Source organism: Corvus cornix, chromosome 10 (genome assembly GCF_000738735.6).
Source record: "Corvus cornix cornix isolate S_Up_H32 chromosome 10, ASM73873v5, whole genome shotgun sequence".
Classification (NCBI taxonomy): domain Eukaryota; kingdom Metazoa; phylum Chordata; class Aves; order Passeriformes; family Corvidae; genus Corvus; species Corvus cornix.
The window spans coordinates 5,578,469-5,822,261 of record NC_046340.1 but is presented as its reverse complement, the minus strand read 5'-3'; the positions used below and the strand labels follow the sequence as shown (position 1 = coordinate 5,822,261).

The following is a 243,793-nucleotide window of genomic DNA, read 5'->3' as shown; positions in this document are numbered from 1 at the left end:
CATGTGGCAAACCATCAGCTGCTGGTTTATTATTCTAATGCTGAGAAAGACAAGGGAGCTGTGTTTGATGAGGGGTGAGGTGAGGCCTGGTTTGGGACCACAGAAAGCAGCAGGAATGAATAGCCAGTGCAGCATTTGCAGGAAAGAGTGCAAATTCCTGTTGGACAAGAGCAGGAGAAGGCAGAAGAATGGTGGGTTGGAGTGGGGGGTGCGTGTGTGTGCACAGGGTAGGGTGGGGTGTCACACTGGGAGGCTGCTGGTGAGAAAGTGGGTGTATGCTGGATTGGGGGTGGGACATGTTGACTTTTGGGAGGAAGGGTGCATTTGGCTATGACCAAAGTACGTTTTTGTGCTCGCCCACATGAGGAGAGCACACGCCTCTAACTTCCACAGGGGAGAAAAAAGTCCCTTAGGGAAAAAAAACCCAAACAAAATGAAACAAAAGAATAACTTAAAAAAAGCCCAAACTCAGAAGGCAAAATCTGTTGGAGATACTGAAAAGCTGCATGGTTGAAGCTGTGAATGAAGTAAGAGACTCCTCACCAGGCAATATGGGAACTCCCAGTTGGGACCAAGTTTTACAATTTTTCCCTCGTGGGCAGAAATTGAATGCTTCTGTCTTTGCCTGCCAAAAATAATAGTTGAAAAAAAAAAGTGGTCTTGCTGCTGCAGGAAGAGCCAAACATTTCCCTCGTGGGCTGTCTGAAGGAACAGTTGTGAAAACACCAGGTTTCACTGTAAAGGTGGGATTTCTCAACGGTGAGGAGCTGCAAATGAGGCATGTTGCAGGGTCCATATGGAGTTGCCGGCAGGAACTCAGTACCAGGCTCTTGGAAGCATTTCAGAAGAGGCTTTCAGGAAACAGCAGAAAAGCAGTTCAAATGACTGGCTCTCAGTGATACATAATGCTGTAAAAATAGCATCTGAGCATCTTCTGTTACCTGGGCACTGGTACCCAGATCCTGACGAGTGATTTCTCTGGCATCCATTCTCCCTGCCTTGACTTTAACAGGTTGTGCAGATTATTTTATGATCAATAAATATCCAGGCAGACACTGTGAAATTCCAATCAGAAAAATTTACAACATTAAGGCAGATATTGTATAGCAGGATATAAATAAATAGAAATTGTCAGTCAAATTTCTGGCAGCTGGAGTCTGGTGTCAGTCGCAGTAAATTAAGTGTTACTTCACAAATCATCTTTATAGTTTTTTACAGTATCTGTGCAAAGAGGGGGTTTATTCAGCTTGCAGTGGTAAATATCCTCTGGTTCCTGTGATTTCAGCATGAAGCCTGGAATCAAGGGGAAGCAAGTGACAGCAGTGGATTTTGCTATAATCCTTAGTCTTGTTCCCAACCCCAAGATTGGAGTCGAGTTTGGGGGCTGAGCAATCCAAGCAGAAACGAGCCAACAACATGACAAGAGACTGGATCCTTTTAAGGTAAGGGGGGGATTCCTGCGCTGTGGGAGGGCTGGTTGATGCAACTGTGCAGAGACCCACTGACAGGGGACAAGGAGGATGGACTCCTGTTGTGTCTACTGGGATGAAGGGAGCTGTGATTGGTGTAGGCTGTACCTGGAGATAGGTGGGAAGGATGACTCGGATCAGTATGGAGATCTTTATTTACTGCAGTTGGAACAACATTTTACCTACAGATTATTACCTTTTGTCAACAACTCTTTCACTTGCTGGCCTGACCAGCAACATAACATTCCTAAAGCATCATGTGAAGGTTTCTGTACTGTTGGGATGGCTGACAACTGCATCAGACTTCTATGAATTAAAGCTGAATGTTCAGCATGGAACAAAGAGGAGAGGAGGACCTGCTGGTGGTAGTTTTGTACTTTATTTGAGAAGAGAGAGCTACATAAACTATGTCAGGAGGGTACAGGTCTACACACAGCTTCATCAATCAATAAATGGAGTTGTTAACATAACACTGAGGATATGATACTTTGAAGAAGACATAGACACATGACCAAGGAGTATTTACAGCTCTAACATACAATATATTTATACTTGAGAGAGAGATTCGTGTGCATCTGTGCACACAGGTACCGCTGTGCACACAAGGTGCATGCACGCGCACGCGTAAATAGGTATAAAAGGCTTTAAAAAAAACCTTACGTAATTCAAGAAATGAGTCTGCCTGTCGTTTGCAGCAACTGACTGTTTTCAAGGTGGAAATGGTTCCAGTTTGTGGTGGTCTGGAGTGGAGGTTTCGTTTTGAAATCTCTGTTCTCCATCGGTCATTGGCTGAACCTGAAGCAGGTGCCCGGTGCGTGGAACGCTGGGGTGGGGTGGTGACAGGGGATGTGTGAGGTGAATGACAGGGAGGGCAGTGGAGTTATGGGAAAGAGGGGATGCACAGCCTCTGGGGCTGGGGCAGTAACACGGAGATGAAAAAAATGACCTTTGGTGATGCCATTAAATCATCCTTTATACTAAACATAAATTATCGACACAGTTTTAAAAAAATAATTTTCTGTTTCATTTCAAGGCTGGGGAGAGGGGAAGGGCCAAAGCGGGGCAGGAAGGAAGGGAAGGCTGGGGAGGGTAAATACCTCAGCACTTTAACAGGTCCCTGGACCTCACTGCAAATTCTTAATTTAAAAACTCTACATGTAAGTGTGACTAACGCTGTATCAGTCATCCCCTTCCAGGGTAGCAGCGCGCTCGATGCACACAGTGTGGTGGGTAGGGGACAAGCAGGGACCGCACCTTGGCCAAAACTCAGATCAGAGTTCCTCATCCTCTGAGTTGGAGCCAGTGGAAGTGGGGTGGGCAGGCGATCACAACCTCCTTGCTCTCACCAGGTTCTCACTTAAGGGGTAACCTGGCTTGTTCCCAGCAGGGGAAAATGGTGAATTTTGGTTTGAAGAAGGGGAGACTGTGGTTTGGAGAAGGTTGAGAACCATCAATTCAGTTGCAAAATTGCAAATTGGATTCAAAAGATGCAAAAGAAGCCCCAGACTAAGCAAACGTGGATCGGTGCATAGTATAGAAAAAAGTCTGCCGAACAAAAGAAATCAATTCAGCATACATCACCAGAGGATTTGATTTCTGCTCGTGCAGACTTTCTGTGACATTAGCAGAGATTAAAATAAGCTGTTTTAAATAATAGTAACAACACAAATGCCACCAAAATGTCTTTCCTCTGAGCTGTAGCTCCATCCTCCTCTCAGCACCAACTTGCCTGCCACAGAGAGCTGTGGAGCAGCACCTTCTGGGGGCCAAGCCTGCCTGTGCTGTTGAAGGGCAGTTCAGCTGGGAGAAGGAAGAGTTTCCTGGAAATTAAGTCTACCCTTGCAGATTTCTGGGAGGTGCATGGGGGATTTTTGAGGCCAGCACAGGAAATCAGGGTAATTTTTCTGCCTAAGCCATCACACTGCCACTCAAACCACTGATAAACAGCACTGCTTCAACACACAAATCTTGGAGAAATTACCAGAGGCAAGTGCACAGTGCAGCCCCTAAAAACATTCCCAAACACAGCCTGAAGACCCCAAGACAGCCTTCACCCAAGAAAGTTGTGTATCCTCAGTCTTTACCTGGGGAAACCTTGCCTCCTTGCCTGATCCAGAAGATTCAGAGGGAGTTGCAACACTCATGGAAAGCTAAATAAATGTTGATCACTTGCCTGCCCAAAAATACTTCATTTCTCTTGAAATAACTTATGTAAAACAGCACTTCATTAAGACAAGGTGGGGGAGGGGGAGGTAATTTAGTATAGTTATTTATTTATTTTTTGTTCTGCTTTAAGCCTATCTATGTAAAGCTCTCATGCAAAAAATTGCCTTCCAGTTTAGCTGAAAAATTAATGGACATTTCTGGGAAAAAAAAGAATAGAAAACCTAAAAAAAAAAGCCAATTCTCCTTCACACAAGGAATTAGCTGGTTGTGGGGGTTGAACAGGAGGATTGAGGGGAACTAAAACAATTTAGACTGTTAGTACTGAAACCAGAGCTGTCAGACAGCAAAATAAATGCAGGGAAAGTTATGGTGTTTGTCAGGTTTGAAGCAGAGAATGTGGGCCTGGAAGAAGCCCAGCAGAACTGAAGGTTTGGAGAAACCTTCAGGACTCATTCAGATGGGCACTCATCATTCTGTAGGGGCTCTTTCCTCACATCTACAGTGTTTCCCCAACCAGGGCTGTCTTCTGCTTCACTGCAGCTCCTATCTGACTTTCACCACCCTCATGATCACTGACCCTTCACCAGGAATCCAGTCCTTGACCATTTCCTTCCTCTCCCTGTGTCCCAGTAGGCTCCTTTGACCCCTCCTCTTAGCATCCTTTGTTCTCTAAGCCCCTTCTTAAATCATCTTTGCCATCCCCTGCAAGCTCATCCTTTCTGCCTTCCAGTCAGCCCTAAGCATCAGAAGTCTGGCCTTAATTCCTCACTTTCAGTATTGCTACTTACGAGTTTTGAAGTCTTGTGTCTCAGACTCTCTCTTGTCTCCCAGTCCTCTCTCTCTGAGTGTCCATCCACACGTCCCATTGTAGTAACTTCCAGTCACAGCTGGGGACTGTGTGGGAGGTGGGATACGGAGGAAACTGCTTCTAGAAAGCAGCATATGTTGAGTGGGGGGAGTAACCCAACTTTCTGGCCTACTTTTCCAGCTTTTCTTCTTCACATTAAATTTTTCAGAGATGTAATGAGCCTGCATGCTCCTGCCCAACTGCTTCTCTCCTCGATGAATAGGTCCAGGAGATGTTCAACCCTAATTCAAGGGTTTCTTTTCCTTAGTATGATCCAGGAATACCTGTGGGATGAAATCCCAAATACACTGGCTGAGAAAGACGAGCACTGAGACACTTGCCTTTTTTTCTCTGTGAGATGAGACTGCTTCTGCATTTGGGGCCTTGCCTGGTGCCTGCATGGCTCTTCATCTTTGTCTGACTCTTCAAGGCTGGAGTGAACAGGGCTTTGAGCAACCTGGTCAGATGGAAAATGTCCCTGCCCATGGTAGGGGAGTTGAAACTAGGTGATTTTTAAGGTCTCTTCCAACCAAAACCATTCTATGACTCTGTGATTCTGACAACCCTCCACTACACAGTAATGTAGCTTCTTTTTTTCTTTTTTTTTTTTGTGGATTAATGTGAAAATAACTTTCAGTGGCCACAGTGTCATTTATATGTCCCTTACCTGCAATTTTCCAAGAGATTTGTCTGTTTACCCTTTACCAACAGTAAATGTAATTGATGGCTGAAATCTGAATCACATGATGCTTCCAATAAAATAAGGATTCTGTTTCTAAAGGGCTACCAGTGTAATATCTCTCCATTTGTCAAACTGTCCCAATGGACAAGAAGATAAGAACCTTTCACAACCTAAATTAGAGATGGAGCCTTCTTAGGTTGAACACCACTGCAGGAAGAAGCGGGGCAGATAGTTTAATTCTGAAGGAAAAAATGGTTCTCTCTTGCATCGGAATGATTGGTTTGTGTTTTAAACCATCCCTCCTCCATCACTTGAAAACAAGACACCAGATAATGATTTCACACTAGAAAAAACATGGGAGGAACGAAAGAAGGGTGAGACGGCAGCTCCCTGGGCAGTGTGGGCATGATTCCCTCCGAAGCGGGGTTCCTTCCTCAAGGGCAGGGTTCCTCCTCCAGCGGCGGCCGCAGCGCCGGGCCGGGACCGGCGCGGGCGGGGCCGCTGTCCGCGGTGCTGATCCGCAGGGACGCGGCTCACGACGTCTGTCCGTCTGCTGAAATCCCCATCTCACCGAGAGAATGGGCACTGAACTGTTTTAGGTTCCTTGTGAACACTACTTGCACCAATTAGGGGTTGTATAAAAAAAAAAAAAAGAAAGAAAGAAAAAATTAAGAGGAAGGGCACACCGGGCACTTGCTGCTGAAATGTGCCGGGATATAAAGTTGTTGTATCATCCAGCAGGATCTGGTCTCTCTCATCGTCTCCCAAATCTGCCTCTTAATTTCAGTTTCCAGGAAGGCCATAAGCCAGGATTTGTTCTGTATCAGCGGGAGAAGGAGAAAAAGGAAATTAAAAGTGAGAGGAGGTTTGTAGGATATAGAGCTGCTCTTGTCCTGGTGGCCGATGTTCTTGGTTGCCAGGGTGAATATTCTGAGTCTTTTCTCACGGACACCAGTGGATTTTCTTGTATTATAAACCAACCACTGTCTTCTCTGATGTAAGGATTGTTAGTTTGTTTTTATTCTCTTGTAGCATTTCTCTTTCCTGCCATTCTGTTCCTAACATCTGTTCAGTGCCTCCCTGTATCTACAGACAGCCCTTACTGACTTCAAAGTTGTGGGTCTTCAATGCCTTCAGCATTTATTCCGGAGTTGCACAAGGAGGTTCAGTTTCACAGGAACAACAATTCAGTCTCTTGCTGGTTTCTATTGTTTCAATCTAGCTACATAAGAATGAGGGTGGACTGGAACAGGTCACAGCCGGAATCAATCCCAACCATCTCTCCAGCAATCAGAACAACCTGCTGGGAGCTGAGTAACAGCTGAATTCTTGGTGAGAGAAATTATAGGCATAAAAACAAAATCAAATATACTCTTGTGCTCATTCAACATTTCAAGGCATATTTATAGGTACTGCTGTATGGCATCTTAAATATTGGAGTTTAAAAAGAAACTGGATTGCTGCTGTTGGGGAAAATAATTTTTCTGTTCTGTCACTTTCACTATCTCTGCCCCTGATGAAAAAGGGAGAGAAAGGCACTGAATTACACACCCATTCAGCCCCTGTCATCACTTCCTTGGGCTGTTTGGATAGCCCTGAGAAGGATCTGTGTGAGATAAGGAGATCTGAAGGTCATCTGAAGGTCATTCCTCAGAACTGGAGTAGGAACAAGAAAGCTGGGCAGGAATCTGCTTAAGAAAAGCTGGGGATTTCTTCCTGTATGAAGCTGGCAATGGCTTAGTAGGTGAACAGATGACTTTGCAGTCTGGGTCCTAGCTGAGTCCCTTCCTTAAGCTGCTCCACTGTACTCTACTGCCCCTGCACCCAAGTCTTGCTGTCACTGGGAGGAAAAGCTGAAATTTTACCACTGATGAAAATCCCTGCTTAAGGGAGATATTTCCACCTTATTTCTTCACTTTTACTTTCAAGAAGACAATACTTGAGAATTTCTTAGATTTTAAGAGGGAGAATATCCTTCAAAAAAATTCCCAGGATCACTGAAAAATGGATCTCCATTCATTACAGAGAAGTGAGGCAGAGAGCTACAGCTGCCAAGGCTGTACTTGTAATAGTCTGTGAGAAAAAGCACTGAGCAGCTAAGAGTATTTGTCTTGGGAACTGTAGCCATTGAACCTTGGGTGGGAACCAAGCTAAATCAGCAAACTTGCTGTTGGTCCAGGATCAGAATGAGCTAAAACTCCTCTGCCGCATGCCTGAGACTCAATTACTGTGTAATCTCTGTGGCATAGACATCTAGGAACCTCTGTGAGCAGATGGCTGCTGAATGGTGAGAGCAGATGACAGATTCTGGGCAGGGCTAAACCAGAAGACCTCAAATCCTGATTACAAAAGTCAGTTCTTGAGGGTAAATCAAACCAGGCACCTGAGCAGGAGGGAGTCATGCAGCACTGCACAAAGCCAACACACTACCAGACATGGGAGGGCTCTTGTAAAAAGCTCCACCTCTCCTCTCCACCTCTTCTCCCCAACACACATTCACACACGCTGCCACATACAGCAAAAAATATCAAGGTTATGTGTTTCCTGAAGTACGGTTGGCTGAATAAACACACTTAGAGAGAGCTCTTTGTAAAACAATAGCAGAATGAGTAACAGCGCATCGCTGCCATGGGAAATAAAAAGAAAAGTAACCCAACTGCAATTCAGCCAGAATCATTCCAAACCCCAAAGGTTGGCCTCTTTTTTTTTTTTCTTTAATGTGTCTGACATTTTATGGCATCAATAATGCAAACAAAGAGGAAATCATATTTGCAGAACACTAATGCACGGATGTCTAAAGCGAAATACAATACTGATTACTTTTTAAATGAAGCCACCAGGTTTTGATGTGCTGTGGTGGTTAAATTGGTCCATCAAATTCCTTCCAAAGCAAATTCCAGTCCAAAGCAAGAGCTTGACCTTTTCTACAACCTTGGGTAGCCTTTTCATCTGTATTCTGATTGGGGGTAATAAATGTTAGTTTGAAGGAATCTTCCTGATGGGTCAAATTACAGAAATGTCACAATTCCTTCTGAAGATGAGGGGAAACTGAAGATATGTCACCTCTTCACAGGCTGTCCAAAACCTTTGGCAAATATAATGGTAAGCCTACTATGAAGAGCTGTGGATGAGAGGATGGATGGGCTCTGAAAGAGATTTCTAGAAGTACTCTTGAGATTTTTGCCCTTAGGGCTAGTGGTTGATCTCTGCAGCACCTGATAGCTTTTCTCTTGCCTAGAACATCCTGCAGACTGCATAGCAATGTCTGAGTAGGAAAATAAGTGCATGAATAAGGAGGTGTGGCAAAAACACACAAAGAAACCTTCCCTTCCTTTTCCATATTTTTTTCCATGCTAGTGGTTTTTTTCACAAAGTGCATCTGAGAGATGCATCTTAAGAACCACAGACAGGATTGTCTCTGCCAGCACAAAAGTGAAGAAGCCGTTGTGGTCCTGTCTGGGAAATCCCACTGCTCAATCTCCTCTTACAGCAAAAGACAGAAGGGCTTGGGCTCAGGCATGTGCTTTCAACTTATCAGCAGGAGCATTCAGTTCAGGAGACAAGAGACTTCTTTTGCAATGTCCTCTGACTTGCACTGAGTTAACTGTGTGAATTTCTTTAATTCATGCAGTTTTAGTTTGGTAGGCAGTGCTCATTGTGTGCCTGTGTGCTGGTGAGTAGGACTGGATGCCACCATCTCACATCAGCTGGGAGCTTGTCTGCCATTTAGATCACATCTGATCAGAGCTTTGTGTGTGGGGATTGTATGTCTTGGAGTTAATCAGTGCAAGCAGCTAATTGCCATTAGTTAACTAGTGCCTTTTAATTAGGACTGCACTGCTGGCTGGATACATGAAGGGAGCTGTTTTTCACTGGCAAAAATTTCAGCCTTGTGATGTAAACCTCTTTGGGGAATTAAAAGGAAAAAATACAGGCTGGAGCTATTGTCACTTTAGCACGGCAGAAAATCAGTTTCAGCAGAACTGGCCTGGATGAGGTTGGAGTCACACTTTGCTGGGGTCAAAAATGATAGCAGCTGCTCCCCGACCCTTTCTCCTGTGCAGAAGGGTGGGACACTGTGGGCTTCAGCTGGGATTTACAGGAGATACCCCACATGCATTACAATGAGCTTTGCTGTAAAATTCACTGCACAGAGGTTAATCTAGATGTCAACACTGCCTGACAGCACTGAAATTACTCCAGGGCAGTGCTCCTTCTGAAGTCTTAATATAACAGTCAATTCCATCCTGCCTGCAGGAAATGAAAGTTTTCTGCTTTGTGTGCGGAATCATCCGGCGCCAATTTTCTCACTGTTTGAAGTCCAAACTGTTTGTGGTCTTGGGATTCACCTCACATTAAGACTTTCACTTCATTTAAAAACTCTGCTAGTCAAGTCCTGAGAACTGCAAGGACGGGAGCTGCACAGGGAGAAAAAGAAGAGGGCATGGAGGGAGAAATCTGATCTCACCTACCACACTGAAATCAAACAGCTTCACCTGTGCTCCACACTCTGCAAAGGGAGTGAATGCAGAAACTCAGTTATCTGAGTATCAAGCAGCAAAGACTGGAGAGGCTGGAAGCCAGCAGAGAGGGAGAGAAAGCACGCAAGAAGAGACTTGGACCTCCCAGAGGTATGATTTCTTTAGAGGTATTTCAGCTCTTCCCTGCTGGGACCTTGTCCTAAGCAGCCAGTAGTTCAGCAATTCAACTCCCCCTCAGAACAAAACTGTTCCAGTTTTCAGCAGCGGGATCAGTCAGTTGTGCTGGGAGGGAGAGCAGTTCCTATGGAGGATTCCTGACAGTGTGGGGAAGTGATGGTTAGATTTGTCATGCTTCTTTTCACCTTGCAGAGATGCAAAAATTGTGGGACATGCAGAAGGGAGGAGGAACCAGTGGTCATTCTTTTAGTCAGAAAAGAGCTGTCAGTTTGTGTCCGTGAGAAACTCAAGCCACCAACATGAAACCAACCTACCAGCTTAACCCTTAGGGAAAGCTGGAATATTTTGTCTTTCCTTCTCTTTGGTCTCTTATCTCTTTCCTCAGCTCAGTTTTTCAAAATTGCAAGCAATAGGACTCCAATCATTTCTTTCAGGGAGTGGTTTCATGGCTCAGTGTTGCATTGGAAAGGAATAAGAGGCACAGGAGAGATGGAATGCTCCTCCATTCCTCCCAGAGCAGCAACTGACATCTCTGCCTGTGTCATTTATGACACTGCCAGCCAGAACAGATGTTTTGAAAACATCTACTTTCTCCAGGCTTGAAACTCAATATCTCTACTTTCAAGGACAGCAGCAAAGGGAAAAGAATTTTTAGGATTTAGCAGCTGTTTAAACATTAAATGGGTACTGATGTAAGAGACGCCTTGGTGCAGGAGTGGAGAAGGTACCTGAGGGTTAAGCAAGTCTATCTGCTCCTGAAAAGCAGTTCTGAGAGGGGAATTTTCTCTTCCTCTATTTTTGGCACTCATTTGGAGACAGCACCATTATGCCAAGGCTCCATGAGCCCACCATCCCTCAGAAAGCCACTGAACGCGAATGGAGAACAAAACTTCTGGGTTGCACCAAGACATGCCTGCGCCTGTGAGTCTCATAGCAGAGGAGCCCTGTAAATGCCCAGATCCTTCCAGCTATCAGAGGAGCCACCACAGCGTGGAATCACAGCCAGAATCTCCTTTATTCCCCTTGCTTATTCTCATCATTGCCTTACAGCCAGAGAACACACCTAGAGCTGTTACGAAAACATTGGGTAGAAGCCATGGCTGTAGTGCTTCAGCTGATTCCTGGCCAGATCAGGAAAGGATGTAGATACTCCCCGGGGAGGGAGGAAATTAGAAAGATTTAAAAAAAAACTTCTTAAGATGCTGAACAAAATAGTGTCTTCACACAGACTGAATGCTGATCGGGTGTTCAGAGCTACCTCTGGGTTTGGGTGCTTGTGGTGACCATGTCTGCATTCTTCAGCCCATATTCTGAGCTCAAGGAAACCTATACATCCGAGTTCTGGGAAATAAGAGCCTTTCCCAAGAAAGGAAACAGCTCATATAGTATTATACTTCTCTCTGTGCCCCTGAAAAAGCATAACTTTTCAGACCTTCTTTTAGTTGCATTTTCTTATAGGAAAAAAAAAATCATAGAAAAGCACAAAACCTAGTGATTTTGTTTTGCACCTGCATAAATGGTCCCCTGATTTTATTGGTTTCTGCCTCCTTTTCAAACCAGTATGTGCCCAGCTTCATAGCTAACTTTTCCTGGAGCTGCAGCATGTTGCTATTTTCTTTTGGTTTTGCTTGTATCCATTGTGCTCCTTAAAATTCTACACCACACCCCCCAAATCTGTCTTGATTTCCCAACCCAAGATACTCAGTTGTCTTCTAAAACCAGCCTTTCCCTTTCCTTGGCTCTTTTATTCCTCCACATATTTTCTCACCTTTTTCCACCCACTCCTGGGGACAAGCAAACAGCTCAAAGCTAACGATGTCTCTCAAGCAAACAGCCTCTTTAAAGGCATTCCACAGTTTTCATATTTGTCTGGGCAGCACAGTTCCCAGAGTCAGCTGCCTGCAATTCAACACCCTGAAGACCCAAGCATGGGCCTGAAATGAAGCAGCTCAGACTTTTTCACCCCCAGAATCCATGCATTGAGGGATATCTAAATAGACCAGATGGACAAGTTTTGCAGGAGACAGAATGGACTTCCAGTCTGGCAGATCTCTGCGTCTCTTCCCTTTGCTACGTTTCGGCTTCTGTCTTGCAACCTGACAGACTGGGGTGGAAGGAAAAATAATGGCAGGAGAACACAAACCAGGTCACTGATGGGACCCTGAGGCTGGAGCCACATTCACTGCCTGCTGTTTGTAGCCCTGGCAATGCACCAAAATACCACCTCCTGTACCATGCACCAAAATAGCACCTTCACCTCCAAGAAAGCATCATTTGGTGACACCCTTGGGTGATTGAGTTGGTACCAATAATTTTAATTTTTAGGGAGCAGCATGCAGCTGGGACAGGAAAGACCCTATGGCCCCTTCTCAGCTGTGCTCTGTCTGGTGCTCCTTCCATCTCTCTTTCACAAGTCCCTTGAGAAAACTGCAGATGGAAGAGGCTGGGTGGGGGGAAGGTCTGGCTGGATGTCCTGGGAATTTGGCCTGCCTCAGAGCAGGGTGAGACCTGGGGGTGTTCCCAGGCAGCAGGGATAGCTCTCTGCTCTAAATAGAGGCAGGGCATAGGGAAGTATCTCTCCTACAAATAAAGAAACATGAGCTCATTTCTCTTTGGCTCCAAACACTCAGATGTTGATACTCCGTGAGAGTTTCCCCCAAAATCTGCTTTTCTTCCCCTCACACGTAGCCCCATTGCAGAGCCCTTCTTCCTACAGGGAAGATCACCAGTCCATGCCCATGGGAAGCTCTCTTCTGCTCCAGGAAAGTGCTTCTGGAAATGAGGTCTCAGGGTGTTCACCAGGAATGCAGCACAGCTGCTTTCCCTCTTCCCCTCCAAAACAGTCATGCCAAAAAGGGATGCAGCAGTTTCTCTCACGTCTTTGAGCACAAAGCAATCTTCTCCTTGCCCCCAGCAAACCTCCACTCAACAATGACAGGCTGAGGAGGCCAGAGCAGATGTCACACCACAGAACTGCAGCTTATCCAGCTCTTCTGAGCAACAGTTCACAATTAACTCTGACAACAGGACCTTTCTCCAAGGCAGTCACCACATGTGGTGGGGCTAAGAGTAAAGCAGCCAGAGCCTGAGCATTGGTCTCAGCCACTTCCCATCTTCTGGGGACCCATAAACTCTCCTCAGAGACCACCTAAGCCTAAACATGCAGCATCAAGGCTCAGTGTCACCCTCAGCTCCTGAGCTCACCTCGTTGTTGTGACTGTACAAAGAGGTGGTGAAAGGGACAGGGTGGCGGTGCTGGGGAGGAGGGGAAGGAGGAAAGAAGTCAGGAAGGGAGGATGTATCTGCTGTGCAGAATGGTGACAAGGGAATCTTATCAGCTGGGAACAGAGTGTCTGCAGGTGACTTGATAGTGTAAAAGCCCACAACATTGGCCAAAACAGAAATGAGAGCGCGAGAGTGAGAGAGAGGAGTGGGCAAAGTTGTGGTCTTGCATAACCTGGCACAGTGCCTGGGAGCCACAAGAGCAAGAAGCCACTTGGGGTAGGAGATAGGCAGACCCAGGAGAGGGTTTTCTTCTGGAAATGCTGGGCAATTAATAGCCATTGCTTGTTCTCTCCCTGTGCAGAATCTCCAATCCTTTCAGCCAAAGCAGCCTGCACAAAAAGAGAGCCAGGCTGGGGCTAGCAACCTTTTAACCAGCCTTTTCCCCTTTCAAAGGTGGACCTAAGTAAGCAGGATATCCTCTCCCAAAAGAGCCAGATCCTGCTGTGGAGAGGTGGCGTGGTACAGTGCTCCTGTGTGTGCACTCCCGGTGCTGGTCCACACCCTTGGCCGTGACCACACCATCAGTGGTGATGCTGTGAGCAGCTGGGGCCTGTTCAATGGCAGTCTGTCCCACTGGCATCAGTCTGTCCCACTAGCTCAGATCTCTCTTATAGGCAGAGGAAAGTTATGTTCTTACTCCCATGTGTCTACTGCCACCCGTCATCTGCCACCCCAGGCTCACACTGCTCATTACACAGGCACAGAATAAACCCACGGCTGCTGTTGCCACCACAATCCTCCTTATGTCAGTGTCCCCTGCCTCTGTCTGAAACCATCAGCCAGGTCTTCCCAGTGCCATGAGTGAGAGGTATTGATTGTCAGGGGACATGGGGGATGGGGAGAGGAGGCAAGATCTTCCCTTTCAGTGCAAGCCACAACCAGAGTCACCTATCTCCCCTCGCATCCTGGACATGAATATTACTCTGGCCATGGGGAAGGAGCTAAGATCCCTTCTCTGTCTCCTCTTCCCCCATCTGCATTGCCTTCCACGAGTGCCACATCCGAGCAAGCTATTTTTGTGCTGGCAGTTGTTGCCTTCTCAAAATTGCCTTGACAATGCCTGTGCCGCCCGTTCCCTGCCTCCTGAGAGCAGCTGCCAAGATGAGGTTCCCCCTCATCCTCCATTATCCGTGTGAAAAAAAGGCCCAGAAAGGTTTTGTATTCTCAGCCCAGTGTGGACAGGCAGGATTCAGTGTCTGACTCAACGTTTCCCCAGGTCGGGATTATTTTCCACTCCGGGGAGATCGGCCATAGTGAGGATGATGCTGTCTCTCCCTCCCTGTCCCCACCACCCCCTGTTGCTGCCTGCCAGGCCTTTCTCCTCATTGAGATGCAAGGCTGGCCGCTGCGGCCATCCGCTGAGCCGTCTGCTCCTGAAGGCACCTTCCCCTCCTTCCCCCCTCCTCCCGGGGCTGCCTGTGGAGCTATTCTTCAGCCTCTGCATTTCACAACAGCTCAAAGGCAGATGCATCAATCCTTTCAGGGGATGGGGACGTGAGGAGAATGGCAAGGGAGCTGCAGGCAGGTGTTGGTAGGTTCCCAGCCATCTCACAAGCCTGGTCCCCCTCCCTGTCCCCCGCTGGCTTGTGCCTGAGGATTGGACTGAGGCATGGGGCAGGAATGGGGAACGGGAGAGGATGGGGAGGAAGAGCGCTGGGATATGCTGACCCCACAGACATGCCCAGCAGGGTTGCAGGCATGTTCCCAGCTGTCTGCACCCTGTAGCCTTTCCCCCACGTGGGGAGCAAGGATCCAACCCTGCTCACTAAAAGTTTATACCGGGGGCCAATTTGGCCCTGAGGGAGGCAGAACAACCCTGTGGCCACTAACAGCCATAAGGGTGGGGAGGAGTGGGGTTGCTCCCCCCAAGGTGACGCCTGCGCTGGGTGCCCTGGGTGAGCAGCACTCCTGTCTCACACACTGGAATGGGTTGGGGATGATTCAGGACCGGGTCCCCAGGACCCCCCCTCGACTCCCACGTGCAGCCACTTTGGTCCCGCTGCTCTCCCAGCACTGGCAGCAGCCGGCACAGGGGCAGAGGGAGGGCTGGGGCAGGAGCCTGCAGTCTGCGGGAGGGCGGCTGCTGCCCGGTGTGTGTTTTACCCGTAGGTGCCACAATCCTTTGACTGTGTGTTCGAAAGCCTTGAGTCTATACATTTAAGAATCAGCAAATTAGAAAAATTGTCCTGAAATGTTGGAGGGAGGAAAAAGGCAGGAAGGCAGAGAGGGATGAGGAGGGACTGAGAGGAAGGGAGGGAAGGGGTTGGTAAAAGAGAGTTCATCCAGGGGCACTGCCCTGGCTTTGTGCCCATCACCTGCGGGCTGGCAAGGAGGGAGGGAGGCAAGGACGAAAAGGGAGGACTGATATCACACATTCAGTGCATATCATACAACCAGGGCAAGGCTTTCTTCCTGGGGCTCCTACCCAGGATGGCATTGCTGCCATAGCCAGTCTAGAGCCCTGCCCAGCAGCCCGAACCATACTCACAGCAGGGTTACAAATCACTGCTTGAATGCTCGGGGGAAAGATACCTTCTCCTTTCTTTCTCTTTTTTTTTTCTTTTTAATTATATATATATTTTTAAGTACTTTTTCTCCCTTTTTTGTTTCTTTTTTTTTTTATATATATATATATATATATAGTCTCACAATTTTCTGTAACAGCAGCTTCTTTCTGTATTGGTGTGGAAGTTATATATAGAGAGAGATCTATAAATATATATAAGCCAAACTGCCTTACAGGTTGTTGTTCTTGGTGGGATTTTTGACGGTTTGCTTTTCGTTTTGCTTTTTTTTTTGTTTTCAGTGTTGTATGTGTAGCAGGCACTTGAGTTTATATGAAGATGTTTGCTTGGGAGCTGAGGGGCAAAGGGGTTGGGAGGGGGAGAGGGAGGGAAGGACGGGAGGAAGGAGCAGGGACTTCCAACAAGTGGCCACTGCTAGCCAAGGATGTCCAGGTAGATTGGTGTGGCCTTGCCCAGAGCGTGAAGGATCTTGTAGATCTCCTTGATGTTGAGCCGTTGCTGAGGTTCCCTCTGCCAGCAGCCCAACATGATGTCATAAACCTCCTTGGGGCAAACTCGGGGCCTTTCCAAAACTCGGCCTTGGGTAATGCACTCAATGACCTAGAAGAAAGAAAGAAAAGGAACACTGAACACCAGCTGGGCAGTCTATGGAGGATGTCCCATCCCTGCTACTGCTTGGCTGATGTGGCAACATTTAGTGAATGGGAGCACTGAGAAGCCAAATCTCAGATCTGCAGATCCTCAATGCTCACCTGTTCGTTGCTAATGATAATTTTACCATAAAAAGTTTCTCTCCAGCTACGGTTTTTCAGATCCCAAAACCTCCCCTGTATGACACCTACCTGCCTCAATGCACTCTCCAAAGAGGAGGTCACAAGCAAATGAAATAGATTTTAATTTATGATGTCAGTTTTTCCTGCTAAATGAAGAAGGAAAAAAAAACCTCTTAAAATCCCCAAAGTAAAGTAATATTTTGCACAGCTGAAATTATATTTTTCTTGTCTGAAAACCAAGAGTCCTTTCCATTGCGAAGCCCAGGAGAGGTTTATAAGGAAGAGTTCAGAGCATCTTTTCCTACATATTTCTCCAAGGTCAGATTTGCCTCCTTCTGATATAGAAAAGCAACTAAAAGAATGAAATCTCATGTCAAATCACATCTGTGATGGAGAAAAAAAAATTACAATGCTATCACTCTCTTTTGGGTCAGATCTGTGCTGCTAATGAGAAAAATGTGAGGTCCTGGATAACAGGAAAGTCTCTTCGGAGGGATGCCATTGGAAAAGACTCCCCTAAGGGTCTCTTTGGGTATTGTTTACTGGAGGAATGAATAAAAAGGAAAGGGAAATATGACTTTCCAGAGAGCAGCTATTGCTGCCTGGCCTCCTTGGTTGGGGTTGATGAGTCCCAGCATCACAGCGTGCGAGTGGCCTGCCACGCTCTGCAGATAAACACCGGTCCCAAGCAGTGTGTTGAGGGAAGCCACCCAGCAAGAGGTGTTTGGAGTTTATCATTTATGAATAGCAATGGTCCCAGCAGGCAGCTCAAGGGATACTTATCACTTTGCTGTTTGCATATAAATACAGAGGGGAGAGATTAGGACCTGCTGAAAGCAAGGGGAGGAAGACACAGCAGGCAGAGAGCATTGCCACTGAGCTGCTGGCTGCTGACTGGGGGGAGGAGGTGAGTTATGGTTTCTAACATAACTGGGCATGCACAGGAGCCCTGTGCTGGGCCCTTTCTCTCCAGGGTGAAGGAAAGGCACTGAGAGAAGTTAATGGACTGGCTGAGTGGTGTCCTGCCTCGTTCCTCTGCTCACAGAGGGTTTCTCCCAGCCTTGGAAAAACCTGCTGAAAATGCTGTGGGGGTATAAGGCCATGCAGGTGGCACAGCAGGGAGTGGGCATCCCAGACTGACCAACGCTAACCCCAGCACAAGCTCATTGACCTTCTCTCCATGGGTTCTGCCTCTCCATGGGGCTCTGGCACAGCTTCTGGGCTGCCACAGGGACTCGCTGTGATGCCATGCCATCCAGGAGCTGGTGGAGGTGTCAGTCCTCTGCAGCCACACAGGTTCTTCCCATCCCTCCACAAATTGTGAAAAATGAGCCAGGTGAGAGCTCATGTGGCTCCCTCCCACCAGGACACTGTGGTCAGCAGTCAGAAAGCAGTGGATACACCAATAGGAAAGGGAAGGATGAGATTTTATCCCAGGGATGGTAGCAAACCAATACAGCCACATCTGTTCAGATTTTAAACAGCTCTCCCCCCATGATTAAGGGTGGCTATTCTCAGCCCTACTGCCCTGCAAAGGAAACTGAGGCAGAAGGCACGGACAAAGCTGAGCTGTCACACTCCAGCATGCCCATTGCCCATGTTCAAGCTCCATGTGCTCATTTGTGTGTGTTTGTATTTACCCTCGCAGGGAAATGCAAGAGCAGCCATTAAATAGCGTGACAAATAACTTCTGTCGCTGTCGGTTCCATTGTTTGTGCCTCTAAAATGTTTGCGTGTGCTACTTTGGGATATACGGTCAGGCCCCATTGAGCACACGAATGGGCAAGATTAGAGCTGTAAAGCAACACCTTGGATTTGCCATCTCTGCAACTCACTTAATTAAGGGATCTGTATCCAGAAAGCAGAAAATGCACATTTTTCATTACAAAAGGTGAAATTTCTGAAATCCATTAGATACACAGTAGGATAAAAATGTTCAAGGTTCCCACACACTGCTATGTCAATGCATCTTTTTCCTCTTCTATAATACCTCCTGCTATTCCAAGCAAAAATCTTCCAATGATTTTCTGCTGATGTGCCTCAAACCTCAGCAGTGACACCCTGCTAATCCCAGCCAGCCTTCCCTCAACATTTTTACAGTGGAGCCCTGTCCTGGTGGGCTGCAAATTTTGCTAGTCAAAGAAATAAAAAGGGCAAACAAGCTCCATGGGTTCCACCCTCAGTGAACTGGGGAAAACCATGTCATAGATGTCCCAATGGCAAAAACCCCAAGGAAATGTGCCACAAGCAATACATCAGGCTTAAAACAATTTCTCACAAGCTGGCAGCTGCAGTAAGAACTTCAGCTACAAAAGGAGAAAGCAAGGGAAATTCAAGGCATGACTTAGATCCCAGCAGTAATTTGGGTATCCCCAGTTCTGGCAGCACCCCGAGAGTTTATGAGATATGACAGATACGTCAGGAACTTAGCAGCAAGGGGCTGAGGATTAGCCAGTACGTGGCTTTGGCAGAGCTCTTTGATTCCTGCAGGTCTCAGTTTTCCCATCTCTTAAACTGAGATAATGACACTTATCCTATGGCTTCACCAAGGGAGGGCCAAGGAGGGGACCATCCATGTATAAACTGCTTTGCAAACAACCTGGGGAGGAGAGATGGCAAAAAGTACAGTGTCCAGCTGAGGTGTCTCAGCACTGTTGTACCTCTGTGTTTGAGAGCTGGAACCAGGGCTGCTTCCCATACGTGAAGATCTCCCAGAGGATCACCCCGAAACTCCAGACGTCACTCTCTGTTGTGAATTTCCTGTACATGATGCTCTCTGGGGGCATCCAGCGGATAGGCAGCATGGTGTGTCCCCCAACCTGGGTGAGGACAAAGGCACAAGGAAATCTGAGTGGTGAGAGTCCTGAGGAACAGGGTCACAGAATCAGACCATTGAGTCAAACTCCTGGCCCAATGCAGGACACCCCAATAATCACACAACATGCCTGAGAGCATTTTCCAAACACTCCTTGAGCTCTGCCAGGCTTGGAGCTGTGAGCACTTCCCTGGGGAGCCTGTTCTGGTGCCTGAACACCCCATGTCATGTCAGCCCCACATGATGTGGACAAACTCAGGGCCTCCCTGTGAACTACAGCAACAAGGAGCTGTTCCAAAAAGCTGGGCTGGCTCCTGCCCCAGCTACCTCTCATGGGCTTACCCACCAATCCCACCTGGTTAACACGACGCATCGGGAGTGAGATGTATTAAAATAAATTATGTCCTCTCCACCCAAAATGGGCTTGTAAGGAAATCAAATGCAAAATGCCAAGAACATACTCCAGCCCTACAGTCTGGTGAACCCGGACACAGAGCAAGAGTGGTCAGCAAAGCATTTCAGGGCCTCAGTACTCCAAGGCACCCACCAGAAAGAGAGCATGAGGGCTGTCCCTCTTCAGAAAGGTTCTCTAAAATCCATGCACAGGCATCTGTGCATCACCCAGCTGCATGAAAGGTTTTGTGCTCAGAAAACTGTGCTACCGACCTTTTCAGAGAGTGCTTTCATTATGTAAATAACTGCAGGACCACCCTGCAAAAGGTGGTCTGTTGGTAAAGAACAGGCTCTTACAGGCAGGGATATGCCCATCGTTTAATGGATTTAACGTTGGAGAGTTTGGAACTAGAAGAGCCCACGGGTGTATAAAACTGGGGCATGCCAAGGCAGGGAAGGGCAGTTCCTCAGGTAAGAGCCAGCCCTTCTGTAGGGCCCATGAATCCAGCAGGTACACAGGAGGCTTGCAGAATACATGCAAACAGTTCCAAAGCAGAAGGATTTATCTTCACATTCACTAGAGATTCCTAAACTAGTTTCTCTGAGCAGGACAAGTTTTTCTCTGTGCTGTCCTTCTGCACAAGAAGCTCCATCTGTGGGGAAACAGCTAATTGCTACGACCAACCAGTGCTGGAAGCAGCAGGGCTGCAAGTCTCCATTCTTGTTTCTATTGGTGCTACAGTGTCCGAGGCTTTAAGTGGTGATGAGAAAAGTGCTTTTGTGGAGCTGCTTGGAAGACTGCTTGTCTCATTAGGGACACCAAAAAAGCAGTGCTAATAACTTTGTAGCACTGCAGCTGAATCAAACAGGCAGAAATCTCTCTGGTCCTACAAAGGATGAGGAAAGAAGGTATCTGCTGTCTGGGTTTCCAGCACATGTGTGGCTATTCCAAGTAATGAGATTGTTGTGCTCGCTCGGATGAAAACATTTCTTGTACAAACAAAAGCTCTCCTCTGAGCTGCCAGTTTTTCCACACGTTTCTTTGACTGATTAAAGCAGAACTTTGAAGTGGGGGGAAGGGTCAGTACAGGGACACTGCAGCACTTGGAAGCAAGAGGGAGGTGTGTTGGAATAGGGTGTGAAAGGGGTAGGATGCTCAGCTGGCTTTCTGCATGGAGGGGCTCAGATTTCTGTAGGATTTGGCAGAATTTAAGCTCAGGTTTGCGATGTTGCACTCAGAGGGCTGCAGACCAGCCCTTTTCCTTACTCTGAAACAGACCCTCCCTCAAAAAAGAGGAGTTTTAAAAGCCTCAGGAAGATCTTTCTTTCTTAAGTGCAGATGCTTGAAGATAAAAAGCTCATTGCAGCTCCACACCTCCTGTTCAGAAGCAGCTTGGCTGGCGTGTTCTCAGCTTGCTGCTCTGAACTCCCAAGAATGTTCTGCTGTAATGGAAATGGAAATATGCTTTTCTTTGTTTGTTCCTTCGAAACCCTGGCTGCAAATTTAGCTCTTCCCTGCATTCCCAGCTTTTACAAGTTGCTTCCCCTTCTTGAAAAGGGCTCTGAGGAAACATTATAAGCAGAACAGGACATACATCAAACTTGATTGTTGCAAAAACTGCTTTGTGCTAATGCTTATTTTATTCTCCTTTAAGTAGCACTAACTCTTCAGTTTTCCAGCAATCTCAAAATGATTACTTGTTGAAAAGCTCTCTGCATTTGCAATATCCTGAATCTTGCAGGATCATTTGTGATTACAGGTAGTACAATGTACCAAGCACAGATAACTCCCTTTTGAACAGGTCTTAGAGCAGTTCAGAAGGTGTGAACCAGGCCCTCAGCCTACACAGACAGTGCTACAGCAGCACTGCTCAAATGGGAGGGCCCTGATTTACACCACTTGAGGATCTTGCCCTGAAAGCAGAGCAGAGAAGCCAGGAGTGCCATCTCAGTTCTAATGACCGACAATAAAGTCAAAGTCTTTGGTCTCCTCTAGACACACCCTGGTGAAGTTCTGCCAGCAAAATGACATACGCAGTCAGGAGCTGTCCCAAGGATGTGACAACACAACCTTGGCTTAGCTCATAGGTTGAAGTTCAAGAGCAGCCAAAGCATTCCTCCCAGCCATGTGAGACACAGCTTCTACTACAAATTAATCTGGTAATAATTAATAATCAAATTAATTTGGGGAAGAAAAACCAAACAAGCAATGCCCAGAAATTTCTGCATCCCAAAACACTGCCCAGCTATGCTCAGAGATGAGAAGGTGCTCCTTGCAGGGGCATCTCCAACAGGGTGCCACATTTTTGAGAGCAAATGTTAAGCCTTGCACTTACCAGCCATAAGCAGAACAGGCATCAATTAAACTCTACCATAAACCCACTCCAATGTCTAACCTTGCACATAAGGCTGGCTATTACGCTATAAAGAATTGCCTTTGACTATCCCTCACTGCTTCCCTTGCAAACTGATTAGGATTAAAATTCCCATTTCACAGATGAGAAAACAGATGCAGGAAGGCAGGGAAAGGCCCTGCTCTGAAGCTGTGCAGTAAGTGAACACCAAGCCAGGTCCTCTCGGTCTGCAGTCAGCCATACCCTGTTATTTGATGATGTAGCAAAATGATTTAGAGCTGAGCACAGAGGGATTGTGCTACTGATGCCACAGGAAGCAGAGTGTGTCCAGGGTGACAGAAATCCTTTGCATAATGTGTAGTGACTGTGAGTTGTGTTCTGCCCCTGTAGACTGACACGTGATTCCCACAGCTACATACTTGTTTTACAGGACCAGCCATTGCCAGAAGCATAAAAGCAAAATGATGCTATTAAATCAGGCTGAAAAAAAAGATGCTGTTTTCTTCTTTTGCAAAGCCAGCTTACAAGGCATATCCTTGGCTTTGGAAAGAATCATTATCATGCCTTTAGGGAGAAGGTGAAAGTTTATTTCAGCCTCTGCTTGCTCAGAGCTGGGTCTAGCAGGTTTCAGAAATAAGTGACCACACAGGACTGGTGTTTGTTAGGAGCATGCTGCTTCTGAGACTTCTCTAAAACAGCCATGTCATCTTCACACACCATCCTCTCCACTTCCCTTGGGAGCTAGGGATGGGAGAGCCCAGCTATCAGGTAGGCTCACCTTCCCCAAGGGTAAAATGTCCTGAAGCAGTGGCATTACAGCATCTTCCCTGGAGGCACTCCACAGCTTGGAAGAGGGCTTTGCTTGCAAGCAAATAAGACAAGTAAATCCTCTTCTGCTCCTCTCTGTAAATCCTATGATGCCGCCAAGCTCGACCTTTTGCCTTGTTATTTTAATGCTTCACAGACCTGCAGACTGGCCTCTTTATCCCATTGCCATGGCTGTCTAGCTTTGTTTGACATTTTTAGCTAACTTTCTCTCCCTAGATCAACTCCCCATGCCCACACTGACATGTTATTCCCACTGCTCTGCTCTCTCTGTTCACAGTGCTGTCCTGGTAATAAATAGAGCAATCAGTGCACATCCTCTGAGCAGCCAAAGTTTTCTTCCTCTCCATTTCAAGATCGCAGTATCACCTACTCAATTCCATCCCTTTCTAGTGGATGCTCCCAAGGGCATGCCCTGATCCACAGCCCCGTGTTTCTGATACTCCAGGGCACCTGGCCCCTGCTCTGAAACTTCATTTCAAATCCAAGCCCATGGACTTGCAAGATATCCAGCCACTCCCTCTGAGCACCATATTGCTGGATTAGATATGAACCTCGAGGAGCTGGGGGAGGTTCATGAAAGGCCAGCATTAATGGCCATTAGGGAGAGAGATAATTACTTAATGCTAGTACAGCACTTTGAGGATGTAAAGCTATATAAATGCTATGTACAAGTAGTATTATAAGGCTTGAGGTTGGTCTGCTACCAAGGAAAGCTGGTGTCTGGGGGAAAAGTTCTCCTTGTCCCAGCTTTCTGAATGACATCCAGCTGATTAGGAAGGAAAAAAGATGACATGTTATCCCCCGCTGAGGCTGACAGTACAGCAGCAGGTAGTGTTCAGCAAAGACTGTGCAATAAATCCACAGTTTGGGCCACCAGCAGAGAAAACCTGGAAATCAAAGCCAGAGTAGGGCTGAAAGAACCTCATGCAGATTTAGGACTGGTGGGAATGCAGATGCCAGCACGTTAAAGGCAGCTTTTGGTGGGAAGCGCTGTTTTTCCCCTTCCCAGCTCACATACCATCACCAGGGCTGTAGCCCAAAGCAGCATTCAAAGGGAAAATACTGAGCCATTTTCTCTACACCCACAGCTGGAAGGTGCCTCCATGGATCTCAGCTCAGAATGGGATTTGGTCTCCAGCATGCTCTTAGTCTGTGTCTTATTTTTCTTTTTGTGCAGTTTCCTTTGCAATGATGAAATAAAAAACAAAACAAACAAAACAAAAAAAGCCCACAGTGCTTTCGTTTTCCTTGCTTTTGACATTTGCTTTCCAAGGTCATTTGACACCTTTCCTCCTGCTTCTGGCATACTTGATGGAGCCTCTGCTCCTGCTTCTGCTTCAGGAAGATCACAAGATCCACTGTAGGTGTCTTCGTATCATGCAGCATTTGAACTTCCCATTTTTGTGCAGGAAGCGGAGACATTTGAGTTTGTACAGAGTCCTAGAGCAGTAGTGGAGACCTTGGCACCATTCCTCTCCAGGAAATCCCACTCCATGCTCAATGCACTCAATCTAGTGATAAGACACACATTCTCTGATTGCCATCTCCGTTCCTGCTGCTGTAGGTAGGGGTGACCTGGGATCTTCTTTCATTGCAGACCTGGATGCCATCCCAGGCTGGACCACACCAAATCATATGTCCTTTAGAGCTCTAGGAGCTGGCTGATCCAGCTCTGAGCCTTCCCCCAGCAGCCAGCTGTAAGTCTCCATCAGGACATGCTGATTCCTGCTGCAGGCAGGATGTGTTGTTAATTCAGCAGCTCTGGACAGCCTTGTATGAATAAGAGCCACAGGTGTCTCACAGGGTCATCTGAGAGGATGTAAGGGCAAGAAAAAAAAGCAATGAAAGCAAGAAGGAGGAAAAGCTGCTCTGTTTGGCTAGCTTGAGCTCTTGGAGAACAACAAACAACACTGCTGTAGATTGTGCCTTCGTGAGTCAATGTTTGTCAGTTCAGGTTGGGGCACAAGGAGATGACTTCTCAGGGCGATGCAAAGAGCAGCACATGCTCCTGGCTGGGGATCCAGGAGGAGACACTCCTTCCATGCCTTCAGCCTGGATCCAGCTGCACTGAGAAATTTTTCAGATGTGCCAGTATTTTGCCTCTGTGAGTCCTGACAGATTCCTGGGCACCTTTCAGAAAACAGAGGGATTAACTCTGACACGCCAGACAGAGCTGAGCTTTGCTGAACCTTAGCTGTCCCCACTTCACAGTTTTAACTGTCACCTTACCAGGCTCTTAAGTACCCAAGTAGTTTAGATCAGAGGTTGCTGAATTTAACTGCAATTTATGACTTTATGTGATCCCCGAGTGCTTTATCTGCAATTTCCTTTCAGCTTATCCAGGAAGAAAGGTCCTAGCTGTATCTGAGGCTGCACCATTGCCAGAATTACTGTGGCCTCCAAGAATCCCAGAGGTGTTCTCCTGATGGAAAGGTATCGTGTCTTATGGTTGTACCAGCCCACGGGCTGAGCTTCTTGTAAGCGATTCCCAAGCCATCATAGCCCTGTCCTTGCCTTCACCTCTCGTGCCTTTGCAGTCACTGCTGTCATAGCCAGTGCTGAACACAAGATTAAACAGCCAGCAAACAACAAAAAGCTTCCATCAAACTTTTCAACTTACTTGACTGTGTCCTCACCACGCTCCACTCTCTGGGAACAGCAGCTGTGATCCTCTCACAGTTCTCACTGGCTACACCAACCATCTCCTCCACTGCAGGCTCTGGCAGTGCCACAGCAAAAGGCTGGCTGCCTGCCTCCCTGCATGCCAGTGACTGAAGAGACATCTCACAGCCGTTTTTCAAGGGATTTTTGATATTTACAGAATGCACAAAGCAACCTGGAGCTGTTTCTCCTACTTGCGTGGAGCTGCGCTGGGTGTCCCAGCCTTGTCCAAAGAAAAGGACATGCTGGTTGCCTGCTGCCAGAGAGGAGAGGATTGGATTTACCCAGAGAGAACATGGGAAAAGGAACAAAATGTCCCTTCCATGAGTGATGTAAGAGCCAGATGGACTTGTTCAGGAGCAGGAAACACTGACCAGGCAGGGTTAATGTGAAACCGAGAAAGGGGTGAGAGCATCCTGCTGTCAGTAAGACTGTTTGGAAAGGGACTGTTTGTTCCCCCTAGATGCACATACTGTGTTTAAACATGAGTCTAAAAATAAAACCTGCCATTGACATTGTTTTTCCTTACTTCATTTAACAATCTAGTTGCTTTATGACCTGTAATTCTGAATCACGTTGAATCAAGCAGTGTAATTTGCAAGCAGGGACAGCAGCCTTTCCCCCCCTACCCCTCATCTCTGGTCCACTGAGTGTGTTTTAATCCCACGGTTTTCAGCATTCCTAATGAGCCATTAACAAGCTGCCAATTACTTATGCAAATGAGGGAGGGCAGACATGGAGGGGTGGCTGTAGCTAGAGGTAAATTCTGCTACCTCAAAATGGTCTGAGACAAATCACTGCTGCTCTAAGAGCTGCATGTGCCCAAGAGTCCTCTCAGCTATATTATCTACTGTCTAAAAATGCCAGAGGTAATGCAGAGGATGGTTAAGACAAGGGAAACAGAGGAGTAATCACACATATATTTTTAATTATGTTTGCCAGTAATCTGCTTGGTGTGCACCTTACTACAACTCACCCTTCACCTTTTCTTCCCAAAGCAGCTGCACCCTCTGCTCAGAAACAGCTGCACAACCAGCCTACAGAGGAATGGCCAGTTCCATCTTCATCTGAGTAAAAGCTCCAGAAGCCATGATTTCCAACACCAGGATATAAACTGTGAGAGACCCCACCCATGCCTTATTCTCCTGGGGGCACGTGGCAGCAGAGGAGATGCAGTTTGTAAAACATGCAGTAAAGAGGTCAGTGAGGGCACCACCAGCTCCTAGCAGGTCCTAAACCCTTCTCCTAAGGGTTACTGCCAGAGCCTTCCCAGGTGGAGGAGAGGTGACCAACCTGATTCCCTGGACCACCTACTGAGAGCTTCTTGTGGCCCAGAACAACACAGCCCCACACGAGGAACTCGGAGAGCAAAGTGGTAGTGCTGGGGAAGGATTCTCTGGTTGGCTTCCCAGGCGTCCCTGGAGGTCCCTGCTCGGCTGTGGGTGGGCACTGGGCAGCTGTGGTTCGGTGTGTGCAGGACTCCTCCAAAGTCCTCTGCATCACAGACTCGACACGGGCACACATTGGGGCTGGTCAAAAGCTACCTGTCTCCTGCTCACTGCCCAGGTAACAGCAGAGGCTGGGAATGCCACTAAATCTATTCAAGCTACAGCCCCCAGATAGTTTGTCAGGCACCTTAGACATTTACCAACTCTCTCCACCAGGCTGGACACCCTTGCACCACAACACGCTTTTTTAGGACAGGCCTGCTCAGAGAGATGTAATACCCATGAGACAACGCAGCTCTCTGCTGGTTCCAGCTTTAAAGAGGATCTGGAGCCTGCAAAGACTGCTTGTGCCAACAGAAACTGTCCATGACTGATCTGCATTATCATTTTTCTGGTAATGCTACAAAAACTGTTTAATAGCTTGAAAGCTAATCAGATAGAAGCTAAGTTAAACCATCACGATGCAAGAAACACGTCCATCAGGATTCTGCTCTTTTGGCAAAGCAGAGAATGAAAATCAACCCAGTTTCTGGCTTTGGAAAGGAGGAAAAATATTTACCCAATAAATCTCAACCTGGTGGTATAAAAGCCAAGTCTGAAAATAGCCTGAGATATGTAGCTTAGGAAATAGGAGCAATAAAGAACCTGCATGTGTGATCACTCCATGCTGAAATGCTTTCAGATGGGTGTCTCCTCTTCTCCCTTCCCATCATGTCTCTCTCTCTGTCCTGCCAGTGCTCCCCTCTGCATAACCAACACCACTCATCTTTGTCTGCAGCCAAAGCCATTCCTGACTCAGTACTACACAAGATGTAGATAAGGCTCCATTACTTTACTTCTGGATACTGGATAATCAGTTCAACTGCCTTGGCATTAATCATAATAATATTCTAAATTCATTAGGCTAGATTGTTTGGAAATCTATTTCTTGTTAATGTCAGATTCAGTGAGCATCGGCCTGGCAGCATACAGACAGAAAACTGATACAAGGCAGGGCATGGCACCTCTCTGTGGAAGCATTCCCTTTTTTTTATGTGTAGCTAGGCTGTGATGTGGCAGTTCCTGCCTGGTCTGTGGTTTGTGAATCTTGTCAAGAGCAGTGCAACTCCATGAGCACACTGTGCTGCCAGTTTGTTGATCAATGGACAGCTACAAAAATATATAGCTGGATATATAGAATACAGTTAATAATACAAACAACATTTACTGTGGAGCTTTTAAGGGGGAAGGCTAGACACTCAGATCTGCACCCAAAAACCTTGATGATTTTGTATCTAAAACCTGGACAAGCAACCCAGAAACTTCTATGTGTGATCATGGTATGGAGGTACAAAAATAGAAAGCATTTTAAAAATTAAAAACTGTTCATTGCTTTCCTGAAAATTTACAGCACTTTAGATGAAGCACGGGGCCTTACTGCTTTACCAAGATGAAAATCTTTCAGGAATAAAATAGCTGGATCATTTCTTCTAGCCAGTTTTGTGTACCAGTTGAGGATTCCTCAGAAGAGTACACTTCCTAATGGTCTATTTGGCCCATTTAAGCGTTTTGGGTGTTGTTGCTTTCCTTCAGGTGTGGTTTCTCAGCAGGGAGACATCTCAGAAATATAGACCAACATCAGAAGATACATAGGCTTTCTCTCCTAATGAAGGCAGCGCAGGCACAGATGGCATCTCAGATAAACACGCTGAAAGCCGCGTTAGAATAAAGAGCTCATCATCAGAGGCTGCAGTGTCACACCTACTAATGATGTGATTAAACTCATCAGTGCCGCTGGGAAAGCTGTGCCAGCTCTGGCACTGCTGAATGAAACGCTGCATTTCACGGCGGGGCAAACCCCAGCCTGCACCCCCCTCCCTCCATGAGTCAGAACACTGGAGAGACACGCTGAGGATAGTGATGTTCCTGGTTAAGCTTCCCGAGACCTAAACTAGGGGAAGTTGCCATGGACATCTCCTTTCTGTGCCTGCCTCAAACATCCCTGTGCAAAGCTGTTGTGGCACGCAGGGGAGAGGCTGCAGATGGTGACAACAGCCCAAAAGGGACAGGCACAGGAGAGGACAGTGACAGCACCCATCTGAGCACCGCTGCCATGGGAGAGCAGCACTGGCACCAGGGAGGGGAAGAAATAAAACCAGCAATAGCCAAAATGTTGACATGTGCAGGTGGTGAGGCTGGGCTTGGGCTGCAGGATTCTTCTGGAAAACAAGCTAAATTCTAAATTTTGATGGAATAAAGCTTTGCATTCTCTTCTTCTCAATTTTTCCAGCTAAGACTTTCTGTGCATTGAAGTTCCCTCCATTCTCCATCAAGTTTTCCAGATGTCCTTGAGTAGGACAGAGCTGCTGCAGTCCCATGCATTTCAACCACTGCATTAAAATTCTTCCTCCCTACTTTATTTAGCCAGGAGCGTAAATAAATAAGCAAACCCACAAACACAGGAACCTGGTTCTCAGATGCCATTAGAGCCCTCGAGCACTAAGTGGCCATCACAGATATCACCAGTTGCCTTCTGTTCCCCTTCCTGCAGCCAGCCAGACCCTCCACCCCAACCAGTCCCGCTGGGGCCATCGCACAAACCCAGGACCCAGTAGGACACTGGTTTTGCCCTAATATAGGGCTGATCCTAGATGGTCAGCCCTCCAAACAGGCCAGTTTTCCTAGAGGAGTCTCTAGCCACCAGCTCTCCATTAGGGTTAGCCACAGGCGGAAGGACGGAAGGAGAAAGTGAGGCTAAAAAACCGCTAATGTTGTGCAGTGTCAGAAAGGATGAACGACCCCTGCAGACATATGCTGAGCAGACAGGACAGTCCTCAATTATGTCACTGCTGGAGCATTTACTTCAAGGATAAACGTGACTACAGATGCTGGGCTTAAAGCCTTGGCAGCTCTTGTCCTCTGAATAAACCACTCTAGTCCAGGAGCAGTAGGGGTGTGGGTGCACAGTGCCCCGGCAATGACACACGTGTCTGCCTAGGAAAACACTTTACAGGGGGAGAGCAGAGCTGAAAAAAACCCCCATTAAATTTCATTCTTCTCCCTTTCCTTTGTGAGAGCGGGCCCTAAAGGATTTGCTAAGGTATTGATGGATGCCAGTCCATATATCCCAGTGAACAACCCACAGACTCCCTCAGGAAATCACAAGCAAATCTTGCCTACACGCTGGAAATTTCCTGCTTGCCACACTGATTCTCCCCACTCCGGTCCTCACCGCATTATCCCTGCGCTAACTTCTATATACTTCTCTCAACATTTTCTAACCTTCAAGCTCACAACTTTGTAAATATTTGCAATCAGGTAGCACATCTACCTGCTCTGGTCATTCTTTAGACAAAGTATTTACCTGCAGGCCTTTCTATCCTCAATAATCAATGGCTTCACACTTTGTTTCTGTCTCACCTCTCCAGAAGCTGTTGGCCGGATGAATGCTCTTTGTGGGGCTGAACTGGGGACATGTGGCTACGTAATAAAAGATTATTTAAAATAATGATTGCTGTAGAGGAACACACTTTGCTCTTTGACTTGGGTTCTTTATATGGAGGGCTTCAGAACAGCATTTGTTTCAGTGACACACTGAAAGCCAGAATTTCTAGGGAGCTGCCACCCCAAAAGAGAGTGTGCTTGACTTGAAGAGGACATGGTTTATAAAGACAAAATGCAACATGGCCTGGGGCAGGCACAATCTCACTTTACAGCACTACTTGCTGTATATTGATCAGAATGGGCTTGGTGTTTTATTAGCCACTCAAGACATGCAGTGAGCTGCCACTGGAATTTGTTCTTGATAACCAAAGGCATTTGCCACTCTTCCAAATGCTCCGTGCGTAGGTGTTTGATTTGAGTGCACGTGAGAAACGGAGGGGAGCAATCTGGAGCAAGAGGCATTGCCCTGATCCACTGCAGCATCCTCCATGGCTCCATGGACACATCCCACAGGACAGTCAGGGACATGGACAGGGTCTCTGGCTCAGCAGAGTCCTTCACCACTGGCAAAGCTGGTGACACTTGAAGAGCAGCAGCCCTTTGCCTTTCAGCTGCCTGGCACACGGAGCTCCCTCACAACCCTCCTTTCTGTTTTGGCTTTCCTGCATTTCCTAGACAACCTGCTCTGGGTTTTTTTCCACTCCCTTTCTCTGACAGGTACAGGTGGCCTTGCTACCCTCTCACTGCACCTCCCCTAGCTTGAATTTTAAACTGTTTAACAGCTTTAAGCGCACCTAATGAGGCTTCAGCCTGCACTTTGCTGCCATCCCTCTGCTTCCCTGGCACCGGGAAGAAGAGTGGTTTGGAAGCCTATCGCGGACTTCCCTGCAGTGGAGGCCTAATTACACCGTAACTGGTGACCTCGTAAGTACAGGGTAATCTGCTGTGTAATACCAGGGTAAAGGATCCCAGGACTCCTGTCTTTTCCACTGCAGCCTTCCGCAGAGATGGAAATACAGCCAGTTAAATGGTAATTAATCTTTGAACCATCTGACACTCACCCAAGGCGGGGAGGAGTAACCAGCAGAAGCCCACTGGTTCTGTGCGGGACAAGGGACTCAGGAGCCTCTGCTCTGGGAGTGTCCAGTGTCACCTGGCCTCTCTGGGAGCCAGGGACACTGGGAATGGGCTGCTTTCCTAGAGCTGGAGCCAGCTGCCTCCTGCCTGTTAGGCAGCAGTTACTTGGAGGGACACATCCAGAGTCATCTGCAGGAGGAAGAGGGCACCAGGGGTGTGTGGATCCCCGAGGGGAACAGGCACCTGTGCTGTCAGTGGAAGCAGGATGGAGCCAGAGGGTCCGAGCAGCTCAGCCATGATGGGGATGAGCTGTCTGGAGCACTTCCTTGCCCTCACCATGAGGGAGGCGAGTGGGAACAGCACCAGTGCTTTCCTCTGAAACCATCCCAACCAGCCAGGCACAGACCCAGGCGTTCGTCCTGCAAAACTCCAGGAAAATCAGCCAAGAGATCCATTTTCTCCCTCCCCACTGTAAGATGCATTTCATTCCCTCCCACGCTAACAGCCTGCTGCCCTGGGGCTGGGGGCTGCCTGTCTGACCCCTGCTACCTTCATGGCAACAAAATGTATTTGCATTCATTTCAGACCCACTGACATCATTCCCTCTGAAGACCTTCAGGTTTTTATGGTAAGCACGGTAATGATTTTCAGATTATAGACTAATAAAATATTTTAATTTGTTAGGCACATTAAGGTGGGCACTATATGATTCTTATGACATTTAAATAGTGCTTTAAAAAAAAAAGAAAAGGAGGGTGAGAGGGTCTGCTTGCATTTCTTTTCCAAGCAGGAGCACTGAAATAGAAACTTAAAGTCCCACATGTGGGTACCGAGATCAGCTCTGATGCCTCCCCTCCGTGCCTGTTTCACTTGAATACCTGCCAAGTTAAATAAGCAAACACAGGATTGCAGCATCCCAGCTCCAAATCTGTTTTTGGCAAAGGAGCCCTCCTCCTTAGTCACTCTGGCCATGCTGTGCAGCAGTGGCCTGAGCTAAGCAACACCTCCGTGTGCCATTGGGTCACAGCTGGGCTGGGTCACACCTGCTGGGTAACACTGAGATTTTACACCTGAGCCTGGGCTCACCAATTTCTCCCCTCTGCCCCATTCATTGTGCACTCAGATGAACTAACTGGACAAATCATGGATCTAGAGCGTTCCATCATTTTCATGGCATGCAACGTACACCGCAGGCTGCTGCACCAGCCATCTTCCTCTGCCTGGGTAATAATTGCATGGTTTGGAGTCAATCAGACTGCACTGGATAAAGCAGGGGCATTTTGGAGGGGGAAAGTTGCCCTTGAAGCACCGTGGGTTGGTAGGGCTGATAGCTCTGGAATTCCTTTCCTAATCTGCAAAGCAGGACAATGAAACTCCACCCTTGGAACCGTTCAAGACCAGGCTGGATGAGGCTTTGAGCAACCTGGTCCAGTGGAAAGTGTCCCTGCCCAAGGCAGGGGAGGGGGACTAGATGGTCTTTAATATCCTTTTCAATCCAATTCCATGGTTCTATGAACTCACTGACTTCTCAAAAATGCTGCACAGGTAATGGCTTTTACAGTGAAGCTATAAATGGCACGGAAAAGCCTGTCAGCAAAAGGAAAAAAATAGCCAAATGTTTAGCTCAGCGTTACTTATACCTGGCAAGAGACACAGAGGGTTACACAATGAATATGATGGCAAAGAATAGAAAAAATTTCCTTTGTTCTGTGAGTACTCTTGCCTTGTTCCTCACCTGGATCACACAGGCTTAACAGCAGGCGACTACGTGGGGTCTGTTCTCCAAGGCAGAGGCAAGAGTGAGCTCAGGCCTCCCCGTTACCATTACCTGACCTTGCACATTCTCTTTTGCAACCTCAGCATGTTTTTGTGGAGAGGATTTCTGGGTGGTTATTTTAATAAAACTGTGTTAAATTTCCTGCTTTTAGGCCAGCTACCTGCTGTTTAACAAACAGGCCGTGACTAAGCACAGACTGGAAATCAGGGGCAGCTACGATTTAAAGCAATGAGATTCTGGGACTGTCTTCTTCCCCTTAGGAGCACTCTTAAAAGTGGTGCTTGATTATGAAAAGGATAAATCTGATGTGATTGATGCAACAGGGGACTGGATTTGATGATCCAGGGAATCCCTTCCAGATCTCTTTACTCCTAATGAAGTCATCTTTCAAAGGATTTTTTAAGGGTGTGGTGGGGATGCAGTGCTCTGCTGAAGGCACAGTGGTGAAGTGTGTAGGTACCTGCTGATGGTCAGCAGGTCTCCATCCCCAGATTTAACCACCTCCCATCTACAACAGGGTGGAGCAGTTCTTTTTCCTGGTTCTACCCATCTTGAGGAGGGTGCAAGGATCCCACCTGCTTCCTTCTTTGCATTTTCCAGCTACTGAGGACTCCCAAAATTCACTCTCTGTGAACCGACACCTTAAACATCTCAGCTCACAGACTCCCTACATATTCCTAAGGTACTTACCTGTTTCCCACCACCATAATGACTGTGTCCCTTGAAATCTTATTTTCTTGTGAATCTCCTCGGTGAGCACGAACAGGGATCACCCTTTAACAATGGCAAACTGAGGCACAGGAGAACTAACTGAATTTCCTGTGGTGGCAGAGGACATCAGTAACAGGGAAGGGACCTGCAGCAGAGTCCATGTCTGGGATCTCACTGCTGGACTCTTCTCCCTGCACCTGGCTCTGCTCTCCCTTTCAAACCAGGAATAGCAGAGCACAAAGCAGTTTTTAGCCCAAGCACGCACTGATCTGGGATTTCCATCCTTTGTCAAGCCCTGGGGGCTGAGCTTGGGGTTTTTGAGGGTACAGGGCAAGCTTTTTTCAGAAGTGATGCCCAGGGAAAGTGGTTATGCTCTTTTTTTCCCCCTGAGTTGTTTCAATTGTTTAATTCCTACTTGCTAATAAGATAAAATGCTGTGATTTCTGCAGGATCAAATGGTGCAGGATAAGCTAAAGGAGTTTATTAATTAACAGGCTTTTAGAGCTGGGAAAAAAATAATAAAAAAAGCAACAGGGTGGTAGATAATAGCTATGAATACTGCCCCAGCATCACCTGCCATGACACTGTAGCCAAGGGGAAGCTGTCGAGTTAGTGCTGGGCATGGCATTCTGATAGTGAATAAAAATGATAAATGACAGGTTAAGGCTTTCTCTCTCCAAAACATGGTTATTCACGGATGTGCTACATTTCTCCAGGGCCTGATCCTGCAAGTAATACCAGGTGTAGCACTTCTGTGCTCCTCTGGCTTCCCCAGGGACTGCATGGAGCAGTGACTGCTAGGCCCAGTGGCAAGTGGTTGCAAGATCAGATTCATAGTGTGCCAAGAATTTTGAATGAAAAGAGCTATAAAGAAGTCACATATTATTATGTCACATTGGAAAGGTCAAACTCCAGTATTTGTTCTGTCACAAGGACATGATTCAAAGGCAACAAAATAGTGTCAGGGCACAGGGGGAAATAATTTTTTTTAAAACTGCCTTCAGGGCCAAGGATACAAAATTACATCAGTGCTTAGAACTAAATTCCCATCCACACCCCACAATTCAATTTTGGCTCGGAAAGGCATAAGAGTAACAAAATCACATTTCAGTGGCAAATCTTCTTATCTGCTGACATATCTTCTGCAAAATCAGCAATATCTAAACTCACACTCCCATATGCTTCTGGCAACAGTCAGGAAGTGCCAGAGCCTTGCTCTGTCACAGGCCCCAGGAAGGATTTGCAAGATCCACTCAGCTGCTGTAGGCGTTTTCTGGAGCAGGAGGAGTGGTCCTGACCCTCGCTGGTGGGACAGCTTGTCCTGCGTTGTGTGGCCAGGAGCAAACAGCTCCCCTCACAGTGCCACAGGGAGTTTGGGGCAACTGGACCCAGGAGATTTATCCCAGTCAAGCCTACTTTGCAAATATTGATGCCCATCTCTGGGGCTGCTGGCACAGGGAAGCTATTGGGAAATAAAGTGTGGAAGCCATCGCTCTCCTGCCTTAATGTAGGAGGGGTCAAAACTGCTTTGTGCAGTGTCTTAGGGTGGATTAGGTCCATCCACTTCCAATAGAGACTCAAGCAAAGACTCCCTAACCTTCTGGATCAACAGAACATTTGCTTTTGTGCCAGCAGAAGCAACAGGACAACCAAGTTGGATGTTTGCTCCTCTCTCAGACTCCTGCAGCTCCGCCCCAGCAGCCCTGCAGCTTCCTGTAGGAGGCTTGTGACAGCTGGGGACACTGAGCTGAGGATCCTGCGGCAAGTGCCATGGGATGCTGGCTTTGCTCTGTGGGAGGCAGGGCAGGGTGAACAGAGGTGTCACCAGCCCTCAGCAGGTTCACACAACTCACATGAACCCACACCATTGGCAGAACCAAACTCCTTTGCTCTTTGAAGTCAGAGCTTCAAACTCACAGCAGCCCCTCACTGCTTCTCCTCCGGCCAAGGGCTGGGAGCAGCAGTGGGCAGTGTTGGTTTACATTCACTCAAACACAGCTGCAGACCAGCACACAAAAGGTGTCAGGCTGGCATGTGACAATCCAACCACTCAAATGGTCTGGTCCATGCCAGTTTGACTGTCCAAGCAGCTCCTGAGAGGACAACACAGGTCAGGGACAGTGCCAGTGCATAGTGCAAATGCCACCCTTCTTGGAGGCATGGGGTAGTTTAGCTGCACGGAGACAAACCATGCTGCACTTGCTGCCATCAGAGGCCAAGGACAGCCCACACTGTCCACTAGTGCAGACACATCCTGGACACCCACAGAGGAAGGTGGCACCGAGGACTTCTGCACTCATCCCATATTATCTCACCATCCAGAGAAGCCCCGGAGAGCGGCTACAGTAGAAACGTGTGCAGTTCCCATCACAGACAAGAGCCCTTTCGCTGCCAAACGCACAAGACCCGACCTATTCCCAAAGCCACTCAACCCCATGCGTCATTTCACGCCCAAGCAGCACCAGTCCCCCGCTTCCAGCTGCCCCAGGGGTCGGGATCCACTCACTGTTGCAGCTGCCGACGGTGCCAGTCTCTGTCGCTGCCACGCTGCGCTGAACTGGCCCTTCGGACGCGGCCCTTCCTGACAGTGAATGGGTGAAAACAAGGGAAGGAGACAAACAAAAGAGAAGGGAAGGGTGAGAGAGGGAGGGAGGGATGGGAGGGATGAAGCAAGGGGACAAGAAGGGAAAGGGTATGTCTTTAACTGAACCAAAAGTCTTTCGCTGGCTGCAACATCCCAACACTACGCAACCTTTGCTGTGAGGGCATGGGGCGGGTGAGACCCTCTGGCCCCTGTGACCACCACCTTGCACCCCACACGATCAGCTGCACCAGTGCAGAGAGAGGGTGAGTTGGGCAAGGGTCAAGGGGGACTCAGCCTCCTGAAACTTCTCCTTGGATTGTGAGGCCACATAGAATGGTCACACAGAATGTCATCCCTTGGGGGGACCCAGAATTCCTCTCCAGACAAGAGAAGTTTCAGGATGCTTGAGCAGTTCCTCTGTATCTGGTACTTCAGCATCCTGCTTCTTGCCCATTTCCAGCCCTCCTGGGCACGGTGCAGGGACTCATCTGCCTCTGCCAGCAGAATAAGACCCAGGCCTGAAGTCTTCACTGAACAAGCTCAGGCCGGCCAGAGTTAAGGGTATTGTTGGCCAAATGTCCCAGAGAAGCACCTCGCACATCACCCTATGCTGGCCCAAAAGTCTTTGTCCCATCAGTACTGTCACAGGTTGGGGAAGAAAATACCTGATCCCACAGCTTCAAATCACCCACAAACCTGCCAGCACTCAGAAAACTGAAGTTTAGAAAGGGAAAGGGGAAGCGAAATTCTGGGGCAGAAAATACAGCACTACATTTTCCTCTGCATCAAAGTAGGAAAGATCTGGGGAATGGGAGAGAGGAAAAGGGGCAGGGATCTCAGTGAGCAAATTAGGAGTGAATGACAGGCATAAAGTCTTCTGGCTTTCCAGTGAGATGTTTGTGTTCCCTCTGGGACAAAATCCCAAGATGGAAAGGCAGTTGGTGAACAAAGTGGTTTGGGGGAACACTTCTGGCTGTGCAGCTGAGGAACTCAGCCTGAGAGCTGCCTGGGGAATACCCAAAATGTGGCCTCAGGTTGTGTCCAGCTGGTCATTGCCCTGGGCACATTCCCACTCTGCACCAGCAGTGGAAACTGAGCTGCTGAATGTAGCTGGCAGCTCATTCTGCTTGGGGGATTGCCCCGTGGATGACTGACTCACCTCCCTTCCCAAAAAGTTGAGGTAGGAATTGTGGGGGGAAAGGCTTAGAAAATTGTTTCATGCTGGTTGTTTAAATTGCCTCTGCATTACAGTTGAGGGAAAACAAAGAGAAGCCTATGCATGAAACTGCATCCTAAGGCCAGCTGTGGCAGAGGCATGGAGGTTGGAAAGAAGCAGAGCAAATGAAGTCATCCAGCAGTGGGGGAAAAACATCAATATAATGTAGTGCAGAACAAAGCAAATTCTACCTCAAACACAGAGCTGAAAGGGAAACATCTCCCTCTGTCAGATCTATTACCATGCATTTATTCCAATAACAGATAACTAACCTGGAGAGTAACCCAAACCTGATTTATTTCTCCATCTAAGTAAATATGTAGAGGCAGCTGGATTTGACTGTAAAAACCACTGATCTCATATGTTTTTTCATATATGTTGAAAAAAATAGGAGTGAAGTTTCTGCCTTACTGCCAGGGGATGCTGGCAAAGCATTTGAGCTATAGATATTGTATCTTGTCACTAATGACTACAGGGAACTAAAAGGGATTGGGATTTTTTTAATGCTTCACATTAATTGATAATTTGGTCTCAGAATCCACAGTGGAACACAGGATTTGCTATATTGGATCTGTCTAGTGGCCCATAAAATCTGGCGTTTTGCCTCAGCGATGCTCAGAAAAATTCTCATCCAGGGTCTTTGCTTGTAAGGTTGTCGGCTGTTCCTGTAAGGGCCATACAGCAGAAAGGGGCAGAAGGTCCCTGTGGCCTACACATCTTCAAAACCCTGAAATGTGGATTTGACAGGACTGTTTGGTTTGGATTTTTTTTCCTAAAAAAAAAAAAAAGCAAGAAAGAAACTCTTTAACTGCACCCATTCTCAACAGACACACAGCGGCTTTAAGTCTTGGTCTCCACAGTCCGAATAGAGAGGAGGGGGTGAACTTGTGCTTTCAGAGGGCGAGTGGGAATGTGGCTGAGGCCAGAGTGGGGAGATGCCTTCTGCTGAGCAGAACACTATTGATTAGGCAGTATAAAGATTTCCCTCACTAATTCCTTTAGCAATCTTATCATGTGTCGCCCACATAATTGGATGGGGAAGAGAGACGTGGAATCACTTAAGCGTTCAAAGCTCAACACGAGCTGAGGAAAGATTCCCATTTCGTGTGTGTGTGCAATTTTGTGCATCGTTGCCCCTTGATTGTACATTGAACACGCTCTCTTTGACAGCCGAGCCCTAAACAGCCTGGATATTAAAGCTGCTTGCAAATAGAGGCTTTCTCCATCCAGCTGCGGGAGAGAAGGAGCTCACTGGGGCTATGAGAGAGGCAGGACTATGAAACTGGGGGGAATCAGGAGGGGAAAGCCTGGAGAAACTCTGACCATGCAGGAACCAGCAGGAAAAAAGAAAAGCAGTGGTTTCCTTCCATGCAAGCATCTTAATTAAGGAGTTGATGAAGATTCTTGCATTTTAATTTTTTAAGGGAGGCCTTCAGTTTGTTATGAGGCAAGGCATAATTTATCCATGCTCTCACTAAACTGGCTTGTAACTTCTCTGCCTCCAGCTCCTTGCTGATCATACCAAGGTTTGGGGGTGCTCCCCACCTTTCCTGACCAATGTGTGATCTCTTGGCTGCACCCGTGGTAAAGGAGAGCTGAGATCATGGTCCTGCATGTGGGAATGCAGGAGAAGGCCAGTGGCCAGCTGGAATGGGTTTAACAACCTAGACACGATGAGAGGGGAGGGTTTTACATTTGCACATTCCTGTCTCGCTGGATTGTAAGTGGCAGTGCTCCTCCCAAAGCATGAACAGTTCATGACCCACATGGTTTCTGGTTCACCTGTGCTGGAATAATGAAGCGAGGATAATAGGCTGACATAAGGTTCTCTACCTTCTTCTGCTCTAGCTGCAGTGTAAATCAGTTTAAATTTAAATGCAGCTTAAATTTTTACCCACCTTGGTAAAACCCAGGACCATCAGTGCCCCTGACCTGCCCTGTAGGAAATCCTTCCTTGTTCCTGGTGACACCACAGTGAAATGCATTTTGGATGGATCTCCACCATGGGAGAGTCTATCTTGCTCAAAATGAGGCAGTGGGCTCTTTTCCATGTCTGTCACAGCTTTCAGGCTAATGGTATGTTCCAAGTGGGGACAGCAGGAGGAAGCAAGCACACTGCATGCAGGCAGCCTCTAGCAGGTGTTGGGAACCACACTTGGACAAAACAAATTAAAACAGGGGAAAAAAAACAGTTTCACAGTCAGGGGGAGGGAAAAACTTCTCAAGGATGGATGGGGATCACAAGTAGCTTCTCTTGCTTCTCTAGATCTGTTGGCTGCAGGCAGGGAACGCTGAAAATAGGAAAGAGTTCTTCCCTCCATAATAAAGTTTCATGCAAAGGGAATTGCTTTGAAGGAAAGGGCTCCTGAACTTCCCAGCAGAAAATCAGTTATTTCAAGTTTTTACAGCAGAGGTGACAGGCTTGGGTAGTTTGGCTGCATTGAGAAAAAACCCCAGCTTTCTGAGCTGAACTGACTCTAACTTCTGGGGATGGTGTCACTACCCCAGTGGTGGGTCCAGCATTTGATTGGTTACTCCCAGTACTCTCCCCAGATCCCAGGAAAGCAGAGATCAGCCTGGACAGGTTTTAAGAGCAGCCAAAGTCCAGTCAGCATGGACAAGGACTGGAAAATCATCTCTGTTGAATCCAAACTTGCCGTGTACATCCTCAGGTGTTTTAGGTCAGGAAATACTGAACAACAAACAATTCCTCCCTGTTTGGCTACATCTTTGACCTCTGCAAATGGAAGGTTAAAAACCATCAGGAAGCTAAAATGAAAGGCTTTGAACTCCCAGCCCTCTGGATCTCAGCTTGATGTTTGGGAGAAATCAAAAGCCTCAATTCAAATGCCTGGGAATGGGGCTGAGCTTTGATTGAAAGATCCTAATTTTGATAAGCTCTCAGTAGGTGTGTGAGGGTTTGGGTGGTTTGGGGGGAACACAGGGGGATTTAGATGGAGGTCAGTGTTTAGGTGAACATTGAGACTGTATTAAACAAAAATTCTGAGCCAAATGACTCGCAGTGACAGCAGCAACATACCCCGAGCAGGAGAAGAGGTGAGCGTGGAGGTCAAGTACCAGAACAGGGAGTTTTTATTTCCCCAAAACAAACCACTCTTTTGTGCCTGTGCTTCAAAGAAGATGTCACCAGATTGTGAGAGCTCTTCACCTGCCACATCCCTCTCATTACTGGAATGAAATAAATGGCAACAGCATGAAAACAGCAACTCAAGCAGGAGAACAACAGGTAGACAGTGAGAAAAAGGGGAGGGGGAAAACAGGGTGCAGATGCAGGTCTTGACAGGGTAGAGAATTAGGGCAATTACCGTTTCTGAGGAAATGCCAGGAACACAGCACAACCTAATTTCCCCAATTAAGTCTTCTGCACTTGAGCTGCTTTGTGTGAAGGGCTCTTAAGGTCTCAAACAGGAGGGGAAAAAAAGAAAGACTCAACATTTGTTTTTCCCTCAGCGTAGAAATGGGAAAGTGTTGAGGGAAAACGTCTGGCTAAAACACAAGATGATGCTGTTACATCTTCCTTTCAGGAGATAAGGAGGTGTGCCACAAATTCAATTTGCAGAGGTTTTTATAGGAGCCACAGAGATATCAAAGACCAGCACGTTCAATATCACACTGACTTCTCCTGCACGCAGAGCACACCAGGACAGGCACAGAGACAGTTCACCCACACACCCACACTGAGCCATTCCCTCTCCTCCCCTCTTTCCAACCCTACTGCAACTTAGGGAAAATCTGGTTCCTCTGCCCCCAAGCCCCCAGTCAGGGCAGTTTTGAGGCACCATGGCATGAGCCATCCACACCTCACAGGGCATACTTGTGTCATCTAATGGGAATTATGGTAATAACAAGGAAAGAAATAACAAATCAGGGGTTGAGGTGATGGGATACATGGGATAAACTGATGTTGAGAAGGGCATGTAATACTTTCAGACACAGGCTCTTGCAAACGGCAAGGCTGTGGCTCTGCCTGGCTGGCACATCTGTATCAGTCACATCTCCAGGTCACTATGAGACTTTTTTGCCCTTACTCACGTAGGTCTGACAAAGCAAGATGCGTTTCCAGAATTCCACCTAAGACAGGAGTAAATTGAAGCACTTTTCACCTCTAAGTCCTCTTCCTAATGGAACATGTATTTACAGATGTGAAACCTTCCCAAAACCTGAGCAGAAAGGGTGGAAAGAGAGCAGCACGTCACATTTCCCACCTCAGAGAAGGGGTAGAAGAGGAAAAAGGCAGTGCACAGATGCGTCTGCGCAGCACTGAGGTGCTGGGAATGGTGCTGGTGTTGCAAGCTGAACGTGACACACATCAAACCTTCTACAAAAGATCCCACACAACAGCCAGAGTGGCCAGGGACTGAGCTGGCTCTCCCCCACCCATCAGCACTGAGCTGAGCCTGAGGTGTCAGGGGTGTCTGGGTGCAGAGCCTGGCTCATTCTCTGTCCAGAGCTCCCTTACAGCCAGTGTACACCAGGTCTACCATAAAACCTGAGAGTGGCAGCTTATTTTCCCTCCCAAAGTGAGGCAGTACCATATCCCAGCTAGAAATTCAGAGGGAGTTTTCCTCCCCTGTGCCTGTTGGTCCTCTGCAGAGAGTTCAGGGCTGGTGAACAGAGCACCAGTGATGGTGTGATTATTTTGGAGCCCTCTATCGAGAAGACCATAGGTCAGACTAAATCTGGTTTCAATGCAAGGCTCATCTGTTAGCGTTATCTACCATGCTGGATGAGCTTCCAAAGGAGCATGACCCAGGCAGCTGCTAAATCTTGGTGATCTATTGCACACATGGAAACTTCCCTGGCAAAATAACTGGCTGTATCCATGAGAAAGAAACCAGTCTCGAACTGCAGAGGAAAAGAACTAAAGTCAGTGATGGTCTAGACAGGAGATGGTCATCAGAAAAGTAACCTTACAAAGGGTACTGAAAAGTATCAAGAATACGGGGGTTTTGCTGGCCATTTTAAAGAAAGAGAAGAAGTGAAATATTTACACAGTAAACCTTCGTGCTTCAGAGGGGGACGGATCCCAGACTTCTTAAGGTACACTGACCTAAGGCCAAAGTCATAGCAGAAATGTTTTGGTTCTGATGTTCTAAGGGTGTGAGAGCCAAGGTTCATGGGAAGAGGTATTAATCTTTTATTAAACCAACGGATACAATAGAAAATGACAATAAAAAAAGAACTCAGAGAGGGTTTGTGCACCTAAAATTCATTCTTTCTCCCCATTCCAGCAATATCATGTGTTCTATTAAAATATATTACTTCTTCCTGCAAACCTTGTCTCTCCCAAATCCAAACAATGCTCCAGAGTGGTGAGGACACAGAAATAGGGAGCATTTTTGTCATTTTGTTTATCTCTGTGTTGCTAGAAATAAAAAAACCCCAAAACATTTCAAGTCCCAAATGTGGGGTTTTTTTGACAAGCAGGTGTGCTCTGCATGATGAAATGACCAGGAGGAGACTCAGGACTGACCTCTGGGAAAGGATGAAGCTAAATCCCCAAGAGGTTTCAAGCCCAGCCCAGGATTTGGAGCAGGATGCCAAAAGTGTAGGGCAGAGGAAATATGGACAGGGACATGTCTTCATGAGGTTAAATGTCTACATAAATCCTTCCTCTATTTGGCATGTCTCTTCACTGCTGATGTCCCACCCATGTCAGGACATCACCTTGGGAGTCTTGACTACAATTTAAGACTGTGTTCTCATCTAAAGATGAAGAAATACTGCCCTTTCCCTGGACAGCTGCCACGTGATTTTGTTTTGGAACTGAATTACACATTTGGGGGGGGGGGGGGGGCGGGGGCGGGGACAAATGGAAAATTATCTGGCTATTACTGGAGCTTGGGTGGGTCCAGAGCCACAGAAGGGCTCTTGGAGAAACCCAACCCCAGTGTTCAGGGTGAAAGAGCAGCTGGGGTTCTGATCTCAGCCCTGGTGATGCCCCCAGCTCTGACCCTCCCCTGCAGCCACCCTGACATCCTCCAGGACAGCACTGGGCAGGCACTCTGTGCTCACTTGCTGCAGTCTCCATGCCCCCCTCATCTTGGCTGAGGCACAATGTCCCTGACCTGCAGCGTCCCACCACCTGCTGTCACAGTCCTGAGTCATACCTAAAAAAATCGCCTACTCACACAGTTTTTTAGAGAAAACAACAAGGAAAATGAAATCCGCCCAAACCTTTCCTCTCCAATATGGATATGTTCCGTCCCGCCTTCCCACAGAGACCCACACCAAAGATTGCACAGCACGTTACACAACACAGCACAGAAATGCTTCTTCAGCAGCCCCGCCTTCCCTCTTCACACAGAAGCTGGGCTACTTCTCCCTGTCTCCCCAGTTCCTCCACTTTCCTCCGCTTTTCCTCCACTCAGATGCTGTTCCACCTCTCCCCACCACTTCCACCTCCACAACCATTTTCTCTCCATCCTGTCTTCTTGAAAGGAGGTTAAAAGGCAACAGCTGACGGGATCCCTCTGTGATGCAGGAGGAAATGGATGCATCTGTCTTCAGGCAGAGCATGGAGAGCTTGCAGAGAGGGGGAACAAGCTTCTCTGCCGTTTTTGTTACGCAAATGTTTGTTTTCTGTATCCAAATGTGAAACAGAAAATTAAGCAGTTCACCTTTGTTAAAGCAATTCTGCATGCCACAAATGCAGGAGCCAGATGGTGTATTTTCTTTGTCTTAAAAGATTAAAAAATGGGAAAGAAAGGAAATGGCTAGGAACTAATCCTCAGCTTGGAACATGGTAATATATCCACATACCCAGTTATCCAGGCTTGTGGGGCCTGGGCAGGAGCAAACACAGGCACCCAGCAGACTGAAGCGAGTCTGCCTGCAGAGAGCTCCAGTCCTGTCACTTTGTGTCAGCTTGAGGGTGGGATTTTTCCCTGTGTTTCCACAAAATGACAAATTACAGCGTCTCCCAGGGCTGCAGCTTGGACATACCATATTTTCTAGAACCAACTGAAGCAGAACTTTGCTCCAGGTCCCACTGCTGGCAATGGCAGGCTGTCCAAAGGGAAGAGCTGCCATGCACAAACACTGGGAAATAGACTCGGGAACTTCACCAGGCAGGTCATAGATGTGACCAGAGACAGCAGTGAAGAATTTCAAAGTTCAACTCTTCACAGGTGAGACCCAGGAGCAGTTTGATTCTCCCACTTGAGCTTCTTTGCTAATATTCTGGGGAGGAGTGTGGTTGGACTGTGGGTAGAGGAGGGATGAAGGACACCTGAGCCCTGGAATTCTGCTCTTTGCTGGCCTGGGTAGACTTCCCAGCTCTGTCACCAATTCCTGCTTTGGCCTTGGGCAAGTGATGTAAACTCTCTGCCCCTCATGCCACCAGTGTGTGAATATGGGCAATCAGAACCTTATTTTGCTAGAAACCTTCTTTGGACTATAACAGAGATAAGGCCACCATGAATTAACTCGTGATCAAAAGTTTTAAACATACTGAAACTGAGCAAAAACAAAGGAAAATCAACTAAGAACAAAAGGCCGTGCTGGTCTGAAAGTCAGTTCTTGCTCTGATAATTAGGTGATAACTACTTAGTACTTTAGTAATATTTGGCAATTTGTGTATGCAGAGAAAAGTCCACCAAAGCGCCTTACAACACTGCGTGAGACAGCACGGAGCAGTCCTCAGCAAAGCACTTTGCACAGACAGGATGAGGGCTACAGGACACCACCACAGAGAAGACAAAAAATCCCACGACAACAAACTCAGCTCTCCTAGCCTTCACATGTCAACAGCAGCAATTTCTCCTCTTGCACAGAGAGCTCTTGGTGCTGCAGGAGAACGCTCTCGGCTGGGATTGTCTCCAGCAGTGTGACACTGCCTGTGGTTGGGGCAGGATTAACAGGGCTGAAGGCAAGAAGGCAGGCAAGAGCGTGGGTAATCACATGTGCTGCTCCTCATGCTCCCCTGGGCTTTTCTCTTTCTTACTCGCTCCTTCCTGAAGTTTCAGCAGTGATGGGACCACATCACCTCTCTTTCCTCATCACTGCCCAGTAAGTGCACTGAGGCCTTTTCCCAGCATGGGCTTTTCTGCTGCACAGTGAAGATTGGTTTCCTCGCTGCTAATTAAACCCAGTGGCAATCCAGTGTTCGGGCCTGGGAGAGGTGGTACGTCTCAGCACAAATCTGATCATGTTTTCCCTCCTCCCCAGCACAGTAACTGCACTTGGCAGCTGTCTATCACATAATGAAAACTTCCTGAATTGGATCAAGAAAACAGGTCACTCCTTTCTGGGTAGCTGGGAGAAATGATCCTCAAAGCCAAACATCCATGCTGTAAGCAGAAATAAATCAGCCTTTGTGCAAGCATCAGGCTTGAAACCACAGCTCCTTAGCCTGAGAAGCGCTTCCCTTCTGGTGGATGGTCCAGAGACAAACTCCTACTCCAGTGTGCTCCAAACACTTTGCACATCACATTTCTCCTGTAGCTGGGAAGGGAAACACGCTGTTCCCCCAGGGAGGCTGCCATCCCAGGCAGGCAGGACAGTGCAGACAGGTACAGAGGGAGTGTGCAAGACAAGGGGACAGTGTGAGCACAAATCACAGGAGAAAGAACTGGAAAGGCATTCCTGGCTCACTGAGTCTCTCCCCAGAGACGAGTACAGGATTAGCCTCTGCACTAAACCCAGGCATTTTTATCTAGTTGCTTCCTGAAGTTCTTTAATTACAGGCTCTCAGCAACCTAACCCTGGCAAATTATTCCATTGTCTAAATGATGACCCTGCTGGAAAAAAAAAGTGTTCTGAGGTCAAACCTAAACTGACTATTATTTCCTCTTCCATATTTTATGCACTTATCAGTCAGTCTTTCAGTTGCCTTCTCTCTAGGTCCCTGTATTAAGTTTCTTTAGTCTAACACCAGAGGTCACAGCCTGTAGTATTCATCATCTCTTTGGATTACCTTTAATTTGTCAATGTCTTCAAAAAACAGGGAATAAAAATAGGCAGTAAGGATGGAATGACTTCAGAGCCATCCAAAAGCATGTGACTGTGTGCTGGGGTATCACAGAGTCTGTGTGTAGGCATCTGCATGGGTGTCTGAACTACAAGCATGGCCAGGACTGAAAAGGATTAAGGACAGTGGTTTAGGGAAGCCTGATCAACTTCTGCACAAGTTTCAATGAGGGAAAAAACAAGCAAGTGAGCCCAAGGGCTCAAAAAACTGATTTACTGTAACATTTCCTATCTCCCTTTGCTCTGAGCATCAGATTGCCACTGCAGCTGCCTTACCCTGTAGTAATCAGTGCTGTAGACATCTCTTGACATCCCAAAGTCTCCAATCTTCACCAGCAGGTTGGCTCCCACCAAGCAGTTCCTGGTGGCCAGGTCTCTATGGACAAAGTGCTGGGAGGCAAGGTACACCATTCCAGAGGCGATCTGGCTAGCGATGTGGAGCATCTGGGATAGCCCTAGCTCCCCTTTGGCTTGTCGAGGCTGCCCATCCACGAGGATCATAGCATCTGGGCCGTGTGCCCTGTAGGGAGGAAGAAACAAAAAGGACAGAGTTGGGTCTCAGAAATGACCAGGAGACAGGAGTCCACAGAGTCACTGTTCTTGCTGGATGGGGACCAGCCCCCAGCTCTGCACTGTGAGGACGGACACACAGCTCCAGTGGAAGGGAAGGGAGAAAGGCTTGAGAAAACAGGAGGTTGAGGGAACATTTGCTGGGTGAGTGGGTGCCATACATCCTTATCCGGCCCTGTCTACTGCACACAGCCTCTTAGGGCCACAGATGGAGACAGATTGCCAGGACAGAGGGACCACTGGCTTGAGGCAGCCTGGACACTCTTCTCTGGCAAGACCTCTGCAAAACTACTAAGCCTCCACATATTTACATTTGCTCCGTTTAATTCTTATACCACTGAAAATGCCCCAAAGGCAGAGATATCATCCCCTTTTCTTCCAGAGCTGCCATATTTCTTCTACCTAATCTCTTTATCAATCCCAAGCAGCCTCCTCTCTTCTCTCCATATCACCAACAAACCACCCCCTGATCGATATCAATACAGCCAGAGATCACAGAAAATGTTTCAGAGGAAACACTAGCAGCTTCATCCCTGTAAAATCCCTTTTGTGTCCTGAGCTATCCCAGAACTAACAAAGGTACTGTGAAGTGTGACAGCACGAGCACAGGTGCAAAGTTTAGCCCTGGATGTCAGCAGGTGCAGAGAAAACAAAAGGAAATATTTTGCTGAACCAAGCGCATTGTAAATGCAGGACTTTAGGTCAGTTTCATTCCTGTCCTGTCCCTTTTTTATCCCCTTCCTCGTTGTGTGCCAAGATTTTCTGTCGTGCTCCCTCTGTGATGCTTCTTCCCCTGGCAGAGCTCGCCCTGTGGTAACCTGTGTGAAGGTGGAATAACAAAAGCCCTCATATTTAGAGAAATGCAAGAGATGTTGCTGTGACCTTCCTGCTTGTGACTAACACACGGCACAGCAAATCCTCTGAGGCTTTCATACCGTCCTCTTTGAGATGATTCTTGGTGTGTGCTATATAGTATGCACAAGTCTCTCTCTCCCTTTCTCCATCCCAAATGGTTATAATCCAGAAGAAAGAAGAATCAGCACATTTGTGAGATGAACAGCAAGGATATTAGTACATTTAATTATGTAAAGAAGGGTATAGAGAACATGAGAAGGGTATGCCCATCTTTTCTTGGGAAAAGCAGTTTAAACAGAGAGGCCATAAAATTGGGTGGATTCCCTGTTAAAGAACATTTGGAATTTTTCTCCATTATGAATTGATGGAGGCTTTGGGGAAAAAAAAAAATCACCATTGTGGCTTCCTCATCTGAAATTCCTCTTCTGTCCCAAGACAGTCTGGCTGTGGTGCTGCTTCACAGGAAGGTGAACACAGAACTCTGTAACTTTTCCAGCCAAGCCTATTGCCTGTCTGAGCTAACAGCAAATGGCAACAACTTACTGCAGACTGCAGAGAGGGTCTGTAATGGCAACGTGCTGTTATCCCTGCTTCACAATGGCTGCTGACCCAGACAGGAAACCAAAGCTGGAAAACCAGTGACCAAAGGAAAAGGGGGAAGCGATGGACATCCCTAGTGAGCAGAGGGGGATGTGGTCACTGCAGACCCCCAGGCTGTAGGGGGGATTGTGCCAGGAACATCCAGCCTTGCCCCCCACCCAGCCTGTGGGCAGACTCCTGTGCACACCATCCCTAGGGATGCTCCCTGAAGGCCGTGCCAGTATTTCTCCATGCCAAGACCTTTTCTATCAGTATTTTTGGAGGCAAGACACCACCACTGCAGCCTGCCCTGGTGGAGACAGCAGGGTCTGTTGTGGCACCACCAGCGTGGTGGCCCCGGGAGGCATGAGGAGCCATCCCAGCACATGCCACCGCTAGCCCAGCTGGTACGTGCTGATCCTGCTGCTCCCCCTTGCCACACCAGCTAATGTTTCAGGCCACTAAAGCTCTCTGTTCTCTGGGAAACACGCAAAGGTCTAACAGCACTGAGGGGAATTTATTTATTGTGCTTTTCTCTAGGAAACTGGGTCTAAAGTGAGCCTCTTCCATTTTACTGCTTTTCCAATTTCTGCAGTTAAACTAGGAAAAGTCCATCTGAGTGTCTCTTACAGACTGCCAGTGTTCCTGGCCTCCAGTCTGGGAGTCACTGTCTCCTGCTGTGGGCTGGGCGAATTATTCCACAATAAAATCTGCTGCTTGCTGACAGATTCCAAGCAGCTCTGCCTCACCAACCCTCCCTGACCCCCTTGGAGCCCCCACTCCCCTCCAGCAGACACCTTACCTAAGCCCAAACTCTCTTTCCATATGACCCCTTGGCCATTTAGGGTGCCTGTTTGTAGGGTCTAAGCTCCCATAGTCCCCAAAGTCATCTTCCTTTGGGACACAAAGGGTTTTCACTGCCTACCACATTCCAGCACGCAGGGAAAGGCTGCACAGGAAGGAGAAGCTGGCAGCTAAACACAGCTGGAAGATGAGAAGCTGCAATCCCAGGGACCACACACCTGGGAAAGTTTCTTTTCCTTCATAAAGGCCAAAGATAATACAATGAGTTTTCTTTTCCAGTGAGACTGGAGATTAATTTCTTCGGGCATGAGTGTTTCTCAGACGTGTCCTAAGAAAGGGTTGGGACAAGGGAGTGAGGGGTATCAGCCTTAGGAACACACTGCTGGGTGAAGCAATTCCATCAGGCATTGGCAGTGGGCACAAGACACCTTTCTGAAAGAGCCTGTTTTGCACTATACTCTTTGGGAGGTCAACTAGAGCAGTGAGAGAAGTTGTTCCTCAGCTCTAATATCTGACTCCTCTAAAGGAATAAAGTTGCTGGTTGTGCCAGGAAAAAGGATGGGTCAATTTTGAGTCTTTCTTTGTGAAGCACTTGAAGAACAGCATCTCTCACTCTCTTTTTCAGACTGTCTGCCTTCGGTCACAAGGCTGAGGCACTGTCCTTAACACTGCATCACCAGTCTGGGCTAAAACACCCTTTCAGCTCAGCTCATGGTTTCATGCTGATGGCAGAAACTGTGTTGGTACAAAAATACTCACTGAGTGTATCCCAACCTCAGATCTACACCTGCCATGCACGAGATTCTTGTTCCTCCTGCAATCATATTCACTCTTAGCAGTCAAAACAGGAAAATATCAAGGGTCCAATTTTCTAAATATTGGGAAATAAAACTACTAATTATTTCAAGAAGTAAGTACCACTCCACTTGCACGCAGGTTTCAGAGTGGAATTTCTGTTTTGTGGCAAAAGAGCACCATAAACATCCTCCCACAGCTGCTCCCTGGCCCTTGCTGCTGGTGGATACAGAGCACACAAATTATCTGCCTCAGGCTGATGAAACAGTTGAATGATGATGGGGGGCACTGGGGGCTCTGGCAATTTGCATCTCTCTAGAGACAGGGAAGGTAATTACAGCACTTCTTCAGGCCTTGCCTGACTTCATGAGTAGCCTGGTGCCACAGGTTAGGGACCAGGGATCAGGGGTGGACCCCACAGGCACTGCCTGAGACTCCTCCAGCATTTCTCAGGTCCTTTCTGAATGCAGGAATGAGAACCAGTGACCAGTAAATGCCCAGGATACAAACCAGATCAAGGACACCAACAAACTTCTCCAAGGAATATTTTGGTTCTTGTGCTGATGAAGCAGGAGCTCAGTGACTGAGGGGATGATGGCAAGTGGCCTTCCTGCTTCAGCAGGACGTGGCTTTGGGGGGTGTACAGGACTCAGAGCTTCTGACAGCTGTGTCTTCATGTCCTTCCATCCCCACAGGACAGAGAAGGATCACAGCCACGCTTCCTGCAGCTTCCAACTTGCTGAAGTGGGAGAAAAAAACCCTGGTTTCCACAGCTCCTGAGACCATCTAAGAGGAAATGTCAGGATAGGGCTAATAAAGCCCTAAATCTGGTGAGGACCATCATCTCCTCCAAGCTGCCCTTGGAACAACAATCTCTCACTACTCAGCCCACTGAATAATGATGCCATCGGTGCACCACTGAGCTAGAACAAGTTGCACCAAAGCTGTGGGACAGCCCCACAGCACCTCCTGTGCCCTCATTCCCACATACCTCAGGAACTTGTTGAGGTCACCGTGCTTCATGTACTCGAAGACCATGATGAGCGGGTCGCCGTCACCGCACACGCCGTAAAACTTGACGATGTGCTCGTGCTGCAGGTTGGTGAGCAGCTCTGCCTCCCGCTGGAAATCCTTGCGGGCTGCCAACGTGGGGTCCTTCAGAGCCTGGAATAAGGGATGCAGACATGCACAGAGTGGGCTCAGGTGGGGAAAAAGCCAGAATAAAGGGGTCACAGCATCTCAGAGGAGCTGATGAGGAAGGGAAGGGAGAGGAACCACTGGCCCAGTTGTACTGGAAGGGCTGGTGGCATCACATTAGGGTTTCATTCCTGTAGTTGCTGTCCCAGTGGGTTCCCCAACTCATTTCCTAGGCAGCAGCAAACATGCCTCAGAGGGTAATAGCTTCCAATTATTCCCAGCTTGGGCAGAATTTATACTGGTGACCTAGGGGTGAATGGCTTCATATCTCATTATTATTAAATTCCTGAGCCAGACAGTCCTTGCTATCTGTCTTTTATTTTGAAATAGCTGACTACACTGCCTTTATTCAGAAGATAGATTTGCCTGGCTGTGCAGTTATTGTGTGGATTTTTCAAACTGCCTCTGAAGAAGGACACTGTCAAGTCTTTTCTCATAATTTTTAAAATCATGTTTTTATTCCCCGCTGTTTATAGCAGCTCCCCTGGCAGACTGATGCTGAAATCAGTATCCTTATTGAGAATATCCCATCTTCCACAATTTGAGAATGCCACTTTGCCATTGCAAGGCAGCTTGCAGGTGGTGTGGACCAGCCTGACATTGCAGAGTTGCCATGAAGATGTTGCTGTGGCTGCAGCTGATGCTAAGGGAGGATTCTCCAGGGCTGGGTTCTGGCTTGTCTGTGCATTATTGTGTTGCATTGGAGAAAGCATAGTTTGAAAGCAGCTTGTTGTCATCTCAGGGTATCAAGGGAGAGAGCTTGATGAAAGAGTTTAAGTCCAGACCATTTGACAAGATGAAATGGCCACAAGAATCAGCACAGTCTTTGCAAACAATTAAGAAAATTAAGAGGCTGGTTCTGAGTTGCTGGTTCTCAGTCATATTCTCCACATCCTCCACATGCCAGGACTATTTAGGACCAGTTCTGGCTTTAACTGGGCAGCCTAACAAGAGCTGAAAAGCACTCAAGGAAACTTGTTCCACTTATCCTGTGTTGGTCTGATGTGCACCAGTTCCCCTTTAGAGGTGGGGGACACTCCCTTGTGGGGGTAAGCTCCCCTTACCTACACACAAATATACCTGCCCCCTTTCCACGTGCCTTGAATCTCCCCATGCAGACAGCAGAGTGGCCTGAGCAGCTGCAGGCTACAATTTATGGGCAAAAAGGGATGTTAAACATCAGAGAGCTTTGCCTGGAGGACAGGGCCCAGCACTCTGTTACTGCACCTGGGCTGGCCCCTGGAGCTGCTGCCTGCAGAGACTCCTCCAGAAAAGGTGCTTTTCCCCTTGGAGCAGATCTGCTGTGAGGCTTTTCCCTGGCCTTAGGACACTGCCTCATCTGGTTCTGCCCCCAGACTGCTACTCACATGGCATAAATCTATTTTAATTCTTTGGCCTTTGGGTTAGCTTGACTAGAGGTATTTAGATGAATTTTAGTTACATGGTGCAGATGGCAAAGCATCCATCCTTATCTCAGGAACCCAATTACTTTTAGTCATTTAATATCTTCATAATGTTGATGCCACCCTATTTTTCTGCAGGGAAATAGTCCCTTCCCCATCACTCTTTTCTCCCCCTTTTTCCTGTAGTTGCACATAATATTTCAAGCTGCAGTGAGTTTAGGTTTCCTCTCCTTCACACACAACCATTTGTATAAGGTGTTAAGATTGCAAGTTTGTTGATATCACACACCAAAAACAGTAATTAACTCCCTCCCCATTACTAATGTTGCACAGCCAAGCATTTAGAAATGAGGGCAACAGGAGCTGGAAGGGATAGAAGAGAGAAAGAAGACCAGGACCAAAGAAAGAGAAGGGATGTCTCAGTAAAACAAGTGGAATGCCTCTCCCAGGAAGGCTTGGGGTATATTTTTTTGTGCCTCCATAACTTCTGGCAAGTCCCTGAGCATCTGCAGGTTGCAGCTGTCGTCATGAAGTGCCAGTCATTTGAATATTATCTGGAAAATCCCCTCGTATGCAGCATCAGGGCCAGGTCTCCACAAGCACCATGTGTTTATTGCTGCAGCAGGGCTCACTCTGAGGCAGGTACCTGCTGTCCACGGGGCTGCAAAGAGAGGTTGGTAACTCCATCCTCCACCTAAAGCAGATCTCTTCAGCTCAGTTTTCCTGCTTCTGCATCTGCCCTCTGCAAAAGGGGATGACACAACCCCAGTAACTTGCTGGGAGGCTGTGAAAAGGGGTACACTCACCCCTAGGGAGGTTCCAGCACAGGAGTGATCACCACAATGGAGCAGCCACAGAGAAATGAAAAATAGGTGCTCAGAGGACGTGCCCTGAATACAGCCACTCCAGCATTTCTAGTACTTGACTTTGTCACCTTAACACTCTGCTGGATATAGTGTTTGTGCATTTCTTAGGATGCTTTTAGAAGCAGGCTGAATAAAACAGGAAGCTTGTCCATGCCTTCACATCAAAACTCAGCTTATCTGCGGGGCTGCAACCTTTAGATCTGCTAAAAATCTGAGTCCATTTAAGTGAGCAAGTAACACAGCCATTCCTTCAGCCCTGGGAGAGTCCCTGAGAGCAGGGCAGAGGCAGGCTCTGGGCTGTGGACTCAGTTGCCCTTAACCAGCGTGTCCTGCTGCTGCCCTGAGCTGCAGTGACTGGGGAGGTAGTTCTCAGTCTCAGCTGGGGACAAGAGATCTTCAGGAATTGCAGCCAAATCTCAACTTAATATGTAAAGCCTCTATTCCTGGTTTTTTTTTTCTTTTTTTTTTCCCCTCAGACTTATAATGTGGCCCAAATTAGAGGGATTTTTTTCCTTGCCACTCCCAGAGCTGGCAAGAAGCCAGATTCCAGGGCCCTGCTCCAGAGCTGGAGCTGTATGATCTTGGAGGATGAAAGGCACTCTGGAGATGTAAGCTCATAGTAGCAATTACCAGAAACAAGTTCAGATGCTGTTTCTGCCTACGTGCAAATGAAACTCAGAAGAGACTCCAGAGCCAGGCTTGCTGGGGGATGGCTGACACTGATAGGCAGGTACCAGCCCTATAATCAAACAATTAATCCTGTGGGTGTCTTCGCGTCCTTGGCTTTAACCAGTCTCAGAGGTGAAAGGTGCAATCTTGCACTTCACTGCCAGAGCAAAAGGGGACATCTGAGCTAAAAAAAAAAAAAGAGGCTTGAGCTGCCAGTGATTAGAACAAGCCACAAGTAGCTGAATGCCTCCAGCATTCTGGAGAGAGTGCCGGAACCTTTCTCCCTGTAGAGCATCGGTTCAAACGCAGACCTTGTTCCAAGGACTTAGGAGGCATCGGTTAAATCCAAGGGATTAAACTGCATCTCTGCCAACTGGTGCCACTTGAGAGGAGAGCACAGATCTGCACTGAGTGTTCTCCTCTGCCCAGAGCCACACTGATGGGGCACAGCTCCCACGAGGAATACCACAAGGATGCAAGCAGCACAGCACAAGCCAAGCTGAACTCGTGTTGGCTTAAAATACTCAAAACAGGAGCAACCTGTGGCTAGGCAAGCAGGAGCAGAGTGGAGCCGAGCCGAGTTGCTTTGCCCATCTTGCAGCAAATTGATCCCAGAAAATTGGCTCATTGTGCTTAGCTTTCATTGCTCATTTTTGCTGAGGCCTTTTTATGTTTCAGCTTCTGCATGTTACACAAAAAGATAAAATCCAGACGGAGCAGGGCCCCAGTGCCTGGTGGAGGGAGGTGGATCCACACGGCGCTGCTGCAGCTGCATGGGAGTTCACAGCTTCCAGACCAGCCTCTCCTCCCTGTCTGTCTGCTGGCTGTGTCAGCAGGAAGGGAGGCTTTGGCGTTGGTGAGAACAGACAACCTTGAAGCAAAACACTGAAACTTTGTGTGACTAAGTGGATTTACCACAATCTCCAGCATCAGATAAACCTCCACCCATGGCCCCCAACCCTCCCCTGCTTCCCTTTCCCACACAGGCTCACTGCTTCACTGACCAGCCCCTGCCCTGCTCTCTGCCATTTGCCCTTGGGATTTACCTTCACTGCCACCAGCATTTTGTCGTTGGTGGGGCTGAGGTTGTAACACTCGGCCAAGAACACCTTCCCAAAGGCACCTTCTCCCAGCTCCCTCTTCAAAACGATGTCTCTCCTCTTAATATGCTGGACATCTGTTGGAGGGAGGGGAGGAAGAGGGAGAGGGTTGAGGGAAGAATGAATCAGGGTTAATTCAGGGAATGGAAAACAACTAATTCAATTTTCTTGCAAGCTGCAAGGGAACTGAAATCGCTTCACAAAAATATCTATGGGGATCTTTTTACCCACCCACAGAATGCAGCCATCTCTGGGATGGAGTTAGTCTCATGCAAAACATCTGCGAAGAAAGTATTTGAGGTTTATCAGTTCTCATGACAAGCTCATGGCAAGCTTGTCCTCAGGGAGAGGAACCTTCTGGGCAAATTCTGCTACAAAGACATGAATCTCTTTGCAATGATCCTGGAAATAATCCATCTCCTGTGAGGTGTAGCAAAGGTCATATCCTTCCGATGAAAGGCCAGGTGAGATTAGAAGGTCCTGTTGAGTTTTGCATTTCAACTGGGATTAAACTCAAACACGACAGATTTTTGATGCTGAAGCTTGGCCAGTCAAATCATTCCCAGGAGGAAGAGGACCAGTGACCCCCATGTTCCTTAGGGCATGAGCAGGACCTGGCCAGAAGTGCCGAGTACTGCCCCGCAGCAGGACCCTGTCCCGGCAGCCTTCCCCCACAGGATTGTTCCTTCAGAAAGAAGGTCATCCCAGGATACCATCACTGGCACAACAGAAGAACTGAACCCATCAGTTTCAACGATCCTTTCCACTGACAGCGAGGACTGACAGAGAATATCAACCAAGGATTCAGGAAGAATCAGAAGAGTAGTAGCTTTTAATTTACCAGAGGTACAGAGGCCAATGAAAATTGGTTTGCTCAGCTAGCAGGTCATTCTTAAGGGCTAAATCTGTCCAGATACCAGGCACCTACAGGGGCAGGTAAGTGACTATGGGATATCCACTGACCCTGTGTCATGATTAAATGTCACTGGTGGCTGGGAGAATTTCCTTTCTTCCGAGGACAACACTAAGGCACAGCTGCCAAACCTCTAAGCACCTTTCTGGCATCACAGCACCCCTACAACTCCTCAGCAATACAAAAAGTGTTTTTTTTAATGCCTGGAATGAACTGTGGAACCAGTTAGAGATGCACAGCCACCACAGCATTTTCTGGAGGCACAGCATCCAAAGCTTCATCTCTATAAACTGTCCTTCAGGGGAGATTTCCATCTCCCTTGAGAACTGTGGCAGCACAGACCACTCCCAGCTTCAGCCTGATGGTCATGGCAGGCCGGTGGAGAGCTGTGCACTCTTCTCCAGTGCTCAGTGAGCAAAAGCTGATGTATGAGAGGTCTCCTCAAGCAGAGGTGTTACATGGGACATCACCCTGGGACGTTCATAACCCTGAATCTGTTTGCTCGTAAACTGGACCACAGTTGAGCCTTTCCCGTCTCTTCCTTGTGCCAAAGGAGCTGTAAAGGTATGCACCCCTTAGATTACGTGCATTTCCCTTGGGGCACTGCGGATCAAGGAGGTGGAAGTGGCTAACTCTGGGTTTCAGACTGGCTGCAGGGACATATCACCGACACTGATCAAAATCTGCCACCAGCTCCTGCCACCCAGGCGCCCGAGCAGGCACCTGTATCAACCTGAGGGGTCACGTGCCCCACAACAATATAGGCACCACTTAATGCATCAAAAGTCCAATACAAGACAAGCATCCTAATGGCTTTCATGCAATTAAGCTTTTTAATTAGGAGCTCAGAGGCAGGTTTATGGAGCTGCCATCTCTGGGCCCTCGGCTTGCTTGGGAAGAAGGATGCTGCGAGATCGCACAAGCAATGGGCCTTGTAATGAAAGACACCTCTCTGGGAATTCCCATTGACCTTTCTTAATTGTTCAATAGACTGAAAACTGTTTCTTACAGATATTAATATTATTAGTTACATTAAGGCACAGGTTGGTAGGCACATCAAAAATGACTTTGGTTTTAAACCTGCAGTGACAGCCAGGGAGAACAAATCACATGTGGAGTTTGCCTTCTCCACCTGGTTTAGCTGAGTGTTTAAGGAGTACCTTGAGAAATCTGAGATATAACGTGTTGAAATGTAAAGTGATGCACTTGGGTGAGGAAAGTCCTAAAATAAGAAAAGCTCAAACAGCACCAATTTACTTAATAGAGTAGCGGAAAAGGGGTTTATCCTCTTTGTCTTGGCAAGCATTTCTATAGCACTCATCACTACATTACCTTGGTCTTACTGTATTGACAAAACACGTATTTGCATTCTTGGTCTCCCGAATAGCAGCAATCAAGAAAGCTGTGAGGAATGATCTTGTAGTAAGAGGAGCCCAAGGACATTTTTAAAACTCACAAATATAGCAATTGCAATCAGATTGTCCTGTTTGGTGCAAGATGAAGTCAAAAAAGAAATAGTCTCAGAAAAACCAGCAATACTATTTCAGAGTTTTTACACTTCTGATGAGTAACACCATGAGAACTGAGGCAAATCTCTCTTTCTAAACTCTCCAGGGTCTTGCCCAAAAATTTCAGCTCCAAATTTTTCCTCCCAACAACATCTTAATAAATGATCAGACATTTCTGAGAGCTGGCATCCAAACAGTGTAATTATGTCTACATTATTAAAATAACATCCCATCTGTCTTCGAGACCACATTTTACAGTGAGTTGTTAGAGTCACCTGAGAAGTTTCAGGGAAAATTTATACGAAGAATTAACTGTGATATTGTGGCAGACAGAGTCAAATTGAGGGAGAAGCAATCCTTTTGCAGTAGTGTACTCATATAACACTTCTGGATTTAAAGTAAATGTGGGTGGTTATAAAAATAAAAGGGTCTTGAAGTTAAGTAGTTTGACAGCAATCGGACAATGTTAATGTGGAATCAGAAAAGTACATTTGCTGATCACAATTTCTCTCAAACTCAAATAGCCATAAATTTCGCTTCATAGTATTTTAGGCACAAATGGAATAATAACTGAGTTATAATAAATTGCTTTTCCACATGCTAGAGGCCTACACTAGTGAAGTTTAGATCAAACTCTTCCCTTCATGGTGAGATCAGCACTATGATTAATTCTAACCCACTATAAAATATGGGCTTTAACCACAAAGCAGTGACAAACCCCCATGGCACGGTGTGGCCGGTGGTGTTATTGTGCTCACCTTGCACCTCTGAGCTTGCCCATACTGGCTGTAACTCACGAGGAAGGCCAAATAGCCATGAAAGATGCTGTGCTGCAAGGACACCTCAGAGGTTCATCTGCATAAATCTGTTTACCTCCTCCTGGAGGAAGCCGAGCCCTGTCTGATAAACAGCTGGTGTTTATTTGTTTTAGGCAGGCAGTGCTGTGCTAATCTGTCTCGGCTGTGTTGCAGTCAGCCCTGTAGACAAGGTGTATGCAAACTGCCTCTCCCTAAGTACCACTCTTTTTATTTTTTGCCTCCCCTTGTACCATTAACTTATAAAAACAAGACAACAAGACAATTCATAAGAAGATCCTCTGCAGAAGCCACAGCAAGACCTGACAGGAAAATAAGCAGAATTGACAGCATGATGCAAACTCATTCAAAGCCATGCTGTACCTGCAGGAAGGATGTGAGTTCCTGACACTGAAGTAATTCCACTTTACAATGAAACATCTGCCAGTCTTCCTTTTGGGATCACTGTGTTTCTGCATGACACAGAAGGAATGTTAGGCAGATTCCCCACCTTCCTTCTTGTCCATCAAGATTTAACACACAAAGAAGGTGTGTCAAGCTTTTGCCTTCACTGTTGTCCTGAATAGCCCATTAACCACATCAGAAAGCACCTGACCTGCAGCTGGTTGGAAACGGCCCAGGGCTTTAGCTTCATGATGGTAACATGTGGGTAAATTAGAGCATTAGCAAGAGTAAGCCTGGGATGCTGCACCCACTTTTACACATGGCCTCCAAAGCAGAAAGTTTCCCTTTCTCTGGAAGAGCCAAGGCAGAAGGGTGGTAGCTTTGGATGTGCAAAGGGATCTTTCCTAACCACCTCTGAACCTTTTGCAGGACAGCTCACCTGATCTGTGCTTAAAGTGAACTTAGTCAGAAAAGTGGCTGTCTGAAACCAGAAACTTCTTCCCCCCCCATCACCACTCCCACGTGTCCTTGGTCATGTCTGTCCCTCTCCTAGACACAAACACACTCTAGTTTGCTAAACTTGTGAACCCACCACAGCCATGGGATACAGGGGAAGAAGAAGGAACAAGATTCATTCTGCTTTTCTCATTCATCAATCTACCATGTCCCAATGAGTCACTTCTGCACTGGCTCTTGTGATAGAGCCAGGGAAAGCCAGAACTTTTCCATTTACATCACTGATTCGATGACTCTTCTCCCATCTTTTACTCTCATATTACAGAGTCTCTCTATCTTACAGCAAGGTCAAGGCAAAAAGACCCCGACTCAACCTCCAAATCCCATAGAGAATATGGAGCTGGTAACAGACTGTGTGCAATGAAAACACCTTGTTTTGAATAACCACCACTTTTCAATCACATGAGCGGATATTGGGCAGTTGTGCAAGTACATTTCACGAATCTAATTTTCCAATTACTGTCTCATTTCTAAATCAGTCCTGGGCATCAGACAAAGAAGAGATGAGTTCAGTGACACTGTAAATTCTGCATTTCAAATTCCCATCACAACCACCATCTTTAAAACCATGGTTTGCTAATACTCTTGAAACCTGCATGCACATGATTGGACACAGATTGGACTACAGTGGGAGGAAAATAGACAAATAAAACTCCAAACAGAGTAAACCATGAGCAGTGCCAGTACTTAGGTTAGAGCAAAATGCAAAACTACTTATGCTGGATCATTTACATCAGGCCAATTTCAATTGTTACATTAATTAATTTCAATTAATTCCTGACATCTCCCTCTTTCAAACTCCCAAATAGTGAGCAGTCTGTCTTGTTGTATTTCTAGTGGGTTTACTGACCCTGGACTATTAATTCGCAAACATCCAGCTTGCTGATGGAATAGAGCAAAATTATAGGCATTTTCCCTTTAGTTGCCCTCTTTATCAGAAGATTCCTCTTCTAGCCTAGAAAAGACCTGTCTTGGGATGACAAAAATCAATTTTCTATAAATTTTTCTTTTCCCCCTCACATGTGACCCTGCTTTTCCCTAAAGGTAAGTCCTTTCCTGCACCTCTCCATCACCAGCTCCTCCCTCCCTTTGCTTTTTTCACATCATGGCATTTCTTCTCTCTTTTTCTTCTTCTCTATTTTTTGCCCCTCTTGCTGTTCGAGCCCTGTTTTAAAACTGACTTATTTTAGATCTGTTTCTAGGGTATCCTGATTTGGGTCTGATCCTGGGCTCTTTGTAGATATGGCCTTGATTTTCATAAGCTCCTAAAGCCTCATTTGCATCAACAGCGCTTTATAAATGATAACAACAATGACATTTTTCAGCAGTGGCTGAGTCATTTGCCGTAACAACTAATTTATGCCAAAGAATTGTCTCTTTTCTGTCTACATAAGTTGTCCACAAAAAGGTAGCAAAGTTCTCACTTAGTCAATGTGATTCATTCATTTCTTCCTCGGCACTGCTGAAATAACTCTTGAGAATAAATGCTGCACAGCTCCGCTGCTCCGCCACAATTAAAACCAAATAAACAAAGCTTACAATTTACACCGAAAATCTTGTCACCACAACGTGTAAGTACCAGGCAGAGAGCCTTTCATGTCAGGCAGTCAATCACAACCTGGATGGGAACCAAATGTGCTGAAGAGTTACCCAATGTACCTGATCAGAGCAGAGCGCATGCATCGGGCAGGACCAGATCAAAAAGCCCTGCCACTGGAGGGCTGGCGAGGCATTCTCTCACAGATTTGTCTCGTAGAGAGAGAAGATAATGCATAGGCAGGCTGCACAGGGCTGGAGTGTCCCTCCTCCCCAGTGCAAATCCATCAAAGTCAATGGAGGATATTGATTTCAATCACGGACTGCTGTGAAGTACAGGTAAACAAAGGGAGAATCAGTCCCACATCATTTTCAAAAATGGAGACATAAACAGGCTGTTTCTTATCTCTGCCTGGACTCCAAGTAGGTAGCCCTTCACTTCTGGTGGCTTCTCTCCCAGCTCTGACATGAGCCACCTCTGGGAAAGGGCCCAGGTACACGTTCCAACAGCTCGGCACAGTGCCCAGACACTGGTTCTTTGCCAAGTTCCTCTGTAAGGCACCCTTCAAGGACTTGGACTCAAAAAGTCGTGATTATAAGCACCAAGCAGTTCTGACACAAATCACAGAGATTTGTGTAAAGCATATCTGAATCTTTGGGAACTTGGTGGAGCAACCAGAGCCCTCACCTCAGAACGATTGTACTCCTTTATAAAGACCTTAAGAGAAAGCTGGTTTATGTTTCTGCAGTTCTTTTCATTTTCTTACCATCCGCTTCATTCCTTGGGAGCAGCACAAGGCATGAGTGCAGATCCCAGGTGGGAAGGAGGCTTTATTGCTCAGCTGACCCAGCAGACCCAGAGCTAACGCACTGCATGCTGCTAAATGGACCTTGGTAAAAAATAAGAGGCCTTGACGCATTTAGCTGGACAATCTTGGCTAAAAAAATTATCCAGTTATATCAATCTACACCAGGAGCTAAAGTTCAGTGCAGTCGAGCTCAGGAAAACAGGAGAGGAGCAACCTCTGCATGCCAGATCTCTGATGCTTTGGAAATACCTGACATCCACCATTTCTGAGCACATGTCTGGCAATCAGGACATGACCAGCTCCTCTGGCTTTTGCTGCTGCAGTAGCAGATGGAGAGGAAGCCCTGACCCAAAGTGCTGCCTTTCAGCTTCCAGCTGACTCCAGCCAGCCCTGATTCGAGGAAGAGATTCTGCAGAACAGCCCTCAAGCTCCACAGAGGGGTGTGATTTGCAGCATGGAGTGACTGGATTAGCACCCTCTGAGCTGCAGCACCAGCTCCAAAAGCAGCCATAGAGAAGCCACTGACAACAAAAATGCACATATACAGTGCTCTTGGAGCTGAAGGGAAATGGAAAGGGAGTTTGTGTGTGTGTGTGTGTTGTGTGTGTAAAAGAGCTGATAGAAAGGCAAAGCACGAACACCCCTTAAACCGACTCATCAGAAGCAACTCCAGAGCCAGCCAGGCTCCCTCACCAAAACACCCTGAAAACCACCTGGTGTGACACACCTGCAAAGTTTAAACCCAAACCAAAGCAAACTCTCACTTTCTTCATGGAAAAAAATCTGAAAAATAATAAAGTTAGAATGCATTCGGCACCGTTCCACAATCACTGTTAAAGCAAAAACTTCTCTCTCACCTTAAACCACCTGACATTCTTATAAAAACAAAGCACAACTTCAAGCCCTTCTCATCCATTTCAGTCCCATACATTTGAGTACAAACCGCTTAGCAATTATTTTATGGAGAGAGCAGTACAAAGTGTCCCACAGCTACTGGGTGCTGAGCAGCCTCAGCTGGGATGCACAACACTGCACAGTCCTGCAGAACCAACAGTCGTTCTGGGGAGATCCAGACAAAGGAAGTTAAAACAAGAGGAAGGATCTTGAGCCTCAGCCCCAGCCTGACAATGACCACAGAAGCAAATAAAAATCCCCCAGCACAGCCATGCCTTGCACAGCAGTGGGCTCTTGCCTTTGAGTCAGCATCCACCTCCTCGTCTTCCTGCAGATTTATGACTTTCTGGAATTACTCAAGCAAGAGTTCAAATCAACAGGACCTTTCCTTGATCCAACAAGGTAAATCTCTTCACCTGAGCTGTTGTCAAAGGTTAAAATGTCCTTTAGTATGGGGACCTTGAAGACTTACCAAAAGAAACCCAATGTTCCCGAAGCTCGCTGTGGCCGCCGGGGTTGGGGGGTTAGGGAGCAGGCAGCTGTAAACGGGTTCCCAGTTGTGCCTCAACCCAGTTTCTGCCTCTGTCCAACCTGCTTGTGCTCAAGACACATGTCAAGATCCCCTCGGGTTTAAGACAGTCACTCTGGTCCCCCTCGCTGTTGTAACCTCTACAAAGCCTGGGGGCAGGTTCACCCTGTACTTGCCAATGTCTCTGCATGCACCGACTCCTCCTCAGCTGGCTCCCAGGGGAGCACAAAACACTGCTGATGGGACTAAAACCTTACTAACATTCCAGGCAAAAGACTTAAAAAACATCCAATTATTCCCAACACTGTCTGCACCTTCTCAAATAATTTCTGGCTGACAGTGGGCTGGAAGGATAAATTGCCTTTCCAGCTTCAGCAGCTTCTGTCTCCTTTGACATCTAGCACCAACTTCACATCCTGAGGGGACGCTTAGGCTCTGCCTTTTGTACACAAGCATTAGCAGACAGCTGGGATCTTCTAAGGATAAAGACTAAGGCCATCAAGACGTGGGTAGAGGAGGGAAAGGAGTGGGCTGCAGAGGTGTTTGCACTGGGTGAAATGCCCAAGAGCCCCATGACAACGTGTCACAAAAGGGATCTTACACAAAGCATCGTCCTCACCAGCTCACTGATACACTCCAGCAGCTCTTGGAAACAGGGACTGGGATTCTTGGCAGGGTGGGAGGAAAAGGGAAAAGGAGAGGAGAAGGGAGTTTTTCTGGTGAGCATGTTTTCTTTCCACCCGCCAGGCCCCTAGGTCCCCTGCTGCCAAAGCACTCAGAATAAAACATTAATTCAATACCACACATTTAATTACACATTATTTGAAAGTGAATTTATTTAACAGAGGAAAATAGTCTTCAGAGAGCATCTGCCTCCCTCAGACTCATGCATCTGCCGAGAGCGGGGCTTGGAGAGGAGATAGGAGGTATAATGGTTTGTTTTACATCAGCAGCTATTGCTGTTCAGTTCATCCCTTCAAAAGAGGAGATTTTAAGGAGATAGAGTTGTGTTTTGCAGGAACTTACCAGCTGATTTGATTTTCCAGCTAGTTTTCACTTGATTGGAAAGTGCTGCTGCAGACAGATACCACTTGTCTTTCTGCTTTACTATTTTTCCAAGGGAAAGGAAGGATTACTGGTGGAGGGTTGGAGGGGGATTGGCTGCCCCTCGAGGGACAACGTGATAGTCAGATTTCAGGCTTAAGGCTTTAACAACATGGTAATCAGACACTTAACAGCATCCTATTGCCGCGATGGATAATCACAAGAAAGTGGGAAGTGACCGGGTCTCAGCAGCAGCCTCGCAGCTTGGAGTGTATCTCCCAGCAGGAACACAGAGACTTACCTTCCACCCCCGAGTCGCAGGGGCTCAGGGCTATGGACTGCCCCAGCCTGGGAGCTGACTGCCTGCTCCAGCGGGGCCAGGAGCCCGGCAGAACCTGCTTTCAGCAGCGGCGAGCCTCACATTTCCCCAGCCAGTGCTCCACTGCAGAGATGGGAGCAGACTCCAGCGCCTGGTGCAGGCAGCAGCCCCTCCATGGCTGAGCTGCTGCAGGGCCAGAAATGAGTTCCTGGGTCCTTTGTAGGAAGCAGTTTGGTCGCAGTGAGCTCAGCCCCAGCTTTTGCCTTTGCTGTCCTCTGGCACCCCTGCAGTGTCCCAGCAGGAGGATGCCACACAGGGCTGGGTTAACTGGTTTGTGCCACATGAGCCTTTCTCCCAACCTCATCCCTGCACTGGCTCTTCCTCATGCTCCTTCTTTTGGGAGCAGCACTGAAAATCTCCCTCATCCTTGCGACAGCCTCGATTAGACTGCAATCCCCCTCACCCCAAGCAGACACAAAGTGTGCCAGGCACCACCACTGTTCCCTCCAACAGGTACCAGCAGAGCTCAGCCCAGGCAGTGTTGACCCCCACAGCAGGATGTGTCTCTGACCAACAGACATCCCATGGTCAATCACTGCCCTCTTTGGCCTCACCAGCCAGATCCTGCTGCTGTTATCCCCATCCCAGCCATCAACCTCAGTGCCATGCTGCAGCCTGCTTGCACACCCATGCAAATATTGCAGCACAGGGTTCAGGTCACAGCATTAAGCTTTTCCTTGTAATTTTGAGTATTTAGGGGGTTTTGATACTACTGTTTCAGTGTCATTCAGTCACTGCCCTGATTCACAGTTTGAAGGATCGAGCCTGCAACATCATTGCTAAAAAACCCCAGATATATTGAATATGTTCTGGAAAATACGTGACAATTACAAGGGTGGCACTAAAGAAAGAGGTATGGTTTGGAAGGGGTTCAGATGCTGTACTAAAACTGTGATCCCCATTGCAAAGTCCAGAGTAAGAACTGGCCCCAAAGTTGGGTGCAAAGTGGAGAAGTATTTTTAGACAAAGTGCAGTTTCCTCCAGATGTGGAAGTGCATAAAGACTTTCAGAAAAATCTGTTGGGAAAGAATTCCTGGACCACCTCAAAGCAGAAAATTTGGTGAAAGGGCCTCATGTTCTGCATTTTCCAGCTAGAGCTCCAGGCAGGTTGGAAGTGCTTCTGATTGTTGCCATCCTCATCATCATCAAAAAGGAAAAGGACAATTTGGAAAAAAACCAGAGCATCATCCGCTTTTCTTTTTCCCTTTTTTTTTTTTTTTCCTGTGGACTCCAGGTAGTAACATCATTTCTTGCCCCATGCCCACTTATTTTCACACTAACTTTGCTTGCTGGTCATTAAACTAGTGGCTAATGCAGCCAAACCCATGGAATAAGAAAATTCCAGAAGTGAGGCCACATGGAACAAAAACATGAGCTGTTGAAAGACAGATCTCAGGCTCAAGTTATGATTTCGTTAGAAAGTCTCTCTCTAATTTGCCCAATTTCCATCTCTCTCCTTCCTACCCACCTCCTCGGCTCCCTTTCTCACAGGACTGACACAGGAGGTGTTCTTATGTCTATGGCTTGATGAGGTGTTCCCTCAGATTCATGTTTTCCCAACACCCCAAATGGACCTTGCTCTTTGTTCCTGCCTGAGGTTTCCTTGGCTTTCTCCCTGCTTGTTCTGTCTGCACATCCCTCTTTCCATCTCGCCAACTCCTCCTGCAGAAGGAAACCCCTGAAGGAGGAGTAATGTGAGACAGCTCTGCCTGCTGGGCTCTAAAATTACTGTGGTTTGGGTGATTTAGGCTATTGTTAAGAGGCAGCAAATTATGCAGAGAGGGATAAAGAGGAGGAGGATCACACAAAGAAATTACTAATCTGATGGGGAGAGCAGCTGGTCCTCATTTAACCCTCCAGGTCTGTGCATGATTGTGCTCCTTTGGCCTGTGCCTGAGTCACAAGTAGGAACGAATTTTGTGCTGGTGTTCCTTGAGGCTGCACACCAAGAGAAATCCACTTTTCCTCCAAGGTTCCCCTCATTGTAGAAAAAAAAAAAGCAGGGGGGTAACAGCAGGGCAGGGCTAGATGAGAAAAAAGGAGCCCAGCAGCACCCTGGGTCCATCCTGCAGAAGGGGATCCCTAAAAGGCAGCGACTCAGCCATGCATTGACTCCAGAGCTGTTCCACGGTGGGATCCAACTTGTTTCCGAGGCACTGTCCAGCCAGCACCACCTTCCTCTCCTTGGCAGAAACAAACCTCTTTGAGGAGTGACAGGTGAAGCGGAAAGAGCTCTCCTTGGGTTAGGCTTTGAAAATCCCTCATCACCAGGAGGTCAGCACTGTTTCAGGAGCCCCATGTTCTTGTTAGAGCATCCTTCCCTGATGGCACTGCTTCGCTGCATCCCTGCTGCCTCCTGCCCTCATCGTGGTTATAAGTGAGAATCCATCTTGGGTTTTTGTCTCTGGCACTCCCAGCATGGGGAGAACACGGGGTGATAAAACAATCTATATCTGTCCGTTTGTCTGTCTGTCATCCTTCAGCAACATCTCACACCGTTATGAGCCAGATGGTTGGGGTGAATTTTCACAAAATCCAGCACAAATTTCAATGCGTGCAAGAGGGGGGGAAAAAAGAATCCTGCAGTTTTCTCCTGTGGCCAAGCATCAGTGTCTGCACCAGAGGAAATATACCCAGTTAATTCTTCTCAAAGGCCCTGGTGAGACTTAAGAAAACATTCTGCAGTGCTGGTAGCCTCAGAAGACATGATTAATTGCAGATGGTGAAACGGTGCATGTTCAGCTTTAACTGAACTCTGTTTGAAGACTGGATGATTGTTGAGTTGGTATTCAAGGCACATGGGGAAGGCAACCTATGAGGATCTTCAGCTACAAAACCAAGATATTATGTATATATACTTTTTATATTTTATATAGGGCTTAACAGCTTAAATTTAAATGTGTGTTCTGAAGTTTTACAGCAAGAACACGCTGCTAGTGGAAAGGACCAAAATCAGCAAGATTCCTGAGGAAGGTGGGAAAGGGTAATATTGCTTTGCAATTACCTGAGGATGCAGAGGCATAAAAAGAACCTCCCAAAGCTGGCAACAGTGGTTTGTAGATGAATATATGTGAGTGATGCTGCAGAGCACTGAGACAGCTAAAATGGTGGAAAGATATTCAGTACTTTGAGCTGTTTCTCCTCACTAGCCTAGGACAGGTCTCATTTAATCCAAAAATACCTTGAACAAGACAATAGAAGTTGTTTTCCTGAACTGCCTTAATTGGAGGGCCAGCATCAGATATTGGGATGGTAACACGGCAAAATGAGAGGCCAGTGTGCACTAATCCAATCCATCAATCTCCCTACAAATCCTGTTTCCTTATAGCAGTCTGAGTTTGGAAAGTGACCCCAAATTCAGCTTGTATTGAAAAGGTCACCTTGAAGTCTTTTCTTTATCAATCAGAGTTTAAATCAAGTCTCTTAACCTTTTCCCAGGGCAGAGATTTTTCAAGCAGGTAGTAGGAAAACCTACCCAGATCAATATCTGAGTGCATATGAGCACCCAGAGTTCAAAACTTCATTCAGACCTCTTGCATTTACACAGCAAGGCTGCAATTCTCCTGCAAACAGAGCTCACATCAAGTCATCTGAAGTCTCCAGACTAGAAATTGGAATTGTAGAGAGTGAAGGAAAAAAAAAAAAAAAAAAAAGAAGGGATGAATAATTACCGAGCTGTTAAAAATCACATCTTCATTTCTGGAAGGAGTTCAACAAACAAAAAATTCCTATGCTGCCCAGTTTGCTTCATTTATCCTTTCTTAATGGATAGTGCTGTTTCTCTGTGGCATAAATTGCAGTTTCTTTCTCTCTGCTTCTCTTCTCTCTCTAGGGATTCCTCTCTCAAACACATCCCAAACCAGGAGAGGCTCTGGGTGTGTTTGGAACCTTGGCCATAGTCATCACAGGTGAAAAATCCTTCAGTTCGTGATGCTACAGCAGGACTCTAGTTCCTGCCTTCAGCATTTTCTTCCAGATCATTAGCAGACATCAAGAAAAACACAGGTGATTAAGAGTGACTTCCAGGACACATCACTTTCAACCTCTTTCCAATTAGAAACACTTTTAGCAGCAACTCTTTTCTGTCTCTTGCTCTTAGGGCAGATTTCTACACAGGCTCTTGTTTTGTAAATGCATTTGTCAATGCTTTTACCCCTAGTCATTAATTTCAGATGCTGGTCCTTGTGGAACATCTCAGTGTACTATATCCACTGAATTTCCCTGACCTCCCACTACTTCAAGCCATGTCACTTTGGCCTTCACAGAGCGTTGTTTTCCAGGTGTTCTCCCACAACATCCTTTAAAGTTTAAGCAGATTCCCAAGAATTTCCCAGAGCAAACACACTGCTCTGTTTCCTGTCCCCATCATATCCACCACTTTCCAACTCTCATCCATCTGCCCAATTTTAAACAGGCAAATTAAAATGTCAGCAAAGAGCTTGGCAAGTGGTGTGCATGCCCTCAGGATGTGCTCTCCATCTGTAGAGGATTCTCACCTGGTCCTGTGCCCTTGAACAGCTGCTCACTGACATGAACTCTTCGTCTCCATAAAGCTGGATGCAATTTTGGCAGATGAAAATTATTTAATAATCCTTCTCTTATCACTGATTCGGGCTGGCTTTTCTTCTGTCATCAGTGTAAGTTCTCCATATATCACTCTCAAGATAAACACTTTTTCCTCCATACCCTCTGAACCAGCTCACTGTTTTCCTCAAAACCCCAAACCCCTCCTTGATGTGAGGCCAGTTTTGTTGTCTCTGAGATGCTTACGTGCAAAAGGACTTTCCTGCCTGAAATCCACCCTCAGCATCTGTATGGCTGCTGCTTCCCATCCCTTTGTTTCCTCCTGCATTCTTCTTCCTCCCCTCTCCTTTCATTGTGATACTTCAGCAGTGCCCCGTTATGGTCTCCGTCTCTTGCTTAGCCAGCCTGGTGTGTGTCAGTCCCGTCATCCTGCCTTTTATTATCTTTATTTTTACTAGAATGAATGTTTAGGGCAGCCTTCCCAACTGTGTCTGAAAGACCTTCATTAAAGCGTGGCCAGCTTTCTTCCACTCATTTTGCATTCCCTGTAAGCCTGGTCTCCAAAAGGCCACTGGTTTTGTGTGGCTGCCCTTTCTGCAGACCCTCCTCAGCACTTCAACTCTGCAGGGAAAATAATCACTTCAATTTCAAGTGTATTTATTATGGTTGCTCAATTTCCTTTAATCTGTCATTTCTCCTTCTCCTCCCCCCACGATTGCTTTCTTTTCATTGAGCTGTGAGTGCATTGAGGAGGCTTTTACTTCTGACCCTCACTGCCTGCTCCAACCCCATCCCTGCACTGGCTCATGCTGGGCACCTTGTGTACTGATTATTGCTCATTACCGTGTGGCTTAATGAATGTGCTGAGCCCTTTGCAAACAAATGCATGTGTCACAGACAGCAGCTCCCACTGCTGACCCCGCGGGACTAATTGAGGCAGAGAAGACAACACTTTCAGGCACAAATTGCCTGTGCCATCAGCAGTGAGAAGGAAAGAAAGACCGAGAAACTCTCCCAGGCCTTTCTGAGAGAAGGAAACCTTAATGACAGAGTGCCCATGTCTGCCTGAGTCTTGTAAAACAACATATTTCTGGGCAGGGAGAACAATGTTTTTTATGTAGGGGATGCATGTCCCTCCAGTGACAAGGCTGAGTGCAAAACCACAAGCATCCCTTCAGAGCTGGAGCTGTAACAGCCAGAGAAGACCCAGCTGACAGGAAAACCATCAGCGTTCCTGCCCGTATGTTAAGCTGTGTGAGCACGCACACCTCCCGAGGTTTAATTGGTGTATTAATGTATTAAAGCACTGACACAAACAAACAGGGACTGCTTTCATAAGCTACAAAATCCTTGAGTACATTGTAATTAGCTGGGCTTGTTAAACCACTTAATAAGCAATAGATAGCACGTGTCTGATGCCCCTGCATCTTGGCTCAGAGGGAAAGACAGGCAATTGCTTAAATATGAAATCTGTTCAGTTCTTAGGTGAATCCTAAGAACTGTTCCTCTGGCACAGGGAACTTCTGCCCAGGGCAAACACAGCTGAGACCAACGCCAGGGTCACTCGCTGCAGCCCCCACTCCTCTCCTTGTGTCCTGCTCCCACCAGGCAGCTCCCAGGCTGTGTCCAGGTGGGAAGGGCTGGCACTGGGAACCAGCAAGTCATCACCAGGATTCATATTGTGATCACCCTTTTCCTATTCCCTGAAGAGGCCCAGGAAAGGGGAAAAGTCAGCAGGGACACAGCCAAACCAGGAAAGACAACAGTAGAGTTACCCAGCATCCCTGAATGCAAATGGGCAGGCAGTGCTTTAATTTTATCCCAGATCCCAGCTTACTCCCACAGTGCTAGCACCCGTCCATGTGCCCCTGTGCAGTCCAGCTGGCTATCCAGCTCCAAATTTAACTTTCCCCAGCACATCACCACGCACAACCGCAGCTTTCCGAAAGCGGGCAGAGAAGCTCCCTTAAACACCGCCTCCACCCAAGTCCACCACAGGGATTTGCAGCTCTGCAGCTATTCCTAGATCCCAACTGGATTCTTCTTTTCATCTTTGTTCTGCCTCCTATTCTAGTGCTGAACCCCAGGCCTGCTGCCTTGGAGCTTCCTCCAAATGCTGCATTCATTCATTTTTAAAGGTGACCTTCCAACTTTAAAGGAAGTTAGCAAGACTCGCTGTCTTCATTTGCCCACTCCTTCTTTTCAACCTGCTCTTTATTATGAATTAAAAAGGGGCCTGAAAGGTTTTCTCTATTAAAAAATAAAAGCTTTAGAAAGAGCACATGTTTCCAAATCATTTCTCTCCCAGTTTTTGCAGCAGATGTCTTGCATGTCACGGTGTTTGCTTGCTGCAAACTCTCAGCTGCCAGCCCTGATGCTCTGATTTGGCCACCTACCTGACCTTGTGGGGTGCTTGTCACCCCCACCCCCACCACTGGTCACCCTCTCCCTTGTTCTGTCACTGCTGTTCGGCAAAGCGGTGCCCTGAAATGTTCTGGGTGAAAAACAACTTCTGAGTGAGCAGAGTTGGAAGCAGGGTTGTTTTTAACTTGGACCATACCAGACACCCAGGCTAGACTGTGGCCTCATAAGCTCTTGTGCTGGCACAAAAGAAGGGCAGAAAATAAATGAAGTTCTCTTTATTTCACCTTACTGCCAAAAGTGCATTTTACAAGCCCTGGGGCTGTATAGCAATGGAAAGGGGAGGTGTCTCCAGCCCTGAGCAATAAGATTACTCTTGCCAATGAATTGGTGACAGTAATTAAAAAGGAAATAGCAAAGCAACATGAGAGTTTCGTGCTGCTGTGGTACAACATTTTGCCAATTAATCAGGACAAGCAGAACACTAATTTTTACTGTAATGAAACTGATAAAGGAAAGAAAACCACGATCTTATAAAGTGAAAGCTCAACTTCCAACTCTTCCTCTTAGATTACAGGATCAAACAAACAACAACAGCAAAGCACAAAGAAAATAAACCCACCAGTCCTTCTTCCTCCCTTTCCACTCTTTTGGCTGTGAGTTCTGCTGCTATCCAGACAGGTTGTGTTGACTACTTCTTTTTGGCAAGAGGTCAGGACATCACAAATCACTGTCATACAGCCACACTCTGGGTTTAATCATTGGCATTTGCTTCCATCCAAGAAACTATAGACATTTTCTGAGCTAAGGACATCTGCCTGCCAGGCACGAGGCTCACACCCACAAACTCATTTCACGCTGACCACCAAGTGACCACAAGTGAGCAGGAGCCCTTATTCACAGCTGGCTTGTGCCATACCGAGCCTGGAAGTGCTTGGGTCAATCAGAAAACACCCAGCCTCTCTTCCCAAACCATTCCATAATCTCCACCTGCTGCTGTTTGCCAGACCAAGTGTTAATCCTTAAACCCTGCTTGATACCATAGCATCCCTAGGACTCTTTCATTCTCCTTCCAAGCCAGCATGTCCATGCTTTCCCTGACAGCCCTGCTGTGCTCTCACATGCTCACTAGGACATACACTTTAGCTCTTCAAAAGCCAACCATCAAGCTGCACAGCAAGGGAAGCAGCTGATTACGCTCTTCCTACAATTATCTACTGAAAGTAGGTGAGTAGTTCAGATTTTTAGGAGAAAAAGAGGGCTTCCCAAAGCAAAAGCAAGATTTCAAGGAGGTAGTGCCAGGTCAAGTTTGAGTACAATACATAATGGAAAGCTCCTCGCTTTGTTTCACAGTCTCAGCCTTCCCTTGGCTCTGATGCTCAGTTTTATCTTTGGGCTATAAATGATTCATGGAGCCTTAAAATATATATAATCTATATCTCCTAGAACAAAGAGTCTTCTTTTCAGGGGGTTTTGAGGGAGCAGGGAGCAGCGTCTGTGCTACCTGCACTCAGGCTTGGATGTCCCTTGGGAAAGGACCCTTGTGGTTCCCTGCTTCTTCCCAAACTCAAGCAGCTGCTCTGAGCTTGCAGCTGAGCTCTGTGAGAGACCCCAGGTCAGTCTCTAGGATGCAGGGATGTGCTGCTGGGGGTTTGCAGACCTGCTGTCTGGAATCACACCCAGCTCAGAGGCAGGCTATTCTCATCCATGGCTGGCAGTCCCAGTGCATGGACACCATCAGTGCACTGTGGGGGACTTAAATCATTTATGCAGAATTGCAGATGGGGAAGCTACAGCAAAAACTTACCTCCATGTCACAGCCTAATCGCCTCAAGGCTTTACCATCCCAACCTCCAATCCTCTGCCTTGGGCTGTGGATCACATTTAATGAATGTGTTTCTTCCCTTGGAAATCCAACACCACCTTTCCATCATGAATATTTGATTCCTACTACGCGTACAAACACAAACATACACAACCCCCTGCATCATGATCAGCGAGCATCTACTTACTTCTCCAGACAAGGATACCACTTTGGACAACTCCAAGGATGTTATGCCAGTGGCATTTCCTTTCCAACCGAAGAGATGACCATCCTCTGGTTTCTTGTTTAGGAACCTAAGCATGGGGCTGGGTAAGATCTGGTGAAATCTCCAACCAGTGTGGACCTGTTCTTACTCAGAAGGGAGCACAGGGAAACGAGAGGTGGAGACATCTCAGACAGGGAGGGCTTGGAGTCCTCTGTGCCTCATGTCCAGCAAGCTGTGGGATGCCTCCCTCCCTGTGCTGGCCACCAGCAGCCCGGGTGGATGGCAAACTGAGCATCACAGTGCTATAAACTAAATTCATCCAAATAGATTCCTGTGCAGCCCTTCGATTCCAGTGGCCCTTTTGGATCAAAGAGCCAGGTTTCAGTCTGTGCTGTATCTACAGCTCATGATCACCACGTTTCCTTGCTCTTTGGAGTCTTAGATGTCTTCTTTAAAAGGGACATTGTCAATCCTTACCTATTTGGGTGTACATGCCAATATCTTTTATGCTCAAGAGTCTTCTTTGTTTTCTAAGGATGACTCTGTCTTTTTGGTGAGAGAGATTCACCTTCCCTTGTGAGACTGCCATTGATATCATTCTGCCCTTTTTTTTTTTTTTTGAGGTTCATGCCAGCACCACTGAATCCAGAGGAGGAAATTTGGCACAACACGAGATGCTTCACACATTACAGCCATGCAGAGAAGCTTAAGGACCTACAGAGAACGTTACCCAACTCCCAAGAGTCCCCTCTGAGGTTAACAGGATTAAACTGAGCTCAGTCTAGTCACAGGATGATACTTCCATCCAAGATACACTGTCAGGGATTTTGTCACCTTCTTCTGAAGCCATGGCTATAAGATCTTCTGTTGGGATTTAGTGGCAAGCATGTCAGATGGCTGCAAAAAAGGCGTTCTCTCTGTGTTGGATGCACTGCTGGCCCCAGGCAGGAGAGTTAAGGCACACCACAGCCTTTTTTTGCTGATTGCTAATGAAAATGAGAGACTGGCACTATCATCATGTAGCCACCCTTGTAGTTCTGTGCTCTCAAGTTTTCTAAAGGAGTCAGCAGCTATGCCAAACACCTCCCACAGCTCTGCCATACCTGCTGGCATCCCGGCTGCATCCTCCCGTCGCCAGACCTGACCCAAGTGGTCAAACAGGAGCAGCTGTGGGTGTAACCCCGGTCTCCAGCAGCACTTGGCTCTTCTGGTTTTCCACTCCCACACAGCACCAAATCTGCAGCATTTCCAGCCAGAAGAGCCCCTGCTTTCTCCTGAGCAGGGACTGACAGTTTCCCACTGATACTGCCTAGTGCAGTCAGTTATCATTGATGCATTTAGAGCAGATCCATCAAAATAATTCCTGCTGGAGGTCTGAATCCAGCACATTACACACAAGAACTCCCTAGAAGGAGAAAAATGACACTTACCTGTCTTTAAGTGAGGCCCTTCTCAGTCGCCTGCAACGTCTGTGCGTGGTGAGATGTGGTGTCTTTGGGGGACTCGTACCTCTGGAGTTGTTCCAGCAGTGCTGAGCATGTGACTGGAGCTTAAACACTTAAACTTCCAAACCCTCTGGGACTACCCAATAAACAAACATGTCTCAGGAAACACAAAGCAAACCTGCAGCCACCTTCAGGAGCCTCCAGGGGGCTGGACCAGGCACTATCAGGGAAGAAGTGACCGTGCACAACTGCTCCTATCATCCCCAAATATTGCCTGACACTGATACAGCAAACCCAAAATGCTCTGTTGATCCAGAATCTCTCTACAATTGCCAGGCAACAAGGCCTCACGAGGAAACCTGAGCAGAGGTATGACTCTTTAGCCTGGCAAGACGAGCTCACGTGTTTGAGATGTTTGAAATGTGCATGAGCATGATGTCACTGTACATGATTGAGAGTGGCACCAGGGACTGAATCCTGGCAGGACCAGGCCTTGAATGCATCACCTTGCAAGACCAGGAGCTTCTTCTCTCTTGTAACAGACGTTGCCATGTACTCCACCACCTCACCAGCCTAGTCCATCCCTCCCTCCCTCCCTCTCCCAATTATCTTAATAAACAACCTGGGCACATCTCTGACTCACTTAAGATAATGATGACCTGGCCACAACCAGTTTATTCAGACATCCTGGCAGTTTACCGAGCCTAATGCAAGTCCAGTCTGGCTCTCCCTGCCTCCTCATGAATGAGCCTGACCTCCAGCAGTGGCTGCTCTGCCATCAGTGGATGCAAACCCACACACAGGTCAGACACAGGCTGCTCCCAGAACTCAGACTGGAGCCAGGAAAGCTGCTTTCTCTGAAAACAAGCTCTTAACTGTTCCAAAGGCCTAGGCAATGACAGCTTTTGTTGTCTGCAGAAAGACCTGTTGGGATGGTACTAATCCCAATATATGAAAAAGAAACATGGGGTTAGGGACAACCCCAAATAACAGATGATTGAAGGGCATCTCTGCATGTTACATTTCTGACTGCCAGTCTGAAACATTCACTCACCCAACCTGAGAGCAAAACTAGCACCTATCACACAACAGGAATATTTGAAGCAAAACCTTGGAGGAAAAATGCCAAATACTCTGAATAATAAACACATGCTTACAGAAAGTCAACTTCTCTGCAGGAATCAGGCACAGATCACAAATGAGTCACTAACAGCAGAGCAAATCATTTAACCAGCACTTAGAACAAATCCCTCCACTTTGTATAGAACAACCAAAATTTATTCCTGCTGATTAGTCAGCAGTTACACTCACAAGTTCAAAATAATACCAAAATTCAAATGTAGTTGTCTTGCAGTTGCACTCTGCTTTACTGCTGGAGAAACTATCATCTTCTCTTTGCGAAGGAATCCTCCTGCAGTTATTTACTGGTGTGTGGGTTGGGATTTATTCTAGCTCTGTGGCATCAGACCACATGCTGGCACCACCAAGGAGCCTGCCTGTCATAAGGAAAGTAGTGGTGACAGCATTGGAGAAACCACAAAAGATACAGGCAAAGCAAAATGTACCACAGCAGCTGAAGATACATCGTCACTTCACCAGGTAAAGCACCTTTTCCAGCTGTGAGTGGGCAGGTCTCCTATCAAACTACACCCACACCTTCAGAGCAGCTCTATGCACTTTCCCAGAGTTTGTTAAATTTTCTTTCAACTTGGGCTCTGCAGGCACTGGTAAATACATGGTTAATAATGACTCCTTGACTAATTGCACAAACAACAGAAGCGCTTCCAAATGTTAAGGAAAAAAAAGAAATCACTCAGCATTGATTTCTTGTGTGCTCTCTTGCTGCTGCTCCTCCAAACCCGTGGTTTTTAGCTTTACTACTGTGTCTAGGCCTCTTTATCCTCTGCTAATGCCAGGCTTAACCCTGAGGATCTGCAGCTTGTTCTGGGTACAAATCAGAGCAGAGCAGTGATGCACTGCTGCAGTTTGCTGAATCAGCAGAAGCAGCTTCCTCTGACTCCCCACAGCTCCCAGGAATTCCCTGGACAGCAGGAAACAGATACAGGGAAAGAACAAAGACCTGGTGGTAGAAAAAAAACACCAAACCACCACCTTCAAAACAAGCTCAAGCCTCTTGGGAGAGAAGGTGTGACTCCTCAAAAGCACATCTAAATGAACAAAAGAGCAGCAAAGAACGTCAGTATTCGATGCAATGTGGGTAAGCAGCTGTGGAGACTCAATATACCCTGATCATGACCTACAACATCCCACACACCAGACACTGCCCTGCAGCAAGTCTGAGCCCAAGGTCCCACACACTGATTCCACCCTGGAGCAAGCTACAATGCCAGAAACACACTGTGCCCATCGTGCTGCCTCCAAGCAGGAGCTAAAAGAAACACGACTGCATCTTTTTAAAGTCCAAGTACAATGAGCCGAAACTTTGTTCCTCTGCTTATTCACACACAGGCTCCACACTCAATAAGACCTGAGGAGGCAGGGTTGTGATGTTCAGGAGGAGCAGATCATTCCTGCTAGAGGTCCACTACTTGCACCCTATGAAAGCAGCATCCCAAGCTCCTTCAGCAACAACTCCGTCATCAGCCCAAGAGTCATTTGAAGCCAGAGTGGGGAGGGTGAGCAGCACAGCATTATCAATTCATGGTCCAGCTGTCATGAAGAGCATGGAGCCTTCACATGGGTACATCAGGCAACAGAGACAACCAAGAAGCAAGAACAAGAAGAAGCAAGTGCCCAAGCCCTCTGCAATGCCTGCCAGAGCCCATAGTTAAACCAGCTGCTTTTGAACTGACAGCATCAAAAATATTGTAGGAACTCATATGTAAGGAGTCAGTTGCCCTGAAACACAAAGCAAAGTGAACCAAGGCTGACCATACCAGCCACCTGAGTAATTGGCTAATCAAGCACTGTTTGCAATGTTTCTGGGCTGTGAAACCTGATAACAGACCCTGCAGTAGTGGGGAAGAAAAGACAGAGCTTCCAAACCCCATGCTTGTTTCCCACACCTCAGAAAGGAAAAGGAGACAGGGATGGAATCCAGTGCAGCTCAGCTGCTCATCCCTTGTGTAAGGTTATGTCAGGAGACAACCATTTGTCTCAGGCACTGCAGACATTCCTGGGAAGGTAAAGGTCTCAGGCATCACCTAATCCTGTGAACCACAGCAGCCCATCACTCCTGGAGACACACTCATTAGAAGGGAAGGTCATGCAGAAATTCACCCACAGCATCATTTTGAGACATTTGCTTGAAAGTCATGTCAGGAAGTTACAGGAACAGAAGGATGCTGGAAAACATGTTTTTAATTTGCTCATCAAAACTCTCACCAGGTTTTCTATGAGGGTTGCAGCACCATCCACCAATATGTGCTCAAACACACCCCTGGCCTCATGTCCACAGTCACCTGCAGATTGGCACAGCAGCTTTTAGTTACATCAGTGACATCTCCTGTTAATAATTCTAAGACACAACCACTAAGACACACCCTCATGACAAGTCCCACACGCTGCAGAATGGTTCCTCTCTCCTCCTGGAGCATCCAACCACCCGGACATGAACTCCTGATGAGGAACCTGAGTACAGCACTCATTTGTACCCCGCTCCCTCTACACCAAATAAGTCCTTGACAGCTTAGCACAAGGTTAATTGTTGCTGAGGAGGGGACAACAATCTAACACCCAACACGTGATCAATTTGCACAGCCAAGCAAGGAGACCTGAAGCAACAGCACGTCCTGAAACACTGCAGCCAGAACAATCTTTTACTGTCAAGCTCCCTGTGAGATAAGGCTTCTAATAAAAGTTTTTCCACTAACGATAGAAACTTGTCTTGGCAAATCCTGACACAATCTCCTGCAGTACCAGCTTGTCCCTGAGAATATGACCATTTTATGCTACAAAAACCAACAAGTTGTCAACTGCGATCATTAGCAGCTAAGCTCTCAGGCAAGAAAACGTTGTGCCTGATGAGAGTGACAGAAACAAAAGCTCCACCTGAGCAGTGTTCCCATCATAACTGTAAATCCCACCCTCCACACCCACCAGAGAAGGAAACAAACCAAACTCCCCACACATGGACCATCTCACGAAGAAGTAGACTATAGGACATGTCATTCTGAACATTTATTTATTTTGTCTTCAAAGAAGAGGCCTGGTGCAGCTGTTTCGTTAGAAAATAAAGTGTTTATTAAGAAACTAGACATTGAACACCCCTATAGTCTCTGTGAAAAGGGACCGTCCCATTTCCCATTAGCACAGGATGATAGTTATGGCAAGATAAGAATGCTCAAAGATGGAGGAATCTCATTGACAGAAAATGAGGTAATGATTTACAATAATTAAAAATAAAATAAAATTTTAAAAAGAAACATCCTTAGACTTGCTACTTAAAGCCACCAATCGCAAACAGCCACGACTGGCTTTCGTTCTCAGCAGTGAGGAACCAGAGACTTTAATTGGTGTTAAACAAATTGAGACATCGATCACAGTGGGGAGAACTGCTTTTAATTACGTTGTACGGTCCGGAGGATTTCTTCTAAGCAGAGATGGACCTGAGCTGCAAAATTCAACCCTTCCTCTGCTAGGGTGTTTGGATATAGGCTTCTGGTCCAGGCCCACAGATGCATCTCTACGACTGATACACACAGTTGAGAGCAGAGTCCCCTGAACAGTGCTAGGGAGAGGAGACAGTTCAGACGGACAAGACATCCCCAGGTCAGGTGGGCGACTCCCAGGAGATGGGGAAATTCAGTTCAGACAAGCACCCAGTGATTCACACGCTCGGCGAAGCTCCTCCTCACTCTGTGAATCTGCAGAATTGAGGTGTCAATGGCACATGGCCGCGGGTCCTCTCTGGCAGTGCACCTCTGGCATTTCCAGCTCCGATGCGGGCAGGAAACGTTGTTGGGAGATTTGGTCATGGTTTCTGAAGCCATCCAACCTGAGCCAGGTCTCCTCGCACTAACGCAGGTGCCCCCCTAAGGCATGTCCGTTAACTTAAAGCACTCTGCCACCATCTCTCCAGTACTCTTCTATTGCACTTTACCTTTTTATGCCAACGAACCAGGAGAAGAAGCAAGAGAATGGAATATTCCCAGGGATATCCCTATGGGACAGCTGATAATAAAACCTCCCGGCAATCTCCAGGGTGGTTCATGCAGATCACCTGTAAAGGCAGGATGAAGCAGAACATCCATTCTGAGGCTTCTGCCCAGTTCTGGTGGAGAGGGACCGTGACTCTTTCCAGTGGCAGTGACCCTTGAGGGCTGGTGATTTAGAGACACCCCTGATGTGATAAGGTCATCTCGGGCCACCAAGAAGGCAAGCAAAGCTGAGTGGCTGGTGAGCAAGCTCCGGGTCCAATATTCCTCTCAAAAGGATCTGGCCACACCTGAAGCTATTGGAATATTTTTTGTCCTCTAGAGAAAATCTGCTTTGCTTATAGGTTATCACAGATATGTATGAGCAAATCTGTATTTCTCATACATGTGACATCCAGAGAGTCCAAGGAAAGCCCTGCAAGTTTCCACGAGGGCAGCTGGCTTCTCTTGAGGACAGGATGAGAGGGTTTACTTTTCCATCTGAGAGGCTTTGGATGAAGTAAGACAAAAGTGGGATAGGAGTTGGGGAGAGAATACAAATATCGGCCGGAACAGGATTGATACTCCTGTTTTTGCCAGAGAAGCAACAGAATACTTTTTTTTTTCCTCTCCTTCAGTCAGCCAGCCTTGAGCTGATGGTTCTGGGTACGCGACTGGGTTACAATCAATCTCTAGTGGGGTGGGAATACAGGGGAGAGCTAAAGGGGGCTGGAAAAGGCCCAGCAATGGGACCTGCGTGCGTCTGATATGCTTTTCCACTTTGCTTACTGCTCTAGTCCTGGCAAGGACACAGACCCTCCTGCGCTATGGATTCTCCATCCATGCGGGAAGTCCAGGCAACTCCTCAGATAAAGCTCATCATTTAAGCAGCAGGGAGAGACCAGAGTACGACAACGATATAGTCAGATCCAACGAGCCGCTCTAACACACACAGACAGACAAACAAAAGAAGCCTCCTAGAACATGTGCACTTCAAAGATAACCACACTCTCTTCCTGTCAGAGAAGTAAGATACTTTTTTTTTTTCTTTCCATCCTCATTCCTTCCAACATTATTTTCTGTGCAAGAACTGGGAGCAGGGCTGCCTTTGTTCTTACCAAAAGTCTTCATTCTGCTTTAGTTTCTTCCAGGCTCCCCGCCTCGGCTCGCTCTGGGAGACCTCCCATGGCGGTGCCACGTAAGAGGTGATGGCAGCATTCACTGGGTGTTGCGAAGACACAAGCTTACAAGGAAAACTCCAAGCAGGGAGGACATGACTAAAGATGTCAGTTTGGTTGGCTTGGTTGGTTTTTTTTTGTTTTGTTTTGTGTTTTATTTTAAAGCAAAAGTACAATTATTTACTGTGTTATTAGGATGACTCCTTTCAACTGGGTTTTAATTCTCTTTATTTGCTCTCATTGCTGCTGTTGTGCCTTGCAGGAATATTTAACGAACACAGCGACCATTGGAGGAAAAGAACAACCCTGTTATCTGGTGACAGAAAACCACAGTTTCAGTTGGCTTTAACGTGTGTACAGGCAGGGCTGTAGAGTCCTATTAGGAGGAGACCTCAATCCATACAGACCACGCTTACTGCTTCCCACCATTTTGAGGGCACAGCCTATAAACTTGACATCAGAACAGGGACTTTTAAGGAGTTTTTAAAAGCCATGACGTCCTTTGCTGAAATAAACACTGACATCCTCAACATAAATGCCTTGGTTAAGAGGTTTGGAATGTCCAGGGAGGCTTATTGGATTCAACATAATTTCTCTGAAACCTAAAGGGGGAAAAAAAACAGAAAAAAGAAAAAAGCAAAATAAAGTAAACGAAAAAACAAAAAAGAGCAAAACTAGAAAAAAAGAGAGAGATATCGACACACATGTAATTATATAAAAAAGAACCAAATGAATAACTAGCAAATGGCTGCCATTAAATTAAAGCCAAAATGTCCTCTCCAGTCAGGGCTACCTCACTCTGTCTTTCCATAAAGAACAGGCAATCATTTCATGTGGAGCGTGCAGGCACAAGTGCTCTGAGGACAAGGGGCATGCAAGAGGTCTGGACAGACAACTGGGAACAACCCTTTTCTAGAGGTTCCCACTAAGTCCAAATTCCTACCTAGTCCATCTTTTCCCTAGGCAGACAGCGAGGAATAGGGAGACTCCTTTCTGTGTCTACTTTTCTCTCATGATTTATCTCATCTGGCATAACATTCCTGAAATCAAAAAGTACCATTGCAAGGCTGGGGAGACCTGACTCTCATAACCCCACAGACCTTTCTTCATCCCAGCTGTCCCATCTACACCAAACCCTGCATGCTGGAGGCATCTTCTCCTCACACAACCCCACCTCTCTAAAGGTGATCTGAAGGTTTAGGATTTGCCAGAAACACTGGCCAGAGGAAAAAGAAAAATAAGGGGAGCAGAGATCATAGGCAAGCTCCTTCCTTCAGTCCAACAAGCTTGCTGGGCAAATATAATGTTTTAAAGGGCTGTATCAGACATCTCTTCAGAATGTCCCTGCCTTGGGATGCTCCAGACAGCAAAATTCACTTTTTTGCCACGACCAAGATGTGCATGGCAGGATCTTGGGCATTGCTGTCACCTATCCCAAGTTCTTATGGGTCTAAAGGGTTTTTCCAAGAAAATTGGTGGGATGTCTTGGCTACATAATTGCTCTAAGATCTGGAAAATCCTCCTGCACCTCATACAGTCACAGGATCCTGACCAAATCAGCTAAGTTAACTCAAGTCTGGCATCACTAGGGCAGCATGGGGCAGCTCGGATGCCATTAAGAATTGATCTCAGTAGGAGGAGTGCTTTTTAATAGGCTAGGAAATTTTCTCACACCAAATCTACGCCAGCCAGAAGATTTTTCCTCTCCTATTTCTTCTTTCTATTTCGTCTTTTACATCTATTTATATTTCTCCACTGCACTATCTTACTCCATGTGCACATCAAACACATGCTTCCTTTGACGGACCTGAGGATGCAGACAAAAGCTGTTTGTTTGGTTTGGAACTGTTTAAATTTGTTTGGGGGAAGCAATCTGTTATTCTCAGTGGCCCTTAAAGGCCAATCCACATGGGAGAGTAAGCCAGGCTCAGCTCCAGTTCATGTGCCATAAACAAGATTCATAGGCAAATTCCAAGCGTTGAAATATCATTAGTAGTGAGAAAGAGCCCAGCTCAACTCTCACGGTTTAAAGTGATCAGAGTCACCAGGACACAAATAAACACGGCATCCCTGAATGTCACTATTTATCGTGTTTTGTTTTTCACCATGTAAATATATTTTATGGCCGCCAAAGGATAGCTGGGAAAGTCTATCCTCACCAACACCCAGTATCTCCAAGGAGAACTCCAGTCTGCTTTATTTTCTTTGCGTTCCTTAGCTCTGCTAAATTAAGGCAATTTCACTTCTGCCGGACCACATCCAACAGACCTAAAAACCCACTGGGGACACACAGCCCCAGTGAAGGGACATGTGAAAGATCAGCAAGACTTAAGGCTGGGGACACCAAGGGCTTTGCTCTCTGTCACCAGTGCTGTGCTGTGAATCCCAGCTGCAGGGATCTCCAGTGACAGCAGAACGGGGCTGCAGTGGGGGTGACCCCACCACTGACACAGAGGGGCTGCCGAGGGACGACGAGGAGCGTGGCAGGAGGACAGCCCACGTTTCTGGAGCTGAAGGGCTGAACACACATCCCGCTGGCTTGGGAAAGCAATGAAGCACCGGTCCTTTTGGCATCCTCTCCTTCTGATTTATCAAAGTCCCCAAAGAATCTGAAAAAAAACATGCTTCTCTCCTGGCTGGTTTTCTCTTTCTTCCTCCCTGCTGTTTCCCATATTGTACTGCTACCTTTAACCCCATTCTCTTGTATGGAGCAGAAACCAACAACGCTCTTGCTAGGTTTATGTCTTCGCTGACAGGTGTGAGATGGATGATGCTCACAGAGATGTCCAGGGTTAAAATGGGTGAATTTCAACAGGTTCAGAGTTTGGATGCTGCTATGACAAATGTCATCTACCATCACAGCTATTAACTTCTGAAAAACTGGCTTGGAAATGTCTTAAAAAATGTGGGGGCTTTTCTTTACTTTTTTTTTTTGCTTTCTTTTCCAAAGGAAAAAAAAAGGAGAAATAGGAGTGTTCAACTTCCAAGAAGGAGTTGGGGAAATTTTAAAAACAATAACTTTTTGTGGAGTTTCACATTTGTCAGTGCCAGCTGGAAAATGGGAGGAAAAATATTATCTTTGACATTGGTTGTAGATTTGTAGGGAAACTCCAACATGCAAGACTCAAAATAGTAAGGAGGTCAAAATCCCCACCCTGTAGATTGAAATCAAAACCATCTCCAAAGAACTACAAAATTGGGAAGGGGAAGGGTCTGACATACTAGACTTTTTGCTTCTCCCAGTTCTAGTGACATCACTTTTTAAATTAAAACATAATACTGTCTCTACTAATAGTCATAGCATGGTGGTGGAATAAATGTATGGAGAGTGTTGGAGAACAGGGAAGGAGGAATGAGCTCGTATTTTCTGTGCAGCTCTAACAGCTTGAGATGGAGGGAGCAGATGGGGCATTTCTCTAAGCAGGCTGGATGGATATGGCAATGAAAGGACAAGAAAATTGAAAGCAACCAAACCATGCAATCAGTTTTTGTCCTCAACCCCGGCCATCCACTTAGTCCTCCAGAGCTGTCTTGTGTTTCCCAACACCCTGGCTAGTGGGTTTTGGCCACTCTGCCCCATGCCCGTACCAATCCAGCCTATGGACAGTGCCCTGCCAGGAGCACACTTCCTCCACTGAGAGAGCAAGACTAAGGAGAAAAAACAAGATAATTTCAGCTTTCCTTCCCTGTTTGCCTTCTGGCAAAATTGTCACTACTCAGATCAAGCAGGCTTCGGAGACCTGAGGCTGCTCCACATCACCTGAGAGGAGCAGCAGGGATTGTGACATGGGGAGGCGAGGGAATGACGCAGAAAATGATGCACTACTCCTCACAGTACCCCTATCTGCCACAGCGGGAGGGGTGCAGACCTGTTCCGAAACACAGGGGTGGAAACTGCTTCTGAAACAGCAATATAAACTGCTGTGGGAACGGATGAGAAAAGCAACGGGATGCCGCATAACGCCCGGCAAAAATGGGTTAAACAAAAATAGCAAATTAAGGGCAACAAGCTGGCCAAACATAACTCTGCTATCCATGCAGCTCACATTAGGCAACGGAGCTTTGAGCTCTCTTCTGTGTTACAGCAGAATTTATGATAGAAAGGAAAAGCAGTAGGAGACTCCAACAACAGTGTACATTTTATCTTTCTCTATGCACAGATATGAAGCATGAATAGCATCAAAGAAAGCATGAAAACCATCAAGCCTGGCCCACACCCTGAGCAAAGGAAATAGCCATCCCTCTAGTCGAATCAGCACTGCTGTGCCTATATCTGAGGGGGAAGCAACACAACAGCCTGGGTTTCCTGTCATGGATGGGTTCATCTGCTAGGCTAGGAGACAAAACCTTCTTTTTTTCCTTCTCCTCACAGCATGTAACAGGGTGAGATGCAACCCAGCCGAAGGCCTCGCTTGCCACAACAAAGCAGGTCATGGAACCTCAGCAGAAACACACTGTGAGGTTCTCTCTGATGCTCTCAGCTGCAGATAAGCACATCATCTCCTCTACTATGCAAGGACAAGTCAAAGAGCCCAGACCTCCTCTCATTTACACCAGTACAACAGTGTGGATCACAATGGAGAACCGCAAGAAAATTCAGTCCACAGATGGATTTCACACTGATAACACAGACCTCAAGAAGATCTTCAAGTAGATAACACCCCTTCTTAGATTAGAAAGGCTCTGAGAGCTACAGAAATACTTATAATTATTTGTTTTCATGGAAACAGGGTCCTTATTCCCCTCCACAGCAGCTCACCTTGTATCTGTTTTCATTTTCCATGGTTAAACCTCTGTCATAAGAGTCTCCCACTTTAATCAATGAGATATGACGTCACAGGAAACCTCTTGGGAATGTGCTAGATGGAGCTCTAGCTACAGCTTGTACCATCTTCTTGCGCTTGTCAACAGCCCAAAATTGCAAGCAGAGGATCGCAGCATTGCAAGTGTTTTTGAGGGCAGCGAAAGGAAGAGATGGGCCGAGAGCAAGAGAAAAGCAGAAGCAGATGGATCCAGAAGATCCCATTTCCACATAAATTTCTCTAATGTTTGGCTAGAGCAGAGGAAGGGGTAGGAGAATTCTGCAGGCACTCAACCACCAAACAGCTTTTCCTTGAGAAAAGGGCAGCGTTCACAGCTTTCCATGGGGTGAACTCTTGAAGGCTTTGTAAGATTCATTAAACCTTTGGTCGGAGGAGTTCCAGTAACCGTCGTGTTTCCACTGCTGCCACCACTAACGTAGGCCGTGTCCATATTAGCCAGGATCACAAGTTTGTTTTCTCTGGAACTCTTTCATGGATGGAGTAGTTCCAAGGTACTAAATGATGTAGCCTGATAGCTCAGGAGGCAGAGCTCCAAGATTCCCCACCGATCCCCCTTAGGAAAAGCCCCAGAGTAAGAAAGCACTTAACAGGGTATAAAATGAAAAATAAGAAGGAAAAAAAAAATCTATTTAATACCAAGGATGACAAGAAAAAAAAAGGCTATTTTCAGGTCTGAGATGGCCTGTGATTTGAGCCAAAGCTACCGTCTTGTCCAGAGGCACAGCCAGTGCTTTTTCTCCAGCCTGCACGGAGGTGCAGCTATTTAAAGCCACTCAGAGGCCCACTGCATGATGGAAAGCAGCCAGATCAGTTGGGCCTCATCGGTTTTGTTTTTGTTAGATTGAAGCCAGAGTATGTGAAATGACTTGTAAGAGGACCGGGGAAGGGGGAAATGCTGGGCACCCAGCAGTCTCACCCATGACACGCAGAGCTTAGTCTCTGCTTCATTTAAGTGGTACTGGGTCACAGAGAAGGTCCCTGAGCGAGTAGAATGGCTCTTTTGTCCACTGAAATACCCACGGCCATGCAAAGACACGTGGCAAAACTCTTGGGGGTTATAGGTCAGCCATGAGAACAAGCTGCAGGAAAGCGTTTGCAAACTTGGTGGTAGCTGACATCGAGGGCATTATCCAGCTGCTGCCCTGCCTCTGCTTGTGCTTGCACTGACACATCCAGGAGCCTTCTCCTCTACCATTCTCATCGCTGGGAGGAAAAAATCCCTGTCTCCCTGCCTCCACAAGTCCCCAGTTCTCACCACCGTGCACTCTTGCTGCCTCTGCACTCCACAAAGCCTAAGGGACCCAGCATGAAAGATCCCATCCTAGCAAGTAATACATCATTTTCATCACTTTGGTTTTCAAATACATTCTTTTGTCAATTTTTAACTTTTTTTCCTCAAGTCAGGCCTCGGAGTGCTGCCAATTTAAGCACCATGCACAATGCTGCAAGAGTTTCTTTTTCCCACTTTACCTGACAGGTATCCGTGTCCCTGGGACACTGCCTCTGTTCCCCATCTGCTTCAGATAGCAATAGTTACCCTAAGCATTTTACAGAGTTATTGAAACCATTGACTAATGTGCCCAGAAATGAATATTCACTGGGAAAGAACCTGGTTGGGCTCGTGTTCCTTAATTGCTGATTAATTCCAATTATGGTACAGCTGATCCACCAGTACCACAGATCACCACATCAAAGAGCCAACCAGGAAAGGAAGCCCCTGAGTAAGAACAGCAGCAGCTCTGTTTCAAACTTCTTTTCAGCTGGAAAGTGCTTCATAAACATTAATTTCTTATGCCTCTCTCATTCCCTGGGGAGGAAGGAGCTGTTATATTTATTACACAGGCAGCAAAACGGTGGCACAAAGCAGGACCACGTTCTCTCCAAGGTCTCCAAAGGAACCAATGACAGTGCTGAACATCCAACAGGGAATAACCCCAGCTCCAAGACTCCCATCCTCTGCAGGAGCTCTGGGCTCTAGAAGGGGACAGAAGTGCTCAGTAAAGCCAGAGGGCTGGGATATGACAACAGACACCAAGAAGAGGCACAGATGGTGGATAGGATTGCACACAACTGCTGCAGCCTGCAGCTGGGACCTTCCTAGCCCAGGCAGTGCCAGGGATGTTCTCCTGCTCTTCAGAGGATGGGAGGAGCTGATCAAGGCCCAGAATAAATCCTTGCTTGTTCAAGTTTCTTTGCCATCTGCTCCAGCAACACCTTATGTCATCTAGAAAGGCCAGAGTTGCCCTCCAGGAAGCCCAGGAGCTGTACAAGCCTGAGTCTGAAGTGTCAGGAAGAACATCCTGTGGGAAAACACGATTTTGTGGAGTTTACAAACCGAGGATGGAAACTGAGGAGCGCAGGAGATCTCAGCAGGCAAGGAGGCACTGAGCACTACAGAGGAGTTGTAAATGGGAACAGGAAGAGCTGAGGGCTAAAACACAGCAAGAGCAGCAGGGAGTTTTGAGGAACAAGGTTTTGTTGATTTTTTTTTAAGCTGTTTGGATGCTGCGTTGTCTGGAATTATTGTTCTTCATCTGTGTCTCTCCAGTGCTCCTACTCTGCTGATTGCTTTGGAAACAAAGCTGCCACCACAGCTCTTCAGCTCTTGATAATTGCCCCAGTAGATGATTCTCAAAGTTGCCTTCTGCACCAAAATATGCCAAAGGGTGTTATTACACTTCCCAAGGGAGAGCTCCCTGCTCCAGATTTTGTTTTGAGACCACATCTTGGTATCTTCCAGTATTTCACAAGCTCTAAAACACACACCCCAGGGCACAGGGAAGGCTGTGCTCTCCCAGGGGAAGACAGAAAAACATGGGTTTGTGCTGATACTACAGAGCTCCTGTGGGACTGTTTGGATAGTGCCAACCAAGTGAGTGTCAGGCATTTGGGGTGGCCTTCGTCCTGCAGGAGAAGGGGCTTTGCTCCCACCAAACACACATGAAACATGGCACATTTTTGCAAGAGAATGTATGAAATGCCTGGGAAGCTCCTTGCAGCCAGCAAAGCACAGATCAGGTGAGTGAGGAGCCCCGTGGGGGGCTGCTGCTGTGCAAGGAAACCCTCACTCTACCCCAGAGCAGAAGGTGAGCTTTGCAGAGTGGGGAAGGTCTGGCAGAGCACAGCAGGACAGCAACTCAAGATCTAAGCCCAAAATGTGTGACTACTGTTGATTAGGGGTCATCATTCAAAGGAAGGAGGAAGGACCAAGAGTCCTTTCTGACAGGCTTTTTCCAGCAAATGGTCTAGCTGTGAATTTTTGCTCCAGCAATCAGCTCCAAGTTTAACAAACCACACGTCTGCCAGACCCTTCTCTGCTCCAGTTTCGTTCTGGGTCTGCAAATAAGTCTCCTTCTCTCCCTTCTCCCTCTCACATCAACTCACCTAAATGTGCAAGGCATTTAAAGCACTTGAGCCCAATCTTATTTCACACCACATCAGTCTGTGTAAGCCTTCGTGTGTCTGCCCCAGTCAAGCCATTGGCATGTGCTGATCAAACATCAGCTGGGATGAGGGGCAGTGAAGGGGCTGAGCCCACAGGCCTCCAGATGGGGAGGCACTGCAACATGGAAATTCCTGGGAACACGCCTATCCAAAACCCATTTTCTCTCCAGTGGATGTTTTTATGCTTGAGAAAACCAGCTTTACTTAAAAAATAAGGAAAATTAGTCTTTTCACTTCTGCATCATCTATCATCAAAAGTCCTGCCTTCCACCACAGCTAGGACATCTCCCCCTCAATTTTAGCTGTTCCTTGAAGCGAGAACTCCCCACACCACGGCAAAAACATGCAAGAACATACACTTCTAATGGCACCTCCATATTTGCACATGCAACTAAATGTGAGAGATCACAGTGCCCAGCCCAGCATCCAACCTCACAGTCAAAACCAGCCTGTGCACGGAGGAGACCAAGCTGAGTGATGCCAAAAGTGCCAGCAGAAAGCAGGGGGAGTGTGCACACAACCTGGTGCGTGTGGGACACGTGGGATGGCCAGGGGGGAAGCGTGTGAGAGGGAAGCAGAGAGTGATGCCGCAGCACGGAGCACGTGGCAGGGAGCAGAGGAGTGCGGGAGAGGGGCCGAGAGCTCGAGCTCACACGTGTGGGGCTGAGAGCACCACGCTGCTGAACATTTACTCTCACATTACGGATTTAATGGCTTTTAACGGGAGACTTTGTAAGCGATCAGGAATTGGAACAAAAGGAGCTGAGGGAATAATTATCCTAACCAGAGGAGCTAAAGAACATGGCAAAATCCGTGCTGAGCAATCATGCTAATTAAAGGCACCCAGAAGAATCAGGATAGGAACGCCAAATGGTTTTCACTCTGCTGCCCTAATCCACTAACAGCCTCGGCACTTTGACTCCCACCAGCTGTGGGAAGGACGGCTCTGGGTGAGTTGGTTTGTAGCAATAAACGACAGAGATAAACAAGTGACACGGGGGGGTTGGTCCCCTCTGCAGTAGAGCCTGAAGCGACGCTTGGCCCGCCAAAGTGAGCAGCGGCTGCTTTGCACCAGGCAGCCTGGGAGAGGACCAAATGCTCCCACAGCCTCCAGCTGAGCAGGAAGGATCCCAACATGCTTCCCAGAAAGCAGAACAGCTGCTGGCAACTACCAGCATGAGGCTGAACACAGCCCACGGCCACAAGCCTGGTCCTTTTGGGCTGCTCAGCCCTGCTGCGTGACTGCCTCTGCAGTGAGCTGTGTCACACAGCTCAGGACACTGGTCTGTCCTGAGATGTGTTCCTGGTGCCCCACCAGAGCTCTGGCAGTGTTAAATATGCTGCTCTCTTGGTTCAATAGCTTCAGTCATCACAGGGTTGGGTCCGCTCAGGTTTGTCTATCAAAGGTAAGGACATCTATCTATGCAGTAAGCATCATCCTGATCTTCTTATGCTTAAAATTCCAGCTGGGGTTCTTGCCATGCTACCATCAGAAAAGCAACACTTAACATTGCAACATGGGCACTTTTTCACCCAATGTCCCAGACTTGACAAATGTCCATGTTGTAGAGAAGCAAAATTAACACTATTGCTCCAACAAACTATAAGCTTTACAGACACAAATAAAAACTCGCATGCACTCAGCTAGTGTACAGCCCACTCAGACTCCTCAAGGAGCTGCTGAGCCTTGGCCTGATGGGAATTTCAGGGGAATATCTTCTTCAGATATACCTGAAGTCCAACAGGACATCACATGCCAAGGCAGATGGGTGCAGAAACACAATTAACAGAACAAGACACAGAGTGGTGAAATCACCCACTGAGTACAGAGAAGTCTCTGCCCTTCCCAGCCTCTAAGACAAGGCTCTCCTCAGACAACTGCTGGGGTGAGGTGTGAGTCTCTTCTCCCCAGCAGTGCAGACCTGGGTTTTGTTGCAGTCATCTGCATTATCACAGAATGAGAGCTGTGCTGGGGAGGTGGGAAGGCAGAAAAACCAATGCTAACAATTGCCATCAAGCAACAGCTCTCTATTTAAAAACTGGTGATTTTTTCTTAATCAACAGGTCCATTAGCATGGAGCAAATACCTCTGTAATGGACACCCACAGGATCACAGGCTGAACTATTTGTGTGCAGCATCTTTTGATTGATTCACCCCAAAGATCATCAAGTAAATGAGAGAGGATGTAATATTTCTGCAGGAAACATTCCACAGCGGATACATTGATTGCAACACTCAGCCAGCTGCTGTGTGCCAGCTTCTTCTTAAAGAAACTTTATATTTGATTCTCTGATTAAATATTTTGAAATGGAGAAGAAATCAGGCCTAGATTTGTGCTTGGTTCATGGAACCTGCTATTCTTCCAAGGAGGATCACATGAGTGACCAATGTCCTGTCTCTTCTCTCTCTTCCTGTCCTCAAGACTTACGATTCTATTCCCTTGGTCCTTGCCCATCCACAGAGTCCACTGCCACTCCCATGCCTAGCTCCTTCCCACTAAATCCTTGGATCAAGACAACAAAACCTGTTTGGTGACACACCTGTTGACTTATTCATCCAACCCCTACATGCATTTTGCCTGCCAGTACCTCTCTGACTCCTCCTCTGTCACCACAACAGATCCATTTTCAATCGAAAGCCCACTGAAAGCCCAACAGGGCAGGAAAAGACGGAGCTGAGAAAGAGGAATACCCTGAGAAGAGAGTTAGAGAGTCCAGGACCCATGAGGAAATTAGCAATGAAACCATCAGCTGAATAATTTGCCCCAGCAGCAATCCCAGCCAGCAGCGATGGCCCTGGAGCCAGAGCTGAGAGCTTGTGCACTCTGCAGTTTGAAAAGCAGGTTCTTTTTCCACAGACCAAATCCCAGGCTGACACCTCCTTTATGAGCTGCTGAAAAACACCATTTTCTGGACGAGCTCTGCAAAAACACAGTGACACTTCCAGTTTATGAGCAAGCCCCGCTCACCGAGCCACAGCCTTGGAGCTGTCAAAGCCACGCTGAATGAGAGCAGCAGGTCCAGGGAGACTGCTGGCAGCTCTGCTGAAGGGATGTGCTTATTTCACATGCAAATGAGCCACACAAATTGAGACCAGACCCTCCTTCTCCCCTCTGAGCCACTCATAAATTACGGAGGCGGAAGGCAGGTGAAGGGTCTCTGAGGTAGGTGAAGCACAGTGGTACAAAGGACCGAGCATCTAATTGGAGACAAAAGGAGAAAGCTGAACACTCACCCAGGGCCCACAGGAAGGCACAGCTAACCCTCCCCTCCTGAGATAAGCTCCACCAAGAGAGCATCCAGCCTGTTGGATTAATGACTCCTTGAGGCTAATCAGTGGTGCCAGCACCTACAAATGAGGGCCCTTCTCTGCTGCAGCCTCCATCCTTTCTCCCCTTCAGCACCATCAGGAAAATTAATAAATAAAACAAGCCTGCGGGTCCCATCCAAGCTGAACTACATGGGCCATTACAGCCAGGCAACAAGGTAAGTGCTGCAGGTTTAAGCTTGGCTGTGGATGCCAGGCTCCTGCCTCCTCTTCCCTTCTTTTCAAAGAAAATAAAATTGAGTTTGTATCGACTACTGAGAAAATGAGACAACATTATACAGGACACGACCCTCTGCAATCAAATTAGGTCATTGCAACACCATAGCCAGCATGGAGTATGTAGCCCTGATAGGGTATAGGATCAAGGAGAATGATTTTATTCAGTAAACATTAAAAGGCAAGAGGAAAATGAATCATATCAGGACATCCATCATAACCAGGGTAAGAAATCACTTTGGAGTGGCACAACAAGCACCACTCCTGTCTCAGGGTTTCCCTCCCAAGTCTTTCCTGTGTCCCCACTCAGACTGGCCAGACACTTCTCAGAGCTGGTCATTAAAGACATGGCAGAAGTTAGGAAATAATTCTGCCACTTGCTTCACAGCTTCCTTTCACCCCCTCCCCAGAGCTCTGACAGTTTTCAAAAGAGCAAAGCCACTGCTCGCAGAGTTTCCAGCTGTGGCCCAAGAACATACCCGAGGTGCTGACTTCAGGGGCGCTCAGATCTGTTTAGATACAGGACCAGGTACAGCAGCAGTGCTGTTCCTCACTGTACCAGGACACTGAGGATGTAGATGTGGAGCCTGGGCTCTGTGTGACCTGGGAGGTGAGTTCTGCCACCCCAGACTGGTCAAAACCCAGTTCAGCCAAACTCCCTTTGTGTCTGTTTCACTGCATCAAGCAGAGGCATATGCACCCAATATATTCATCCTGTTATATGTGGGAAGGAGGACACAAACATTCCTAAACCCTTGATTTACATAGCAGTCTGTAGCAATAGTTTCCCAACTGCTTAATGAGTACATTAGCTTTGGCTAAACCAATTCTCCAGAGATGAAGAGATGGAAAAAATAATCGAAACAAACTGTGATAGAGTTTTTGATTAAGCAGCTGATGATCAATAAAAGTTGTCTGCGGGGCACAGAGTGTTAATGAGCTACCATTCCTGTAGCAAAGCAACACCTGAGCCCACAGTCCCTGCAATAAACAGCCCACAGAGGTCAGCAAGACCTGCTCCTCCTGGACTGACAAGGTGAGAACATGGGCTACTGTGTCCACAGGTCTCACCTGCCCTCATTCCTGTTAAAAGGGTTATGGTGGAAGAAGGATAGAAATAACCTTAAAGCAGGACGTGGCTAGAAACAGAGGAATGAAAAAGGTTAACAGCCTGACTCAGACTTGAGGTGCTATGTTTGGGGGGGAAAAAAATAAATTGAAAAGGCATTCATAGCCTTCTCAGACAGTTCCATTAATTTAAAGAGGCCTTGGAACTCTGCAGCTGTAACACCAACATCTCTACAGCAGGGAGCAAGAAGGACCAACCAGTGGGGCTGCCAGCTCCCTGCCACCAGTGACACAAGGCACAAAGTGACCCACACCACATCCTGTGATTGCTATCCCCTTATCCTTTCCCCCACAGTGTCACTGCAAAAGAGGTATAAAATCTCAATACTTCTTAATATCTTCAATTCATCCCCAAAGATTCTCAGGCATTAAAGAGTGGACTTTATTGAGAATTTCTCATAATAACATAGCCACCTGTTTAGCAGCACACAGCAGCAAGGCTGCACAAGGGTTTCAGAGAGCAAGTGGAAAGGAGAGCTTCATATTAAAGCTACAGAGAAGAGACAAGGCTCAGATCAGCAGACACATAAAATATCACTACCTCTGCCTGAATTTAGCTATTTCACTGTAAGTAATCATTTTGTTCTTCCAGAAATGTCTGGAGAACTGTTAGTGACCACGGGGAGCTGCTAGGATCTTTGTATTACATTTCCTCTGAAAGTTGCCTCCTCTGACAGCCCAGCCCAGCCTGCCTACAAAACGGATTTGTTTTCCCAAAACCCACTTAGCCTTCCTGTCCTCAGAGGGTCTAGGGAAAGCTGAGAAAAAATCAGCAGACAGGATACTCATTCTGAAGTGTCCCACAGGGAACAGAGGGGATGAACACACATTAGGATTTCTCCCCCAGTTTCTCAAATTCTCACGGAACTGGGGTTTGCAATCACCCTCCGCAGAGCCCATGTCAAGACAGATCATTAATACTACTCGACACCAAGGATCTCTTGTATTAAAAAAGCACAGCAATTACTTAGTTCAAATCTCTATATTATTCATAAGATCTATATCTATCATGGATATGGTATTTACACTGCTGTGGGGAAATGTAATAAATAAGGCAATAAGCGTTTCCTTCCTCCAGGTCAAGATGAAAGTCTGCATCTTAGAGAGCAGTGCTTTCCTTGGGCAGGCAGGCTCATATCCCAGCCTCCCTGCCTAATTCCTGCAGCCAGGAACTAAAGCCAAGTTGAAAAATGACTGCTCTTCCTCTGAGCCCAGCACTCAGGTTCCAACACACTCCAGTGAAGCAGGCCAGGAGGCCGTGCCTAGGTGGAGTGAGACCTGCAGGGAGAGGTCTCTTCAGAAGTAGTCAAGAGAGCAAAGCAGAACATATTAAGACTGTAGCATGCCCCCCATGAAGGTGGAAAGGAAGAATTTCATCTAAGCTATCTGGAAAAGTTCAGAATTGCCATTTTCTGGGATCATAACATGCAGCTGACAGCTCCAAGAATGTGTTTATCCATCTAAACCCCTGACTCCAAAAGACCAACTGTGAAAGGATTTCAGGTGGGGACTCACAAACATGCAACATGGTCCTGTGGGCTGAACACGGGCCAGGCTGCTAGCTGTCAGCAACCTGGCATGACCTTGAGCAAATTGATGTCTTTCCAGCTGCCACTCCTCATCCATAAAATGGCGAAGAAGATGCTTGGCAGCCCCTTGATGGACTGGAAGGAAAAATGCCTCTTTCCAGGAAATAGTGGAGATACGACGTGCCAGGTTACTTCTCCTCATTAAGAAGAGGATAAAATATACCCCATCCCTCAAATAATCAGCTGCCTGCTGTGCTCTCAGTAAGGTTCCCCTGACATTTGGGCTCTGCTGGGATCTGGCACGAGAGCAGAACAGTCCCACCCCACCCCATCTCTGGGATTTGCCCAGAATTTATTTTTAACGCAGCCTCAGTGTGAACATTTGTGGTGGGATTTGTATGAATCCACGCTGATCCCTGACTCTGAGCTCGTCTCACCCTGACTGTGCCAATAGCAGGGACTGGCAAGAGAACAGACGGCACAATCCCCCCACCCTACACCAGGAGTCTCACACAAGGCAGACCCAGAGCCTCCTGCCTCATTCCACGTGTAGGAAGGAACCTTTGGGCAGCCACCTCAGATGGAGCCACTCCTGCTGTCCAGGGTGACTCATTTGTTCTAGAGCATAAGACATGTTAAACAGGGCCCTAAGCTGGGCTTAAAATGACCTTTCAAAATCGAGCAGCCCCAGCTAAGTTCTTTATTTCTCTGGTTCTGGACTGTGAGCAATGGGATGGAGCAGAAGCTGTGCCCTGTCTCAGAGAAGACTTGAAGACTGGGCTGCAACTTCCTGGCATATCAAGCTGTCAGGTACAGCTTGAAACACAAGGTCCTTGCTCTTGCCCACACCTGATGGCCACCACCTCCCTTGCTCAACGCTCCTCATCAATTACAGTGCAGAGATGTAAAATGACTGATACTTTTAATACAAAGGGCCTGTCATTTATTTATTAGCTGGCGACAGGCCCTGCAGTCCAGGATGGATGCATTATAAATCAGCTGCATTTCTAACCATTAAAAATTCATCCAATTCATAATGTAGGATGCCTATAATTTCCTTATTAGTGTTGAGTGCAAAGGATTTTTCTTTCTCCTCCCTTGGCTCTTTGGTTTCCCAAAGATCTTGCTCATCTGAGGATTATCTTTGCTTAATCCCACAAGAGGGAGGTGGAGGGGTGAGAAGGGCTGGGGGAAGGGAGACAGGGACTGAAGTAACTTTGTTCCAGTGTTTTCTTCTAATTGCAGTTTGCCATGTATACTTAGGAGACTTTGCTGTCTCCTGTCACACTTATGGGAGCCAGAGAAACTGCTTGTCCTGAATTTAAGAGATGTTTGCAGGGCAAAGAAAAAGGTCCCTTTTATCTCACAAAGGGAAAAAAAGGAGTATGGTGGTTGGACAGGGAAGGTTGATGTAAAACCTGTTAAAATGTACTAGTAAGATAAGAACAGGTGTCCATACATTATAAACCAGTGCATTTAAATAGATCAAACATATATATGAGATTTATACATAAAAATAGGTAGGTATAGTAACCTTCAGACTCAGTACTATGATTCAGTGAGGAAAAATAGGTTATTAGGGCTGAAAGAAAGGTGTGACATTTTTACAGACCCACAGCTGTGACAAAAAACTTCAGGTGCTGCTGCAGCATCAGCAAAGGAACTTGGAGCGAACATCAGAAAAAGCTGAGTCTACATGAAACTGTAAATCATCACTTAATTTGAGTACTGCATCCCATGTTGACCACACTTGGCTGCAGACAGCAGGACAGCCTGATCCTTGCTGCAGTACTCACAGAAATGTTCGTGCTTTCACTGGGTCTCGGTTTGTTCCCATCTCTTAAACAGATCTATCCAGGGAAGGGCAGGGAGAGAGGGCTTGAACAGATCCAAGCAAGGCTCAGCACGTGGGTAACTTGCAGTGTGTTCAGGAATGAGTGTGCAGGAATCTAAAAACGGATTATGCAATAAACCCTGCTTTAATGGGAGACAAGCCCAGGCATTGAGAGCAATCCTCACATGCTGTGAATCCAATGTACTTTTCACCTCAAGACACTTGCATACAAATCTTACACCAGCTGCACATGGAAATGGGTTTGCTGAGTTCTCCAATGGGTATGTTCACTTCAGCAAATCGCATCTTGTTCAACAAGGCCAGTGCTTTACTCTTAACCGTGGTGAAAAACAGCTGCCTCAGGTCAGGGCTTTGGGAGCACACCAGCAGAAGTGGTGCTTCCATGAGCAGCAGCACCTTCCTTCATCCCATGGACCCCACTCCCTGTCTGCACCCACCAACAAGAGCAAGACAGACAGCAGGATGTTGAGGTGCACTGGAAGTGTCCAGCAATCAAAAATGACAATTTCTGCATTTTTGTTATGAGAAGCTATCATGCTCTGCTCCACCTGCCCTGTGCTGCTGGGAGCCAGCTCTGTCTGCCTGCCCCATCTCCTCAGAGCCAGCCACCACACAAGGCTGGGAAACAAAAGCCTCCTTTCACACAAGCAACTCCTTAGGCAGAATAATTTTTTACATGGATCTTTCCCCAGCTTTCAGGACCAAATGGGCTGTTCTGGGCTGTTTAGCCCAAAACCAGCACTAAGCACAGGTTTGGGGTTTTTTTAACCTTTACTGATGTGCAGATTCTCTGCTACATTCTGGGCTGTACTTCTTGTCCCACAGGGCAGCCCCACTAATAATAATAACACTTGCTGTGTGTGCAGTCATGCAAAACTGCTCCAACTCCTAAACAATAGCAGCTCTTTTTAATTAGGAATCACAATTTAACCAGACAATGAACAAACAATGAGAGCCTGCAATCTCCAAACCAGTAAGACATCTCCTGTCTGATCACAATGATCTGCTTCTGAGAGATTTTAAACGTGCTTCTGAGAGATTTTAAACCTGAAAAACAAGCTGGGGAGACTAAAAAGTCACAACACAATATCCTTGCAAACTCTGGTGTCTTCTGTGTACCCCATGGCCAGGTACCACAGGCACATCTCCTTTATCCCAGAAGTGCAGAGGTACCCCAGCTTCCAGACACTTTCCCAACAGCCAAGCATTATGAGTCACAAAAAACTCATTCAAAAATGAGACAAATGTTTAAATGAGGGCCAAAAAAAATCAATACCACCACTCTGCCCATGCACACATACATACACCAGCTATTTTTACAGCAACCCACAGCAAAATTCACACAATCGACGAGCCATTAGGAGGACGCTCTTGATACCAGGGCTGCCTGAGTCTGCAAAAGCCTCAGGTCGAGCACTGTGTTGCTACCTCTTGTCTTGCAGGGATGAAACCACACCCATGAGGAGTGCTGGCTGGTGAACAGAGCCCTGCTCTCTCTGGCACAGACACCTCCTTCAGGTTTAAGCACACAACAAGCACAAATGGATAGGGAGAAGCACCAATACCTAGGCACACAGCCGGTAACACAGGGAATGTAAACCTGGTTTTTTACCCCTATTGTGTCCCACTCCTCTCACCCTGCCACAATGAGGCTGGACTCGTGCCAGACCATGGTCAGTGGGTGGGGAATGCATGCCCACCCACGTAAGGACAGTGGAGGGTGTGTGGAGGCCTGGGAATGCTGCAAGAGGACTGGGAGGTGTGAGCCCCTTTATGAGATGAGCAGGGGCCTGGATGCAAGGTGGAATATCAGGGGGTACATACACATCCTCCATGAGACGCTGCATTCTTGTGCACTCCGGTCCAACCCAATTAATGCAGGGATGAGGCTGCCAGGCAAAAAGAGCAGCCTGCTCTGCTAGAGCCACTCCAAATCCAGTAGGAAAACAGGTCAGGACCTCCTCTCATCTGGCTTGTTAAGTTCTTGACAGTTCACACATCACAAGCTCCCTTCCTGAAATCGCCCTAAGCAAGCCAACCCTGCTTGCTGGCCCCACAGACATCAGGATTAAACAGTCCAGTGGAGAGGCTTTTAGGCAGAGGAGAAAGCAGAGTTTCGTAGGAGAAAATACTTCCCTGTCAACCCCTTGATGTCTGTATCCAGCAGTATTTCCACCACCAGAGCAGCCTCTCTGCAGGCCAGTCACCATTAAGAGCCCAAAGCCACGTTCTTCTTGATTTAAGGGTTTCTCTTCCTCATGGATCTTCACCACCAGGAACCAACGTATCATCACTCAGCTGCGCTGCCAGCGTCACTGCCCACGCCGGGGCTGCAGCCTGCTAGTCCCCCTTTGATCCTGGGTGTTGCTACAAATATCTCCAGTAAACACACGTTAAAGCAACAGAGAATGCATCGAAAATCCCAACAGCAGCAGGAGGTGATGGGCTTGTGTTCAAACCAAGTCGGGTGCCCATCCCGTGTGGAGCAAGCAGGGCTGCATTCCCGGCTCCAGCAGCTCCTCCTAAAGCAGGCAGGGACCAGGCAGAACCATGCTGCTTTTCTTCCTCATGGTACAACCACACAGACAACATCTCCAGAGCTGGCTGAGGGGTAAGGTACAGGCAATGGATCTTGCCAGCCTTTCCAAGACATCCTGAAAAAACCCCATTGGTGTAGCACCATCACAGCAGGAAGGTCTGAAGTGTGAGACTGAAACTCAAAGTGCAGGTGCAATAGGTGGGATGGGCACTCCACTTCTGCAAAGGTAAGTTGGGCTTCTGGAAAATGTGGATATATCTTCCACTTGCTCTTTCAGGGATGGAAAAAATTATGCAGAGCAAAAAACAGCCACAGGTAGGAAAACCGAGAGCTGGGAAGGTTTCCCCAAGTCCCACTGTCCATGGTATGTCTCCTGCTGGTCAGATGCTGCAGCCTGGGCAAGGGGACAAGAAGGTGTCTCTAGGCACAAGGGAAGTTCAGTTCTCTCCAGTGGGGGACAGAGGCAGTAATTTTGGTTGCTCACACATATTTTCAGATACCTACAATATCTGCTCTGGGAACAGCCAGCCAGAGCTCACGAGGCTTCTTCAACATCCAGATCTTTTGCAGGATGTTCACATCAACCCTTGGAGCTCAGAGCAGTTTCTATGAGAGCCAACAGCAAACCAGACGGGAGGAAAATTTGGAGGCAGAAGGTCATTGCAGAGACCCCCAATGCCTTCACCTGTTGGCAGCTGAGCTCTGAGGTCAGGGCTCTTCCACAGTCCCCAGCCACAAGCCCATGCTTTGCTACAAACAGTGAGGAGACACAGCACAAAGTAGCAAAACACACATGAATGAGTAAACAGCTACTCACAGGTTCTCGTTAAAACCCTTAAAATATCTCACGTGAGCTGAGTGAGACAGACAAGAATGCAAGACCATGAGAGCTCCAGTGCAGAAGAGTCTTCACCCACAAGTGCCTACTTCAGAAGAGTAATGGGAGCTGGGTCCTGCTGGAGAACAGCCTGGGGGCTTCATTTTAGAGGAGACAAGAGGAAAAGAATAGTTTGGAGAAACAGCAGAGCTCTGTGGGAGGGACTGAAACCTGTAGAGCCTTGCCCCAGGCTGGGAATGGGGAAGCAGAGTGCTGCTGTCACTTCACCCTGCACTCCACATTTATATTACATGGAAAGAATATTTGACAAATTCTCTCATCCCTGGGGGAAAAAAAAAAAAAAAAAAAGGAAAGTTTCTTTTCCACTACAAACTGTGTAACTAGTTCAGTTTTCTTTTTTAGGCAAATAAAACTACAAGCACTTATGGCTTTAGTTTTATGTTGTTGCTGTTTTTGGCAAAGATGGGACCATGAACTGACCCAAAATAGAAATGCTGCATACTTTTTATCTTCCCATGCCCAGGATGAGCAAAACACACTAGGCAAACAAAAAAAATTAACAGTTAGTGGTAAATATCCTTTTCATTTTAGTTTTTGAGATCTATTGAAAGCAGAGGTAAGAAAATCTATTTGTTAAGAAATATGATTTTTGAAATGACCATGATGTTCCTTTTAAGCTGCACTGAAATCCAAGATAAAGGCAGGGTACTGAGTGAAAGAGTGCTGATGGTGCTTTTATTGTGTGATTTGCCTTGTTTTTTTCTGAAGTACTTCTTTTTAGCCGATTACCATGTATTTACAGTTAGTGTAATTATATCTAATTACTTAATTAGCATGAATACATGTAATTACTAACTTCGAATATGTAATTATGTCAGGGCAGCCTGTAATAAATGAGGTTGAAAAAAACCCTCATTAGGACTCTACGAAAGGACGCCTGCTCCACCCGTGTGGAGAATGCATCCCAGTCCCCAGACTGCGCCAGTCCTGGAAAACACAGCCAGCTCCAGTCGAGGCTGGCAAAAATCTCCCCCAAAATCAAAGAATTTGCCCCAAAAGTCCAGCTTCACAATGCTTTTTACAACTGAGCATCCACTGCTGGGATGCAGGTGGGGATCTGCCCCCCAGAGCAATTTTCTCCGTCAGAGTTTGGATTTTTTTCATCGATTTCTGTTGTTCTGCAGAAGACCTGTTTTGTTAGAGGAGAAATACAAGGGAACTGAACAACTCCAAAACTGTGCTGTGGCATTTGAGTAAAGCTCGAGAGATCAGATCCAAGAACTAATCTGCATCTGATGCATTGTGCTTAGAATTAATTACTATTTAATTGCTATTATTAAAGAAAAACAACCTTCCAAAATGTTTCTTCTGAAACATTACCAATATTTCACCACAGGAATTTCCATCCACTCATAATTACAAAACTTGAATTTTGGGAATTCAAATCTCCTGAACTTCAAGAGAGGGAGATAAGGTAAGAAGCTGCAGTTAGTGCCAAGCCTGCCCAGAAGGACACACAGCCACCTTCTTGCCACAAATGTGGGTAGACTGGATCATGTTTTGCATTACCAAAATCTCTGACCATGGGCTGATGTTATGTAGTCCTAAACTCTCACCCTCATCGCTTTCTCTGCCCACCGTGCTTGCCACAAGTCCCATTCTTCTTCTCTGATCTGTTTATTTCCAGATATAGAAGTGCAAACTCATCACAACCTGTTGCTCCTCCTGCTGATGTTTGCCAAGCAGATAAGCACTTGGTTTCTCTTCCATGTGCACAAGATCAGGAGAAAAAGGCAGTTTTAGCCTATTCTTCTGAAATCCACTGGTGGTTGGACTGTCCACATTGCCAAACTCTTTCCTTAACCCTCCAAGTAGGGCCAAGGACAGCTGAACCAAGGACAGGATGCAAACCCAGTGCTGCCCAGCACAGCACGGAGCTACAGCACACAGATGGGGGAGCATCTTCTCAAAAACTAAATGCTTCAACATGAGGAAGCAGGGTGGTGCTGGTGTCTTCCATGGCTCTTCAAGAGCCCCTCATCCAGGAAAGGAAAGAGAATCCTGAGTCAAGCTTGTCCCACCTTCTGCACTAAGTCAGGCAGTAGCAGAAAGAGGGTAAGAGAACTGCAAAAATCCCAGAAAGCCAGAAGTGAGGGCTGGCTCCTGTGCCCTTCACCCCAACAGTACCAGGACAGCACATTCCCAGTGAAGAGCACGTCTCTGTCTCCTTGAGGACACGTTAACAAGAAGATCCCATGGGACAGCACGGCACAGTGGGAGCAAGAGGCCTCCAGCTCCGCAGGCAGGGAGCTGCTCTCCATATTTCAGCTGCGATTCCATTATGCAGAGCTAAGTGGCTGGGAATAAACATCCGTCATCCGTGCGTGATAAGTGATGCTTGCTAGTATGGAGGGTGACAGAAATCTATATCACATCAATGCACTATTAATACTGCATTAAGCATACAGAGTTTGCTCCCCTCGTTGCAGCATGGCAATGGGCACCGGCACATCCTCAACGCAGGCAGCATCCAAGAGCACAGGGATGAAAAGAGAAAGCAGAAAAGCTTCGTGGTGGAGAGGGAAAACACTTGCTGAAGATGTTGCTCTAGCAACAACTCAGTGCAAAGGAGAGATGCTGGGTGTCACAGAACACCTTTGCTCACAGCTGCGCAGCGGCTCTGGGGGAGGGGGTGGCAGGAGTTTGCATCTGTACAGGTTCAGCTGGGCATTGAGGCACTCCCAGCCCAGAGAAGCTCTCTTTAAAAGTGGCAGCAAATGGAGAAGTGTTTGTGTCCAAGCTCTGCACACAGGGAGAGAAAAACCCTCCAGCATGACAACCATGGGGAGAACAGGAGCAACAAATATTCTCCAGCGCAGGCTTATGTTGAGTAGAGCACATCAGATCAAACAAACCCCTTACAGCAAAATCTCCCCAAAGCATGGTTAATTTAAAAGGTGAATTATGAAACTTTCAAACTTTCCAGCCTCAAGCAAAGCCACCAGTGAAGTCAGAAGTTTTGACCAAGTTAAGGCCTGGGGACTAAAATACAAAACACACACCAAATTCAACTCTGCCTGAGGAGTCAAGGACTGGGTTTTGCCCCATGAGTGACAAAGGCATCTAAAAAAATTAGGGTTTTTGACCTGCAAGCATCCAGCTGTGGTTTGCCTCTTATCCCCCAAAGGAAGTACCAGTGTTGTGGGGTTTGGCTTCAGCCCCACTGCCTTGTAGTCCTGGAAAGCCTGGAGCATTCCCTCCTGTGGCACCTTTCACAGGAGAAGCGCCTCCAGATGCCACCCTAAGCATCTCTGTGAATGCTTCAGATCCTACTCAAACAGCCCTGTGAAGCTCTGAGGTCAAGTCCTGTAGCGAGTGACTTCCCCTGCAACCCACCCAGCTCTGACAAGTCCCACAGGGCAAAGGCTCAGAGCAAAACTTAATCCTTTGAGATTTAAGCTCTGCTGCTGCACAGCCTCAACAGCACCCACGTCTTGCAATGGTCGGCGTACAGATTAAAGAGATTTGAGACAGCACAGGAGGGAAAGGAAAAAAAAAGTGAAGCGGGGGAGCCCTCCCTCCCAAGCCATCAGAGTTTGTAAATCATTTTGAGATGAGGTGCTATAAGAAATGTAAAATATATAATTAACAGCACAGAAAAACCACGCTACATTCAGCTTCTCCACTCCTGCCTAATCACCGCCCTCCTCCTCCCCTCTCTACAAACAGACCAAATTTAGCACATTAAAATGAAAACCAAGGGGAAAGCCAGGCACGTTCTTTGGGTACATCCCATTGCTCTGGCAAGTGAAGGATGGTGATCAGGGCTTGGGCACAAGCCAGCAGGACCCATGAGGGTGCACAGTGGGGGCTGCCTGAGGAATACCTCATGGGAGCAGCAGCTGCAGCTCCCTTTCTGCTGACAGAGGAGTGGAGGCCAGGAGCAGCGTGCTCCTGCTGAGCATGTGATGCCACATGGCTTCCCGCAGGCTGGGAGATGGGCCTTCTCCCTGCTTCCAGGGGCCGAGTTCTGCCTCCTGCACCCATGAGTCAGCAGCAGCCAAAGGAAGAGCAGAGGTGACTTCAGCAAAGCACTCCCTGCTTCTGACTGGGCCACAGAGATAGCCCAAGCTGAGGGTTTTTCACCTTTCATTTTGCAGGATTTTTGTTTTTCCAGTTCTACCTGGAACAAATACACACCAAAAGGATGTGCAATAGCAAGAGAGGAACGTTACCCAAACCTCCTGCATTGCTCAGCTTGCATCTCAGAGCTGGTAAGAGGCCTGGGAGAGCTCAGCTACCGCCTGTGAGCCGCATGCTGGGGAAGGCTGCATCCCACCACTCGTGTGGGAAGTGGTGCAGGACTCCCAGAAAAGCATCCTTTTACACAGCACTTTTCTTTTATGCTCAGAATTTAGAAACACAAAGTGGAGAGGGCCACTTGATCACCTCCTGCTAGTCTAATGAGCCCAGTTCACAACCCAGATTTATGCAGGAAAGATGCAAAAGCTTTACAGAAGCCCATAAAAACAAGACATCCAGCATCTAAAACTCTTGGAGACAAAGATAGTTCCAGGCACCTGCCACACCTATGCCCATGTATCCTGAGCTTCTCCCTGGCCCTTTGGGGAGCCAAAGAGGCAGCCCCATGACTGGGAAACTGCTGGAGGAGGAAGGGGAGGCAGGTCCTTTCCCCAGCCAAGCAGGGGTCACATCCATCCCCATGCTCCCAGGGGACTCTTGCTCACACCTGGGACCTCATGCTTGGAGCTGACGAGGAAGAGCCCGGCTTGGAATGGCACTTTCAGGCAGGGGGGGAAGGTGACGGGTGGGTGGCGGAGGGAGGGTGAAGGGAGGTGAAGGTGAGAGTGGAAAGTCTTTTCTGGAAGCATCTACATGTATGTTGTGATTTCTGAGACCTGAAATTCACTTTGGTTTCTGGACCATACCAACACCCACTCTCCTCAAAAACCTCCTTCTCTTCTTCCTCATCCTCTTAACCTCTTCCTCCTCGCCCTCCTTCCCCCATCCCCCCAGCCCATCCCTCGGCCCTGGTGGGGGGCTCCGGCCGGATCGGGCACTCACACGTGTCTGGCTTGTGGCAGTTGTGACCTTGCCGGAAGTACTGGGGGTTCTCGATGACGGGGATGCGGGTCATGCCGATCACCACCGTGTCCGGGCCAGCGTCCAGGGATGAGGGTGTCGTGATGCCATGGTTGATGTGGTGGAGCGGACTGGCTGAATCCTCCTCTCCGCTGATCACTGCCACGGGACCTGCAAACAGCACACACACCCGTCAGGGACAGCACAGGAAAGGGGAGCAACCTGGAATGCTGCAGGTTGGCAGTGGATCAGCACCAGCCCCTGGACAGGATGCCTGTCCTAGCACTCCTGCCTGTTGTCCCATCCCCAAGCTTAGTTTCTCTGGGCAGCTCACAGGGTAGGGAAAGCATCTCAAGTTTTCCTTCCTGGCTTTGAGGTACCACACTAACAATCCTGAAGGGTTAAGCAGCTACAGGTGACACCACATCAGAGGTGAGCCATGCACAAAGTCCTCTCCTAGGGCTGCCATGAGAGAGCAGCTGCTGCGGTGCCTGTATACCCTGGCATCACAAGCTTGGCAGAAATCATAACCAGGCTTAGACTGAAGAAACATCACCCCCAACGAGTGAGTTCACCTCAAATCCATATTTGTGACATTTCTGTTGCCCAGTATGTTGCTCATCTTCTTCGCCTCCTGCAGCTTCACCTGGGCACACTCACTGAACCCTTCAGTCAGGATGATGCCTACAGGGACCCACAATGTACTGGAGCAGATCCTGCTTAGCTCAAGCTCACTCCCACCACACCACCAACAAATGGCAGCATCTTCCCCTTACCCTCCTGACCCCCAAAAGTCGCAGCACCATTAGACAGGCAAGAAAATGAAGCAAAGTAGTCAGGCATGCAAGATGGGAACAATGGAAGGCTCCTATCCCTTATGTTTTATTTTGGTTTTAGACCCTCTAATAGCTGCTGCAGCCATTCTTGCTGCATTGGTGTTGGACAAGGTAGGGACCACAGTGAAATCTTCCACAAGATCTTTTTAATATTTTAACATGGGAAGGAGATCCACACTCAACTAGTGACACTCCTTTTTTCCAGGTACTACCAGAAGGTCAAGTAAGAAGGAGGGGAGATGCTGCACTTAGGCTTTGAACCTATTCAGAGAAGCCAGCCTTTTACCTACATTGCATAAAAAATGCTCATCTCCCACCAGTAATCTGCTTCTAATTGCACAATTACTTTATTATGTAGCACTAGCAACAAAGAAGGGAGTCTTCAAGCCATTTTACTCTCCAGAGCTGCTGGGAGGACGAGGTGAACATCAGCTCCATGCAGCCATTCTGCCTGCAATAATTTAGTATAAAGGCTGCTCATTTTTGGAGCTTCAAGTATTGTTTGTTCTTCCAAGTGGGATATAATAAAGTTATTGTGTAATTAGTAGAGTCTTGGCAGCTGTGACAGGTGTTTTAGTCACAAGGAAAAAGGGTCTCCCCCTTTATTGTGAATTTCTTCTGGCAGGTTCTGGCTTTTTTAATGTTACTCCCTGGGCCCGTGTGACTTTCCAGCTCTTGAGGTGCAAAGGCAAAATTCAGCTTTTGATGTAAGATGCCTCTGTTGGGACTACACACAGTGTATTTCTCCAAACACAGAAAGCAAATGGGCAATTTTAGTTCGAATGACTTTTACTCCCTCACAATGTCAATTCTTTGCAGGCAAAGCAGGAGGACTGGGGTTTGCATGGTGTGCACGTTCCTTCAGCCACACCCTGCACTGCTGGCCAGCCCAGCTGTGGTGGGAAGGGGAGAACTCTGCATTTCAAAAAAAAAAAAATCATGAAAACATCAACTGGTATAGAGTGGTGTAAATAATCTGAAAGAAGACCATAAAGATCTCCCTTGCAGAGAAGCAGCGAGAGAGGCTATTGAGGGCTCACTGCTTTCCTTTAGAAGCCAAGGTGTTGCTCCAAAGGACGGCTCCTCGTCAGGCAAGGGGATGTGAAAGGCCTCTCTGGTGAATGTCAGTCAGCTTGGATGAGGCTTTGAGCAGACTGCTACCATGGAAGGTGTCCCTGTCCATGGCAGGGAGATTGGGCTAGCTGATCTTTAAGGTCTCTCCCAACCCAAACCATTCTGTGTTGCTATGTGAAGGAAGGTTTTGTTGCCCTCTATTCTGAGAGCAGAAATGACACCTTTGTGACAAAGAGCAAAGGATGTAACCAGCCATGGTACATACACCAGGCTGACACACACCCTGCTGAGCACAGGGGTCTCAGGGACTCACAAAGCCCTGCCAGCATTTTAACCTTGCTGTTCTTGCTTGCACAGCACCTGCCCATTTTTAGGGCACACAGATGTGTCCCTCTAGCACAGGCCAGTTAAAAGCACATGGCTACATCTAAAAGAGCAGGGCACAATCCAGGAGGTTGGGTACTTGTGAAAATAAGCACAGCAAGCATCTATTAGCCAATGTTCTCGTGGCCATTGCCCTGACAATAAACAGACCCAGACTCTGACCTTCTTTACCCTCCACAGGTAGGGTTTTTTCTGTGGTTTACCTCTTTGGAGGACTTTCTTCACTTAGTTTCATGCCCCAAGCTTATCCAAGATCTTTGAGGCAAGAGGTAACCACATCTCAGCTGATCAACAGCTGCATTCCCATTCCCCAGTGAACATTCCCTATGAATGGACTCATCGTCTGAGTGAGTCATCCACCTCAAGTCAATGCTGCCGTTTTTCCACTTACAAGACCTAACAACCCTCACGAGCCTCAGAGCTGAACTCTGGTTCTCCATCTCAACCCCTTCCCATCTCTGCAAAAGTGGGAAACCCCAAGAACTGCCAAGGCAGGGGCACCACAGAGAGAGCACAACATGTTAAGCATATTCTACCCTTGCAGTAATCCAGGGACAGTTTACTGCCTCCAACTGTACTTCCAGGTCTTGAAAAAAACTAAAATAAATCACATTCTCAAGAGTCCTAACGAACACTTACAATGGATGCACTGCACTATCCTCCCAGCTTTCCAAAACATTTCTGATGATTGTAGGCACTGATCTGGCATGGCTTAGAACATATAATTCACCCCAATATCCTCCAGAGGATATAATTTGATTAAAGGCAATTTTCAGTTGAGGACTTCTCCAAGTTTCTCCTATTAGGTTGTGGCCTTTTTGGGTGTGGTGGGGCAGCATAAATCTGGACAACATTAATTCCTACAGCCACAGTCATGGTGCTTTATCACTTTAATTCTCTCATTCCCATCTCTTCTGGCTGGTCACTGCTGAGATCCAGTTGCCTCTAAGCCCATCATGGCCCCTCTGTTGTCACTCTGAGATGCAAACGAGTGCTGGACTCACTGTGCAAGCCTGAGACAAACTTTAGAAACATCATGGGCATCAAAGAGCCACCAATCACTTTTATAGGTGTGACTATTGCTCTTACTCAAAATATACTCTGCCATTAGCAATTCCTGGAAATAAAGCAGCTACCTAGACTTCAATTTTTTAAATCTATCTTGGCAATAGCATATATTTTTTTTGCTTTTAAGTAGGCAAAGAGGTTGAGTTTTCAGATGTATAATGCTGATGAATGGTTTTATTTGGAAGAATTCTCACCGGTTTCACCAGTGCACTTTCCAGGTAAGGTTAAAGGGAAAAAAATGAAGCACAAAAAAAAAAGAGAGTACAGATTTTAGAGATTTAGGTTTACCTTCCATTTGACAAAGAAATGTGCAGAGAGAGATAGAAAAGAAGACAGTTTTTTACAGTAAAAATGTATAAAAAGAGACAAAGGGTAGCTTGGAGTAATTCATAATCTGTGATTTTAAAACATTATACAAAATATTTCAGAGTTTTTCAGAACAGTGATGCAGTAGCTGCTTCTGTGAATAACTCAGCCTGTGTTATGGACAAACACACTGTGGATATTAACTATAAAAAGGGTCTATTTGTTAAAACTTTAGGAAGACTATGTCCATTCTGAGCCCTGAACCTGCCACATCTGTACTCTGAAAGGCTCTCCCATGGCTCTCCTTCCCTCCAAGCAGGGCTCTCACCAGCCAGCAGTATCCACACTGTCTGCAAGGACAAAGCTGAGCTCTTTTCCATGTTAACCCCACGCATTTTTCCTGACAAGGAAGCAATACCAGCAGCACTGATGGAGGCACCCATCACTCCTTTTCCCTGTGGGGAAAGGCTGGGGAGATATTAGGGCTGCCCAGGGCTACCCCTGAATGAAGAAGCAGCCACTGCTCCAGCCCAGCACTGCAGCCACAGCCAACCTGCCCCTTCACAATACCAGTGGGAGAGTCAGCCACAACGACCAGGAAATCAGGATCAAATTCATCTGATGTTCACCAAAGAGCAGTGAAGCAGCTTGGAAATGTTACTTTTGGAAACGTCACAAGCAGCAATTCTGTTCTCCCTTCCCTCCCACATCCCCTCTACAGCCAAATCCTCTTTCCCGAGAAAGACACCTCCCTCAAACACCACCATTCTCCACCCTCTGTTCTCCCCCAGCCTCCCAGTCAGGCTACACTCCATCCATCCCAGCAATGTTCCAACTCTTCTTACTTTGCATCCGCCCTGATAATATCATCTCTGTAAACACTCCTCCAGATTCCCCCAAAATCTCTGCTTTTCGGAAAATCTCTCATTCTCTGTTCAGTGCTGTTCCCTCTGGCTAAACTGGAGTTTGGCTTGGTGTTTACCTTCACCTCCCTGTTTTTCTGGAAGCTCTGTGAACAGGATATGGCTTTCAGTCCATGTCTGTGAATTGCCTGGTTCATTCACAGTGTTATACAGACAGCTTGTTACTCATGAAAAATAAACCAAATAATAATAGTAATACATAGCTTAGGGACCCCTGTTTACACAATCATATCGTAGTGGGAAATTATTTATCAAGCCTAAGAGCTATACTTTATGATAAAACAGGCTCAGGAATATAGGGTATTGTATAAATGACCATAGATTAGAGAAGATAATGGTCACTTCTCACACATCCACAACAGAATGAATGCCCCAAGGCCAACAGGTGAAGAAACAACAAAATCTCAAGCTTGGCATCACAGTAACCTCTGCAAAGCAACAAAAGCAGTTGAAGGTGAAGAAAACATGACCTCTAAGGGAAAACTGAAAGAATTATGCTTTGAGTTGAGAGGAGACTGAAGGGACACGTGATAACAGCCTTCAAATATGTAAAAGGTTGCAGCAAAGAGAAATGTAATAGCTGTTCTCCACGTCCATTGGGGATAAAACAAGAAATAATAGGTTTAAATTGCACTGAGGGAGATTAGAGTTTGAATGTTCTCCCTGATGCCTCACGGTACGGCTGGTTGAGCACTGGAACAGATAACCCGGGGATGCTGCGGGAGTTCAGCCACTGCCAGGCTGGGAAGGGAAAGGTTAAAGAAACTTCTTTCAAGGACAGTTTAGCTACAGGGAGCCATTCTGCTCAGAGCCCTCACAGGCTGCAGCACTTTTTACCTGGAACCAGAGCCCTCAGCGTCTTCCCCTTCTGATGCTTTCAAAGAAACTCTGAGGAGGGACCTGTCCAGTGCTGCAGACCAGGTTTGGGCAGCATCAGAGGCACTGTGGGTGTAGCACTGGGTCAGGATGGGGTCATGGTCTCTCCAGAGTGGTTTCAGAAAGGACAACTCCCTGCACAGCCCAGGCCAAGTGCTCGGGACAGAAGCTGAGTTTGCTGAGGCAGAGAAGAGCGAGGTGAGTGCTCAGGGCTGCAGGGCGATCCCCTCTCCCCACCCACGCCTCTGGGAGCTGTCATGCAGAACACCATTTTTTGATCAAAAAAGATCACTGCAAGAGCTAGTCGTGCCATCTCCACTTTCTTTTGTAATATAAAGGAGCCATATAATTAACCTACTTAATTAGGAACTGTATATGACCCACAAATAAAAAAAAAAAAGCTCTCCTAATAAAGTGGGTCACCATGCATTGTATAGCAAGAGCTGAAGCAGACCTCATTAAATTCCAATATATAGTATATAAAATCCATTCCTCCTCTGACTCCAAACCCCTGTTGACACTTCCATATTTCCCCAATCATAATCTTAAATTCTGTTCTTCAAAAGGTCATATCACTGACTGGCAAGTAGATAATTCCAAGGCTACATCTCTCAGCCCAGCTATACAACTCAGAGCTATACACATGCACATAAACAACGGTAAAAATAACCTCAAACTTCAGCTTATCAGGGAAAAAAAAAAAAGTTTAAAATAAACTTTAAAAAACTACCAACCTTTTTGTTGGAGCTGAAATCAACCCACACCCCAGGGCTGATCTCTGCACCAGCAATGAGGGGAACTGAAACTCATAAAAGAATAAGTGAAAGCACAATAAATATAATTAAAAATCCAGCCATGCTCAGAGCAAGATTGCCTTTACTGTCTCATAAAGACAGCCTCGTCTTTTCAGCAAACAAAGGGAAATCAATTTCTTAACTTTTATTGGCAGATGTGGGCACAGGGCCAAGGCAGTGCTTGGTGCCCATGCAGGGCCCATTTGGAGCCAGTCTGCCACAGGCTCCAGCGTGTTCAGCCCTCCTGCAATGAGAAGCAGCCACTTCTCATCCCCAGAGTCACCAATCCCAACCACAAGGCAGTCTATCATGTGGCACCTCTTCCACAGCAGACCCCTCACTTGTATAAAACAATGGGCTTTATCCAGGGCTCCCTCCTAATTCCAGCACTCGGTGCCTTCTTTGTCGCCACCACCTCAGCCGTGTCCAAGCAGCATTTCCCACATCCATACAGCTCAATTCCATCTCCATGTCACAAATTCACCCCAAGCTATCCCTGCATCATGCCAATGGACCTGGAGGGCATTGCTGCAGAGGCTGGCCAGAACAGCACGGCCCCTGCTTGAACCCCACTGTGGTGGCTGAGGAGCTTCCAAAGGTGACAGTCCCTTCTCTGTCACAGCCTCTTCCATCAGCTTTTGGGGAAACAGCATATATGAAAAATCATATCCTTGAGCTTTGCAGGCAAAGACATCAAGAACGTAAATCTGAATTCTTAAAGGGATATACTCCAAATCCTCAGCTTCCAGCCCCTCCAGTAAAGAAGGCAGGAACAAACAGCAATCCCTTTTCCCCTCTCCTCAACAACATGATGTGTTTGAGATCCTGATGATCTCAAGGAGATGAATATTCCTCTGAACTTTAGGGCAAAAGGAAGGGACAAGCCTGGGATCTTTGCACCCACCTCTGCTTGGGTTGGACACATGTCTCTTCCCCCACTTGCACCTTCCAGCCCCTTATACACTGCAGATGCATTATCACATAAAAAAAGCTGTCAGATCCGTTGTCAGTGGGCGATCCCTACATAGGCAATCCTTAAAGCACTTTCTTTCCTGATGCAACGCTGCCAAAATACTGCCATTTACAGAGGCCCCTTTCCTTCTTCACATATTGACATTTCCTTCTCTCTCTGATTTTTTCAGGTGATTGCAGCAGGGAGAAGGCACCTCTTGCTGCAAAAAGGGATGCATCAGGGAATAGGGGCTGCAGCAACCCTGTACATCCCCCCTTCACCCTTCCCAGCCTCCAGCCATCCTGGCAGTCCCATTTGGAGCATCACTCCATCTGGTGTAGAGGATGTCCAAACCTCCCTCACTCCTCCCATGTCCTTCCCTTACCCACTCTTTCTCAAGTTTATTTATTGAGCTTAGACACCGATCCTATAAGCACTCTCACTCAGGAATGGAAACATTAAGATCAAATCATATAAAATACAAAGTCAATACATATGACGGCACAAACGCATAAATCCAGCAGAACAAGAAACAGAAAATGCTTACAGTAAAAATGGCAATACTATCTGATAATTAAAAAGGGTGGGATCTGACAAGCCAGAGCCATGCATAACAGCAAAGCCAGCCAGCACTCGCAGGAAGGAAAAGCAGGAATTTTTACATTTTAAACTCCAGCCCAGTGTTACCAAGCGTCTTCAACTCAGAAAGCGTCTGACCAGCAAAGCAACTGCAAACAGGCTCCAGGATAACCAGGAGAACATTTTAGAACTTGCAATGCTAGGATTTGCTGGCGCCTGAGGGAATGACAAGCCAATACCTACTCCCATGTAATAACATATGGGTACTGGGAAGCTGGTTCATTTGCCAAGAGAAGAAGGCTTTCACTGCTGAGATCAGGTGAAACAACTAGCAAATAGTGCAGGCAACAGGAGAGGAAGAAAAGTCTATTTTATTCAATTGTCACTCCAGAGAGGGACATAGCGTTATGTCTGGCAATGCTGGTGCTGGCATTCAGACCATACCCAGTCACCTTCCACCATTCCTCCCACCTATCTTCTCCCATTTGCTGGTAACAAGCTGATTTTTCCACTGTTGGGCATGCATGTTCCCTGCAAGTTGTGAGGAGGAGCCAGATGCAAACCAAACATCCATCCTTGCAGAGAAGCCTCCTGTGATGGCATCTTGGAATGGCAAGAGTGAGCAGGGACACCCAGGAACACAGCACCAGCATCCTCACGTGGCCCTGCTGCAGCCTTTCTGCCCCAGCCCCAAGGTCAAGGTCCAGGAAGGGCTGGTGAGGCAGGATGGGTTGCTTTTGGGTACTGGATGCACTACGATACATCAGAACAAACCCCTGTTGCATTATTTTCAATGCACAAGGCCACCATTCCCATCCCTCTGTATGGGATCAGGTTCATTTGAAAACAAAACCTCATTTCCTGCCCCCAGGTCTCCATCCAGACCCCTCAGCTCCAGAGCTGAGCAACATCCTGCCTGCCCCATATCACCAGCTTATTGCCATTCACCTTTCTCCCCCTCTTTGTTCCTCTTGACTAGATTTGCTTCTTTTTTTTTTTTCCAAGCAAAGTCACCAAGCTGTCACCTCAGGGGCACCTTGAACTCGGGAGCAGCCCAGGCTTTACAAGGCAGGAGCCAGGCAGTGGCTGGGCAACGGCCTCACCAGCGTCTATTAATCTCTTGGCTCACTCATCCCTATCACAGACACACCGTAAAAATGATATAAGCATTTCATTCGAACGGCGCTGCAGAGAGATTGGGAAGAGCATGGGGCCAATTGATTTCCACTATGTCTGCTCTTTACCTCCAGGTATAAATACAACAGCAAAATCAATCGGAATAACATCATATCAGCTTTCTAATCTCTTCTGTTCGCCAGACACGCTTTATATACTGCAGCATTTCCTACAGCTTCTCCACAGGAGGCTCCAGCACCTCTGCACCCCTCGTGCAGCTGCTTCCTTGTTCATGGCCCCTCCCGTGACAAGCTTCAGGAGCTGCAGGTCCAAAGCACAGCTCTGTGCAGGAGGTGCTGGGAGGTGTCCCAGAGAAAAGCACCTCGGCTGCGTGAGAGCAGCGCTCACTGGCGCCGGCTGAGCCCTGGGCCACGTCAGCACTTGTGAAAAGGGAGATGGGCACCCACTCACACCCTGTCGCGATGGATGGAGGCTAGCTTGACACTGAGGGGCAGCCAGGCATGCCCAGATCCGCTGAGGGGGAGAGTCCCACTGACACAGGCACATGAGAAAGGCAGCAGCAGTATCTGCTTTCCCCACACCCTCGGGACCCCATGGTTGGATTTACCACACGAGGCTCTGGTGGCATTTCACCCCCTTGTGGGCATCCAGAGTGACACCACACAAAGACCCAAGGCTGGAGCAGGGCTGCCTGCTCAGCACTGAGCAGACACATTTTCTTTCTGCATTTCCAATTTATCATCAGCCTAAGGCTTTTTATTCTCTCTCCTGGCCTCCAGCCACCACAGAGGGAGACTGTGACAAACTGATAAACACTCCCCCCAAGCCTTTGCTTGGGTGAAAATGCAAATGCACCATGAGAATGAGGAAAGGGCTGCCTGACGAGGTGTCAAGGGGGTCATCTTAAGCAAATTGCAGCTCAGCACCAAGGAGGGGCTTTGCCCCACCACAAACGAGACCTTGACTGAATAGGTGCCACATGGAGAGGAAAGCAAAAGTGGTTTAATCATAGAATCACAGAATGGTTTGGGTTGCAAGGGATCTTAAAGACCATCTACTTCTGACCTCCTGCCATGGGCAGGGATACCTTCCATTCGACCAGGTTGCTACAAGTGGTCTTCACCACTTCCAGGGATGGGGATAAGCTACACCTTCATCTATTCTGCAATTCAGATGACAAAGGCTGTGGCAACTGCAACGCTGTGGCCAGCATTGGGTAAAGCTTTGGGATGTGTTATCTAACCTGCTCCCTTTTCACAAGAGGACCCCCAGTGATATTTGGCAAGGGGTCCACTGGCAGCTCCACCACCAGCCTGGTGCTGGATCACTGACCAGAGCCTAGAGCACGGTGCTGCAGGAGCCTGACCCTGTGCCTGCAAATGCTTAAAACAGTGGGAACCACTGAAGGCCTGAAAGTCAACAGCTGGGACCAGTACTGCCCTTCTGCCTGAGGCTTTTCCTGATCTTTGCAGAGACTGATGCCCAATGCTGCTTAATAAACACCATCCATGGAGCAAAAAGCTGCTAGCAGCAGCTCTGCAGCACAAGCCAGGGCAGCAGAATATGTTTTCCACCAGCCAGGACCACTGCAGGCTCAGGACAAGCATCAGGCATGTTTCTCATTAGCTCCAAGTCCACCAGCCGCCTCCATCCCCCTCCCAGCACTTCCCTTCCCATGCCTTGGCCACTGCAAGATCAGTCTTGGGTCATCTTGATCTACTTGGAAAGCTTAGCCGTCATGAGAGCAAACCACTTGTCCTCTGGCTCCAATCTCCCACTGAAATTATTGCCAATGGAAGTGTCACTATCAATTTCATAATGTTATTGGATAAATGTAGAACTGGGCCAAGTCCCATATTCCTGACAGGCCATCAAAGAGGTGGGGATTATGGGTAAGGAGACAGGCAGCCCTGGCAGGAAAAGCAAAGGCTCCAGACCAATTAGCCTGACAAGGCTATCTTGCAGCCACATCACCTCGTCCTGACACCAGCACCTTCTCCCTGGAGCCCAGCTGCCCCTGCACCAAGAAGGTTTCTTTTCTCCAGTGGTAACCAGAGTCCTTCCAAGCCCAGGGAGCTGCACATCCCCTCTCCAAATATCCACTTTATGAGAGTCACGAGACACCAAAGGATTTTGCAGTCGCAAAAAGACATTAATTTTCAGGCCTCCTTATTTTGGTTTAATATTCTGTCAAGCTGAAAAAAAAAAAACCAAACCAGGCATTAAGCAAAAAAGTGCCTTACTCTGCATTGCTGAGAGGTTTCAAATGGAAGGAGCAATCGAAACGTAAAGTACCTGGCACAACACATGTTTTGTCTTTGCTGTGTGTTTTTCTTCTTGGTTTGCTTTCAAGATCCTTCTTGGACCATGAAACTAAACTGGTCAGTACCATCTGGTTCTCATGCAGTAATTAATAGTGCTTGTAATTTTTCAAACGAAAATAGTCTTTGGTTGTAGTTTTTTTGGTCAACTTTTGACCTTTTTGTTTTCAAATGGAATTTTTATGAAAACATCGAGCAGCCATCAAGGCTGCAGATGCCAATGGGTTCACTTCCAGCAGACACCTCATGTGTCCAGTTCCTGCCAGCAAGCAGGCGGCTGCATTTACTCAGGGTGCGAATTTGTAGACCCAAATTTAAAATCAGACTTATGGCATTTGCTTTCAGGCCAAAAGATAAATCCTTACATGGTCAAAAAATAGTAAAAAATCCTTGCACTCATAGTTTGTCTCAGTTCATGCATGAGGGCAATCAAAATTTCAAACTCACGCTTCTCAAAAAGTAAATGCACTTTTTTTTCCCCTCCACAGCCCTCCTTGAGATGATCTCCAGCAGTGATATCAGTCTCTCATTTATTCTATCCCAAGATAAATAATGTGCTGCTTACAGAATCAAAACATATTTAACTTGTATAACGGTTCAAATCCCAAATCTGCTCCTGAAATATTATGAGACTCTTCTGGAATATGAAGTCCATGTCAGAAATATCCATGAACAAATAAACAAATCCTTTTTTCTTCATGCTGAGCAATTGGGAGAGGAAGCAAGGCTGGGGTTTGGGTAGCCCTGGTGCTTCCTAGCCCACGATATCACATCAATAACAGTTGATTGTTGTTAACACTTGGGTGTGTTAAGCTTTGCTGCAAGGCCCAGAATCAACAAGAAATGAGTTTTGGAGATTTTTACAAAAACCTTTGTAGACTTAAAGAGTAGAGGGAAGCCCTTGACATTTTCCAGGCAGAACTGATTGGAAAGGAACTGATACTTTTTGGCTCAACTGATACCAAGCGCTGCCTCAATAACACTGGTGTTTTCCAGGATGTCATGCCTTTCCAAAATTTATAGCCCTTGGTCATAAAGGTGATGGTTTTGTTTAAAAGTCACAGAAGTAGTCCCTAGAGAAAGGCTCTAAAATCACAGCTTTCTGGGGGCTCAAAGTTCATTTGTAAAGTGTGGTGGTTTCGGGGTTTCCACTAGCCTTGCTGGGACCCTTATTAGTTTTGAGAGGGATTCTGTGGGCCAGGAGATAAAACAAGCAAGGAATAAAAGGTTGGGAGATGTGCAGAAGTATATAAAGCAGCTCCCCACTCAGAGAACTTGCTGCATTGTCGATCCACCAGCCCAAGCAACCTCTCTAATATATTAGAGAGCGATTCATTGGAATGGCTTCCTCTGTCCCCACACTGACAGTTAATCTGTAATTCAGATAGATCTGTCAGAAGGCAAGAGTCCAGCACACAAAATAATTAATTCCTCCAAGGTCTGGGAACATTTCCCTTTCTAAAGAGCACAGCACAATCCCCTCCTTGCCGGTGGGCTCCAGGCATGGACGTGGCTCCTGTTGGAGGTCAGCAAGGAACATTACACGCATTTCAATACAGATGCTCACATATGCATCACTTGTCACCTCATTGCTGGGCTGGCAGTCCTGGGGTGGGACCTGTTCCACAGACCTTGCAAGGAGCTTGCCCTGTATCTCCCAGTGCCTTCCTGCTCCCCCAGGCCCAGCCAGAAACTTTTGGCCTCTTACACCACATCAGCCCGACACTAACTAATGCTTTTCAAGACCCATTTGTTTGCATCAAGAGTCTAAATCATCAATCAAAACAAGCAGAAAGGCAGCATCTACTGATTCTGGTTGATGAAAAAGCAGTTAATGTCCAGTATGAGTGTGGAGGCTGGGGCAGAGCACATCTCATCTGCCAGCTCCCCCAAGAGGAGTCACTCCCAGATCCACCTTTGTCCTCTACAACATAAGGAGATAACCAGCACAGTGGCCTCTGGCTGGAAGACACCAGTGAAACAGAGCAGCTTAGGAAAAGAAACAAAGGGTGGGAGTCAACCACATGGACATGCTGCAGTGGGTGGTTGGGGAATGGGGACAAGTCACATGAAGCCCCATGTGAGACCAGCAGCACCTGAATGTGGTGCCAACCCTGGAGGCAGGGCAACCAAAACAAACATCTTCCTCTTGCCAGGACAGAGGCATGAAGAAGGGGAATATTGTTAAAAAGGACTCTTGAGAGGATGCAAGAGATTGGGCATCACAACAGTCATCACGGGCATGGCACAAGCAATGGACTGGGAATATTAAGTGACATTAAGTAAGGATCTTCAGATTCAGATCTTTCTGTTCTGCTGATACATACAGCCTCAGTCACCATCTTTTAAAGCTTGAGTGCACAAGAAGCATCACCAGCCAATTCCCTGTCTCCCTACACATATTTCACATCCTTCTCCCAAGCTATTTCATCAAAATCCCCAAGGCAGGTGGGAGGGAAGCTGCCTCACGTTAGCCTGTGAGCCACGAGGGCAGAGAAAGATGGGGCGTTCGGCATTTTCGTCCGTGACTAAGCTCTGTCTCCCTGCTCCACACTCCGTGCCCCCAAAACACATCCCTTGCTCGACAGCTTTGTAGCTCACGACAAGTGACACAACAACACATCCACACTGGGAAGCCAGACCTGAAGACATGTGGAGGTCGAGTGACTTCTCCATCTGTGCCACAGGGAGCAGAAAGAAGTGGGATAAGCAGCATCCTCACCCACAGCATGGTAATAAGGGGGGAAAAAAAAGAAATGTAATTTTGTACAAGGCTGGTGGTTTTCTAGTTGGGATAACACGTGTCTGCTGAGCACCAGGCCAAGTGCCCCTTGTACAAAGCCCACTTCAGGCTGCCCAGAGCATCCTGCAGCAGACCCTGCCAAACCCACTCCCAAATTCACCTGCTTGGAGGCTCCCATGGGGCTGCTAACACCCCACAGACTGTGGCTCGAGCGTGCAGACAGCACAAGCAGGCAGCTGGAAGGCAGCACAAGGCAGAGAAAGCTGTGGTGGTGGGGGCTGCTGGACCACAACCAAGTCCCTTTCTAGAAGCAGCTATCAAGTCTCTGCAGAAGTAGTGGAATGGAGCCACTTTTCATCCTACCTCTCAAGGAAATCATCGCTGCTGTTACGCAGACACAATTATGTCTCCAGAGCCTTTTAACTGCAGCTCTTTAGAGATGAGTGGGTTGATAGAAATCTATTCACAGGACTGACATCGCTTGGCTGGGTAAGGACACTGCCACTGAGTCAGTGGCTGGGGAGGGATCAAAAAATAAGACTGGTGATGGGGGAAGTCCTAGGCAATGCCAAGGCAGCATCTCCTGCCCACAAAGGGCAGGCCAATTTCTCATTTTATTCTTCTAGAACCTTCTTTCAAAGAAAAACAGAGTAATAATATTGCAAAGCTGCCTCCTTTCCTTTGGTTTGTGTGCTCCCCCTCTGGAGAGGGCCAACACTCGGAGATGGTGGGCTGCACATGCGTGTCACTGGCAGCAGGGCAATGCAGAGCAACATAAGGCTGTCTCTTCACCAGCACCCTTACCCTCCAGGTAGCCCTAAATGATGCCAGGATTTGAGCACATGGCAAATGAGAGCACAGGAACACAGCTTAGCCATCAGTCTCTCGGTCACCTTGCCAAATCCCAGTCCGGAGCAGAGGGACGCAGGAAGCTCTTACTGTGGGACCCTTGAACTGCATTGCAGAGCCCTCTCTGAGCCTGGCAGAGTGGCTGGGGGCTGCTTTATCATATCTGCCATCTGCTTGTTTGCTTTGCCATCCTCTGCTCCTCCTGGCTACGCGCACAGACTCCTACCTGTTCTCCAAAAGCTTTGCTGGGTCTCAGTAAACAAACCACAGGCAGGGACAAAAATAGGGAGGGGAAAGGCAGGGAAAGGGGGGGGAAGAGGGAAGAGAATCAAAATTTAATTAAAGACACTTTTGCTTCAGGGCCTCAGAAAATTTACAAATTCATAAATCACTTAGTAAATGCCCTGAGCGATTGCTATGCCAGGCTGCCTACCAGTCCCACCAGGAGGGCCATAAAGCACGAGCACAGAGCTCGGCAGCTCCCTCCTTCCACCTCCACCCTGCAACATCAGGCAACCTTGAGCAGCTTGTCGAGCCCATGACAAGTGTTTCTGCAACCAGGAGCCATCAATCTGCTGCCCCATTAGCAGCAGTGCAGGGAGCTGCTCGTTTCACCTGCTCCTGTGGCACAATGAGAGCTTGGAGAAGGGTGGGAAGTGGGGGACAAAAGCCATTGCAAGATGGGACCAGGAGACCCCCAGGATATTTTGTTGGAAACACAGAGTTCTTCAAAAGCACATTTTCTAATGTGAATGGCCAAAGAACCAGCATAAACCAAGAGGTGGATCCAGAGGGATTTCTGCAGGCCACTGCCTATCTGAGGGCATTATAGAGAAAACCCCACTTCTGGTAATTCCCAAATGAATCAACCCAGCCTTTTCTCCCACGGCTGAGAGGAATCTTCACCAGGGGATGCACTCGTGCTGTCCAGCCCCAACGTACTTCTCACAGGGACTACAAAGATAGCGAGCATCTTCTGCCAAACAGAGGCAAGAGCGAGCTGCTTCCCCACTTTCCTCATTCGGCACACAGTGAGGAACAGACTGAACGTCCAGCACACGGGGGTGTTACACAGCTCTGCTAAATTTAACAAAGCTCTCAGTACAGTCTCTGGTAGCATGATGAACCAACACATCTTTGCCAGTAGCCTATCAGAGGAAGGCTTGGAAAGACAGAATTGGGAGTGTTTTCCACCCTTTACTCAGAACTTTGAAGGTGGGAGTAGAGTCTGTTCTCAGTACCGTGGTGAAGTCTTAGCCCTCCCTACTAAGAAGCAGGTGATTGGTAAAATGATAACAAAACCTTGCTGGCTTTCCTTTAAGATGGGCATCAGTGGGTGAGAATGGAAAGTTTCTTGCACAGGAAGAGACTGGGACATAACAAATTCGTTTGTCAAGCTATATGATTGTCTAAATTGCAACCAGAAAAATAACAAACAGGTTAAGAGAAGCTTCCATAATCACTCAACCTACCACAGGCCACACTTTGAACTCTATCAGCTATTGACCCTTCTAGTAACACCTATTTTCCATGAGACTGAGTCAAGTGGAATAGACCAGTGTTGGTTATACCAGCAGTCTGGGACAGAGAAAGGGTCATTCTGGCAGAAAGGAGAAGACAGAACTGCTTTGAAGAAGCGTCACCCACACCAACATTTGCCATTTCTAAAGACAAGCTGAACACCCAAGTCTTTCTAGGAAACCACAACAATCTCACATGTCTCCATTTAAGCAAACACAGAGTTTTTGCTTCAGGTCATGAGCAGAAGAACAAGTGCTGAAAACCAAGGCAGGAGTATCTAATGGGAAACCATTGGGAGCCAGCCAGTTCTCCAGACCTGCCCAGCCAAATTCTCCAAATCATGGTTTTAAATACTCAGGACAAATATAGCATATTTCAAAATAATTCTTAATACCCTACGAAGGAAGGGTGTCAACAGTTCACTCTGAGGTTTTGCTTTGTGCTTCTAGATCATCTGCTCAAAGATGAAACCGCACTAGGCAGAGGAGGCAGCACAACAGATGCCACGGCATGCATGAATACCTGAGCACTGGAGAGCACAAACAGCCAGTGGGGCTGGTTCACCCATAGCTCAGCTCCCTTCGTCCTGCTGGAACAGGAACCACAGGAGCACAGCCAGAGGGTTGTTTTCATAAATTGATTTTCCTCATTTTATTAAGCTCTTTCTTCCAAGGCTGCTCTCCAAACTGGAGATGCAATGTTTGGGAAGCTGCAGAATATGGAGTCTAGCCATCAAGCCTTCACAAGAAAAAGCAGCAGCTCACCATGCAAACGACTGCTCTGGCAGGAGCACCAGTGAAGGGGACAAGGAGCTCAGAGCAGGATCAGGGCACTGTAACTGATATGTCTCCTATTCTGCAGGAGCATCCTGATAGCATCCATGTCTATGGGCTGGTTGTGCATCCATCTGCCTACACAGTTATTTACAGTACCAAAGGATGTATCCTTTTATTTATCTAAGCAGTCTCTCACTTCTTCTATTTCTCTTTCTGCAAAGCTTTAATATTTATCTCCATATCAAGACAATAGCGCTACTTTTTTCCACAAAATCCCCAAAGTAGGGCAGTTCCCAGGGGACATGGCTCCCTCTTGCCTTGTCCTCACTGCAGTTCAGGGCGGTGGGGTGGGATGGGGATGGAGATGGAGATGGGACATGTGCCCACGGGCAGCAGTAGCTGTGGGAAGGTGGGCAGGCAGGAGGACTCATCCCTGCATGCGTGAGGATGTGTGTGACAGCAGGCAAGGTTTGGGCTTAGAAGTGTGGAATATGCTGCCACAGGGTATTTCTTTTTCAGTGTAAGCTGGGATGGCAGCTGACCCAGCTTTCTCCTTCTACCTGCCTGGTCCAATCTCTCTCTTTCCATGGCACTCTGTACACACAGGAACACACAAACCTGGCAATGCTCTGTTCTCGCTCACACTCAGATACCTTTGCTGGGGATGACCATGCCTGGCACCTCTCAAGGCTGAGCCCCTGTTTTCCCCTACAGGCAAGCTCACACCTCATATCATCACCCCTTATATCACCATTTCTCCAGTGGGCAGCAAGGGCAGATCTTTAAGGAGTCAGCAGCAAAGACCAGCCCCCTCACCAGCACGAGCAATGAGCATACTCCAAACGCCCAGACAAGGGAGCTGATGCTCAGCTCTGTATCCCCCCCACTCCTCTACTTGTGGCAATACCTTCTGCTTTGTCCTTCTCTTCTTTCCCCTTGAAGAGTGAAAAAATGCAAATAGGAGCTTATAAATTATCAATTCTTGATTGATTTTGCTGAGAAAAGCACATAAAACAATCACACAACAGAGGAGAAGAATAATTTAGCATTTCAAGTGGGGAATGGTGATGTTGCTGAGACAGCTCTATGTAAGCAGAGCACTCTCAAGCCACCCAGCAGGATCTCCCTACTCCATCCTCTTCCTGCTGTCCTTTGAAAATGCACAAAGCCATAACCTTGTCTAGCAGATGCATCAAAACACAGAAATCTGTATTTCCATTAGCAGGACAATGCCCTTCCAAGACAGTTACCTGAGAGTACACAGGCATGAATGCAGCTCCACACACACAGGCTTTCACCAAGAAGATCCTGTGGTTTGACAGTCCAGGATGGAGCCAATGCCTGCAAAATTACTGCCAGTGGAGCAAGACTTATGCATGAAAGACTACAGTTTCAGCCCCAGAATCTGCATGCTGTTAGGCAGAGCTATTAAGAGCAAGTCCCTGGAATCAGTCTGCATCAACAACTTGCCACTGCAGAGGGTTCATGCAATTGTTGTCCTCCTGTTCCTGCTTAGTTGCATACTAGCAGATCTTTTGGAGCTCTTTGCCAGATGTGAAGTCTTAAAAAAAATATTCTCTCAAGTGCTGGCCAGTCCAGAGTTTCTCCAACATCTCATGAAAACTTTCTTCCCTGAGTTTGTGTGGGAAGTCGGAATCCTTCCCCAAAACCGGGTGATAGCAGCACCCCACTGTCTGCCAAAAGGCTGCACGTGTCAAGCTTCAGCTGTTTCATCCAGATACAGCTGACACCATAAAATGTTCCTCAGCCACACGTGCAGCACTTAGCTTCTGCCTATGGAATTAGCACAACATTGTAGCTCAAATGCTTTCCAGGGCAGCTTGTTAAACCACACAGGGATGACCTGCAAGACAGAGCCATGAAAGAGCAAAGCCAACCACCCCATGCTACACCCCTCAAAAAGCTGGTGTCTGGGGACTGAGACTCTCCAGTGCCAGAGTCTCTACCAGTGCAGAATGCAGAAAAAGTCAGCTGTGCCTGGGAACAATGATTTAATGGAGATAAAGAACAGAAGGCAGGCACACCCACCAAAGGCTTTGCTCGCTGCCATAACTCAAGGAGCCCTACAAGCGTTCAAGGTTCCTGTTGCACCTTCTGCTCATAAACCATCACTTTTCCTGAGTCCTTCTCAAGTGTCACCAACACCTGGAGCACTGCAGAGCACTGGCCAAAATCTGCTGCTAGAGCTTAGCCTAAACATGCACCATGCAAAGGTATTGCCTGTGTCCTAAGCCATACTGCTACAGCAGCACTGGTGTTGGGGTTTGATGCATTTGGGGTGTTTTTCCTGATACATTCACTTCTGTCCCCCTTCGGCCACAGGAGCTCACTGTGCTACACAGACAAATCCAGTGGCTGGATTCTGGATGTAACAGAATATTATTTGGTTGGCAGTGAAGATTTTACGCATGTGTCTACCTCAGAACTAGATTTCAAATCATCTGGGGTTTTTGCAAGGGTTTGGTTCTGAAGAAAAGAGCATTTTCCACACTAAACCTGTCTTACTTCTCTTCTTGCCTTTTACACAGAGCAATTTCATTTTTGATCACATGGGGGAAAAAATATATATATTATTTAGAAATAAATAAAGAAGATGCTGAAAATGGTGATGGCTTGTGGATGGGAAATTATATTCCTTCAAAGCTGCAGTAATGATCTGATTAGGATCCAATCCCTCCAACATCCTTCATGTGCTAAGTCATCTCTACAGAGGTGAAATCGCCCGAGGGTGAGGGATGGAGGGAGGGGGATGTGCAGAGGGAGGCTCGGATACAATGTGGTACCAAAAGAATTTTGCATTCACCCTCTGGTCACCTTAAAAATGAGACATTTCCTTCAGCACTGAAGCACCTTTTCTGTGGGTTTTGGCAGCAACATCTTTTAAAATTACAGTTCCATTGCTCAACAATCATTCACGTGCATATCTAGATCCTCTGCATGAGCTAGAAATCCATCCATCCATCCTTTTTGGTCTATTCTTTCCCTCCTCTCCCAGACTCACCACCTTCCTTACAAGTCTGCCTTTCAGCTCTCTCTTGCTGCTGTTTCCAAGCTACGTAGGAAACCAAAAAAGTGTGCCAGCGCTGCTCCACCAAGCCTTATTCTGGCTGTTTCAGGCTAGATTTTTAGGGTATAGTAAAAATATCCATTTTTTCCCCCTTTTCAGAAGTTGATTTCCTCTGATCCAGATGACACACTTAGCCCAGGCAAACTGCTGGGGAACTCCCCATTAGCTGCCCTCCTGCAGCCTTCATGCTTGCTGTGATTTAGGATGGCCTGAAACCCTGTTAAGCTCCTCCTGCAAGTAATGCCTGAACACATGTGCCAAGTGGGGAACAAGCCATGGGACAAAGTCCAAAGAGCTACTCTGTCATCCCCTGGGAATGACAGACGGAGAGAGCGCTGCTTCCCTGCCAGCCTGGGGGAACTGTCCCTGTCCTGGGAGGCCCTGAACCTCCAAAGGGCTCCGCAGCTCTGGACTCAGGAGGTGACCCATCCAGTCTGGCAGGATGATATCAAGATGCCAAATGGGCTTGGATGAGGCCCTGCACATTTTCAACCGCAGCATGTCCACAGGAACAACCTCAATCCCGTATTGACCTGTACCCACAGAGCTGCCCCACAAATACTCCCCCCAAAGTCTGACAAACGAGCACTGCAGGTGTCAGGAGAAAACAGTCCCCCCTCCTCACGCATCTGGGAACAGCTCTGATCCACAGAGAGGGTTCAAGGCTGTTACTGCTGCTGGGATGCACAATCACCGCTACAAAAATTAATTTGGGGGTTTTTTTCCCCTTCCCTCTTACTTTCATATTGACCTTTTTGTGGCCAAGGAAATAGAGCTCTAAAGACGATACAAGGACAGAGAAAGTAGAGCAAAGGAGATCAAAGACTCCAATTTACTCTCCCCCATTCCTTGTAGGAATTGAAGATCAGCTGGCAGTAAAGCTTTAATAGTACATATTAAAAGGCAAATAAAGGGGTTTTTTTTACAATGAACAATGTGACAAGCATACAAAAGTCACAGATGCAGGACTCCACCTGTTGACACTCAAAAGGAGATTTCTGCAGATCTCAGACACCATCACTGTCCAGGCCGTGATAGCACCTGCAGTACCTGGAAACTGGGGAGCTTTGTGGGGGCAGTAGGTGCCCTTTGCTTCAACTCCAGATGGATGACAAGGGGGATAGGGAGGCTTGAATTCAGGCCAGTTCAGGCCTCCTAATCCACCACCACCTGCATTTACTCAGACATGGGACTTCCTGGGCCAGAAACCTCAGCCATGCACAGCTCCCCTGCTGCCAACTCCCAAGGATGCAGTCTATCAGGACAACTCCATCCCGTCCTCACCCCATCTCAGCAGGAATAGCATCACACAGGTTCAGAAACAGCCAAAATGGACCATTAACTTGTTCTTGCAATTCAAGAACTGGGACACTGGGCCAAAGGGAACCCCAGGCTGGGTTGCAGACCAACGCAAGCTAAGGCAGCAGAGCACAGCTGTAATTTGTCATGTGCCACCTAGAACACAGCTCACACAGCCAAAATAAATATTTTTTAGAGGCAGTCACATAGAGTAAAACAATCTCAGGCCCAAGTGACTTCATGGCCAAAGATTACTGGGTGCACCAAAATAATCTTGGGGGACTGAGCTTAAAGCATCTCTTATATGAGAATAAATTCTCTGTGTGCAGTCTCCTTCATCAGAGTTGTTTGCTTCCAACAGATCTAAACACAGATTCACACCTCATGACTGTGGCATTACACAGGGCAGCACAAGGCAGCAAAGGCTTCAGACTAGGAACAGCCTCAGCCCCAAAAACCTTCAAGATCTGTTTTTGTTTTCCATCAACACAGAAATAAATCATTCCCTGTCCCTCTCTATCCACACACCATCTTTCTTATTTTCTTGCATTTGCTGGTTCAATCTCAGCCAAATTCATTAGTTTAGGTCACGTTTATGGCTGACACATGCTGTACAGCCATGAAACAAAAAGCAAGCTTGGGTCTTGGGTGCAAAACATTCTTCCTGTGTCCATTGCAGCTGAGGTCACAAGAACAACAAATTCACTAGAACTTAGCTGGTGCATACTACAGCTTTGTTTCCAACCACAAAACATTCCTCAAATGTCCAAGAAAGTGCTGTTGCTCTTCAAGCATTATGTTTCCCAGGGGTAAATGTTGGGTTATTGAGTATAGGGAAGATGGGAAAAAGCTTTTGTTCCTGTTTGAAGATTCATTTGGCTGCATTTCTTTCCTCATCATAAGCTATGTTTTTACTTATATTTTATTAAAGCATCTAGAGGCCTTTGGGATTAGATGCCCAGGAATAGAAAAAAAAATTAAATGAAATTAAAAATCCCCAGCAGGGTCAGGACTGCTGCCTTCTGCATGTGGATTGTGCTCAGACCCAAGCCAAGGCTCAGCCTGATCACCCCTCTCTCTCTGACCCACCATCTCCCCCTGCACCACCAAAAATCCACAAACTGGTGCTCTCACTAGCACATCACCCCTCTCCTCTAAGCTGGTGGCTCCTGCCATCCCCAGCCTCTCTCTGCCCCATGCCACCATGTCTGGGTGGTGGGACAGCACAAACCCTGATGGCCAGCACAGTATCTCGTGCTCTTGCTTACATAAAAAGCTGCTTCACGAGTTCAGATGCTCCTTGCAATGTAGAGATGAGGAAAAAAACCTCCTCTCCTGCTGCTGAACACAGCTGAGCACAGCTCCCTCCTCTTGCCCCCTTTGCAAATTACTGGGATATTGTCACTAATTATCAGGCTCAACAAGTGAAACTGTGCAATTTGCTACAGACGCGCTGGAGAGCCGATGGGAAAAGTGGGGCTGGGAGGAGAGGGGAGCGTGGAGGAGCCCTTGGGGCAGGGAGCCACGGGTCAGCCCACGGGGGCCTGCTCCTGGCACAGGAAGGGGTCCTGCTGGCAGCACTCTTGTGTTTGCATTTCAGAGTGTTTGCTTTTTTTTTCCCTGCTTGATGTTTACTTCAAGCATTGCACTCTGAGGGCTTATAAAGAGGATTAAGTGGTGAGGAGGTCTCGCAGAGTTAGGAGGAATTAATCAAGCAGTAATCAGAAAGGAAATTAATCTGAAGAGTTAATTAATCAGCCAAGGCAGGGAGACTGCAGCCAGTTGTCCCTATCACACCTTCCAGGTTGCTATTTCGTGCAGCAGCACGGCAGCAGGGAAGGGAGAAGGCAGTCCAGGGCTGGAGGGATGCCCAGCCACCCCTCCACACTATCTAAGGAGAAAGCAGAAGCCCAATGAGCCCAGGAGGTTTCCATACCCACATCCCACCATGCAGGGACCTCAGCAAGGACATCTCCACCCGTGTGACATGTGGTGAGCACTTGTCATCTTCCCCCTCCCCTGTCCCCAGACCAACTGAAAACTTTTCAAAGGTTGCAGCATCCATTTCAGAGACTCTTCCATGCCTTAAAGAGGCAAGAGCCTCTTTTCTTTGGAAAAAGGACCTAGATATGCAGCTCCCAGCTTTTTGATTGCTTAATTGATTCTATATACCCCATGTTTTCCTTCCAGCATCCTAAATAGTCCTTTTAGTTCTTCATTGTTCGTCTCTTCTAAATATGCACCACTGGGAATTGCTTCCCTTCAGTCTGGTCTATCTGCATTTTATATATTTAGTTGTTCTTTTTCTAATCTTTTTTTGCAATGCATTCCCTGCAGAACCCTAATCATTTTAGTTGCTCTTCTCTGAATTCCTTCCAAAAGGCGTCAGGCAGAGTGTTTTGCAAATTGTTCTCGTCCCTTCCGGGCTGCGTTTTGACTAATGCCTGTTTCAGTTGTGACGAGACATACCCCACGCAGGCTGCCTGATCAGGGATGCTCAACCTTCATCCCAGCCTGAAGCACTTGGGGGAAGAAAACTCCCCAACTCACAGGGGCTGCAACACAATGCATCTTTGAACTTACAAAACCCAGGCCAGTTAGCAAAGGCATCTGAAATCTCATTAACTCCACTATTATTATTATTATTAGGTTCCTTTTATGCACTGAGTAGACATTTTAATTGCCTGGATGTGGACATGAGCTTGTCTTGTGTGTTTTATGGACTGCAAGCAAAGATTTGTCCCTACGTGCTGCCTACACCCACAGGAGGTATGGCCAGTTTGGAGCTGAGCCCAGGGTAAACAGGATTATCCAGCAGCCCCAAAACAGCTCCTTCAAACCTCTTCTTCAGAGGGCAGCAGGGTCCATCCCTCCATGTGGTCACCCCATGATCACTGAGATTCAGGATGTGACAGAATCATTGCAATGGACCATCAGCATTAAGCATCATATTAGATACACAACCTTTTTCCACCTAAATGATGTCAAAATAGAAGGGAAAAAGCTGCATTTCACAGGAAAGGACCTGTGGGTCTGAGAGGTCAGGGACCACAGGTGGGGCCTGTGGCATGCAGAGGTGAGGGGTGACTGCAGAGAACCCATGTGCACTGAGGGTGCTGGGTGGGGGATAACTGGCCACTCTCAAACAATGATCCTCATCAGCAGAAGGCCCCATAAAGTGGCTAAAGCAGCCTCAGCAGAAACCACATCCACTCCACAGCTTCATTAGCCACTTAAGCCATTAAAGGATTCATTCTTGTCATCCCATTCCTCTCACACCAGTTTTACTTCCAAGGAAGACTGGGAAGGGCTACCTGCTCTCCTTGAGCAATTACCATCCTCACACAGAAAGCTCCCACATCACCCAAGGCTGTCCCCTTCCTAAAACTTGTCACTTTTTCTTTTTGATATATAATGACTATTTGCACACATCCTCCAGAGCGAAAAGTGACCTCGAAAAATAAAGCTGAAAATGCAAAAAAACACTGTTCTTGCCTAAAACAAAGCTAAGTGCCACAACATTTGCAGGGAACGGTGAGGTGCCCCTGACACATGCACACTTCTGGTTATCCTGACCCAGAGAATCAGCTCCCCACAGATCATTTTGTACAGGGAAAATCCTTCTCTTTTCTCACCTCTCCCACACTGCCTGTCTGTAAACAGCTGGACCCATTTCATTATAACTCACTTCTGCTGCGACTGCTGATTATAAAAGATTGATTTTAATAATTTAGAGCCTGCCCAGCACCACAGTGCTCTGGCCACCAACAAGTATCCAAAATGGTTCTGATATCTGGAAATCTCTCCATTGAAAGCCAGAGCCTCAGATAGCTCAGTAATCGATGTGTCTCGGTGTGGTACCCCAAGAGCTGAGAGAAAAAGAGATGCTGCTGCTCCTCTCCACGCTAATAATGGCACAAAGAGGGCACATTAGCAAACAGCAGCTTCTTCCTTTGAAATCCCCTGCCCTCCTGGCTCCAACAGAGACTAAGAAATGAAGATCTAATCCCTGAGGGGGGGTGCCACTGTGTATTGACTTTAAGGGGTGCAATGCTTTTTATTTTGGCTTTTCAACTGGCAGTTTAAAGGAGAAGGCATTAAATTTTTCCCCAGCATCTAAACCCATGGCAGGAGGACCCCACAGCATCGCCTGCAACACATCCCTGGGTCCCACAGAGCTGGAGATGTATGGGTAAAACAGAATAAACTGAAAGAATAAACACCGTGCACATACACACAAATATGTAAGATTGGATATAAAAATGCTCAGATGAATGCACACCCTCTCAGATGATGCTATCAAATACATTACTCCCCCAAATCCCTGCAGAGCAGTAGACCATCTCCAAGGTCATATTAGTGTGGAAATAATGTAATTCCATTACCCAGGCTCCTTTTCCCTCTTCTAGTTTTCTCTGTTGATGTTTGCTCTCTTAATTTTAAACACCAGTCGTATATCTTACGGCCCAGCCTGGGACCACTTTGCTCAAGTGGTAGTAAACACATGGCTTAATTCACTCATTCTCCAGGAAAAACAAAACAAAACAAAAAAAAAAAGAAAGAAAAAGAAAAGAAAAAAAAAAAAAAGAAAAAAAAAGGCAGTTTTCCTGCATGAAATACCCACGTCCACCAGTGAGATGATCGATGCAGAGCGTGCTGAAAGCTGCCGTAACTAACTCGGGCTCAGGGAACAACCAGAGCACGCAGGGCGGTATCAGAAAATCCGCACATGCTGCTCTTGTCAGGAGAAAAACATCCACGGGGCTGTAGCTCAGCTGCCAACAACGTGCTGTGTGAGCCTCCCAGAGCTGGCACTAAGGGGTGTTGGCCAATTCCCTGGGTGAGAAAAATTCTCCAGTCAGAAAGCTGGACAGCAGGGGGAAACAGGGCAGGAGGGGGGAGCAGCCAGCAAGGCAAGCTCCAAAGAGAGAGAGGATGGAGGAGAGTGCAGGCAGGAGCCACTATGGTCATTCTGCCCCATAGACAAAAATACTGTTCCACACGAGCCCTCTGCCAGCTTCTCCAGAGAGTTTGTCCTTCACAGCAGAGAAGTGTTAAGAGACTTGGGCCCTGGGGGTCATAGGACACAAAACCTCTTGGAAATCTGGCTCCACTTTTCCAGTCCACACCCTACATTCCCCCTTGCTGGACACCTGCTCTGCTCTCCAAAGCCTTTTCTAACCCATCTACAAATCTTCCTGAAATTCAGGCCATTGCTCTTTGTCTATTCATCTTCTGAAAACATCTCCAATCTCACATTTTTACCTTTTATTGCCTGCAGAAGGCTCTGATAATGTAACCTCCTTCACACCTCTTCTCTTCTAGCTGACACCATAACAAAGAAGTTGAATTATAACAATCTCCAACAAAGAGAGCAGTAAAAGAGCACAGGAAGAGCTTATCACCAGCAGACACCAGAGATCTGCCAGGAAGATGCATCTCCAAAGACACTTAGACTTCTTCCAAAACTGCCATGCTCCACTTTGCAGCAAGCTCAGACTGACTGAAGGCCATCAAGGCCACGCAGGAGGTCAGCACTCACACCTGCCCTTCAAAGGAGACACCCAGGACAGCATTTCAGGATGTTTTTGCCCTCAGCATGCTCCATCTTTGGGTATCCCAGTCTTTTACCAAGTCTGATGGATGGTCCTGAGGCTCATTCTGCTACCAGAGGTGAGAGAGACACAGCTCCAAAAGCTTCTGCATCCTCCTAATGAGGAACCTACCCCTCCTGGATGGCTGTGGAGGGAGTCTGAAGTGATTTGTCTCATTAAGCCTCTGCAAAAGCTACTCCAGCATCAAACTGATGAACTGTCCAAGGCAGACGTTTTAGCAGAGGATAAATAAAAACCCAGCCATGGTATTTTAACAGTCTACAAGGCATCATTTCTACCTGGCTGACCCTTAGCCCCTTGCACGCTCTGGATGGCTCATTGGTCTGCTGGTCACAGCAGGGAGCCTGTCTCAGTCCCAGTCTTCTCATCAAGACCATGCAAACTTACCCCCTGAGTTACTGTGAGTAAAGCCCTTTTTCTCCAATGAAACACTTTATTTTTAAGTACCATCCCCTGCTCCCATCATACACACCCCAGCACTCGTTAGACATTAAACCCAGGATTGACGAAGGATGTTAGTGGAATTTCAGTAGGATTTGTCTATTAATTCCCTTTGCTACTTTTTCAACTCCTATGCTTAGAAAAATGCTGGCACATATGTACTTCTCAACAGGTGGCCAGTAATGAAATTATCTGCCAGCTGGTTTCTCAGTAAAGCTCAGCTAATCTGGTAAGAGGAGCACCCCCAACCAAAAAAAAAAAGTACCACTGAGATGGCAGGTCTCAGAGCTGCTGTCACAGCTGATGGAGGCTGGAACACTCGTGCATCCTTGGGTCCTCCCTCCTCCAGAAGTGCACACGCAGCATCTCCCCACCTCCCAGCCCACATTTCCCATGTCTGAGGCAAAAGGAAAAGCAGAGCCGCAGCAAAAGCCTGATCCGTGCATTTGTGATACACCCCAGAAATGGAAAAACAACCTCAAACAGATGAGAACATGTCGTTTCTTTATCCTCTACGAGCCAATATTTACTAGAAACATTTCCCTCAGCCTACAGCTTCTAGGAAATTACAGCTTGATACGCTGAAGATTTTATTTTGTACCACAATGTGTTTGACCCCCTGCTCTTCAACAGCTGCAGCAAGAGGCGTGAGCACAGAGCCTGCAGTGCTTCTGTTCACTCAAAACACATGCAGGAGTGTGCACTCCTATTTCCAGGCTCTAAATGTATAAGTTTAAACTCAAATCTTCAAACTGTAATAACTCAGGAAGGTATTGAGATGGTTGTGTTGAATCTGATCTGACTGTGATGGAGACATGAGGTTAATAACTGTGGGCTTCCACACAGTTTCCCCTGCTCTGCATTAGCAGAGGTTTGTGTATTTTGCATCTGTTCTACCCTTTCTTAATCAAGATAGTCATATATACCTTCTTGATAACTTAACCTGACAGAACTGTACTGAACTGTGTATCAACCAAACCTCTTTATCAAGAAAACATCTTCCAGTAAAACTTTCAAGGGCTGCAGGCTGCACAGTGGAGCCACATCCGTGGGTAACGTATCTCCCATAGCTACTGTCGTACTAGACCAATAAAAGAAATTGAAATTCAGCCACCAACCTTCCATCTCCCACACCACTAACCAAAATGGGAAACACTTGCTGCTCCCTCCTCTCTCCAGCCTCCTCCTGCCTTCCCCATTCACACCCCAAAAAAAGCCAGAAGCACTGCTTTCCCTCCTCCTCCACTGATCAAGGCATGCCAGCATGCTTAGGAAATCATTAGTGCAAAATCCAGCCAAGATTATTTATCCTTACAGAGCCTGCCCGATGGCAAACCTCCCTCCAGCCACTCCTGGGCTCTGAAGCTCCACATAGACAAACAGGCACCTACCACCAGCTATTAACAGCTTCATAAAGCCTCTCCCCACCTTCATCTCCCCCCTCCGTGCCTGTGCTCCACGGGAGAAGAGAGAGGAGTCTCCTCCTTCCCTACCTGCTTTGGTAAGGGTGACATGAAGAATTTGTCCAGGAAGAGCCTGGACTGCTGCGCTGCCTCTCCCTCATCCTTCCACACACTCATTTCTTCACCTCTCCCAGCCTGGAACTTCCCAACATCTTTGTATGTCATAATGCACTGCAGATACTGATGGTGCAAGGGCCATAAAATCTTCAGAATTTGTGTGCCGTAGAAGAGAGTTCAGAGGTCAGGAAGCACACAGGGCCTTGTATGTACATGCCAGCTTAGCACTGACATCTGATAGTAAAACACTTGGAAATGGCTCCTGGGAAAAGCACTCAAGTGCTGAGTTCAGAATTTAAGGTTCTCCACTAAGAATGGAGGATGTTAGAGGATCCTGAATTTGTACCAATGCCTGATGGCTTTGAAAACCATAAATTTTGTTTTTGTTTAAAAAAATATATAAATTTAAAGGTAAAGCCCGATCCAGGGATAATATATACATTTTTGCCACTGGTTGGAAACCAAGATTCATCCTCAAGGCACAGATTCAGACAGCATGTTGCCTCCCTGCCTGCATCCAGGAAGGTTTCCAAAGGCAGGTATCAACGCAGAGCAGCACAGCAACCAGGAATTTGAACTAATGTACCTTTTGCAAAAGGAGAGCTTGCACAGCTTTCTGCAAGATGTCTAATAGGAGGTAAATAAATGCCAGGTTTTGCCTCAATGAAAAAACAAAATAAGATATTAAAAAAAGAGAGGCACCTGGCAAGCATTCAAAGGCCCAGTAGCACAATCCTAGTAAAATACTCAATCAACAAAGTTTAATAGCACATCTCCTCTTTTAGCAGAAAACCAGAATCTCATTCCTTTCTGGCAGATCAATGCAAAGCCTGCCCATAAGGCTGGTCCCAGAGTCCCCCTCTGAAACTCTGGCAAAGCTCTGGCAGGGACAAACCCAAGCGAGCTGCCCTTTGCTGAAGCATCCCAGAACCCAACACCCATTTCAGCTTCTCCGCTGGGATGCGCTTAAGAAGAAGTGACTTTTTGTGGTGCAACCTGATCACAGCCAGTTCAGCAGGACTTAAATCAATGCCTTTACCTATACCTATCAAAAGGTAGGAAAGTGCCTTGCTTTACCCTTACGACTTCAGCTTTAATATGCCAGAGTGGAACCCGTGTGCTTTGCTGACGAGGGGTTTTGGCACACGCTGACATCCCATTAACTCCGATACCACGTTAACAGACAGCAGCAGCCAAGAAGCATTACTTGAAATCCTTAAGCAGAGAAAATAAGTCCAAATCGGCCCTAAATACACCAGCAGCATAATAAATTTAGGCAGAAAAGAAACATAGTGGAAACAATATGTTTTGGTTTTAGGAACTAAATAACAATATAAAAAAGGGAGAATTATCTAAAATCCTGCTGCCCTGCAGCAGGAGGGTGGAATGGGATTTCTGCAGACACTCAGAAGGAAAAGGCTGTATCTAATTTCCATTTCTATCACAATTCCTTAGATCAAGGGAGATTGAGAACAAACAGGATATAGAAGAATTAATACTCCTTAAATATAATTAAAGCATAAACCAAAAAAAACAAAACAAAACAAAACAAAACAAAACAAAACAAAAAAACAAACAGAGAGAAAGAAAATTAAATTGTGGTTAAAACAGCTAAGAAAATTATTACTGGAAAATTCAGAAGTATTTCCTCTCTTTGCCCCACACGGAGGGACAGACCTGAGCAGGATACTCAGAAAAAGCACTCAGCAGCCCAAAAGGCATGAAGTCTTATTACCAAATGCTGCAACCAATTTAATTCCAGGCTGAGAAACTTGTCAAAAAGGCAGAAGCTCTTTAAATCTGTAAAGACTTTTCCCTTTATGTATGCATATATGCATAAAACTTGTATTTGTTATCCTGGTTGGTGTAAAGAATAAATTAATAAAACTAACTTTAAATTTGTAGTAAAAAATCAAAGGAAAAAATTTATTTAAGAGCCTAAATGATAGTAGAATCAAGAGGATAAAGCAGTTGGTCTATAAAAACAAATCATGCTGAACTACTTTCAATGCCTTATTTTCCCCTGATTGAATTACAAAATTAGCCAATGAAGACTGGAATATATTTGATAACATCTCAGAGAAAAACTTTCTTGTAAAATTAACTCAAACTGGCTTGGATATGAGCAGTTCCATACTAATATAACAGCAAATTTGATTTGCATGGCTCTTCCGTGCTAGTGCCAGTCTGGGTGGCATAACTCTGTCAAAGCTTTAAGCCAGTCCACCAGGCAATATGTGTCTATGTAAGGGATCAGGTGGGACCATCATAACTTCTGAAGCCACCACTGATACGGAGGCTCAATGACTGAGCAGAGCAGGCTCATTCCCACCAGCTCAGCTGCCTTCTCCTAAGTCAAGAGGCCCCAAAGGCACAAAGTCACAGGGGCAGTGCGGCCCTTAGCCAGCAAACATGGGCAGAAGTAAGAAAACCAAGATGTAAACTTCAAAAACATTAAGTAAAAACAAGTTTTGGTGATAAATCACCAATTTATTGGGAGGCACAAACCTGGAAAACACTAAATGTCGAGGTGGGCTGGTGGTAACCACAGGCTGCAAACAAATTATGAGTCTGCAGGGGAGCAGGACAGTGGGACCATGCTCTGTACAGGGAGGAGGTGTCCCCATCCAGCACTAGGGAACCAAAACTGGGGTAATCCTCAACCCTCCTGGGCACAGGGACAGGAGACTCACACCAGGCAGCTTTGGCAAAGGGCAACAACAAAAAATGTGATGGCAGTGCTGGAAGGACTGGGCTGGGATGAAGCAGGGTTTGCATCCATGCCCTTTTTTAGCACTGCAGGAAGAGCCAACTGCAACAGCCCCAGGGATGTACAGCCAGGAGGATGGGAAGCAAAAGAAGGTAATGAGTTAACTTAAATAAACAGACTGAGCAGTTCTCTGCCAGCAACCTTCCCTGCCCCTGGGTCCAGCCCAGAGCACCTTTGGTGACCAGCACAGAGACCCTGCACAACACACATCCTCCTGACAGGTCTCAGCAGCTAGTACCCCAGCACTGCTCCCCACCAATAGAAGGGGTGTCTGCCCTGCCCTGCCATGCCAGAGTTCCTTACCAGCTACTCAGGCCCTGCTGCTGTATCCCACTGCTCTGTGCACAGGGGCAGTTGTGGGAATTTACCCAGAAACCAAATGAAAAAAAATGTTAGAGAAATTGATTAAGAAATTAATAAGAATAAATATTGATCATAGACCATTGTTACCTCAAAATTGTAGGGTTTTGGGTTTTTTTCATATCATTACTACAGTTACTTTGGTCAAAGACATGCTCTGCTTTTTGTATGGACCATGCAACTGCTCATTGGGGGAAATTTGGCTCTGTTTTGCTCTTTCCAAAGCAGTGGCCCAGTGGAAGCTCAGGAAGCCCTAAGTCAGACTCAGGGCATCCCTGGATGCCAGGAGATGGTGCCAGGAGGCTCCTGAGCAAGAGATGAGAAGATGTAGCCAGAATCTCCTGCACTGCTGCGCAGCCTAGGAGAAGGAGAGGGAGATATCGACGCCTTCAGGGTGAGGATCTCCAGGTCTGATTCCCATCACTCCTCAGCATGGTGAGAAATGTGTCTCAGCCCCAGGGCAGCAGTGTCTTTACCTGCCTCCCGTGTGCCAGCTCCACTCAGTGTAATGATTACTAAGCCCTGACAGCAGATATGAAACCAATGGACACAGCTCCACAGGCGAGCGCTTCGGAAGCTGCCGTGATGGCCCTGCTCACAGGTTTTCATTATCCATCTGGAAAATTGGGGATGTCACCAGAGTTTTTAGAGCACCAAGATGAAATCATCTTGTCAGCAACAAAAAGGCCACTTCTCCCCTGTATCCCGACCCCAGCAGCTGCCTCAGCACCGCAGGCTCCTGCAGAAGCGGCCGGTGTTTCACCAGGACACGGAGGAACCAGGGAGCCCCTCTGGCACTGCCCGCCCTGGAGCTGCTGCAGCACCAACATCTCGGCCCCTACTGTGTGAATTGAACTATGCAGAAAAAACAGAGTGAAGGAAAACAATGTTTTTGCTCTCACACTAAATCACAGCCTCTTGTCCGACTCTTGACTGCGTTAGGCTGGGAAGAGCTTGCACATTGCTGGGGAGGATGAAGCACGTGCTGGGACAGAGAGAAGATGGAGATGGAGATAGCTTGTTCAGGTGGAATGACAAGCAAGCCAAAGAGTTTTTAATCCAAAACCCAAGCAGACACATGCCTTTTCTGTGCTGTAATTGTATGATTTTTCACCCTCTGCAGTTTTTGAAGCTGTGCACTGCTTTGGTTTGAGCAGCATTGAAGGCAGAGGTGGCAAAGCCACCTGCCCAGAGACTGTGCTTCTCAATGGGTATCTGATCCAACATGGCTTTTTCCTCATTTTTGATAGGGAAAACCCCTTGCTGGTCACTAAGTGAGGTCTTTCACCAAGATCAGAGGGCAGCCAGCAGAGCCACAAAACCTCCCCAACACCAAGATTCATGAGATGCTGGGCTGCAGTGTCAGGGTCCTCATGTGAAACAGTCCCTTCCCAAAGAGGCTGGTAACTCCTGCAGCTGCAGGGTCAAAGCAATGAAGAAAAGCTTTTCTGGGGCTACCAGATTCCAGCAGATACAGGGAGCAAAAGCGCTGTGAGACACACAAGATGCCCAGCTCCAAGCCCTTCTGCCACAAGCCTGAGAGCAGAGGGGAGATCCTGCAACACAGCCCGAGTGTGGAGCAGAGCACATTGAGAGCTGAAGAGTTTTTTGGGTGCACTGGGCATCATTCCCAGCATGGTGCCCCCCAATCACCCTGAGAGCAGCCATGTCTCATACAAAGAGTCCAAAGAAAGACCTGTGGCCAGTTTGAGTGACATCCTGAGTCCTTTTCCTGAACCACAAGACAGGTTCAGGGTAACAGATTATCCCCTCTATTCTACTCCATTTCCCAAGGCCATGGCATAAATTGAAGACTCCTGTCCCAAACTGAAATTGGATTATAACCCTGCTCCTCAGACACAAAATATGGGACTCCAAATGTGTTTTATTTCTCCTGTGCACAAATTAGTACCCAGCTACTTTTGTGTACAGGCATTATCTTCTGGTCCATTGATTTTTAATAGCATGGTTGAAATTAGATGCCTGAGCATCCCACTTCCATCAACAGATGCTAAATACTGGTGCTGCTGATGGAGGTTTTGGAACTGTGCTGGACACAGACAGGCTCGCTATTGCACCACAAGAAGTAGAAGTTGGAGATGGAGCAAGCCCATTAGATCATCAGATGCTCCAGTGCTCTCTACAATTTGCTTCCCTAGTGCTTTTACCAGTCAAAGCTTGAGCAGCCCAGGTGACAGCTCTTATCCATTCCCTTGCCAGGTTATTCCACTGCCTCCAAATTTCTAGGCACTCCTTCAAGCACACCGAGCTCAGGTTCAAAACCAAGCAGCACTTTTCTCTTTCTTCTCTCCGTTTGCCTTCACCACTGCCAAAGGTTTCCCTTAGCAATCCTGCCATTTACATCTCAATCACCTGTCCCCTGAAAGTGAAAAGCTCTCGTGCTCCAGGGGTTAAGGACAGAGTGACAGATCTCTGCACCCCTGGATAAACACCACATAAATGAACTAAAATCCTACAGCAAGTCACGAGGAAGAAGAGGTGATAAACTCACCAGGGACATCCTCCCTGAGGACTACTTATCAGCATTAGCAGTAGCAAAATCTTTTTCAAAGAATAATTGGACAAGTGTAGTACAGACCAACCACAATTAAAATATTAATTAAAGTCCTTTGCTTCTTCCAACGCTGCCCTGCACCTTATTAAAGCCACATCAAAGTCAACATCCAGTTGTCTGGTTGTTGGCTGCCTGCAGAGAGGCACACGAGAGTGCACAGAACACAGAGCTTGTGGAGATGGTGGGTCTTCATCAGACTCAGTTATATTGGTGAAACAAAAGAGCTTATCCTGCTGCTGTATGTGGTACCTGTTCTGGAGATCAACAGAATTGGTCTGGCTCTGTGTTGTCATTCCAACATCTTTCACTAAAGCAAAGCCATGTGATGACAGACAGACATCATCAGAACAAGCAGCAAACAGAGGCTGGAGCCATGGAGGCAAGGAATGGGCAGGCAGGAGCATCAGTGCTGTGGAGAGGAGCCCCGTGAGGATCAGCATCTTCTGCACGGTCCTTGGGGGAGGCTGGTGAGGTGACTGAGCCTGGGCAATCTCACAGCTGTGGCAAAGACGGGTGCAAGCTCTGGGATGAGGACTTGGGGCAGTCCAGCTGCTCCTGAATGGCGAGTGGGTGAAGGACATCTTCCCAGCCCTACGGTCTGAGGGAAGCAGCCACGGCTCATTCTCACCCTCTCACTCCTACAGGTTTACACAAAGGCAGAAACCAGCACAGAGCCACAGCAACCAGCATCCCCAGCACTGCCAACTGTTAATGCTGTGCTGGGGAAAAAGCTGATGCTCTGAGACTGGAACAGGGACACCTCAATTAAAAAAAACTAAACAAAAAACTAAATAAATGCCAGCTTCTTGCCAGCACCTCAGCTGGGAGTTCACCTGATGCAGGATCTCAGGTAAGATGAGGTTCAATCACACAGCTTTTAACACCACAGCGCGAGAAGTGTTTGTGAAAGTCTGTGAGGAGACACTGCTGATGCTGAGCTGCCCTGGGCAAACACCAGCTCTGCCATGGGGGTCCCTCAGGGCAAGTGGTGAACCTGGGGCCGAGCACCCAGCCGGGCACTGGAGCAAACACGGACACCCCGAGTGAGGGAGGTCATGCACAGGGAGGAAAAGCCTGCAGGAGCATGGTGTGAAGGAGCCTTGGGGCTTCTTGGGTCACCTGAAAATCACTGATCTGTGTTGTTTTTTGGTTTTTTTAACTGCTTTCAGCAGTGGCCTAAAAAAGACACCTGGGTTTTGTAAAAGCAACCGAAATAAATAATGGCTGGTCAGTGCACTTTACATTTCCTTTATAAATAACCTATTAATGCTTCTGGGAGTGGGAAAGTGTTTTATTTCTAGATCTAAACAAATCCTGACCTTTTGCAAACCGTTTCACCCGCAGGGTCAGTCCATGCCAAGGGTGGCCCCCTGCTCCTTCAGACAGCGGCACGGAACAGTGTGACCTTCCAAGCCTTCACCTGACCAACACCACCTGGGACTGAGGGACAAGGGCTGTGAGCGTTTAACTGCTGGAGTGAGAGTGGGCCTGCCTTTGCAAAGAGGAGAAGCAGAAGCCTGTCACAGTCACAGCACCTCAGGGGACAGGTGGGATCTCTCAAAGGTTTGCCAAGGAACCCAGGGTTTCATAGCAGCTGTCCCTTGCTGCCACCGTACCAGTTACAGGCTGCATGGCACAGCAGAGGGTGAGACACTTGCCACAGAATCATTAAAGCTGGAAAAGATCTCTAAGATCATTAAGTCCAACCATTAGCCTAACACCACCAGTTCTAGCACTATACATGTCCCTAAGTGCCACATCCACATGCTTTTTTAATGCTTCCAGGGACAGTGATTCCACCCATTTCTTGGGCAGCCAGTTCCTGGAAGAAACCAAAAAACCAAATTTCTCCTAATATCCAATCTAAACCTCCCATGGTGCAACTTGAGGACTTGTCCTCTTGACCTGTTGCTTGTTACCTAGGAGAAGGGACTGACACTGACCCCCACCTGTCTACAACTCACTTTCAGGTAGTCATAGAAAGCAATATTCAGCAGCTCAAAGAGCTTTATGCTTTATCACCTTGAAGGCATTAAATAAATAAATATAAAAATAGCACAGCCTGCACTTCAGCAGAGTATAAACAGGTATTTATAGAAGGAAGCCCCAGTGAAACCACATGCCCTTTCAATCCACTTCCCAGGCAAATAAATCCAAGTAATATTGAGGAGTAGAAGTATATCAAGGGTATTTGCAAACAAACTGAAGGATACCAGCAAGGAGAAGCCCTGAATTCCATCACTCCCATGCAGCAGCTCATCCCATGCTCGGATGTTTCAGGGGGTCTGCACATCTCAGAGCTGCCTCAAAGAACACAACAGCAATGGGTTCCCATTTCCAGTCCACTGCTCTGGAGAGCCACACATCCCCAAATCCCTGTGATTAGCCATGGCTGCTAATGGAGGTATGGCTGTTTCTCTCCTGTAGCTGTGCCAGATTGATAGTGCTTTGCTCTTTCTTCCTGCTCCCACTCCATGGCAGGCTCCCAGGAGGAAGGAATGAACAGGCCCTGATCACAGATTTCCTGAGCAACTAACCCTTAATGTACAGGCTCTCCAAGCTGCAGAGGGTTTGTTCATGCCTATACAACAAATAATCAGGAGGGGGGTAAATAAAATCGGTGCATTACTGTAGCCAGTCTTGGCCAAGGCAACATGGGACAGAATTAAGCCTCATCTGAAATGCAGGTCATGGCTCTGATAGATATATATATTTTTCCCTCCCTTTGAAGCTGTAGCAATAATTGCATAATGAAGGAGAGAAAAAAAAAGAAAAAGAAAACTAAAAAAAGAAATGAAGAACCCAAATCAACAAAAGCAAAAAGCCAGGCAGCAAAGATATCTTTGCAGGAGCTGCTCCTCCTGAATTAGAACTCTGGAATTGTTCTGCAATCGACTCAGTGGACAGTAACCATCTGTTTATGGAAAAAAATGTTAATAGCCCCCAATCATAATCAAATAGGCAGCTGCTTTAAGTACCTTTTAACTAACACTAAATTACAATGGAACAACTCTGCAAGTATTTCTGACATTCACATGCACATCAGCAGTGCCAGCACTTTGATCAGGGCTATTAGAGCAAATATCAAATAAACTGATAGTGATGGGATTCCTCAAACATTACAAAAAGCGTGGGCAGTGTGTGTTTACTGTTCACTCGGTTCTCCCCCACCTCCTTGCTGTTTCTGCTTATTCAGAAAGAAAACACATATATGCACGTGCACACACATGAACACTACCCACCACAGCAGACCCCGTGAAAGCCTCATCCCCTGTGTTTTTCTGTCCAAGCCTGAGTTTCCATATGAATTCTCCAATGCCCAGAAAGGCTTGAGGCATTTTTATCAACTGGACATCACCTGGTTTGTCATTCTGCTCTTTCCATGATCCCTGTAAAGGCATCATCTGTAAGTCCCTTCCCTTCTCCTCTGGGTGGAACCGGGCAGCAGAACCAGAAGCTGCAGCACAGAAAGGGAAAATCCAGGCAGGCAGAGCTGTGCAGACACACTTGCATGTGTGCAGAGAGGCAGCATGATCACACGCTTATTTCTTTAGGAAATCAGATTAAAAACCAGTCGACTCTTTGCCAGCTGTAACCAAGTCTGAACCATTAGCTGGCACTGGCTCCACCCGAGGAAGAAAACCTTGTTTGGACAATGGAAGTAGTTTTTCATCTCAGAGCCTGGAAAGCAGTTAATCTCAGCAAAACTACAAGTGTTCTTGTCTCTGGATTTTCTCTAGCACCTTTCTCTGCATATCTGAGCTAACTCCATTTGGGTTTTATTGAAGTTGTGCAGCACCAGGAATACATCACACAGATATGCATGAGCACACCTCCTTCATCCCGAGGCACTTGCAAATGTAACAGAAAACAAGTAAAGGGAGAATATATTTCAGTCCATCAACATAAGTATTTACAGTCTCCATCACTGTGCCATCCAAACGTTTTGTATGCCCCAGATCTTTTCTGTGCCATTGTTATTCTTTCATGAAATTTAATTTTTCTTAGTCCTGGGGCTTGCATGTGGCTTTTTTATTATACTACAAAATTTCATTTCCTGTCATCTGCTGAGATTAAACTTGGATTGGAAGACACCATTTACGAGGGCTGCAGTGACAAGCCTGAGCCCAGCAGGTGAGGTGTAAAGCCCTCCACCTTGGGTGGGCAGTCAGGGAACATGGGACACCGGCCCCAGAGTTGGAGCAAGCAGCGACAGAGTGGGATATTGGGCTCCTTACTCCCATGTGGTCTATCCCATCCAAAAAAAACCACCTCCTTGGGACACACAGTAAACCAAAGGACTCCAACTTTCAATTTCTTGCTTGGTAATACCCTTTTCTTTTTCCCACACTAATACGAGGCTTTAAAAAGCATCCCAGCCCCCCCTCTGGATACAACACCCTTCAGCAAGTGGCTGCATTACTGCAACTTCAACGAGTCTCAGTTTTAACATTCACTTCTCCCAGTGGTTTTCCCTCCGCTGCCTCTCTGTTGCTCATGCAACGCCACTTCTCACAAAAAGGAGCTTTGTTTGCCATTTCCCCGCCGCCTCCAGCGCCCCAGCTCCAGCGATCTCCCGGCCCCCCCCAGCTGCCTCAGCCCACCCCCGTTCCCTCCCAGCTCCAGCAGCCAAAGCCGAGAGGCGGCCAGAAAGGGGATCTGACCTCCGCCGTCCCCTGTTAATGAATGCCCTCTCCGGAGGGAGCACGGGAAGGCGAGAGGGATGGATGGCCCGGAGCCAGGCTGGGCGAGCTCAGCTGAGGAGCGCAGCGCGTCAGAGCCGCTCTCAAAGGGGCTTTTGTTGGTGCCAGCGCTGCAGCCCGGCGAGGGCTCCGCTGGCTTTCCCACCGCTCCGCTGCTGCCGGATCGGGAACCGGCTCTGGCAGGACTGTGGTGCGGTGCTCCGAGGGTGTGCTACCAGCCAGAAGAGGACAGAGGTGGACACACCATCCTCTCGTAGTCCTCTCCCAGCGCACGTCCCTCAAGACACGAGTTTCTTTTCGGCAAAGGCAGCTGGGATGTTGGACACTTGGCAGCCTGGTTCTAAGGCTGGTGGGCAATCCAGCAGGCTGGCCCAGGGAGCCTTCCAAACCCAACGTGACATCCAACTTTGTCAGTCCACGTTCACCTCTCTCTAGGAAATAAACCATCTGCTTAGCACTAGGAGAAGCAGAAGGAAAAAGATGTACCCAGAAGGACTCATGAGGTACTTTAGGTAACATGTCCAACACGAGCACACAATGTTCTGCATCTGACAAAATCAACAAGAAAAACCTGCTCCTGCAGGCCTGCCAAGCTGGGATTTCAACAACAAGTGGCAATATATCAGCTGGCAACAAACAGCTCCTGAATCAGGGACTCACTTTCCCAAAAAGACTCAGGGTCTGGATTTTTTTTTTTTTCCCCCCCTTAGTAAATGATAACATGCTGGGTGCCATAAAGGATGCCTCCTGCCCAAGAGTTAACTGAGCAGAGTAGAGTTTGGGCTGTGTGTGTAGGCTGTCCATGGTGGTGCCTACAATAATTGTGACTTAATAAAGAGTTATCTCCCTGGTTTTGGAGATGTATTTATCTTCTGCCAACTCCATCTCTCCAAGCAACATCAATAAATTTGTAGAAAGTTTGAAGGGTTGTGGTTTCCTATCAGAATTGGAAGAAACACAACATGATGAGGAGGAAAGCAGACTTTTCTAGCTAAACAGTTTTGCCTCTAATTACACACACAAGGGCCCATCATGGCACCCCTCTGGTTTCTGGGAATGTAGAAAATCCACTGACATGCTTATCCAAACACCTCTAAACACATACACACATCTGTTCACCAAGACTGGTTACTCACATCAGGCTCACTTCACTCCTCTTTGATTCTTCCACCAGTCAGATGTTACTTTTCCTTTTTATATTTGTATCTCAAAGCTCCATCAGTGGCACGTGCCCAAGCACTTCCAAAGTGTTCTGACAAATCCCTCCAGAAGGCACATAACATCATCCCAGTTTTACAGATGGGGAAATTAGAGCAGAGACAGAGGTTAAGACAGCTAATTGCCTGTGGCCACTAAGTGAGTCAGTAGAAGAGCTGGGAATTGATCCCAGGAACCATATCTTCAATTCCTCTACTCCACCCACCAGTCAGTACACTCCACCAGATGGTTTTTATCATTGGACATATGGACTAAATATTCCTAAATTGGTGTAGAAGATTCACTATTTAATTAAATGTCCTGTCTTCTACCTCCATAGGATGCATAGGAGAAACCCCAGCCAGAATCCCATCTGGACCCACTCAGGAAATGTCTACATAAAGAAAACAAAGCCCTAGGCAAGCACAAGGAACATTCCCAAACCTATCAACCTGCCCTGCAGCACAGACCACAGCAAGGCCAGGAAATAGGCAGTGACTCAGGAGCCTTGGGAGAAGCTTGTGTTTGTCAAAGCCTGGCTTCAAACAGTGCATGCATGAGCCACCAGTTAGGCTGGGAACAACTTTGTCATGTGAAGGCTCTTCCTTCAGCCTTCACTGGGCACCACCAACGCTGCCCAGCTGGAGATACCAGCAGAGTCACAAAAAGCAGACGGCACAGAATCATCTACTTCTGGCGTTGGCTCTGTCACATCACAGAGCTGGTGTTGGTCAGACAGAGACCAGTTCTGCCTGGCAAACATCAGACGCCTTCTCACTTCCCAGTCACTATCAGTGACACCTGAAATAAATTTCTGAAGTCATTATTCATGACAAAGAGGAGGAAACCTTTCATCAGAGAGTCATCAGAAAGACCTTCCACACCACTGCCTTCCCAGTATGGACATAAAGTGACAGCAGCACCTCGGTCCCCATTCACAGATAGGCACAGAGTGGCTGCACCTGCTTTCCCAACAGAACTCAAACCAATTTCACATCCTTCTGTCCCCCCTTCACACCCCAGCCAGTGCAGGGGAAGCCTGTGCACCACCAAGTCCATAAAACAGATTTCACCCAAGACCATGCTGTCCTGAACACAATGCAGGGCTGGAGGGAGCAGGCTCAAAGCTCTCCTGGACAACCTGTGTGCTGATAAGGAACACACATCCACACTTCTGCCCACAGAAGCGCACACAGCTGAGAACCACCGGCCCGTTTATCTCTGCTACTCTCTCAACAAACAGAGGAGGGCTGCACTCCCTTTGGAAGGCTTTGCATTGTAGGAATAAAGCCACAACACCTTTCCACGTGTGCTCTAAGAGCTGGGCAATCCTGGAAGGTGCCTCCTGCTAGGGGAAAGCAACTGCACCTACCTTTCATCCCAAACTTGGACCGCCGGCCATACTTGTTGATCATGATAAAGAGGACGACCAAGAGGACACAAGCAAAAGCTGCCAGCCCGACTGCTATGGAAACCTGGAAGGAAAAAGCCTTAGAGTCAACACAGAGGAGTTTGGGAGTCTAAATCAGAAACACAGCACCTCCTTGCCCAGTTAACCTTTCTATAGGCTCACACCATCTGCTGCAGCCCTGTGGATATCAGCTATGGAGGAAAACACAAGTTAAAGCAGCAGGCTTTGGCACAGCTTGGAGGCATTACAGGCTTTTTGCAGGACTGGGAGGTCTGGGATTTTCCTATCAGTGATGCTGATCTGGCAACCAGTTTTCCCCAGCCTCTCACTCCAGATATCTGCAGGGAAAAAAGACCTCTGCTCCAATGCCTGTGCTCTCCCTTCACTGCATCACATCCCAAGCCTCCATTTCTGACATCACCTCTTTGCCATGACATTACAACACTAAGGCTATTCAAAGCTCAGCTGGGAACACAGTTCTGCCTCCATCCAAACATCCCTCAGGACAGAGTGAGGGACAATAACACACCACACAAAGAAAACAGAAGAAATTAAGTAGAACTAAGGGATTTTCCCCTGTAAAACCTCTGAGTTTTCAAAAGCCTCTAACGGTTCCCTATTTATTGTAATTTTACTAGTAAATATTTATAGTACAACAGTGTCCAAGTCCTTCACTGGAGCTGTGGTTCCACTGTGGCAGTGTACAAGCAGAGAAAGAAAACCTCCTTGCCCTAAAGGGTTTACAGTCCCAGGCTTATTTTAATATTTATGAATATTTATTCCTTCAAGTCTTTGCTTGAGATACTTTTATTGCATTGATGTAAACAACAATTTCTCTGGCATGTGTCCAATTGTTCTGTACTAGGTCTTGTGATGCATTTAGACTTTGCTTCCTTTTACAGAACTGTATTCTGCTATAACAGAAAATACATCACTTAACTAAGAAGAAGTAATTTCATTTTGCAATCCTTTTCCCCATTGTTGGTACATTTGTTATGATATTTTTAAATTTTTATTTTACCGCACTCTATTTTCATCCCCAGCTTGTTTTCTGTGCTTTATATTTAATAATCAGTGCACATTATTACTCCAGCCTCACTGTTCAAAGCTTCTACTTCAGTTAAAGGAGGCTTTCTCTTGGATGAGAACTGAAGCCAAGGTGGACTGAGTTTTGCTTGTTCTGTTGACACTTTGTGGATTTCAGTATCTTAAAACTTTCATAGAACTAGAGCAATTGTATAACATGCTAATTTTTTTCTTCTAATACTTATACACACTTTTTTTTTCTTTTTTCTACAGGGATTCTGCAGAAGAAAGACAATTCTGAGATCAGATAAGCCCTAGACTTACTTTCCTTTTTCATTTTAGGCATGCCTTGCACAGCAGGAGAGAGGGCAAAAAGACAATGACAGAATTGAACCAAACTAAACCCGAGTCCCTCACCAGGCTAAGCTTAACAGATCAATAACAGTCCAAAACACAATTGCCTGTTTGTTTGTTCTCTGGGTGCTACTTTTTTAGAGTGATAATTCTTGACCCCGCCAGCAGTGACTTCACAGGATGCCTTGTTTTCAAAGGGTTCCCTGGTTCCACACTGCAGACTCAAGAGGATCAGATGGCTTGTGTCAGTATCTTACCTGCCTGACACAAGCCACAAAATCCTTCTGATTGCTGTCTTGAGTCATAAAGGAAGATATTTTCCTTGCAAATATCTCAAAACAGCAGAGAAGCACAAATACTGAGTCATTATCAACAAGGAATGAATGCAAAGCAGTTCTGCAGAGAAGAGACCAGGACTCACCCCAAAAGTGTCCTCCTCTGGTTTGTGGGTCACAGTGATCGGTGGGGTGGGACTCACTTCATAATCACCGACTGAAACCAAAACACCAAAGACACAAAATTCAGTGTGGCTCCCATGGGACTCCCACGGCACCAGCACATTCCAACAGCCCTGCCTGACCTAACGAGATCCAGCTCACCCCTAAAAGAGGCTGCAGCTTTCTGTTTCAGAAGGCACAAATCAACCATCAGGGAGTTCCCTGTGCACACCAGCTGAGAAAGCACAGACCAGCACCGTGCTGATGTTGCTCCAGTGTCACAAATGAGAAACATTTGGGTGCCCGCTGTCCTGGAATGAGTTCCCACCACCCTTGAGCCCTCTCCTAGTTTTCACAAATCTACTGAGCTAGGTGGGGTTAAAACACAACTGACTCCAGCAAAACTTGATCTGAAGAAACAGTCACTTGAATGCTTTTTGTGGTGTATGATGTGTTTTGGGGGGTGGAGGGAAGAATCTGTTGAAGAAACTTGACAGAATTGAGTCCTGCTTCTTATCCCAGCTCACAGCAGAGATGTTGTTGGGGACAGGCCAACCTGCATCAAATTAAGATCCCTTTTGCTACACCACAACCAACCATCATTTCCTTTATAGGACCTTCTTTGGGACACCACTAGAGGCAAATGAGCATCTCCTGGCCTCAAGAGATTACCCAGCTGATCACAAGCTCCCCAATGATCTTGTTCATGCACAGGGAAGCCAGGGCTTTGTGCAACCTCCACCAATCTGCTTCTGGCTTCCTCATTTTTCCTATGTAAATCACAGAGGGGAACAGGAAACCACAGAAACAAACCAGCCACAGAATGCAAAAAGTGGGGAGACACTTACTTGAGACAAAGTTGTCCGTACTCTCTGTGGAAAGGACAAAGAGAGAAGCAACACGATTAGCACCACAGCAAAGGGAGAGGGGTCTCCTTCCCCACCCACCTCAGACACACTCCACCACCCCAAAGAGCCCAGGAAACCAACTTTTCATATTTTCTTCCTCTTGGGCAACTGTTCCTGGAAACTGCAGCGCATGTGCCAGCAGGACATGCTGGAGGTCAGGGTGGAGAACCTTGGGCAGAAAGAGGAGGGGAGGGATACCACTGTGAGGCCAAAATGGGGAACAAGTAGCACGTGTGAATGATTGGTAAATGACCCTGCTTTCAGCAGGCGAGCAAAGCTCAACAGACACGCAGGGTTCTGCAGGATGGAGGTGGAGGGGCAAGAAACAGATTTTTGCCTTGCATGGCAGTGTGCACCCAAGGACAAAATCCTACAAGGATGAGAACCAGCTCCCACGGATGAGAGCTCAGCTTGGGGCAGGGAGTTAGAGGAGACCCCCTCTGACCTGCTTTTCAGGAGCCACTCATAACAGCTGATAGCACCTGAATTGGACATGGAGACTGTGGCTGCCTAGGAGCTGCCTCTTGCCTGAGACAAGCACAGCAGGCCCTGCTGTCATCCTCCTGACTGCTCCAGTCTATTCAGCAAAGCTCCTTCAGCTCCAGAGGTGGCTGAGGCCCCAGACAATAAGGCCTAAAGCCCTCAGTGACACTCAGTTTACACAGAGTGAGAATCATGTCAGCTTCCAATTCACTCACCCATGCAAGAAACTGAGCCCAATATTGGCTGGAGTTTACACAGCTTTGCTGGCAGAGAGCTCCTGGAAGGATGCTGAAATGCTCTGGAGCATGGGTGAGGCTTGGAAGGGGAGTGTAAAACAAACCCCAGGTGACAAACACGGCTTACCAAACCAGGGGAAAAAACCTGAATGAGTATTTTTGGTTTAAGTCAAGCAGAGGAGTAACTTTCCTTTGCTTTTTAGCAACAGGGGGGGAAAAAAAGGAAGGAAATATTTTATTTGGAAATTTTTTCTTCCCTATTAAGGCAGAGTCTAGTCATAAAATTCTTGCTGCTTCTACATTTTCCCCTTTCCATTTTTCTCTGCTGGACTAAGCAAATTCAACAAATCCACAAAAAGGGTATTTTTCATTAAACCCTATTTTTCCAAGCATAAAAAATAGCCAAGAAATTTCAGCCAACTTGAGTTCTGTGAGAAGTTCCCAAAGAACTGAGCACTCATCACAGGTACATTAACCTTTGTGGATTAAATGAGGAGTTGGTAACCTGTGGCAGAGATCCCAATGACAACATGCAACGAGATCTGTCCTGGGAGCCACTGCCCTGCAGCACCAGAGAGAAGGTGAATATGGCATGGAGCTTACATCCCCCAGATCCCAGCTTCTAACAGCACTTTGCTCCTCTCAGCCTGGAAAGCAGAGTGGGGCCTTTTACCAATGAGAGGTTTTTGACCAGAGGGTTCTAAAATACATGGTCATAGGTCCTTTTCTACACTGACAGAAACTCTTCCAGGCACTATTCATTAATTAATTAAGACTAATAATCTCACCCTGGGTAGTGACAGCAAGGCCCTTGCACATGTGAATTGCTGTAAGCAACGAGGGGCTTGAATGAGCCACACGGGGAAACCTTCAAAGTGTGGCATTTTCTGAAGGAATCTGCCTTCAAATGGGAAATTATAAACGTCAGCTGCAGTGAATGTATATGTCAGCTGTGGTAGTGGACGAAGCAACAAGCTTCAAGGAAAGTAAATTACATCCTGCACTGGGCTGACAGGGTCTGCCAGGGTGAGGAATGGCTTGGGACTTTGGATCAGAAGAAATAAAGGAAATGGGTCAGTTCCTGCTGAGAGATGGTTCAGGGTCAGTAAGCGCCCCACACCAACAGCACACACAAGGCATGGGTGGAGATGCATTCACAAGGGCAGTATTTTACATATATTCACACAACCCCATTCTCCCAGAGCCTCTAACACAGGACGCTCTTCAAACATCAGTGTGCTTTTCCACTCCACAGCATGGCTCAGATCCATTTCCAAAATCAGCTCTCCAGAACAGCATATCTGCCTCCCTTTCCTGGAGGTCCAGCACCTCCTTAGGAGATGGGGAAATTGAGTCACAAGGGTGGGACCTGATAGAGCTGAGACTGCAAACCTGTGCACCTCTCCTCACCCACCTACACTTAATAAGCCCTTCTGCCCTGACAGAAGGAAACATAAATAGGTCAGATAGTCAAACAGGGCAGCATCCTTGAAGTCAGAACACAAATTTTCCACTCCCATCCGTATCAGCTCATTTGTTCAATTGTCAGATCTTCAAGGCAGAGATTTGGGTTTGCATTTATGATATTTGACCTGCGGGAAAACTCTGTGTACATATATGGTGTGATATAAATAATAAATGAGAGTACCCTTGGTATTTTGCTATATTTAGCAAATGCCCTATTTTGCTGGATTTTCTTGGGCTGTAGGGGCCAATTTAGAGCTGCCACTTTCTCATGGCATCATTCCTGAAGGCAGCACAGATCTTAACTCCATGATGGCCAGCGTGGTGTTACACTGTCAGGGAACAGACCGAGATGCTCCTATAGAGCAGACAGGCCACCACAAAAGTCTCTATGGCACTTCCCAGAGATGGATCTTCATGTCCTCAAATGCTTTTTTTTTTTTTGCACTTAAGCTGTGAATCACCGGGGAGTACAACAGGGAATTCCAAGCAATCAGTTAAGAAATCCCAGCAAACTGATGCAAAGTGACTAATTGAGCTGTCGCATCTTTTGTAGCCCTGTCATCCTGGAATTGCACATATTGCATTCGGAAAGAAAACAATCCTGACATGTCTGCATCCAGCTTTAATCTTTTCACAAATGCAAGCTAGAAGTAGAAAAAAACAAAGGGACAGGCTGCATCACTTCAAAGGCTTTTCCTTTCTATAGCTTATAACTATCACACAGCAGAACACTTTCTCTCGAAAACCTCAGCCACCTCTTTGAGGCACCCAGAAGGATGGCCAAACTTACATCCTAGTCCCACTGAAATTCCTAAAGATCTGTAAAATAAATAAATAAATACACTGCAGAATATGCTACAAAATAAAATTATCTAAAGCAGTTAGCACCTCTCCCAGCATTAAAGAGTTCATATGACACCAAAGTACACTTGTGTAGGAAAATCACACTGGTCAGAAGAAGAGGCTGACAGGGGTCACCTCTTCCAACCTGATGCTCAGACAAAGCTGACTTGGGTTGTCAAGGCAAGGATTACTGGCAGGGCTATAGTAAGACCTTCAGATTGCAAGGAGCCCTGGTGAGATAAACTGAATATCCTACCTGGAAAAGGCTTTTCAAGGAAGTGTCCTTTGATAGTTTGGTTGGCTGAGCCCAGCTGGTTGGTGGCCACAATCGTGTAGTTGCCATTGTTGTAGTGAGTGGGTTTGTTGAAGAGCAGGCAACCCTCAGACACTTCCCCTTGTTGGTAAAACTCCATGTGGATGATCTCTGTCTCCCGGAGGACCTGGCCGTTGTGCAGCCAGTGAAGGGTGGGAGCTGGGTTCCCATGCACTGCAAATGCAATGCAGTGCTCCATGTGTAGCACCGGCTCCTCCAGAGTAAGGATGCGAGGGGGATCTAGCAGAGAGAAACATGGCAGGCTCACAGCAACCTCCACCCAACGTCACGACTCTGTGCACCACAGAAACTAAGAGCATTGAAAACCTCCAAAATCACTTGTTCCTTCTACTCTTCCCATGGATGTCTGTAAAGGAGCAGTGTTGCCACAAGAACCCCTCCACCCTCCCTGGAAGGAGGATCTGAGCCATGGCCAGGCCTCTTGGCCTTCCAAACAGGGGTATAAAGACAGGGATGGGAATTTCACCAGCCCAGAAACAATTAAGCTTGGACTGTCCTGTCCACACACCTACTGCTGCTCTCCTTGCCCCAAGGGATCCTGGGGAGGCCGCCTGTCCCCGTTAAGGAGGACGCGGTGATGTAGCACTGTTACATTACACATGTGCAAGGTGCCCGTGGGAGCTTTCCAGTCTCACCAAGCAATTCTGGATTGCATAGCTGTGGAAGCAAACATCCCTCAGAGACTGTCTCTCCTTGGGGGCTTTGACTGCCTGAATATCCCAAAGGAGTTCTCACTCGCCGAACAGCCTCCAGGAATGTTTTAATTAAAGGGAGTAGAGTGGGAGAGGGATAAGAAAAGCAGAAACTCCACCTGCAATTTATTGTATATGCATCGTCTTCCCCTTGGGACATCCCAAGAATTCAAATGTTGCTCTGCTATAGCTTCTGAAACCCCATTTACAACGCCTACACCTAAGGTCCCAAACCCCAAGGCTGGCAAGGTCTGAACTAGAAGAACAAGTGTTGTGCAAAGATATGTGACACAAAGATGTATGTCTTCCCTAAAACTCTCCTTTTCCTGCTACCATCCAGCTGCAAAGATAATCCATTGGGCATCCACAAGGAAGAAAACTAACATACCAACTTTGACCCAGCTTTTGAAAAAAGACAGTGAATTTTGCAGGCAGTGAAGGTGATAGAAGAGAAGAAGGTGCAGAGCTGGTTGGAGCTCAGCAAAATTCTCTCAGCAGCACCCCATCTACCCTAAACCACACGGTCGCATCCCAGCCACCCTCCTTCGTGCACAAGCCCAGATCCGCATGTGGCTTGTTCATATCTTCCTGGCATGGGGGTTTCAAAACAGGCAGCCACCTACACGCACAAACCCAGATCTTTTCAGTGTGAAATTACAGCCTGAGTGATGGCTCTGTACAACAAGAGTCAGGGTAGCAGAAACTGTCGGCAGCTCAGAGGATTTCACGGGTGAAAACAGGCATGGACATAGCGCTGTTTAAGGTGTGGAGGAACAGATGCTAAAACACCGTGCAAAAAGCACCCGTCTGCTGACCAGTCAGCTCTGAGCTGGCCTGAACTTTAATTACCTCCATCCTTCAATCCCTCAATAGCACTTATTGGAAGGAAGATGAAAGTAGTAAAGCATCACACAGCGTGCATAGGTTCACCAAGAGCAGCCAGAATCCCACAAGGGTCTCCCCTACATATGGCAAGGTTGGGGGTGGGGGACAGATTTTCAGACTACAGAGTAAGGGCAAATATTACAGACACAGCAAAATATAGCAAATCTCAGCTGCTTGAGACCATAAAGCTGTGTAAACTTCCTCTTAAGGTCAGGGTTTTGTTATATTAGAAAGCACAAAGAAAGTTGAGCTACTTGGAGATAAAAGTGAGCAGTTCAAATCTGACACGTGCACATTTACATGACATTTGCGGTTTAACTTTGTAGGATCTGACCTGAGAGGAAGCACTAACATCCCTGAAATCAGGGGCAAGTTTTAAACTTTAGCAAGGGTGTCATTGAACCTCTCGCATAGCGTAAAGGCAAGAAACTTTGTGTTTGTAAACAGATTTTTAGTCCCTCTATGGCTTTCCCTTAGTCTGTTGAGTCTTCCTAGAGAGGGGCAAGAAATGCCCATTACCACCACGGTGGCACTGCTGTTCCTTCCCTGCTCTCGTGCCCATTTCTGGATTAATAGAAGCATCGGGAAAGCAAAATTACTGACACTTGAGAGAGAGCTGTGTGAGGATCCACCTCCAGCTCACTGTGCTCAGCTCCTCCTAATCCTCACCCACAAAACCAGTATGGCACAGGTAGCAAGTGGCTGTGCATTCAAACAGCTCCCAGGGCAGCCCCTCCAGGCTCTGTATGGACAAGGTGTCTCCACTGGTACTTACAGTAGACAGTGAGCAGCACACTGGCATTGCTCATCCCCACCACGTTCTCAGCAATGCAGGTAAGCAGGAATCCATTGTCCTCACTGGTGACATTCACCAAGGTCAAATTGATGGCATGAACATTGGTCCAGTTGAGGTTGGTCTAAAAATCCCAGAGAAAAATACACACAGAAATCAGTATCTGGTGGCTCCTTTCCTCCCCACTACCACCCCCAGAAAAGGAGGATCACAGTTTCCATGTGAGAAGGTCTCCAAAATCCAAGAACAACTGGGATCTGGATAGAGGGAGGTATTTCCTCACCTGATTAAACACACCTCATCTTATAAGAGGAAATACTGGGAAGGGGAGAGCCATGGCATTGTAGCACTGATTCATATGGCTAGCCTCTAGAAAATCTTACTTAGCTGCTACTTAGGTATGGCAAACAGGCAGTTTTAGTACAGTTTCATCAGAGGACACATGGGTTAATTCAATCAGGGAGCACTGAGCTCTGAAGCTCTCTCATCTTCACTTTCCAGCCATACAGAGGAAAGGTTTTGTTCCCTTCTGGGAGTCCCCAGCTTCTCATGTGGATAGAGCAAGGCTTCAGCTTTCCTTTGGATACAATGATTTCTCTTCTCTCATACCTGCATGCACGGACCTGGGGAACTCCCAGCAGCTGCTTTGGGCACAGGCAGCACTGAGGTGCTGCAGCCCCTACCTGGTGGGTGTTGATGGAGTGGAGTTCAGCCACTGTCCAGTCCACGTCCGGCAGCGGCGATCCTGAGCCATTGCAGGTGATGACGGCGTTCTCCCCTTCCCGCACCGTCAGGTTCACGTGGCTCACACTGATCTCAGGAAGGTCTAGAGGAGCCAAAAAAATCCGCTCAGGTGTGGGGCAGCATTTGCTACAATCAGCCACAGGACATGTGAGGACCCAGAACTCACCAAGCTGTTTCTCAAATTAGCCCCCAGCACCCCAAGATAAGTAGCATGAGGCAACAGCATGGCCTTGCCCTACCGAGAAAAGGAGGGGTGTCGGAGACAGAGGAACATGTAGACACTGGAGATGTGCCAGCTGAGCAGACCCTCCCATCGTCTTTGAATCCAAAAGTTGCTGTCCAGTTCTGGCCACCCTCTCTCACAACCCCCATCCCCATCTCTCTACTCCCACAGAAGCTGCTCATGAGGGCAGTCACCTGGAACAGGAAAACTGTGTGTCCTGGGAGAGGATCCAAGGCCTCCCCACCTCCAGGGACAAGGCACAGAGTGCTCAGCATTCCAGGTGAAGAAAGTGTCCCTCTAATATATAACAATCAAGAAAAGATGACCAAGGATGTGTCCTCACATTAACTGCAGCTCTCCTAACAGAAGGTGCCCTTGTTCTTCCTCGGTGGTAGCAGAGGGATTCACTGATTTATGGTGGCTCTGATCTACACCACTCTTACATGGTGCCACAGGCACCAGATATCCTTGCAACGCGAAACAAGACAGTGCTGGTTGCAAGAGGGCCAAATAGTCTCCTTGAATAGGGGAGGTTTTCAGAGGCAAACTGAGTAAGCAGGGCAGCAGGTACTGACCAGTGGTCCTATCCCATCACAGGGCAGCAGCATCCATCATGCCAAGGCAAAGTCATGGCTGGTGACACACACACACACTTTCAAGGCCATCAGGGAGTGGCACCAGGAAGGAAGCAGCATTGTACTCATTGGGGGGATGCCAGAAGAGAGAAGGCAGCAGTCAAGACCTGGCAAAGCTGCATAGGTGGCAGGAATAGCTGAGAGGGAAATGGGAAGGACATGTATGGTCTTCTCCAGGCTGAGCTGGTATCAAACATGGCCACACCAAGCCATGCCTGCCCTCCACACCAAAGGAAAAAGGCAAATGTGGTGTCTTTAGAGCATCCCTGGAGTCTTAATGCTTGAGCAGAAAGACTCCTCTGGAGGAAAGCAGACCACTGCGGCTCCCTGCCCCTCCTCCAGGAGGTTTCACGTTCAGAAGAGGTGCTCACCCTGCACACCAGCACATTTTTGCTCCAAAGTCAGCACCCTGCTGTCCCCTGCAGTCTAATGCCACCATTGATGGAGCCATCTCTCCTCCTATCCCTGATCCCTAAGGAATTTTTTTTGTCTAATCCTTGCAGCTTATTCATCCCATGTGGGGCGGAAATTAAGCACTCTCAAATCTTTTTAGTTCATCTACATGAAGGCACACTTTGGCCAATTTCCAAAGCTTAAAGGGACAGGGTGAACTTGGAAAAAAAAAAAAAGGCAACAAAACAACAAAAAACCCAAGTCATGCAAATCCAAACGTGCATGCTGTTTGTCTACTACTGCTACAAATAACAAACCCAAATCCCTAGTACAGAGGATGATTATAAAAAAAAAAAATAAATCTAGTTTTTCTCCTTTTTTCAGCCTGCGAGTTTGACAGCTGCTTGTGTACAGACAGTTTAATTGCTCTGTAGAAGGTACATCTCTTTTTCCTTAGTCTGCAAGGGATGCTTTCCAGTAATAGCAACAGCAGAGCAAAACCTGACACCAAACAGGCAGCTGATGTGTGAACAAGGTGAAGGAAAAAGGGATAACTATTGAACACGCCTCACGTTGCTCCTGGGGCCGCTGGACTCTTTTAAACATCAGCAGGAAATAGAAAGAGATATAAAGTCACTTCTGGCTCTTCCCTACAGATATGGGATTTCAATTGAAAAATAAAACAAAAGAAAATGAATCGAGGCGTGTATTTCCTAAGAGTAATTACAAAAGATACAGCGGCAGTGTCTTTTAACAATATGCTGCTTCTAGGATTCGTTAGGCACGGGAAGGTCTACATGAAACAGCTCTTTTCAAGACATCACACAGACTCACTACAGACACTTTGTCAAGCAGCAGCATTGCAGTGAAGAAAATGCCCCAAATCACTCAATATCTTTCATACACACATTAATAGCAGCTTCACATTTACCCAGATATTCTATTTTTAATCTACAAACTATCCTAACCGGCTTCAATCTTCTTCTCAACCACGTGGTGGGATCCTGCTACATCAGATTCCCAAGATAGCTGAACCTGAGGTGCTGGATTGCACAGGGATCCCTCCCTCATGTCCAGCCCTGGGATCCTTACCACACTGGGTGATGTTCATCTCCTTCAAAGTGATAATGACTGCATCCATGGTCATGCAGTAGAGATCCTGGTACTGCAGGTTTGCCTCGCCCTTCTCCTGCCAGAGCTGGATCCAGCGGATGTCACAGCTGCAGTTAAAAAGGTTCCTCTCTAGTCTCCTGCAGGCAGAGAGAGGTGAGAGAGGATGGTGGGATGGGGAAGGATGAGCAGAGCTGTCACCTGGCTCTGGAATCCCCAAGGAGAACAGCCACCATATAAGTGTAAGAGCTAAAGTAGAATCTTCTCCGTGTTATTCACATGGGGTCTTCTGGCACTTATTATCCCTGTCTTTTCCACAGTCACACATCCATGCATTCAGTCTCCTTCGTGAGTGCACACAAGGTTTTACATCTCCCAGGGCAGCACACAGATGCATTCAATGTCTCTCACCACAAGATCTGCACTCCTGTGGCTTGGTCCCACTGTCACCCAGACACTCAGAAGAGTCACCCCTCAGCAAATGAAAAGGCAGCTCTCTACTGCCCTAAAATATTGATCCACATCTTCAAATCCCACTTCAGTAGTGGTCCTAGACTCTGCTGGACAAAGCACAATTCAAGTCCCCACAAGCACTCAGAAAGCCGGCAGCTCTTCTCCCACGTTCCTTGTACGGACACAGGCTCCTGGTGACCCAGAACACAAGCTAATGTGCAGGGGAACATGCATTTTAATCAAATCAATCAGCACTGTACTGAGACCCTGCTGACCTGACCAGGAGAAATGGAGAAAAGCACTGCCTTTAATGTACTTCATTTAAACCACACTTACACGTAGTTTATATACCAGGAATGTTTATTATAATTGATTTTCCAACCTATTAACCATTTCATTTACATTTTTAAAGCTCTGCAGGTCTCTGTGGACATGCAAGAAGGGCAAGTCCCAGCAGTAAGAAGCCCAGTGCTCATCCAGGACTGAGTTACCAAATCTGGTTGCAATGATAATTTTAGCAAAACTAGGAGATAGAGCCTGAACAAACAAAATCTCTCCCCACACAACTGTAAAGCAAAGGAAGTTGTGATCAGCAGAGCCAGCAGTGCCAAAGGTGAGCTCAGTTGCCCCAAAGCAGAAGGGGATCTCCAAAGGTCAAACCATTGCTGCACATGATATCTAGATCCCCCATCATACAGGGGCGAGCTTTTTCCCTGCTCTGTTCCACTTGTTACTACAAAAATCCATGCTTGCTTTCACAAAATTAATTTCACCGACTAACAGGATTTGGAAACAACCTTCCAAACATCCACAGCTGCTGTTTTGTCAATACAGTGCTGTAAAAGGAGGAGGTGAAGGGGTCTTCTGGTAGTACCCAGGGTTGCTAAACCTGAACCCTAATGATGCCACTTTGCATTTTCAAATACGTCAAGATGTCATCTGACCTTTTTTTTGTAGGGCAAACACTGAGTTAAACTTCACTCTGTGGCTTTTCATTAGTTCATTTCTTTCCCACCAAAAGCACATAAACCTCTGTGACACAGGTACAAGGCTCAGACAAGCAACTCAAAGGCCAAAGCACTAAATTTAACAGACCAGAGCAGATTAGCGCAGTGATTTGGTGGGATTTGAGTGATGAGACATTCCCTGCGTGCTCTGACAGGTACTGCCAGGGCTTTGCACAGGCTTTACATCCTCCTCTACACGACCATGAATCTATTTTCTTCTCAGGAGCCTCCCAGGATCACTGATACCAGCAGAACATGGGATGGCATGTGGGTAAGAGCCACGGCAGATCAGGTAACTGGGGATGTACCCTGGGACCTGGCGGGGAGCTGGGGGAGCTCAGATGCAATGGGGGAGGAATTCTGCTCTGCTGCAAATATCCTCACAAAACGAGGCTGCTGGGAGAGCTGCTGTCCTAGCACTTAAGGGCAGCTCTGTAAGTAATAGACAGCAGCTTTCCCGGCCCATTGCTAATTCATGAAGGGCCATGAATAATACAGGAGCCACGGGCTTCAAGGCAGAACGTCCCCCAACCTGCCCCAACACCAGCGATGCAGCTCGCTCTCATCGAGACCCCCCAGAGGGGCTTTTGCACAATTTAACTCCCATCACAGGCTGGATGTGCTGAGTGCCACGGACAGCTGGCACACACTGCGGGTAGAAGGGACACAGATGTGTGCACCCCTTGTCCCTAACATGCATTGCAAGAGCATTCCTGACACGTGTAAAATACCCTCTCCTCCTTGCTCGGTGCCAGCCTTGCCATGCCAGCTGGCTCTCCAGAGAGGTGCATAGGGAATTCCACACTCACACAGCTCTAAACCCACACAAAAACCGGGACCTCCAATTCTCTCCTCAGACCCCTCCCCTTGCAGGAACCAGTAGGAGCTACAGCTCCTTCCAGCTCTTCCTCTCACATTTCTGTATCACACCTCCACTTCCTGTGGACATAAATGCACCTTCTCTCCCCTGCAAGAAGGAGAAGCACCTTGGGGACCAGAGGGTGCCCTTTGGACAAAACACACTTTTGGACCAGAGGACACTGCCATGCACTGCAGAGCATGGGTGCAGCAGCACCCCAGGGAGAATTAAGGCAAGGGGCTCTTTGTGGGACATATCCAGCAGAACTTACTCCTGAAAAGAACAAACAAACCCAAAGTGCATTTTTTGTATGCAGGCTGGAATTGTTGCCAAAGCATCACTTGGCTGCAGGCGCTCAGGAGCTCTGCACACGCCCACACCTTCTTCAGCCCTCCTTAAAAGTGAAAGCACCTGTGAGAAATAGCAAATATCACAGCTGCAAAAGAACTGGGCTCTCTGCACAAGCAGAGCTGCTCTGTGACTCAAAGAGTTCATCCAAAAAGGGACTGAACCTGCACATGAGCCAGAGCCATCCACCAGCACCATAAGCAGAGAGTGATGGTAGGGTGTATTCAGGGCACATCCCCTTCCCAGACAGGCACACTATGTTGGGGAAAGAGGAAATTTGTGACAATCGTGCCATGAGCTGTCATTTGATGGGACCCATTGTGTTGGTTTAACAAAAACATGGTGCATGGAGGTGGAGACACCCATCAAAACTGAAACCCTAGAGCCCTGCAAGCATCAAGCCAATTCTCCAGCAAAAGTGATGCTGTTGGTGCCTGGTTGAGCCCAGCTTTGCTCCCTTCAGAGAGCTGTACCCACTGTCTCCCAAAACTGCCTGGACAGCCCTCACCAGGGTGGACCAGTGTGGGAGACAGATGGCATTAACAATTTGGTATGTTCTGGAACAGACAGGGACCTCACACACACACAAGCAGCTTTTTTTTCTAGACTAGCAGCTAAATGAGACACGTGCCCTGTCCCATGCCTCCCCACTCATCAGCTAAAGCAAAGCTGTCTGCAGCTAAAACCTCTCAGAGGGCAGCCGAGATCCTTGCCACACTTCTCCTGTCTGTTTCAATTCACATAAAACTCCTGACAAGGTTTCATATTCCTGCAATTAAAACGCTCTTCCTACCTTGTGACTGAGGCCACTTCCCTAAGCTTGAGAACCAAAGAGCACTCAGCAGAGATAGAAAAAAATCTGATTTTGTTCCTATTAATTTCCCAGAACCAAGGTTTCTCTTGGTGGTCCAACCAGAACTGTTATTTCCAAATCCCTGACAGAAAGGGATGGGATAGAAAGGGATGGGACAGGGAGCGCTGTGCAGTGTCTGACAGCTGGCTCAGCTAATGCAGAGAGCAGGCAAGTACCCACTGTCTGGCCACAGCTCTATTACTGGGACTGCTGGCGGTGATAAGTTTCAAAGCTGGAGGCACAGACCATGTTAAGTTGGACTCATAACATTAACAGAGATGCTGCTGTGCCCCATCCCCTCCAAAGCCTCTTGCTGTAGCATTGCAGGAATGTACTGCAGGGCAGCTTGGCAAGGACTGATGGTATTAGAAATGCTGATGGGTTGGGCAGAGCAGCAAGATGTTCAGGACTACAAGGTTTTATACAACCAAAGGTGTAATTGGATCCAGAGTCTTAGGTTTTTCCGGGAAGGAATTTCTTGAAATGTCAGCCCTAAGCTCTCTGAGGACATGACAAAGGAAGCCAAGGACATGACAGAGGAAACCAGCTGTGACTTCTGGATAAGAAAGGCTCTAAGTCCAATGTTTATGAGCTGTTGCATGTGTCAGATGCTTCCCTGCACACACTCAGCTTCAGACTTAGGAGAGTTGTGCGCTCATTAGCCTGAGCCCTGCTGGTCAAGGTCAGCCCATGCTATGGGATTTAGGGCTGGAGTTACTGGAAACTATTCCAAGCCTTGTTTCTGGCCAGAACGAGCAAGAGATAATATTCTCTGGACGTGCGCCTCATTTTTGCCATCCTTTCTTCAGTGAGTCAGCAGGAGAAAATCTCAACTCTGTCGAACAAGAGATTCTTCTTTATAGCAATACCACGTTCATGAGGCTGCGATGCCTTGGATGCAGCCAAGCAGCAATTTCAAGCCCCAAGTTGCCATCCACCTGCCCAGTAGTCTTCTGATCTTTCCTCCTCGTTGTTCACTGTGAGTGGCTTTGTCAGGTCTCGTGTTCCCTGGCAATCTCCATGTCACAACCAGTTGTAGTTCCTCTCCTCCCAACACTCTCCTGGGGACAATCTTCCCATCGCTTCCCTCACCACAAGCTCCACTGCTCCGAGCTGCCTCGTTGTCAGTCACAGTTTTGGCTTGGATGACTACCCTCCCTCCGGATCCATGATTTCCTGATAGCACAGGGGCACTGGAATTCAGTATAAGGCATCACTGGTGGGCCTCTGCACCCACTTGTCCTACCATCCCTCCACACAGACCTAACCCTCTGGAGAAGAGTGGACTACATATCCCTGGATTCTTCCGGCCTCTCCACTGCTGTGTACAAATGCTGCTGCTCAGCCTGCCTTCTTCACACTTTGCTGTCTCTGCATCAGTCTCTGCTGCTCACCACTTTCTCCCTTTCCAGAGAGTTTTGGCGCAATTTCAAGTCCTTGGCTGATGTCAATCTGCAACTCCCTTTCTAGCTTTCACCAGTGTTTCACACTTGCTTTATGTGGGCCATGTATTCCATCTCCTTCCCAGGTTCTGGAAGCCTCCTTGGAGCTCAGTGTGCCAAAAAACTGTCTCTTACTCACCCATCCTCTGCATTTCTAAAAAAAAAAAAAAAATACAGTATTTCCCACTTTTGGGGATCCATTAGTAATTTCTTCCCATCTTGGAGATCTGCTCTTCCTCACCAACAGGTCCCATCCTTCTAGCAGTCAGGACCACAACCACCCCACAGTAGGTAACATGTCTTTACCTTAATTCCCAACATCTTTATGTGAATGATTATTCAGAGCCAATAGCTCTGGCTACACCTGTGTACTGCCTTCTTTCCAACAAATCCAAAGTTCATCAGGACAGTTTCATGGCCCCAGGAAGGACACTGCAGGCACATCCCCCTACCCCTTAAAAACTGACATCCCAGTGGGTACAAGATAAAATACCCCTCTGCTGTCATGTTTGGGGACCAGCATCAGCACATTATTCTGGTAACCCCCTCCTAGCTGTGCTCATGTGGATGGAGGGTCCTTAGTAACAAGGAACTCAGAGAGGAACATTTGTCAGGAAGCACCTAAAGCAATTCCTTAGGAAAAGTGAACTTGGCCAGGCTCTTACTCCAGCCCAGCCAACAGCAAGGCAGCCCCCGTGGGCAGGCACATTTGTAGGTCTAAATTGCTCACTGGAGCTGGTGCCAGAGGTTGGTTTGCCAAGACCCCTTTCACAGCTTGGAGCAGGAGAGGTTCAGCTGAGGCTCCTGCCACACACGATGCCAAAGCTGCCCATGTGAGGCCGTGGAAAACACACACCACATCAGTACTGCTTTCCCACCCCACCATGACTTCCTACCAACCAGCCCTGTGATCTCCCACACTTCTTTGTGCATTACTTCTTTCATTCATTGGGGTTTGTTATCCCCAAGAAAACTGCTCTGAGCACAGCTCCAACTGGAGCCAGGTAATTCAGCTCAGTCCCACTTGCCATACTGCAGAGTGCTGGCCCCAAGTGACTCTGCTGACACCATCCAAAGCCACCCTGAGCACACCAGCTCCCTGCCAGGAGCATCATATCAGAACACAGATGTATTCATCAGGTGAAGTACCCTTTGCTGCCCAACAGCAGCTTCTCAATTCCCTTTGTGCCTGGTATTGGTCTTTTGAGCCCGGCTGGAGCTGGCAGACCTGGGATGTGCCTGAAGAAACAAAATATGACCAAATGAAGCAAAAGCACATAAAACCAAGCCCCTTTGGAAGTATTCCCATTAATCTGCAGGCTCACCATTACCCCAGGCCCTGGGAGTGCCTCCAGCTCAGGACTGCAGCCCCATTTGCTCCTCCACTCTTGGGTCTCTCTTGGGTAACAACCATCAATCTGAGTTTTGCCAGACAGTGCAATGACAATAAGTAAAGGTCTAAGAATACAAATGACTCATGCTATTAAAATTGAAACCCGAGCCAGGCTTGAAAAATATTTAGAGCTGTAATCAGCAAGGAGACAAATTCTGAATTCAGCATTTTAACTCTGCAAGCCAAATTTCCCCATCAGAAGGGCGTTTCTCCATTTTCTAATATCACTATTAGTATTTTTCATTTAACAATTTGACAGAAATAAAATACACTGCAGTAACACTGGTGATAACACACTTACTCCCACTTGAAAGACTGTCTTTATTCTTTCATAAGTCACTTCTAGCTTACAGCTCTATTGATCATCGTGAGGATGAATGGAGCTTCCCAGGATCCTCTGGGACAAATCCTACATATATATTTTTTTATACCCACCAAACAACTATTTCTAAAATTCAACAAAACAGGTCATCAGGGCAATGCTCCATTGATTTCGTGTCCACTTATTCTTCAAGCATGATGCTGAATGCTCTATCAATAATTCAGCAGGCTGAAGGCCACCAGTGCCCCAGGAGATATAACTATCTCATCATCTCCCACATCAGAGCTGGAAGGTGCCTCTGTTGCTACAGAGAAAGGGAATCATCGGCCTAAATGCAGGGGTGTCTTGTAAAGCATGTGTACCAACTAAAGAAAAGCAGTTATCCCTACCCTGCAACAGATGAGAGCAAGTGTTTGAAGACATTCACTCAAAAATCTGGCCTAGTAAGTATTTCTAATGTGCTTGCAGAGTTAGTCAACCATTTACTACTCCAAGCATGACTTGTTCATCATCCCGACATTAATTAGGCAGCTGCTGTGAAGTTAAAAGAGAAGCAGTTCTGCTCTGGTACTCCCATACCCAGGAAAGCCTCCCAAGGATGTTGCTGCCCACTGGAGTTTTAGGTAATTATTTGCGGGCTTCAAAATAGCTCTATCTGGAAATCGTTCCTCCTCTCAGCCTCCTGTCTTTTCCCAGGAGATACCCCCAGGGTGGGACTTACAGTTCAAAGAGTCGCAGTGTCTGGAAGAGTTGCCATGACAGAGTGGTGAGCCGGTTCCCAGAGAGGTCTCTGAAAATTAAGGGGGAAAAAAGAAGAAAGAAGTCACTGTAAATAATTCTTCCTGCACACGGCCCTACCACCTCCACAGAGCTCATCATCCTCCTTGATGGGGAGGCTGTCAAGCAGTTTAGAACTCAAGTCCAGATTTCATAATGGGAGAGTCTAATGAGGACAAACCCAAATGAACCCTTTCTCATCTTTTTTTTTTTTTTTTTAAGGGGAAAAATGATTTATATCCTGCTGCAATGTTAAGGAAAAAAAAAATAAATCCAATGTCTGACTCTTGCCCGTGAATCTGGAGCTCAACCAACCATAAGCAAAAAGAACAAGTCTAATTTCAGAACTTGAACAAAAAATTAAGCACAAACCTCACGTTAAAAATAGTAACAGCCAGGTTCAAATGACAGCACGATGATTACCCAAGGTGTTCTCATATGATCTGCAGTAGCTCTGCGTTCCAGGTGTCCCGGAATGGCTGTGTGCTGCTGCACCCAGGGGTACCACTGCTACAGCAGCCAAAAGCTCCCCATCCCTCTCTCCATCTGCCCAAACTTGCAAAAACATAAATCTCATCCACCTGGGAAAGCTTTGCAACCCAGCAGATATCTTCTCTTTAGCTGAAAGCCAGAGAGGATGAAAGAATGTAAAAGGAACTGAATTAATAAAAACAAGAGGAAGAAATGTGTCTGGAGTAGGGTGAGCAGAAGGAGAAAAGCCCCTGGTATCTAACAGCACAAAAAGATGGCAGTGATACACATTCTGTCCCAGCCAGCCTTCCCAGGGACACCTGGCCAGCCTGAGAGCCACCAATCGAGTGACCAGCCCATGGGGTGAGTGAGCAGAGGAATGGGTGATCACAAGCTCTGGGAGAGCCCCAAATGCTCACAGAACACCTCCAGAACACACAGGAGGTGCAGCCTCGCATCCCTCACTGAATCCATCCCTGCTGTGAGCCGCAGGCAGGCAGGGCAGCCCAGCTTGAGGCTGAGGATACCCCTCTGCCTCAGCCTGGCCCACAGGGAAGATCGATGAAGGGCCAGAGGCATGAATCATCTGAAGTTCATTCAACTCTGGGCTGGCCAGAGAGGAGGTATGACCCAAGGCAGCCCAGCTGTGCAGGGCTCAGCCCCCAGTCCCTGTTTGATTTGCAAATAAGTGCTAAAATTAACCCTGAATGGCTCCTGCTGGCACAGGTCTGATGCACGAGGATTTGGGATGACAGATGCATTTCTTCCCTTACACTGGGTCTCAGCAAGGGACAAACAATTCTGGTCCTGTCCCACCTGCACAGAACTCTTCAATTAGGAGTGGAGATGCTGCTCACACAGCAGAGCATTGTCCCAAAGCCTGTCCACGAGCCTGGCAGAAGAACAAGCCCAAACACAGTGATGGCACAGCGCTGCCTTTTTAAATTCTGGCTCTGCTTCACATCAGACTATCCTGCTGCGGGAACCACAGCAAACCACAGGTACCTCATTTCACATGACTATGATCCCACCATTCCCATGTCTGTAGACAAACTGCTTCCAGTCTCTGACAAAGGTGGTAAAACTGGCAGGTAAAGCTAAGAAGGGGGGAAGGAAAACATTGCAAGGCTCCCTCCTTTATCCACCCCAGGGCACTGAGCATCTGGAAATTTTGCAAAGACAGATGAAAAGTGGGAGGGGAAGGAGCAACTCTCTGTTACTGAAAAGTGAGACAGTAAACTCCCTCCCCCAGCCCAGGGAGAAGAAGGAAGCGTAAAGGGGATGCATGAGAGACAGCAAGATGTGGGAGAGAGGCAGAAATGCAGAGGAGGGAGTGAATCTCGCTGGAATGTCCTTTCTCAAAGGTCATGTTTTGCTACATTAGGCAGAAATGTCAAGAGAAAATTGGATTCTGAAAGAGAAGAGAAAAAACAACAGGCTTTCCACACAAATAAGTGAATCAAAAATAGCATGATCGTGTTATTACAATTTAGGACACAGAGAGATGGAGAAAGGATACATCCTCACTAATGCAAGGAGCTTTGCCAGGCAGATGTGCTCCGCTTCTCATCTCCTGCGGTGCCTGGAAACCAACTCCTACCACCTCCTCCCTCCCCCAGACAACAACCCACAGCAAGCATTAGGCAGAGAGGAGATGGGTCTTCCCTTGCACACATCTGGCAGGAGACTCTGCTCTCAAAGGGCAGAGCAGAGGTTTGATCTGACCTGACCATCAACTTCTGCAGGGCTGGTCAGGGGGACACACACCCACGGCTCTGCTTCAGACCAGCCTGGACACACACACAGAGGAGCGTGTCTGTCACTGGAAACAGACACCTTAGATACTTCAAAACCTCACAAAGGTCCTTCCTCAGGCTCAGACCTCAGCACAGAGACCGAAAGGGGCTGCACACAAACACACATCAAAAAATACACCATTTCGGTCACAAAAACTCAAAAGGTCAGAGATGCCAGGACGGGGATTCCACATGCAAAAGGGTACAGCTACTGACTTGCACTGCAGAAAATAGAGCTCCTCCAGAGAAACCTCACTGCACAGCAGTGATCTGTCCCCAGAACAGATCCATCCCACATGCTGGATGGGGCAGGTTTCCTGGGGAAGTGAGCATGTAATTCTGTAATTAGAGATGGAATCACAGTACATGCACATGAGGAGAGATTAAATTATGGCTCCACAGGCGAGGCTCTGAGCTCCAGCACTTTAACTCCTGTTGGGTGCTTGCAAAGTTCCCCCCCACTCACAAACCTCAGCTGCACACACCAAGTTTCCCAGTGCTCTGTACAGCATAAATGGGGAAGGTTGGGGAAAATCAAGGCACTCACATCCAGGACTAGTCCTCTCACAGCTCCAAATCAAGGCCTCTCACAGGCCCATTCTGCCTTCCTGCTGCATTTCCAAGGCCAAAAGTCTGCTGCCACCTCCAAATCCCTGTTACCTGCAGGGACGTGAACCCCCATCCTCCTATGCTGTGGCTGGGCAGTGCCAGCTCTCTCCTTCCTGACCCATTTCCTTCTCCCTCTCAGCTGGCTGAACCACACTACTCATTGCTCTCCGACCACTCCCAAATATTTCTCAGCCTCAATTTCCTTGTCCATGCCCAAATTTCCTATTATCTTCCCCACTTTTATGTCCTCCCACACCAACACCAGTGTCCCAAGACATCCTTTTCAAAACTTTTCCCCTCCAACTGGACCAAGAGCCATTCTGCTGACCTAAGATGTCCCTGAGCAACACCAAGTCTTCCAAGAAAAATCTGCCCTTTGACAAGATTTCTTTTCCTGCTCAAAAGGAGGGTGCAAGTGTTCTGTAGCAGGAGAATCACCAGTATTTTCTAGCTTGAGCAAAACAGCTTCTTTCCCAACCTCCCTGCTACCACCTCACACATTTGAGAAAGCTCTTATGTGAGACCAGAAAGTAATAATAAAAAATAGAATCAGCCAGGAGCAGACACCCAGCACAGAAAACTTCAGCCTGAGCAATTAAAATTTGGCAGAATTATAGGAAAGTGGAAGCAGTCTGCAGCAGTGTGCCAGACAACCTTTATAACAGCCTATACATCAGCTCCACCTGTAACAAAAAAGCACATCACACGTCGAGGAAACACAGGCAGAGGGAGGCAAAATGCCTTCCCTGTGTGTTTCTCAGCAATGAACAGGAGCCTTTCTCTTCCAGGACAGATCTGCCATCAGCGTTCCTGGAACATATTCAAACTGTTTCTTTGCCACGGGACATTTTCTCCATCACTCACAGGATGCTCTTTTCCATGGAGACAGTCTCTAGAAGTAGCTGCCAGGGTGCTTTTTACCTCCAAAAAGAGTTGAGTAGAGAGAGGGGTTTGGATGGAGCTCACCTGGACCAGGTCCAGGGTAGAGCCACCCAACCCACCCACGGCTGAGGCTCAACACCACTCCACAATCCTCCTGCTGCAGCAGCCGTGCTCCCAAGGCTCCTGCTCCTATCCCCACCAGCCTTCTCCACCAGCACCTCCCTGTACACCTCAAGGGCAGGCTGTCACCACTGAGTGACAGCTAAATCCCAGTCCTTGTTCTCTCCCTCCATCCTCTTCCTACATTTCAGGAGGGGACACGCCACATCCTGCACACTCCCCCACAGCTCCCACAGGCACTGCCAAGACCTCGCTGGCGACCAACAGGGAAGGGGAGGTGACCTTTGCCATTTTGTGGCAGCATGAGGGACAGATGGGGCCATGGAGTGCACCTCCTGAACAATCTCCTGGGGTTAAAAAAGGGATGGGTGAGGGTGGGACAAAGAGGAATCTGGATATCTGCAGACCAGAACAAGCGGACTTTAGTGCAAGAGGAGACAGCATTTTTAGTTTTCCCTTAATTACCCAGCAGCCAAAAGTGTTTCCACTATTAAAGCCATTTTTATTCAGCTAAATTAAGCCAGTTGCCTCATTAATGACACCAACAAGCAGGAGCCCCTGTAATTAAACTGTAAGTTATTTTATGCAGTTCAGCTCAACGCAACGGCAGAAACGCTGCTGCTGGGGAGGGACCCTGTGCACCTGTCCCTCCTCCACGCAGCTCCATCCTCCACTTGCCCTTGTTTCCAAGCTGACACATTTATTTCTGCATGGGAGAAGTTTTTCACACATTTTAATAACATGGTGCCACTATGAAAATCCTGACTGGGAGGGATTAACTTCAGAGAGCAGCTGGGGCTGAGGGAGCACGAGCAAGTGCCTGGCAGAAGTGCGAGGAGAGATGCACATCCCTCAGCTGTGGTCCACAGTGCTGGATATGCTGGTAGCACCACATGTGACTCCCTTGATATTTGGGCACAACAGGTGCTTCCCATCATCTCACAGCTCACTGCTGGGTGCTGGTGGCCGCAGGAGAGGGGAATGTCACAGCCTCACATGCTGCTGTAGGGGCAGCTCTGTTCAGGCTTCGTATCTGCAGCAAGTAAGCTGTTAAAGCTTTTGGGTTTGAACCAGAGAAATGCTGGAAAGTCACTCTGGGGCTTGCTTATCCCTGCCAGATAACTCCAATGACCTCTAAAAGCACTGTTACACTCCCCATCACCCTTCCTGCCTGCCCGTCCCCCTCCTTTCTCTTCCTGTTTAGTAAGCAGCTTTGCTCGTTAAGGGAAAAAAATGTACTGTCCTCCCTTAATGAGTGTGCTAAAATTACCCCAACAAGTCCCAGAAGCTGTGGCAGGACAGGCCTCCCCACAAATCAGGCTCTACAAATATTAGACTCAATTGGAATCTCCAATAGCTCAGCCCCAAGTCCCAGCAGGACACGCTTGAGACAGCCTGGAAAAGGACTGGGCACTGCCAATTGCGTGCAAGCCTCGCATGCCCGGAAAGCAGAGTGAGCAGAACAGGATGAGCCATTAAACTGGTCAGCCTGAGATTTCAGAGCTGCCAGGAGTTCTTCTGGATCTGCTCCCTGTTCAGGCTCATCACCAGGACACATATATTGGTGCCATGGAGGAGTGAGACAGTTTACAGAGGGCCTCAGCCATGGTCTGGCATTACCTACAACACAATTCTGCTCCTTAAACAACATCCCTGCAACCCCCAGGGCTTTTCTGACCCCAAACACAGCAGAACCAGAAAATCTCCAAGGTTCAACCTTCCTTTGTGCATTTGGGCAACAAAACTAAATCCTTTCTCCCATCCACAGGTTCTGTCCTGTACCTCGTAAGGGACAAGTCACACAGCATGTGCCCTGATATAATCATCTCATTCCCCACAAATTATTTCTTGTTCTAGGGCTCAAAATCTGCAATAATTTCCCAAACTCAGAGCATCCTACATCAGAGAGGAGAGAGGAACCATCATGGGTGACACACAAGAAGAGACCCTGCCACTCCACATGCACACCACTGGTCCTGGAGGTGTGATACTGGAGGAAGGAACCACCAATCCCTCCGCATTTCTCAGTTGCAGGACCCTGATTTTCAAATTCACTCTGAAACAGGGCTGAGGGAGGTGGAAGGGGCTGGTCTTCTGCACTGTTCTTTAAACAACAGCATTAAAAAGCAAAAGCTGCAGAGCAAGTGGGAAGGCAAGAAGGCACCACACCTCTGTCACAGGGCTCCCAGAGCCAGTGCCAGCAGCACATCTGACCCACGCCTCTCCTCCCACTGCCTCTGCAGTGCAGCAGCCACGTCCTGCTGCTGCCTTCAACCCAGACCAGCCTTTATCTTAAAGGCCATCTCCTACCCCATGACACTTCCACACCCTCCAAGTCATCTCTGAGGCATCTCCCAGCTGCACAACGCTTTGTTCAGAGACAAATCACCCCTCAGAGTTTATTGTTGCTCACAGTTGCGGTTCAGCTCATGGTACAGATGGGAAGGCATCACCAGATGTGGGTCACACTGTCCCCTGTGCTTCGAGGCAGATCAGATGCAGGGATCTGGCCCTCTGCACTACACTCATCTTGCCCTTGTTGTGTGCAGTCTCCATCGCTCTTCTCCAAAGACATCTGGGCTCTCAGAGGACTTGAGTAAAGGTTAAAAGCTGGGTCAGCCCTGCAGTTGCTTTCCCTTTGCCTGCCAGCTTCCCTGCAGGGCAGAGTCCAGCAGCATCCACACAATAGGTCAGTCTTCTGCTCAAGGAAAAGAAAAATCACCTTGCAACAGGCAAGAGCCTTTCCCCATGGCTGCCCTCCTGCAGCCAAGAGGTCCTCAGGGCTGCACTGCCCCCAACCCATCTCTTCTGTCCTAAACTGCAGTAACTCTAGATCCATTAGACTGAAATTCTACTCTATACTGGGCTCTGCTCCTGCTTTGGCATGCAGAAATAATACTGGAGATGTGTGCTGGCTGAGGACAAGGGTTGCCAGCTGCCAGCTCCAGTGAGGGGCTGGGTTTATCCAACCCTGTTTGCTTCAAACTGCATTGTTGTTCAAGCTGGGAACAGAGAACGACTGGGGAATGCCTCCTGCTCACAGGTTTCCAGTGAACCCAGAGCCAACCCGATCTCCCTGTGTGAGAGAAGAGCTCAGAGCTGTGGCAAGGCACAGCTTGAGGAGATGGCATGGGAAGGAGAGCCATGCCCATGGGGCATTTCCCAGCTCCTCTGAGTGCACTATAATTAGACTTTGATGGTATTAGAGGTTTTTTCCAACCTTAATGACTCTATGAGCACCAGGCTCCCAGGATCCCACGTTTCCCACCACCTCCCCCTCAAATACAGTGAAGCAATAGAGACAGGTGCTCATCAGGAGGTATCACCCCAGCTGGGAGGTCACTCCAAATGCCCAGGCAGACAGGGGGAGAGCTGGACAAGGTCCATGTGAGAGCCTCTATGTCAACACATCAAGCGTAGACGTGCTGGGAAATGTTCTGGTCTTGCCTCTTCCTCCTGAACAGGGACTGTGAGCTCAGCTGTTAGAGGGCTCCTACACCAAATTTATATTAAAAAAAAATAACTTCATATATCCCCACCTACTTGGATGCCCAGAAATCAATGAGCCTTGAATAACCCCAAAGGGGTTAGTGGAAAAAAAAAAAAAAAAAAAAAAAAAAACTAACAGCTGGGCCTGAGCCCCAGATTTCCTGACTCAGGGAGGGGTGCCAGAGGCTGGGATGGACTGGGAGGGTACCAAGAGCTCTGCAGAGCCTCTGAAGAAAGGAAGGGGTATAAATATGAAAGCATATATATATATATATCTCCAGCAATAGCAAAACAACAGGGCATACAGCAGGCTGAGCTCTCGGCAGACTCTGCTAAATGGTTTCCAATTAATTAACTGATTACATGATAGAACAGAAGGGGATTCAAGTGAGTGCTGTTGACCTTTAAGAATAATTAATATCATCAGGATAGCAAAACTCGTCCAAGAAAAATAATTAGGAAGATTCTAATATTGCCTCCAAAGATTCTAATATTGCCACATCGAAAGGGGTGAGGAAGGTTCTGGTTAATTCAGAGGCGTGGTTCCCAAGTATTTCCTAGCAAACCCCGTTCTCCCTTACACTTGCTTCCACCTGCAGATCTCCCACATACATGTGCTTCTCCCTACCCCAGTCCATCCTCCTTCTCCTCTCTAGATCCATTTTCCCTGTCACCTCTTCTACACCCCATCCCCCCTCCACTCTCCATTTCTTCCCTAAAGACAGCTTGCTCCAATCCCTTGTTGGAACCTCCTCTCTCCAGCCTGGTCCCTGTCCTTCCCACATCCTCATCCCAGAGTTCCACTCTGCCTTCCTGAACCTCAGGAAGAAGCCCTCGTCCCTGCACATGACACCAATCCACTTTTTATCTCCACTCAGCACTGGCATCTTCATAGGCTGACAGAAGGCAAGCGCTATGTGTAATCCCAAAAAAACCCTTCCCTGCTTTTCCTCAGCAGTCAAATCCATCACAGAGGCTGGTCTGGGAAGCAGATGTAAGAGATGCACAGCAACAGGAGGAAGATGGGAAATGCATGAATGCCTCCCCTCCATTACACCTCACCAAGCACATGAATGCTCTCACCTCACTATGTTTCCCTTGCTTCTCCTTTCCCAGTTTGCTTGGCCCCAATGTCATGCATGGGACGGGCTGGAAAGCCATTCAGCCAAGCATGAAGTGTAGTGCTGAGCTTCTCAGGGAAGGTAGCCTGAACACATTGGGAGTGAGGTTACATGAGCAGCCAACATTTCTTGAGGGAAGTGTAAGAAACCAACCCTGGAATGAAACCCACCTTTGCAGTGAATAAATAAATTTCCTCTGCTGCTTTATTATCATTAAAACTTCTGTGGCTTGACACTTCACTAAATTATAGATAAAAGGAAAAATGGTCTTCCTGGGCTCAGAAAAGCAGGCTGCTGCCAAAACCCTGTGTTTACAGCAGCTAATGAAAAGAAAGCCTGCCATTAGCCTGCAGCACTCGCCCCACCTCGGCAGGGAACAGAGCTACCTGCACCCCCAGCACTGGGAGCCTGGCAGCAGCAGCTGGGCACCACGGGGAAGCAGAGCTGGGGACAGGCAGGGGCAGTGGGCCGGCACGGGGAGGTGCCCACGTGGGGAACCAAAAGGACCACGCCATCAGCCAGCAGAGATGGAAGCTGCCACCTCCCATGCTGTGCGGAGCCTCCTGGCCACAGCAGGAGGTGAGGCTGACTTGCTCCAGCTACGCCTCATCAAATGACAAGAAAAACACACAGACAGCACCAAGCAGGAGCTGCCTCGTGCCAGGCTGCTGCCTCCCCCTGGTGTCTGGGGGGTGGGCACGGGGAGCAGGCAGACAGCAGGTGCCTGGGGCACACCTGAGCATGGGCATAGGAGCGCTTCTGCCCAAAAACCTGTCTGCAGCACCTGAGCGCACAGGGAGGAGTCATGCTCGGAGAAGAGGCCTGCCTGCAGCCACACCCGAGCCATGGCATGATGTGCCCCCTGACAGCCCAAGGCACCTTGGCTGAGGGGGACAGGGAACTGGTGGTGTCTTAATCCAGCCAGAGCCCAGTGAAGCCTGCTTGCTACACTCCACGCTTATAACCACCCCAAAAGCAGAAAGAAAGACACTTTGCCTTTGACAGTGAACCCTGTCAAAACAAACAGGAATGTCTGCACACAAAAGTTACGTTTTACCCATTCTTCTCAATACATTATGTACTTTTAAAAAAAGTATGTTTTGCTGGTCACTGTGAGGAATATTTTCAAATGGAAAGACTAATCACCACAAAGCACCGAGTGCTTCAGAGTGCAGCAGGCATTCCTTCATTATTCTGAGACAGCAAATTACCCACAATTATCAACATGCACAACTGGATACAGCAAACATTTAGCCAAAGCCCATGGATTGTGGTTGCAGCGAGGTTGGATGGCAGATGTCCTAGAGAACTACTCATGTGAGAAAGCCCCAGACAGGAGCCGGGTAGTGGTTTGCAAAACAAATCCATTCACGCTGCAGAGCACAGTCAGTGCCAGGAATCACTGCAGTTCAGAAAGTTAGTATCCACAGAATCTTAGAGCGGTTTAGGTTGGAAGAGAGACCATATTATAGAGATCATATTTTTCCAAGCCCCCTGCCATGGGCAGGACACTTTTCACTAGGTCGGGTTGCTCAGAGCCCCATCCAGCCTGGCCTTGAACACTCCCAGGGATATTGCAGGTATTGCAGCTGTCACACAGGCAGGCTGGCTACACCGCAGATGGAAGAATAAAGGCACTGCTGGCAGTGAAACCAGCCTGGGCACCCCAGAGGCAGGCTCACACCCCACGGCTTGAGCCAGCTTGCAGCCGCAGCCGGGAGTGTTCAGGCACTGCTCCCTGAGAGCCAGGCTGGGGCTAGAAGGTGAAGGAGCTTATTCCAAGAGAAGGCAGAAGAGGCAGGGGGCAAACTGCAGGCTGGGCTGGGAGGGCAGGGAAGCCGGGAGGCTTCAGCGCAGGCAGGGAGCCGGGGCCGGGCGGCTCCAGGGAGCCGGGGCCGGGGGCCGCGGGCCGGGGCGGGCAGGAGCAGCCGCCGGCCCTGTCCGTGGTGCTGAAGCGCGGCCCCGCGGGGCACCGGGCACGGCCTCACCCCGCCGGACACCGGCGGAGCTCCCCGGGAAGCAGTCCCGGGAGTGCCCAAGCGTGACTTCAGGCATGCCGGAGGACAGCAGGCATGAAACATGGTCAATCCTCAAGCACTAGCAAGGCTAAAGTCATGGTCACCCCCAGCTCCCCGGGGAGACACATCCCTGGCTGTCACTGGCAGCCCTATAAACACCCCGCAGTCTCTTGCATCCGACATAATTAACAGCTTATCCCTTCCCAGATACAAGTAAGGGGAGGGGTTGGTGGGAACTCCACCCTTTGACCAGCATTCTAATAAAATTTTATAATTCCAATAAAACTCACGACTGCCTAACTTATGACATTTAAATTCCTGCCTTGTCACACACCATCATGAATTAATGTCCCATCATTCATGCCGTGTCATATCTTATTGCTCAAATAGCATATGTTCTCAATGTTTCTATATTTCTGCCCTGGTGCTTGTTGCCAATACATCAAAAAGGGAAAAACCAGCCCTGCAATCACACTGTTAGTAAACTAGGACCGTGAAAAGAAAAATCCCAGGAGAGATAAATTCTGTGGTCACTTAACTTCCACTCATCCTGTCATGACTGTTCATTCCCCCAGCATTTTTCAAGCAGGTTTCCAAGTCCTCAGGTACCCCCCTGCCAAGGAGGGTTCCTCTTCCCTCTGCAGCCCCTCTCACACTGGCACGGACAGGTAAGAAATGCTTTGCACCACAGGGTTTGGGAAGGAAGCAAGAGGGACAGTCAGAAGCTGTTTCTGGAGCACTTCCATGCTGCAGTGATCTCAGAAGCCTAGAAACAAGATCCATTCCTTGACACACCCAAATCTCCAGAAATCAGCTCATTCTGTGCTACTGGTGATCTCAGAGATGCTGTGAGGTTTAACCAAGGTACAACTACATCTCATTTTCAGCATCACATCCAAGAGGAATGTTGTGCCTCTCTTTGAGGGGAAGCTCACCACAAGACATCCACCAGGCCATTGTTGCACAGAAAAGACTAGGTCAGAGGCTGACACCCCCAAGCCCACCAACTTGTCTGAAGTTCACATTTTACTCCAATCTTGGGGAAAAAAAAAAAACAACCAAAAAAAAAAAAAACAAAAAAAAAAACTTTAAAAAAATTAAAAATAAAATAAGAAAAAGTCAAATCCAACCAAACAAAAAACTACAAAAACCAACAAACCACGCATCATTGTAGGAAGAGCTTCAACTTAAACAGTCTGAAGACTTTTTTAAAGAGTGGATGGGAAAAAAATGGGAGCTTTACAAAAACCACAGTTGCCCATTTCACATGTTAGTCAGAAGATGATCAAATTTCAGAAAGGGAAATAACTCTCACAATGTAACTGGAAAGATCATCTCAACATTTCAAAGGAAAGAAGGAGAGACAAAACCACAGTAAAATCCCAAGAGCCCAGGTACCAGAGTGCTACTAGACATTACATAAGAATCCAAGTAGGCAAAACTTATTTGTGACAGGGTGTAACTCATCTCACATTGCAACAGCATCCCACAACTCAAGGCCAGGTTTCATTAGAAATCATACAAGGTGTTATGTCTCAAATAGATCAAATAAAAGCAGAGAAAACAAATGTTATTCCAGATTTTAAGACGGGCAACTGAAGCAGGACAAATCTTGGCACAAAGCATGAAGCACTTGAGTTGGAAACTCTCTCTCAGGTCCCACTAGAGTACATCAGTCACAAACTCACCACTCCCCCTTCTATCACAGAACAATAAACCCTCCCCACAGCCAAGCAAGGCAGCCTGCAGCCAGCAGTTAGTTACCCAGCCCTATGAATGCACGTCAAATGATTTCAACCCAGCCTGAAGGAAAGCCAAGGTCCTGCAGGGAACTGGTCTCTCCTCTGGCCTTGTGCACAATGGCTGGTAAAACGCAGGACCCACCTCTGCCACTGCAGCAAAAGGAGTAGCTGCAGTTAACTGCTTATCAGTCACCTGCGGCAGTAAACCGGGAATAAACACGCCATCAAAGCCCTGCTGCCGATTAGCATATCAGCAAGGACCTGCACTACACTGGCATCCAGGGGACAAAGCAGATGGGGAGCAGAACAGGAAAGTTTATGGAAGCAGAGATGTTACAGCTGTTTATTCTAGTGGCTGCGCTACAGGCATGGCCAGAATTTTCTAGGACTAGAGACATATGGGGGGAAATGGCTCCCTGAGTAAATCACAGTGATTTGATCTTGGAAGGGGCTGGAGCAGGAACATCCTTGGAGTACAAATGGGAACCAAAGAGTACCCAAGTCGCTGCCTGCTTAGGGATAGTAAAGGGATATTCACCTAATAGAACTTAAAGGCTGTTTAAAGCTTTCTCATGCTTTTCTTATTTTGCCTATATTCATGGAGAAATTTGGCTCCTATTTAGGAAATGCAAAACAAAACACATGAAACTATCAAAGAGGTGGTTTAGGCAAACGCATTTTACTCCACCTTCCCAGGGAACTACGAGCTCACACGCTGCCGTGCGCTGAGCCCAGCTGATGCACACGGCCTCGTGAGGCTGCATTGACTCAGGAGCATGGATGAGAAATCAAGAGCAATTAACAAACAACAGGTTTGGGTTAGGAGTCTGTCAGGATGGGTATCACAGTAGTGCAGTGGTGAAAGGACAAAGCAGGAAGAAACCATGGAGAAGGAGGAGGAAGGGTAGCAGGAGATCCAGAATCAAGGGGAGGGTTGCAGACAGGCACAGGGCCTGGAGCTGGTTATGGAACTGAGCAAAAGAGAGAGAGTTAAATCCTGATTCATATCTAAGAACAGCTCTTTCAGAGCAAGACAATAGATTATTAACCACAGAGCAGGGGAAAGTGACCCTCAAGGCATGACTGAGAGGAAACAGTGTTCCACTTGGAATAATTCAGAATCTGATACTTTGTTTATTTCTTTATTTAGTTGGCGCTCTCAGTCAAGCTCCCAGACTCACAGAGCAAGGGAAGTGAAGCTTGCCAGCCTCGGAAGAGGGTTGCCTGCAGCCCTCTGAAAGCACAGAGGCCCCAGTTTCTACGAGTGCTACGAGCCCTGTCCTGACACAGCACTGAAGAGGGCAGAGGGCAACTCACCAACTTCGTACTCCCTCAGCATCTGCAATTTTCAGGGGACACAGCCCTGTATCTTTCCTATCAAGGCCTAAACCCATAACATATCTCTGGGAATCCTCATGTCAAAGCTACAAACTACATTCAATACCAAGTCACCAGTTCATTTGACACCACACCAGTGCCTGGAACCAAACCAGGACACTGAAGCCGACCCCATCAGAAAACATCACAACCTACAGAGGATATTCTGGGAAGCTCCAGATTAATCACAGCTCAGATTTGCCCAGGAAAGCAAGTCAACAGGCAAAGCGGGCCCCTGCAGCATTCCTGCCAGCACGTTTCAGTTATTCCTCAAACCTCATTGTAGGGAAGAAGAACGTGATCACACAGATAAAAGTGCCTGACCACACCATACTCAAAGAACAATTCCACTCAGCACAAACCAGCCCAGGGTCTCCATCTTTAAGACCTTTGGGTGAAGGCTGGAAGGGAAAGTTTGATCTTCAACCCTGTCCTCGCTCTGGCAGGCAGCACTGAGAGTGCGCTCTTTGATAGAAGCTGTGTCTGGGCTGGCCCACAAACTAATTTAGAGCATGTATAAACCTCCAGAAGACAGTTTAAGAAGAGCCTCTGATGCAGACAGAAATGGCAATTATTAATTTTCTAAATAGAAATCTGACTACTTAAGCCTTATTTAAAAGCATGCCTGTCTCTGTAATTACACAGCCTTAATTTGTTTTCTTTACTACACAATAAATAAGGTGTGTACAATTACCCTCTGCAAATACAAGGCAGTGCCTCCTGACTGGCTGGTTGGGTACACAGCGGGCCAGGAAAACATTTAGAGGGAATCACAGCCTCTTAAGTACCTGCTCCCAATAAAGGGTGACTCAGGCACTGCAAATAGCAACTTGTCTGGCTGCAGGCACAGCTCTACTGTCCCACAGCCAGGGAAGGACCTGTCCTCCCTCTGTACACCAGTTCCTGGGGCACTGTGAAGCTGAATTCCCCTGTGGACTTCCCAGTGACTAATGAGGAACATGTTAATGCTGAATTCTTCCCCACAAGGCACTACAACTTCTCTTTACTCTGCCTGGTTTCATGATATGTGTTGGGGAAGATGAAACAGGAAAGCCCTATAAATATGATTGCCTGACAAAAGATTTTGGGAATATGAAAACTACAGGCAACATCGAAATGAAAGCCACTTTTGAAATACCAAGTCTTAGTTACTGAACAACTGGAAAACAATGGTATGGCCGACTGAAGGTAATCCCCTCCTGATTGAACAATACCCTGTGATTGCAAGCAGGTCCAAGGGTCAGAGCAGACCCTACTAGCTCAGCAGAAGGGGTCCAAAGAGTAGTTTTTAGAAGTTAAGATGTAACACTCCATGGTAATATAAGAACTCTTATAGGCTGTATGTAAATGCTATAGGATTTGTATCTTGTATTAGATTGGTTAGTGACAATTAGAATATTCAGTACAGAAGATGATTTATTGTATTGTAACCAGGACTTCAGACACTTCCACTCTATTCTCTTGCTCTTACTCTTGCTCTTACACTCTCTCTCTCTCTCACCCGCTTACTCTCTTGCTCTCTTGGGCCTGCTCAGAGCTGAGTCTGGCAGCTCTGAGCAGTGCCCCTATACCCATGCCCTTTGCAATAAACCGCCTGTGTCCCAAGATCAGACTATAGAGATCTCTCGTCTCCGTCCGTCCGAACCCACCCGTAACCTACAGATATGCATAGGAAGTTGATAACCTCCCGACTTGTAACCCTCTATCAAGTTCAGATAAATTGGCCAAAGACTCCCAGTGTCATTAGGAGGACAGAGAGAGAGAGAGCATGCCAGGCTCTTTCCCCAGTAAGCTGTGCTAAACACAGCAATATAGTAAACATGTATTCAGATGGTTTATATGTCTCAAATTTAGGAACCATACCACCCTAGGGTTTTCTCATGCAGCCTCAAGCCACAGACTGAGGTTCTGGCAACACAAACATTTCCTCTTTCAGCTGCATCACCTGTTAACACCAACATCCAGAAGCCTTGGCTACAAGGGCTCCGTCTGCCACAGCCTGGACCTGTTGGTCCTCACATCCAGCGCATGAGATTGTCCAGAGCCATCCCTGTAATAGCCAAAGGGCTACCAAAGATGCACAGAAATTGGCCCAGGAACCCACCAGTGCAACTTCTCACAGTGAGATGATCTCAAGTAAGGGCACAAAATGACACTGGAAGATGTCCAGTTTAGATCAGACACACATCCACTCCTAGTTAGCACCCAGCCAGTGTTCGTTTTAGAAGGACTCAACTGTCTCACCCCAGCCACCAGCAGAGGAGGTGGATCCATGTTGCAAAATCCACTGTTACATTTTGGATTGCCTCTGTAGCAGTGATAGACTTCACATCACCAATGATCAGACAAGCCACAGGGCCCTAGTTGTCCTCATTCAAGGAGAAGGAAGAGGACACCAAAGCTATTTCTAGATTCACGCCTCTGGCTCACAGTCACCCACCACTCCTCCACTCATTAGGTTGGCCTCAAGCCCCTTGCACTTAATACAGCTAATTTCAAACCTAATAAGGGCAGGCACGTCCCTGCCAGGCAGCACTTTGGAGCCCTCTGAGGTCTACCACTTGAGCAGCTGAATGCTGAAAATCCCCTTCATGGGTTTCCCACCTTTCCTCCCTGACTGTGTGATGAGGAAGGGGGGAAAAAACCAAGCCAAGCTTCATCCAAACCCTCACAAACCTGAGCTCTTGCAATTAGAGCTGGGATAAGTGATCTGCTTGTGATTGCACAGCTGGGGTCTGAAGACAGATGCGTGCACAGAGGAAGGGCCAGAAATAGATGTTACTTGGAGAAGGCAGAGCTATCTGGCCCATTTGAAAGGAGGAAACCTTGATGAAAGGCACCGGGAAAATTCTCAGTTCAGCAGGAAGTGTCAATTTAACCCAGGATGGGAAGGGAGGTGTGTGTGAGGTGGAAATAAGTTTTTGAGACCTCAGAACTTGTACACGAGCTTCAAGTGAAAAAAAAAAAAAAATGCTCAGACCCAGCTTGTAACACCCTACAAAGGTCCAGCCCAGGGTCCCCACCACCCTGTGCCAACCCTCCCTGGCAGTGTATTAGGCACACTTTTCATCTTATTGACTCAGCTTCACCAGCAGCCATCCAAACAGCCATCAAAGGAGAAGGGAAACCAGAGCAGCAGCAAAAATGCATGGCAGTAACTCAACAAGCCTTAAGCTCCATCCCGTGGTCCCAGCCCTGCATGCAGCTGCACCACGAGGGGATTGGGACAGTATCCTTCACTCCCACCCACTACTGTACCTGGCTACAGCAGCCCAAGACTTACAGCAGAGTGACATTTCCATTAATCCTTTTATCCCTGGCTCCTACGTGCAGAGGCTGCAGGAAATGTCAGGCCTTCGAGCTGAGCTCCCAGGGAGGCAGCAGCTGCAGAGCAGCCAAGGAGGTGCCTTGATGTGCTGGCAGAGTGCTGAGGCCACGGAGGGGATCCCGGGTGGCACCAGGCTCCTGCCAGGCTGTGTAGGGCCTCAGGAGCCACTCTGGCTGCCAGGGAGCAGTGGCACCATGGTCTGAGAGCCTTTGGGAAGCAGCAGGGAGTCACCAGCCCTGCAAGCACCAGGTCTCCATCCTCGGCTGTCCAGCATCCCCCATGGGGAACATCCACCTTGCAAACATCCACACTGCCAAGTCCCAGGAACAGCATCAAAACTCACTGGCAAACACCAACCAAATAATATACTTATTCGCCTCGAGCTCCAAAAGGCAAGGAAAGAAAGATGTGAAGAACGTGATCAATCTTATATGGCCCAAGCAGTAAACAAACACATATTTCATCACCACGTACCAATCCTAACTCTTGACAGGAGATGGATGTGGGGTTTTTTCCACTCACAAAAGTAATTCCAAAAGACAAAAACAAACACTTTGGGGAAAAGCAGCAACAATTGCCTGTGTACACATTAATGGCACATTCAGCCTCAAAGCAAGCTGACATGGCCTTCTGAACTCCTACGACATCCAAACTAATTTCATCAGGAATCAAATGTTATTCATTTTATCTGCTAGATACATAAACAGCAACTGCACAATTGACAAACAACCCTCCAAAAAAAAAAAAAAAAAAAAAAAAAAATCAATCGAGAACGGTACAGAGAGAACGATTCCGCTTCCCAGGAATAAACAACTACACAAAACACAAAACAAATGCTACAAATCAAAATAACAAAGAGCAGAAATCAGGAATATCCCAGTGGTCAGCATTAACGAAGGTTTATTATGAAAATATGCAATTCTTTAAGCTCAAAAAGGCTCAGTGCATGTTCACAATGCCCTCAACTATTCATGCCCCTTGGTACTGCAGATCTTCTATTTAGCAAGTACTTTACTGTCACTTAGCAACTGTAAATGGTTTTCCAAAAATGAAGCTTTTGGGGTTTTTCAGTTCACATCATCTCTGAGCAGACATCAAAAGACAAATCTATCCTGCTCTGCAGGTCGCATCCGTCTCCTTGCCCCAGGAGCAAGTCTGTATCGATGGCCCAACGCACCCACACACTCAAATGGATGCACTTTTCCACGGAAGAATCCACTAGCACCACTTTCCAAAAAGCAGGGATAAACAGTCTCCCATTCAGCCCATCAGCTCGTGCCTGAGGCCGGAGCCTCTCACCAACCCATTTTCACCTTTTATACCTACAGGGGAGTAGAGAGGGGTTTGATCTTGGACACAGTCTCTTGGACAAAACATTTCAAGCCCACGGAGCGCCTTGCACAGTGCCCTGAAATTCAGGCTTTGTTTTATCACCTTGGGAAAAGTAAATACACATCTAGAAAAGAAAACAGTGCCCTCCGCCCCAAGGATGTGGAAATTCCCCGTGACACCACTCCCCAGCTAACAACGCCCCAGGAGCTGGACACTTGTGCAATGTCCCAGGATAACAGGGCTCCAACCTCTCAGGCACAAAACATCCCTACCCCAGGCCCGCTGCAGACACCAGTTTAAGAAGTCAATTAGGAGCAGAGCTGGCAGCACCACGCCCCAGGATTTGTGTCAGAAAAGCAGCCTTTGGTTAAAAACTAATGAGCGGGGCAGGCTCTGGCTGTGTGCTGGGGCGGGCGGGCGGCCGCCCCAAGCTCCGCAGAAAGGGAAATGTGCGGCAGCCACCAGGCTGCTAATGATGCAGCGCTCGTTAGAGCGGCCATCAAAGCCAGGGCAGTTCTTAGGAACCCAAACCCCTCAGCTTCCCAGCAGGAGCTCTCCCCGTCCTGCACTGCAGCCCATTCCGCTTCCCCGTGCGTTTGCTTTTCCGTCTCCTGCCCTTTCCCACCTCTGCCTCCCTTTCCCCATCCCTCTCCTTGCTGTCCCCCCGCAGGCACTTTTGGGATCCGCCTAAGGAATCACATTTCCATAGGGAGCAGAGGGAACGGGGGACAGCAGCCGCTGGCACTTACATGTAGTGCAGGTGAGGGTTCTTGGCAAAGGCTCGTGGCTGGATGTTTCGTAGTCCTGAGTTCTTGATTGTCCTGCAGAGAGACGCAGAAGGGCAGCAATGCAGTCAAGGCAGACAACTGCTCCAAAGCCCTGCTCAGCACACGAGGTGTGCTGGGAGCCCGCGATTCCCAGGAGGCAAATCTGTCCCCGGGCAGCCTCCACGAGCTACAAGCAAAGAGGGAATCGGGCTTTTCATCTTCATCTGATGTGGTAACACAGCACAGGCTCCGCGCAGAGCGGCTGCTGGGCGAGGCTCTGCTCCCACATCCACCAAGGCTTGCTGGGGTGGCACAGGCTATCTCCTGCTCCTCTCCTCTCCCTCCATCTACACAAGTAGCACTGCACAGCAAACCTAACCCCCAGCAAAGTCATCTCCCATCTTCATCCACAAGAGGAAGCCCTGCTGCTTGCAGCTCTAATAAGGAAGGGTACTTTCCATAGGGAATTATGGTTCTTGAAGGGAGAAGGATCCTTTTCACAGCCTGCTTTGGAAAAGCTCTATCAGTACTATGATCAGGATTTATCAATATTCTCAAGCACGTGGTGTGACTATTGGGGGTGGTCCTGTGCAGGGCCAGGAGTTGAACTCGATCATCTTTGTAGGTCCCTTCCAGCTCAGCATGTCCTGTGATTCTGTGAATGTCTGCTGTCCCTGCTGCTTTGTGAGGTGAGGAGAGAACAGCAGCCAGCCTGCTTAGAAGGGGTTTTGTGTGTTAGAGGTACAGCTTGCTGGAATTTGGTTACTGAGTGCTCAGCCCCATACACTTCCTCCAGCCCACATGGGAGCTGTACTTAATGTAGAGCTCCCAGTGAAACACATTATTAGAGTCTCTGATTAGCCCTGAGCAACACTCTGCATCTCACACACGCAGCATCCAGGGGGCTCACAGATCCAGAGGATGTAGGAGGGGGAATTAAGAGACTGGGTGGCATCCTTGCTTGGCCAGGCTTCCCAAGCATATGGAAAGTTGCTTCAATCTCATGGACCTCAGCTCCCCCTCTAGGAGGCACAAAACTGACCTCTCCCCACGCTCGGAGAGCTGTGCAGGGAGATGCAATTCCCTTATTGCGCTGCACCACCGTGATGGTAACTGCACTAAATGGGGACCAACAGCCCAGCAATGAAGGATTGGTGGAGACAGCTGGAATTTTACGTTGTGCGGCCGGAATGAGTCAGAGCAACGCTTAAGGCCAGAACCAGAACAGCAGGGGAGAAGAGAGTTCAGGGCTGATGTGTGCTGACAGAGCTGTCCAGAGCTAGCAATCCTTCTCACAGACCCAGCCAAGACCAAAAAGCATTTCATCTCCATTTTGTGGAGTCTCATAACAAAACACGGTAGATCCAGCAGCTTAAACTGGCATCATGGAGGCTGCAGAGGGAAGGAAGCCATGGCTCTGCTGGAAGGAAAGGGATGCCCAGGCCCATTCCCCTCCCCAATGCACAGGACATACTCACAGCCTCTGGAGTCCCGTGTACAGCTCCATGTCAACAGCGTTCAGCGTCTGCAAGTTCTTCCAGTTCTCTATGTGGCTGTGGAGAAGAAGGAAAGGCTCAGCTGTGGCACGACCAGATGGCTGCTGAGCCCATGCCAGGGACAGCACACAGAGGGAGGATGTCACACCCTACCACCCAGCCCCATTCTGTTTTCCCAGCATTTTGGAAAAGTCAAATAACATGGGTTTACCCACAGTTTCAAGTGCAGAACGTGCAACCAAACCATTGAATATCCTGGCCCAAGTCATTGCCCCTGACTGCACACATCAGTGAACGAAGACACGATTGAAATGAGTCATGCAAAAAGAGGGAAAGCAAATAAAACCTCTCAACAAAAACTTAGGGCCTAAATGAAAAAAGTCATATATTTGTGCAGCCTCTAACTGGGGTGTATAAACAGGGCCCTAGTCTTCGCTGGCTGGAAGCGCTGCTGGCAGGAGAGCGCCAAGCTTAGTTTGGAAACGTTGCCTTTATTACAAATTCCTCAGTCGCCTGGGGCAGTCTGGCAGGTATGTTATAGAGAGCAAAAACAGAAATAGATCTGTCACCGCAGGATCATTTTCAGTAAATATTAGAGGCGGGGGAAGGTGACAGATCCACAGCCCCAGAGAACAGGGTCCCCTGTTATCGGCAGCACAGCAGTGATGCTGGCAGCAGTGTGGCTACCTGGTGGTGGCCACAGGACTCTGCTAAGAGGCTGCAATGCTGCGTGGTGTGAAAGGAGTTCATCTTCCAGGCAATCTTTGGCCAGTTCTGGCTTTCTCCGAGATTAAACTCGGACAACCTCCCACCAGAAAGCACAAACTTTTTCAAGAGGGTCTTTGCTGAGAAGCGTGTGGAAGTAGTCTTCTTTAAAAGTCAACTCAGAGGGGGTAAAACATCTGGCAGGTCCCCTCGGGCAATATGTGAAAGAAGCCCAACTTTGAAGTCTCTGAACACATGCACGCAAGCTCACATCTGCCTTGATGCAATAGTTGGCTTTGGACTTGACCCTGGAGAAGGGAAACATCTCCAAGCAATGAAGGGTTGGAATGATGAGAAAACACTGAGAACTATCCTGTGATTCTAGGCAAGAAGGTTGCAGGACCCCACATGGTGGTCCAGAGGGTGAGCAAGCAGAAGAGGGATCTTAGACCACTTCCAGAGCAGCCACAAGTTCTCCCTCCAGCATTTGCTTTGCCTTGTGCTTGCACAAGAACAGATGAATTAGCGTGACAGAAGCACATGGACCTGCTTGAGCCACACCCCAAAAAAACATCCAACTCAGAAAAAGTAAAACACAAAGCCTGGATTGAATCCCCTCATATTTCTTAGCTCTCACCATGCAGATCCAAGTAAAGCAGAGACCCGCAAGAGTCACCTCTGCTTTCCACGTCCCAGAATTTGTCTGCATGCCCAGAGGGGTTATTCTAAGGACCCAGCACAGGCTCCCAAGTGCTGCTGCATGACAGGGTAAATCACAGTTCATCCCCAATGCCCTGCTCATCAGCTCAGATCGCCTGTGTCCCAGACACAATGAGAAACAGGACATCTTTGCAGCCACTTGTGCTCCCTGCCAATGTCTACAGCTCCTGTGAACATTTCCAGAACAAAACACAGGCTGGGAGGAGCCAGTCAGGAGATCCAAGAGCTCAGTGAAACCCTTTGGAATCAAGGCAGGGCTGCCAGCTCAGGCCCTGAGCAACAAAATTGCAGGACCAAGCAGGGCCCAAAACACAGGTCAAAAACATTTCCCATCTGCAATTCCTACGTAGCAAAGTGAAGGTCCTCCAAGAGAAAGAAAGAACACGGGAAGGAGGAATGGGATGATGCGGGTTTGCCACCAGGGCATGCTGAAGCTCCAGCATCCGAGCAACGACCTTCAGGGAGGGACAGAACAGTCCCGAGCCAGGAGTTATGGAGCAACCACAGCTGGGAAGGAGGCGGCGGCCAGATTGGCTCTTGTTTTATTGATTGAGTTTGCTAAAAAAAGTCAAGGTTATTTTTGACCTGACACTCAAAGCCATGTGGGCAGCATTCTAGAAGAGACAGAAAAAGACCTGAACTTATTCCCAGTGATGTGCCCAGGCATGAAATTCCTATGACTCAGCACCGGTGTAGGGGGGTCTTGGGGCCTCCCCATGACCAAGCCCCCCTCCCACAGTGACATAACACTAGACTGTAAATACAACTCCACAGCCTGTATTCCAGCCTCCCAAACAAAGCCCAAGAACTTCCTGAGCCAGATATGCTTTGGTACATTTCTTAACATAGTCATACCACACCCATAAAGAGAGAGACAAGAAAAACAGCAGTGGAACTATACATGTGTGTGCATGTATAGGATAAACCCCCAACCTAGCAGCTGCTTTATGTAGAGTGCAATGCAGAGAAATAGCAATTAGCTGCACAGGTCAGCAAGGTCTTTGAGTCCTTTAAGCTACACAAATACCTCCCTTCTCAGGGATTTGCAGAAATGGCTTTTCCCCTTAACTCTCTGATTTTTCAACATAGCATGAGTTGCACCCTTGCTCCTAGAAGTGACAAATCAGTCTTGGCTTACAGGCACCTCAAAGATACACCAGGAAAAATATTTTCTTTTGTTCCCTATTGCTTTAGAAAGAATAGTGTAACTTTGCACCGGCTGGGTTCGTCTGAACCCACTTAAAAAAACAAAACAGAAACGCATCGTATTCTGAAAGCTCGAGGAGTCAAGCTGTGATTGCAAAATTGGCAGTGGTTGCACAGGAAAGCAAACCAACCAAGCAGAGAAACTCCACCCCTGAAACTTAAGTCCCTCTCATGTCCTTCAGTATCTCAACTAGCTCCCCCTCTTTTCCTTCCAGGGTTTTGCTTGCCCTAGAAATCTTATATCCTCCCACTTGCTGCTGAAGACTGAGACCTTCCCTCCTCCTCTGCCTCGGTTCATTAACCTGGCAGGAACACAGGTGCCTGGTTCACACCAAATACAGCTGTGACAGCTCCCAGCCCTGCCCTGGTCTCCTCAGACAGGCATTGAGGTATGAATTACAGTCAGTGGACTACAGTTTATTCCTCCCTGCACACCTCTAAGTACATATTCTTGTGGCATTCCTCAGTTATTACTAAGGCAAACTGCTTTTCTGCAAGACCCAAAAGTTTCAAGAGCGTTACCGTGCTTCACAAATCCTGAGGAGCTCACCATGGGCAGATCCACCTAGACTCATGTCCAACTTCTAATCGAGACCATATGAGGTGCATCACCTACACAGATAATGTTGCTCACTGATTTTTTGGGTGGAGGATGGAGGGCAGGGCATGTTTGTTTGAATACTCACTTCTATCTCATACTTCTTGTATGTTAGAAGGGTCCTGCTGGTCCAAGTGTCCCTGCTTGCACTGCAGAGCTGAATTATACCATGTCTTCTGCAGACCAAGCCAATTCCACCTTGGGGCCCTCCCAACTCAGACTGAAACACTGCACCTCTCATCCCTTACCCAAACATACACACTTGCATTTTACATCCATTTTCTCTTGTGTCAAAATTGTCTTTGCTTAAGCAGCTCTTTTTCTTTCCTGGCACTTCTTCCTCCCTCCTTCACAAGCAGGAGCCAGGCCCACCCAGCTATCATTTACAAGCCACATGATGCCACCTCTTCTAAGGCAGCGCATCTGTACCCATGAAGTGCAAGGCAAATTGTCTCAAGTGCCCTGAAGAGACACTAACTCACGTCCCAGAAGTGATGCAGATATATTGCTAAGGCAGAGTCCTGGCAGAAAGGTTATTTCACTTCTGATTTCAGACCCAGCACAACTAATGCTCACATTTGGTGATCAGTGCAAGAACCACTGTGATAGACACACAGAAAATGGCTCTCTATTTCTTTATCAGCCTATTTAAGTCCTTCTTCCTTGAGTAAGAGTGACCAGAAACAGAGCAGACTCCAGGAGATCTCACTTGTGTAACAGCATGAGCAGCTCCCCAGCTACACTGACAAAACCACAAGCTGCAGCCTGAGATCACACTGGCCTTTATCACAGCCCCATCAGCCTGGAGACTTGTGCTTACCCCATTATTAAGCATTGCACCAAGCATTTCTATCCACCAGGTCATTTCCAACAGATGCAATTTCCTAGCCAGCAGCAAAAGCCTTGTTACACCCACATTTATATTCACCCCACTTGGCATTGCAGAGCATCTCTTGGGTTTGTTCTGCAGCTCTTCCTGTTGGTCACCCTCAACTCACTTTGAGCTCCAGCAGCAAAGCCCGTGAGCACACTCCTGCCCCTTGTGCCAGCATCCTCAACAAAAGCATGAGCCAACATCGCCTCTGAGGAGCCTCAGCAGTTCTCATCGTTCAACACCTCCCACCACCACTTCACCTAGCACACCTGGGCCATACAGTGTCTTCTCCAGAAAAACAAGCCACTTGTGATGTAATGCAGCATCATATTAACAAAGTCATCCCTTTGCTGGGGAAATCAGCTGCCTTTCCAAAGGACAGCATAGGCTTAGCCTGACAAAAGCCAACCTTAGGAGCCCAACCCTGCGTCACATCTTGGTCTCCATGTACCCACAGACCTGCCTTTACAACTTGTTGAAAGCCTTGTAGGCCACTGCAGTCAGACCAGTGGTCAATCCCCGGCTCTGTGCTGCGTCCCAGTTAAGAGCAAACCCGTGAACCCCTGTTTGTCAGCCCAGCAGCTCACAAGCATCACATCCCGCTCACAGGTCCCGTGTGGAGCCAGCAAGGCAGCCGGCTATCTTTGCCCCTGCATCACACAGAGGTCAGTGACCTTGCTGACCATAAGGTCACCAGCTCACAGGACTTAGGTATCAGCAAGTCTTGAGAAGTGCCAGGACCTTGCCCTGCTTGCTGGAAGGGGGCTGGTAGCCAACAAACCTGTGGGAACAGTGATTCTTTTCATTCCCAGAAGGAATGACTGTGTCTGACAAAAAGATGATAGGCTGGTGTCATCTTCTTGAGACTGCACAGCTTCACATGCTCCCCTTGCAGCCCAGGGCCAATGCAGCAAGGGAGACTGGGATATCCACTGGGATTCAAACACAGCCAGGCTCATTTCATCCCACATGCACAAGGCAGAGGTGAAGAAACAGCCTCATGACAATTTACCAAGCGATTAACTTGAGGCTGCTTAATGTGTCTGGCCTTCCTTCACCCTCCTCACACAACAAGGATAACATTTGTCTAATCTCTCTCAGCTTTTCAAGCATTGTGGTCAATAGCTAAAAAAGGCACCCAACAAGCACCAAGCATTACACAGCGTGTGTACACGTGCTCCCCAAATCTGTGTCCATCCCAAACCGGAGGGAAGAGTTTTTTCCCAAGGATGCCATCAGCTCCAATCAGTGCCCAAGCAGATGACACATCCCTGCTGTGCAAGTGCCACCACTCGTGGCTGGATGCTGGGCAGTGAGTGAGCTGCGTGCCAGCAATTAGGCAGCACCCCAACATACCCACAGTTGTGATATATATATATATATACACACACACACACACACACACACACACACACACACAGGGAAGGCAAGCAGAGCATTTACCTCCTCTCTCTTGTAGTGCAACAGGAAAATTGATTCGTCACCCAGGCATATTAAACCTCACAATCCAGACAGACACATTAGCTTTCAATTACCTGATATGTTTAGCATTATAAACAAACCTCCTGGCACGCTAGCTCCAGACCATGCAAATGTGAATTTGATTGCAGCGGGAATAAAGGAAAGACATCTCTGAACCCTTGGCCAGTAAATCCTGCCTCCTCCAAGCAGAGGTGCTGCAGATGTTGATGGGAAGCCCTGAAAGTTGGTGCAGGACCCATACAAACCCAGGGATAAGCACAGCCCTTGTGCCTACTGCCAGCCCCTTCTATCCATCCGTCACACCCTAACTGAGGCTGAGGAAGCCATAAAGGAATCAAGTACCTTTCACAGTATTATAAGGCACTCATCATGTAATTTAATGACTAAAGGCACAAAGGACTTGATTCCCTCAATATGAAATTTATAAAAGTGAATTGGTAACAGAAACTTAAAGGCAAGTGCAGCTGAATAAAGACTTACAAGGACAACATTTTCCCCATTTAAAGCACAGTCTTCCCCTTCCCAAAAAGCATAGAAAAATCACCCAGCAGTGGATCATTAAGGATAATTTGAGGGAAAAGGAGGGTAGAGAAAGCAAATCCAGCTTTGTAGAAACAATTATGAGCATAACCCAACAGTGTAATTGTGATTCGTCAAGGTAACGATCATAAAACACCACTGCGACACAGCTCCCTCTGCGCCGCTCTGCTCCTCCTGCCAAGGTCGTGTCGGGGTACGTGGGTGCTGCAGGGAGTGTGACAGGGATGCACTCTGCCCCCATCCCATGGGCCCGGCCACATCCCACCCAGCCATCCAAAGCAGACCCTTCCAGAAAGGAGACCCTTCCTGAGCAAAGGAGAAAGTTCCCAATCCCCAGCTGAGGAAGGTGTGGGAACAGCACAGCTCCCCACAAGCCGCTGCACAGTGGCATCTCAACAGCCTTCTGGAGAAACCCAACTGCTAGACACAAGCAAGTCACAGGACACAAGGAATTAGGAAGGACTCCCTCACAGAACACTTTTCAGATGAGCCCAGATAAGTTTTGTGTTCACCCCAACAGCATCTGCCTGGCCCCTGGCTGGCCAGTAGCATCCACAGGGTACAGAAGAGCTGCTACAGCTGCACTGTCTAACAAGATTGTCCTATAGACACCCTCCCATGGAAGATGCCCCGAGAAACAGCTTTAAGCTATGCTGAACATGTTTGGTTTCTTTCCCCAGGCTCTGCACTTATTCCATCCTGCATGGCACCCGTAAGGACACACGGGAGTTGGATATCAGAAACAGGCAGCAGTGACAGCACCACCAGAACCTCATCCTTTGCTTTTGTCCCCGGGACAGGAGATCCTCTCAGGGTGCACTGTGCTCCATGTTTGTGCTCCAGTTTCGTTCTGTGATCTCCTCAAGCCTCTGCATCCCCCACCAGCTCTGGATGATGACTTATGAAGCAGAGAGCATTCCTTTCAGGGACAGTGTGTCAGTGTTACTAGAGGACAGCAGGCTGCCTGGTCGCAGCATGGACAGATGGCTGCAGCACACACGAAGCAGTATGTTCCTGTTATCACACACTGCATCCAAAGTTTTTCACTGTGGGGAATTATTCCCAGGCACATACTTTCAGAAAGGAAGAAATAGGTGTAAAGTAGGATAGCAGAGCTGAAGAAGTGCTGTGGGCAGCAAGTACAGCTGCCACCACAACAAATACCTGCCCTAATATTCCATCACTATTACTCAGCTACTCCTGGGAGGGAGCAGCCCTGGGGTCCCAAGCAAGGACTGAGGTGTCCAAAATCATTCCAGTGCTGAAGAAACCTCATTTATCAGAGACGAGGAGCAGCGCAAAAGCCTCAGGAGGAAACTCCCAAAGGCTGCAGCACCTCCTGCAGGGAGCAGGGTTGAGGGGACAGTGCCCAAAAAGCCCCTCTCTGTAAGGGCTGGGCTTGTGGTTCAGCGCCAGCTCCCTGCCTGCCACCTTGGCACTTCTCAGCTCCTGCAGGCTCTCTCCCTAACTCTCTTATTTATTCCCCACGACTATCTGACCCCTGCACAGTCCCAAACACGATCCAGAGTGAGAAAGCATGAAATAGGATGAGCAGTTTTGTCCTGCAGACATGGATATAAATACACAAACACAGACACCTTGGGTGAATCATCAGTAAAAGTGAGAGTTCACTCCCCACCTGCAGCATCAGCCAAAGCTCACTCCCCTTTTCCTCTGAGTGACAAAACCAATTATATTTCCCCAAAAGGCCATTTCTTTCATTAGTCTCTGGCAGGAAAGCCTACAAAGCCAGCTTCCTGTGCCCAGATAGGTGCTTCCCACTGTTGGACATGGATCTGGGGTACGCAGAGCAGAGACCCCTGGCTCAGGACTGCTAACGTCAACCTGTGCGTGTCTAATCATACCACATCTCCAAAATAGCCATGCAGCTGGCTATAGGATGGGAGGGCAACTCAAGGACAGGAAAAAAAACCATTCCCCTGGGAGTTTTACACCACACAAACCTCAGGGCGAAACAGCATCCTTTGGGTTCCTGCACCCACGTAAAGCAAAAGAGCGCCTGTTTCTCAGCAGTTCTCCAAGTACGTGGCATGCCAAAGGAAAGGATGCTTCATCTATAAGGTTGCATACGCAGGGAGAGCCAGCAGTGTGCAACATTTTGTGGTCTTTAAAGATCAAATGGCGTTTTAGAGAGGAAGCAGCACCCTGGTCAAAATCGGCTTCAGTAATCACATTCTGCTTTATTAAACCCTCCTTGAAACTTCAAACTGGAAGTCAGATTCTGTCACACTCCCATCTCCAAACAGGTCTGGGGCTTTTCATAAACCAAATTATAGTATTTTTTTTAAATAGTTATATATCTATATTTATATATATAATTATAGGCAAAAAAAGCTGCCAATCTCTACTCCAAAGGGAGGTGCTCCTCTCCTGGAAAGGACAGTGCCTACACACATTAGCAAGAAAATGGGAGGTACTAAAGGTGTGGGATCACTAGAATTCTTCTTAGCAGGAGTAACTCTTGATAAAAAGCAGTGCCAAAGAGCATGTGGTGGAAAGGACACCCCCCCAAAAAGACACAGAGCTTTGGAGATGGTCAAGACGATATTCTGGTAGACCACAGTAGCTCAGCTAGGACCCAAAAGGGAGCTCTGCCAGCCACATGCACTCAATGCGCTTCATGCTGTGCTTGAAGACAGGAAAACGGATGGAGGAGGAAAAGGAGAAAATAAAATCTCCCACAAACTGGCTGTTACTGTGAAAGATGGCACTGGGAATGAGGAGGCAGGAGCAAGAGTCCAGAAAAAGCAGACACGAGAGCCAGGAATGGGACTGTGCAAGTGCCATGGCTGGAGGGGGCTGCAGTCCTTAATCCGGACCTGCTGCCACCCACCCACGCAAATCCACAAGCACGCTTCCCAAAAACCACAGCCACCATGTGAGTCTCATTTCAGGAGTTTTACATCCACATGGGCTTTATCTCTAACCCTGTTTTGGTTCAGGTACACATTTTTGGGCAGATCCTTTCCACTGCTCCCATGGCCAGATCCTGAAAGCAGCACAGAAACCAGAGCTTGGAGCTCAAACCGTGGCTGCCAAAGGGTGCCCCAGCCTCTGCACCGTTATGGCTATCCAGCAGCCAAATCCAGTGCCTTCCCACACTCCCTCACCCTAATTTTACCTCCTCTGCTCCCCCACAGCTCTACCACCCCCGTAGTACAGCTCACCCCATTTCCCCAAACACAGGGAAAGCCACTGGCCAAGAAAGACGAGGGAGAGACAATCTTTTTGGACTTGGATGCTGCTCTTGTGAGGCTGCTGGTTTGTTTTTCTTCCTCAAACATCTCCCAGGGAGCCTGAACTTTGATCCTCCAGCATTTTGGCTCCTCAGATGTTTATGAAGCTCAAACAGGCATGCAGCAATGCCCAGCTGGGCTGGCCACAGGCCAGGCTCCCAGCCTCTGTCCTCAGGACAGCCATGGGCAGAGCAACTCCAACCTACAAGGAGATTTTCCAAGGCCCTTGTTACCTCCACAGCATCACAGATCTGCCTGCCCAGGTTCTGGCTGCTCCCTACAAAGCCAAAGAACCAGATACATTCTCCATAAATTCTCAGTTTATTTTTGAGCCAACTGCCATGACCCCCCGAGGTTTGTATCTGCACTTCAAATAAATCACAGCCAGCTCTGCCCACCCTCCTCAGCAGCAATGGAGGGGCTCCTCCATCACCCAGGAGAAGGGCTTGGGCCCCTTTTCTCCAGGAAAAGTCATGAAAACAATCTCTTCCCTTCCCTCCACAAAGCTTTTCCTACGAGGGACACACACACACACACACTGACTTGGCTCTTATTGCAGAGGTGTAAGAACAGAAGCATCACTCAGGAGCAGGGGGATGTACTCATTAAGAATGGTGACTCAGAGCTCAAGGCTTCCCAGGATAACAGGTATTTTGTGGGAAGTCATCTGGCTCTGAAAAGGAAAAGCAAACCAGCATGCCTATAAACATGACACAGGCAGAAAGAGGCAGGGAGGGGAAGAAAGGAGAGCAAGGAGGCAACAGACACTTTAAAAGCTCCTCTCCCAGCACTCTACTTTGTTCTTATAAACATGTAAAAAGCACCTTGCAAAAATGTTATAGAAGACATTCTGACAGCCAGAGACGCTGCTAACCAGGCTGTGGCGTTAGAACTGATCCAGCTGCACAAACAGCAAATCCTGGGACGGTTTCTATCTCCTCAGCTCAATCTACCATTCCTCTGCATAAAGGCATAGCTGAGCTATGGAGAAGCCTCTGCTTGCCTGGCACCTTGACTTCCAGTTTATCAGGACACCAAGACCAGCCCCCATCAACCAAGACCTCACCATGGGCACCTCCTTCACCAGGGCCAAAGGTGGGCTGAAACCCTTGAGCTCACACTGTCCAAACACGCTGCTGTTGAGCTGCACTGGCTGCTAATCAGATCAGATTTGTTTTACACCAGGAGCAAGGCAGGAGGACACAACCTGAGCTACTGCAGCGTGGCCAACACGTGGCAAACATTAACCCAGCGCTGACATCCCCACCCTCAGCTAGCAGGGTCTCCTTGCACCATTTGAAGATGTTGTTCAGCACTGGGGCTTGGAGCTTTGCACAGAGGTTTAAGGCCACAGCAGTGACACGTAATGACATCCACAAGATGAGCAAAAACGTGATGAGCCTGATAGCTTTGTGCTCCTGAATATGAGCCTCCTGTTGCTGAAGGATTTCCAGGAGGCTGGCATTAAACTAACAGGTATAAAATCTCACAGGGGCACTTGAGGAATCCAAAGGTCCTGCTCAGCAGTAATTGAGGAGAGGCAGGGAGCAAGGAAGTTACGATGCACCTCCTGACATCGCTTGCCCTTTTGCCATTTGCTCTGAAGATGTATTTAACAGGACACATGTCTTTTTGGTGCCATTTAGGGTCATGGAACAATTTTGAAGCCAGAAAGCAGATCATCAGATAAAGTCCCTCCAGGCACATGTTGGTTTATTATTTTTCGTTTGTTTTTGCAAAGAATCACTCAAACTTTGTTTCTGCTCCTGGGCAGCTGGAGGCCCCAGAGAGTCCCAGCACCAGCCCATCCTCAAAGCAAACTACCCGAGCCCAGAGGCTTATCAGTGAAGAAAAACTCACTCTGCACAAAGAATACGGACATTGTCTGCCCCCAGAGCAGGCAGCCCTCCGGGGAGCGGGGCTGGCTCGCTCACAGCCAGCAGCAGCTGGGCCCCAGAACCCACACTGTGTGCCAGGCTGGGCTTAACGGGGACAGCAGCTGGCAGGGACAGCCCTCCCGCAGCCAGCTCCTCCTCCCGCTGTGGGGATTGCAGTGGGATGGAGAAGGGCTGCCTTTGTGCTCCCTCCTTTGCAGCTGGAGTGCTGGGGCCAGGTGTCACCAACCTACACTTTGATATCACCCCACACTGACCTCCCTCGCAGCCTCCCCGCACCAAGATCCTTGGGGGCCCACCCAGCCCCTCAGACACCTTCAAGCTCACCAGGCAGCCAGACCTGCCCAAAGCCCCCAAACTCAAGCCACAGATATCTCCAACAGCACTGGGTCAGGCCACACTCTGATCTCTCCTACTGCAATGCCAAGGCTTGGATTCAGCCCCTGGGACAGGATGCACAGTGTCCCCATGCCAGGCTTGCACCTGTCATGACATTACCAAAGCTTTTTACCCCAAAAATCATCATGTACAGCCCTTCCAGATGTTTTGCTGGCTCTCAGTGAGGGCAGAAGACAGAAGTGAAGGAAGCAGGACGAGGACAGATGGGAGGGCAGAGCCTAGAGACAAAGCAGCACTGGGATGCTCCAAGTCCAGAAGCTGCAGCTCCCTTCCCCAGGACTCTGGACCCTACAGGAGAGCAGGAACAGGTGTAAGACATTCCTGACTCCCACCTGAGCTGGCACAGCCCCCAGCACCACTGACACTGGTGCTGACAGTGAGCACAGCAATGCCACCAGCTTGGGAAATGACTCTGTGCATCAGCACCTGCAACATCCTCCATGGCTCCCCTGAGAGCAGCAGCATGTGCTGCCTCCACACAGCCATCCCTGCACACTCCTGCCCCTTCCCAGTCCCAAAGCCCTGGCACTGCTGCCCTATGAGGGCATCCCAACCTTCCCCAGCTGTGCAATGAAAGCACCAGCTCCCATTTCCATTTTGGGTTGTGAGGACATCAGGGCTGCCTGGCCATGAGGTCCCACACAAACACACAGATCCAGAGAACCTCTGAGTGAGAGGCAGTACAAGATGTCCTGAAGCCACCCCCAAACGCTGACCAACAGATTCTGCCCATGATGGTTTTAAGCTGGGTTGGTTTTGACTTTTCACATCTTTCCCCTAACTCCCCTTTGAAACATCCTGTAGTTGCTATGGAAATAGTCTCATCAGTATGGGTGGAGCATAGCAGTACCAGCCAAAACTCCCTGTGGCTCCCAGTTGACACCAGTTCCTAGGATCTGGCAGCACTGGAGGTTACTCCAAGTTGCACAGGGAATACCCTGAGCTTAAAGCAATGCTTGGCACTAATGGATGAGTGAGACCCATCTGGGAGTCAAGGGCAGGGACTTGCAATTCACCCAGGGATAAACAGGTTAAATGCTAATTGAGACACTCTCACGCTGGCTAAGGGATGAGAGGGTTATAAGCAGCAAAAAGCTGCAATTTTCCCCATCAACACCCTCACCTGGGGCAGGAGGTGGCCAGAGACAAGGGCAGCAGGAGCAGAGCTGAGCTTTGTCACTGGCCCTGCCACCAGTGTAGCCTCCAGGGAGGCTTCTCCTGCCCGCTCTGCACTCCCAGCTCTGACATGAAGCTAACCAGCAAGGGGGGTGTGAACAGCAACCATCAATTGCTGTGAAGAGGGCTGGAGGGTAGAACAGAAATCTTTCCCGTGTGGCAAGAAGAGCAGCATGTTGGGCAATTGCTAGATGCTCCAGTGGGCCCACTTCAGACGCTGAGCCGCCCCCTCCCACCTGAGAGCCCTGCACAACACTAAGGTTTGACACCACGAGTCAATTCCTTGCTGAAAACACCAGCAGAATCCTTGCAGGCCATGGATTATCCTTTACCACTAGAGCTTGGAGCAAGGTCCCCAGGAACCAGAGACCAGCTGAGTGGGAAAAGCATCTTCTCCCTGGCAGTGGACAGCAGGCCAGCAGCACTCCATGCACAGGGAGGTGCCGCTGCCATGCTGGCAGATGCACTGCAGTTGTCACCAAGCTCAAATTTAGGGTAAGTGCCAGGGACCCCCATCTCCACCACCCCACCCAGCTGGGAGAGAGGGACTATGTGATGCCTCTACCAACAGTGTGGACACCTCCTGCCTCTGGCTGTGCTGAGTAGCTGTGTTCAACCTGCTGGATTCTGTCACCTTGTCACCAGCTGCAGCCCATGACGAATGACAGCAGGAGTCTCTCCTGGCTGCAGAACGCAAACCAAGTTTTCAGCCACTACCAGGGCTGTCTCCAGCCATTCCCAACTGGAGATCACATCACTAATGGCAGCTTAACTCTAGTGCAACCTGGTGCTGTGGCAAGGAGGTTCCAAGCTGCCTGGTGGGCAGTTACATGACCAGACCCTCACCAGCACTTATCATGGACCAGCACATGTGAAACCCCTTTCACATCATCACTGCAAGCTCAGCATGAGCAGGTTACAGATGTTTTCCCAAAGCATTTGTCTCCTGGAGCAGGGATTTTCCTCACTCACTATTGGTGCCACCATGCAGATCTCACCAAGTTTTACCATTCCCCCCTTACCAGCCCTACACAAAGCCACTGGGGCTGTCACACAGCACATCCAACCCTCTGCTCCCAGACCTGCCTGCAAAGGGGAAATCACAGGGGCAGTACCAGCCCAGCACCATGAGGTGCTGTGGCACATCATTGGGCTCACACATCGCTGGTTCCAGGTGAACCTGAGCACAGCTCGACCCTGCATTACAGGGGCACCATCCTGTTGAAAGGGCTAAAGAACAATTTGCACCATCAGGCTGCAAGGTGCACGTCTACAAACCTACTTTGGGAGCACCTTGCCAGATCCCATATGCTCTCCCAAAAGAATGCACTCAAGAGAGAAAACTGGGCTTGATATTGCGCCATCCACGTCTGGTCAGAGATGCTGCAAATAGAACAATTGCTGGAGTGCAGGCTTCTTTCTCACCCAAACTTAGCAAGTTCAAGACATAAAGCAGAAATGCCTCCCACCCCCTGTCCCATGCCCAGGGAAGGGAGTCTCTCTCATGCTCCCTGCTGGCAGAAATCTCATTGCACTAACCCAAACCATTCGCTCCACAGATTTGGGGAGAAGTTATTGAAAGAACACGCATATGAAGCTGCCTGTGAAGCAAAGGGGCTTTACAGAATCAGCAGAGGGACCTGAATCAGCCCCACTTGGACCAGGAACAACAAACCCAGGCTGAAGCCAGGGGAGCAGTCAGCCACCCGTGACTCTGTGCCACTGTCACCTCCAACTCACGACACTATGCCAGCACATATCACCATCCCTCCTGCAACATCTCCAAAGGCCTGGGTGACAGACTGTGCAGTCCCAGCCCCCACAGTCCCTTTATCCTCTGTGACCCACAGGTAACCTCAGCAACAGAGCAGGGACCATTCCGTATCACAGAAAGCTAAACCATGGACTAAGTAAACAACTTATCTCTCATCACACAGCAGAATTTTCAGGATGCCTTAAGAGGCCGCTCCTCCAACATCCACATTTTCTCCATCTTTACACCAGCTTGGAGGTCCCCATCAAAACCACAGCAGCAGGGATGCTTTGGTGAGGCCCAGTCAGCCTCACCAAATGTGGGTGCTGCTACCAGGAAGACTCTGCTATGAGGCAGCAGAGCAGAATTTGGGGCTGACTCCTGGGCAGGGGACCCAGGTGGCTGCCTAGGTGTACCCCAGCTTCACCTCACAGCACCCCGAGGTGCCCAGCAGAGAGTTGTGCCCTTTGCCTGCACAGCAGCAGAGCGCCTCAAATAAAAACTCCCCACAGCCAGCACAGTGAATAAGATTACAACAAATATAAACTAATGATACAGCTGTCAAGACAGATTAGACTGCACAGTGTAAAAAATTGCAGGGCTGTTTAGTCACAACAATATAAGATTAATTTATCAATACAGCTTATGTGGCACTGGAGAGATAGCAAATTGAATAAGTGAATCTTTTCTACACCTTGCTCAAGGAGGGAGTCTCAGACCCGATGGGTGTATGGGGCTGGGTACCAGCGAGGACCCGCAGGCTGCAATCACCCGACAGGGCTGGTTTGACACAGCCCAGGGGGATCTGCACCTCCATCCCAGGCTTAGGGGATGGCACACGTAGCACCCAAATGCATGGCTCTGCACCCACATGTTCCTAAAGGTGCCCACCCTTCTGCAGTACCAGAGGGGAGAGTGATGTTGCTAAATCAAGACATCCAGAAGCTGCTGCAGGCAGGAGCCTCCCAGAGCCTTTTCCACAAGCTCCTCCAACTCCAGCATCACAGAACTGGAGCTGTTTTTGTAGCCTCACCTTTCAGCTCTGTCCCAGTTCCAGCGTGTACGTGTGCTGGTGCACACAGGAATCCCAGGCAGCATCCACTGCTCTAATGCATGCAAAAATATGCACAGCCACAGCCACCCCTTGGGGGCTAAGCCCTGGCAGAACCAGGCAAGCTTGCAGCCCTGAGAACACCTCTCATGAGTTCCCAGAAAGCAAGGATCCAACCCACAGGCCCTCAGGAGGTGCTTCCCTATTCATCCCGCAGCTGCTACCCAAAGACTACAGCGTCTGCACTGGGCCCGTATCTTTTCAGATCTCTCATGTGTTGTCATCTGTGGGTTAAAAGATGTGCAAGTAAATAAATAGGTGCAGCAATAATGAGCCAAGGTTTCGATCTGTGAAGGTGAGAGCACAGCAGCATCTGCCAATACGAAGGAAGCACCCGTTTCTATAAATATTGAAATCCGGTAATTATCGTCATTAGAACTAGTTGTGATTTAGCCATAGCTCAATCCCAACAAGTAAGAATGGCATTTATTTGCCACAATTAGAACAGCTAAAAATACCTCCCAAACTTTGCCTGGTTCAGCCCCATCCCAGCAGGCTCAGCTCTGGGCAGGGAGAAATGCAAAGCAGGGGATTGCTTGAAGGAACATGTGGGGGCTGAAGAAACCCTGTGCTCTCACAGGGAGACCAGCACACCAACACAAGGCCACCCCCATCTTCTAGGAGCCCTTCATGGAAGCTCTGCTCTATGGCTTTGGGGAGCTTTTTTGCTCCCCAACTCTGTTTCATCCCCTCTAATTCTCACCACACTGGCTCACAAGGGTGGCTGTTCCCTATACAAAGGGACATTCCCTCTAGCAAGCTATATTTCCCACACCGAAAGTTTCTTTGCAGTTGTGTCAAAAGGCACAGATTTGCTTTAAAAGGCAAACAGAAAAGCTTGGCTCAAGCCAACCATCCCACTGGCAGTGGGGGCAATAGCCCTGGTAGCACCCAAATGGTCCAACCCAGCCATTGCTGACAGCCACGGGTTTCCTCACCTTGTGGGAACCTCGCAGTTATGCCAAGAGCCTTGGCACACTCAGCACCCCTCCCAGGCTCCAGCTGAGTGCTGCAGGACTCCTAGAGCTCAGCATGCTGGACAGACAGCTTCACGGGTGAGCCTGCTAAAGACCTCATCCTTCCCAGCTTCTACAGGCAACTCCTCACACAAAATCCTGTGAGCAGCATCAAGCTGTCCTGTCCTTCCTCTGCAAGGTGACCAGAGGGTCACCACCTTTCCAGAAGCTTTAAACATGAAGGGACTTGGCCATCCTGCCTTAGGGACATGTCTGCATTCCAGCTGCCACCAGCAGTTTCCCAGCCTTTTCCCCAATGATAAATAAATGCCTGTGAGGTGCAGATAAATATTGCAGGAGGCAGCACCTCAAAGCAGCTACAATCAGCTCTCAGCTTCCCATCCAAGTCCAGGAAAAAAAAAAAAATCTCCATCTACTGACACAAACCACCCAGGGCCATCTCCTCGTGCTTGTTCCAAGACTCAAGATTTTCCCTGAGGAAACGTGCCCAGCTCCCCCGGTCAGGGATGTTCTTTCTGACAGTCACGGTGAATATTCTCCCTGCTTATCCGATAATATCTGGAAAGGGCCGTGAAATGGGAGCTCAGAGAGTCTCCGCTGCGCGGGGGCGAAGGCGCTGAGGTGCTGCTCCCTGCCAGGTCCCAAACATCCATCCCAGCCCCACTGGCCTCCACCTGCTCCTCCCTGAAACGCCTCCAGCTCTGGGATTTCTCAACCCCCAGCCTCCCTCTGCGGGTAATCTGACCCCTCTGATGCCTTTTTTCCCCACTCTTTTTACTTCTGAACTCTCTCCAGTTTGTCAACATTCCCATAATAAGGTGCCTTAAACTGAGACCACATTCCTGGATTTTTTTTTTATTATTATTTTGAGGCTTTTCTGTTGCTTTGCATTTTTTCAGTGAGAATAGCCAGGTCATAGCTCTGCTCCCACAGCTCCCCCTCTCCCCAAACACAGCCCATCATTACGAGTGTAGGGCCCTTAGCCAGTTCTCAGTCCATTTGGCAGCATCGTATCCAAGGCAAACTGAACTAATTTTGAGAGTAAGATTTGGTGAGACACTATATCAAATGCTTTACTAAATCCAAATATATTAGGATTTCCACGTTCTGCTCAGCCACTAATTTTGTGATTCCATCAAAAAGAAAAAGCAATCAGGTTTGTCTGGCAAGATTTATTCTTTCTAAATCCCTGCTGTTATTGCTCATGCTTTCCTTATCCTCTAGTGCTTCACTTTCTTAATACTGCAGGACTGGAAGTGTTTGCTGGAAATTTATTTTTGCTATTTATATGGATTTTGAAAATCTGCCTCCGCTCTCCTCCACTGCCCCCTGCCTTTCCCACTGCTGTTTAGCATCCCTGTGCTCCCACCATACTCATCATCTCCTCCATCCTCCTCCCAAAGCCAGAGCACAGTAGTATCAATAAGCCCAGTGTTAATACACAACTCATACACAAGATACAGGAGGAAAACTAATTAAAAAAAAATGTTTGGCGTCAAGAGAAAGGTCTAAAGGAAACACCCAGCTGGGTCAAGCCCAGGTCCATCGCAGAGCATCACCAACAGTTAATATTAATGCCTGAATCAGTCAGCCTGAGCATCTCCACGTTTTTCTTGCAAATCTTCTGGCAGCCACACCCGGGGTGATCAGGGAGAGTTGAGCCACAGGTGACACAGGTCGGTACCTTTCCAGGGGACACACACAGTCCATGCTGGGTCAGGGCCAGCACTTCTGTAAACCAAGCCCTGAACCACTCAGGCAGCTGAGGAGCTCCTCCAGGCCTGGGGCTTGCAGAGAAAGGCAGGAAAGGCTGCACTCCCTTGCTCTAGGCTGCTACCCCAGTTTCCCACTCATAGCTTGAGGGCTGAGGTACTCAGAAAGCCACATCACAGGGCACTCAGATCTCCTGCAGCATTTCCCTCCCCAGTGAGCCAAGCAGAACTCTCTAAGTCCTGTGTTCACACAAGCTTTTCAGACAGCACCATCCCAAAACACTGCTATGGGTGACCCCATCCCAACTCTGACTGTGCATCCACTGCTGTGTGCCCCACTGACCTCCGTGGGAGCAGGGCAGAGCTGCTCCTGCAGTTCAGGGTGTCACTCCCTCCTGCTCATCAGGAGGAAAAAGGCAGCTGTGTTGGAGTGTCACCGGCTTCTGCTCACCAGGCCTTAGAAAGACTCAGTAATTTGTATGCCAAATAACACCTGCCTGGGTGCCAGCTGCCTGCACACCCTCGGGACACCCCAGCCAGCCACAGCAAAGCAGCAGCACTACCAGCCTGTATCGAGGACAAGCCATGAGCTGCAGACACAGCCTTCCCACAGACACTGACACCTCCCCTGGCACACCCAGGTCACGGCACAGAGCTGATGTTTGGCTTCCCACACCTCCACCAGGTCAGGTCTCTGTCAGACCCTTTGCCTCAGCTCCTACGTGCTGTTCCAGAGGAAAAGAACACAGCATGGTCATCCCAGCAACTCAAGACTCAGAGCATCAGCATCCAGCAGAAGCCCAGGTGACAATTCTCCCTTACACAAGGGACCTCTGCTGCCCACAGCTCCTTCAGTGCCCACTGAAGGGAGCTTACACAGGGGCGCGGCGGAGCTAAGCTATGGCATGACCCCAAGCACTCAAGGGATAAAAGGAGATTTTCTCTTGACTCCGGCTATTTTTACATATCAGAAATGTGTCCTGGGGGAGCAGCCATCCCCAGGAGCCCTGCTGAGGGCTGGGATACCAACACCCTCCAGTTTACAGCCAGCTGGCTGCAGCCCAGCTGAAGATGACAGCCCAGCCCTGCTCGCAGCACAAGGATGACCTACCCTGCAGGCAGCAGGGCAAAATGTCCTCCACCAGCTCCCAGTGGCAAGTGAGTCCTGAAGGAGCTGGCGGGAGGGATTAACCCATCCTGGGACAGCTGCCCTCCATCGCCCCATCCATTCCCCCAGCCTCACCAGGGCTCAGGATTTACAGCACAGGCAGAGCAAGGGGGGTCAGCAGAGGAAAACTAATGGGAACGGAGGATTTACAAGGAAGGGCTGGATTCAGGGAAGGCAGAGCAAAGCAGAGAGTGATTTACAGGGTCAGCAGCAATTTACACAGCAGGTGGCACAGGGGATGCAAGCATTTACAGGGGCAGGGGATGCAAGCATTTACAGGGGCAGGGGAGAAGTGCATTTTGTGGGTCTTTATTAGGAAATGAGTATCTCCTTCTCCTGACCACTGTGACCTGGGGAGGGATGTGGGAGCTGATGGATCTCCAAGGAGCCTCCCCCTTGTTCTGGAGGTCACAGACAGGCCATCATGGGGAGCCAGCCCTCTCCCAGCATGGCTGCATACTGAAGCTGGTTTCTGCTTGGCCACAACAACCTCAGGGTCATTCCAGCATGTCCTTGTCCCACCACTGCCCCGGGGCAGTATTCCAAGGGCAGTCTTGGTGGTCAGTGCCTCCAGGGAAGCTACAAACAAACCCTCAGACATCTCCTCCTGGAGCTGGAGGCCCTTCCTTCCTCCTGGCAAGCCCCACAGTCCCTCCCCACCAGGGTCTGATCCAGCTCATCTGCTGGCAGAGGCAGCGTTTCTCCCACTGCCAAGGCTCCTCCCGCCGCCAGGACGTGGCTGCCAGGCTGGTGACAGGCGGCCAGGGTCGGGGGCTGCTGTCCCTCCACCCCGTGGTGGGGGCAGTGAGCCAGCCCCAGGGCCACCAGCACAGATACACACGAATCACGTCACCCACTCTCCAGTCCCATTTTCCAGCCACTTCTGGCACCCAGCAGGAGTCAGGGATTGGGGTGGGCCCCACGCATGCAACCCTCAGCACATCACTATGGGCAAGCCGGCCCTTTCCCTCTCCCACAGCATCTTCCCCCCACTCCTGAATTGCAGCAGGGCTGGTGAGGGGTGCAATCCTCAAGCACACAGTGCAAAACGTGAGGGGTGGCAGCGTGTTTTGGTCTCCAGCTATCACAAAGCTCCCAGCCCTGGCTCTCCTAGCAGCATCTGTGAGCTGGCAGGAGACAGGCTGGGCTCAGAGACACAAGGGTTACACCTGGTCTGCTCACCCTGCAAGCAGGAAAAGTAAAAGCTGTCCCAACACAGAAACTCCACCATGTTGTGGCATCACCACTTTGGAGCATGCCATGGCTGGCTTCTGCCACCCCAGGAGGTGACAGCTCAACTTAATGTCCAGGAGTGAGCTGGGACACACTTCCTGCTGCCCCCAGCTCTTCCCTGCCACTGCTTCCTGTCAGCAGTACAAGGCACAGGCTGCCCCTCCAGAAGTGATATTCACAGCACATCATGGCCTGGGGAACAAAGCCTCAGCCCTGCCAACAGGAGGATGCCCCCAGTGACATGCCAATCCACAACCTTGCATGCTCCTGTGTTTACTCCCCAAAAAGAGGCTTTCAGAACAAGAAGTGGAGAGGTTGATCCTAGAAGAGCCAAAAAAAGGGGGAGTTCACTCAGACGTTTCATCTCAGTCTCATTCTCCAGACACTCCTCTATTTTCTAACAGATAGAGCAGGCCACATGCTAAACAAGTGCAATCCCTGCAGGGGACACCCAGCCTCTTGCAGCCCTGTGCTGCTCAGTACAGGGGTGCAGTAAGACTCATGCCACTGTCAGAGAGAGGGACAGAGGGGAACAGCTCCAAGCACTGACCACAGATGCCCATGAAAGCATCGAGCACAGCCCAGCCCTGGTGCAGCATAAAAGAGGTGAAAATAAAGTTATGAGCAGCCTACACAAAGCAAGAGAAGTTTCTCTCTGTCAGCCTGGAGAGATGCAGCTTTGTAGCCCAGACAGGTCACACCAGGCAACATCCCAATGTGTAGGAGCCCGGATAACATCCCATCATTTGCAGGTGAGGACTCACTCCCAGCCCAGCTGATCCCACAGATCCTCAGCAGAGGCACATGGGCAGCATCCCAAATAAGCTCGTCCTCTTATCCATGTGAAGCTTCCAGAGAGGCACAACAGCAACACTTAACTCACAGCATCACCAGAACCACAGACAGCAGCACCACCATTGCCCCCCTCCCACTCCCCCAAAGTTTGACTAAAGCTCAGGAGTATCTTTGCTTTTATAAATCTCTGCCTTTTAATGATGGCTTCAAGGCTCAGAGAAAAAAAGGCCCATTAAACTCACTGAATAAGTTAATGGGGCAGAGAGAATCCATTTCAAAGCCACCCCAGGCTATTTTCCTCTGGAGCTAAAGCCTGAATAAGCAAAAAGGAAAAATTAAAACTGTACAGTGCTTTGCCAATAAATAACCCCCAGTGTAATCTGCTCCCAGGCAGGCCTCCATTTTCAGAGATAATAGGACGCAGATCAGCTGCAAACCACCTCCCCTTGCAGGGACCACCACCTTTTGATTGCAATTAGCTGTGCCAAGGCAGGAGCTTCCATCTGCCTGTCCCCTTCCACCTGCCTGGGCAGGAGGGAATTTCCTGCAGGAAATGCCAAAATCCAGCACTTAGCTCTGCAATTTCCCGACATCAATGCTCCAGACACATACCCCTGCTTCTCTGCCCCATTTTTCCCCAGCCCTCCTGCCCCTTCATCCCTGTCTTCTCCCCCTCCTTCACCAGCAGCGCTGTGGGTCCATCCCTCACCCATCAACCAGAGCCCACACACAGCTGCTCCTCCCCAAGCACTTAAAAAACAAGTGCATGTCCCAGAGAGGAGGGGAAAAAAAAAAATCCTGCTTGTAAATGTTGATCCCACTAGACGCGGTTTGTTTACTATTTAATATTTAAAGATGCTAATTAAGTCTCTGAATAAATAAATCTATGCTACCCATGCCTTTTGGAAGGCAGGTATCCTTCCCTCAGGGCCAGGGCAGTCCAGAACATGGTGGGTGCTAGGCAGTGTGCCTGGGTCTGGGGACAAGCCTGGGGCAAAGCTCGAGGATCCCGTCACCATCCCTTCTGGAAGGAAAGGCTTATTGGCAACATGAAGCAACACCAGGCTGGGAGCATCAGGCACCTCAGCCATCAAGTCCTGGAGGAGAGCACAGGCAGGACAAGGCACCAAGAGGATTTCCAGGCAGGGGTGCCCACAGTGGTTCCTCTCAGCCCTGGGATGGGATCTCAGCTACAAGCCAGAAGCCAAGGGCTTGCGCTCCCAAGGGCCAGAGGATGAACCCACAAAGTGCTGGGGGGGACACGGACACCAACACACATCACCACAGCCCACCAGCACACCGGCAGCCAGGGCTGCTGCAGTGACCAGCCACAGACACCCACATCCCTCCCAACTGCCCAGAGCCAGGACAGGCAGCCCACACAGCTTCTTACCCGAGAGCTTCCCTGTTCCAGCTCCTCTTCTCAAAACCAACACGCAGCATCTCGCAAGGAGCAGCGACTGCTGCCTCCCTCACACACAACCCTCAACACCCACAGCTTAGCTCTCCCACCTGATACCTCTTCAGCCTCATTAGGCTCTGCCTCTCCCAAATCCGCTCCAGCTGTATCCTGCACCTTGCCATTAACCCCCACAGTGCCAGCCCTGCAGAGCTCCTTGTTGCCCCTCCTTGCCCAGCTGGCCTCCTTGCACCGTGCAGGTACCCGGCTCACACTCCTCGGGCTCAGGCTTTGCTTTGATGCTCCCAAGGACACCCTCCAGCATCTGCCCCGACCTGAAATGGGGGGCACAGCACTTCCCAAGGGAGCTGCTCTGATGCTGATTCAGCTCTCTGCTGCTCTGCCCTCTCTCCTGCAGAGTCTGGGACAGCCTGTGAGATGGCTGGAAGCATAGATGTGTCCAGAGCTCGTGTGAGGCTCCAAAGAGGAAATAGTCCCCAGCAACATTCAGCTTCTCTGAACAGGCAAAAAGAGAGCCCCAGGAGGAAGGGATGCTCTCAGCAAGCTGGGGAGCTGGGAACACACAGCATCCTTGCCCTGTGTCCCACTGAACTTTGCTTGTTCCACAGGCTGCTCAGCAGCAGCCACCCAGTGACTCAGGGACTTTCACCTTACTTTTCCTGGGATTATATTTTGGCTGGGAGAGCACAAGCAAGGCATGAGACAGACAAAGCCAGGACCCACCTCACTGCCCCAGGAACACCCGTCCACATCCTGGAGGAAAGAGTTTTGAGGACAAGAGAGACTTTTCCAGCCACACAAGTCACAGAGCTCCCCACAGGCAATCCCATCTGTACTGGGAGGAACACGAGGGATGCCCAAGCTGGTCTTGTCTGCCTGGGTTAAGAGCAGGCAGGAGGAGGGCAAGCAGCCCAAGGGAGCATTTGCACAGCTGGATCACAGGCTGGAGAGCCAGGACTCCTTGTTCCCAGCCCAGGTCACTGCACAGCATTTCCGTGGAGAGCATGGGATGGGGGATGAGGCCAGAGCTGCTCCAGGAGCAGAAGGAAAGTCGGCAGCTGCAGGCACCCGAGATCTCCCCCATGTGGCTTCATGTCCCGGCAGGGTCAGGAGTTAGAGCCTGGCATTGCTGCAGCTCAGCTGAACATTCATGTTCCTAATTTATCCTGGCAAACCCCTGAGCATGCAGGGTCCTCAGCAGTGCTCAGATTCCCAGCATCTGTTTGAGCATTTCCACATTAACATTTCTTAGTGGGAACCTCCTGGTGAGAACTAGTTAAGGGACAGCCTTGCACAGCCCAGAAGGATGGGGATTGCACCATGTTCACATCTGCTCCCACCCACTTCCCAGTCCCCCAGGGACAGCACAGAGCAGCCAGCAAAGGCACCAGTGCCCTGTCCCCTTCCCAGCACAACTGAGCCCAGCACGGAGCTGTAGGAGAGCTGCAGGCAAGAGGCTGCATGGCGGGTAGCGCTTGGGTCAGCATCTCCCTGCATCCTTCCCTGCGATCCCAAGATGGTTTAGTTGTCATTTCAACACCACTGTAGTCAAGAACAGCACCTCGAGTTGCACATCTGTGCTATCAAACTCCCTTGGGAACCCTTCCTGACCTCTCTGCCCCACTGCTGGGACTTGTGTTTTTAATTAAAAAGGCAGTTGTTATTTAGGCAGACCAACGCTGGGAGTGATGTCACATGTGGGTACAGGAAGGGCACGGTCACTACCAGGCTCCATTATCCACCATCCCAAAGCACTGGGTGGCAGCTGGAGGAAAGCTGGCTGTGCACATGGCTCCGGCTTCTCCTGCAGCTCCTCAACTGCTACAGCACATGAAAACAAGCTAAAAATACATGTTCTCCTGGTGCCACCCTGCAGGCAAGCACAGGCCAGGTCTCACACAGAGGGAAACATGGAAGGCCCCCCAGTCCCTCGGGGTGTGGAAGCCGGGTGGTATGTGGAGGATGGGGGTACCCAGGGACGCAGCACAGCAGGGTTGGTGGAGTAGCACTGATTTCAGTGCAGTGCTCCAAGGGGAGTCCAGAGAGATTTTAGTCCCCCTTAAGCCCAGGCCCTGAGCTGTTCCATGGCTCTAACCCGTGATCCATCACCCACTCCCCAACACATATCCAACAAAATGTTGCCCCTGCCATGGTGCTGGGGGTCCATTTGCTGTTGTGTTGCAGGACCACAGGGTGTCACAGCCTTTCCATCATGCGGGCAGCCCTTGGAAATAACCAGCCCCTCTTTGGCCCAGCTGCCAGGGAAAATGAGACAATCCCAGGAGCCACACATAGAGGATGTTACAGGGCCAAGACCAGATTCCTGCCCCCACTCACCCTTGCTCTGTCTCACAGCAGGCTCTTCTCAGCCTTCCCCCCTTGGAGAAGGCCTCTTTAGCTCTCTGACCTCCATCCAGAGGTTTAATCAAAGGAGCAAAGAATATTGCACCTACCCTGGCGGCTTCCAAACACAGCTCTCAGTCTGTGTCTTCTTGCCACTACCTCCAGGTTCCTCCATGGACCTCTCTCATGTCTGCTAAACAAAGCAGGACCAATAGAACATCCTTGTTTATCCCTTAGCTCCATGCTTGGCCTCTCCCTAAACCCTGGCCACTGCTGGGCTAAGGGACCTCCATCCTCACTCTGCTTCTTGCAGGCCAGTCCCACCACCGTTCTGTGCCTCAGCTTCCCCACCAGTAAAATGGACAGAGCTATTAGAGGCTTCCTTGTAGGGTCACAGCCAGAAGCTGGTCTCAGAGGGTAGGTCATGACCCCGCTCAGGCACCTCTTGCCCAGCAACAGGTTCTCACTGCACCCGCTTCGGTTGGGCCAATACCGCCAAAAAGCTGCAAATCACCTCAATTCACAGACAGGCTGGGGCTGTATCTTGCAGCACTGGTGGAAGAGCTGTGGGTAGGTGGGGGTGCACTGACCACACTCTCCCGCAGCAGCACAGAGAAGAAAACCATGACCCAGCAACTCACTCGGGTCCTAGGGGACCACCCGACACCAGTGGGTGCCCACGCAGGGATGGGGATGCCGAATTAGGGAGCAGGTGAGGGCCCAAGAGGGGTTCAGCAGCACGGGCACCCAGAGCAAAGGGCTTTCAGCGTGACAGCGAGCAGGCGGTGCCCTGCCCCCCGAGCCCCCGCAGCCCCGGCGCTCCCGCACCCCGCGCCGCTCCGGTGCGGCTCCGAGCCGGCCGTGCCCGCGCACCGCGCATCCCGCATCCCGGAGCCGGGCTGTCTGGCGCTGCCGCTTGCCCTCTAGCGGCACAGCCGCCTTTAGACGGGAATAGCGGAGCGGAGGAGCCGGGATGCGCCGGGCAGAGCGAGCCGGGATCCGGCCGCCCCAGCGGGGCACAGGGTGGAGGCTCGGCCGGGCGCTGTGGAGCATCCACGGATGTGGAACATGCTCGTTTGCCAGCGCTCCTGCACCCACAGCCTCAGTCCGGAGCGTGTCGTCTTTGGGGGATAACGGGGACAGCCCGCTGCAGCCGTGGTGCTGGTGCTGCATGCGCGGCTCTCAAGGAACAGTGAGGTGAGCGAGCTGCTGGCCCTCATCTCCTCCTGTGGGCACAAAGTGCTGCGATGCCCAACCGCGGCACGAAGTGCAGCCTCTGGGTGACGAACTCGCCCACAGCACCTCCTCGGTGACAGCTTTGCTGCACGCCCCTTGGTGCCGAGGGGAGAGCAGGAGGATTTGGGGCAGACCAGAGCCCACAGGCTGCTGTCAAACACAGCTGCTTAGAAAGCAGCTACACAGCCTGTCGGAACCCCCTCTGCAGGAAACACTGAACTACTGCTATCGCACAGAGCCCGGTAAATGACACTCCGAGTTACAAGCACTAGTAACACTCACTTTGGAAGCCTGGCAGGCTTAAGGCTTGGTTTATTCCCCACTTGTCAGCAGTCCCCCTAAATGGGATGCACCAAACCCAGCCATAAACTCCTGGACAACACCAAGCAGGGGCTTTTCACTGAGCAGGACAAGCCGGTGTGCCAGGGTGGCACAGGGAAGCACCACCAAGCTCCATCTACCTCCAGGGCTCCCCAAAGGTGATCCCACGGGACATCTCAGGGACTCTTTGGGAAGTTCCCTGAAAGGGCCCAGCATTGCTGGGTGCATGGATGGTCACAGGGCTGTGGGAGACCTCGAGCAGTCTCATTCCACAGCACATGAAGATGCTTTGTTTCACAGAGGTGAGCTGATAATATAAAGCAGACCCAGAAAGCTTTTCCTGAGCTCTACAAAAGCCCTTAGCCAGAGGCAACACCTCTCCAAGCCTCCAAGGACAGCAAGGCAGCTCCTCCTCACTCCCTTTAAACATCCATCCTAGACCTGAAGCACCTCTGTCTCACCTTTCCAATTATAAGGAGACAAGCCTACAGTCAGAACTAATTTAGACTTCCCCAAAACCTGCAGGACACAAGGACATGGGAGATGCCACATCCACCCTGAAATCATCTGGGCCACCAGCTCCTCCTGTCAGGCCAGCAGCTCAGGCCCCATGTTTGGCTCAGAAAAAGTCTGGGAGGTGCTGGCAGGCATCAAAACTGTCTCCTTCCTGAAGAAATACCTGACATCACCTGTGCCAGGAAAGTGCCTCTCTCCAGGACTGGTCAGCAGAGAGAAAGACAGTAAGAGCAAGGCAAGGAGCCAACAGCCAGCCCACAGGAAAGAGGGAGGATACGGCTCAGTTCTCCTGTCTTAAATCACCTCTAGAGCATCAAGACCATATATCTCAGCCCAACTCCTTGTCCCAAATATCTCTGGACCCTTTTCTGTCCTCACAGCTTGGTGCTGCACCTGCCTCCCCCATCCTAACATCCTTCAGGATAGATGCTCTGCATGAACAAAGGTCCTGCAAATCCAAGCTGGATTGAATTAGGGACCTTTTGGATGGTCTCTGGAGCAGCCAAAGCCTCTGGGACCAGAAGATGGGAGGCTTTGGGAATGCAGAGCCCTTCATCCCGGGGGAATAGTAGTACACGAGGCACACTGGGCACAACATGGCTGATTCACAGAGAGGGGAAAAGTTTGTGCCTGTTGTCTGAAGCAGAGCAGTCAATAATCTGAGCATCACAGGAGCCTTTCTCACGGCTGCTTGGGTCACCAATGCAAGTTCTGCTCCCTCCAGCCCTGCCAGGAAGAGTCCTGCCCTTTCTTTCTTCCCTCCTTCCCAGACGTGGGCACACACGAGCATTCCCAGTGTCTCGGCTCTCCCCGCACCAGCAGGGAAGGGGTGCTGCTGCTCCGAGCACCCCCTCGCTCTCCCCCACTCCACATGCTCCCAGCTCCCGCGCAGCGAGTGGGGGCTGCGCTGCCGGTCCCCCCACAGCTCCCAGCGCTGACGTGGCTCTCCCACCCCCGGCCAGGCCCACGGGATGGAGCGCATGCTGCCGTAGACTGGTGGGATAGCCTGATAAGGAAGAATGAAGATGCTGTTCTTGTCTACGGAGGGGAGCAAGAGGTTTCCTCTTGCCCCTGCAGGTGAGACCCCAAAATCCTGCATCCCACTGTGCTCCACAATGAGCCACCTCCTCTTGGGTTGCTCTGAATTCATCTCACCTTGTTGAAAGCAGCTGTGAGCTGCACAGATACACCCTGAATATCCATCCATCGAGTGTGTTCTACCATGAGAACCCCAATTCTCCCCTGGTGAGGCTGGGTAAAGAGTGAGGCCTTATATACCGGGGACATCTCCCTACCTCAAGGGAGCCCAGGGGTGACACACGCAGGCCACCACCGCCTGCCTAGCAGCATCTCTGCAGTGCCATAGCAACAGCTGAGAAGTAGGGAGGCCCAGATGGCAAACTCCTCCGTCTGTCCTTCCCCACGCACGGTGCCGGCGCACGCAGGCGCTGCCCACGCTGCCAGCGGGGTGAGTCCCCGGCCCGGCCCGCCCCTGGCACGCAGCACCCGCCGTCACCCCGACACGCGGCAGCGCAGGCGAGCCCGGCTGCCCCCTGTGCCAGCCAGCCAGCCCCCTGGCTGCCCCCTGTGCCAGCCAGCCCCACGGCTGCCCCCTGTGCCAGACAGCCCCATGGCTGCCCCCACTGTGCCAGGGCTGGGGACCCACGGTGACAAACACGCCAGCTGCTCGGCACGTGGGAGTGGATGGGGTTCTGTGCCACAGCAGCCCTGGGATCAAAGCTCTGCCTGTGCATCTGGTCTTGCAGTGAGTAAAACCCCATGTCACAGGGGTGAGGATGGGTTGGGGGGAGCTTGAGCGTCCCTGTAAGTCACACGTGGCTGGAGACACAGCAAAGGCCACCCAGGTGTGCAGGAAAAGCAATGGCATGGACATACCCCAAGCCCATGGTGCCCTCTCCTGAAACTGGGAGGGGGAAGTGCAGAGCACGACTCCAAACTGGGGCCCTCTCAGCCAGGTCCAAGCTGGCTCTCTGGCTAGACAGGGCTGCTGGCAGCTCTTCAGAGGGATCTGTGTGCAGAGTCACATCTCCAGGGATGCTACCCAAAATCGGGTAGCTGTCTGGGCATGCTGGGAAAGGGCAGAGGGATATCAGCCAACCTAACCTCCTCGTTCATCTCAGGGCAGGAACCTCCTGCCTTTCTCCTGCCTGACCATTGACCTGGCACCACCTGGATTTGCAAGAAGGTTGTGTGTCACTGTCCCCTCCAGCCCAGCCAGGGCAGGAACCACCCAGCCCTGACTTCTACCAAAAGGAGGATGTGTGGGAAGCCAGAAGCACCAGCAATTGAAGCAAAGGCCATTCCACTGAGGGGTGCAACAGGAGGCTCGATGGTGGGGCACCACCGTGAGGGCATCCACAGGGCTGGCCTGCCCCACCAGCCTCCTTCAGCAGCACTGCAGGCTGGGTGTCCCCTGTTCTTCTTCTGTTGTCCTCGCCTCACAGGGCCTCATCAATCACTAAGAAGTGATATAACCCAAAGCTCCTGATGGCTCAGTCCCCAGCGCTGGGTTGGGCTGGGCTGGCCTGGAGGGGTCTTGCCCTGGCTCAAGGGGGTAAGATGGACAAGCCCTCCAAATGGCTCAAATTGGTTTTTTCAGCTAGCTCTCTGAATGAGTGCTGGCAGTCTTTCATCAGCAACACTCAAGCCCTGATTTGGAAGCTGAGCTCTGTTTTGGACGTGAATAAGGCTGTGCCTGGTCGCAGGGTTGTTTCACCACCCCACACTCCATTTGCTTTTTCGCCAGCAACAAGATGGAGCAGCGACCACCACCTTCCCCAGGGCCTGTGGGGAGGTTCCAGCTGGGGCACTGCATCCCCCAGCCACAGGGACAGGATTGAGCCTCCCCTGCTCGCCCCCAGCCCACTGGGAGAAGGTGCTTTTGCCCACTGGCTGCCCACAAGCTGCCTAATGAGGCCAAGCCCCCGGTGAGCATGGCAAGCAGGGGGAAAACACTGATCCTCGCCCAGCTGAATCAGACTCACATGCCAGGAGTGATTCAGCGATGACCGGGCTGGGCTTCAAGGCACCCTCACCCCAACATCCATGATGTCAGGGCTGGCAAGGAGAGGCCTGACATCAGCCTGAAAGGGTGCAGGACCTGATGCCTCCCGCACAAGAGCGTGAATGTGGTTCAGCCCTGGCTCCCGGCAGTGGCTCCTTTGCTGGGAAGCATCCCTGCCACACAAATCAACCCTCTGCTCCCATAAGCATCCACTACAAACCACTGCTGCCTTCCCAGTAAGCACAGACCCTTGTGGAAAGTTTTCATTTGTGCTCAGTCTCAGCCCCTGAGAGCATTTTGGAGTTCACGCCAGTCCTGTGCCTCAGCCCTCCCAAGCCCAAAAAGGGAGGCACGGGTCCAGCAGCGATGCAGAGGGTGAAGGAATGTGCTTTGCTCAGTGTGAAGCAGAGATGCCTACGAATTCCAGCAAAAACTGGCACCTTCTTCTCCTTCCCCAACTCAAGAGAAGCTCCTTTCCAAAAAAAATACCCAGTATCTCTTTCTGGAGTTGTCCGTTTGGATTTTATTTTCCCCTCTCCTTTTTACGGACTGCTTATCAGCATTTCTCATTTTCAAAGCAGTAAAGACATTTTCTGGGCACAAAGCACTCGTGTAATACTACCTCTCACAGCAGTTCAGATGTCTGTGCGTCTGACAACGCACACTCGCTCACGCTGGTGGCTTCCAAACCTTCCCAGCCTTTCCTCCTGCTCCTCGGCCCCCAAAGGGTTAAAACTAAACCACAACAAACAGCGAGCACAGGGGAAAAAACACGAGTTTCTCTGACTTCCCCAGCATCACCCTCATCCCTCCAGCATCACAGGGAAAACACTCCAGCACGACAATGCAGGATAAATATGGGGCAATTGGAAGGGGAGCGTTGCATTAGCTTCCCCATTTACTTTCCCCATTCCTGCTGCTTTTACGGAGGTCTGCTGCCAAGGGGAAGGCAGAGTTGGGGATTCAGGGTCAGTGACCTGCTGAAAACCTGCCTGAGCATCACATCAACCTGTAAGCAAGCAGGGAAAGCAGCTCCCATCATCTTTACCCAGCAAACGTGATGAGCAGAGCTGCGAAAGAGGCACTGCGATTACTCCATGGCTCTGCTGCAACTGCACTGTGACCAAATAAAACAGCCTCAGGAGGAGACCCAAAGCCCTGTCCCTCCATGCAACCGTGCCATCGAGGTGAAAAAAAAAAAAAATAACCCTCCATTACTCATTTCAAACCTTGCTGCATTTAACTGCCAGAATAAAGGATTCCACCTCTTCTCTGCTCAACTCCCACTGGCAACTTGCTCTGGGGGCTACATTTCCCTAAATGCTCACATTTCAATTAGCATTAGAATAATGAAATGGCTCAGAGTTCATCTCACCCAAAAATGTACTGGAAAATAAAGAGCAGAGATTGGAAGCAGTGAGGAATTTTTTTTTTTTTTCACACACACACAGAGCATGGTGGATTCAGGAGAAGGAAATATATTCCTTTCTCGACTCCACACTGATGAGATTAACATGGGCTTTGCTAACTGCCTCTCCAAACAAGGATAATGCAACTTCAAGTTGATTTTCCAGATAAACAAGCATGCAAACAAACGCAAAGTGCTCAACTAAAAATATCTCGCTGCTCCGATGCTTCTCCCCACCGCCACCACCCCGAACCTAAAACGCACAAATCCTATCGCGGCACCACAACGAGTTACAAAATTATAACAATGCAAATTAAATAAGCTACTTAAGGGACATCTCACTGTCCTGTTTTTTTTCCTCTTAAAAATGCAAAACCGCAGATCCCCAGATACACTCAGCCAGGGCAGGGAGTATTTTTCTGATGTGAGGATGTAAAAAATAATGATATTTTAACCGGATCCAAAGTCTCAAGAAAGAAAAAACAGCTCAGAACTTGCTTTTCTTGCCCAATTTGGGTAAATATGTGGCGGTGTGTGGCTGTGGCGTCCCCGTTCCCCTTGCAGAAGCAAACAGTTAAAGGAAGCAGCAGCTTTAGCATCTTTCCCTGCTGCTCTCTCTCCTGCTAAGGAATCAGATCTCATTTACTTTATTCCTCTTAAGCCTTGGCCAAACTGTTGCTGGGCTTTTTATGGTTTTTTTGGGGGGGATGGGGTAAGGGAAAAGCCGGATCCGCATCCTCTGCCTGGGGAGTCGGGCTGAGCCCAGACAGCGCAGCGATGCCGGGGGCACCTGAGCTCCGCACGGGCAGCCCAGCCCGCACCCTGCCGCGGGAGGGGAGCCCGGGGGGAACCCCACTTACATGGAAGTGATGTTCCTTGAGATGTCCGTGATATTGATGCTCGTGTTGCCATTGCTGCTGCCTGAATCCTGCCCTTCCAAGAGAGGGAAGAGGTTCCCATCATCCGGCTTCTTGCAATTGATGTCTGTCTTGCTGCAAAGACAATTAGCAGGGCAAGCCAGCACCGAAAGCAGATAGTCTCCCCAAATGCTCCAGAGCAAAAATACCCTCCAGAAAGTGCACTTGGTAGGGCAAAGAGAGACATCCATCTCCGATTGCTGCTTCTAAAAAAGAGGAGGAGGAGGAAAGGGGGGATGGAGGGAGGGGAAGGGGGGGAAAGGGGGAAGGAAACAAAGACAGAGGGAGGAAAAAGAAAAAAAAAAAAAACAACAACAACAAAACCTCAAGCGATCAGATGCAAAAATCCTCCAGCAGATGAAATCATGCTGGCAGCTGGCTGGGAGAGGCTGTAATTCCCGCTAGGGCAGCGGCCGCGGCCGCGGGCGGGGATGGATGCATGCCGGCCCGGCCGCCCGCCGCTCCCGCAGCCGCTCCGGAGGATCGCAACGGGAGGCTGGGGAGGGAGGGAGGGGAGGGGAGGGAGGGAGAGAAGCAGCCGGGGAAATAAATAAATAACAAAAACGGTGCGAAAGTCACCAAGTCCCACCTACTGGGCAGAATTAAAATTGACACACCTGCAAAAAAAACAGACAGAGGGAGAGGAGGGGGCGATCTCCCCTTCCCATCGCTTCCCTCCCCCGGCCTGGCCAGCCCTGCTGCGGTGGGCACAAAAAGCAGGGGAGGAGGAGGAGGAAGAGGAGGAGGAAGGCTTGCAAAGAGAGCCGGGCTCCGCAATAAAAAGGATTCCCCACCCCCCTCCCTCTCCGCTTAAACCAGTGTAGGAGGAGGGGGGGAGAGAGGGGAAAAACCCCACGGCTGGAGCCCAGCTCAGCCCCGGGAGCGGAGGAAAAGTTGAAGCTGGGGTTAAATTTTTGGTGGGGGAGAGCAGAGGGGCTCTGGCTCGGCTCCTGCTTTCCCAAGCTCTTTTGGAGGACGATGCTGCCTTTCGCTTGGTTGTTGGGTGGGTTTCCCCCCCTCCTCCCCCAACCCGGACATAAGGGTGGAGAGGAAAGAGAGATTAAACTGAACTGGAAGAGAATAAAAGCCAGTGTGGATTACAGCAATTTAAATTTTTTTTCTTCTTCTTCTTTGGAGGATCCTAGCGAGAGGCAGATCAGACGGCTGGGTGTGAAAAAAGCGACTGAAGAGCACCCAGGAAGGACTTTCAAGAAAAGATGCACCCCCCAACCCCTAAAAAATGCATTGGGGACCCAGCTGGCTGCCGGGAAGCGCAGGCAGGAGCACCCAGGGTCGGGGCTCCCGTCCTCCCTCCCCTGGCTTCCCCTTCCCTCCTGCAGCAGATTCTGCAATCAGACATGCAAAAAAAAAAAAAAAAAAAAAAATCCTGAAAGAGGAAGACTGAAGTGTTGAAAAGGCTGAGCTCAGAGCGCCGAAATGGCATCAGGAGAGCAGTGAGTGCGAGCTGAACAGCAGAGCGAATTAAGATGCATGGTGCATTTTTGGCAAGCACAAACCCAAGCAGATCAGAGCTCTGCTTAATTTGCTCTGCTTTTCCACAGCGCTTTTCTGCATGCCTTTTTTTTTTTTTTCCCCAATAGTTTCATGTCTCTGCTCCTCTGCACAGAGAAAGCGATAAAGGGATGGTGCTGCAGGCAGGAGCACGGGCAAAGGGAGGAATTACAGGTGTAGGACTCCAAATATTTCAAGGGTCTACTTCTGCCAGGCACAGGGCTTTGCACAAGGAGGAGAGACAGCGCTGGCTGAGACAGCACCTTCAGACTCTGCTACACACCCAGAATCATCCTGCTCGAAGAGAGGCGACAGGATTTGGGGGTAAAGAGGGAAAAAACTTCACCACACTGAAGGGATTTGCAACTGGGATTCATGCACCCATGGCCCTCGGCAGGGAGCCTGTCCCAGTGGGACACGGGGAGGGCTTCTGCTTGGGCAAGTCCTCACCCACTGCTGCTCAGCCAGAAACCCTGAGAATGGCAGTGATGTGCAAGGGGCTGCTCATTCTGGGGCATCATTGCCGCTCCCATGGGGTCTTCTGGGGTGCCAGGCAGTTTCACCAGGGTTCCTCCTGCGTGGGCTCCCCAGGGGAAGCAGGTGCATTGGGCTAAAGAAGAAATATCGAGGTGGGAGGGCTGTTTTCTCCCTGAGCCCCACCTGCTTCTGAATTATGGAAATGAAGCACCTGGAGCAAAAGAGGTCACTGGAGTGCCTGGCACTGCAGGAAAAGTGGGGCACAGGGGAGAATTTTGTAGATTCCCATTCCCATGAGAAGCATCACCCATCCTCAGGCACCTATAGGGAAGCACCAGCGAGGAAAACACACAGGCATGTTTTCTACTCCCTGCCTCCCCCTGTATCAGAGAGATGCCATTCTTGTGGCTCAGCCCGGTTACCAGACTGCAGAAGTCATTGGGGGAGGGCACCATGTCATATATCCCTGCCCATGGGGAACACCAGGCACCCCACAATGCTCAGTCAGCACGTGGGCTCATCCCCCAGCAGCACAGGGAATGGATGGGAATGTCACACTACGTCCAAAACCAGGGCCCAGGATGACACCAGGGCTTCCTTTGTGCTGGAGCTGGTGCTAGGTCACAGATTCTTCATGGAACTTGACATCAATCACACCATCACATATGAAACAGGTGTGAGGCCATCAGCCTTCCCTGGCATGTCACCACAGGGTGAGTCACGACTGGGGACACACCCACCTTGGGGACCCGCTGCAGTCCTGTAACACAGCAAGGCTCTTTTCTGGTAGATCAGCACCGTCACCTGGAGGAAGCCACTGTCACCTGGAGGAAGCCACTGTCACCTGGAGGTGCCAGGGTGGCACTGCTTGGCCAGGGCTGCACACATGAGCACCCTGTCCCTCTGTCCCCCATGGGGTCATCCCCTGGTCTGGAGCAGAGTACAGCTACTACCAAAGCACAAACCCAGTCAGAGAGGTTTTCAGGTCCCCTGCAATCCAGTTACCAGCTTTGTCCTCTGCTTGCAAAGCCAAGGTTTAACCCATGGAAAGTTGGGGGTGTCTCAGGTCAGCTCTCCTGGGTGTGGAGGACACGGGAGCCCACCCACCCCCATGACTTGCCCAACCCACTCTGCCACCTGGTGCCAGGCAGGCCCTGCTTCAGCAGCTGATGAGAAGGATTTGTGCCAAGCCACGTCTTCCTCTGCCACTAATAGATAAATCTGCTCTCACTGAGGAAATGTGGCCAGGCAAAGCAGGGGAATAGGAGGAGCAGGAGCATCCAGCTGGGTGCCCGAGGGCAGGTGGGAGGCAGGCAGGAGAAAGAAACTGGGGGGAGTTGTTCATCCTTCCTGGTGCTGGCTGCCAGCAGGATTGGCAGGTTCACTGGAGGAAGAGACTTCAGACAGCAAAGTCCCTGCCACAGAGGGCAGATGGGCCACCAGCCTTCACCCAGCACCAGAGCTGGTCCTGCTTCCCCTGCTCAAACCCAGCACCCCTCACCTCTGCATGGGCAGAGAGGAGATGATGCCCAGCAAGGGCAGCGCTACCACTTGCACAGCCAGACCCAAAAGAGGACGGGAGTAGCTGGGAGCTGCCCGTGGTGGGAACACATCGTTCCTGCTTCCAACACTGCCTCCATCCCTCACTCCTGTCCCTGTGGAAGAGGGAGGCAGGAGCAGGGCATGAGTGATGGGGCTGTCAGAGTGTAGAGATGGTATCTCGAGCAGAGGCCTTGCCGTTATTGCTGTGAGGGATGCTGGCAAATTGCTCTTTCAAGAAGCATCTCCATGAAGAATGAAATCAGTGCTTCCTGTAAGAACTCTGCCCCACAGGGGCTCAGGGGCTGGGTTTCCTCTGGCCTTTGAGGGCCTCCAGAAATTCCATGGGATGCACTGGGTGAAAACTAAACACAAGTTCCCATCTGCCCCATCCCAGCTGCCCTCTGCACGGGGACACAAGTTGCTACAGAAACACTCATCCCAGACAAAAGAGTGGGGCAGGGAAGTGCCTGAGGAGCTCCTGACCACAGACAGAGGTGAAGGCAGCTGTTTGGTTTGTGGTTCTACTCTTCCCACCTGCAGAGCTGCCTTTAACCTCTCATTCTTGGGCTGGCCATCCCCTGGGGACAGCCTTTCTCCCCTCGTCACCCCATACCCCAGGCTGCCCAATGCACTGCTTGCCTCCTGAGGCCTGCAAACACCACAACCCCTGGAGGCATGACCAGAGAGAGATCCGTGGTCCAATATCTGCTCAGTCATCACAAGCGCTGACATCCACTCGAGCCTCTGATCTCCGTATCGATCCGGCAGGCCCGCGCTGAGGCTCGCGCCGCCCCGCTCCCTCTTACCAGAACAGCACTCCCGCTCACTGAAAATGATGAGCTGACATTTTCCTAGCCCCCCTCCCGTCCGGGAGGATCTGCAGATCTGCCGACAGTAGGACCACTTTGCACACCTCTGACAGGCAGCCAGCCCCGGGCGGGCAGAGCTGCTCCGGCAGCGGTGCCGGGCAGAGAGCAGGGTGTAAGCTCTGACGGGAGAGGCGGGGAAAAGGGGTTTATATGCTCTGCCTTGGGAATTTAGCTGCAGGTTCATGCCCCCCTTGGCAGAGAGGCCCCAAAAGCTACACGTTGGAGAGGGTCCAGCTTGCAGAGTAAATGCCCAGGTGCTAGTGCCATCTTTCAGGGAGGGACATCAGGGTTGGTTTGAGCGCACAGCATCCACCATGGCATCACTGAGATGGGCTGCAGGAGGAAAATATCAGCCCCTGCAGAGCCAGGAGGAGTTTGCCTCTCACCTGAGCCATGCAGGCACACCAGCATCAAAAGTGTTGCTCCCTGAAGCAGAGCTCCTTGTTCCCACCACCCTGGGAAGTGCTTGGAAGCATCTTTTGATCTGTTGTCTGTATTTCTTTGCAGGAGGACCCCTGTGGAACAGGGAAGGTTGCATCCTGCACTTGGGTCAGCATGGCCCTGGAACCTGCAGGAAGAGGAGCAGGAAGGGGGTCAAGGAGAGGTGTGTGGGACAATCATTTTTGGGCAGTGACTGCTGTGTGATGAAAGGTGAAGGTCTCAGCTCACTGGACGTCACTGGAGAGCAGCCTGTGGTAGTAGGCTTCAAGCTTGTGTTGACCTTGTCCATGCTGTGGACATGTGGAGACAAGGGTAGGATGAAGCCATTCCAGCTGATGTCCTGTCCATAAACTCCACAAGGCTGATAACAAACTGTAGGGACAAGCATATGACTGAGAACTGTTTGCTCAAATCATCAGGGATAAAAAATTCAGGTGAAAACATGTTCAAGTGAGGTCTAAAGAAACAGCCCTGTCACGAAGATAGCAAACATTGCTGCGCTTGCATTCAGTGCTGGGATCTGAACCAGTCTCCCACCTAGGCAGCTCCTGAATTAATGTACCTAGCCAGGGAAAAGGTCTGGTCATGGCTGCAATGTCCAAGAGATGGTCCGGGGAAGATATCTGCAATTAAAAATTTAAAAAAAAAAAAAAAATACTGAAACAAAGGTCTTGGAAAGGCCAAGGAATAAGAAAAAGGATAACGTGGAGCAGATTATAGCTGCCATGAAGGAATCAAGGCAGCACTTTGATCTGGCTGTGATGCTCGGCAGGGCTGGTCCCTCACCAGCCGGAGGAAAGAGGAGTGTTCTGAGACCCGGGTGGGAAGCAGGGACCAGGCTGCAAAGCCTGAGGGCAGCTGCTGGGAGAGGAGCTGGGAGAGGAGCTGGGAAGGAGTCCCAGGAGGCACTCGAGATGGCCATGCTGCAGGCAGATAACGGGAATTACAGTCCCAGCATTGTTGCTCTGATGTCCTGCCATCTGCACCTCTCTCGGGGCATTTTACACGCTCAGAGCCACTCGATTGTGGGCACCAGTCAGGAAATTCCTGATATGAGCAGCCAGGACATGCAGTCAAAGACACAACCCTTGCCAGGACAAAGGAGCAGAGGCATCTGTCATGTTCTCCCCTGATTTTCCCCCAATCAAGCCTGTTCGTTCAAAAATCCCACATACCTGATTCAGTCTCTTAGAGGACGAGTGGAGTGTGTGGCACTGCAGTGGGGTCACAGAGTGCCTGGAATATCCCACACTGCAGGACCTTGGTGTAAGAAAAATTGCTCTTGATTTTAAAATCGATAAAAATCAATTGATTAATTAGGCCACAAGCCTTCAGCTTTTTTTCAAGCATGTTTTTAAAAACAACAGGCAGAGCTACGTCCATGCCAAGTCCCGTTCCCTTGCACTGTGAGGTTCCATCCGAGTACCCCAATCCTCCAGCCAGGCACCTGTACCCCTGGGAGCTTCCCTCAAGAACCACTGCCTGGTTCATGGAAACAGGCTGGTGCTGAGATGTTGGGGAGGAAATTGTACAAAAGGAGTCGTGTCCATGGCAAACACTTCATCAGAGAGGTAACAATGCTCATCTCGGGCCCCTACCAAGCCTCCAGGTTGAACCATGGCTCACTGGAGAATTGATTCCTCCTCGCCCTCTCGTCCCTGCACATGGGCAGAGGAACATGCTCCATATCCCCATCCACCCTTGTGAGGAAGCTAAATTGCTTTAGAAAAAGCTCCCCAACCTGTTTATGCCTCCAAGTCTGTTACTGAACTTTCTTCCGGGGGGGGGGGGGGGGGGGGGTTGTTGGGTGCCAAAGCAAGGTTAAGCAGAGAAGAAACTAATATAATACAAATCTTCATAAAATGATTTACCAAAATCTCTTTGTAGGGTGCTGCTCTCCCGAATAAATCTGGTGACGTTACTGTTATCTACAGCAGTGTAGGGAAGGCAGCTTTTACCTAGTATGTTCCCCAAGCATCAGGGGGATGAGGGACTTGCAGCTCCCACAGCAGACTGGGGAGAGAGCTGTGGCCCCAAAGGGGCACCATTTTAAAATACTCTGCTACCTCTCTCATCCCAAGGATGAGCTGGGGCAACAGCTGCTTGAAATGGTCATTGGGTCCATCAGAGGATTCAGGAAATTCTGAATCACTTAAAATGGGTCCTCATCCCGTGACAGGTGCAAGTGAGACATCTGGTCCCACTCCCAACCCACCATGCAGGGAGAAGTGACCACGCCAAACCCAAAGGAACCAGGACCCACAAATCCTGGCTTAACCAGAAGCCCTGGGCTGAGCAAGCAGGACTCTGTCCCAGCTACCTCCCCTCACTCTGGACAAAAGCAAGCAAATGTGGGCTGCTCTCCCTCGGCAGCTGGTGGCATCTGTGTTTTCCTACTTTGATGCCTCTCCAGCATCACCTGAAAGCTGGAGCTCCTGGAGCAGAAGGTGACAGGCTGGCAGCAGCCCCAGCAGCAGGACTGTGCCTCTGAGCCCTCCTCTCCGGGCGCTGCCACGCTTGTTTCTCGACATGGGCTTTGCAGAGTCGTTAACAATCCTGCTAATGCAGCATCTCATCTCTCCCTGCCCGGGGATGACAGCAGCTGGGGCTCAATGGCATAATTGTGTTTTGATCCCCTGTGCCAGCCTTCCTGGGCACACACTGGGAGCTGACACCACCTTATAGAAGAGGGCCTTGCTGTGGGAAAGACCTCTCATGAACTCTGCTCTCCTGCAGGGAAAGAGGGGCTTGAATGGGGGATCTACAGGAAAGCCCTTTATTGTTCCCACGGGACTGGGCTAAAGGGGTTAACCTGAGAGACCCCGGGGCACACAGGTGTTGGTGGGGACAGAGGGATGTTGTCCTCAAGATGGGGCATAAGGTCCCCACGTCACCACCCTAACACTGCTCTCCGCCCCCGTGAGCCACAAGGGGAACCGAGGGCAGGAGCCTGGTGTGTGAGCTGTGGCCATGTCCTGCCAAAGTGTCTGCAATAAACAGATCAATAATTAAGGGAGGATGTACATTAGCCTTTGAACACACTCCAGGTAGAGCTTATTTTAACCTTCCAAGGCAAGTGTGTGGGGTGAGCAACAGTGGGTGTCCTGCAGTGAGGCTGCAGGAGGATGAGGTGTGGATTACAGAGGAAAATGGAGGATCAAGAGGAGGAGGGCAGGCAAGTTGCAGGATTAGGGACATGTGTAGGAAGCAGCCAGCTGGGGGAACCATAGGGGGGCCAAGGAGAAGAGGGCTGCAGGCATTTGCAGCAGCACGCCAAATAATTACAATGATCTCTCGTGTCATTTTGGTTGGTGACAGGCACCAGCAAGGTCAAAGCAAGCAAATGCTGAAGGTCTCTGTGCTCATCTGGGACACAGTGCAGGCTGGGAAAGCAGAGGAGGACACCAGCAAGCCCTGAAGATGTCTGGGCACCTGTGTCATATTGTTCTCCACACTGGCACCTGTATCACCCCTGCTCTGACATTTCTAATGCCAGCAGGGAAAAGCCAAAGCCCAAGATCTCACAGTACAAATAAATCTTGGTTCTACTGGAAGGGGTAAGCGCCCACACCTTTCAGCCCAAGGCTGAGCAATTCTCAGCATTGAGCAATTCCCCCATCACCCCACCAGTCTGAAAAGAGGCCCTCCCCATCCTTACAGAGAAAGGTTGACATGATTTATGCCTACTGCACATCCAAGCTTGCTTGCCACAAGCTTCTGCATTTGGGCTAGTGCTGGAAACCACACAGGAGCATCAGCTAATGTGAAACACAACCCACCTTCTCAGCGGGATGGGGTCCCCAGAGCCCATCTTCCCATTCCCCCCTCCCCTGGCTCAGCACCCGCTCCCCCTGCCAGGCAAGGCTGTGGTTTGTGATAGCCAAGCACATCAACAGTGGACCCAGAGCAGCATTAACCAGAGCCCTGCCAGCCCTGCTCCTCCCAGGGAGGTGGGGAGGCTCTGGGAAAGCTCTGCAGAGGGGTCTAGACAGATCTCTGCCAGACAGAGCTGATTTGGTCCCATTTCTCCAACAACGGAGAGTTTCCCCCCCAGCAAAGAGCTTCAACAATGAATAACTCTCAGTGAAAACACTTGTGATGCAGTTCAGATGAGTAAAATAAATAAAAGTGACTAATGACTGGTTAAATATTAAGGGATGGCTTTATTTTTGCAAATACACAGAACGTTGCACACAGCTGAAATCTGGAGATGGCCCCTACAGGTGAGATGACCAAGGAGACCTGAAATGACCCCAGGTTCTTCCCGGTGCTCTAATGAGGGGCATCTTCATGGAGACCTCTGCTTGCCACCGAGACAGAGGTGGGTCCAGCAGCCATGCCATGTGCAGATTATTCAAATGGAATTCCTATAATCAAACAGATAAGCTGAGCCTGCAGACCAGGCTGTGCTGGTCTGACCTGTCTGTGTACAGACCTGGCCGTGCTGAGCAGGCAGATTCAGCAGCAGTTGTTTCATCGTGCTACAGGGCTCCCCTCACTCCCTCACCTCCTGCAGGGGTGTGTCAGAGCATCTCACCGAGTTAAGGTAAATATTTCCACCTATTGCTTATTAACACTGGCAAGAAGAGAGCTCCTTCTCTCACCGGTCCTGCCACAAGAGACACCACCACATCCCAATCAAAACAGCAGGAAAACAAGGTTTTGCATGGTCCAGTGTCCAAGTCCCATGGCTCAGACACAGGAGCCCCAGGCTGAGCAACCAGCAAACCTCCATGCAGGGAAAACACATGAAGAGTGCATGGTCACTTCACAGGCAGTTTGCATTGGGATGAAAAGACACATTTTGTTATGGAAAAATCCCTTCAGCACCATCAGCTTCTTTGCTTCATCCCCAAAATCCTGCCAGAGAGGGCTGATCCTAAACACAACTCCCTTCAGAGTTACTGCAACTCTGAGGAAGCATTGTTCATGGTGCTAACTTTATTTTTTTGGTAAGAAGGGGTCCAAGGGGCAATGCAGCATCACACATGCATTAGCCTCATCTCTGGAGAAAACTACTGTCCTGCTCCCTTCCCTTCGCCTGCCATCTCTGGCTGGCCACTGCCACTGCCCAAGCAAGCAGAGGGATGCTGCTCAGCTAAAATCCCGGTTATTAGGAACTCGAAGGGAAAGGAATGAATGAGTGCCAAATGGCGAAGGATAAAATCAATATGGGGAGAGCTGTTATTTAAGCTTCTGAGCTCCGGGGTATTACAAACATTGGAGAGCAATGAAATAAAAATGATACATAAAGTGACAACATCATCATGTCTGTATAACTGACGCCCTTAGCAGCTGTTTGGTCTGAACAACAGAAGTAAATCCAAATCTGTGCCTGCTGCCCAGGGCTGTCTGGCATTCCTAAGGGGGCACTTCATGATCAGAGAGAGAGAGGAAATTACAGGGTATTTTTGCCAACCAGATCGTTTTTAACCTGCTTTGGCCACCATGCCCTGGAAGGCTGGAGGATCACACAGCCAGCAACCAGTCCACTGCACACCAAAACTTCTGCAAGAGGCTGGGTCTTTCCTACAGGTGCAGGAGACCCCAAGGGGCATCCCAGCAGCTTCAGGGCTACAGGGTGGCACTGGGGCTCCCTGGGTGAAGGAGCCAGCCTGCTGCCATGGCCAGGGTCTGCCCTTGAAGGACACATTCCCTTGGTCAGCCCTGAGTCAAACTGCACTGCACAGGCAATGCTGAGGACAGCTCTTGCAAACCAGGAGCGAAAACACCGGGCTGGCATGCAAAGTGTCCTTTCTTTGCCTCCAAGGCTTCCTGACACCCTCTTATCACCCGTTAAATCTTCTCCACACCAACACAAAGCAGTAACGTTTGTTTCTCTCTACTGGTGGAAAAGCGAGATAAGTTTTATTCCAGCTTTCTATGCCTCTCCAGCATCTCCCCTCCTGTTGACCAGACCCTGGAAGCTTGTCAACCCTCCCAACGCTGTCTTCAAGCTGTTCCTCACTGCCAGCCCCGCAGTGCATCCTCCTCCCTGGGGCTGCGTGGGTATCAGCGGTGCCACCGGTAGTGGGTCGATGTCACCAGTGCCGCGGTGCCCCGGGTCCCCCAGCAGCCGCTTGGGGCGAGGCGGGGCTGCGGGATGTCGCGGATGGAGCCTGAGCCACGAAACACAGCGCTGAGCGCTTTGGGAGGCAGGGGACAGCTCGGAGCTGAACGCGAGGGTTGCGGGAGGATGCGGCAGTGCCGGGATTCGCACTGCCACCTTAGGGAGCGCCGAAGAAATGCTTCACCTGAGAGCGGGAAGCCTTGGCACTCTCGCCTTGGCTTGAAGACCGAGCAGCTCCTGCGAGGCCAAGGCAGGGTTTAACCTCCCGGCAGCCTGGGGAGCTGCGGGGGAGCGCTGTGTTAACCCCGCTCAGGGCTGCGCCTCCGGAGCTGCTGCTGCATTAAGCCGGCTCTGGGAAAGCGCCGGCCCCGCTCCAGCGCGGGCAGGAAAAGGCTTTTAGCACAGCCCAGCCATTACTGCACCATCGTTATGGGTGTGCTGGAGGGAGAGGAGCAGCCTCCAGCTCCCAGAGCACCATTTATCCTCCCGGAGCTGCTCAGGGATGCACTAACGGGACGTGCTGGTGCAAAGCGAGAGGGTACCAGAGCCAAACAAGGCATCAGAGCCGTGCCCGCTGGCCCCAGGGCAGGCGGGTGATCCCAGTGTCTGTCTGGGGCTGGGGTGGCCAAGCTGGATGGGGACAGGGAGAGGACAGAAATTCTTTCCTCCTTGCTCATCTCAGCATGCTGCTCCTAAACCTGGGAAAACCAAATATTGGCCTCCAGCCCTTCTCTGCCCAAATTGCCTTTGGGTAAAATCCCCTGGGCTTGTTCCTTGGGCTTTGCCCATCTTCTCCCACCCCTGAAGCCCCTCCTGCAGCCCCGGGACGAGCTCACAGCTGCTCTGATCCATCCCACAGGGCTATGGTGTTCTTCTACCCTCCTGCTGCACCCAGCTGCCAAGCGGGAGAGATGGGGAAGGAAAAGGGGAATTTTTGGATGGTGAGCTTTCTGAAGGAGAACTGGGATCAGTGCTGCTTTGAGAGAGGAGAAGGGACAGCAGGAACAAAGCAGGAGGGGCAGGGATGCAGGGTGTGGAATGCTGACAGCGTCACGCAGGATGGGATGGAACGGGATGGGATGGGATGGGATGGGATGGGTTCCAGTGCTGCAGAGACCTGCCCTCTGGAGCATCAGGGCTGCAGCAATGTCTTGGCAGGACAAGGAGCTGCTGACAACCACATCTGTGTGTTGGAGAGCAAACACAGGCCAGTGGAAGAGAAAGGTTCCAGCCAAACCTGAGAGCACTGCCAGCTTTCTGCTGCAGCTGCTGCTTGCAAGCTTACCTGCTTTGGGACAGAGGTGGAAGGTCCCAGATACAGCCACAGACACTTCCAATGTCACAGGTTTCTCCCAGCCTCTCCAGAGTTCCTGGATTTTGATTCTTCCCACCTCCTCTCAAGTTCTCATGCACATCTCTCGCAGTGCTGCTCAGCTCCCACACCTGACCCCAGTTGAAGATGCAGCACAGAGCATCGCTGTGGTGGGTGGTTACACTGCACTTCGCCCACTGGAAGTGTTGGGAGTAGGGAAGAAGAAGAAGAAAGGAAAACTACATAGAAACAGAAAAACAGCCTCCAGGCTCTGCCTCCGTTTTTGTGAAACTGCAACTAAGTGGCAAAAAACTGAGGAAAGCAGGGGTTTTCCCATTCTGTTCTACTCAGGCTCAATTTCCAAAGTGGGGAGCACAACAGGTTGGGAGGGAAAGAAAAAGGCAGATCTCACCTCATAGACCTCCCAAAACCTTAACCCGGGAGCACTGGGAGCCGAGAGAAACTTGCCCAACTGAAGCCTCCCCGTAAGCAGCAGGTTAAGGCAGGTTTCCTTGGATACAGGGAGCACTCCAGCTGTTTAGCAAATGGCCAAGAGAAAACTCCAGCCTTGCTTTACAAAACAGGCAGAGATTGATGCCACCCTCTTCTGGCTGCTGGGAAGCTGGGAAGAGGATGCTCCAGGGCTGGAGGCAGAGCTGGGTGCTGATTGCAGTGGGAGGGGACAACAGTGTGGAGAGGGTGCTGATGCCTGCTGGGCTGGGATGGAGGAAATATGGGACTGGGCTCTTGTCCTGCACTGATTTTCACACTGGTCCCTTGCAAAGTGCCCACCTCTAGTGAGTGGATGAGGAAGGTCCAGCTTTAGCCCAGTGGATAATCCATCAGGACGATGAGCAAGGCTCCTTACGGATAATTCAGTGCCAAGGAGGGTGCACCTGGAGATGCTGAGGGATGTTCCCATACCTGCACTCACATCCCAAGCTGTGTCCCATGAGCTGGCATGCAGCACCTGGCAGCCTGGTGAGCTGCCTGGCCAGGAGCTGTGTGCAAAGGAGACTCACCAGCAGTGTCCTCACCAGGGAGCTAGAAGGGGTTTTCCAAGTAACTAAGCAAGTAACTGGGGCTGGGAGAAATCTTGTGAAGAGACACAACATGCAGCTCTGTTCAACACTGAAAACGTGGATTGCAAGCAGCTCCCATGGGAAACACAAGATGGAAGAAAGAAACCCATGTATAAGGTAAGGGAGCAAACCTTCTGTCCTTCAAAATCCCCCTATAAACCTGGCCTCCAAGTTCAGAAGATGTCAAGAGACACAGATCCAATGGGGAGTTGCTGAGACAGTGGTGAATCCTGGGAAAGGTCCTTCATGTCCCTGTGTATCTGTGGCAGCACAGCAGATCAAAAGGGGCTGGCTGGAAAAAGGAAAACGAAATTCAAGGAGTGTTCTCTTTATCTGATATGGCACTTTCTTCTGCTTTAAGCTGATTATTTTTTGGAGATGGCTAAACTGAGACAAGGACAATTCTTCATGGGAGATGAGACTGCCACTAGGACAACCATCCTAGAAATCGCTGAAGTGAAATTTGGCCGGCCTTCAAAACAAAGCCAATGTGGCTGCTTTAATTGCAGGGAGAGCATCTACTACTGTGCACGTCCTTGATAGATGCTCAATTAACACAGTCCAGCAATTCTTGGGATGGTGACAGAGAGCGCTGGTTGGGCTCCCTCAGTCATCTTTCAGTTCTGCTGCATCTTTGCCTTCGCTCCATCGAGTCATCGTTAGGAAAACGCTCGGAGATGACACCAGCAGCAACACAGGGGAGAGCAAAGCTTCCGTGTCAATGCACATGACTTGACAATGCAAATAGCTCGGGATGCACGGTGCATGGGTATATATTATTAAGCAGCAATAAATGAACAGATTTCCCGCACTTGCCTGGTGGGTACGGGAGGGAGGATTCAGAAAAGGCCTGGAGAACTGACAGCCTGGATCGCTCCCTTCTCAGCTTGTCTCTATCAAGTGGCTCATTTGCTCTAGGTATTTGAAATCGATTCAACTAATGTTCTTTATGCATTCACATATAATAAAATAGGGACAATTAAACCTAATAAAACTCACGTAGTTGTGTCCTACTTTCATTAGGCCTTCTTGTTCCTCTTACAGCCTCCCAAGATAGGCCAGGGCAAACCTGATCGATTCATATGGGGCAGGGTCAGCCAACACAGCCCTGCTCTGTAAAGTTCCAGATGTCCAAAACCCCACAGAGGAGAAGGGACACACATCAAGCTCCCGTTCCCACATTGGCCTGGGATGGATAGCTTGGGCCAGCTGGGACAAGTTTTAAGAACATGTCTTCTCCATTACAGATGGGCCCAAGCTGAACCAATGTAGCTAAAAGGAAAGTAAATACTTGGCTGTACTGAAGTAACCTGGGAGCTCACCATGCCTCTGAGAACTGGATGGCACAGGGAAACCCCATAATCTCCTTTAGAAGTCTGGCCCTGATGCGAGCTGGCAATAAGATGCTCCCAGTACTGTCACTAAAGAAGTGAGAGAGGCCAAGTGTAGTCAACAGGCAAGGCCATGGAGAGACCCCATGAAGCTCTGGGTCATTCCACAGGTGCAAGTCCAAGGTGTTAGCAGCTGCAGTGGTGGGATGAAGGAACAGAGCCTTGGATGATCTCCTCTCAGGGTCCGGCCACCAGGCTGGAGCATCTCTCACCAACAGGGTCTGTTGTACACACAACGAAAGGACCACGGCCACATCAAGTTGAAAGCAGGGTTAAGGACCCGAGAAGTTAAAAGGAGAGCACTGCATTTCTCCCCCAGAACTGGATGAAGAGCGTGTGGTTATGAGCATGGCCATCAATGAACCACAAAGCCTTTTAGCATCCATTATTTGCAACTGCTGCTGAGCAAACAAATGTGACCACATCAGTCACCGGGCCCATCCCCAGATGAAAGCTGTTCACATCAGCCAATGCCTTCCCCCAGGAAAGAAGAGCTGACCCTGAGGGAGCGTGGTACAAACCCATCCCCCTTTCCCTTCTGTAGACTTGTCAGGAAGAGACAAAATGGGGTATCTCACCCCACCTTCCTCTATCATGCCCCCTTCAAAGGGGTCACCATGGTCCTTGAATGATCACCGTGGGCCACGACTTCCTCCCCATGCCAGCGGAGTAAGTCCCACAAATGGGCAGGTTTGGGGGATGTGCACATTCCCACCAGATTCCTGTTTGCAGCCAGCAGCATGGAACAACTGGGGACCCCAGCGTGGGCACCAGTTCTTAGAGGTCTGTGTGAGGACCTTCTTTGCAGCCCAACATCACCTCCCTGATGTAGAGGAAGTCCAAGGCTGGGTGTCAGCCCAGCGGGGGTCAAAAAGGAGGCTCTCCTTGGCAGCCAGGGGAACTTGGCTGGCAGGAAGGACTGGTCTAACTGAGCAGATGCTGGGCTCTCTTGGCAGAGCAGACAGTGAAGAACCCTGCAGATGCCTCTTCCCAACCACAGACCTGCCCTGGCTTCAGAGAGAAGGCTCATGCTTTGACAGACAGTGGAACTCCTGCACCCCTCCACTTGCTTGCCTGTTTATCCTCAGCCTGCCAGCTTAACAGGATGGTTTGTTTACTTATTTTCTTGGTCTTTCTTTCTTTTCTCCCCCTTCTACTCCTGTCTCTTTTCCCTTTTGTCTTCTCTTTGTTTTGGTTTTTTTTTCTATGAGTTGTGCCGCACTTCTTGGTAAAGCACTTTAATCCATTTTAATGCCCCAGTTCTGCTCCTCAGTGACAGCCTGGTGGTTACTCTAATGCGTCCCGCTCACCTCGGGGTTACTAATGAGGTCATGGCAAAGGCAATCTCCAAACTGAATAATTCACTAATCAGATGCTGCAGACTCCAGTGGTAAAATTTATTTCTGACACCTAAGCAGCAAATGGGTTTGTGGACACAGATGCGCGCGCCCGGGCCCCACGCATGCTGCTCTCTCTCTTCAGAGTTATTTTTGGTGAACTGGTGCTGTGCCATACATTTAATGATGGTTCTCACCACAAGGAAGACCATCTCAGCCCAAGCTCAAGGCAAGGCGGAACTGGTGTGATGGACAGGTGTGTTGGGCATCTCCATGGGTTGTCTGACTGAGTGTGACGAGACAAAGATCTGGGGACAAAGGCACTCTTGTGCCATTGCAGAGACCATCGGCTGCCAGTTTTCTCTTGGCCTTAGCCTTGCCCGTCTGAAAACCTGGAGAGACTCACCATTGATTCAGCCACAAAGAGCTAAGGACTCTTGAGACTAAGGATTAGTTTTAGTCTTTTATGTCTTTATAGTTGGAAAATAGCAAAACCATGCATTGAATTGTGCCACCCAGCCTGTGGAGGGTTTGGTGCTGGCATTGCCAATCCCTGCTCCCTCTAGAACCAGTCTCCCAGATCTCCTGTCACCTCTGCCACTTTATATTACCCAAACAACATCACCTGAATTCCCTCTTTTCCCTTTTCTGTATTGAAAGCAATGTCCATCACCCCAAGCACCTTCAAGAGAGGAAATAGTAATAATTCAATTAATTAGAATTGCTAATAATAAAAGTTACAGGGTGTCATTAATAATAATTATCATTCCCTATCCCTAGAGGATGCAGTGGTCCGAGAAATTTTGTTTCTCCATTGCTAAGGCAGAAAAGAGGTGGCTGGTGTTGTTACACAACTGATGGATCCCCGTCATGGGGTGTTTGTTGACAGAACCTCCCCTTTTCCTCGGACCAACACTGCCTCAGCAGACAGCCAGAGCTGGAAAACCCTGGGAGGCTCCATCGATGCCACAGAGGGGCTGTGTTCCCCTTGGAACTGCCACTTCTCTTCCTGATGGTTCTTCTGCAAGAGAGGGAGGGAAGGTCTGGAGCTGTTTGGGTGGCAAATGGGTCTGTGGATGGGAATTGCAAGGGCTGGAGTGGGATCAGCTCAGGCTGAGGAGGATCTCACCAGGAATGGAAGGGCTCCACCTGTTCCAGCTGGACTTGGGCTGTGCTGGGGGGAAGAAAGGGCACAGAGCTCTTTCAGAGAAGAGCAGCTCCCTGTCAAAAGTACAAGCCGAGGCTGCTCTGAAATGGGGTGGTGAGGACACGGCGATGAAGATGGACACATGGAGGGGCCCAACCAGGAGTCCAGCTGAAAGAGGAAAAACTGCTGGACCTGGCTGCAACAGTGCTGAAAGCTTTGTCCCAGCCAAAATGTTTCTTGGAAACAAGCTGTTTTCCACAACCAGGAAAGGTGAGAGGACACAAGGGAGAGGTTCTGCAGATGGAGCATCAGGGATATGGGATGCTGAAGTGTCCAGAAGGGAAAATATTTCAAGCAGAGAAAGGATTTGAAGCTCTGTTCCTCGGCCCTGAGCCATGCCCTGCACACCAGCCCAGCCCTCATCCCTCAGTGCCTGAAGATTTGCTTTTCCTCAGAAAAGAAACAAACAACAAAATCCAAGAGTGGTGCTGAAATCAGCTTTCTCGTTCTGTGGTAATTACCCAGCTAAGTGCTCGGCTGTGAGGGGCTGTACAAATGAGCTGTATGGTTTGGCACATCATCACTGTCCCAGAGATCCAGAAGACGATGTTAATGGCAAAGCCCATGAACATTGGCTGCAGAGGAGAGGCAGCTCAGTGGGAATCCCGGTCGCACAGCCAGGTGCTGAAATTTCATGTGCAAACTTTATGGATAACCCATCCCCAGTGTGAAATGCTGCCTTGCTGGACTGAACGGTGATGAGTGCCATGCTGGCAGCACAGGGCATTCATGGGTCTAAAGGGAAGTGTAGGTCCTCCTCTGACTTGCAGGCTTAAGGGGAGGAAGAGCAGGTCCTGACAGAGCCGGAGCAGCTGCAGCTGGTGGGGTTCTGTCCCAGACACTCAGAGTCCTGGCCAGGGAAGAGCTGCTGGGTGGTCACGGAGCTCCCACCCCCCTGCTTGCAGGAGGGGTCGAGCAGAGGCAAATGAGCTCATCCTCACCAGAAGTCACCGTTTGATGTCCGGCCGCTCCCCTGGGGTGCGGATCACATATGGCCCAAACGCGGAGCGAACCCTACGATGCAACATGAGCAGGGAGGGAAATTCCCTTGCTGCTTCCTTTTGGAAACATTCTCGTGCTGGCCTCTTTTTGCAGTGGTGTTTCAGCAATGCCTCATTTTATGGGCAGGGATGAGGAAGCAGTAAATCCAGGTTCCAGGCGAGTGGCTAACACAGCATGGAGCCAAAATGGCCCAGTGATGAAATGTCTCAGCACAAGCAATGACCCGACAAGGTGTCATCTTTTCTGAAAAAGGGTCCACAGCGAAGCAGTATGAGCCCCAATCCGGCTCTGGGAAGGAGGGAAGTGTGTGGGGGACAACAGCAAGAGCAAAATGAGGCAGGTAGGTACCACAAGCACAACAAGGTGGTGAAAGGGTAACCTCAAGCCTTGGAGAATCCAGGGGAAACAACCCTCACCAACTGGAGCAGGGTACCAGGGGCTGAGAGAGCCTCCTCTGTGTGCCAGGCACTGCCAAGCTCCCCGCCCAACTGCTGAGCAAGATTATGTGATAAATGATTGCATTAGTCCGGACAGCTTCTCATTTTCCTCCAATTTGGCCCGTCTGCCCTCTTCGCACGGGGCTCCTGATAGCATTTCTCCCTTCACTGACTTCATTTTTCCTCTTAGGTTGTCAAGCTGTCACAAGGGAGAAAGGAGAAGCATGGACAAGGCTGTTACTGTCTGTGCTCTGAGAAGGTCCTGTGCCTCTGCTGTCCCCGCCCTCCATGGCCCATCCTGGGCAGGTGCCTTCCCACCCTCTGTTCATCTTCCTTGGAGACATGCCTGGCACTGCAGATATCCCCATTTCAGCTCAGGAGACAGTGGTTCCATCTGTCCCTGACCATGCCGAGGATGTCATGGAGTTTTGTAGAAATTAAGGCTAGAAGTGGTTTTGCAGGCACTCTCTGGCTAAAGACTTATGCACTGATAACAGTTTTGGGGGAGAAGGCTCATGGCTTCTGTGTTGGGGTGCACAGATGATGCTTAAGAGCCCTTCTGAACAAAGCAGATGCTCCTGTCTTGGTTGATTGTTGATGGAGGGAACAAAACTTGCAGTGGGAACCAAGCCAAGCTTGTTCTGGTACATCTCTCTTTTTTTTCTGTACAGCCTGCCTCACGTTTCTGCTGTGAAGACAAAATGGGAAGGTTGGGGGAAAATTAGTTTGCATCAGAGTCTGCTGTGTAATGTTCAGCTTGGCATCCAGGCAGCCGCCCCTCCTGGCACTGGGCAGCCCTGTGGAGATGGCGTCTCCAACAAAACTACAGCTCCAGGGTCCTCTGATCAAGACCAGGGATACTGGTGGGGTGAAACATCCCCATCACCTGTCATACCTCCAATTCCTCCTAAGGCTCAGGGAGATGCTGGAGGAGGAGATGGGTTAGCTTGAGGCTTGACTTGATTTTGAGCAGAGACACAGCCAGAGCTGAGCATTTGGGTCTCTCCTGGGCCCTTCAGATTAAATAGCTAATGATCCGGACAATATTTTAACCCTGACCCCACACATGGAGGTTTTTGAAAAAGCCATGTTTTGAACTTTGCTTCCAAAGAGAACCTTGTGCCCCTGCAGCAGCACTGTCGGTCAGTACATGCTAAACACCGGTGTCTTCAAGTCCAAGTATCTCCCAGGTGGAGATCACAACAGCATGTGGAATAGGACTCTTCCTTCCTAACCCCAGCTCTCTGAGAGATGTTCAGCAGCTCCCCTGTGCACTGCATCCCTGTTTCTCCATTTGCCAAAATGCCATGATAACAATATTTGCACCCTGTGCATCTGCTCGATAGTGTGCTGTGAAATCCTTGTGTGGAAGATGTCCCATAGCTCCAATCCTCTCACCTGAGCAAAACAGCACTGGGAGCAATGGTGCTGGTACCTGCAGCGTTTATAGCATGTTTCTCTTCTTCAAAACACTTTGCAAATATGAAATAACTATCCTAACCCCCTGTGAAGGAGCTGGGGAAGCCTAATTATTGGTAACAATCACCCCTCATTTTCATTTAGCACAGAGAGAGGAGAGACTTTCATGTCTTGTTCTCTCCCACCACCCCTAGACACCTGTTAGAGAGGTTTAATTCCAAGGAGGCTCATTCCCTGGACTCACTCCCCTCCCCTGCATCGCAACGAGCAGATCAAACAGCACCGGTTCCGATTTGGAGATAGATCTGGGACAAGGGGAGCACATCCATGGGCTGGGAGCACGGTGGAAACTGCGACCAGCATCCTGCTCCAGTGGAAATCTTACAAATGTCATTAAGGAAGGGCTGAATTAAGCTATCGGGTACCAGTGAGCAAAGGCACGGCTGCAGGCAGGGCTGCACTGCCAAGTGATGGGGCAGCTGGGGGACCTGGGATGTTATCACTTTGATACTGCTCCATGGAAAGTGCTGAGCTCAGTAAACACAGGGGATTTTGGCTTTCCAACCCCAAAGGGAAAGCTACTTCCCCCACGTGGGCTGGGAAGGGCTGTTGGGAAGGGCTGAGGAAGGGTAACAATTCCCTGTGCACATATTTCAGGTTTATTTAGGGTTTAGCACGTAAAAATTGGTAAAAAATGCTGATTTTTTCTTCAAGTACCTTCCCTGCACCCCTTCATTAGACAGCCTGTTTAGCTGTTTACCTGCTAGATGGGTCTTTTTATTGAACTTGTCAATATCTGCATTTGCACCCTTTGAAGCGGGTGAAGCTTGGATAAAGAGGCAGAAATCAGGCAGATCTGCAAAATTTCCACACGGCTCATCTCTCCAGATTCGACAGATGAAATATAATTCAGGAGGAGAAAAATCTTAGCTGGAGCAAGGGGTCAGCTCAGAAGGAAGGTACAGAGACACAGAAGATGTCTGGGAGATAAATTGCCAGACGTGGGCTTCCCGAGGAGCCGCTGCTTCAGCGAGGCTCTGCCAGGAGATGGAGACCTGGTTGTGGGATGCCCTGCTCCTGCCACAAAGAGGTGGGAACCCCAGGATGCAGCTTGTAAACGCTGATGCAATCACAAAAATGTGCAACTGCAAAGCCCCCCTGCTCCTCCAAACCAAATTTCTGCTCCTGAGCTGTCACCAGTGCCTTGCCCTGGCCACGCTGCTCCCTGTGCTGTCTTTTTGAGAGCTGCTCTTGGGATTTGGCTGGGTTTGGTGGCTGCAGAAAGCGCCAGGCTGGGCAGGTTGGGGCACCACAAAGGAATCCCCCAATTGCTCCCTGCTCCAGCCTGCTGCTGGAAGGGGAGAGGACTCCTCTGCAGAGACAGGATCTCGTAGTTGATCGTGCACAGTTATTTTCAGAAAATTATCTCTCAGAATAAGGAGATATCAGTCACTGCAGGAGAAGAGGTGTCAGGCTGATGTTCAGTGGCAGCAATTGCTTTACCTCTCCCCCTCTCTGGAGGGAAACTGAGGACCCCCCAATACTGCCACTCCCTCCCTCGGTCTCTCCTGTCTCCCTGGGACTGGTGTGGGAGGGCCAGGACTGGGCTGGGAGCAGCAGATGCTCCCCAGGCTCCTTTGCTACCTCCTGGCAAAACTGCACTGCTTTTCCATGGGACACTTTCCCTCTCCTTGCTGCAGTCCTGGGATATGGCCTGCCCCAGGCCCTGTGGAGACGTGGGCTTACTTGGGGCCTTGTGGGTCACAAAGACCAGTTCTGCTACTAATGAACTACATCAGCCCCGAATTCTTATCAGCCTCCTCTCTTAATTCTTTCAGGCACTGCTTTCCTCAGTTTTGTCTTCTTCCTGGTTGAAGAGAGGCAGGGACAAAGTGGAGGAGGGACCCCAGGATCAGAGCCCGTGGTCTGCACGAGCTGTGCTAGGTCAGAGGACACAGTAGACTTAGTAAGGACACAACTAGTTCTCTGCAGCAATAATTTCCTCTCCTGAGCTTGACAGCTCAAGGGTCAGTCATTTCCCTTCTCCATCCATGCTGTCTCCATCCTTCTTTCAATGCTTCCTCCACTCTGGAGACCCACAGGACTCAGCACCACTGAGACCTGAAGTCCCCTGGGCACACCTGAGCTCCTCAGTGGCTTTTGTGTCCACTCCAAATTCTTTCAAACAGGGATGCACCCCAGCCAGATACCCAAGAACCTCACTTTATCTCTCATCACATGCCCCCGGAGTCTCTGTGGGACCCCGTGGAGTCTAAGGAGACAGAAGTTATCATTAATGAAAAAAAATGTTCCCATCCGTTTTCATTTAGTGCTCTGTCCCACAGGGAATGGCTGATCTGCATTTTGACAGGGACACAGGCCCAGTGGACCATGTAAGCATCAATTTTCCAGAGTGGGCAGATCATGTGTAATTACAGCCCATGCCAGGGTTTATGGCCGTGGAGAATCTCTCTGGCTAACACTAAAATGCTTATGAAGTTGTTTTGAACTTTATCCAGGAGAAAGAGACCAGGGGTGGGTCATTCAACCCTCCTAGCCCCTCTTTCTGCCCCTCCAAATACCAGGTCACCCCATGTTCAGGGCTAAGCCTTGGGGAAAGAGTAGCCCAAGCATTAAAGGACAATAAATGCCAGAAAAACAGTGCAGGACTTTGCCCTCCTTCTCCCAAACAATATGTGAAGAGCAAGAGACTGAGCTGAGACTCTCCACACCTCCAAGACAAAACTGCAGCTGTAAGGATGCTTCGGGCTGAGCCATATCTATCAAGCCCTGAATATAAGCAGATTATAAAACATCTCCAGGATCCTGGATTGGAGGGAGATGGATCCTAGGATCTCCTGTTATTTTTGCTGTACTTTCATCACTAATATTTTGCCAGGAGCAAACCAGCAACCAGGCAAGTGGAGGTTTGCTCCAAGA

The 243,793-nt window shown here is 48.6% G+C and overlaps 1 protein-coding gene across 3 annotated transcripts; it reads right to left on the bottom strand.

Moving 5' to 3' along the window:
- Window positions 1-1,829: 1,829 nt before the first annotated feature.
- On the bottom strand, window positions 1,830-221,751 carry NTRK3 (neurotrophic receptor tyrosine kinase 3). Of its 3 annotated transcripts, XM_010391033.4 has the most exons (19): window positions 221,373-221,751; window positions 220,699-220,961; window positions 187,951-188,025; window positions 186,455-186,526; window positions 167,365-167,433; window positions 159,949-160,106; window positions 157,545-157,687; window positions 156,844-156,985; window positions 154,414-154,710; window positions 151,069-151,092; window positions 150,205-150,275; window positions 148,365-148,467; window positions 106,268-106,456; window positions 55,468-55,598; window positions 51,278-51,450; window positions 46,960-47,203; window positions 36,399-36,473; window positions 19,066-19,224; window positions 1,830-16,232 (listed from the first exon to the last, which is right to left on the bottom strand). In XM_010391033.4, exons 1-19 carry the CDS (start codon window positions 221,421-221,423, stop codon window positions 16,047-16,049), a joined length of 2,625 nt encoding a protein of 874 aa, XP_010389335.2. In that variant the 5' UTR covers window positions 221,424-221,751; the 3' UTR covers window positions 1,830-16,046. The 3 variants fall into 3 exon arrangements, with proteins under 3 accessions (XP_010389335.2, XP_039413289.1, XP_010389337.1); XM_039557355.1 differs by lacking the exon at window positions 36,399-36,473 and having other exon boundaries at window positions 221,373-221,746; XM_010391035.3 differs by lacking the exons at window positions 1,830-16,232; window positions 19,066-19,224; window positions 36,399-36,473; ... (2 more) ...; window positions 55,468-55,598; window positions 221,373-221,751 and adding an exon at window positions 79,389-82,084.
- Between the last annotated feature and the right edge of the window lie 22,042 nt (window positions 221,752-243,793).

Excerpts from the sequence above, each read along its gene's own strand:
- NTRK3 (XM_010391033.4), bottom strand. The coding sequence starts at position 221,423 with ATGGGAAGGGGAGATCGCCCCCTCCTCTCCCTCTGTCTGTTTTTTTTG. Across the intron at positions 156,986-157,544 it reads ACTCCATCAACACCCACCAG|ACCAACCTCAACTGGACCAA; the intron begins GTAGGGGCTGCA and ends TGGGATTTTTAG. Across the intron at positions 47,204-51,277 it reads GACCTCAACAAGTTCCTGAG|GGCACACGGCCCAGATGCTA; the intron begins GTATGTGGGAAT and ends TCCTCCCTACAG.